The 288,358-nt window shown below is 41.0% G+C and overlaps 4 protein-coding genes across 6 annotated transcripts; 3 read left to right on the top strand and 1 right to left on the bottom strand.

Moving 5' to 3' along the window:
• The first annotated feature begins 78,424 nt into the window (after window positions 1-78,424).
• On the top strand, window positions 78,425-162,337 carry ches1 (checkpoint suppressor 1). Its single transcript, XM_074685058.1, has 6 exons — window positions 78,425-78,878; window positions 121,704-122,303; window positions 137,222-137,373; window positions 149,792-149,850; window positions 159,817-159,925; window positions 161,215-162,337. Exons 2-6 carry the CDS (start codon window positions 121,722-121,724, stop codon window positions 161,768-161,770), a joined length of 1,458 nt encoding a protein of 485 aa, XP_074541159.1. The 5' UTR covers window positions 78,425-78,878; window positions 121,704-121,721; the 3' UTR covers window positions 161,771-162,337.
• A 6,167-nt stretch (window positions 162,338-168,504) lies between these two features.
• On the top strand, window positions 168,505-177,886 carry gtf2a1 (general transcription factor IIA, 1). The gene is made up of 10 exons (XM_074685560.1): window positions 168,505-168,681; window positions 170,329-170,430; window positions 171,553-171,733; window positions 172,196-172,260; window positions 173,602-173,677; window positions 173,845-173,969; window positions 174,293-174,397; window positions 174,548-174,850; window positions 175,093-175,182; window positions 175,689-177,886. The coding sequence occupies exons 1-10, from the start codon at window positions 168,652-168,654 to the stop codon at window positions 175,794-175,796; spliced, it is 1,185 nt and encodes a 394-aa protein (XP_074541661.1). The 5' UTR covers window positions 168,505-168,651; the 3' UTR covers window positions 175,797-177,886.
• An 8,955-nt stretch (window positions 177,887-186,841) lies between these two features.
• tshr (thyroid stimulating hormone receptor) lies at window positions 186,842-226,152 on the bottom strand. Its single transcript, XM_074684893.1, has 10 exons — window positions 225,983-226,152; window positions 207,924-207,995; window positions 206,858-206,932; window positions 201,342-201,416; window positions 200,643-200,717; window positions 198,095-198,172; window positions 197,402-197,470; window positions 193,950-194,027; window positions 188,727-188,915; window positions 186,842-188,252 (listed from the first exon to the last, which is right to left on the bottom strand). The coding sequence occupies exons 1-10, from the start codon at window positions 226,150-226,152 to the stop codon at window positions 186,842-186,844; spliced, it is 2,292 nt and encodes a 763-aa protein (XP_074540994.1).
• A 1,136-nt stretch (window positions 226,153-227,288) lies between these two features.
• On the top strand, window positions 227,289-285,126 carry cep128 (centrosomal protein 128). 3 transcript variants are annotated; one of them, XM_074684891.1, is made up of 25 exons: window positions 227,289-228,049; window positions 228,265-228,351; window positions 228,797-228,929; window positions 229,122-229,240; window positions 229,527-229,618; window positions 230,439-230,511; window positions 231,098-231,208; window positions 234,658-234,744; window positions 236,687-236,761; window positions 236,939-237,086; window positions 239,926-240,065; window positions 241,306-241,377; window positions 241,657-241,842; window positions 246,038-246,226; window positions 247,892-248,347; window positions 250,993-251,157; window positions 252,078-252,242; window positions 259,523-259,582; window positions 264,235-264,427; window positions 270,220-270,269; window positions 271,498-271,521; window positions 275,028-275,105; window positions 276,333-276,446; window positions 279,578-279,686; window positions 284,425-285,126. In XM_074684891.1, exons 1-25 carry the CDS (start codon window positions 227,876-227,878, stop codon window positions 284,496-284,498), a joined length of 3,174 nt encoding a protein of 1,057 aa, XP_074540992.1. In that variant the 5' UTR covers window positions 227,289-227,875; the 3' UTR covers window positions 284,499-285,126. The 3 variants fall into 3 exon arrangements, with proteins under 3 accessions (XP_074540992.1, XP_074540991.1, XP_074540993.1); XM_074684890.1 differs by having other exon boundaries at window positions 247,892-248,353; XM_074684892.1 differs by lacking the exon at window positions 250,993-251,157 and having other exon boundaries at window positions 247,892-248,353.
• The last annotated feature ends 3,232 nt before the right edge of the window (window positions 285,127-288,358 follow it).

Raw genomic sequence — 288,358 nt, 5'->3', positions numbered from 1 at the left:
AACCTTCAGTATGTCTAAAAGATGGACATCACTAGGTTTGGACCTTTTCTTTGATTTCCCTTCTTTCTTTCTCTCTGGAATAAATTTCCCTGGTACTTTGCATACTGCTCTGCATGTTTCATTGAATAATGCCGTGTGACATTATCCTCCTCAAAAATGGTTACCTTCATGAGACAGTAATAATTCCCCCTAAAACTACAGAGGAATAATCTTTCTCCTAATTCTGCTGAAACACTGTGCTAACATCACTCATTCTTTTGGCCTTTGAAGAAGACATCTTCATTAAAGAGTGTTTTGAGGATGCTGGCAGTATGCCAAATGTATGGGTCATCTCCCTGGCTAAATCTGGCCCACAGGTAACTCCAGGTGACCCCACGGTAGTGGTTTGAGGGTTAGCTGCCTTCTGTCATTCCTGTAATTGTCCAAAGGTGAACTTTTGAAGAACTGATCAGAGCAGAGATTCACAAAGGAAGTGGTAATGTCTGTATTAAAGAGAAAAAAAAAGCTGTAATAGACAGCAAAACCTGACAATGTTTGCAACAAGCGTAACACCGGACTTTCTGAGGGACCAGCGTCTAAATTAGGCGAAGATACAGAGTTTATGTGCAGCTACATAACATAGATGCAAATCCCTGGCCCTGCTGTTCTACAGAGAGCCGGAGTTCTCCGCTGTGTCATAAAACTTAGAAAAGACGTCACCATTAACAGACTAAAAGGTAGAATGAAAGTGTGTGCAGGACATTGTGGCTGAAGCCAAAATTCAAGTTAGTGTGGCTTCTGCTGTTAAAAATGCATCTCTGTCTGACACGTCAGCCATCTGCTGGGTTAAAACTCTGTCTACAGATGAACAGATGTCAGGCCTATGATGAAAGATGAACCCAGATGAAACAGATATTGAACAATCAAGCCTGTATTTCAGATTTTCAGCAGATTTGAGACTGAAAGGGTTTTATTTAAATATGAACACAATGATAATGTTTCCATTTAACCACATCCATTTGTCAAAAGTTTGCCTTTGGCTAAATCAGAGAAACAAATGATTCATTTGTCCCGATCGTCAGTTCTGGCCCAATTGAAAATATGATGAATACCCCTGAACTAAAATATATTCAGTTTTCTCTCCCTTTAATAACTGATGATAATGTTCAAATTTCACACAATATTCTGTTTTGTTGAGATGCATCAGTAGGGAGCTAATATTTTGTCTTTTCTGACAACAATTCTGTTGGTTTATTTCAAGCATGTGTCTGATGCCCAGAGATAACCAAGTACTAAACATTTAAAACAGGACAGGAAAGGTTATCACTGACAGAGAGCTTTAGTTATGGTAGTTTGGTTGAAGGTCCACAGTACATTAATTTATAGTTAAAGGTAGAGTCAGCATTCAAACTGGGCCCCTCCTCCTTGGCTCAGTGCCAGCAGCAGCACACACCCACAGACTCCAACTGTGACTTCGTTAACACACTCACTAGCCCTGCAACCACCTGAAGCATTGTGTTTTTATGTGGGATTTGACACAAACCTGGTTAGCAAAAAGCTAACTCGCATCACTCTTTGTCCCATGCTGCTCTCCAAGTGCCAGGAAGCAAGTGAAAGTTGAGCCAAGCTTCACCCTGATTTAGGAAAAGCTTTATTTGTTTGCCGTTTTGTCTTACTTTGGTTGTGTTTTTCTTCCTCAGTGCTACGTCCACTATTGTAGCCGCTTAGGATAGCTTCTTCCACTAGCTAGTCAACATGCAAAGTGACTTGTGCACTGGGCACACTGTGATTGGCCCATGTAACTACATCTTCTCTCCTACAAAAAATGTCCTTAAACATTCAAAACATCAACATATAGGCAGAGGAGGGGGTTGGGGCAGACACTGACACTAACACACATGTATAGAGGCCCAGTAGTGACTATTAAGCAGGATTGTTCCTGTAAAAGTTGACATTTTATGTTATAGGGAAAATCCTGCAGAATCTACCTTTAATATTTAAGACACATGTATGTTCACCCTTACATCTACACAAATGTGTCGTTGAGTCCCTTGAAAGGAAACATCTAAAATTATCCTCCTTTATGTTTTTGTCTTTGAATCTCAAAGGTAAAAATATTCTGAGGACCTTTTACTCAGTAAGAGCAACACAGCTTAGCACTGAGGTCAAATGTTGCCATGAAAAGTACTGCTGCGCTTCTCAGCAATATTTTTTACCAAGTGATACCAGCACAAGTTCAAGCGAGACCTTAAGCCCATTCAGAAATAAATGTCAAGTTCAGCCTCAGGTGAAAAGCCAGTGTTTACGCTGCACCGTCCAGCTGCCTCGACAGACGCGACTAGCTCACTCACCAAATCCATTGATTTTCCCAAGACCAATTACCCCGGCGTCAGAGATCTCACTCACAAGTTCCGGACGGTGGGGGGATTCTCTGACTTTAATCACACATCAATGCGAGTGCCTCAGAGCAATCTCCACTGTTTATCCCTCACCCCAGCCCTTTGCCAACTCTGTATCGATTACTACCCAGCTTTAGCCCTGTACCGCCATCCGTTGCTATCTGTGTCCATCCGCTAACTGCCCCTCTAACTCTCCCGCCTTCTCATGACGGGAGAGAAAACAGTCAGAGAAGCCTGAGGCAGACGAGATGAGAGCAAGAGTGATGATTTCCTCATGAAACTGCCATTGATTTTGTGACATGCTGATGCCATCTCTGTCTGTCAGGAGAGACTGAATGAATAATCTGGCCCTGACGGAGCAGCATTGGTCATTATGTAAAATCATACATGAGGTGAGGGGGTGAAGCTCAGGTGGTTGATTAACAGCCGGGCAGGTGGACTGTGGCAGGATGTGGTGATTTACTCTAATGATGGCGTCCGGTATGAGTTTTTTATTCAGTCTGGAGGTACGGAGGAATATTTCACAGGTTAAATGAGACTATATGTCAGAACAGGGAAATTCACAGGTGTTATTAATAATGTTAATTATGGCCATATTCCATACAGCTGCAGCAGTTTCAGGGCCTGATACTGTGCACATGGGCTCACTGCAATGGCTCATTGGGACACCTTCATGGAGCAGAGCCATCCTTAATGTTATCGCTAACACCTGTGATTTTTCCTGCTAATGTTTGCAGAAACACAATTACTCTGTGAACTATGGTGAAATGTCTCCATGCATTTATTTAAGAACTGTGTATTTTAAAGTTATTTTTACTTTGTAAAGTTTTTTTTTATTTCTTATATATATATATATATATATATATATATATATATATATATATATATATATATATATATATATATATATATATATATAAACCTTTAGAGCCCACAGCGGCACCAGCACTATAATTTACTTTTTAAAAAAATAAAAGATCAATCATTCTTTTTGCTCATAAAATCAGGGGAGTTACACCAACAATTCACACATTCACCATTTCTCAGAACACTTTTTTTGTTGCAGTAATGGGTTCGTAAAAAAATACGCAATAAAGCGCCCATTGCAAAAATCTTTTTAAATTAGGCCATGGGTACTTAAAGCACTTCCTACATTAAAAAAAAAAAAAAAAAAAAAAACAATATGACGTAATGTTATTTGAAGTCATTTGTGTTCCTTTATTCTAAGTTTCAACTCAGTGAAAACCAATTCCTTTAATATTTAAATGCACTTTTTATGGATGACCATGGTTTTGTACAAAAACTATATGTGTTCATAAATTTCTGGCACACTTAGAAATTTATTAGCATTATTCTATAAAGTCTTTTACTGTGTTATTGTTTTCTCTTTACAAATTTTACACTGTGATTTATTTTCTTTTTTTCATAGGTTGCAAAATTAACTATACCTCATAAAGCAAGTTATGTACAAACTCCTAAAAGAATTGTGGTTCTAAAGAAGATTATGCAACTCTTTTACATTAAAGGATACAGTTGTGCAATTTCTGTGTTTTGCAATATACATGAGGAAAAAAAAGTTGTCTTTTTTTTTTTTTTTTGGGGGGGGGGGGGGTTCAATTGCAATCCATTGTAGTAGCTAAGACATGTCAATACATGTTCTTAATACTTCTGATATAAGGATTATATTGATGAAAAGCAAATAAACATACACCAAAAATTGCACTACAGTGTGTAAAAATGTCAGAAAATGTTTTTGTGGAGTTGCAATATTGTAGGTCTATGTTTTTTTTTTCTTTATTTTAAGGTAAACTAAAGAGAAGTTGGATACCAAGAGTACAGGAACCAGCCATGATGTAGGTTTGGAAAACCGCACAGCTATTCATCAATGCTTTCAAATACATCAATCACTTTTCTTGAGGGAATGACACATCTGACCACTACTTTAATCCATTTTGTCATTATTTTAATTATTTACTTTTTCATTATTAATCATTAGATGAATTAACCTTGATGTAGCTGCACAGGAAGGACATATCCACCTCTCATGGTATGTCTGATTATAAAGCAGACAGATGGTCAACCCTGGCACTGGACTGTATGTTCCTTGGCTGATGTTTAGAAAGAGACTTTTTGGCAGATATATTTGACTTTTTGAAACTCCTTTATTTAACTGAAACGACATTGTAGAGACAGAACATCTTTAGGAAAAGCTTAGTTCCAATAATGAGAAAATAAAATCCCACAATCCCTTCAGTGGGTTTAGATTATGTATTAAGTCTGAGATGGCAGCTCTATATCAGAGTTGATGTATAAATTATTACACCTGGATGGAGTAGTTGTAGTCCTTTGTGGCCTCTCTTAATAAAGAACTGATTTGTCGGGGAAAATAAATTGTGACGAGGAGAACAGGTTGGTAACTTGATTTCTGTCACCCAACCGTCATCTCCTTCTCTGTTCAACATGACAGCTTTCTGTAGGACCGGCCTTCATTTTCAAAAAGGTCATTGATGATGCACAGACACATCAGCATAAATGTGATGAGGTGACAGCTGTGCCTGGGAGCCATCGCTCTCACAGCGCAGACCAATTAGAGAGGGCCTTGTATCAATCAGAAATCAAATAACATCTCATCAAAACGCACGTCTGTTTTTGATTCCCCCCTCTCCCCAAAGAGAACCGGGGTTCTCCCCAGATCCCACCTGCATCACCCCACGTCTTTTGACTTCTGCTTTTATCTTTGGATTTTTTTTCAACACACCCACTAATGCATTCACTTTCACACATATGCACACACATCTTCACACACCCACAAGAGCACACACTGCCCAGGGCAGAGAGGGACAGTGCAGGTAACCAATCCAATTAACACCTTAATGAGGAGGTCCCCAGTCACAGCCCGACTTCATCTACATGCACAGCAGAGCGCTCACTCTCATCTTCCTGGATACAGCACGAGGCAGAGCGCTTCATGGATCAGCTGATGCAGCCAGATTCTGTAGGTCACATCGTCTTAAAGGTTAGACCGTCTTAAGGAAAAGCCACCTCAGGTGAACATAACGATTTCAGCCCAACAGGCAAGGTTTTAGATATTTAACATACAGTGAATCTGGAAACAGCGCTTCATTTTTTTTCCACATTTTATTTTACAGCTTTGTTCCAAAAAATGATTTTTTTCTCTCAAAATTCTGTGCACATACTGGAAAAAATTTACTTGAGAATTTACTTGAAACTAAAATAATGTCTTTATACAAGCAACCTTGCTCTTTTTCCATTGGTAGTTATTGTTTTTACTCGTTTCAAGCAATTCAGACCTCATTTTGTGTCTTTGAACTACTTGAAACAAGAGATTTTTTTGAGACTTGTCAGGTGAATTTAGCTTGTTTTAAGTCTGAAAACACATTTTTCGACTGAAAATAGGACAAAAGGTGGTCTTTTTTGTTTTTTTCCCAAATTTATCAAAAAATAAATTAAAAAAAGAATGAAAAAATGAAAACAATCACATGTACATAACTACTCACAGGGTTTGTCACAAAGCTCAAAATTGCGCTCATGTGCATCATGTTTCCACTTATGATACTTGTGATGCTCCAACAGCTTCTTTGGAGTCTACCCGTGGTACATTCAGTGGGCATGATTTGGAAAGGTACACACCTGTATATATCAGGTCTGACAGGCAACAGTGCATGTCAGAGAAAATTCCAAGCATGAAGTCAAATGAATTGTCTCTAGACCCCCGAGACAGGAATCCACTCTACGGTATTCACTTATCAGGCTTGACTGTTAGTGTCCAGATAGAAGCCATACCTAGGTTAAAGGCTTATGACTGCTCACCTTGAGTTGTTCAAAAAGAACCCAAAGGTCTCTCAGATCATGACAAAGAAATTTCTCTGCTGAGTCATGTTTAGAAGAAACCAGGCACTGCTCATCACCTGGACCATACCATCCCTACAGTGAAGCATGGTGGTGACAGCATCATGCTGTGGGGATGTTTTTCAGCAGCAGGAACTGGGAGACCAGTCAGGATTGTGGGAAAGATGAATACAGCAATGTGCAGAGACATCCAGGATGAAAACCTGCTCTAGAGCACTTTTAACCTCAGACTGGGGTGATGGTTCATCTTTTTGGAGGACAATGACCCTAAGCACACAGCTGAGATATCAAAGGAGTGGCTTCAGGACGGCTCTGTAAATGTTCTTTAGTGACCCAGCCAGAGAGAAGTTCAGGCAGCTCCCGCTCAGAGTATGTGTCATGGTAGTTCAGAGAGAAAGAGTGCAATGATTGTGGGAAAAGAACATTTTACTCTTTTTTTTTCCATCTAGAAAGGTGTTATTAGTGAAAGCAATCTATGTTCTGCTGTCTATTGCTAAAGAACGGAAAAAGGTCGAAGCAAACTTAAAGGGGGTCTATTCCTTCTTTTGGTAGTTTTGGTGTTTCATTGTGAAACTTTCTAGAGCTCTCTGCTCTGAAAAGGTCTGGCAGCCAATGAGTTGAGGTGGTCAAAGGGGGCCATACCACCTCTGGCTAACCCTCTAGAGTCTAGACACACACTTGCTGAGATTTGCCTATGGCCTTTCAGACATCGGCCCGACCTGTATCAAACGTTAGGCCTTCTGATGGTCATCTGGACCATTCCTGGGTCTGTTAGAACCATATTTTGCTCTATAGAAGTAGTAAACAGCTATTCGCCTTGAGTACCTGTTGTAAATAGGGGGTTTTGTCCTTCATGTATCATGAGGCAAGCACTTAATTCAGTGCAACTTAACACATAACACATCTGTGGACAAACAGCTCTCTGAAGTGTGTGAAGAATTCTCAAGAGCTGTGCAAACCACACAAGTGTGTAATGGAGTGAGCGGTGATGAGCCTTGAGAATTTCCTCAAATATCAAGCAAAGATTAAGTCAAGCAGTTAACAGCAAAGACACAAACACTGCAGAAAGCCTTAATTAAATTTGTTTTTTAATTGATTTTGCAGCGAGACCCTGATGCAATCACGTGAGTAAATTTAGAGTGCTTTTATTATTAGTTTTATTAGAAGCAGAAGCGTTGGTGATAACAATGGATCAGTGTAGCTTCTGATGTCGGAGTCAGGAGAAGTTAAAGCACAATGAGGAAGGCAGACTTGGAGTTCTAAGCTGGTGAAGAAACTTTGAATCCTTTCCTTGTGATCAAAGCTGCACAGAGACTCGACCTGAGCTCTGGTTTAGCCACTTGGTCTCTCCTCAGGGTTGGATCTGGAGTTTGTCTGGAATAATAAAAGCACCTTGATGAGTCTGAGCCGCACACCGCAGCATTAGGGCAGGCAGTTTGATTCATGGCTCTGACAAAAATCCTCTTGTTTATGATCACACAACATCTGTTGACGGTGAATCACTTTGTGTAATCAGCACTCTGCTGCCATTTGATCATTTTATCTGTCAAAACATTGGTGCCTGGGAGAGTAAGGGTGTGTATTAAGACCTTTTTTTTTTTAGCACAACACAATATAGGAGGTTCTTTGGCTCTACTTTTTCACACAGTTGCACTAATAAATGTGTGTGCATGTGTGTGTTCTGGGATCATTTCCAGCATAGGTTCAGATTCAGATGAATAAAGCTGTAATCAGCGTGTGAATGTACACACTCTCTGCAGAGGGCCGACGATGGTGGCACTTTTCTCTCATCAAAGCCGATAAACATCAATGAGCTCTTCAAACATCCTCCACCGCCATTAATTAGAATGCAGCGAATACCAAAGAGGACCATGTAGCAGCTCGAACAAATAAAGCTGCGAGTCTGACCCTGAAAGTTGGAAACCTGACTGTTATCCGTTTGTTTTTGAAGTGTGCTGCTGCTGCTGCTGTAGCTTCTAATTCCAAACGCTAATTCAAAGGAGAATCGTAGGCATTTTTTCTAGGTCAGACATCACAACTTTGAAAAGCCTTTTTTCTCCTCCTCCTACTTCCTTTGCTGTTGTTTGTTTCTGGTGTTTTGTCTCCACTAAATAGCACTTCTGTTGAAACTGACAGCAATAAGAAAAGAGCAGGGGGCCAAAACATTGCAAAATGAAGTCGAACATATGAGGCAGGAAACTCGCACAAGTGGGCACACTTCCTCCCTGAGATCAGATTATTGTAGTATGTGTACAGCTAACACCAGCACTGCCCACCCAGGACTGGTTCTCAGCCAATGATGAGAGGTGTAGTAGAAAAAGGGAGTTTTTTATGCATGGTCCTTTAGTCACATGCTACGGAGCCCCTTAGGGGACATGGAGGAAAAAAAAAAAGATTTCCTCATAATCTTCTCGCAAAATGTTTGCGACATCTTGCTAAACTTTCTCTAGATCTTGCAAAAGTATCTTGGGATCTCGAAAAAAGTTTTGTCCACAAAACATTGTAAGGTGTGCACCGGTGGGAGACATTTATTGAACTTTTTTTGAGATTGGCCTCAAGTATGAAGATATGAAATCAATTCTCGTATCTAGGCACGGTTGTCATAAAAGCAAAACACATTAGAAAAGAATACTTGAAGCAAGGTGACCATCCTGCCGTAGATCTTACTCTGACCAGGTGATTATGGTTGAACTGTACTTTGGTCTGAATGAATACTCGATTCTACTTTGCTGTAAGTTTTACATTAAAAAGTGACACCTGTAAAAAAGCTCCAGTCAAATAGCCTGATTGCGCTAAATAGTTTTGCTGGCTCAAACGCTAGTTGGTAACCATGACAACAGAAACTCACAACATATGTTAGCATATGCTATCTCAGTTTATTTAATGATCAGAGTGGATGGTGGAAAGTATTTCTTGCAGTACAAACGATCTAGGAAACATTTGTGAGATTTCGCAAAAGTTTTGCAATTTCCTGAGATACTTTTGCGAGATCTTGATAAAATCTTTTATTTTATTTTTTTTCCCTCCATGTCCTCTCAGGGGCTCCATAGCATCCAGTTAAGCTGAGCCATGTCATCATGGTGCTGGATGATGATTCCTCTTTTCTTTTCTTTTTTTCCTTTTTTCCAACACAAGGAGGTTATACAGAGTCCTAACAGAAAGTGAGGAAATAACACAGAATGCAAACATTTTCTGATTACAGTGTAAGCACAAGGAGTCACGTAAAGGCACTATTTTTAACATATATAAGGGGTAACAAACCATATTTATCCATCCATATTGTGAGCAAGATGGATGACTGAGGTGGGATGCAGGCAGTGTGAGAATCCACGTGATGCACCTAACTCGGTGAACTGACATCTGCCTTACCTTGAATGGGCCTAAATAAGTGACAGAGGAGCTCTGGATGATGATGATTCCTGTGCAACCTGCTCCATGTAGACGACTCCATGTGGACACCCGAGGAACTGCAGTTTTCAAAACTTCTGCTTTTGCTTCATTTTTCAACACCACATTTTGATGCTATGACCACAAAGAAGAGTACAGTAGTCCTTGATCCCTTGAAGGACTCGGCCACCTGAAGGACTCAGCCACCTGCTGGATCGCTGATACAGCCCACCTCACTGCCATTTGCTGAAGTGATAATCTGTGGAGGGTTTTTTTTTTTTACCTTATTATGGCGACATGTCAGTGCTAAATGATCACCTCTGTGCAGTTTCACAGACCTCTGCCCAGCAATCATCTCAGACCGATGTCACACTGACTTTGACATCTCTGGGCTGACAGCAGCTGCCGCGACCACAACCAGAGAAACTATAAATAACAGGCTGAGTTTTATGTGTACAGACATTAACGTCTATTTTATAAAAATGCTTGAAATGTGTACTTGAGGCAAAATGATAATGGCTCATTTGGTTACACATTCCTGCTGCTCTCAGAAACGTCCACTGACATCAGAAATGTCAAACTGTCAAACGTAGTTTAGTTCAAAACCATAAATTAGTACTATTTGTTTCGTGACGTACAGGAGTATGGACATACTGGGGAACAACTTTACTTTTGAATTCAAAGACAGTGTGATATTGGTTAGGCTTAATACTGTTCCTCTGGTATTCCTGTAGTGGCATTACAGCTCAGAGAAATCCCCATTTTTCTCACGCTGCTGTTTTTGGAAACCCGTATTTCAGATTCTGTCTAAAACACTTGGTTTCAGCTGCTGTCTCTTTAAGACTCTACAAACCCTTTTCTTCTGATTTGCCTCCTCTCTGCAGTCCTGGGGCTGAGATATGGGTAAGGTTGATGTTTGAAGCCCACCATGAACCAGTGAGGCGATCTTTATGCTATGACCGCACATTTTAGCAAGTATCGTGAAGATCTCACAGAGATCTTGTACATTTATTTTACTTTTATCGATAAATCTTTTTTTTTTTTTTTTTTTTCACATGGAGTGTTTTGAGCAGTTTACAGATAGATTTCAGGGCTCAAGGACCCCACTCTTCAGGTAGTCCGAGCTGACTGCTGCTGTGCTGTTTGGCTTCCTGCTTCTCTCTCCAAGAACTAAGTCTTAAAAAAAATTAGACAATTTAAAAGTGCCAAAATCTACAGCTGCATTCACAGCAGAAATTAACCTATGGTTAAAAAAACGTCTCCTGTCTGAGTCGCTAATTTTACTATCGGCACACACTGTTCAGGGGGTGAATTTTTAAAACTTGGCCATTCAGGGGACATTAAGATCGCGAGCTCGCCCAATCAAAAGCACAGCTCAAGGTCACATGACCAACAGGGGCCCTATAGCCAATACGGCCGGGATAGCCAACGTGCTTTATTTCCGTTTCAGAGACCATGTCCACGTTTAAAACTCTATTTCAGAAACTGATGAGTGACATCACAGAGACTTCACTCATATATCATACAGTCTCTGCTTTCAACACTCACACATACAAACATACACCCATCACTTAGACTTCACACATAGTACTGATTATTCTGAAATCCACAATTCATGCTTTTCTTAATATAATCTCTTTTTTAGGCCAGATCATGACATAAACCATATAAAAATGTGTAGAGGTTTGAAAATCTGCTAACAGTTGATCTGAAAATCCAGCATTGTTACATTATATCCATGTTTCAATGTGGTAAATCTTAATACTCCCTCTTTAAGCTAATCTAAAAACAGTAGAGCAACAATTTTCTTTTTTTTTTGTCTCAAAAGAAACATGACTGAAAAATCCACCTCAGGCTCAAACTGTTAACGAAACCTCAAATACAACATGATAGAAGATCTCGATTGTCATCACTCACATGTTGGTCTGAGGATGCTCATTAAACTCAGTGAGGTTCACATCCTCTCACCTCACAGAATTATAATTTATCTGATTACAAAGATACTTTATGGGGAGCTCACTTCCTTTATTACAGTTGGAAACATTTTTTGACTTCATTAATACGTCTGTGACAGTGAGTAAGTCTTGCTCCCAGGTCAGGAAAACAGTTATTGATCGCTCTGTTTCTATGATCTTAATGTACTATGAACTCTTATGCCTGTCTCTCTCATAGTGAGTATTTATTGGCAGTAAAATGTTTTTATTTTGTCTTTAACCTTTTATGATCAATCTGTTGATAATAAGTCTTTGACAGTGCTTGTACATATTGGAGCTTTCAGATAACAGTCTACAACCAAGCTGTGATATAGCTCAGTATTTATTTAACAATAAAAGATTTTTCTAAGCATTTTAAATCACATTGTTACTGAATTTTTTCCCTGGTATTGTCTGGCAGACGCTACATTTATACTTAAACTTTTAAAAACAGCTATTAAAGTGCTTCCTTGGGAACAGTGCAGCTGATCAGCGTGATCCTCTGAGGCCTATGTTTAGGCATGAGAAACCCCCCCAGGCTAGCAGGTTTGTTTCCTTCAAGAGGAAACACACTTAAACTACAGCATGATGAAAGTGTGTCACACACACAGCGTGGCACCCGCCGTGATAAAAGATCACAACTGACTGTTCAGCTTCTGAAGAAAAGCAGCATGCTGACAAAAATGGCAGTATAATACTATTAGAAAAAACATACAAACTATGAGTGTTGACATTTCCTTTGGATGCCTTTGCCAGACATTATGTTACAGCTGATGTCTGAACCTGGTCCTCAGAAAACTACTGCTTTGATCTACACAAGTTCATTCCTGTGGCACCGCAGTGAAGTTTGTTTTGATACAAATGTTTGAGTGAAAAACACTCCTGTGGTGCACTTTGGACAGTTCACATAAACAGACATTGAATCATAAATCACTGTGTAAACCAGTCGTTGTCTAATCATGCCTTTCTGTTCTGTCCTGGTTTGTTTTGTTGCTCCAAAATTAACTGTAACTACTCACTATGAAGGAGGATATTTAACTTTGAGGAGAAGCCAACTTTCAGAGAGACAAAACCTGCATTTTTCCTACAAAGGCACCGATATGTTCATTTCAAGGTTTGTAAAACTGTTAATTGTTTTTGTAATGCTCTGTGCACAAAGGAAATTCAAAATCCCCGCTGAAGGGAAGCCAAAGTCGGGGCAGCAAACTGAAGCAGGATAAAACAGAAAATCAGACTGATTTTACAAAGCCAAAGAACAGGAGAGTGAACCATTTCTCACAATCAAAACATTTAAATGATTACTTATACATGGCCATAAAATGAGAAAGAACTGATATATGGCTTTTGAGTTTTTGAGCCAGAGAAATGTTCATGAAAGCACTCTCTGGTTCATTGACTGGTGAAATGATTGTTTCGTTGCTGCTTCTCTTCTAACCTTGCTCTTTTTATTCTGTCACACAAAGAGCAGCGATACAAAACACAAGCCAAAAGCTTTTATCGGACAGTTGTTCATTTGATCACAGAAAGCTTAAACAAAGAAGCACAAAGATGTACCTCTTAGCCAATGGTACATAATCAGCAACCACAGTGACAACAAGCAGAGCTTAGCATAGCTTTGATGTGTGGTGTTTGGGTTAATTTTGATTCTGGAGGTGCACCTTGAAAGGGCTGTTTGGACATAAACCAAACTGCTATGACCGTCTTACTAAGGGCCAAAACAGCTCTGAACCAACAAGACATGAGAACCATAAGACCTCTGAAGGTGTGCTGTTGGATCTGATGTCAAAACAGATCCTTTCAGTGCTGGAAGACGTGAGGGGAGCTCTCCAAAAGCCATATTTAGTTGTTCAACACATCCAACAGATGCTTGGTCCAGCTTTGATGCTCACATGCCGGTTGTAGGCATGTGGAGAGAAAGATAGAGAGGGGTCAGCATGATCAATCTGCAGCAATGCAGTTCCTCAAAAACCATACTCTCCTATCCTTCTTCCAGCAAAAGACAAAAGGGTCATGGGCCAGTTTGTGCATATGGGATATGATACGTGCATAAAAGTTAATAACTCATGTGCATGGATAAAATTGCATTAGTAAAATCTTTTATATCCATGGGGATTGAGTTTAAGTTATGTGCACACTGCAAAAAACTGAAAACTTGTCAAGAGTTTTTGTCTTATTTTAAGTGAATATTGTCTTGTTAAACTTAATATGGGTACTGGTCAGTCTGGACTGGTCAGTCCTGAAAAGTCTTGTTCTAAGTATTTAAAGACAGAAATGAGGTCTAAATAGCTTGTAACAAGTAGGAAAAAATAATAAGAAAATATAATAAAACCAGGAAAAAATTCTTGAAAATTTGCCTAAAACCAGAATTATGTCTTTATACAAGTAACTTTTCTCTTGTTCCATTGGCAGATTTTTTTTTTTGTTGCTGGTTACAAGTGAATCAGACACTTTTCTGGACTGCTCAGGTGACAGGTGAATGTGGCTCATATTAAGTCTAAAAAGACACTTTCTACTGAAAATAAGAGAAAATCATTTGATAAGATTACATTTTTTTTCCCAGTGCACTAGTCCGCAGCCAGTGGGCATGGTTTACAAAGTTTGCAAATGTGTCTTATGTGCAGACAGTTTGCTCAAGGATTTTGAAGCCGTGTGCACAACTCTTTTGTTTTTGTTTGTTTTTGTTTTGTTTTGTTTTTTTGTTTTTTTTCAATTCTTTGACCCGACATCCAGGACAGCTCTGTACCTTTCCACCAGGACTAGAATTAACTTTTTTCCACCAGTTTTGAGCTTTAGAAGTTCTCATGTTGGATTGGCCATTTTGTGCCAACTTGGGCCAAATTGGGCACACATGGACCACTTTAGGTGGCCACTGACCACTACAGACCAGGAATATTCAACAAGCGCTTCCGTTTTGGAGTTTCTCTGGAGTGGGCTTCCCCTGTGATCTTTGGTTGCAACAATCTGGGCCAAAGAGGAAACTGCCTCCTGTATTGGATCAACTTTTCTGGGACTGGATCCCACGTCGGTCACATAAATTGTCAGGCATTTTTGGTTCAAATCCTTTTCCTGAGTAAACTAGTTACTTTTTTATGCTGTAGTCACATTTTTTCTGTATTTCATTGACAGATAACATCAAAGTCGTCCAAGTGGTAGAAACAGAAAACTGACTGACTGAACAGGAGCACATTTTTCTAGAAAGAGGTCCCTGGAAAATCACTTTCTGTCTGTCTTTTCAGTATCTGTCAGAAGTTTAACTGATGCTCAATCTCTCAGCCTGCGGCGAGACGCTTCTTCAAAGTAAACAGCTCCTCTGGATGAGCGACAGGCGTTTGGGTGTGAACTTGACCAACTGAGTAGGTGGAGGTGGTTGGATCTGGAGTACGCTGCCTGCCCCACGGCAAGAAGTTACTGATATTAATATAATCATGGTTATTGAAGAGTTTTCTCCTCTGAAGGCCCAGAGGTGATGATTGTACAGCAGCAATCAATTTGTCACACGTTAGCTCGAATGTTTTCTTTTCAGAGATTAACATAAGAGCTGCAGAAACCTGGTTTTACTGTGAAGCAGAAGTTAAAAAGCTTCTCTGACCCTCTTTGGATGCCAAGGGCTGTATGTCTTTATGGGCCTTTTTATGACCACTTCCTGGGTGCAGCTGAGAGGAGGGTGGTGAGCGTAGGGTGCCACGAGGTTCTATCACTCTATTAACAAAGGGAGGACACACAGGCGAGCGGCGCATTCATCATCCAGCCAGCAGCAGGCCCTGTGGAAAAGACAATACACATTGCTCTGAGCTCACATTTGCTTGTGCTGCAGTGGATGCATGTGTGTGTTAGTGTGTGTGTGTGTATGCATATCTGTCAAAGTAGGATCCCTATGTAGTTGAGGTAAGTGATGGCGACATCCCACAGATCCTCTTCAGGCAGCTGGGAAAACGCTAATGAGTCTGTGAACCTGCTGAGAAGTGTGTGTCCGGATGTGTGAGACCCTGCTTGTGTGTGCGTGTGTGTTTACGTGAAAGTGTACTTAGTTCTGTGCTTCAGAAATCTGCAATCCGTATCCCAAGACTCAATAAAAATAGAACACTCTTAAAGTGATACAGCTCTTACGGTTGGAGAGGCGGTTCCTCTTATTCCCTAAATATAAATACAAAATGAAATCAACTTTGTCTGAACCACGGCATCGCCTGTCTCCCTTGGTAACACAAAATCCTGTCTGCTTCCCGCCAGTCTGAAAAAAAAAAAAGAAGAAAACCCAGTTGGTGATAACCACGACTGTGTGGCAGTTTATTGTTAACACAGATTGAATTCCTGCCTGTGTGTGTGTGTGAGTGTGTGTGTGGCTTGAGTTGTGTGTCATACATGACAGCCACCCAGCAGGAGGGGAACACACTCCATCTTGTGACCTTCGTGGGTGCTAACGTGGTTGCCATAGCAGCGTGGCTTGATGCTTTCTGACAGGTCTGATTTGCCCTTGACAGAAATACGGCTGCAGGCCCCACGTCTCCCCCTTGTCCTTGTCTCACATACAGCAGACATACATTACTGTGTATATTCACACACACACACACACACACACACACACACACACACACACACACACCCTGACACACACACATTTCCATATGCCCACACACATGCTTTCATGCAGTTAAATTACATTTTAACTGTATGAGCTCATGGCGAGCTTCCCGGCTGCGGGGCCCCCTGCTGGTTTGCTACAGCTCCAGACTAAAGTGAGACGGCGCCGTTTGAAGAACAGAGACTTTGCACGCTCACAGAGTGCAACACACTCCGTCTATCCGCCCTCCTTTTCTCCCTGCACTTGACTTCCCTGCATGACTCTTTATCTTGGGCTGGTTCTGGGGCTAAAGGTTCAATAAGAGCTGGATGGAATCACAGGATGGAGAGGAGGGGGTGCTGGAGGAGTGAGTCATGAGGAGATATTTCACTATATAATAAATGATGGTGCAGAGAGATTTCCTGATATATCTGATGATGGTGCAGGCACACACACATACAAACACACACAGCACTTCCGCTATTCTCCCTGCTTTTAATCTCTGTCTGGGCTGCACGGGGACCCTGAGTGCACCGCCCTGACGTTGACAAAGCGCTTTGGGTGTTTTTGGCACTCATCCTCCCCTCACCTCCCCCCTCAGGTACCTGCTCACCACTTCATCAAAACCACAGGCACCAAAACGGCGAGGGATCCATCAACTTCCCACGCTGAGAGATGATGTCATCAACGAGGGACATCTCCAGGGGGATTGCTGCTGATGGCTGACATGGATCAGGAACACAGAGAAGGTGGGTAGCCCGCAGTGCTGCAGAGGAAAACAAGAACAACACTGCATCAGCTGAACCTGCAGGTGGAAAACAGCCCTGACTTTACGGCTACGTCTCTGCTCTGTGGCTGTGAAGACTTTTAATGACTGCTTATCCTCATGTCATTCCTCGTTAACGTGAACTTTAATTGAATTTCAAAAACAGATCACTTCAAACAGTGGTAAAGAGCTGGAGTGAGACTTCACTTGTGAGTGCATCTTTTGTTTGGACTTATGTCACCTCAAGGGGCAAACTAAAAACAACCTTTGTTGTAAATATTTTCACTTAAAGGCACCGTGAGGACTTCAAAAATAGTCGAAAATCATCTCCTTCTTCTACATATGCTGGTTCATAATCCACAACTTGAAATGAAAATATCAGCGTCAAAACAGGTTATTTCAAAAGTCCCATTTTTCACTTTGGTTGATCTGTCAAATTCTCCTAAAAGACAACACAAGGGAGAAGAACGATTTTTCCTCCTTCTCTGCTGAAAAGGATTTCTTGAATTTATTTTGGAGTAATGGTGGACACTGGAGCTGGACTGTCAAAAAGGACAACAACATCAGAGCAGAAGAAGAAGCACTATGTAAAGAAAAATAAACATATGACCTCAACACCTCAAGCAAATAAAATAAGTGTTTAAAAAAAAAGAGAAAGATTGGCTCCCCATTACCAGAATCACGTCTTTACAACAGAGGGTGACAGTGCTCATGGGAACAGAGTCTTTATTCAGGGAAAAACACTCCTGATTCTGGCCACAGGTGTCACTGCAACCAACACCAAACAGATAATCCTGAAGGGGCCTTTAAACTGAACACAACAGGTCACTTCTGTCTGTTTTTGTGAGCTTATTCCCATTTGAGAGAAACTAAAAGCCCTGCTTAAACTCCATTAACTACCATTTCTCTGTGTTAAATGTGAGCTGTATCAGTTGCTGCTATAAACAAGATGCATTTATAAATTAATTCATTTATTTTCTACCTCTTATCCTGTTCAGGGTCAGAGGCTACTATAAATTAAACCACTAAAAAGGTCATCAAATCCTATAGCTATGTTTGGGTATTAGAGGCCTTATTGGGAAAAACACATTTTAGTTTCACAAATAGAAGTGTAAATTTACAAGAAAGATGTAAATAAATGTGTGAGTAAAACATCTACTTGTATTAACATGAGAAACATGGGGTATCTAGAAAAGTTATATAATTGCAAATGTCTCCCAAACGCAGTTTATCCTCAGCTGTTGAGTTTGAACTCTAAAGATAATCAATGTTCACCTTTCAGAGCTGGTTTGAGACTTTATTCTTTTAAACTTCAAACTTCTTTTTAAATTAACAAGTTCACTTTATTTTCTTAAAATTGGGTCTTTCTACTAGTTTAAGTTTTCAACAACTCTGTTATTTTGACCTCAACTTTTGTTCTGTAAGCTTTTGATTTCACCTGTTTTTTTTTTCTGTTTTTGTCCTACATTAAAATGTTTACAGTCTCTTTCAGCAGTTTATTTAGATATTTATATTTTCCTGTGCCAAGCTGCTGTCATCTTTCTAATCCTTGCTGGCTCTCACATTTAATGCATAAGTCTCTTATTTTTGCTTTGAACCTTCTGTTTTCGGTTTGAGTAGCATTTGTGAAGTTGCACACAAGACAAGCCCCCTCAATGTCTGTTTTAAAACACGTCTTAAAACTAGGGATGGGTACCTTTCACATTTGAAATGATACTGTACTGATTCCCGGTACATGGCAGTTGGTATCTGTACTCAACGGTACCAATTTCTGGTACTTTTTTGTGCCTATTTGGTAAAAATTTCATTCTGTTTAATATTAAAATTTAATTTCTCTTTCAATTTAACATACTCTTCAATATATAACCCTGCAATGCTGTGTTCATGTCCAGCATGGAAAATCACCTACTCTTCTACTCCCTCACAGTCACAAGGATGCATTTAGGTACCTTAACATAGTACCTTTTGATATTACGTGAATGGATACCCAGTATGTTTGACAGAATTCAGTCAATACCTATAAAAGTACCTAATTTTGTACCCATCCCTACTTTAAACCAATTTTTATTACTTGGCTTTTAACCCAGTTTGAGACTCTGCTCCTGTTTCAGTGTTTTTGTTTTTTTTTTTCTCATGTTTTGTGGTTTGTTCTAGTTTTTATTATTTTATTTTCTTATTCATTTTTTTATATAAACAATTTAACTATTATTGCAGTGCTTGCACCATTTTTTTTGTTGCTTCCATATTACTGTTATTCTGAGTTATTGATTTATTTATTTGTGCCTGTGTCATCTTGTCTATATAAACCACTCAGCTGTGTTTTTTAAGTGCTTTACATATAAAGATGAGTTGAGGTAAATTGTACATTCACATTTGCCCTACAGATTTGACATTGTTTGATTTTTTTAACACTATCATCATAAATAACTTCAGGGGCCTCCTAAGAAAAAAAAACATTTATCAGGTTAAAACTCAGGGGCTTCATGTAAAACCAACATACCAATCTGAACACACTCTTCTCATCTCTTTTTTTGCACAGCTGGACAGTTGTTTCAGAATAACTTGTTCCTCTTTGACACTTCACACCATCCTCAGCTGCTCCAGCTAGTCTTGCTGACTCCTCCATTGTTTTTTGCACGTTATGGCCTTTTAAACACAACAAGCCAGTACCCACGGTCCTCCTCAGGACTCTGACGTGTACATGATTAGTACACGACTGTGTACTCTATTATTGTGTAATCTCTCTCTATAGCTGCTGTAAATCCTGTTTGAGGTAATGTATAACACTTTAAGGCTTCCTAAGTACTCTTGCCTGACACTCATCCTGAATTTGCATTTTGCTCTTCTCTACTTTACTCCAGCTGAATCTGTGTTTTTCTGAGTAACTCTCACATCACAACTTATTCCCCCACTAAAGACAACACCTTCAGGTATTATCACTCAATTAGCCCAGAGTCTGTCCTTTCTTTCAGGATTGTGTTGTGTACTCCTGTCCTGTTTTGGTGCACCTGTGTTTGTCATTTTACTTCCCCCCTCTTTACAGGAAAACCTGGATCCCTGCTCAATTCTTCAGCCCCTTAATTGACATAATTACAGGATTACAGCATAAAGCTGCCACTCTGTCACTCCTGGGCTGTAAGCAGCGAGGTGATGGTGCCGAGGCGGGAGCTGCGCACCGCCTCTCAGTTTGACACCAACATCCAGGAGGACAACAAAGATAAGGACAGCAAGAGGGAAAGCCCTGGTTCTGACAAGAGCAAATTAACCTGCTGTGCCCAACAGAGAGCTCCTGCTATCTCCTCCCTTTACCCCACTCATACCTCCTTCCTCCCTTGTTTCCTCCTCTCCCCTGGGCCTCCCTCTGAAATGTTTCCTTTTTTTTATTTGTCAGTTTTGCTCAGTGAAATTCAAAGCGATGGCGAGCATCTCTTATCTCTACTCATAATCATATGAAACCTCTTGATTCTTCTTCCACGAGGTCCTTCCCACCCCTACTTAGCCTCATTTACCAAATTATCCCTCTCATTCCTCTCTTTAAAGATGCATATCATTTCCCTCCAAGATGACCACTCTCTCTCTGTGTCCTCTTATTTCTCTCCCTGTTTCCTGTCCTCCTCAGTCCCTCTTTTGTTGTTGGCGTGAAGCGGTGCAGTAGCCTCCGGCGTCTCACCTGGTGTGGGTCGTTGCTAATCATGTCCTGGAGCTAAATTGACTAAAATGGCATCTTTATCAGGTCTCTGTTGTCCATAATAGGTCTACCTCCACAGTACCCCTGGTGTGGATTAAATCCGTACACATCTGAAGTCATCTGCTTCTGCCAGAGCGCGAGTGTGTCCGTGAGTGCTCGCTCCTCTTCACCTCAGGGAGTCCTGGCACGAGGGTTATATAGAGCAGCAGGTTGGCAGAAGGAAGCGATCTACCCCATTCACATGACGACCATTTTCTCACATCCCCATGAGGTGGGAGTGAAAACGCTGTTATCAGAGGGATAATATCTGCATTGTTTTCCAGGATTAATGTTTCTGAATTAAGAGACTGATACACAATTATTGTTTCATTGCTTGTGGAAAGACAGACTCAGCCCACTGTCTGAATTTAGCCAAACAGAGCAAGAGGAAGCCATTCAATGCTAACTGTCTGCATTTTCTAATGGCCTTTATGTGTCAGCGGGTATGTTGTTTAAGCTTCAAATTCACCGCCTGTTAATCTCAACTCAGAAGATAAAATATAAACAGTTACTCTTTTGTAATCTTAACACTTTATCAGTTTTAAAAACAGATTTATAAATCAAAGGAATTATCAAAGTGTTTTTCAAGGACAAACTGCATTTTGTGGAGGACTTTTTGACCTTTTGCTTATGTTGTTAGTTATTAAAAAAAAAAAAAAAAATCAGAAATGTGCCTGCAGCCAACACAGCAAACAAATGTGCTCAGCTAATAGAGCTAAAATACATTAAAGGGCCTGTGAAGAGTTTGAAAGTGATGTTTGAAAAGTCTCCTTTCTAGATATATGCCTGATCGTAAATCACACTTTAAAATGAGATTATCAGCACTAATATTACAGGTTGCAGGTTATTTTAATTTGCTACTTCTTAGCTTCCAGTGGACCAGATTGACCTACGGCACCTTTATGTCTCTATGACAACACCACAGGAGCCTCACTGTCGGACAGAAAAAGGACAGAAGAGCAGAAGAAAGCTAAACAGCAGAGTGATACAGCCCGAGCTAAGCTAATTAGCCTTTAGCTAGGGCTCTATCACTCTTTGACACAGGAGCTAAACTGTTTGTGATAATGTTCATACCAACCCACAGTCAGCAGTTATTCTGTAGTGCTATGTTCAAACTTGAGAGTCTATCAATAAAATGAAGAGTGAGGTTACGTTAGCTCTGCTTGGTAGATGACTGACAGGACATAGCTAACAAGGATTTACTAACGTTACACATTACAGACATGTTGTAGAGCACCGGACTGCCAGCTGCGCTAAATATAAACAGCTACTAAACTACTTACAAACTGACAGTGTTTACTTGTTGTCACGTTAGCTTACAGATACGGCAGAGCACTGGGCTGCTGATGTCACTGACATATAGCCGGCTACTACAACATATGCTTGATGTCAGGTTTCAAACCGTAGCGCTACGTAACTATACTGATAAGTCCCCTTACCTCAGCATGCTGTATCGAGTAAAAAGTTGTCTTGTACAAAGAAAATTTGCTTCGATCCGATCTCCATTTAATTCCAAAACAAACACACGCCTCACTAAAAGTATTTTAGGACAGTGTGCGTGAGACTCCAGGCCACAAGGTGGCAAGGGAGAGCATTTAAAACAAATCCTCCTCATAGCATCTTTAACAATAACCAATGAGCATTTATTTGACAGGCCAACAATAGCGTAGTTTACATCACAGGTGTCAAACTCGTGCTATGGAGAGCCAAGAGGCTGCAGGTTTTCTTTCCAACCAAAAACTCCACCAGCTGATTTCACTGATTAGTCCCTGCTCTCTGCTTGAAAGTGAGGTAATCAGTGAAATCTGCTGGTGGAGTTTTTAGTTGGAACAAAAAACTGCAGCCTCTCGGTCCTCCAAGGCACAACTTTGACATCCCTGGTTTACATGAACTCCTCATATTTAGAATAACTAATCATAATGAAAGTGCAAACACCTTAATCAACTTATTTTCTAATTTATCATTTTGAAAGATATTAAGATGATGAGTTTATCCAATCAGGGCACAGTTCAGCTGTCTGACAGGCAGGCCCCCTATAGCTATAGACTCAAAGCCCACCCCATTTCCAATATGGCAACTGTTGACGATTTGCTTCAAAACTCAGTTTCAGAAACAGATGGGTGACATCATGAAGACTACATCCATTTATTATACAGTTTATGGATTAAACAAACATAAGAGGAGAGGACAACATCAGAGGGCGAATGGAGGATCTGGGATGTACAGCCAGCATGTTTTTCAATTTCTTATTGTAATTCCTTATTTAATTGACATGAAAAAATGTGTTGAAAATAAGGAACCTCCACATTAAACCTCCTTAATTAAAAAAAAAAAAAAACATCCTGGATCCGCTGCTAAAAGATTGTTAACCTAAAAAACAGTGAAACTTGATCCCTGCAGAGTTCCATCCTGAACGTGCAGTCAAAGGAAGACTATCTGATTATCTTATTTACTTATAAATACTGTCAGTTTAAGTACTAATAATCTTTATTCACACATGCACAGCTCCCAGAAAATTCACTAAATTTACAGGGCAAGCTTTATGTGTGAACACAAACAGCGGAAAACTTTACCTTGGCTTCACTGAAGATAAACTTATGAGTAAAGTCAGAGACAAAATTAGAATACAACATAAAAAATTGGGAAACATCCACCTGAGTGAGTGCTAAGTGATGACGTTTATCATGCAAGGGGGAGAATGTGGAAGAGCAATACATGACAGGATGAATTCAAACATCCCAGGCTGAGAAGGAGGGCTCATTTTCAAAGTAAGAAACCAATGAAGCAGATGTCTGTAACACATAGATATAAAGGCAAAAACTTTGATCATAGCATGGATTCCTGTTGCTTCATGCTGTAAACATTATTTACAGCATGAACTTGACATTGTAACCTACTGCTTAGGCTTATCTCCTTCCCCCTGTAGGGAAGTCTTCATACTGCAAGGGACGTCTGTATCAGAAACTTTGAGGGGCAGGGTTTCTGTGAATGATCCAGAAGTGCACTGATGAAAGTGACTTGCTGCAGGCATTTGAGTGTGTTTGCTTCCCTCTGCACAGCTCCATGCGTAATTAAGAAAAGCAGATCAGTTAATCAAAAAGCGTGTTGCTTAGGTGATAGCATGTCACATGACCTCCCTGACATCCTGTTTTCCCCACGAAAGGCTCTAACTTTCCCTTGCTTTGCTGAAGCTACAGGTGGACTCAATCTCTCAGCATGACCTCTGCTGTCAATACAGAGTCAACCAGAGTGACGAGCCGTTCATTTGTCTCTCCCTCCCTCCACCTCTGCTACGCCCACCCTCCCTTTGTTGTCACTCTCTATCGCTAAAGCTCTCACTCAGCTCCTGCTAATCACAAAGTTACACATCACTTCCATGTGTGCTGCTGTCCATGTGTGTGTGTGTGTGAGTGGCATCCTGGCAGACTGTGCAGTTTACACAGCTTCATGAGAAGATGCTGATCACACACGTACAGTTAATTAGAGATTGATGAAAATCCACAGGTGAGGTAACCAGAAATGGCCTCTGCGTGTGTTGGATCCCATGAAGACAGGATGTTGAAGCTGGACGAAAAAAAAAAAAGAGAAGTGAGCCACCAGGCTGTGCGGCCCTTTCACAACGAGAAACTCTGAGGCAGATCAATCCGGCCGTCAATCAGGATGCATATTACCGCTCTTCTCTATTGTTGTTGCAGTTTTCCTCACAGATGATACCGATCAAAGCAGGAATAATAAAAAGCTGGGTTATTAAAACTGAATATGAAGTTGGATCTCCTTTGTAACTGAGGTCTGCTGCTTCACACACATTATCTAAACTTTAGCCTTTATGTTGCCTGTGGTCTTTTGCCCTCTATAATCCCATTATACTCCTCATAGAGCTCCTGCTTCTCAGACTGACTGTGAATATTGATGATTCTCAAGTGTAAATCAATTTGATACGATGTACAAAAGACTGCTAATCCAATTTCATATGAAAGGCTGTTTGGAGTTTTAAACCAGAGGGTAAAACCTTAAAGCAGTAACATTTTATCTATAGCAGTGTGGTGTTTTATTGTTGTTAGTTGATAAGAAAGAAAGAAATGTGCATCCATGAGGATATAAGCTCTGATAGATGTTATTAAGTCTGGGCATGAACAAAGTGGAAGTAAAGCCCTTTTTCTTTGATTGTTCACACATTTATTAAGTCACACATTCTGACACTGGAGGGCTTTTGTGTATGTTTTTATTTTGCAAAGTTGGACTTTTGTGTCCATCGAAACCAAATAGAATAGAATAACATAGAATAGAATAGACTTTATTTATCCCCGGGTGGAAATTCAGGAGTCACAGCAGCAATCAAGAAAACAAAAGTGAGAAAGTTTTCAAAAAAATGTTCTATAAGTTCAAAAAGGTCCATAAGAAGAATAGATGATGACAGCTTGTCCATCATTCTCCAGTTCAGCCAGTCTCCACCTCCACAGGGTCCAGGACTGAGCTTCTTCAGCAGTCTGTTCAGTCTCTGTCTCCTAGATCCTGTCTGCTCACAGCAGGTGAAGCGCTTCTAATATGGCGTTGGTGTCTGATGTTAGCTCCATTAGCCATGTCTGTAAATTGTATGATGCTACTCTGCCCTCTGGTATTCCCTCTGTTGCTGGGTTAGCACGGCTAGCTTGTCCATCTTTTTGGAAATAGATCTTACATTCCCATAATGATGGATGAAAGGACAGTTCCATGTCTTCACTTCTGAGCTTACACCTGAGAACCAGCACATCGTCCTCACCTCCTTCTTCCCACCTTGTGGGTTAACATCAGGCCTTGCACCAGTTAGCATTGACATGCTACCGGTTGCAATGCAGCCATGGTTACATGTAGGATCTCCAGACACAAACAGGAGAAAAAATAAAAAAATATCACTGAAGACAAAACCAGTTTGTTGTCCACGACCAACAAATGAACCATACAAAGTACTGATCAAATGCAAAGATGACAAAAAAGAAAGAAAAATTACAAGAAACAGACAAGGAAAAGAGAGCTGCCACAACAGGTAGCCACTTGGGCGGCGCCCTAGTAATGTCAGGTGTTCAAATTTTTATAGTTGCGCTTTTGATAGAAAGGCTGCAGGACTTTAAAACTTTTCAAGATTAATTTAGAGTGAAAGGCAAATCTATTGGTCTTAATTAACTGGACTTTTTATGCATCATGTGGTTGTGATACCTTATTGGCAACAGGGGGCACCCAATTTTACCCAAACTGAATGTTCCTCACAGGAGCTTTAAAATCTGTGGATCAGAGAATATCTAAAACCTTCATATCTCAGACTCATATCATTCTCCTTCCCTTCCAGGAACAATGAAACAGCTGCTTTAAACACATGTTGTATGATTTTGTCAAGTTTTTAAGCAATTTGATTCGTAGCACAAACAGTCCTGAAAAACCAACCTAAAACTCTGATTATTTGAAAGCGCTGCTGGCTCCAACTTGTAACAAAGAATGTTGGTTTGAGGCCACTGGTGAGTTGGCAAAAACAGGTTGTGCATTTATCCATCCCTCTCTTTTCTTCTCTCTAGATGCTGGTTTCAGTCCAGCTCTGGGAACAAACTGCGAATGTTCAGAAAACTTCTACTTTCTGAAATAACTCTTCATGTGAAACGCATGCAGGTCATTTAGTCGTCAACAACAAGTTGTTCTCCGTCTTCTTGATCTATGACCTGCAGTGTTTTTTAACCGGGAATTCACCCACAAGAAATCTGATTGAAGTTTGAAGTGTTTTCTGAAGTTTATTTTTGGGTGTAAGAGCAGTGGATAGAGCAGGGAACCAGGACAGAGACTTGCTGTAAAGGACCGCGTGTTGGAATCAGACCCAGGCTGCCCACAAAACCGATCTTACAGCCTGCTATTACAGACTTGAATAAACCATTACAGTCCAACAGTCTGTTTATTTGACCCACATCTATAACTGACTGACAGCTGTGAGCCAAAGCCACACTGACATACATTTACTGTATGCATGCGTGTGCGTTAATGTGTTTTTACCACACTTTAATCTTTACATTAGCATCCAGGAATAGCTTCAGTGACCCTGTTGTGCTCACATGTGGAAGCTAACAGGGTCGACATCATGCTCCATCATATGTGTGCTGTGTGTCTGACAATCAGAGCAGCCGAAAACCAACCCACTTTCTTTGTCTATTTCTGTCTTTGTTTTCGTCCTGTTTGATCTGACACACTTGGTTCCCCTGGACTTTCAACCCTGTGCTAAACACTCATCATTATTCTTCCACTCTCCCTCCCTCTGCGCGCATGTGTGTGTGTCCTCTATCTCTGTGCGTCTTATCCCGACAGAAGGACGGGCGAGGGTTCAAAGTGACGGAGCGCAGCGGAGGTCAGAGCGTATTGTGTCAACAGTGACAAATAGTCATGTTTGATGACGAAAATAAAGTCAAACAAAAGCACGAGGGAGGCCGAGGGAGAGAGGTCAAAAAAAAGGCAGAAGGAACAAAAGAATTTAAAGAGGCAGGGAGAGGGAAAAAAAGAAGAGTGACAGTCAAAAAGAGGGAAAGGGAGACAGAAACAGGCAGTTTTAGGATGCATGCAGGGACTTGTTCTGTGCCCGGACAGAGGCTGGCAGCGTGAGCGCGTCCGTCCTGCTAGGAGAATGAAAGCATCTGTATCAGCCCACAGGCGTTTGGTTGACATTGCAAAAAGCTGCATGACCACCAGGGACCTGTCTTTACAGTGTTGCCCTCTTTCTCCTGGTTGTTTCCAATGGTAAGAACATGCTTTTGCGCATTCCCTGCAGTACGGGAGGAAGAACATATTTTTAGTGTGCCAGGTGCTGAAAACAATAGAGCTTTCCAAAAAAAAAAAAAAACACACCGCTTTAAAGCTGTTTCCAGTGTCTACACCAGCACAGTCATCCCCGGAGTGTTTCCATCCAAAAACAGACCTTCAGAATATCTAAAACGTGAAAATGCAGGTCTGATTCAGTTATTGTTTGATTAATGCTGCTCAGTGAGGATAGTTCCTTTCTGTCTTCAGATGGCCAGTTCAGCAGAAAGGGAGAAAAAATGATGCATGACAATTTGATGGATGGCGATAATAAAAGGTTTGCATAGGTTACTGCGGCATTCAAATGATCCCTGCTAGCCTACATAGCGTGCCATATAAATATATGTCTCTGCTTTGCTTTGTCTGCATACTTTCACACCCACATAGAAACAAGGGATTGAATCCTGGGTGCATATGGTGCTGCAGAAATGTTGGGCTTTAACCAAAATGTACATTAGATTAAATTGTGCCTTGTATTTTTAGTACATTACCCAACTTTGTGCACTCTTTTCAGTAACATGGTTTTATTTGACACATGGATTGTTTTGAAAAAATATGAAACTCAGTGCACACAACTTAAAACTCTATCCAGAGTTTCACCTTGGTCCACCCCAGATTCTGCAGAGTGGTTCCACACCACGGCACTGTCATTACTTATCCTTCCTGCTGCAGTTATTAATTACCTTACCTCATGGACACTGACATTGTCCTCATTCCTGACCACATCACAAAATGGCCACATGCTCTGAAAGTGTACAAAATACTTCCTTTAAAAGAGAGACTCCCATTTACTAAAACTGCATCACAGTTTAGGGTGATATTTTTGATGCTCTGACACCTTGCTAAAGTATAGCAGATGTTTGCTTGTTAGCTCTGTTACCCATGCAGGTAGAGGTAATACCATGTTGTAGCCTCTGGTGTTGAGGAATACAGCCAACTCTATCACAGGCCTCATTAAAATGAAGACCTGGCTGGTGAGTGAGGCCGACTGCAGCTGTGTGAGAGCTGCTGGATCCTCAGGTTCAGGAAGGATTGGATGCTCACGTTTGGGCTCAGTTTAAATGTCTGCACCACCCAACAACTTTGGGTGTCTCTGCTGTCCAGTCAGCACAGTTTCTCCCCTATCTCCTTTGAGTCTCTTCTTCCCCAATAAACTGAGGTTCATGGCTCATTCTTTCGTTCGGCTGAATTTTGAATTTTTGTTTTTTGAAGGAGCAGATACACTAATGCTGATAAAACTGTTTCAGTCAGAGTTTCTAAAAGTCAGCTAAAGTCCATGGTAAAACTGACCCATCGGTTGCACTGAATACTTCACTAGTTCTTCTGTTCACATGGGTAATACAAATAAACAAAGAAGTACTTCCTCCAGCCCCAGAAACAAATCATTAGGGATGTCCTGATCCTACTACCTGATGGTTAAAGACCCACACTCAGAGATAGATAGATAGATAGATAGATAGATAGATAGATAGATAGATAGATAGATAGATAGATAGATAGATAGATAGATAGATAGATAGATAGATAGATAGATAGATAGATAGATATGGGGGTCCTTAGTACTTAGCGCCCTCTACAGGCTTGCAGCATTTCTGCTGTGATGTCCAAGCATGCAACATTTTGAATGATGTGCACCTGTTTCTTAACAGTACGGTCTGCAGGAGTTTTCGTTACTTGCTGGTAAACACAACATTTAAACTGGGCGCCTCCTCCTTGGCTCAGTGCCAGCAGCAGCACACACCCACAGCCCCCAACGTGAGCACAGTCACAAGCCCAGCAACCATCTGTAGCATTACGTTTCTATTCTTGAGAGATGTGCACCTGACTTAGCATGTTAGCACAAGCTAATCACAGGTATTTGACACATACCTGGTTAGCAGAAAGCCATGCTCTTCGCCCTGTGCTGTCGAGCCGAGCTTCACCCTCATTCAAGAACGAGCTGTATCTTTTTGGCATTTTGTTTCTCTGTGGTTAGTCTCTATCTGTGCTAGTGTCTAGATACAACCACAACATCAACACACAGGCAGAGGAGAGGGTTTGAGGCAGACAGACGCTGGGTCACATGTGCAGAGGCCCAGAAGTGATGATTGAGCAGGTTTATCCCAGTAAAAGTTGACATTGTATTGATTTATTTATCTATTTATTTATTTATTTGAATCCTGCAGAGTATACCTTTAAGTTTGGGCATTTCTGACTTTGCATTGTTCATAAATTTGTTCATTTCGCTGAAACTCATTTTTTTTCTCCTCTGCAGCACATTAGTTTATTGGTAGTATGTTTGCAGTTTTCTGTTTGTTTTGAACCTGTTAAAATGTTTTTAAATATGCTCCTCTCCTGCATTTGCAGCCCTCTGCCCTTGTCAGCCATCATAAACTTTTTTTTCTTTTTTTTAAGTCGAGTGCTTTAAGCTATTCGCTGACTCTGCCTTCGTGGTAGTCGACTCTAGATAAAGTGCAGCATGTGTCGGAAACATGCCTCTAAAGTCCATTAGCCTGAATGCTACATCTATTCTGTTGCACTTTGCAACAATGACCCAGTTTCCTTTTGAAACCATATTGATTGTTACTGGAAATTGTGTTCATCCTCGACATCTCCTTTTGTTCCTTGACATATCAGTTATCTGACAAGTGTGATTTACACATTTCTCCTTGAAAAGAGTCTAATTCATTAGCAAGTTCTTTGCAATCTCATAGCAATTTTCTTTTCCACTTGTGAAGCATTTCTCTCCGAGCCCGGATCTTGGCTGTACAAGTAAGGAAATCTCTGCACGCTGAGTGCTAAAACCTGAGTGTGGTGATGAAGGCCATTGGAAAAGGGATAAGTGATTCAGCAGGCGGATCAATAGAGAAATATCCATGCCTCCCAGCCGGCTCAATGAGACCCCCTGGGGGGTGAGAGAAACATTAGGAGACGGAAAGATGGACAGAGAGGGAGTGAGAGTATGCTTTCATTTAAGACCTGATTAGTCCGGCAAAGAGGGAGAAAGAGGGAAAATGTGGATCTTTTGTCTTGGTGCTTTGGCATTTCATTCTCGGCTGCCATGCCAATAAACCACAATGTGCTGAAATGAATTATAATAAATTGAACTGAGCTGAAAAGAATTGAGAAATAGGGACTAAGTGCATTGGGATTTTGGCTTTTTATTCCATGATTTGATCTTGAATTTCATTTTCAGAGCTTTGTGAAGGCCTTAAACAAAAATCAGATGCTTGACTCACTGGTTGAGTCAAAGCAATGACACCATGCCCTTGACCAAACGCTGAACTCCAACAGCGGCTCATTGAAGCTTGCTCTTAATGCCCAAATTACTCCATTCCCTGCACAAGATGATTCACTTTTCACAGCAGTTCATCCTCCAACCATTTGATGTGTGATTGATTAAAACAGAAGCCTGCTCCGCGCCGCTTTGGAAGCCTCACATCGATGTTAACATCTCTTGCTGCCGGTGTGGATTTCAGCACTGACCTCTGCTGAGACGTGTAAGTCAACCCCTCTGTCCTTGTTTGACCGTCACACTAATGCCCCCCAAGACAGTTCAGTTTAGCCCTGACAAGCGAGCCCACCTTCCATCCGCCTGCACTCACTCTGAGATGTTTTCCTTTCTTGAATAATGTATCAGTTTCTACAGAAACGGCAATGTTTGCATTTCTCTCTCCCCGCTCTCTTCCCCTCTCTCTGGATGGTTCTCCCTTTTCAGTCTGAAAATAGAGTGCAGAAGAAGGCTGTTGCTATGGTGATACATCCACTGGCGTTGCCTGGGACATTTTTAGCCACGCGATGCGCGGGGGGATTTAGCTCGCCTGTAACTTTCTGTAATTTCCATTCTAATTATATCACTCCTGCCTGCGCTGTGTGCCACCACATGGGGTAAAACAGGAGAGCGCGCCTGGGTGAGGATCCTCGTTGCTGCTCTTCTCAGCTGCCCTCACACTACATTATGCCACGCTATCGTATAATATCACAGTCAAAGACAGGGGAAAGACAGGGACAGGGTGAGGGAGTTTGTGCGTGCATGCCTGCTGCAGCGGTGGGCTGTGTGAATGAGGAAACTGAGAGGCAGCGAAAACTGGCAGAGCAAGAAGAGTAATGCTGCTGCTCCTCTGTACATGACAGAAAGTGTGGTTTAACAATGCGATATAAGACAGACTCTGTTACCACTCAGTGGACACATCACATGAGAGACAAGCTGAGATTAGTTGGGGGCTGTGGTGATGCTGGCTGGACTTAGCAGTGAGGACCAGCAGGGGGTCTCAGCTATCACTAATCACCAGGCCTACCAACTGTGCACAGAATATTGCACCTTTAAATAGAGAATGATACACTCAGATATGAGAATCAGAAACATATGCATAATATTCAACTCTTCCACACTTTTAGATTCTGTGCACACTGAACCAAAATATTTTTTTCTGAATTCAAAGAGAAATTCTGAACAAGGACAGATTTAAAACTAGAAAAGCACTCAGAGCACAGACCTCCACTAAGCATATTGTTATTGTCAGGCAACACTATAGTCCGACTTTAATGTTATACTCCCTTCCAGCAGACTGTCTGCTACAATTTGGTGTTAGTTGCAGGTTTGTACGATAATTTGTTACCTGACAGTGTTGAAAGTCAATATTCTGGATTTTAGTATCCAGAATATTGCCAGGATCTGTATCATACTTTAACATCTGTCAGAAATTTTGGTGACCTTGTCTTGTATTGTTTTGCAAAACAATCCGACCATTTATGGTGGAGTTATACACACGTATGGTGAAAACGGCCCTATACCACAATGATAATGAATCCTTTAAAAAACAAATCCTGGACCCAGGTGGTGTTCCAGATCACCTCCAAAATTTAATCACTACTTCATGATCCCATTTTGAATATTTCCTGAAAGTTTCATCAAGATCCCTTTGTTACTTTTTGAGTTTCGTTGTCCACAGAGAAACAGTCAAACTCTATGAAAAACACAACCTTTTTAGCGGAGGTAATATGTTTTCCTTATTATACTCAGTGAGATTGGAAGAAGTCTTACTTAAAGAGGAGAAAACATTGCAGCTTTAATCAAAAATAAAATGGCTCAGAAATTAAAATATGAGGAAGACCACTTGTTGTCAAAGGCAGGATAATAGTGCAGTTTATTCCTGCTAAATGCCCAAACAGAGAACTCAGTAAACAGAAAAATTAGATAAAGTGGCAAAAGAACTCAAAGACTTTTCACTGTGGGACAAGTCTGGGATATTCTACAGTATATTAATCAAATAATTTGACTCGACTTGCTTCTTATTAAAAAAGTAAATAAAATAAGATTGCAAAAAAAGATAAGCCATATAATGAATACAACATATATATATATATATATGAGCTGCAAATGGGATGCTGAATGGTGTCACTGTAGCCTGGAAGAATTGACCGATAATTAACACAAGACCTTTATCAAAGTCATGATTCAACATTTGGTCAATTATCTGCATTGGCTTATTTAACCACCCACCTGTACATTAGATAATTACTTGGTTAAGAATAGCTCTACCTTGACTCACCACTGCGTCTTCTCTGATGCCCCGCCCACAAAGTCCTGCCTGAGAGGCAGGATGTCCTAGACAAACAAAACAGTGAACAAATGTCCTTGAATCCATCCTGGGTTGCTTTGGAAAGAAACCACCTTTATAATTGGAATTCTGGTGTGTTGACTTCATGTCAGCTTGTGCCAGATTCTTGATTCTGATTGGTTAAAACTCTGCAGACAGGGTGATTAGTTTATAACTGCAAAAGTGATAACAGGAACACTTAACTGATCACACACATCGAAACAAATTAATCTATGATTCGATTCATACTGTGCCAAAAAAGTCAAGCCTGTTTCCAACCTGTGGCTCAGTTTGGTTTGTCTGGGTATGGCACGCATTTCGAGGCGTTTCCACTGATTAATCCTGGAACAGATCCCCCAATATGAAAGATGAGCTATCCCACTGTTTGTCACCCTTCTGTTGGGGTGCCAGACAAAACCAATCTGACCCAGAAAGTGTAGCTACAACACAGCAGTCTGTTTATTGGTGGAAAGAATCGCCACTGTGCAACAGCGCCTGTGTTTCTCCTGGCGGCACACAGCCTTCGCTGAAACAAAACTTGATTGCACTTTGTAACAAAGAGCCACGTGGAAATAACAAAGAAGACGAATTGCTGGATGTCTTCCATCATTGCTCTTTGTTCACTGTGTCACGTTTTTCTACTTTGTTGGATTTATTAGCGGGTTACATTAGGTTACATAACTGACATGGCTATCGGCATCTGGCTTACACGCTACCTACCAAGAGGGGGCATGGATGAGCTGTAGAAACACATGCAGGATTAGGCTTTACTAATCCCACCTGTGCCAAACTGTATTGATCCAAACTGGACTGCTAAGTGGAAACGGGGCTTTAGTCAATAGTTACCTCATAATACATTGTGTTAAACTAATGAGAAGAAAAGAGTCCAGATAGTTTCGCCTCTGCCTGTTGACAGTGTGGCAAAATCCAACCCTTTTTTTTTTATTACTCTGAATTTGTAAACACTGTAACAAAAGCTTGTACTGGTCTTGAAAGTCAGGAAACAATGATAGCTGGTAGAGGTCTGAGCTTAAAGTCTAACTGTGCGTTCACACCAAAAGAGGCAAAAGAGGCAAAAGCGGCAAGCACGCCCGAGAAAGCAGACAGCGGCCAAAGCGGCTAAATATTTTAGCTTCAGTTTAAAGCATGAACATAATGTAAAATCACCATCTAATCAGTCACGAGCTGATTGACAGGCAGGATGCAGTTTACAAAGGAGATAATATTGATTTATCCATGACATCAAACTTTTACAGTTTTGAAATATACTAAAATTCTGTGGTGTGTGTGTGTATGTGTGTGTTCTATAATCCTAAAGAAAAATACCCAGGAGCTGGACTCAATGGTAATCTTTCAATCGATAAATTAAACCCCTGTGCAGCCCATGCGTATTCCCCATTCCAAAATAAATCACAACCAAAATAAAACATTAATCTCAATGTTCATAAAACCAAAATCATGAATAAGTTCCCAACCAACGAAAAAATACAAGCTGTCCCTCTTCACACTATTTTAAACGGTCCTTTAATCCTGTTTTTCCGGTCCTCTTAGGTCCGTAACAGAAAACGACGTTGATCCACAAGAAACCAAAGATAAATCCTCAAGAAAGAAAAAAGGTAGCCCAAAACAGACATGTGAAAACCAGGTTACCGGCGTCAGTTCAGATCCCGGCGCACAGTTCGGTACGAAGCCATCCATGGAAGGATCCAGAAGGATCCGGCAGGAGACTGTTTGATAATAAAAGTAACCTGGACCCCCAGCGTAAACCTCAGATCGCGAAGCCCTGGTGTCATCTCATCCAGATGAAGCAAGAAATGCTAGCATGCTAGGCTAGGCTGCATCTTTGCCACAGACTACACTTCACTTCGCTATTTTCTGCTATTACTGCACATTTTTTTGAACTCACCAGAACAACCTACCACCTCCGCGACACAGTTTTTTGTTGTTGGTCGCGGTAACTAAAAAGGCGGATATTAAAAAGAATAGGATGAGCCCGAACACAGTTTATGAGCTTTTCTGTGTCCAAGACGGAGCTAGGAACTGAAGTGACATGCGTTGTTCCTTGGGGCCCGCTCGGTCGAAGGACATCTCTACTCTGATTGGTTGCCACCATTTGCCGCTGAACTGCATCATAGCTAATTACCATAAAGTTGACCAAGGCTCAACTTCTCATCTGGTGCCTCTTCTGACGCTTTAGCCGCTTTAGCCGGGCTCTCATTGAAAATGAATGGACTTCCGGCGTACTTCCTGCTTTTGTCTCTTTTGCCTCTTTTGGTGTGAACACACAGTAAGAGCTGCAACCATTCCATAAGTGGAGCAACAACTTCTCCTGCAATCCAGGCATCAGCTGGCATTGTCACGTCTCATCATTTATGTTAAATTCACACCTTATCATTCAAACTTGCATTTTGTCTGTCCTGTTTTATTTTGTAGTCATATTTCTTCTCTTGCCACGCTTGTGATTGTCGCACCCTCCCCCCATTGTTTACACTTGTGCCCCATTACCTTGTGTCTAAGTTGCCTGTGTCTCTCTTACCCTGTGCCTTTTCATTTTGGTTTTGTAAAGTGTGTTCCTTGAAGCCATGTTTGTAATCAAAGGTAGTTATTATGTGGTCTTTTTTTCTTTTAAAAGCCAGGTGTACTGAGATTATTGTTTCCAGCATTCCAGCAGCAAACCACAAGGGGAGGTGATGACAGCAAGGATGTTACAAGTTCTGACATTTCCATCAATCAAGTTGCATCACTGCTCTTTATCTGTAAAGACAACACAGATGACTAATAAATAATATGGGTAATGAGAGCATGATGTAAGATACATAGTTGTAAACTAGAATTAAAACAAGGGACAGCAGGAGGTCTTTCATTCACCTACCATCCACTCACTGTACGTCATCTCTTGCTCATCAGTTGGATTAAGAACATCTACACTGAAGGATCTACTGTCATGAAGCTGTATCTGGCCTTACACTGAAAACCTTAAAAGTATAGTACAGAAGTTTCGAATAACAGAAACTGTACTTAAATTTCTGCCCAGGTGTCATCATCCCAAACCCCCACAGTGAGGGAGACTTTGTGAGCCAGCACGAGGATGTATTTACCAAAGTGAGGGATTATTTTAAAAAGTGTTGCCTTTAAATAATTCATGGACATCAAAGGCCTTTCCTCATTGAACCTCATGAATAAACCAAAGGCTCGGTCAAGCTTGGTGTTCCACAGTGCAAGTTCACAACAGAAAATCCAGGAAAAATATTGAACGTTATGAAAATAAAAGAGAAGAAGACAGAAGGAGGGGAGAGAAAGGAGGGGAAGAAATAGGACACCTCAGATCTCAGCAGCTTGCTCTGAAAAACACAAGTTGTTTTGGCTGTTTAAGAGTCTAGAAAAGTTTGAAGAAGCATGTTTAGATGTTTGAATTTATCTGCATAATTATAAATGTGGCTTCAAAGCCCAGAAAGCTGGAAACGAAAAGTGTGTTGTGTTTAAAACTGAAGCGCATGTGAGGGAATGAAGGGCCTGACTGATGATGCCATTCCCTTGTTGACCACGACATCTTGTATTTCCTGGTGTCATTTTACGCTCCATTAGGGCTGCTGATCTTCATTAAAGTTGACTGCCCTTCAGCAGATGTGGCATCACAAACTAATTACAACTTTCAGCAGCCGACGCCCCGAACCCTCACTGGCTGTCATGGCGCCTTGAAAGAGACAAAACAAAAAGTGTCTCGGGATATCAACTCAGATTTTGCTGCATGAGCGGACACATTGTTTCAAAGTTTAGGGAAAGAAATCACAGAGCAACCCTGCTGACAGTGAAGTGGGATTTTAGTCTAAAGTAAATAATAAAGTGAAGAGTCTAATGCAGGAAACACTTCAGCAGCCATCTTTAAGGCCCATTAATGCTCAACGTTATGTACAGATACAGATATGGACCGTAGGGGTGTGCCATATCATATTGTCTACAATTATACTAGTACAATTTAAAAAAATAAAAATAATGAATTTGTCATTTTGCGATATTTACAGTGCAGAGACAATGATGTATGATGCTGCTTGATGTGTACAAAACAACAACTTTGTCCTTACATGAGGATTTAGTGCCTAAAAGAGGAGCTTCCCCAGTGATATGGAGATGGTTTAACTGACAAAAGATCAGACACGCAATAAAACACATTAAATGCAAAATGTGCAGCAGAACTATTACCACGAAGGGCAGTAACACCTCAAACATGTTCCACCACCTAAAGGTGAAACACACGACCGAATACAACCAGGCTATGAAGACACGTGAGGAGGACGTGGAAGCTACATTATTATTGGTGGTCTTTATGCCTCTACGAAGGACATGTGGTCGAAGCGAACATCTGAATCCTAGAACAGCATTACCCCTAATTCGCACATACAGCGTATTAGGGGTAGCATACTGGATGCGTCTCTGGAGCAGCTCAAGAGAACTACATGTCCCTGCAGGAATCCACCCATGACAACGAACTTTCATAGTAGTTAATTAGCATGTAAGCTCATCTAGTCCTCCCCAAACTTCAGCAGCTTCAGTCCATGTCTTCTCCTTTCTGTTGGTGTCCTTATAGAAAGAATGTGTTGTGTCAAAGAGTTATGAAGTTTTTCACCTGCTAGATTAACTTTTCCTCCTCCAAAACGTCAGATTTCCTCTGGATCTAACCGACTTACTATGTTTAGATTTCAGGCTTGTGTAGTAGTAGTAGATGATGGGAAAAGTGGCTTCCATACTGTGTGCAATAAAAATACTGTTATTCAGAAGCAGCGCACACTGATAATAAGTTGTTGGGGTTTTTTTTCTCCATATCTTCATAAATATTATTATCACAAATGTCCTTAAAATATCGTGACATAATTGTGAGGCTATATCGCCCACCCCAAATGGACTGAGTCTTCTGTCCGTGCTCTGCTTTCATTTTGTCTGTATTTCTGCACATTTCCATGAAGCTTACGGATATGGACCAAACGGAGCAGTATCACTGGAAACTATGGAGGCAGTGTTTCTGTTACTACCTGATACAAAGCTTCAGTGAGACACGAAGAAGAAATAACAATGACGGAACTTTCGCGATGTAGTAAACTTCCTCACCAACCACCGCCTGCTATAACAAGCGGTACATTAGCAACACCTCCTCCTCAGTCGCCATGCTTGTCCTTGAGTTTTGTAGTCATAAACTTTTGGATGTATTGGTTAACTACAGTGCCAACGTAAGGACGTATCAAAGTATGTGACCTGGGATGGTAAAATACATACATTTTCGTATATAAAGGGAGGATAAATGGGCCTTAAGTCCTTCTGTTTTCCAGTCTAACACATCATTGTGCAATTATTCATCAGTAATTGCATTGAAGCTATAGAGTTGTAGAGAAGCCAGTCTTAATGATTCATTATTTCCTGCATTTTCTCAATCCCTTTATGGATTGACATTCACCAACATGAGGATGAAAACAGTTATTGAAAGCCTAACGCGTATAATCATCATCATGTACGGTATTATTATTATTATCATTATCGACAAGTTTATGATCTAATTAGGTTTTTCACGTTGAGGCTTCTCAGAAAATGAGGAAGGTAGACCTCAAAGTCAATCAGTGCAGTCTTACTGTCAGGTATCCTCATATTGATTTTATTTTCTAGATGAATGTTTACTAGCAGGAAAACAATCATTTGAATCAGTGCAAACATCAGCAGCACGAGCACTCAGAGCAAAATGATTTGGAAAGAAAGCCTCTTGCCTGCCTGAATGCAATCCTGATGTTTTCACAGGTTTTTTCAGGCACACCGATTCCAAGAGTTCATAGTTATAGTCAAATAGTGTTCCTATCTGTTCAGATTGCGGGAATACACAGACATGTTGCAGTACCAACTCTTAAGTCTCTGGACTCAGTATACCACTCTGCTCTCTGTTTCATAACTGGTGACGGGTACAATACACATCATTGTTTCCTCTATGAGAAGGTTGGCTGTCCATCTCTTAATCAGAGACAAACACTGCAACAAACTAAAAGTAACAGCCTTCCCCTCTCTGTCAGAGTTTTAGACTTTGATTCCTGATCACTGCTCCTCTCACTGTAACTGTTTTTATTTGAGTTGTTTTTATTATTTGTTCAGATAATGTCTGTGATCCCGACAACATTAAAAAAGAGGGTAACCTCAATGTCTTTTTCGAAGATAAATAAAGGTTTGAATGAATAATACCTGTCCCTCAACTCCTGATGATTTTGTTTGTCACATGTTGCTTTTCTCAATTTCAAAGCATCAAATAAGTTCTGCACTACAAAAAAAAAAGAATCTTATCAAGTGTTTTTGTCTTATTTCAGTAGAAAATGTCTTTTAAGACTTAATATGAGTCCCAATCACTTGACAAGTCCAGAAGAGTGTCTTATTTCCAGTTATTTAATGACAAAATTAACACCTGGATTGCTTCTAACGAGTAAAAAAAAAGGTTCACAGTGGGGCAAAAAAATATGCTTGTCAAAATTAGAATGCAAGTCTCAATACCTGCACATTTTTCTTACCCCACTGACAGATTTTTTTTTACTTTTTACAAGCAATCCAGGTGTCAAGTTTGTCGCATGAGCACTTGATGTTGTTGTTGCCGTAGCTGATGTTGTTAATGCTCTCTGAGAAAATGTTGATATAATAGTCGAAGCAATATTTGTAGCTGCTGGAACAATATCATATTCAGTCGCCTGTCGCCATTGTTGTTGTTGTGTGACACCGTGGGTTGGGGGGCAGGGAGTGGGAGGGGTGCTATGAGGTCACCGTCTTCTCCGGACTTATCTGTTTATACCAAATATGGCATGAAGACGAATACGCAGATATCCACCTGCAGACCTGTTTTCAAAAAAGATGCGGAGTCATGGACAAATACGCGTCTCTGTGTGTCAATATCACCGGATCGATAGTTTATTTTACCGGAGTCGTAGAAATTCGTACTCATGTAAAGCCCACCTAAAAAGACATTTCTTACAGAAAATTTGACCAAAAACACTTGGTAAGATTTCTTTCAGTGACTTAGTGCAATGTATCAGCTCCTCTGTTCACTTGTGGGAGTTTGACTGTTTGACTGTTTTTAAAACAGCTCGCACAAACAGTGTGTGTGTGTGTGTGTGTGTGTGTGTGTGTGTGTGTGTGTGTGTGTGTGTGTGTGTGTGTGTGTGTGTGTGTGACAGGAAACACTGAGAATTTTGGGAAGCCATTGGTGCTGCATTAATGATGGCCACTTGTTAAATTTCGTGTAGCTGGTGCAAAGTTTAATACTTGTCTTGACTTGAGGTTTCGACCGTCGTGACGACACGAGGATCCTCTCTTTTTATTGGAGTAATCTGATAAAGCAGCTCCTCCTCTGTGATGTCAGTAAGTCACACAACCGCCACCGAGGGATACACCCACCAAGAGTCGAGTACAAATAAAGCTCCCTACTAGCTCTGGCTAACTTGACTGAGTGCTAACATAGTGACGAACTGACGGTAGTGGCGATCTTTAGACTACACTTTCAGCATGATGGATAAAACAGACAGAGAAATGTGAAGGAGCAGGATGGAGCCCTGTTATAGAAATAGTGGTGAAGTCTGCCTATATTTCCACGTATAAACTATACATGTTACAGTACCGGTTTGACTCACCACACTGAAGCGTCCTGAGATGATCTGTGTCATGGTGGATTTTCTTCCTCCTGAGCTGCAGAACCATCCGGGTCTGACTCAGGGTCCAATACAAAAGGACGTATCCTACACTCTGCCATTTTATTAGTGCTGTCAATGCCTTACCGTGAAGTTTTGGCAAACAGCAAACTCGCTCGGTCTGCCCCATCCAGTATGGAGATTTTGTCAATACTGCCATGCTGCAAAAACGGCCCCCTGGCTCTACCCCCTCCGCCCCTCTGATAGAACCGACCAATCAGAGCACAAAGGGCTGTGACGTTGCGAGGTTACTGGAGGTCATTCTAGAAACGGAGCGTTTCAACGAGATCTTCAGAATGGCCTAAACTGAGGGTATTGAGAACGCTATTGTGGGGCAATGACGGAACTAAATGACTTGTACTGAGGGCAGAAATGCTTTACAGGCATCCTAGTCTGGCATAGTGAAAAGGAGAAACAAGCTAGATATGTCCCCTTTAAGTGTAGAGTACAATGTTTATTCCACATATGAAAGACAACTCAGAGTAAAGACAAACCAAGCTTAGAGTAACCAAACAGGGCTGAGGACAGGATACAGAGAAATGCTGACTTCCCCTTTATTACTTGATAACCTTTTACAGACAAGCTGAATCCTATCTGGACAAACTATGTAGAGCCATTCCTGAGCCAACAACCACACAACTGTATGAGGTCAACCAAAGTAAGGCTGTTGCTTCCTAAGTAGAAGTTGCTAAACTCCCTAAGTGTTAGGTATGAGCTGAAAACCAAAACAAGTGTATTTCCCTTTCAAGTAAAGGTGTGAACTATTCCTGGAGAGCCCTGAAGTAAACTGTCACTGTGATATAATTGGAATAAAACTGTACTTCATATACCTCATGCACAACTATAGCCTGTTGTCAGTTTCTTCTTCACACATTCTTTTTCCATTGTAAATTGCACATTTTTCTTCATTGTATTTTTTTTTAATTCACTACCTAACAAAAATGTGTAAATGTTTATTTCTTTTGTTTTTCTTCTTTTTTTTCCCGAAATACTTTTTTTTTTTTTTTTTTACTTACATTGGGTGTTACCAATTTGTGACACTGTGTTTATCCATACATTTGAACAGAGAGAGTACACTTAACGAGTCAATTTCTGTCTTTTCTCACTCGGATAAGATCTTTTCTCCGTCTTCTCAGGAAATGACCGTGACAATGTGATTTACTCTTTATTCATAGTTTTTATCTTCTCAAAACTTAATTAATCACCCTTTTCAAATATCACAGTAAGAATTAAACCATAGTTAACCTTTTCAAATCAAAATCATTTCATAAGAGGAGGTATGTCATGTAATGCACAGGGGTGACATAAGAGAGGAGGACCCAAAAGCAGATTGAACAAAAATGGTTTTATTAACTAACTCAGAGTCCAAAAGTCTTACAGAAGAAACAAAACCTAAAACACTAGAAAACTCACACAGGAAACCAAGAAGCATAAGGGAGACGATGAACACGCGACTGCAGACAGGATACATTGAACTGACAAAGGAATTGAAGCCAGGCATACACTGTGCGATATTTTCAATCGTTTGACTCACAACTAGATCACTGAGTTCAAAAGTTTGCAGTCCACGAATCATGTTCTCACACTGCTACGCGTCAGACTCTGTATCCTTCTTCTTCTTTTTCCTCTATGGTTTTTGGAGCTGGACTCTTGTATCCATCTCTGAAAGTCAAAAGGAGGAGAGGAAAAAACAGAAGTGGAAGACGCTTACCAAGATGCTCAACAAAATCAAACGCACATCCTTGGCAATTAGTGCCATTCTGTGTGAAGAGACAACAACAACAACAAAAAAAGAAAAGAAGAAAAAGAAGAAGAAGACATGTATGAACAGGGAATGGGCTGGGCAGACGTGGGTAATACAGTCTCTCAATTCTTCAGTGAGAACAGGAGGTACACAGTGACAACTAAACTGAACTTTAGACCAACTTCTTCCAACTTCTAGATGTCATTTCAGAGATTGCACAGATTCTCTGTGCGAGAGGTTGAGGTAAGTCGGCTCGTGGTTCTGCTTCTACTGTGCGATACCTTCACAAGGATTGACCAGGATTTCAAACCTGTTCGATATTCTTGTGTTCAGGAGCCCATTGAGAGGTGTCAATCTCTCCTCGTTACCCCACGTATGCTACACTAAGCACGACACACGAGTGAGCTGAAATTTGGCCTGATCCAAAAAAATAGTCAACAAGTGGCAAATTGGCTTAAAACAAGCCGACAATCGCAGTATATGCTCAGCTTCATGCAACACAGAGACCATATAGATGGGGGTGCAATCAAACACAGGCGTGAACAAGACACAGGTGAAACACATGAGGGGCAATTAACCAGGAGAGAAACACAGGGAGAACTGAACCAAACACAGATAGTAACAAATTGACAAGAAAACACACAAAAAAATAACCAAGATTAACTCAAGAAACACAGAAAGAATAATCACAAAGAAACATCCAAAGACTGAAACACAAGGATCAATAACTGAAAGAATTTGAGAAACTGTAAAATCTACAAAAATGTTATCACATTTGGCCCAGGTTTAAAGTTTCCACCTGTTATAAATTTGAAATGTCACAGGTACTTAAAAATACTTAACAAAAAGCAAAATGGACATAACTTTGCAAAATTTTGTCCAAAAATGTGGAGAACTTAGCACTGAAATGTTACTTTTGCTCCACAACAGAGACAAAAACGCATGTATTATATCTCCAACATTTACTCTTTAAGATAAACGCTTTGTCTCTTTAGTTGAACCTCACACACTGTGCTCCCTCTTACAGAGTGCAAACACATGTCTAAATGTTTATCTTAATCTACCAAAAAGCTGAGGAAAGTTTCTCTACAACTATCTCCACAAAATGTTAAACAGAGGATCAAAAACTTCAGAGAGCGCCATCTTCTGAGCACCATGATATCTGTGAAAACTTGCACTAATCCATCTGGTCGTGGACAGCAGAGGCTCCTGGAGAAGGGAAAATGTTTCCTGCTCAGTAGGAAAAGTCCTGACAACACTACCGTCATCTGATTCCATCCTTGAGATCATCTGAACAACCTTTAAAAAAAGTTTAATGGAAACTCATCCATCCAGTTGATGAGATATTTCCATCTGAGCCAAAATGGTGGCTCTTCCAATATCCCAATAGTCATGCTGTTATCATTTCGAACAAGGATGAGACGACAAAACAGATGAATCACTCGGAAATTGGCAGTTAAACAGTTCTTGTTGTGTCCAAACAGGCCTTTTTGGAAACTGCACACATGCTGCATCACTTCTGCTACTAATGATATGCTTCAACCACAGTCTGCGTGCTTTCTCCTACCAAATAACTTTCCTCTGGGGTCAGCGTCTGTCTTCCTCTCTCTGCTCTCAGTGTTGATAGCCTTGTACATATTTGCTGTTGTGTGTGACCCACTTTTTCCAGCCAGTACAAAAGATATTAAACATGTGTGAGCCTGTGCAAACAACTTCCCTGTGCCTTTAAATGCCCCTTTATGTAACTCAAACAGGATCATGCCTTCTTTTTAAATGCTTGTTTTTGCTTTTGGCAGGGTATCATTTCTGATGAATGACACATTTTATTAATTGAATTAGTATGCTTGCATCTGTTTCGTTACCAAAGAATGACAGCGTTTCACATTGCTTTGCACAGCTTTGAGCTAGAGTAGAGTTTATGATTTTATTTAATTGTGGCTTTGGCAAATGGCCGCGTGTCTTTGTCTGGGAGTTAACGTTAGCAGCACTGAACAGGAGTAGCCAAGTCTTATTATTATAAGTGGCAGTGAGAATATTCCCAGGGCAGCACTGAACTGATTTTTTCAGGTTCTTTATCAGCACAGTTTTTTTTTTTTTTTTCTAAATAGCCTCTACATTATATGTAAGTGGATCTAAATATAATTATCCAGCCTGTTCATCCTCACTTGGCTTCTTGCAGTGTTGAATGGATACTGCACACACCAATATCCATTGTAAGAGTCTGCACACACCAGCAAATATAGAACACTGCAGTATTTGGATTTAGCACAAGAGTGAAATCAATAGGATTCTGGACCCCTACCCCCTCTCTCCCACTTTTTTTTTTTTTTATGTGTGTGTGTGTGTCTGTCTCACACACACTTTCCTCCCTCCCTCTCCATCTTCCTCAATCCTCCCTCCTCACTCCCCCTGATTGGAGGCGTAACATGCAGGCAGGCTCAGTTCCATGCGAGGGCCTCTCCACAGCAGATAATGGTCCATTCCCCTCATTTTGGCTTCCTTTTATTTGTTCACATCAACATCAAAGCCTGTCCGTTTCCCTCCGTTGGGGAGCGGGGCTTTAAGTCTTTGACTGATCTGCCTCGTTCACTCCTCGAGCTGCCCTGGTGATGTCCATCCCTCACCGCATGTGCAACACACACACTCACACACCACCATGCAGAGGCTGAACAGATACATACGTTAAAACACACACTCACACACACAGGGGACGAGGGGCTTTCAGATATATGGAGCACATGCATGAAAGCTCACATAGAAACCCCATACGCTCTCTGTAACACAGAATGAAGCTCCTAGTTGTTTCTATTACAGCCAAGGCATGGAAACCCCGGGCTGAGGTGAAGTAAAATAAAGTAGTGGTCCCAAAACATTTTAATTTTAAACCTGGTACCCTTAACCTGTACCATTTTTTTTATCAGAATCCACACAAATAAAAAAAGGCAACACTTTACTTTGGAGGTCCGCAAATTTAATTGCACGTAGGTAAAAATAAGACAAAGTTTTTTTTTCTTATTTCTTCGAAACTACCCCTGAAATTTGATGAGGATATGGTGAAGCACATAACTTCAGTGCCTGTACTCGCAGTGTCTTTCACAATCAGGTAAAGCCAATTCACAACCCCACTCTTGGTGAATATCACATCTGAAGTCTTCAGTTGTGTCATGTAAAACATTATAGGCCTAATCGTAAAGGTTTATCATTTTACATGTGATCTCAATTATGCAGATCAACAAAGTGGGTACTAATGAACTTGGTGAAATTGAATAACAAATAGCTAACTTTCAACTGCTTATTGAGAAAATTGAATTATTAACTTAGCATTTCAAAGGTAATTATCAGAGTAAACAATGAACCTAACTTCTGTATTCAAGAACTAAGCAGCTATTTATCACCTGCTTCTCTGGAAATAGCAGAAACGTTGGGATACTTCCAAAAACAATTTGTGGTGGGTTGTGATTTAATTTTGAATAAATTATTTGCTAATTGTCACCTTCTTACCTTGCAATTTGGAGTAAATTTCAAAGAAACTGGAAAAGTAACTGTGACTTGCAACAATAAATTTGGACATTATTTTAAAGAAGTTATGGGGTAATTTCAAAGAAATAGGGAAAAAATAATTATTATTTTTAATAATTCTTAAATTAATTACTTATTTTTTAAAATTATTACTTAAGTGTGATGAAATTTGCAGACCTTTAAAATAAAGTGTTAACAAAAAAAAAAAAAAAAAATCATAACCTGACTAAATCCAAAAAGGAACAATTTTGTTGATTAACTTTGAATCTTTACCAAGCACTCAGTTAGGATTCAGTTTACTAACACTTTACAAGACTTCGATTTTACAATTTATAAGACAATTGTAACCAAACCCCACCACTTTACACACACACTAGCTTCTTTCTATGGTGACCATCAAGGGGAGATAATCTGCAACAGTCCTGATAACCTTCATTAGCAGAAACATTCTCATATGTCACAGATTTAAAGTCACATTCAAACCATAAATCTAAAACAATGGTAGAATTGTGCTGCACATGAAATAGACGTACCACATAATGCTAAGAAGACTATATTCGTTATGAGCACTAAAGCTGCAAAAACACAAATGATGCTCACTCAAAGCATGCACACCAGAAAACAACTGCTTAAACTGAACACTGCAAATCCAGATTTCACACTGAAGTTCTGCACAGCTCAAAGAGCCTCATGACCGACATGCCTGTAATCTCAGACCCTGACATCAGGAGTTATGAGCTAATTGTACCACTGACTGTGGGGCTAACAGGTCTGTACCTGCACTTAACAGTGGAGGCCTTGCCAAGTTTGCCATCACTAAGGTTGACATGGCTTTTTGCAGCATGCTTTTTCATTGCAATGCATTTCTCCCACTTAGTTTGTTCCAGATCTTTGCATGCAACTTTGAATTTCCATGATTTCAGGATTTGCACAAAATGAAGGCTGTTTGGGGAATTGCAGGTGCAGAATTCTACAAGAGTGGCAACTTTATAACACAGCACATACACACACACACACACGCACGCACGCACACACACACACACACACACACACACACACACACACACACACACACACACACACACACACACACACACACACACACACTGTTCCACCATCATTCTGGCTCCAATACTTTGTACTGCCTCCGTCTCCTGTCTGATGGCAGGTCAACAGCAGAAAAACTTCAACCCACCAATCCGCCTCTGTGTTTTACATTGCAGACAAGGTATAACTGAACAGTAAACATCCCACCTTTAACTGGTGATCTGTAAGAGCCACACACACACACACACACACACACACACACACACACACAGATTCAGAAAGTCACTTACAGTAACTGGAAAGGTATTCATCATCTAGGCGTGTTTTGACTTTGCATCATGTGTTGTCGGCACGTCTCTGTTAGCATGCAGCTTTTGCATTCATTACCACTCTTGTATTTCTTCTGGACTTGTTTGCATTGTCTCTAAACTTCCAGCCCTTTCTCTCATTGAAAGAGACAAGAGATTTATTCTTTATCCATTCATCATGTTATATAGCTCTTAATGTACCAAAAACAATACAGAGCACTTGTTGCTAGCTTAATGCTAATGTGCACTGAAAACTGCATTGATATGCCGGCGGTTAGCATACGACAATAAAACTTCATTTTCCCAGCAGGAAATCAACTTTAATCACTGAACATAAAGACAAATGTATACAACTTTCCCACAAGAGAATTATTTTCAATTCATTCAACATGTTATATCTCTCCTCCACCACACAGTGGAGATGGTTAAAAGAGTTGTCTTTAAAAGGACATTTATGTTAGATCTCAAGTCATTGTGTTCAGGGTGTAAAAAAATCAGGCCACAATTTAAAATATCAACATAACCATTACCTTTTACCACACAGCAACTACAAAGATAAACTGTTTTGGCAACTAATATTCAATTTTACCATACAGTAGCACGGTGCTGTACGGTGTCCGAATGTTTACAGGCAACCAGATTTTTATCCGGATAGATGTCATGCTAGCTTGTGCATAAGGCCTATTCTGACTTTAATCTTAGAATTCTGACTTTTTTTCTCAGAAAAAATAGTATTTAAAAAAGTGTATTGTTATTTTTTTTATTATTATTATTATTATTATTATTATTATTATTATTATTATTATTATTATTATTATTTTCATTATTTTATTATCATTATTTCATTTTTTGTTGTCATTTTATCTATTTATTTATTTATTTATTTATTTATTTATTTATTTATTTATTTATTTATTTATTTTTATCTATTTATCTTTATTTATTTATTTTGTGGCCCTAATCCTTTTCCAATTATTTGGACTCCATACAACTTCCAATTATAAATATTTGTCAAATGACTCTCTGACAAGGCTAACTACAATTAATAAAAAGGTTACTGATAAAAATCTTAATTTTCCCTGTGAAAAGGTTTTGGACTTTTAATCCCAGAGAAAGTTTTCTTTCATGAAAATGTTCCACTTGATGGTTTACTCCACTCAGTGCTGCCCTAAAAGGTTGTGACTGTGTGACTGGACTATAGACTTACAAACAACCCAGAACATTTAGTCCCTTAATGCAAAGTTATTTCGGGTTCAGTTGAACGTTTCTGCTGCCCCGTGGAGACCTGGCTCTGATTCATGGCTCCCATAGTGCAGTCTGATTGTAGTTCTGCTGGTCACATGTATAAGCATTTCTTAAAATCTATTTGGAGTAATGGATCCTTCTCCTGTTTACTCTGACAGTAAATATTTCCCACTGATGTGCACATGGAAGCCTCCTGTGCAGGAAATGTTACTATGGTAACTCAGAGCTGTGAGAGAAGTCGTAGCTGTGCCACTACAGACTTGTAAAGTGTTGGTTTCTTTTTTCAGGTGCTCCTGCTTCTTGTAGTACATTCATATTTCCCATTGATTACATTTGATGACTCAAAGTTTAAGCCTTGCTATTTGGTTTTGCAACCTCAGTGAATCACCAGTGACGACGTTAAAGAGCTAAGTTTGAGGATATTTGGTTCTTTGATAAAAAGTCAAAGGTACAAGCCTGTTTACTGAAACATCAGGGGAGGAGTGAATCACAGCTCCTAAGGTTTACTTCGTCAGATCACAGAGCTACAAAAACCCTTACATGTGCTCCGCTAACTGAGAAACACCGAGAGGAGACTGCCAACAAAATGTTCGCCTTAAATCTTTGAATTGGTTTTAATCTGAAACCTGACAGTAAAGATAACTACAAACTACAACACAGCATGGGCCTGGGCAGTGTTACAGGATGACTGGTTGAGTCAAAGAACTTCAGGAAAGTTAGAGGGATGGACCTGGTACAGGTGCCACTGTTATTTTCTGCATCTGACATGAACGTTAACTCAAAAATGTTCATACTTTGACTTAACCAGGAGTGAAAATGTTCAGATTAATGTGATTAGTATCTGCAAATCAGGCTAGTTTTAAGGCTTTGAGTTGAACAAGAAGGTTAAGTTTAATATTTGTTGGCCCCTTAATAAGACTGATAAGGTAGGAAGATATTTTAACCAAAACTTAAATCCTGTTTTCACCAAGCGGTTCAGTTCGGTTCAGTTCGGTTCAGTTCGGTTCGTCTCGGCATTTTGTGGTGTTGCTACTGACAAACCCTGCAACAGATCCCCAAATAACTGAAACCAACCATCCTACTTTTTGGGACCCCTCTGTTGGGGTGCCATACTGGACCAATCCGTTCCCAGAAGGTGGAGCTACAACACTGCCTACCGTTGATTGGTCGAAAGAATCGTCACTTACCCTGCGATAGCGACTTTATTTCTCCTAGTGGCACACAGACTTCTCTGAAACAAATGAATAAATGGATGTCTACCATTGTTGTCACATCTTTCTTCTTTGCTGGTTTTATTAGCAGGATACACTGTGTCACACTGCTATGGCGTCACGCCTTTATGTAACTGATAGGGATGGGTACCTTTCGCATCTGACACATTATGGTACCGATGCCCGGTACCTGGCAATCGGTATCGGTACCCTGGTACCAATTTTTGGTACTTTTGTTTTTGTTTATATGGCAAGAAAAGTATACTCTCAAAGTTTTCAATAAAACAAATGTATTCTTCCATATATAATCTTGCAATGCTGTGTTCATGTCCAGCATGAAAAATCTCCTACTCTTCTACTCCCTCACAGTCTCAAGGATGCACTTTGCTATCTAAACATGGTACCTTTTGATTTTATGTGAATTGGTACTGGGTACTACAGACAGAATTTGGTCGGTACCTTTGAAAGTACCTGATTTAGTACCCATCCCTAGTAACTGACGCGACCACTGGCACCTGGCTGACATGCCGCCTACCACGAGGGGGCACGTTTGGCTGTGGAAACGCAAACATGATCTGTCTTAACCATCCAACCCAAACCACACCGTATTGATCTAAACTGCTTGGAAGAAATTGGGCTTTAGTGTGAACTTATTTTTCATCGAATCTCACTGTGGCCAGCAGAAGGAGCTCTTTCTGACAAAAGAAAATTTTCTTCTTAGATAATATTTTGAACTCATGACTGAGCAGGATACACTAATAAGTAAGTTTCCTCTTGGAGTAGTTTTGGACAGAGAAACTTTGTGCTTTGCTCAGTAAAGAAGTGAGGAAAACTGCTTTGTTATACTCATTTAAATGTCATTTAACCAGGAAAGCCTTTTTAGATTTTTTTTTTTTTTTTAAGTTATCATTATTATTTTTTAATAAGAGTGTCCTGGCGCTGCCCACAGATCATAGGTCAGCAGCAGGCTTCATCACTCAGGAAGTAAGTTAGATGATGGATGTGCAGAGTAAGCAACAGCCCTCCCCATCTTTGTCAAAGTGTAATGCCTGCAGGTACGTGTATGTGGGCGGCAGCGGCTTGCTGCTCACTCAATGAACAGATTTGATGTTAATGTCTTCATGTGAACATTTCACTACTCCTTATAGACAAAGAAGTTTAAACCTGTGCATTTGTCTGTTAATCAAACATTTATTGGGACGCCAGAGCGCACATTTTGACTTTGAACAGGTGCATCTGCTCATCTCTTGTAAGTTTACTTGCAGCAAAAATCAGAATTTAAAAAAGGTGTTTTTTTATAGTAACAGTCTTAAAACAAAGATTGTTCATTTTCTTCCACAGCAAATTCACACATTGGTTAGAGCTGTCTTTACCCACAGTGGATGGAAGAGCTCATGGGACATGCAGTCTTCCTCTTTGAGAAACTCTTCTTAGTTTGTCTAGTTAGGTCAACAACTTCTCACAACATTTTTGAGTGTCATTTGAAAACATTTCCATCACATATACAGTGGGATGATACTCTCAGTTACAGCATTCTCTATCATTTCAATTCACCTATTATTCTGATTTCAGTTTGGAGATTTATCAGATTAATCAGTGACATAGAGAACAGCTGATTGAATGTCTTTACAAGAACTCAGGAGGAGAGTCTGGGCATCGGGAAACAAGTGATTTGTCCTGGAGAGAGTCAGCAAAACAAAATAATTTGATATAAACTTCAGAAAAGCTCGATAAGCCTGAAAAGAAGATAAAAACATGTGCTCTACTTATCATCAGTGTCCGTGTGCTTGTACAGAGCGCCTCCAGGAAGTGCTGTCAGAGGCCACAATGGTATGAGAGCAGCCCCCCCCCATCCCCACACACTCACACACACACACGTGCACACGCACATACACACAACCACTCATAGGGAAGCAGAAGGCACAAAGGCACAGGATCAATTACTGATCAGACGATAGGAGCTTCTTCTTTTGGCTTTCTTCAGAAGTCAACCTCTGCAGTTCTCTCTTAATTGGCCCCTAATCTCTTCCTCTCCGTATTCTCTTTCTTCCTCTCTCCTCCACTGGCTTTATTCTGTCTGTCTGAATATCTGTCCTCTTTTTGTCTTCCTCTTTCTGCCATGTCTCCCTGACCCTCGTCTGCCCCATTTCTCCCCCGTGTCTCCTGACACTGCTCCTAATTACGAAACACACAGGGGCCATTAGCGAGGACCTCCAGCCGACGCCTGTCCCTTTATCCATTCATCCCCGCCCCTCTGTCACTATCTCTCCATCTCTGCCCTCTTTCTTTCCCTCTTGTTGGTCAGAAGTGGCTTTGTGTGGGACCCATTGGGCGAACAAAGCAGCGGGCTGCAGCGGTGCTCTGAAAGGTCACAGTGATGTACGGCCCTGGGCGCTGCCGCCGGGGTCAGGCCTGTCTCAATGGGGGCGCACTTAACGCTCACACAGCCAAAAGCATCAGGGCACTCTGAAGGAAATGCATGTTGTCTCTGTGCTGCTTAAAGGGGACGACGGCCCAGTGTAAAACTTAAGAGCTTCTCTCATTGAGCTGTCAAGTCGAAACATCCACTGCTTCTTTACTAAACACCTCTAAGTGTCGCTTCTTGAAGGTTTCGTTTGTAATTGTATAAAAGAGTATCTTTTGTCCAGGAGCTGCAGTTTGACAAACACTTTCAACATTTTTGAGTCACAGAAAAATCCAAGAAGCAGTTACTGTCACTGTGGTGGACACTCAGCTGCTATTTCAATGAAATATTAGGCTAATGATTTTGGATGGAAAGGTTTATGAAATAAATCAGAATGGTTCGGTTTTCCTCACTCGGTTCGGGGCATATGTGCTTAGTTCGGTTCATGTTTCTCTTTTTTCTTTTCATTTTACAACTCAGTTTGAAGGGTGTGGGCTGTTTAAATGACAAGGGTTAGAGGGTGTACCTGTGGCGTTGTGTGGTTCTGTCTGTCTTTTTTTTTTTAAAAAACAATTCTTGTGACTTCTCTGGAGTTTGGAGAATCTGAGGTTAAAGCGTGTTTTGATCTCAATGGTCGGCGTGTATGAGTCCCCCCCATCCAAAACACAGACAGACAGTCCTCACACACAGCAGTCTCCTCCTGCTGCTCCACAGCAGACAACTGCATTCACATGAATCATGCAAGTGTGTGTCTCATTATGGTCACTTCTGCTGGTCCCCAGCCCAGATAAAGGAGGAGGGTTGGTATTTAGACATAAAAAAACAAGAATGAAAAGATGAAAGTTAATTTGTAGTTCTAAACATATTTATGATGTTGTGTTTTACCTGCTTTCTGTCTCTTCCACGTTATTTCTCTCTCCTACAGAGCCCATGACAACTACATGCGAATTGATTATTATGCAAATTAGACAGCAGCATCATTTAGTGACTTTCAGGGCCGTTTACATGACAACACTAAAGTTTTGTTGCGTTTCAGCCTCGCGTTTACACGGAAACGGCGTTTCAGCAACCTAAAACACAAACTTTTGAATACGACCTCCAGAGTGGGATTTTTCTGAAACACTGCCAACTAATTTCCGTCTAAACAGTAAGTCTGCGTTTTCAGTGAAAACGCTGACGTCACTCTCCACTTCGCGCTAGCACATACAACGGGACAACAATACCGTTGTTACGACAGTCGCAAACTACCGTGTTGTGCTTGTGCTGCTCAATCTGCTGAATCTGCTGACTGTCTTTATACAAAATGTTCATCTGTTGCTCCACTTCTGCTCTTAGTATTACCCAATACACCAGATGATTGGCCTAGCTCTACTTTGGTGGAGATCTACCAAAAGCAGCTTCTGGACAAGACAGTTATAGCGCCAACTAAAGGCCTGGCGTGCTTCCTACAGTGTTTTCAGCCCCCTGTGTTTCCATGTAAACACAGTTTTTTTTTTTTTTATGTTTTAGCGTTTTTAGATTAAATGTGTAAATGGGGCCTTAGTGACTTCTGGGACGGCCAATAGCGACTTTCTTTACTGAGGAGTTAGCATGTTGGAAATAGCAATGTTTCACTCAGCTTTAATGATGTTTGAAATGGGAAACAGCCTCAGTCATTCAGGTTTTTCATGACCATACATAAAATAATTGATTAAAAATAATCTGTTCATAATAGATTATTAATCTGAGTGTGTTAAAAACAACAATTGACACCAAACCAAACCAAAAACTGTGACCACAAAACCATAAAAAGAACTGAACCATAGATTTTGGTCTATCCCTACTGCTGATGAAGACTGTAATACAATTAATTAGATCATTTTAAAGGAATAGTTGTTTCTTAAACCAACTTTATTTGAGGTATTTGTCCATATAAAGTGTGTCACCTACAGGGGATGTCAGCAAGCTCAGCCCTTTTGTTGGGAAACTTGCCACTGAACCAGACTGGAAGCTGTCAGTTCAACTGGTAATTATGCTAATTTGATGTTATGATCGTAGACTGTATAAAACATGGATGTCGTCTCCCTGACGTCACCTGTCTGTTTCTAAAACAGAAAATTAAGCACATTGACTATCGCCGCCATATTGGTGGTGGCAAGGTCTTCATGTACAGCTATAGGGCGCCTGTCAGTCACGAGACCCCTGAGCTGCACCTGTGATTGGGCAATATTGCGCTCTTAATGTTCTTCGAACAGTGAGTTAGAAAAAAAATCACCCCCTGTTCAGTGTGTACTGGTAGTGAAATGAGAGACTAAGACAGGAGACGTTTTTTGAACCAGGCTGTAAATAGATTAATTTCTGCTCTGAAAACAGCCGTTTTTTTGTATGTGACTTCAGGTACTTCTGGAGCCAGCCTCAAACAAACACTCGAGAAGCAGCAGATTTTATCACTTCAGCATTGTCTCATATTCTGAGACCAGAGGTTGCTGCTTAGTTATGATACGTTTCTCTTTTATTGTATTGGAAGGTGTAGGTATGGTTTTAATGAGAGTGACAGTGAAAGAAATAAAGTACGTGCATACCTAAAATGGGCATGGTGCTGGAACTTGGTGCTAATTATTAAGGGCAGATGAGGTCAAAGGGTAACTTTGACTTTCTTCCAAGGGTATCTTTAGGGCTCATCTGACTGAATAATATTTAATTCTGAAAAGGAAACATGTTTCACATGTTGGGAAGTATTTATCAGCCCAATGTTTTGCTCACACCAAGATCCAACCTTTACCTTTAGGCGTCTTGAGTGGCTTCAGTGAAATCCAACTATTTTAGATGTTTATACTTTATGGTTTCATTTACATCACCAGGAAGACCATATTCTCCTTTTGCATTTCAGATCCTGATTATTGAATCCAATCTGTCTCTGATTTCACTCACAGGAAGTCATTCATATGCACGTCAAACCCACAGTTGATGCCCAGCGTGCAGCCCACTTGCTAAAACACCTCTCAGCCCCATGAGAAAGTGATGCTATAACAGGTTTTATGTAATGAGATAACTATGCAGGTTTTAAAGAAAGATATCAGCCGTAACACTGGATCGACGTCTGCTGCTGCTAGTCAAATAAAACCGAAGCTGTTTATTAAAAAACGCTTTTGTAAGTTTCAAAATTCCTTTAATTCCGATTCACAAGAGTGACTTTCTCTGTGACACTGCTGGTGTGAAACCGAGCTGGTGTTTCTAGGAAACTGAACAGCGTGTAGGAAGACGAGCTCTTCAAAGTGGTTGCATTCATTGTCCTCTCTCTTGTGAATGGCTCTCTGTGTTGTGTGCTCTGTGAGTGATATTTGTGTTAGGCTGTACGTCTTGTATCAGGGGCTCCGGAGGACCAGGAAAATTGAATCCCATTAGTGTCCTATTCAGCCCGCGTCCGTGGATGTGCACACAGCGCGATGTGAGCTCTGTGGCATGTGTTGTGCTGCGCGGGCTCGAGCATGAGGGGCATGTCAAACTAGCCAGCTGTGCTCAAGTGGGCTCAGTTGCATTTACTCCGCAGCCTTGACCCCCTGAGTGTGTTGCGTGAGTTGAACATCCGTCGGGCTCCTGTTGCAGATGCTGCAGCTCCTGGTCATTACAGCAATCACAGGCTGGATTTATGCTGTCGCCTGATGTTTCATGGCTTTATAAAAGGAGATGAAAGTGGATCTCTGAAAGAGAAAGGGAGAGGGGAGGGGAGAGGGTGAGCAATAAAAGAAGAACAGAAAATATAAAAAGCATGACTTCATTAAATAAGAGATTTTAGGAGCCGGTGATGAAAAAGGACAATTACAAGCAGCAGCAGCAAAGACGCGGTGAAAAAGAAGGCAAAACCAGGAACGAACGCATCAGAAATACATTTTTTTAAATTGGCATGGCTTACATCAGGAGTTAGAGGCTTAACCAGGATTGACCCCTCCACATGACACACACAAACACACACACACACACACACACACGGGCGCACAACCCCCATCCAAGCCTCACTTCATTTTACCCAGCTCCAAACGGCAGATGGAAGGCGTCATTATTGCTGCGGCTCTGGGAATGAAACACAAGACTACACACACACACACACACACACACACACACACACACACACAGTGATGCATCGAAAAATAAAAAAAATCAGACCTGTGGTCATGCCCTGCACGCTGTTCCCACAATTAAACATACCTGCACAGTCGAAGGAGATATAACAGCTTTTATATGTGGAGCACAATTTTCTCCTGTACACACAAACACGTACATGCACACACACCCTCATACACACCGAGTCATATATAAACATGCGGATAACCCTTGCGAGACAGCCATCACGCCACGTCTCTGAAAACCATAAGCTGGTTGGTTTTGTTTATTGTTTGTCTCCAGGCACTGGGAGGCCTTTTTACACACACACACACATACACACACATTTACGCAGGCGCTCCAAATTGTTCGATTAAGTGGGTCATCCTCTCCTACAGTCTCTTGAAAAGAGAAAAGAGGTTTTTTGTGTGTGTTTCTAGCCGAGAGGCAATCGCACCCTTGCATGGTTTTGGCTGCACCTTTTAAGAGTATTTATGGAAATGACAGAACAGCACTCTGGAGGGCTGCACGCTGCTTGCCTGGTTAATGTGTGTTTGTGTCTGTGTGTGTGTGTGTATCCATGTGTGCATGTGTGTGTATGCACAGGGAGGATTTAAAAGCTCACTTGTGTGAATGTGAGCCGGTGTCTGCGGCTGAACCCAGCAAATCATGCCTGTGTACGGTTTGTCATGATGGATTTTTTATTTTTTATTTATTTTCCAGTGATGAGCCGGGTTTGTATTACTAGAAAATTGGACTGAGATGCGACTCCGCTGCACATTTGGCGAGAGCGCACAGAAAGCGACCTGTCACTGCAAATGAAAGCCAAATATCTGCGAGCCCATCCACTTTGGCTGTCTGAGTGAGAGACGCCGAGAGTGAGACGGGGCTGAAGTGTCCGTCTCTTTCTCGATCTGTCTGTCTGTCTCTTTGTGGCAGATCAGTCTAACTATCTCTGAGTATTTGGACTGACTCTCCTCCAGCAGACACAGCTGCACAGGAAATGTGGATGCTGTGTGAAATCTAAGAAAGCTTCAAAATAAGTGAGGGTTGATGATAAATGGTGTTTTCCTCATGTTTGGTCAGCTGTGAAGGCGTCTGAGATAATCGGGATAAACAGTAAATGTTTAAAAGACGGCTGATAACAGACTCAGGACATTAAATACAAAACAAGGACAAGGAAGACACGTGATCACCTTGCATGGCTTGACATGAGAACATTTCACCAAAAGCAATAAGAATCTCTGAAGAATAGCTTGGCCTGATCTTTATTCAGAAAAGGAACACTTTCGAATCTTAGAAAGTTTCCTCAGTTCAGTTTAAAAATGCAAAGAGAAGAAATGGGAGTGAGATTAAGAAAAAAAAGTTGCATTAAAAAATTAAAGTAAAATGGGTTGTTCATCACCTGATCAAAAAATTAAGACCACAGCCTTTAAAAGAAAAAAAACTGCCCCAAAATGTGGATTCAATGTCATTTTCTGTCAGGTATTCACACTTCATGACCTCCTGATGGCAAAGGTAAAAAAGCTTTCTTTCTTTGAACATGGTCAGATTGTGGAGCTTCATATAAGAGGTCTCTCACAACACGCCATCGTTGCTGAGGTTGGACATAGTAAGACAGTCATTTTAAATTTCTTCAAAGATCTTGAGGGTTATGGAGCAAAAAAGTCAAGAGGAAAACCCCAGCACTGAGCCGGACAATCTGTTTGGCTGTTCATCAAGATACGGGACAATCTACGACCCAAATTAAGGACGTAGTCACACCTACAAATCGGGTCGTGCTTGAGCACAATTCACTTCTCTGCTTTGGCACGCTTCGCAGAGGTGGGCTCCAGCACGGTTCACTTCATGCACGAGCACAAGCACGCAGACAGCGCGTGTGATCCATGATATTTGGTCACCGCCAGTGCATCTCTCAATAATCATTTTAAACGAAACAAGAATGTTAGAGGATCTGACCAAAACGACTTACCATAAGTCTAAAAGTCTCTTAAGTTGTAGCAGTCCTCTCTGTGTCTTATTGTGCTGACGGATGAGATCATGCTTCATGTAAACAGACGCCTCATGATGACGTAGGCAGGCCATGCGCGTGTGTGATACCTGCTAAAATCTGATTCATATCGTAGTAGTGTGACCTTAAGCTGCGTTTCCACCAAGCAGTCCGGGTCGGTTCAGTACGGTTTGGGACAGTTAAGTCTGATCCCGTTTGCGTTTCCACAGCAAACTGTGCCCTCTCGTGGTGGGCGGTGTGTAAGCTGGATGCCAGAAGCCGCAGCTGGTAAACAATAGCGCAACGCCGTAGCAGCTTACCCCGCTATTAAATCCAAGAAAGAAGAAAACGCGACGCAGTAAACAAAGAGCTCGGATGGAAGACATGCAGCATTTCGCCCTCTCTGTGATTTTCATGTAGCTCTTTGATACAAAGTGCAATCAAGCTCTTGTTTCAGAGAAGACTGTGTGCCACCAGGAGAAATGCAGCCGCTGTCGGGGTAAGTGACGATTCTTTTGACCAATCAACGGTCTGCAGTGTGTTGCTCCACCTTCCGAGAGCGGATCGGTTCAGTCTGGCACCCATACCAAAGGGTCCCAAAAAAGTAGGCCGGCTCGTCTCGGTTTTCAGGGACCTGTCCCGGGATGAGTCAGTGGAAACGCAGCTAAAAGCGCACCATACCGAGACGAACCGACCCGGACTGCTTGGTGAAAACGCTACTTTAGTGTGGCCATACTCTACAGTGGGGGGACTTCACTGCAGAGGCAATCGTGCTTAAACGCGGCATGGTTTGGATGGCCAGTGTGACCGCACCCCAAGGCCGTTACTGGGGCAGTCTGCAGCCCAATGATCATCAAACAGCATCTGAGTAAGAAGAGCTTCAAGAACAGTTCATCTTCTTCATTGCAGACATGGGAGATTGAAAAGTGGGAGAAAGTTTTATTCTCTGATGAGAAAAATTTAACCTTGACAGTCCAGATGGCTTCAAGCATTACTGGCATCACAAGGAGATCCCACTGGAGATGTTTTCCAAACAGCACAGTGGAGGGGGCGCCATCATGATCTGGGCACTTTTTCCTTCAATGGAACAATGGAGCTTCAGGTTGTGCAGGGGCATCAAACAGTGGAGGTGTGGAGATTTTGCAGGGACCCCTCTCATGACTTAAGGGTTGTTTTCAAGACAACGGTTTTAGGGGGAAACGCAAAAGTTTTGCTGCGGCCTCTCGAAACTGCATTTTAGACGGCATAAAACGCAATATTTTGAAAACAGCCTCCAGAGCAGAATTTTTTTGAGATGCGGCAGCCACAGTAAGCTCGTGTTTTCAGTGGAAATGCTGACGTCACGCTCCGCTTCACACAAATGCATACAACAGTACAACAGTACCGTCATTACGATCGTTGCAGACCACCATGTTGTGCTTGAGACGCTCAATCTACTCAACCTGCTGACTGTCTTCCAACAAAATCTGCATCCGTTGCTTCACTTCTGCACATAGCATTCACCAATACACCAGATGATCAGTGGAGATCTCCCAAAAGTGGCTTCTGGACAAGACAGTTATGGTGCCAACTACAGGCCTGGCATTCTCACTACAGCATTTTAAGTCTCTTAGCGTTTCCATGTAAAACCAGAATTTCTTTTTCTCTGTTTTTGCGTTCAGAAACATGCTCATCATTTCTGACTGGTAAAAACGTGTTTACAATAACAGTTACAACTCTAGTTGGACAAATGTTCATTCATCTGTTTTATCATCAGTTACTTTTTAAAAACTTTTTAATATGGACTTTATCTTAATGTTTTAACAGGTTTTAAGTCATAACCAGTTGTCTTTAATGTCATCACTCGTATGTTACTTGACTTCACTGCAGGAACACACAGGCCTGTGGCAGCTGACAGCATCTGCGCTGTGATGTCGACTGGTGATGTGTCAGACATGAACCAATCAGCTCTAAAACACCAGCTCTTGAACGTGACAACTCTTTAAAGAGTCATTTTGGGAAGAGCCGGCTCTCGCTGAGCTGAGCCACATGATCTGGACCCCCAGGAAAAGCCTGAATTCCCATCAGTAAGAAAAACTGTTCACCGAAGAACAAGGATGTTCCTAAACTTGAGTGACAGGAGTGTGTGTGTGTGTGTGTGTGTGTGTGTGTGTGTGTGTGTGTGTGTGTGTGTGTGTGTGTGTGTGTGTGTGTGTGTGTGTGTGTGTGTGAAATGTTCTTGGATCTTTTACTGAACTGGAATCTTAGGGACCTTTAAGGCTGTGATCAGACCGTCAGAGTTTCGACAGATTTTCATGTTATCATCAAATTAATTTTTAACAGAATTAACAAATTTAAACTTCTAGTTAACATCTTTTTTTAACAGATTGAGTGACAGTTTTTTTTATTAAATGCACTGTTCTGGATTTTTTTGTCTTCAAAACCTACCATAGAAAAACTGGAGAGTCAAAAAGTACACGCAGTATGAAAACTAAAAAATGAAGAAACCACCGAAAGACTTTACAAGTTGTTTGTTTCTTTGATGAGTGAGCAGTGCATAATTGGGCCTCAAGGAACCAGACATTAAGCAGACATTTTTTGAAAGTATTAAATCACTCAATAACTTAGTCAAAATCCATTACTGTGCCCTGCTCTGAATGCAGATTTAAAGTGCCAGAAAATATTTAAACCAGTTAAACTTCTGTAATGTACAAAGTGAGTAGTGTCCCGACCATCAGTGTCACAAGTTTACCACACTGGGAAAAAAAACTAAAACGTAATCAAATTTTTCCGTCCAAAATTTCTTTTTAGACTTAATATGAGCCACATTTATCTGATCAGTCCGGAAAAATGTCTTATTTCAAGTCATTTTAAGACAAAAATGAGGTCTAAAAATTCTTGTAAAAAGTTTAAAAAAAATTAAATTAAATTAAATTAAATTAAAATAAAATAAAAATAAATCTTCCAAAGCAACAAGAGAAAAGTTACTTGTCAGATATTATTCTAGATTTAAGCAAATTTTCTAGCAAATTTTTTCGCATTCCATCGGCAGATTTGTTCAAATTGTTACAAACAATTTAGACATTATTTTTGTCTTTAAATAACGTGAAACAAGATGTTTATCTGGACCGATAAGTTTGATGTGGCTCATATCAAGTATAAGACATTTTTACTTAAAATAAGACAAAAACACCTGATATGATCTTAGTTTTTTGCGGTGCAGAATAAAATGCATAAGAGGTTTTCTTTTGTGCTACTATTTTGTAATTGAAAGATGGAACTAATCAAGGGATCACTACATGCTGTAAAGAAAGTTATGTACACATAGAGGCAGAGCAGTCTAGCAGCACCAGGTTAGCTAATTCTCCCTCATATGGTGAGCATCAGGTGTTAAAAGAAAAAAGTGGTTCTCTAAGAAGCTAAGAAGCCTTGTGCAGTGCTGGTTTGGTTGAAAATTTTCCTCAAGTTAAGATAACTGGTATCAAAGCAGCAGGGCGTATGAAATGGGCAGAGGATGGCCAAACCAATCAGCATCGTTTTCTTCATTGTTGGTCGACTGAGTTGCTATTTTCCCACATGCGTGCAAGTTTTCTCCTGTTTCAAGAGTCTACTTCCAAGTGGCCACATCATTTCAGCTGTGATTTACATTCTCGTGTTCAGAGCAGTGCCCTCTGACTCCTTCTCCGTGGTCTGCTCATGTTCCCCTGTCCACAAACTTGAACATTCACCAGACTCACATTCCTCTTCACAGCCAGCACAAACTTTGTTCTCTTGAAACATTTTTATTATGGGTATATTATCAGCATTTTACAAGCTTTTGTCACCTTGAAAATATCTAATTCATCACTCTCCACAATGACAGGACAGATGAATTTCATCCCAACCAGTTTGTCAAATGTGGACAACCATACAGGTGGTGAAGTGACAGAGATGTATCGGCCCTCGTGAGAAGATGGATGAATGTTTTAGGTGTTTATGTCCTCCTCATGTCAGCGCGTAAGGTGCTGCAAATCAGCCAAAAGAGTCTTTTATTATTCTGTCACTTACTTTGTTACCAGGCTGATGAGAGATGGAGCCTCTATGACATCTTGGAATAACAAATTATTCATCAATACAAAACTTTTCATGTTTCCTGTGTAGATTTTATTAAATTTATACCCACAGTGAATATCCAGAAGCCTCACTGTACCTAGCCATGAAGCCATATATTTTAAAGATAGCATGGTTTTTACGGTGTGACTTGTTTTTTCATTTCCCATTCATCAATATATGGCAGCATGTGCAGAGGGCAAACTGCATGTTAACACATTTTGTTCTATCAATAACATGTTTGTTTGATTGTTTTCTTCAAATGGTCTTTGCAGATTCTTCCAAAATATAAAAACACTTTTTATCCATCAGCAAAGGCTATCCTCTTAAAGGTAGGATCAGTAGGAATTTTTGTTACTTGTTAGAAAACACAACATTCAAACTGGGCTCCTCCTCCTTGGCTCAGTGCCAGCAGCAGCACACACCTACAGCCTCCAACCAAAGCCAAGTGAACACACTCACTAGCCCAGCCTGAAGCATCATGTTTCTACAAGGGACAGACTCAACAGCCGTACACCTAACTTGGCATGTTAGCACAAGCTAATCACTGAGTTATCTGATACATACCCGCTCAGCAGAAAGCTAACTCCCATCGCTCTTTGTCTCATGCTGTTCTCCAAGCGCAAAAGCGAGTGGAAGACGAGCTCACCTGTTTAGAAAAAAGCTTTATCTGTTAAGCGTTTCATGTCATGTTGGTTGTGTTTTTCTTTCTCAGTGCAACTTCCACTCTCGTAGCTGCTCTGATTAGCTTCTTTCACTTGCTATCAACACACAAAGTCACTTGCGCACTGGGCAAGCTGTGATTGGCTGAGGTAAACAAACTTACATTCTGCCCTGAAATGTCATGATACAACCAAATCAAAACATGAACATAGAGGCAGAGGAGAGGGTTGAGGCAGACACAGACACTGACACACATGTATAGAGGCTCGTAGGAGACAGTTGAGCAGGATTATTCCTGTTCAATGTTTTAGGAAAACACTGCAGACTCCACCTTTAAGCCCTCCCTGCGTGGATGTTTCATTTCAGAGGAAAATCATAAAGATAAAAACATAAAAAAAGCACAATTTTTGTCTTTTATCCAAAAGTTTCAAACTTACATTCTTTGAAATGGCTGTGAAGGTATCTTCAAATAAAATCAATCAACCTCATTATTCTAGATTCTTCTAATAAAAGCTAAAGTAAAAGGAAGAATTTTTCTGTTTGTTGATAAAGAAGCAGTAAAACCATATGGGTGGCTGCTGTATACACAGTACAAAAAACAAATGTAAGTGGTTGTATCGTAGGTGGTTAAATCCCTTAAGGAAATATCGACACAGTTTAACTCAAGTTTAGCTTAAAGTCGTCACCTGTACTTTTGTCAGAAGCAGACTTTCATCCAACAAACAGCTGAGCAGAATGAGACCATTGTAAAAATCGTTGCATAGGGACATCAGAGTTAAGCTGTGTGTGCAAGTGTGTGTGCAGGTGTGTGTGTGTGTGTGTGAAGCCCACCTTTGCTGCATATGTCTGCACTCCAGCAGCAAGGTTGACATGAAGCTGAGAGGGAGTGTGAAGGGCACAGCACCTCAGGAGGAATGACACAACACATGCATGCACACTCACACCAACACAAACACACACACACAAATACGCACACATGAATACACCTCCTCTCCTCTCTGTTTCTTCCCTCTCTCTTCAATGACTCATCCCACCCAGGGACAGCAAGAGAGGGGGAGAGGGGGGAGGAGATGGAGTGAGGAGACGGATGGGAGAGTGTGAGGGGCGACACAACAGTGGAGAGGGAAAAGCCACTTTATGGATCCACAGAGCAGCCATATGGCATAAAGTGTTTTCTTATTGACCTTTCATTTCAATGCTATGCTAATCCGATTGTGTGTACCACAGGAAATGTTACTTCCAGCCAACATGCGTTTTGACTCTCTGCAGTCTCACGTGGTATTTGAAGAAGATTCCCTCTTCAGTGTCTTTTTTTGTTTAAATTCTTTCCCATTTTTGCATTTCAGCGCCTCAGCTAAAAACAACAGAAAGCCTGCGAACCAGCTCTGCTACCCGCTGAGCTTTGCTCCAGTCTGCCCCGCCGCTCTGCTCTGCTCATTTGATGCTATCTGTTAGAGAGATCCCAAACTTCCTCTGCCATCCTGGTGTGTATCACTGAGCTTCACAGACAGTAGACCCAATTCTTAACTCTCTTCAAATCCCACAGTCTCTAATGTCTTTATCTTATGGTGTGAGGGTATTTGAGGAGGTAGATAGACTCCCAAGGAGCCAGGGATGTTGTCACAAGAGGTGATTATGCTGCACTGAAGGAGGCATGCTGTTGAGCTTGGTGTTTTGCTGGGGATAAGGGGGTATTGCTGAGGATATGTCTGTATTGCTGACTGCTGCAAAGCCCACAGATAGTTGAGTGGTCAGGTCCCATGAGCCCGTGAAGCAACATACAGCACATTCTCCTGCTGCACCATTACACCATACTCACTGAACTCTTTGAGGGCACTGTGTTGCTCAACTGTTTGACTTATCAGCTGATTAAACAGACTCACCATGTCTTTAAATGTCCTTCATAATAAAAAAAAAAAAACACAATGTCCTTGATTTTACATGTACACTGTTCTCATCTTTCATCTTTGCAACAATGAGAATAAGAAAAGCTCTACAATGCTTCTGTATCTCACCTGCTGAGAAAACACAATTTAGGGGCTGTTTACATTACAACAGTTTTAGGATGAAATGCAAAAGTATTGTTATGCTTTAGCTTCTTGTTTACACAGAAACAGATTTTTAGCCCACCAAAATCTTTTGAAATGACCTTCAGAGTTGAATTTTTCTGAAACCCTGCCGCCACTGTTGCCGTGTAAACAGCAAGCTGGAGTTTTCAGTGGAAACGCTCCACTTTGCGCATTACACATTCATTGCAACTTCAATTTCAATGCACGAAACAGACAACAACAGTAGCAATGACAGACTACCGTGTTAAACTCATACTGCTGAATCTATGGCCAGTCTATCAACAAAATGTGCATCACTATGTGCACCACAATATTGCACCACTTCTGCACCTCTCCTGTGTAGCTCATTATCAGCTAGGGATGGGTACTGAATAAGGTACTTTTACAGGTACCAACTGAATACTATCAAAAGTACCAGGTACCGATTCACGTAAAATCAAAAGGTACCATGTTTAGGTACCTAAATGCATCCTTGTGACTGTGAGGGAATGAAAGGCATTTTCCATGCTAAACATGAACACAGAATTTCAAGGTTTTATATTGAAGAATAAACATGTTAAAATGAAGAATAAACATACTGTATTGTCAAAGAAGTTGATTTTTCTTACCACATAAACACAAAAAAGTACCAAAAATTGGTACTGTTGAGTATCGGTACCGATAGCCAGGTACCGGGCATCAGTACCATATCGTTTCGAATGGGAAAAGTACCCACCCTTATTGGCAACTAGCTATACTTCTTCTGCTCTGTGGAGGGGTGTGTCTATATGGTGCACTATATAGTGAATACGGAGTGATTTCAGACACAGCTGAAGACTTTTTTATGTGTCTTTGAGTTATCCTCAAATAAACTAATTTTGTTCTTAAACATCTTAAAATGATTTTCAAACCTGCAGTTTATCTGTGTGACTTACAGGGTTGGGAGGGTTACTTTAGAAATTCAATCCAGTAGAATGACAAGTTACCTGTTAAAAATGTAATCACTAACTTACTTTAAGTATCACAATATTAAAGTAATGAATAATTTTGGAGTACTTCAGTACCAAACATGCTCATAAAGACAAGAGGGTATAAAAGATATGTCATCTGCTTTTTTGTTGTTGTTGTTTTTTTTCTTTTTTTTGTTGTTGTTGTTTGTTTTTATTTTTTGAGAAGAATACAACTCAGGTGTCCATATACTGAATTTCAAAATAAGAAAACTAAAACTACAAAGCAAATTCAGACAGTACACCTAATGACTCAGTCTTATCCAAGTTGTTTCCTAAAAAAAAAATTTTGTTTCAAAGATGACAGAAAATATGCTCTTTGGAAGTTTAACAAACTTAAAATGTTAAATGTTGCATGCGTGCTCATTGTGCATGTAATCCTTCTGAATATTCCCAGTTTTATCAAATATACTGGTGATCTGATTACATTTTTTTTTTTTTTTTTTTGATTTTACGTTATGGATTACAGTTACGTTTTTTTTTTTTGTTGTTGTTTGTTTGTTTGTTTTGTATCCTAATTACTTAATGCAGTTACATGTAATCCATTACTCCCCAAGCCTGATGGCTCATATACAGAGGCTATGACCTGCCGCAGCAGTCTGCCCTGAACAATTCGCTGCATGGCCTCCCCTCCTCTCTGCTTCCCATAATCCCTGTCTCTTTCCAGCTGACAGATCAATAATGGTTTAAACGCCTAAAATGACTTACCTCATTTGTGTTTATTTTGATGTGTAAGCCCAATGGTTTAGTTGTCATACTCCACAACCTATAGCTTGGGGTCATGTTGAAGCAACATTTACAGGTCTTGTGGAGCTTTCATGTTTCAGGTTAAGATGATGGTTATCTGTTGAAATATATCCTCACAGGTGTTGGGCTTCCTGCTTTTAAATTGGCTTGTATTTAGAAACTGGTGTTTTCTGTGTCTGACCTAATGACCCAAAAGGATTTTATTACTGTGGCTATTTTCGTGTTAGCCTGAGTTAATGTTGGAAATGGGGCTCAGTTTAAAGCCTAAACCACTCATTTGGTGTTAAAGCATTAACTACCTTAAATGGGTTCATGTTCTCTGAGATCAATTTCCTCATCAGTGTTTACTGCAGCGTGTCATCACATACCCCGCAATTTAATGTTGAAGATGACCGTTTTTCAACTTTATGCTCTTTTACCTGCTTTTGGTCATTTTTACTGCTCTCACTCGGCCCAGCAGAAATGGCAGCAGGATTCAAAGTGCTGCTAGATTGCCTCAGATAATGCAATGCTCTGAGGCGAGGCACAGGTGCGTGTGTGCGTGTGTGTTTGCGTGTGTGTGTGGCCTCGTCTGGCCATCCCTGAGGGGAACATTTCTGCCCAGAGATTTAAAATGATCCCCAAAAAAAGTCCAGCAGCAAGCCCAGTCAAGCCCTCACAGCACGCTGCCAAACAAACCCTCCAGAGGTTTGGCTGTGATTATTGGACCCCAATACAAATCATTCCCAGCATCCTCTCTGAGAAAGGAAAAACCTATTTGCACTGATTTTGAAATTATTTGGAGCACAAGGGTGTTTATTGCCAATGAAACAACAAGGTCAAAAACCAGCCATGATGTTGTTAATAACTCAGCTTTAATTAGATTTCCTCCTTTGAATCCATTTCTCACTCTTAACTCCTCTCTATTCATCTCCTATTACAAGGCTTTCACAGATATCTGTCTTTTGTTTTCTATAACACCCTCAGTCATTAACACAACCTTAACTTCAAAGAAAGAGGAATCTGTTTCCCCAAATATTCTCTCAGAACTGAACATAAATTCCCAAAGAAGCTTATTTTTTTAATTGAATACACCCCTTTGTTGGACTGAAATCTAGAAATCACTGACCTGTGATGTGTAAAGTTTTTTAAAAACATTTAAAATCATGGAACCAACCCCTTTAACATAGCTGTGAAAAGTTCAGGTCACACACTCTAATATTTCGTTGGACCCCCTTTAGCTTCGATTACAGCACACATTCTCTGTGGCATTGTTTCAATAAGCTTCTGCAACGTCACAAGATTTATTTCCATCCAGTGTTATATACATTTTTCACCAAGATCTTTCATTGATGATGGTAGAGTCTGACCGCTGAGCAAAGTCTTCTCCAGCACATCCCAAAGACCGTCAATGGGGTTAAGGTCTGAACTCTGTGGAGGCCAATCCATGTGTGAAAATGATGTCTCCTGCTCTCTGAACCACTCTTTCACAATCTGAGCCTGATAAATTCTGGTATTTTCATCTTGGAATATGTCCGTGCCATCAGGGAAAAGAAACTCCATTGATGTAATATCCTAGTCATTCAGTATCTTCAGGTAGTCAGCTGACCTCATTCTTTGAGCACAGACTGTTGCTGAACCTAGACCTGACCAACTGCAGCAACCCCAGATCATAGCACTGCCCCCACAGGTTTGGACAGTAGGTACTAGGCATGATGGGTGATCACTTCTTACCCTGATCACGCATCACTCTGGAACAGGGTCAGTCTGGACTCACCAGACCACACGAGTTTCTTCCATTGCTCCAGAGTCCAATCTTTATGCTCACTAGCAAACTGAAGCCATTTTTCCCACTTAGCTTCACTGATTGTGACTGACAGTGGTCAGACTCCACCATCATCAATGAAGATCTTGGTGAAAAATAAATGCAACACTGGATCAAAACAAATTCTGTGACATTGCAGAAGCTTATCAAAACAATGCCACAGCAAATGCGTGCCATAATCAAAGCTAAAGGTGGCTACATATAAGAGTGTGACTTTTTTTTTTTTGGTGATGACTTTTTTGGGGGGGCTGGGCAAGGTATTTTTTTCTTGGATAGTTTTCCTTCTCTGCGTTTAAAAACTCCTGTGTGGTTCAGAAATAATTTCTTTATTAATGTTTTTCTGTCAGCTTTTTTGCTGCTCCCTCATCATGTAGTTTTTGTTTTACCTTTTTGAGTGGAAAACTCTCATTGCTGTGATAATGCTGAAGAAATCTCAATCTAATGGCCTGAGTAATGTTCGACTCTCAGTGTCAGGGCCCTGAGTGATTGAGGTGAGTTTCATCTCAGTTATTCATTACTGTTAGTGTTTAGTTGTTAGTATTTCCACACAAAGATATTGAATAAAGTCAAATTTTCTAAGCTACATCAGCATTTTAGCTGACCGACATCAGCTTTTAGCATTAAGAATGTAGATGTTTGTCTAGTGACCTTTTGACCTCACAACACAATGTTTAAATGACTCTACCTTCAACAAACTGAAGTGCAGTCATTACTGCAGGACTTCGTATTGTTTTATTCACGAGACAACACTTAAAGTGAAGGAGAAGATTAAAATAAGGATGTCTGGATGCTGTTTCTGTAATTGTAAGAATAATTCTGCTGAGAAACCTGGCTCACTTGGCTGGACTTGTAGGTGGTCCATACATACTGCTCCTCAACCTTCTTCTCCTTCTTCTCATCCTTTGTTTCTTTTGGGCCTGGTATCTGTCCGTCTAGAACTGGACCTACTTTATGTCTAGCATCCACTTCTTGGGCTCTTTGGATTTGGGTATTTGTCTGTCTGTCTTTTCTGGAGACAAAAGATCAAAGTTCAAGTTTTATACATAATAAAAACCAACCTCATGCCACGGCAAACTTATAATTCAGGAAGTAGAAGACTCAAGAAATAACAATAGATCATCTTTGACAGAACTGCTACAAGCTCATTCAGGTGTTTAACACAGCAACATTGTTTATTTTTTGTATATCATTAAACTTGAACATGTAATCCAAAAAAAAAGGATTAGAAAATGATACAAACCTGCAGACTTTGGGGCCTAAGAGTAAGGTGGAGTTAAAGGGTCAGGCTTCTCTCTGACAGGCTCCCTCTTGACTTTCTACTCTCAAACCCAGTTATCAATTAGGGTTTTATTTCTGCCGTAATGCTCAGGAGTCAGAGGTCAGAAGATCATGGTGGATCCTGTGTCCCACCCTCAGCAGGGAGCAGGGCCCAGCCTGCTCCTGCCTCTCCTGCTGCTCCTCTTTCTGAGCACTGGTTGTGTACCCAGGCCTTTCACCCAGCTCCTCCTCCTCCACCTTCATCACCTTCTTTTAGCGAAGCCTCTCTTGCTTCTCCTCCTCTGCTTTGTTTGGCCTCCTGTATCCTCTTCTCCTCCAGATACATTTCTGTCTTTCTTCTCACCCTCTCCTTCCAGTTGTTCTCTTTCCTTCTGGAGCTTCTCCTTGGCGCTCTCTGCGCTCCATCCCTACAGCAGGACTGTTTTCAAATTTACTCCACCACAAAAAAAAATGTTGTCATGGTTACACATGTTTTAATGAAGAGTGTCCTGACTGGGCAGGAGTTAACAGACAGACATAATACATGATTCATGATCACATACTACAGTGTTTACATGAAATCACATTAGCTGTATGCATTTTGATGCTGTAAACACTTGAGTCACATGTTTTCAGCCCTGCTGACAGAAAACCTTCATGACGTTAACACAGTGTATTCATTAGATGTGCTAATACTAGAAGCGCCTGCTCATGAATGAAGTTAACTAAACAATTTTGATGTTTTGTGAAAGAGAGGTCATACAAAAAATCTGTGCACCTGATAAGTCATCGTAGGGAATGGAGTTTGGGATCCTTGGTTAGTCCACACTCCTTTTTGTTTTCAATCCTGTTAATGTACTCCATAAGTCGTTCACCATATTTTTCTAATTTGATTGAAATGAGCTGAATTTTTAACCGAGTTGTGTTGTGACTTTTGTCAATTTCTCCAGTCGTTTTCCAAAACCAGAAGTCAAAACTTAGCAAGGATCAAAACTTTTACCTGTTTTTGTTTTGTGTCATATTTATGAAAAACATGAGTTCCTGATTTCCTAGAGGAAAAAAAACTTCCTCTGTGACTGTAGAATTATAAATTCCTGGCAGGACCAGACAGCCAGCGGCTTGGAGTCAGCACACAGAGAGCTCCAGCCCAGCCAGCTGCTGAGAGCTGCCATCCCCAGAAACAGAGACCTTGGCAGGGGACAGTGTTGAGACACACTGGGTCCCCTCCTCCAGCCTGGAGCCCTGTGAGTCCTGCTCAGTGGAGGAGAGAGGAGAGCCCAGCCCAACAGGAGGCTTTGCTTGTCAGGCCCTGAGCGTGTTAAGTGTGTACTTGTCAGCGTGCACACATGTGTGTGTCAGTTTGTCTGCAACAGTGCATGTGGTGCTGTGCTTCTGTGTGCTGCTCAGACTCCAGCTGCACGTAAATTTATAAAGTTGCACACATGTTGGTGTGAATGTAGATTCTGTCACCCACCGGGCCTCACACACACATTCCAAAATAAACGGCCCCCACTGAGGATTACTATCGATCCGTGTGGAGCACTCAGCTGCGTTGGGAATAAGAGCGAGGGAACCAGCTTCTGAGGAATGTTGTGTCTGCCTGCCTCCAGAAAAAGTGTAAGGAATGATTTGGAAACACAGTCCACTAAACTGTTACAATGACAAACAACTGCTCGCTGTCTTTTAGACATGAGAGACAAAGTGTGTGAGGTGCAGGGAGGAAAGGAGGGAAGGGTTAAGAACACAAGGAGACTCCTTCTCACTTATTTTCCTCCTCTGAAGTGAAAATCTTTAACTTGTCAGACTTGAGGGAGAGACTTTGTAAGGAAAAAAAAGAGAGCGAAAAGCAGAGAAACACACAGGAGACAGACTTGGGAGAAGAAATAAAGTGGCTGTTTGATTGACAGCCCATACGTCTGGCTGTTTTTCTGTCACACACATGATCACTGACCCACCCCTCTGTCTGTCTGAGGCCTCTGGGTAGACAGGCCAAGGAGGCAGCCCCACTTAAAGGCTGAGGAGTCATGAATAAACAGACACCTCTCAGGCCAACAGTCGGAGGTTTCCTCGTGTTTCTGTAAGCATGTTGTATGCGTGCTTCCGTGATGTCATGTCCAGCGTTTTACCCAGTGCTACCATTAACCTTAATCTCTTACCCATAATCCCACCAGAATGACCACTGCATTTTATTGGTTTTAGCATGTAACATCAAGCTTGATCCTGGGAAAATAACTGGAACACTAGATTTTCATCATTTTAGCCAAGTGTGGTGCGATTATGGAGGCAGAACAAAGCAACAAACACTTTACCGAAAAACCTCATTGGCTGTTTTTTGGATACTCATACATGACACTGGACATTTTGTAACACAACATGATAATGTTCATGAAAATGATTCAAAACACCCCTTAGGAACACGATCCTCGAGACCTGGAGAAAAATCAATAAAATGATTTCCCAGCAGCTGGGGTCGTTTGGTTTTAACCAGGCATGGGAGAGCTTATGTCCAGAGTCATGATGAATAATCATTTGGTGAACGCTTAAACACTTCTCCCTCCAAATGCTTACTTTCAGCATGTTTCTGTGTGGAGGGAACTGCTGTAATGTTCTTGGCAAGACATAAAAACTTTAACCCTCCATCCATATCTAACCAGCAGGCTGAGAAAGTTCAGTAAGACGTCCTTGTCTCAGGCAGTTTTCGTGCTCCAGGATATGAATTCTCTGTCAGATGCAACTGTCCATCAGCTGAATGTATCCTCACAGAACTATCCAGTCATTAGTATGCCCAGAAAACTTTCTAATGAAGCCTCACAGGAGGCATCCTGATCAGACGTCCAAAGCACTTAACCCGGCCTCTTCTGATGAAAACAAGCAGTGGCTCCAGACCAAACCTCGTTCAGATGTCTAAACTCCTTACCTAATCTATCTTCTGGGCTGAGTGCAGCCAACCCACACAGGACCCCTCTTTTCTGCCTTCAGTATCTTAGGTTTTCCTTTCTTTTTTGGTAGCAATGTCTCCACTGAACCCTTCATTTGGGGTACCAAGCGTACCTCTCTTTACTTGAAGGGTTGAACTAGAGAAGCAGCAATCTGTTCATTAAGAGAAAGGAGGGTTGGGTAGAGATCACTATAGGTTATATCTCTTCCAGCCTGATGTCACTTGGTCAGTAAAGTTGTTTCATTGATTATAAGTCTGTTTCATGTGCATTTTTACTCATGTCAGAAACGATTTCTGGTGTTATGAAAGTTTCTGGGAATTCTTATCAGAAAACTGTTTAGTAATTTCATGATTTACAGTGCTTTACCTGCAGCCAAACTATTTCATGTCAACTTATTTTTTATTTCTGTTAATTTTATTTTATTTATTACAAATAAAGAATCGAACCCCTGCAGAGAGCAGTTTATGGCTTTAACCAAATAACTCAATAAGACAAAACTTCAGAATAAAAGCACTAAATGAAAACCAGAGGAGTCTCTCCACAGAAAAAAAAAGTAAACCGTGAAAACTCAAACTATATTTTTTATGCCTCTGACATTAATATAATTTAGTTGAAACAAAGTTTATTCAGACCTAACAGTTTCTTTTTGGGGGGATTTTTACCAAAGTCCATGTGTGGCTTGCAGAAAAAAAAAAGAGACAAACCCTTTGTTTTCACAAGGTTTGGTTTTGTGAGACACCTGAGACGCTTCTCACGCCAGCAGAAATAACAGCCTGATCTGTTAACATGCACACCATGAAAATCAAGTCATCACAGAGGCATCACGAAGCCAACTTGCTTCCTGTGTGTGGCTGAAGAAAAGCAAGACAAGAATACCATACCCAACCCTGCCAATCTACCAAGGAAACTGGTCAACTTGGTGGAACCAAAATGTTGTAAAGCCCCGTTTCCACCAAGCAGTCTGGTTTGGCACAGGTCGGATTGGTAAAGCCTGATCCTGTTGACATTTTCACAGCCAACCATGCCCCTTTTGGTAGGCATCGTGTAAGCTGGGTGTCAATAGCCGCATCAGTTACGCCATAGCAGCGTGACACAGTGTACCTCGCTCATAGATCCAACAATGAAGAAAAACGTGACACTGTAAACAAAGAAAAAACAGTAGAAGATATCCAGCAGTTTTAAATGACGATTCTTTCAACCAATGAACAGTCTGCGGTGCTGTAGCTCTACCTTTTAGAGTTGGATGAGTTTAGTCTGGCATCCCAACGGAAGGGTCCCAAAATCATTGGGACGGCCCATTTATTTGGGGATCTGTCCTGGGATTAACCAGTGGACATGCCACTAAATGCATGTGTACTGAGAGGTACCAAACTGAACTGCTGCTGTGGAAATGGCTTATGAGTAGAAACACAGACAAGTGGCATCATATTCTCAGCTCCTTCTTAATTAAAAGAGTTTGCTACCATGATTAAACACCCTCTAATAAGGCCCTGTGGAACCTAAACTTTTAGATTTGAGGAACCAAGATCTAAACCAAGAGGCCTCACACTTGGTTCCATGGGGAGTTGTCCACAACTATGATGGACAGAATCCAACACGCCATTTGGCTGAGTGTTTGTTCACAGTTTTCACGTTGGTTAAATAAAGATCTGATGGTCTTAGCAAGGTCTCCACTGCCATCGTCTATACCTTGCAAATTCTCTTAGTGCCCTTGTAAGAATACGCAGTTTCTTAAGACCATCCACCTTCATTAGGTGACCAACAGTTGGTTCGGGCCTCTTTTTCAGATCCCTGGAGTATACATCTGGTTCCCCTTTTAAAATAGTGTCTGAAACCATTTCAATGGGCAAGACACACCAACAGATTTGTCAGGTTACTGCCGTCTTTCTGCTCCCATAATTCTTCTATCATCACTTTTGTCTTCTACTTCTAAAACCAGCCTGACCACAACTCTGCTAAGATGTTAGACTACTGAATAGATCATGATGTATATCTCACAAGGTCAGGTTTTAAACCATCATAAAACTACTCCCATATCTGTGTTTATGGAGATCGTTGTTTGTCAAATGTTAAGAAGTCTCTGTGGTCAAAAGAAAGTAAAACTAAAGTAAATAGCTCCAATGCTTGTTTGCTGCCGTGCATTGTCTGGCTTCACAGTAGTCCATACCAAGATCCAGGTGACATGTCAACACTAGGTGTAAATGGGAAATCAATGGTTCAGCCAGAGTACTCAGCATAAGCAGGCAGTGCCAATAATCTACATTCTTGTTAATGACAATCATATCAAGTATTGGACAGCATGGAGCTGATGACTTGGCTCATTGAGTTTTGTAAAGACCTCCTACTCAACAGCAGTGCTTAGCAGACACGTGTATTCGACAGGCTTTTGACAGAGGAGGGGAATTCACTGGGAATACAAACTGGAAGTGGTATGAAGCCAACTCCAGCAAAGTCTAACCAGAAATGTTACATCTGCACTGACACAATGAGATTGTATCTACTTGTGAAATTTACTGACATGCTCCAGGCGGGCTGCACATAGTTGTATCTGCTCACTCTGATTTCATCCTGCCAGCTTCTTGGTGAAATGTCCATGTAAAGCAAGGATGGACCATGTACATGCAACAGGTAAAAGTCTGGCTGGTGTGATGAAATCATCCTTGTAAAGTGGAGTCAGATGGCTTTGGACTCTTAGCTGCTTGCCTCAGTAAAGTCTTTTTTTACTTACAGTTTTTTTGCGTGTGTCAGCAGAACAAGCACAACAAGCACAAACAAAGTATTTACTTGTGATGGTCAACAGTCACCATAACAGAAGTCCACTGCGCTGATTCTGCATGCACTACCCAACCACAACCTCCCCAGAGTATGTTGTGTTGTGAAATCTCGTCCAGAACAGATAATCTCCCGTTGTGAGGGAGGGTGAATAAATTAATTGTGAATTAATTTTCCTTAACTTCTTCACTTGCTGTTTTTGGGGGGCTTAGAGATAAGATCTCCTTCAATGGCAAACTTTGGGAGACATCTTTAAGATCCTCACTGTCATTTCAGCTTAATGCAGCCCTCTAGGCTCTCAGTACTAAGACACAGACACACACACACAGACACACACACGGCCTCCCACTAATAACAGGGGCAGGGAGAAGCAGCCTGGATTCGAGAAGTGGTAAACACACGTCTTTCTCCCTACAATTCTCTTTGATCTTTATCAAACAAAACTGTTTCCTCGGTGTGTGCTGTGCTTCCATCCCTCAAACTGAACACGCAGCAGTGCACTTTTCCCTCCACGGTTGCTCCTCCCATAAATAAAATGAAAGCACATTTGGATTTCCTGACTGTAGGCTTTCAGTAGGGCGATTGCTGCCACGTCTGTCAGCTCCATTAATTCGCAAGAGTGCAAGCAAGTGCTGGTTAACTGTTTCTGGAGGCAACGTGTTTACATCTAAGGCAGACGATTATGCACATCCAGTCAAATTATTTAAATTTAGCAACATGTTTGGACACACATGCATTACTTATTTTAAAAGGCTCAAACTCCTCAGCACAGCTCCTTTTCTTTTCCTGTTTCTTTTTTTTTCAAACAGCACTCAGCAAAACTTCCTCCAGCAAAGTGCTGCGCTGGATGTTTAACTAAGAATGAGTTCAAGCTTTCCTGTTAAGGGTTCCCACTTCCTGTGTTCTCAGCAGCAGCAACAACAACAAAAAAAACCTTGTCCTACAGTTTCTGGATCCCATGGTCCATAATGATCTGATCTCTGTCTCCCATAGGCGGGCTGTTGCTATGGCAACCTGATGACGCTCTGAAGGAGGACGGGAGGGAGAAAAAAGGAGGGAGTTGCAGGGAGACGAGGAAGAAGGTAGCTGCACCAAAGATTGATTATATTTGTTAAGATGACTCACTCCTTTAAAAACACTGTGTGCGCCATCTGTCACATTTGCAGCCCATGCCTCAAACATATCAGCAGGTTCTGAATAATGAGTCAAAAAACAGCGGTAATCTTTCACGTGAATGATTTTGCAGAGAACAACTTCAGATTATTTTTTCCTGAGGAATTCAACAAATAAGTTTTAGGTGCTTGACTTAATCCAGCAGAGTGATACCTGTAAAATGTGATTTTAAGTCTGAACAAAAAGGTGAGGAGAAGCTCTGGAGTGATCTTGTGCAGAGGACGTGTCCCCTCCATCCTTCATCTATAATGGCTCCTCCACCCTTGCATGGATCTCTGCCTCTGCTTCTGCCTTGCTGTTGCCATAGCGACCACTCTGGTAAAGACTCACAACAACTTACTGACAAAAAACCCTACATTTTACCTTCTTAACAACTCCGCATAAGCCTAAGACGGTTTCAAGCAGCTCTCTTTAGCCTCACACAAACATCCCTGCATTTTAGTCAGAAACAGTGTGACCGTCAGTGAACAGATGTTTACAATGTGCAATATTTATATATATATCCACACTTTTGGTCAAAGATATGAATTTTCAATACAGAAACACAATATTTATACATACTGGTCTTTTTCGTTGACTATATTTTTCAACATTTGAGTCTGCTTTGTTGAATGATGGTAGTGGAAGTGTGTATATTTTGCAAGGCATACCCTCTTCCTTTTGCTTAAGACAGTACTATTCAAAGCTGTGGTGAAACCATAGACTTTTTGACATAAGGATGTAGTGTCTGTGGCATCACTCATTTGTTTAGAGTCTCGAACCCATGTTTGGTGGGTGCCAAATTGGTGATGCTGAATTCAACAAGAGAGGTTGCAAAAAGTGTGCAAACTGTGCACCCACACAGGGTCTTGTGACACTAGGGGCCCTCATGCCTGCAATCCTGCTGTTTTTTTTTTTTTTTTTTTTTTTTTTTTTTTAACAATTGTGTTGTTTTTTTATCTTAATTTTCAATTATTACACTAGCTATGTATGGTTTTGTCTGTCTCTTTCAAGGTCGCTGCATTAGTCTACTTAATAAAAATGTATCACAGCGGGGTAATGCATGCAGTAGGTCTAAAAGCTATGTCCATGTGACTGTTATTCATGCGTAATTGTGCATGTATGTCGATGAGCAGGGCCTCACAGCCCCACTGCAATAGCCCTGAACTCAACCTAGCTTCGTATGGATTAGCATGAGGTTAGGCGGTAAGTCTGTAGTCTCTCTGCAGAGAGACTACAGACATGTCAACATGTCTAATTTTGCTGTTAAAAAAGTATTATTTTGGCTTGTGGTGTATGTGTTTTGCAGTGTTTCTGAAGCCAGCCTCAAGTGGCTTCTTGGAGAACTGCAGTGTTTTGCACATCCAAATATGCTTCAGTTTTTTTTTTTTTTTACCAGAGTTGCTGCATGGATAAAACACAAGAATTGGGATTTTTGTCTTTCATTCTTTGTCTTCTGGTTTTTTCTTTTTTCACATTTTCCCCCTTTTCACTTGTTATACACGCTCAAAAATGGAACGCGTCGCCAAAAATAAGAGTGAGCCGTCCTGTCAAAACCATAGACGATCTTTGACTCCGCCTTCCGTACACAATAGCATTCTTTCAGTGAACCGAGCTCGCGCTAGGACCCGGGTCGGGCACCGGGGGAAGTCCTCTGCTGCTGGCGGGGCAAGGCAGAGCACACAAACACACACACATCCACGCACACACTCGTACACAAACACACACGTACACACACTCAACTGAGCTCTTCTCCGACAGAGGGGAGAGAGCGAGAGCGCGCAGAGAGGGATAAACCGAGGGAGAGTGAGACTATAGGAACGCAGCGGCTCGTATGTGTGTGTGCGTGTGTGTGTGTGTAGGTACGCTCGCTCGGTGGTAGAAACGACTGGCGGGGCGGATATGGAGGGGCTCGGGAGAAACGCTGGGAACTGACCGAGCACCAAGACGAAGAGAGGGAGAGAAGGAGCAGAGAGAGGAGTGAGAGAGGAAGGAAGGACGGACGGACGGACAGCACATTGGAAGGAAGGAAAGGAAGGAAGGAAAGGAGGAGTGGAGGAGAGAAGTGTGACAGAGGAGAGGAAGACTGTGAAGAAGGGGCTCGTCTGGAAAACAGAAGGATCCTAAGGTGACTTTATGGGGCTTCCATGGTTGTGTGCAGGTCTGGCAGATGTGTGTGTGTACGTGGATGTGTGTGTGCGGGGTGTTGACATGTGCTGCATGGCTCTGCACTTAAAGGGACGAGTGGAGGTGTGTGTGTGAGTAAGAGAGAAGGGGGGCATCTGTGTCCATGTGTGTCCAAGTGCGTGTGTAGTCTATATTTACATTAGTGTGTGTGTGAGTGTGTGTTTGTGAGTGTGTGTATGAGTTTTCAGTGTGGTTTTTCCACAACCTAAAAAGGGGGCCAAAGTGTGTAAGCGAGCTGAGCTGACCGTTATAAACTGGAGTGAAGGGATCAAAAGGAGTGGATACTTTTTAAAGAACAGGCTGATCCCATTCCCACACACACACACACACACACACACACACACTCACACTCACACTCACACACACACACACACACACACACACACACACACACACACACACACACACACACACACTGAGGTAGGCACTTGTTCCAAAGAGAGAAGGGGGGTTACACTCCTACCAAAGAAGGCAGAGTCCATTTTTAACCAATTTCATTTACTCTGTGTGTGTGTGTGGACAGTTGTGTGTAAATGTGTGTGAGAAGAGTTTTTTGCAGCAGTGTGTGTGTGTACTCACACGCATACATGCACACAGTGTTTAGTTGAAGCTGGCAAACGCAGCACAGTTTGAAGTAGCTGCTCCTTGTGTGTGTGTGTGTGTGTGTGTGTGTGTGTGTGTGTGTGTGTGTGTGTGTGTGTGTGTGTGTGTGTGTGTGTGTGTGTGTGTGTGAATGCCATAGACGGCTAACAGGTTGAGGGGAGGCAGATCTGATCAGACGCACAGCAACAGAGGAGAGAGCGTGGCACAGGCTGAGCAGCAGCACATTGGATTACACACAGACGAATACACACACACACACACACACACACACACACACACACACACACACACACAGCTCACACAAGCTCTGGCCAGCAGAACAGCTGGGAGAATTGTGTGCGTGTGTGTGCGTGTGTGTGCGTGTGTGTGTGTGTGTGTGTCAGTGCCTGACAGCGTTTTCACTTAATGCATGCGTCTGCCTTTGCACGTGCAGGACTGTTTGCCTCTGTGTTGTCCTTTGCTACTGTGTGTGTGTGTGTGTGTGTGTGTGTGTGTGTGTGTGTGTGTGTGTGTGTGTGTGTGTGTGTGTGTGTGTACCCATCTGAGGCTGTGTAAATATGTATGTGGAGGGAGAGAATGTTCTGTCATCTCTTCAGACAGACAGCGTGTGTGTCTACCTCTGTCTTTCTTCCTCCTCCTCCTCCTCCCCTGGTCTGGAGTCAGGAGGTGGAGAATGATCGAGGAGGAGGAGGAGGAGGAGGAGGAGGAGGAGGAAGGTTGGAGAGAGAAAAAAGCGATCAGATGACGGGGAGAGAGGCAGATGAGGAGATTAATCCGGTGGCGAGAGATGAAACTGAGACAGAGAGGAAGGAAAGGACGGTGGAGATTTTAGGACAGGAAGAGGAGGAGGAGGAGGAGAACTGGAGGAGATGGAGTGAAGGAGACGCGGGCTGACATGCTCTCACCGGGAGCGCTCATTCATAATTCACCTCCATGGCAAACGTTCATTCACATATTGACCCCCCATGGCTGCGCTCAATGGAGTTCTCGCCCCTCCACCTCTTGCTGTCTCTCAATGGACACCCCTGTGGAGCCACGCTCAGTTAGCCCGCTTCTTTTTCACTTTGTGGACAGTTGAGACTCTCCGAGAAAGAAAAGAGCCCCGCTCTGTTTTCATCCGTTACGGCTCCTTTGACACTTTTTCAGTTGGAGGCTCTGATGTGAGATTGTGTAAATTGAATATTGAATCCAGACTCCACCCTAGACGCAGATAATTGGTATGGATGGCTCAGTGGGTTGGTGCTCTCCATACAACTGTTGCTGGTTGGATTCCCTTAATGCTACTAAAACAGTCCATAATGGATCTATAATTCATGTGTAGACGAGTTCGGTGGTCTGTGTTTTGAATAAAAGCAGCAGACGGCTTTCTTGGATGGGTGTCCATGATTTATTCAGCGTAAATACAGAAAAATGGTTGTTTTAATATTTCTGATTGGATTAGCAGTGCCTGGAAGCAAGACTGTGACCCACCGCTGTGCTCCAGTCAGCTGAAGCCTGTTAGCCATATGGCAGGGTATCTAAAATGCACTGTCAGAGGAAATAGTGGACGGCTGGGGTACATTTAGTTCTAAAAGATGGACGGTGCAAAAAAAGGGCCTAATCCTGGAGCAGTGTCTGATGTGTCAAGTCACGTTTTAACCCCCAAAGTCCAGTGGGGTAAGTTCTCCGTAAGATCCTCAAACAGGATGCACTTCCTTAGCCCTGGCACAGTTGGAGGAGGGGGCTTCTACGCCATAAAGCTGCCCCCACAAGAGCACAACTGTTTCAATCTACAGTGATTTTAAACTTTCAAGGGTTTACGTGTGTGAGACACAGGAAAGCAGCAATGTTCGTGACGTAGTCCCCGCAATCTCACACGTCTGTTCCACTGTGAAATGAAGGCAATCCGTGGACGTAGCCATATTTGATGTGACTCCAGCTGTTTCTTTTCAAACAGCTACAGGGCGACTGTCAGTCACATGACCTGAACTGTGTCTCTGATTGGACAATCAATGATCCAAAAACTTCTAAACTGCTGAGGCAGATAAAAAATCACAAACCGTAACTGTACAGTGTGTGCCAACAGTGAAATCTAAAATCTAAAAATAGTGAAATAATGAAACCTCCGTTTTGGACCCAAGCCGTTTTTTGAACCAGGCTGTCAATATATATATTTTTTAAGCCACAAAAGTCTGTTTTTATGGCTGGGTTGATGTTGCCCCTTGGTTAAAATCTGACACCACAATTGTTGTAAACCAAGGATGGTAAATAATGCCATGCGTAATGTATTTTGATATGATTCTATAGGATTACATGTGTAATCAAGAGATAACCGTACTCAGGCTTGGTTGGTTCAGTGTGAGTGTCGGCCAGCAGGGGGGATGCGGAGAGGAGACAGTTGTCTTACGGAGTGGTGTCAGCAATTGTGTCTAAGAGTGGGTGGACTCAGTGGGAAATGAGCATAGCAAATAGTGTCAACATGTTGTGTCAATGCTTTAAATTCGATAGCGTCGAATCCCAGATCTGCAGCTGAGTAGAGTCTTTAGAGAATCTTCAGTGACAGACTCATCAAAGTGAAGACCCTCTTTCCCAGCACAGTGCACCATGGTCCTGCCACCACTGGTTTGACTCCCAGTGGACTGAGGCGGACTAAATATAGTTAAGCTAATTAAAAGAACCTCCCTGTTCAAACCAACCCCAGCCAAAAAAGAAAAAAAAGGCTAACATCAGAGCAACTCCACAACATTTATTCAAGAGATCTCTATAACTTTCAGTTTTAAAAGAATATGTTTCCAACTCTTGGATGTAGATGTTACCACAAAGACACATTAAAAAAATTGCAGATGTGTTTCTTTTTGTATGTGTTAGAGACACACTAACTCAGACAAAAACAGAATCTGCATGGCTGAATATGAATATGAAATGTGTCCATGGGAGTTTTCAAAGAAACGGCTTCACACAAACAGAGACCTTGAAGTAGTATACAACAGTGTAGACTGATATTCAGACCAGCTTGGTTTTAATGTTGACTGGAGTCAGTCAGCATGACACGATACACAGCAATGCTACACCAAACTTCTGCCATTATCCCACCTTACTCTTTGAACTCTACACCAGTATAATACTGGTTTTCCTGGTGTGATTGTACATTTATTATAGTGTCAAGAATCTTTGAAGATCTTTACTTTCCACACTATTATATTGCAACAATTTAACAGTCACAACTCTGACAAACCTTCTGACTGACTAGAAGCGTCTTCTTCTCACCATGACACGTCATTCGGGCAAAACAGAGGCTCAATTCCAAATTGTAGACTTTTGTTTAGATGTGTATCTTAGGGTAACTAACATTAAGACGTGAAACGATTTACTAAGAACAACTGAGTACCATATGATACGCCATAATATGATGCAACATGATACAAGATACCACACAGTACAGTGCAACACCTGACACATGGCTAACGCTAATGAAAATGTTGGGACACAGAGACAGTTTTTATCAGGCAACCTGGTTTGGATCAGTACGGTGTAGTACAGGTTGGACCAGTAAAGCCTGATCCTGGTTGCCCTTCCACAGCCGACTGTGCCCCCACCTTGGTGTAGGTATCGTGTAAACTGGATGCCAATAGCGGCATCAGTTAAAAGCGTGACGCCATAGCAGCGTGACACAGTGCCACACTAATAAACCCAATGAAGAAGGAAAATGGGACACAGTAAACAAAGAGAAACGATAGCATCCAGTGATTTGTCGATTTAGCAAGTGACGATTCTCGCGATCATTGAGTGGTCTGCAGTGTTGTAGCTCCACCTTCTGGGGTTGGATTGGTTTAGTCTTGCACCCCAACAGAAGGGTACCAAAAAGTGGGACAGTTCATCTCTGTTATTGGGGTATCTGTTCCAGGATTAGTCAGTAGAAATGCCACAAAATGCGTGCCATACCAAGGCCCCGTTTACACGACAACGTTTCATCTGAAAACGCTAAAACGCAGTGAAGAAAATCTGTGTTTACACGGAAACGCTGATGGACTGAAAACGCTGTGGTATGCATGCCAGGCCTGTAGGTGGTGCTATAACTGTCTTGGCCAGAAGCCGCTTTTGGGAGATCTCCACCAAAGTAGAGTTGAGCTGATCATCTGGTGTATTGGGGAATACTAAGTTAAAAAGTAGAGCAACAGATGCATATTTTGTGTGAAGACAGTCAGCAGATTCAGCAGATTGAGCAGCACAAGCACAACGCGGTAGTTTGCGCTGATTGTAACAAAGGTACTGTTGTCCTGTTGTATGCGAGCGCGTGAGCGAGGCAGAGTGTGACATCAGCGTTTCCACTGAAAATGCCGGCTTACTGTTGACACGGCAACGGTGTGAGAAGCGTTTCAGAAAAATCCTTCTCTGGAGGCCGTTTTCAAAAGTTTGCGTTTAAGGTCGGCTGAAATGCCGTTTCCATGTAAACGCGAGGCTGAAACGCAACAAAACTTTTGCGTTTCACCCTAAAACTGTTGTCGTGTAAACGGACCCAAAGACAAGCTGAACTGAACCCCTTGGTGGAAACAGGGCTTACTAGGAAGAAAGAATCTGTTCAGTGTTTTCTTAGTTCTAAATTAAATGCTTGTAGTTATGTATCCTACTAGCAGGGTATCTTGCTGTATCAATATTTGGCCCACCCCTCTGGTTTTTCTTGTTGATGAATAGAAATTAGTGTTGCACGATTTGGGGAAAAGGTGCGATTTGCGATTAGGTGGACAATATTGCGATTGCGATTGTGCTTGCGATTTAATAAAAAAAGTTGTGTCATGATTAGTCTACAGACTTGCTTGGTTATCATGGAGAAAAATCTGAATTGCATGTGTAAAAACTACCTGAAAGACTTGTGATTGGTTGTCTCCACAACACCACTTCTCAAAAGTTAACCTAACCAACCATGTGATTCAGAGGTGTTGGAACAACATGGTAGCAGGTTAGCTTGTGGCGACAGTGCTAGCCCAGTGTCAGCGTCATGCGACACCTTACCTTGGTGATATCTAGGTCTTTTTTATCTTTCTTATGACCCCAGTCTCAGTGTTGGGAAACAAATCAATCCCCCTGCTGAAGTGCTGAATATATAGACTGAACCTCAAAGAGCTGTATGTTTAAACAGTCAACAATGAACCTTCTTGATCCAAACACTGACACTGAGCTCAGAGGAAATTTCAGGATTAGGCACCATGACAAGAACAGGGTGTAACTTTGAAGCCATTACTGTAGTGTTTCTTTCACAAACTGATGGAAAATGTCTACAGAGTGACTCTTAAATAAAGTGAGCCAAATGTGCCCAACACTATCTTACGTAACTTTTGGAAGGCATAGCAATTGTAGCACCTTAAAAGTGAAGTTAGGAGAAACTTCACAGACTTGGGAAAATATGTTGCTGTGCCACTTTCTGTTGTTGTTCTTTCGACTGAATTTTCACTCAGGATACGTGGATCAAGTGTTTGGGGACTGTGGCGTTCTGATTCATGTGTTAACACAAGTGGAGAGTATGAAGCAGGGAGTTAAACCACAGTGGAAACGCCGGCTGCCTAAGTGGCCGAGATGGCTGAGAAGAGTAATGTTTCTCTGTATCCCCCAGGTTATAATTGTCTTCAATAGGCCTCCTGCTGGTTTGAAACGGACTCATTGTCCACAGAGCTGGGCACCTCTGCTCAATTAGCTTCTCTCTACTTAGTCGTGCTGAGCTATTGCTGGTCTCATCCTCACACAGAGCGCAGGGATACACACTGACACAAAGTGAACAGAGCGAGCAGGAAAACGCGCATTAGAAAGACGTCAGCAGGTGTAAAAATAGAGCTAATAAATGGGGGGAAAAGTGTTTTATGTTTACAAGGGCTGATGTCATGTTTGGTTTAGATCCATAGCGGAGGAATCAGAGGGCAGCTGTGGCGAGTATCATCTTGCTCCGCTCTGGCACCGCTCGCCGTTGTTTCTTTTGCTGCTTTTTTTAAAGGAGCGGAGTTCAAGGAGTTGCAGTTTGTGTTTGTCTTTGTCTGCGTGTTTGTGCTTGTGTGTTGTTTTCAGCGGTGGAGGCATGCAAAGGGTGACGCTGCTCTGGTTGCGTAGCAACACAGGAACGTGGGTGGAAGGATTTCCTGTCCCCAGGAAGCTTTGTTTATGAGTGGAGGGGGAGAGTGTGTGTGTATGTATATGCATGTGTGTGTGTATATGTGTAGATTTCAGTATGCATTTCAGCAGTATGCTTGAGTGCTTGCGAGTTTTTAATGCACTCTTTGCCTCAAGTGAAAGAACTACAGAAAAGTCACTTAGAACACACACACACACACACACACACACACACACACACACACACACACACACACACACACACACACACACAGAAATGGTGAAAAAAAGGCTCTTTCTAGTCTGTTGAGTTGGATTTGTGTTGCATAACTCCTCCAGCCAGGTCTGTTCTCTCGGCTCTGTCTCCTCCTCTTTTCCCCAAACACTCTCCCTCATGTCACAGCCGCCGCGCTCACGCCAGGCCGCTTCCCCGCTAATGATGTCATCAGCATGCCTCATTTTATGTCTCCTCTTACACATGAGATTGCAATTATGTGTTCTTGCCCTGCATGCGATTACCAAAAAAAAAAAAAAAGGAAAAAAAAAAAAACCCACACTCACAGCGTGTCTGTCCTGCAGGCGTTGGACCCGTGATTACGTAATTGACATTGAGTGAATGGGGATGACGTCAGCTTGGCTCTCTCTGACTCGCCTGTCTTTCTGGCTAGCTACAGTGATGTCATAAGTGGATGCAGCCATACACAGTTTATGTGTTTGTGTGAGTGTGTGTGTGTGTGTTTGTTGGCATGCGTAATGGTGTGTGGAGACAAAAATGACCTCAGGAACTGTCTGATTTATATAATGCAATCACTCCTCCTCCTCCTCTTCCTTGTCTTTTCCTCTTCTAACTTAAAGTAGGAAGACTTTACCGCATATGGATTCTTTATTGCTCCGCGTCTTTTCTTAGCAGCATGAGGCGTAGACGCACTGATGCAGCCTGTTGAAGTCTCAGGGGAGGTGCTCCCATTTGAAATGAATATCCCAGTGTCTCATAACTGGTAACTCTATCACCTTCTTGCCCTCCATCTGCGCCCGTCTGACCTTTGTTGATTCACATCCCGAGACTCGCCAAACTCTGGCAGGCAGGCAGGCAGTGAATGAACAGAGATAAGAGATGATGCCGGCTTGTCTCCACAGATACTGTACGTGCCAGTTCTTATTTTAACAGAAAGGAAACGCCGCGTCACGGAGACAGAGAGGGCTGATTCGGTGGTTCTTCAGCATCTCTCAGACAAAAATACCTGTTTTTAGCTCGCTGTTTGAGGCGATGAGTGCTCTATTTGTGTCGTGAGTTGAATAGGCCGCCTGTTGCGTTTGTGGTTGAAGCTCTGAACATCAGCCAGCGCTGGATGGGAGAACTGGGAGGTTTTTAGCAGGCGCTCAAACACACTTTGTCTTTTTCTGTCCTCTCCTGCTTTTTCCTCTCAAATCACACGACACAGTGTTGTTACACTGAGCTCAAACACACACACACAAGGTTTTAATACACACACACACGCGCACACACAAGCAGAAAATATGCAGATTTTCCTCATAAACTGATTAACATTAGCCTAGCCCTGCTAAGACCAGACCACAAACAATCAACTGTACATTCCTGAAACTAAACACAGCTTAACAGCCAAGTGAATGCTTTCACACACACACACTGTAATAAACACTGAGACAAAAGCTGGACAAACAATTTAGGACTAGATGCCGTCCAGATGATATCAGCCTTCACCTCAAGAGGCAACAGTTGGACTAAATGTAGCTGAACTTGTGTAAATATACACAAATACACACACACACACACATAGGGACACACACTCACACGCTAACCCCCACCCCCTAGGAGTCTTAAGGCCTTAGTCAGCGTCTGTGTGTCCATGCGTGGGCCTGTTCCCTGGCAGAGTGAGAGGAAAAAATACCTTCCCATATGATGTAAACACCAAAGTCCCCATGTGTATATCTGTGAGTGTGTGTGTGTGTGTGAGTGTGTGTACTCCTGAGTGTGTGTGTTTGACTGGCATTCCCTGAGATAGGATTCGCTCTCTGTGACAGTTTTCCAAATCATTCCCCAACACTGTGCAGTTTCTTTTTAAAGATAAGTTTTCCCTGCCATCTCCGCTTTGTTCCACTGCTCACAGTGGAAAGAGACGGAGGAGACAGAGCAGAGCAGAGCGGCCCATGTGTGACATCACACGCTAAAGAAATGGAGGAAGGTAAAAAACAAAAACAAAAAAAAAAAGCGCTCCACTTTAACTCAATTTTTAAAAATGTCCTGTATTGATTTCCTGATGGTTTTGGAGCACACAGAACATTGTTTTGAGTAATGCCAAACGAGTGAACTTTATTATTTCTGCTGTTTTATAGAAAACACAATTACAAAGTCTTCAGGAGGCGCAGCTTGCTTTTGATCTGAAACATGACTCACCTTTCAGACATGTTTCTGTGTGCGAGAGAAAATGTCAAACTGATGTAACTTATGGAAGGTCCAGAATGAAATGTGTGCCACATGTTCCCCTTAAAGAAAGAAAAATAATCTAAAGATCTGAGAAATAAAACACGCCGATAAATCTTAATCTTAAGGCTACAAGAAAAGACTTTGATTTGTAGGCAGCAGTTGTGAAATGTTTTTCGGGTACATAACAGACCATTCAAACTTATGCATCCATATTCTGAGTCCTTTTTTATATCGTAGACCCAACAAAAGTTACCGTGTTTGATAACACAGCTCGACAGCATTTCTTCCTCTGCAGTACGGTTTAATTGCCAGCGTCACCCAAGAGTCTCTATAACAAACCAACTAACAACAAAAGAAAACAATAACAAAAACCAAAAGCTACTCATCAAGGTTTCCACAATAAATCATTTGTGTCAGCTCTATCATAACTTTTTGGCATTAAATACAGCGGGTTAAATCCACACTGCTGATGTTACTCATACCTTAAACAATCTTGAACATTGTGCAAGCAAGGAGTTAAAAGAAGTGTCAATACACTTGTAAATGTACATTTCTGTTTTCTTTTCACTTTTTTTCAGAATTAAATTAGTAGACAAAGTTTTTGTCATGGTATGGAAAAATTTTAAAGTTTTGCACAGATGGCAGAAAAGGCAGAGCTACTTAGAGCTTCATCCTTACAAATGCTTAAGTCAAAGAAATTCACATAAAACAAATAAGTTGATGATAATTATATAGAAAACATAAAAAATATCCTAAATTATAATAAAATTAACAAATATAAAAAAAGTGTTTTTTCTTTTTTTTTGGAAAAGTTTGAAATTTAGGCGATAATGCCACGAGGCTAACAGAATATAGAACCAATTATTCTAGCTGCAGTAATAACTACACCTTTTCCTAACCTGGCTTAACTCGTGCAGTGTCAGTTTTTTTTTTTTTTTGGTAAGATTCAACAATGTCACCTTTCTTGTAGTTTGGTAACACACGATATACGATATAAACTGAATTGTAGACATGATGTTTGTCAGTGTAAAGCCTTCATTTTGATATGATAAGGTCTGAAACAAGGTTGTTAATTGTGTTTTAAAGTGTGCTACTTTGTCCCTTTCAGCACACTGTAGGTAAATCACACAGCCCCCCGCTCCCACCCTTAGCTTTTGAACAGCATATTTCACTTAAAAAAATAAATAGAATAGAATAGAAAATACTTTATTTATCCCCGAGGGGAAATTCAGGAGTCACCGCAGCATTTAAGAAAACAAAAGTAAGAAAGAGTATAGAAAGTGCAAAAATGTCCATAAGAAATTAGATGAAGACATCCCAGCTAGCTCGTCCATCCCCCGGGGCTAGATCCCACGTACAACGATGGATGGAAGAACAGGTCCACGTCGTCACCTCCCAGCTCACATCCGAGAACCAGCACGTCGTCCTCACCTCCTCCTCTTCAGCTCGAGGGAAATCATCAAGCCCTACACCAGTTAGCATTGACATGCTACAGTCTGCTAACAGCTAATTTTGCATGTAAACAATGCAGCCATGGTTACATGTAGGATCTCCAGACAAACACAGGAGAAAAGTAGTAAAACATATCGCCGAAGCCACAAAAAGTTTGGTGTCCGTGACCGACAATGAACCATACAAAGTGATGATCCACTCCAAATACAAAGATGACGAAAAAGAGACGAAAAAAATTACAAGAAACGGACAAAGACGAGAGAGCTGCTGCAACAGGCAGCTACTTGGGTAGCGCCTGAAAGTCTTAGAAAGTCCTAGATAGCTCAATTGAAAAGTTGAAAGTAATTTGCACTTTAAAAAAACAGAGCTAAGCATACAGGTGCAGTCAATTACACTGACATCCAGCGTTGGAAATTAGCACTCACCACTCACCATTGGCGAGCATTTTTTCTGTTTGGCGACAAGGATTTTTAGCCGACATGCCACATGACGAGAAGGATTTTAAACCTCCCAAAAAGTATCACACCTCTGAGGTCGGACCACACCCCCCCGCGTGATTTCTACATAGCAATATATTTTCATTAATATCTCTGCCATTCGCTGCTCAGTAAATATGGTTCAAGTGCTCCCGGAGAGCCAAGACTCTGTCATTTACGGACGTGCCTCTCGCGTGATTCTAAGTGAATCCTGCACGGAGATGGAGCGAATCAAAGAGCCGAGTGCTTGTGACGTGCGTCGAAGCTGTCCTGCGCGGCTTGACTTAGAACAGAATGACTAATTTTACGATTTACTACAATGCCTAAAATGTGATTAATGATGTCAGAGTACAATAGTAAAGCATTTGTTGGGTTTAACATTTGGCAAGTTGAAAATCTGGTTGGCGAGTAACTTTTCTGACCTACTTGCCAAGTGGCAAGTAGGTCAGAAATTTAATTTCCAACCCTGCTGACATCATTGGAAAGCCACATCAAAAAAGGCAGACAGAGCAAACTCATTACTTTACTTTTAAAAACACTCAAAGCAGAGAAAACTAAACAAAACTAAAACAGACAAACAAACAAAAAAAAACACCACTCTGGTCAAGTTTCCAGACCACACTGGTGAAACAGAGCCGCTTTGGTGTGAATCATACGTCTGAAACTCTAAAGGTCAAGATCATGAAATGCATTCAAAAGCAACTATTTAGGTTCAACTTGCTTGATATTATTTACGTGAACTTAAAATTCTTTGAAAATGCAACACAAATGATTTTTAAAGTGTGGTTAAAAGAAAGTAACCATATGGTCTGAATCTTTTCTGTACAAAGCTGAAGTACTCACAGAGAGGCTGCAGCCTGAGGACAAGATGCTCCTGAAAGTGATGTAAGGTAGTGACAGAAACCTGGCAAGTTTAAGAGTATAAGAGCAATGAACAAGAAGCAGCTAGCTGAGTGTTTGAAAAGACGTCTTTGCTCATAAGACGCAGAGAGGGAAGATAACAGATTTCTTTCAATAGGAGTTTAAAAAATCTGTGTTCTTTAGGATCAGCTTCAGGCTCCCTGTGTTTTGTGCATCTCAGTCCAGTTTTCATCAGTCAAACCCAGTGAGAATATCCAGTACCCCGGTTAGAGTTTGCATTATCTGTTCTGGTTCAAACATCAGTTTCACACTGAAGTGACCATGCAGCTGTTCTGTACTTCAAAAAGTAGAAAGAACTAACCCTGATGTTGCTTTAACGTACTTAATTGATAAATGCGATGCCTTGCACCAAAAGTTAAGCTGGGTTAAACTCTTTTTGCTGGACCGGCGTGCTCTGTTTTGATGCAGCGCTCTGCTTTGGCACCTCTGCTGCACAGATGGACAAGCTCCAATCAAATGAATGAGAAGGCTGCATTTCACGCTGGGCTCGAGCGAGTCGGAACGGAGCCTCGGGCGAGCTGAACAGGTGCAGTTTTACCTAAAAATGGTGAACAACTCAGCTTCTGCAGACGTCAAAGTTACCTCTGCAGCTCTGTGTTTGAGAGCTGAGAGGACAGCAGCTGAGTTTCTGTTATCACTTGTGTAGCTTATTCCTGCAAACTGATTCCAGATGTAAAGCTAAAAATGCATGAGAATCTACCTCATTCTTAACTTTCCCTGTTAAAAAAATTCAAATCTGTCCCTTTAAATCAGCTGATCCTATCATCATTTTTACACCTTAAGCACCTAAAGTGACAAATTCCAACAGAAACCAACCATTCTCTTTGGTTTTTACACAAATGATAGGTGTACACATTGCCTGAACAAGTTCCTCGTGATCTGGTCATATAGGGGCACACAGGGGCTCACATTAGCCGTTATATGCACCGTACGTTTGTTGCTAGGCAACTTTGTCACAAAACCCCTGTGACCTTCCGACCCTGCCAAGTCTGGTGTAACTGTCCCTGTCTCACACTCCTGTGTGTGTGTGTATGTGTGTGTTATCTGAGACGATGGTGCGACTGCCGCATAGCAACTGAGAACAGCTGTGATTTCCCTGCGTGAGTGTGTGTGTGTGAGTGTGTGTGTGTAAGGCAGTTTTGTTTGTGTGCGTTCATGTCCGCGTGAAGCCGCCGCCGCCGTCACTGCTCATCTATGCAAACACCCACAACAACATAATATGGCACACTGTCAATTCCACAGCATGATAGACTCGTAGACTCAATCAGCCAAAATGCACCCACCCACCCCCTACGCACACACACACACGCACACTCACTCACACACACACACACAGCAGAAAATAAAGAGCAGAGGGAGCGACGGAGCAGTCATTTCCCTGAGGATTCATTCATGTAAAACACTGTTATTCAAACCTCCCTCCCCCTTATTCAATAGTCTTATTCATCTCTCTCTTGACTGTAAAACCAAACACGCCTTGTCTTCTGCTTCCCAGCAAGAGCCTTTGTGCCCGCAAACACACCAGCGCCCGCATGTGTGTGTATATTTTCTCTTCTCTTCTCCATAAGAGGAATGTCCTTGGCCTGCCCGACCTGCATGCTCCCACTGAGCCCTCCGTCAAACACCTGGGGCGGGCTCTCCTGCACCGCTCCAGCCAATCAGGAGAAGCTTCAGTTAATGACATCAGTTAGCGGAGGATCTTTAGGACCGGCCCCTCGAGGTGATTCGTCTGAGAGAGAGTGCTCTTATTGTTATGATGATTAAGTGTTATATGAAGGGCTATCAGAGGAGAGCCCCTTAATGAAAGTGGAGCGCAGAGAGCACAGGCAGCAGCAGCGGCGGCGGGGAGCTACAGGGAGAGGAAGGGAGAAATTGAGCTAAAAGGAGAATAAAATTACAGCAGGGGAAAGGGGGAGAGAAAGAGAAGGTGGGAGAAGAAGACAGAGATGCTGAGAGGAAGAGGGAGCACAGGGCTGAATATTCAGCAGCTGTGTCCAGACTTGCTGACTCTGGGTGTTCATGCTCTGAATGTAGCATGAGAGGTAGACAGCGTGCACAGGAAACTGCTGTAAAAGAGCAAAAAGAAGAAGAAGAAGGAGGGAAAAAAAGAGAACAAGTGTAGGAAAACGCATCCAAATGTGCGGCTCCTTTTATTGGGTTTGTGTTTATCTCTGCAGGAATGCATGTGTTTGAGTGTGTGTTTGTGCAAGTGTGAGTGTCGGAGTTTCCCTTGCCATTTGGTGAAAGAGTGGAACGCCCTGCCTCAGAGGAAAATTCCATCTTCAGCTGCTCCTACGCTGTCGTAAATCATCAGGCCGGGATGTCCAACGTGTTCTGTTATTTTGTGAATAAGCACTTGTCATTGGCCTTCTTGTTGTATCCACTTTCTCTCACGCGGCGTCGTCAGCTTCGGTTAGTGTCTCACTACATTTCCCATAATGCCGTCTTGAAAGCCCACCTCCTGTCTTTCCCCCCAACCTGAGTATGCATCTCAACTTGTTGATTTTTCAGCTGCTGGCGTGCAGATGTCAGCGCAGAGAGTCAGAGCAGGATTCCTTTTCTGGTCTGGGAGAAGCGAGTTTCAGACTCTAAACACATCAGGTTTAGTGTGAGCAGAGCGTTATGGTCTGCTACAAAACTGTCACTGGAAATTCTGTTGAGTCTGCCTCCTCAGCGATGGATTCCTCTCTGTGTGAACGCCTGGTTTTGCAATCTGCAGCTCTCGTATATAAAGGCACCTTTCTTTATTTGAGTTGCTTCCAGCACACCTAAAAATATATTTCATGTTTGGGTTCCAGTGGAGAGCTGCAGGGTCTGATTCTGTTTCACAGGATTTCGCTCCTGTACGAGAACATGACTGAGCTGGAAACAGTGGAGAACTTAGTTTTATTTGTGTATCTAGGTTTGTCTTCGTGCTGTGGTTCGTTTTCTTTTTCTCAGGAGCAGTGACTGAATTTAACTTTTTGGCTTTGCTGCCAAGAGCTGTTAAACTAAAAATGTGCCTCACTGTAATGTTTACCAGAGTCACAACAACTTTTATTGCTCTACTTTTCTCAAGAGGTACTTGCATGTCAAGGCCTTTTTGTTTGTGTAATGAAGAAGGTAGTAATCTAAAACCTGCTTGCAAAAACACTGGATAAAGTAGAGCTCAGTTCGACCTGCAGAGCATCTAAACTGTTGGGATCAGTTTTTACATCCAGTTTTGTTCTGCAAACTTTTGGAGCCACCCTTGCAGAAACAAAAGCCAGGACTCTACATCTGATGCTTTTCCACAAATGTGCTCGTACAGAGAGATTGCGGCCATGTTTTGACATCTGATAAGCCTTTAAACCCCTGGATTTATTACTCCTACTCAAAATCCTGAATACACTCGTCCAGCCTTCATAACGCTGTCCCATGTACGTCTTAAACACAGGGCTTACATCGCTCATTATCCTTTTGTTTGAACAGCAGCAAATCACAACAAAAGTTACTTCAGGACACTCACTGCATCAAGCAGGTCAAGACTTTACTCTTTGCATTATTATTTACAGAAAGCCAGCTAAATCCAGGAGCAAGCACTTGGCAACAGTGGCGAGGAAACGTCCTTTTAACACAGAGAAACCTTGAGCAGAAGAGGGCTCCCAGGTCGCTTGCCATCTGCAGCGATCTGTCGGTTTGAAAGAGAAAAGGATGAAAGAGGTTGTCTGTGAGTTTTTCCTCGGCACAAAGACTCTTTTTTTATTCTTAAACTTGTTGAAATCTGACAGGTTAGCACCAGCAGGGGTTTATATTCTGTGGATTGTATCACATCATGTCTACAAGGCATTGGGCCGTGTTGGGAAACAAAGCAACATGCTCGTTCTTTTCACTAAGACCACTGCAGTGATGCAGAGGGGATGCCAACACTCAAAGATCCAAAAAAACACACTGAGTCATCTTTGAACACACTGCATCAGCTGATGCAATGTGTGCAAGTCCAGGTCGTTGCCTGTTTTTTTTTTATCTGTAAACGATATCATTGTCAAGTTGAAGGATACAGTCAGGTGAAAATCTGTAAAATCTTGACGTGTTCAGTTAACCCAGAGGCCACTGTCTGATCGTGATAAATGCTCCAGAGAAGTTTAACCAACTCTTCGCACTCTGGTGTAGCCAGCAGTGAGCGCTGCACCTTTTCAGCTAAGACCACCTTTACATGTGCAGCTCTAACAGTCTAAGTAACAGAAGCTTTTATCAACTCAGATTAAAATTCAAGGCAGTCATTTGAGAGTCTCAGTTTTACTGTAAATGCCATGCAACACCAAGGCTTCACTCTGGCTTACTTTAGCACAACAAAGTTCTGTAAAAACAGATTTTGTTTACTTACTCACAAGTAGATAGACAATGGCAGAGTAGTTTGCCATGTGTGGCTAACGTTAGCAGAGCTAGCACCACAATTTGGTCAGTACCAGTCACAGCCTCAAAAAAAACAGCAGTCCCAGATCAATGTACTGCCAAACCAAGCTCAAGCTAACCTATTTGTGCTTGTTTACATATGGGTAGTAGAGTAAATAGCATTATAGCAGCAATTATAAATCAAAGCTTCGGCCTTAGCTGTTTGTGGGTGAATTTACTAGGGCTCAAATGTTACAAAAGGCTGGCCATTGTGGCCTAAATGAATTAAAACATTATCGGTTAGAAGCCAGTAGTCAGCCAGTTGCCTACTGGTGTTTGTGAAGTTAAATTGTTAAGTTGATGTAACGTTCACATCCCTGCTTTGTCCCAACAAACCCAATAAAGAAACTCATATTTTTGTGATTGACTGGCAACTAGAGATTGGTACCAAATTAGGTACTTTTGTAGGTACCGACCAAATTCTGTCAAAAGTACCGAGTATCCATTCACGTAAAATCAAAAGGTACCACGTTTAAGTACCTAAATGCATCCTTGTGACTGTGAGGGAGTGGAAGAGTAGGCGATTTTCCATGCTGGACATGAACACATCATTGCAGGGTTATATATTAAAGAATAAATATGTTAAATTGAAAAAAAACTTTATACTTTCTAATATTAAATAAATTGATACTTTTTACCACATAAACACAAGAAAAGTACGGAAAATTGGTACTGTTGAGTACCAGTACCAATTTCCAGGTACCGGGCATCGGTACCCAATTGTTTCAAATGTGAAAGGTATTCATCCCTACTGGCAACTAAAGAGTGTCGAAGTTTGCCAAAAAAAAGTATTGTAGTGCAAAAAGCAGGAAATTAAAACACCATTGGTCAAAATACACCTGAAGCGTCTCCATTCTGCCACAGCAAAGGATCTGTTAGGATACTTTTCAAGCTGATGTGTAAACTCTCTTCACCTCCACTCTGTCCTCTGGATCAGATACAAAAGCATTGACGCATCAATTTTCACAGAGAATGTAGAGGACAGGAAGTTGTGTACGGAAACCACATTAAAACATCCGGTGACTTTCAAAATAAAAAAATTAAGTCGATACTAGATCATATTTTTTTTCAGTGCAAGGCCAGGAGTCAGGAGATCTAAGGTTTTACAGCCCAACATGAATGGGGAGAGGCGTGGGAAGCCCCAGGAGCTCCTCGGTCTCGTGACTCCAGCTGTTTGGATGCAACGAAGCAGAGACAGATCTGGTGTATTCCTGATGTAATTATGCTTCACTGCTTAGTTTTAAGTTGATAGTTCACTCAGATGGCGTTGTTGATGCAGACTGGGTTGTAGGCTGCGCTTGCTAGCAGACGTCTGTTTACATTTAAATAAATTGTCACCTCTGATTATCTGTTTTTTAGCTTGTATCAAAGCCCACTGATGGAAGATTTGCAAATACTACTGAGACAAACCCGGAAACTTCCCACTCTGAAAATCTAGACCCCCAGAGTCTGTTTCTTCTGTGGATTCTGTGAAGAGAGATCAGTATTCCCTTGTTTCAGTGATACCTGTGGCAGCACTCCCACAGTGATGTAGCCTTTAGTGTTGTAATCAAGGCCTTCTTTAGTTTGTATGTCTGTGAGTGGGCATGTTGCTCATGTTCAGGGTTAATGTTGGAGTGGGCGTGTCTTTGAGTTTGTTTGCAGCCAACAGATGGACCCTTCTCAGTTTATCCAACAAACACTACTATCACCAACACTCATTTGGCACTGAGCAGATGGAAACTTCAGACTGTGCTCCAGAGTCAGTGTCAGGCAGGAATGAGAGAAGGAGCTGTAAGATGAACTCTGAGTACACAACGAGAGGTTTGAAGTAACCTCTTCAAGTTTAAAGGACGTACAAGTGTTGCATTGAAGCTGTAAGCAAGGTTAGATTATGTTGTGCTGTAGTGTAAGGCAGATAAAGTATCTGGTGCCCTTGACTTTCCTCTGGAAATCTCAAGCTAACAAAAGCCTCAACACATATTTTGTCTGGTAGAGACGATGCCAGCCCCCCTCCTCTCCCCCACATCACCCCTGGCTAAAGGAATGTAGCGGAAAACGAGGGACTCGAGATAGAAGATCAGAGGCCTTAATACGAACCGCATTGTGTGTTGTTCCTCTGTTCCCCGTCTCCTGTGTTCGCCGCATCAGGAGTGAAACGGCCTTTGATGAATATCTACAAGGAGATTTGAGACTTATAAAGAGCGGCAATTTAGCCAGGTATGTTATCTTAAGCCTGGTAATTTGGGAATTCAATTCACTCGTAGAGAGAGTCGGGGGAGCTTGTGGTGTTTATCAGCCGACCAGCATCGGGCCAGGACACTGGAATAGAGAGTTTGAGGGCTATCTAATCAATGACTGACCAGGTTTATCTCTCACCCTGCTGTGTCTTTTCTTCATTACTCTGCTTTCTTCTGCATGTATGGATGTGTGAGTGTACTGTAAGCATGGATCAGGTCCCGTCTTTCCCCTGAGTTACACATCTAATCACGGCACCATCATCCCTCAACCCTAATTCTGTTGGCAGGGGCTGTCAAACAGCATACGCTGAAAGACGGGGTGACTTTGAAATGCTGCTAATGACCAGAGGATATAACTACCCTCTCCCTCTTCTTACTCCCCCTCACTCTGTCTTTCTTTCTTGTCCACTCTTGTCATTTGCACTTGTGGCCATCTTTTTTCTTTCTTTTTTTTTCTGCATAATACAGGCTCATGGTGTAAGAGAGGAAACCAGGAAGTGTATATTAACATTTTAGGATGAACCAGGGCTGGGGGATATATCGATATATTTCTTCTATGTAATATAAAAATAGCTCTATCGTTTGTCTCGATAAAGGTCATTTTGCACAATATAACATATAACTTAGCAGTAAATTTCTCCACCTGGTCCGTGAGTTCGCTCCTATTTCTCCTCTCCCCTTCTCTGTGTATGTATTTCAATGGTGAAGTGCTAAAATCTGCGGTTCCTCAAGTGTTCACTTGAGGCTGGCTCCAGAAGTAGCGGAAGTCACATACACACCAAGCCAAAAAAAGCTGTTTTCAAAGCAGCCGGCACCCACGGTACGGGGGGTGTATTTTTTCTAACTCAGAGGATATGAAGATCGCGAGCTTGCCCAATCAGAGGCACAGCTCAGGGTCACGTGACCAACAGTTGCCCTATAGCTGTACGCGAAGCCCTTGCCACTACCAATATGGCTGCTATAGCCGATGTGCTTCATTTTCCATTTCAGAAACAGACGAGTGAAGTTGGCAAGGCTACGTCCATGTTTTATACAGTCTATGCTCCAACTCCCGAGCTCTGTGACATGACAAACACCCCTCCTCCTCTCCCTCCCCCTCACTCGGCGACAACACAAGAAAGATTCAGCCCCCGAGAGAAAAGTTAGTCAAAGTTAAATGATGGCTCGATAATTTATGAGATGTTTGGATTCAGTTTGTCAAATAACCAGTATGAAAACACTTTCTGTTAAAGAATGTGGAAAACCTGTTTCCTGAGTGCTATCAGGCGTTTGGTGCAGGATGAAACTGTACTAGCGGATGCTTCTGAGCAGTGTGCCGAGAGTGCCGGCAAGATAAAAAAAAACAACAGAGAAACATGACACTCCTTTCCTATTGGTCGAAAGTGCGTCACCTCAGCCAATTAGAAAAATCATACAGTTGCTAGGAGAGAGGGGAAATTCTTGGGGATACAACATGTGCAAAAAAAGTGAGTTTTAATCTATTTGTGACTTGTGTTTGGATTACATAGTGTGTACATAGTGTGTAGTAGAGAGATAAGTGTGTAGTGTAGTTTTTGTGTTTTGTGTGTCTGAGCAATGAGGCGATTCATGAAAATTACTCTGTATAATCTTGTTGACACCTGATGGTTTTATAAATAGTTGTACAAAAATGCCGGGGAATTTCCTGTTTTAATGCAAATAGTTAATGGCATTGTTAGCTAAATTTGTACATTAGCGTTTGAAATTTACTATTTATATGTGCATTCCAAGTTAAAATCACTGCACGTTTGTAGTTTCAACCATGAAAAATGAGACTTTTTCTTACTTAATTTTTTTTTTTGCTAACAAATTTAGGTCAAATGAGTTCATGCATCAAAATAGTTACATAATTGATATTGATAATCATAATGAATACCAAAACACATATCAAGTGTTGCCATTCTGGTTCGATTGTAAGCATCAAAGCAACATCCCAAGGCTAAGTCAAAATATAGAGATATATATCATATATTGTGACATGGCCTAAAAATATCAAGATATGGATAATATGCTATATGGCCCAACCCTAGAATGAATCCTACAGGATGAGAACAGGCTGGTTGTCAAGAGTTAATCTAAGGGCAAGCTTCTGTCCAAATGTTATTTAACCTTTATTGAAACTGGGCAGCCCCGCAGATTACAAATCTCCTCCATCAAGGGATTCCAGCCAGGACACAGCATCCAGACAAACATAAAAGCTTGAGAGGGAGGTAAAAAAATAAAAACACACAAAAGCAAAATAAAATCAAAGCCACAACACAGAGATCTTGCTTTATAAGCACTCCAAAAGGCAACACTTCAGCGTCAAACCAGCAGGCACACTGCCAGACCTATTTAAATCTCTACTAAACAAAGTTAAGACAGCTTCTTATTGAGTCTGCCACAAAAACCTTCATTAGCCGCGTAAAATCTCAGCGAGAGAGCCTTCAGCTTCCTATCAGTTTGCAGCCGAGCAGAGCTCACAGACGCACTCTTTCCTCATTCAGCTCCGACCTCAGGGACAGATAACAGGAACAAATCCAGGGACCACAAACAGCCTTTTTCCACTTACTTTATTTTTAGAAATGTAAGAAAACAGAGAATTAGCAGACCCAGATCAAACTGGTGTACTTAATAAAACTGTAGTGGGGAGTAAGCTGAGCGTGGCTGAGAGTGGCTGTCAGCCCGAGCGTATGAGGAAACACTGATGAGAGACAGAGGTACGGTCGCTAATACAGCTCAGCGCTACAGCAGCTAAGACAAGACGGAGGTGATGCATGTGGGTACAAAACAACTTAATCAAGAGCTGGCATGGCAATAGCAGATAGGAGCAATCATTCTGCCTCGGCACAGGGGAAAATCATTTTAGTCTACGTGTTACTCTGCACAAGCTCCCCTTCTTTCCAGCCTGCCATTTTTCCCTTTCAGATTCGACAGCAACAAAATCAAATTTGAAAGTTGCTGGAGATAGGCAATACATCACAGCGCGTCTCCTGCAGAGGTTTATTTTTGTCAAACTTACTTTATCTTTCACTGTTCATTCTACAGGGATGCACATCATTTTCCAGAGAACTTCCAAGTCCACTCTGAACATTTAAAGAACCCAGGGAATCAAATCAAAGTTGACTCATGCCGCTTCATCTATATGAAGATTATTGAGTACACAGACCCAGTGTAACCCTGCTTCAGCAGTGCAAGGTCAGGCCAGGCTGGTGAAACACACATTAGAGCGGCTGTTGTAGATTTTTTTCAAACTCTGATAAGGAAGATATCTTTGAGCCTTGAACTGAAATATTCAAATATTCACTGCTGTCCCTGGAAACGCAGTGGTACTCCTCACTCATAAGGCACCAGTCAGGACAGCTGGAACACAAGCAGCCATAACAGCCGAGATGTGACCCAGCAAACGGAGGATTCAGGGTCACTGTGGTTTAGTGTTTTCTGGAAATCCTCATCAGTTGCAAGGACGGCCTGAGCTGATATCTTTGGTGTTTTGTTCTTACACAAACGCAGCTGCTCAGACCGCTGTCTTCTTGGTAAGGAGTTAAAATCTGTTTTCAGAGAAACCAAGGTCAAAGGGGTGCGGATGACTACAGTCACACGTCGAACAGGCAAACATGATGTGTTGGTGAATGGTGCTTTTGTTTTGGGGTTGGATTCTCTCTGATGGAAACTTTACTCTTTGAAAACTCTCAGTTTGTGTTTTTAAACACAGAAAGATGTGTTGCTCCAGTAGCAGCAGCACATCAGGAGAATCTTCAGAACTGATCAGATCTGCATCCCTGTAGGAAATGACAGCTGTCCAAGATTAGGCTTCAATAAATAATCTTACCTCATTCATCGACATCTTCTGAGCATCTTCCTCCAATAATGATCAAACCTACATCTTACATTAGCATGACCTCACCTCCCCCACTCCCCTCCGCCTCCTCATACTGCCACATAAAGGAAAAACTGTTACATACATGTCAATGTCAGAAATGTCAAACAAGACTCTGCAGCCTTCCTCGTGGCTTTCTGAAGCACGGTGGTGCTTTGAGCTAATTGCTAATGACAGCATGCTAACATGCTCAGCATGAAAGCACTAATGCGTAGCACATACACATGTAGGTTGAACACACTTGTCGTGTTTACTACAGTGGGGTAATATGCTAATGTTTGCTAATTAACATAAAAAGAATATACATCTGAAGCCAAAGGGAAGATACACATTTCAGACAGAACTGGTCTATGTGTGAAATTCTGAATCTGACCTGATTCTGGTGCAAAATAAAGCTATCACTGTTTATCCCAGAGGCATCACTATTCTCAAGGTCATCAGAAGTCGTTTCTCTAGGTAATCACAAACATCCGTACCAAAGGTCACAACAATTCAGCCAGTTCTGGGTTAGATATTTAGCTGTATGTTTTGAAACTGGCACCAGTTTAAGATCTGAGATTAAACACACAGATTATACATTTTCATTTTTTACTAATATATATATTTATCCAACAGGAGAAACCAAAGGTATAAACTTATTGTGAAAGACAACAGTTCATAACAAACTGTATGCCTTGAGCTCCAGATACTGTTTGTTGATACTAGGTCAGTTAAATGTGTCAAGGTCCACCAATCACAATCGATCTCAATCTAGTTAAATATGTCGAATGGACAGTGGCCTGGTTTAAAGTAGTTTATTTACATAATTGTAATGGAACTTTATTTTCATTTCTTCTCAAAAATTTAAAAAGAACCAATTTATAATTTGCGAGATTTAAATTAAAAGTGTGGAAATAAAGTCATAAGCTCAGAATTACTGGCTGTAGTTATCTGGGAGGAGAAACACAGCATACAGGGTGATGTAAAAGAGAATCCAGCTGCCTGCATTAAAATGTAGAACATGGATCCTCTAGAAAGTTAAACTCAAGAGCTTGGGACATACAGAAACAGCAGAAATGTGCTGCCTTGTTTGCACTATTCAGAATCCTGACGCTGTGATGCTGATGGAATTAAAGATTGAACTTTAAGATATTTACGACACCTGAACACAAGTTTAATTACCTCCGCCATAGAGGTAATGTTTTTTGGGAGAGTTTGTCTGTCTGTGAACAACATAACTCAAAAAGTAACAAACAGATCTTGATGAAATTTTCAGGAAATGTTCAAAATGGGATCAGGAAGGAGTGGTTTAATTTTGGAGGTGATCTGGATCACTGTCTGGATCCAGGATTTTTTTTAAGGATTCTTTATCATTGTGAGTTAGGGCTGTTTTCACCATATGTGTATATAACTCCACCATAAATGGTGGAATTACTTTGCAAAACAATACAAGACTAGGTCACCATGATTTCTGACTGGGTCATCATAATTTTAACACTGTCAGGAAACAAATTATCGTACAAACCTGCAACTAACACCAAATTGTAGCAGACAGTCTGCTGAAAGGGAGTATAACATTAAAGTAAGACTAAAGTGTTGGTGACAATCACAATATGCTTGGTGGAGGTCTGCGCTCTCTGAGTGCTTTTCTAGTTTCATAAGGCTGCTCTTATGATTTGTCTCTTCAAAATAACACAAAGGTTTATAACTGACTAACATTTTGACTTTATTCAGGTAAATGTATAACTTATTACTCATAATTATATGACTTCAGTCTGGAAATATTTTTATTTTTCTATGAGTAAGCTGTCATACTCGGACAGACCCCTGATGAATTATTGTGAAAGTGTTCATATAGGTTTAAAATAAGTAAATAATTTTGGTTTATGGTGAACAAATTCTCTATTACTTCTGTGTAAAGCTGTTTATCATAGACATTTATCGTATAACTCCATAACACAGTGTTATGAGGAAGACAGCTTTCAGAGTTTTCAACCTTGAATAATTCCTCATATCACTTTTCCTCTTTCTCTGCCTCTGTGTGAGTCCATAAAGAGGCAGAATTTTTGTTTTGTCAGCATCCGGAGCACGTTTCAGTTGACATAAGGTATCTTGTGCGGTGTTAAGAGCAGCTTGTTGGAGTGGGAGGGAGGAGTGAAGGATGTAAGCAGAGTTGTATCATCAGCAGAAGCGTTGTAAGTATCGTCAGCAAAGGCAGGCCGGAGAGAGGACTGTATAGGCTCCTGACAAACTGCTGCCTCACTCTTTTGTCCTTCACTCTTCACTTTTTACAGATTCCTCTTTCTCCTCGATGAGAGCACATTTTTCTTTAGCTGGAGTCATCTTTATCTGCCATAGGTGGCGTGATAAACTCCTCACTCTTCGTGCGCTGTCTCTCCATGTGGCCGTGCCCTATCACAAAGTTGGAGCTCATTTGCTTATTGATTCCAATCTCCTGTTCCAGCCAAATTTGCAGAGGGCTCAAAGAGCAGAGGGGGTGGAGGAGCCAGAGAGGGCGGACCTTTGGAACTGGACAGGCTCTTCCAGTGGTTGTTGCCATGGTTTTTTGTTGTCGGGACAAACTGTCGGCCAGTGGCGGAGAGCCTGAGCTGCTGTTTGTTAAAGATAAGTGGAAAAGCCAGAGGGGGGAAGAGAAAGAGAGGGACAGACAGACACAGGGAGGAGGGCCTGATTATTTTTTTTCCTTGTTTTTGACTGCAGGACATCCAGCTAAAAAACACTCAGCACCTCAAAGCTTCACCCTCCTCTCAGAGAGGGGATCCCACAGATCACACTCCTCTTTAAAGAGTTCACCCAGCCCTCCTCCTTACGTTTTCTGACCCACACCCTCCCTGCCTGCTATCAAAGCCCCGTTGGCTGCACACAGCACGCTTTGATATTGTATAGTGTTCCTGGCAGTCTCTCTTTCTGTCTCTCCCTTCTTTCCCACAATATTGTAAAAGAGCAGAGCGCGCCAGCAGGGACCTGCTCACTGTCAGAGAGGGAAGACAGGAGGGCCTTAGAGGGGGAGAGGGCGGGACTCAGAGACACAGAGACATAGAGACACAGAGAGGGAGGAGAGGAGGTAACAGAGAGTGAGGGAAGGAGTGTTGACTTTTCTTGTTGGCATCAATGAGATCAGATCTCAACTTGTAAGCTTTAATCTTCATTGTACCAGAAGCTTCTCAAAAACATTGTTTGATTTTCCAAGTTCAGCTTTTGGCTTATGGCACGTTCTGTCCTGAGCTGAATCCACATATGTGCAAAAACTGCTCTGAAATTTTCAGGCTTGGCTTCAAGCACAAACACAAGGACCTGAAATGTTGAATACGACTTCATCTGAAAGTTTTCCTGTCAAAAAACGTATGACTATTTTTGTAGGATTCAGTAGCATCAGATTTTGTTACGTGACTGAGACAGATTCAGTTTTCGAGTGTTTTCAGCACTGTCACGCTTTACGGCTGCTGTAAACCAAACCCCGCTGCAAACATGTCCGCTGTGTGGGGAAACTTCTCTTTGGAATAGTAAAACAGGGCCTTGCAACATTTGTTAAGTGAGTGTTCCTTGAGGAGGTACCAACAGGGTTCACTTTAATACAACAAATGTGATTCCTCATAAACAACTGAATCACTCAGCAGAGTATGGCAAAATCGACATCAGCAAAACATATGAAAATCGGATTGGATTGGAAGTCACAAAGTCTGTATCGGGATGTCCCTAGTTGATATCAGGTGCTGAAATCCAAAGAAATGAAGTGTAAAAGACATTTACACTTCAGAATAAAAACATCAACAGGTTGAAGAAGGAGAATCAGTATCTGCACACCTAGTGGCTCACATATACCACTGATTTGAATGCTAAAATGATTAGCACTGTGCAGGTCCTGTTGCTTCATCTCTGATCATGTTGTAAATAGAGATGGACCAATATGGATTTTTCCAGGCCGATACTGATTATTTGTAGTCAAGGAGGTCAATATCTGATATTTGAAGCCAATATTAATTTGCCGTCAAAGTACAAATGTTGGTGTCAAAATTTTGAACAATACAAACTCCAACACTAAACTTCATTCAAATACCTTTTAGCATGAGTTTCTTAAACAACTCTCAGACGTAGCAGCATTTTTTATAAAGTTCAATTAAAACTTAAAAAAAAAAAAAAATAGCTAAATTTTTCTACAGTAAATAAAGTTTTCCAAAGTTTCAATCTAACTGTAATAACTGTAAAACTGCACTGCTGATTGGCTGTTACCCAAGCCATGGCTCTGCTTGTAAACAATCAGATGGTACTGTGGGTGGGACAGTGCTGGGGACTGAGTAGTGACTACAGACAGCAGAGCGGCTGCATCAGAGCCGCGACAACACAGTTTTGAATTAATTTCTTATCAGCCGCCGGATTAAATAAAAGGCCCATGCCAATATGCCTCAAAAAGCCTAATATCAGCCTGATAATCAGTCTATCCCTAGTTGTAAACCAGAGGTTTCAGCAGGGGGTTCTTGACATTTTTAGTCGATTTGGCATTTTTTTTATTTGAAGTACTTATTCAAAAATATTTCAATTTTTACTAATTTTGTTGTTTTTGAACACACATCACTGGATACACAGAGGCCAAGGATGTGATCGTTTAGTCAGAAATAAACACATTCAGCTATACAGCAGCTCTCTCAATCCACACACAGGGTCACTCAGCATTTTCTTCTAGCTCCTCATAACAGAGGAAGACCCGCCTCCATGGCTGCTCTGCCAATCGCATGGCTGCATGTTTCATGCTGGCTCTCAGGTCCCCCAGAATAGCTGAATGCACATTAACAAGGTATGTTTTTACGTATACGAGGCCTCATTTATATGAAATACAATTTAATACATTAAGAAATGAATACCTGAATAGAAAAATATATAAAGGGGTCCCTTCTCTATTTCTCCATCAGTTGGGGAGTCCATGGTCTGGAAAAGGGTTGAAGACCCCTGTTTTAAGCATACACAGTGTTCTCCTCAGTGCTCTTTTGATGTCACGTTCTGCCTCCCGAGACTCATCTTCCTCCAATCCCGGGCAGGAAATTTCCTGTTGTGAGGGACATGTGTGAACAAGTTACTTCGTAAAATTTAGAGCCAGTTTCCACAGAAACACTTAGAATAGAAAATGATAAAGATGAAAAACTTTTTCACCATCGTGTTAACGTGTGATCCACCTCTGAAAGCAGTGACGTCACAGCCCCGTATACACATGCGTATTACATCCACCGTCAAATAGCCAGGTGCGACTGAGAGGATGGAGACTACTCATCTGTGTTTGTGCCGCTGATCCTAACAAGTTTGTTTTCACTTCTACAGACAGGGTTAGGAGGTCTGTCATGCATACTTCAGCTTGTTTAGTTATTGTTGCATTTTTCATGTGAAAGTTAATTTTTAGAAAACAAACCCGGTCATGACCTGTCTTAATTTATCTCTTCTGATTGCTTTGAACTCTGGTTTGACCTGCTGGGGACTACAGATGAAAATTAACTCTGGCATATTTTCACGGATCCTGCTCTGAAATGTTCATTAATGTGTACTGTCCCTTTAAAAGAATAGATAAACAGAATAAAATTCTAGAAAAGACTTTTTTGTTGTTTTTATGGCCGTCCTGTAAACAAAGACATTGGCTCCAATGAAAGATTTAAAATGGGAAAGAGGCTTTACAGTCTCTGAGGGAATTTTTGATCCGAGCTCAGAGCTACAAAGTTCACAAACTGTTTCAGGCATCAGTTTAATGTCATGCCTGGATGCTTTAACAGAAAGACTCCTACGACTTAGAAGGAAATAAGTCAGCTATCTTGCAAAATTTTTAGGAGACCCTCCTGAAACATAAATTGTATTTTGGACATGTCATCCTCTGTCGAAGACTTTAATCAATTTAAAGATCTGTGTGTCTGTCAGTTACGGAAAAGTGGAGTAAAGCGGTTGTTAGCAGCTTACATTAGCATAAAATGGGGGAAAAGGTGTGCACAAGTAACCAGCATTTAGCTTTTTGTTTGCTCCATCAATAACAGAGGAATGTTAGAGGGAAACCACGTAATTGTTATCTCATATTTCAATTGAAGAGCACCAAAAAGACAGAAACCCCCTGGTTTATTTTTTTGGTTTAACTTTCTTCAGCCTGTGTTTCTTTAATTGATAAAACAGCGAGTTAAACTGCCTCACCAGGTTGAATTTATTGCCTACTGGCTCCAGTTCTGCGCTGAAAGAGGCTGAATGAACATAATATTTCCCAAAGTGTCTGAATTTTTCATTTCAATTCATAATTTGAAAAGAACAAGCACTAACAGAAAAAAAAACAGTCGTACTCTGACTTTTGGTAAGAGCTCAGGAAGAATGGGAAGCCTGGGACTTGCATGTTTGTCACATAAATTGCTCTTAACTAATAAAAATAGAGTGAGGATACATAAACAGGGACAACAAAGAGATCCTCTGGTCCCTCAGCTCATTAAATCTCAGTGATTTAGACGTTTGGAAGCGGGTCTGAACAGAAACCAACCCCACCAATAGTCGATTAGTAGCTGTTATTTTTTAACACACTTGTTCGTTAGAGCCAGCCCAGGAGAGCACATGGTCTTGACCTGAACAGAGCAACAGAGAAGAGATTGAACTGGCTGAATGAGCATCTGAGCAGGCGGGTAACCGAGTGAGCGCAAACAAACGTGTGGTTGCACGTGGGCCCCTCAGTGTGTCATGGTCATTACCGTGAAGTCTGGAGCCCAGGGCCCGAGCTTTTTTTAAGCTTGACCTGACTGCAGCAGTCAGCCCACCTCACACACATATTGTCCCTGTGCTCCACTAAAGGACCTTCAGGCACACGCACACACACACATCACCTTCAAGTGTCCACATTTGCAGCCTCTGTGTGCCTCTGTGTGCCTCTGTGTGCGCGCTCACATGTACGTGTGTGAATCTAATTGTTGGCTGTCCTCAGAGAGCGCGGCTGAGCGTGACTTCATGATCACTGGCTGCTGCTGATGAATCATACCAAACTTACTCTGTGTTTGCCTGATGCAAATGTCTGTTTGCTTTGTTGGTTAGCCTACTTTGGAGGATGGAGGCTGTGTGTGTCCATGTGTGTGTGTGTGTGTGTGTTGTCTTGAATTATTCACTGACAATATTTGATTTCGATGCACCGCACATTCCTCATTCCTCATGTTCTTTCTGAGGTTTTTTTATGTCTCATGTTCTGTGAGCTGCTTTTGATAGTGAAGTGGTGCAGAGCTGCTCTTACAGCACACGCTGTGGCCCCAGTGATGTGTTTTGTGCGATCATTTTTCAGTTTGAAAGTTCTGGGGCTTGGATCCCTAAATACACACTGTATGCTATACGCTTGTTATCTGCTCGGTTGGTTTGCCTATAGACGGAGCAGGTCCTGTGTAATACTTTAGCAGGACAGGCTGCGAACATGAATGCAAAAAGCGTTTCAACCTGATTTACCTTTCACAATACTCTTGTTTCTTTACGGTAAACATGAGAGCTGTGCTTGCTTCAGCACATTCGGGGCATTATTTAAAAGAAGCGGGCTGAAACTGACAGCTATTTTTATCATCACTTAATCTCTGAGTCATCTCCTGAGTGGCAAAGGAAATCTTGTCGGCTCTAAAACTTGACAAACACTGAAAAATAAATGTTAATTTTAATTTCCCGGTGCCAAAAGTGACATTGCAGATTGTTTGTTTTGTCTGATCAACTTAGGATTTTCAATTTACAACAGCAGAGAAGAGAGGGAAGCTGCCAATCCTTTTTCTCCAGTCGCTGGAACCGAGCCACGGCTCTCAGGGATAATAATGTTGGATCACAACTTTGGTTTAGAGTGAAATATCTCATTGAATGCGATCGATTTTAAGCAAACAATTGTGACATTTGCAGAGAATAAATTCCAAAGACTTAAAGTCTTTTTTTATGTTCATTCAACCCTGATGAACACTTTGATCTTAAGCACAAATAGAGATGCATGATGTGTTTGTGATGTGATACTGATAAAAGTGCAACCCTCTGGGGGCATGACTGTGACACAAAAAATGCATAGGAAAAAGACTTGATCGGTTCATTTTTGAGTATCTTGAAGGGGCTGTGAGGAGTTTCTAAGTTATCTTGAAAAAGTCTTCATTCTAGATATATGCCCAGGTATATTTGTCTAATCCACACTTCAAAATGAGATTATTAGCACCATTAAAGGTTATGTCAAATGCCACTTCCTGATCAAGTCGAGCAGTTTTCTATGACAACACCACGCTAACTGAAAAACTTATAGTGAGAAGAGAGACCCGTGTGTTTCTCTGCTTCAAAATGATTTCTGTGATTAATTTTGTAGTGATGGTGGACACTGGAGCCTAACTGTCAGACAGAAAAAGGACAGAAAATCAGAAGAAAGCCAGAGAGAGTGATAGAGCATGAGCTAAAGGCTAAAACACAAGCTAAACTCGCATGCAGCAGTTATTCTGCAGTGGTCTGTTCAAACTTGAGAGTCTATCAATAAAATGAAGAGTGAGGTTACATTAGCTCTAATTGGTAGATGACTGGCAGAACACAACCAGGATTTATTAACATTACACATTACAGACATGGCCTGTTTACACGACAATGTTTCATCTGAAAAAAAATCTGCGTTTACACAGAAACGCGGAGGGACTAAAACCGCTGTAGTAAGCATGCCAGGCCTGTAGGTGGTGCTATAACTATCTTGTCCAGAAGCCGCTTTTGGTAGATTTCCACCAAAGTAGAGTTGAGCCGATCATCTGGTGTTTTGGGGAATGCTAAGAGCAGAAGTGGAGCAACAGCTGCACATTTTGTTGAAAGACAGTCAGCAGATTCAGCAGCACAACACGGTAGTTCACGATGATAGTATCACCGGTGCTGTTGCGTCAACGTTTCCACTGAAAACGCCGGCTTACTGTTTACACGGCAACGGTGTCGGCAGTGTTTCAGAAAAATCCCACTCTGGAGGCCGTTTTCAAAAGTTTGCAATTTAGGTCGGCTGAAACACAGTTTCCGTGTAAACGCGAGGCTGAAACGCAACAAAACTTTTGCGTTTCACCCTAAAACCGTTGTGGTGTGAACAGCCCCTTAGAGCACCTGGCTGCCAGCAGCACTACATAAAGCCGGCTCTTAAACTATGGTACAACCTTAAAAGGTTTTATTTTTACTTTTTAAACAGCAACACGTTTTAACTGTTGATAAGTCCCTTACCTTGTGGCACTGTATCTGCTAAAAATTGTCTTGAACAAAGAAAATTTATTCAGATCTGAACTCTATTCATTTCCAAACAAACACGCACCTTGTTTAAAGTCATGCCTTCACGACAGTGTGTGTGAGACTCCAGGCCAAAAGGTGGCGCTGCAGTTCAATTAAAACAGATCCTCCTCACAGTATCTTTAAGTTTGTGTTAAAGAAATTCAACAAAAGAATCAACATTATTTAACCTAAAAGATAAAGATTATTTCATAAATCCAATATTTATCTGATCTTTTTGAGCTGTATCACTCCATCCTCTACAGATACTGGAAAAGACTCTGTAACAAGACTTCGACCTAAATATTGGACTGTCAGCTCTTCAAGTCTAAACCAGTCTCGTGTTCCTCTGGTGAATTGTCGATCCCTGCAGGGACAAAATCCGTCCTCAGAGAGAGGGGCAAAAAAAGCCTTTGTGTGTTCATGTGTGTGTTTATGTGTGTGTTTTGTGTGTATTTTTTGTGTGACTGAGTCGCCAGGCAGCCGAGAGCCGAGAGCAGCAGCCAGGACCATCAGGGTCAGGAGCAGTCCTCTGGGACACCCTGATCCCTGACCTCCATCCCATAACTCTTTGCTGCTGTGGATGACATAAAAGGAAGACACAGTCAGACCTTATAGGATGTGATTGGTCCTGCTCTGCTTCCTCAAAGCCCTCTGGATCCCTGATATTTGTCATCGGGGAGAAGCAGGAAATGCAGAAACTGGAGGGAAAGCGATTTCATGGGCTGAAAACAGAGAACATCACAAGGCTTCTTTCAACCACTGTTGACATATATGTAGCAGAAGTTATTATTTTCAGTCTCTGAGAGAGTTCTCATTCTCTCCTTCTCTCTGTTGATCTTCCTTTCCCCCTTCCATCCATCCGGCATATGTGTAGGAGGGATAAAGGTCGTCCTTTTGTCATCAAAACTCCAGATTAGTTTTGCCTCGGTGCATCTGACTCTCTGCTTTATCACTGTGGCCAGAGGAGCCACAAGGTTCAGCTCGCCCCTCTGCAAAGTAATAACTCCAACCAGCTTCTCTTCCATTCTTCGCCACTATCTGCTGCTCTACTATTACTACTCCTTTCTGGGGTGGGGGGATTATTTCCATGGCACTGGCTTTATTGGGCTGTATAGCGAAAACTGACAGGGAAGCGAGGAGCAGGAGGATGTGACATGCAACGTGTGTCATGAGCCGCGATCAAACTGACAAAGTTGTAATAGTCGCTTCAGTCCGCTGAGGCCCAGCACAGAGCATAAATGCGCTGCTGACAGCGTGTCATAAGCCTTTCTTGGTTTTATTTTAATATTTCTGCACTGATGTGGTTTTGGGGGTTCTGTTACTTGATGACTTGGGGATTTCTCTGGATGTCGGCTTGGCTAATATTGCAGCAGACTCCATTACGAGACGCAGAAATGAAGTACATTATTGAAATGCTTCTTCTGGCTTTGGCACACAAAGTGCCAGCAAGTCAGACAGAAAAAGCTGCCATCAGGGAGCACTGATCTACAGAGGATTACGTAAATGTGGCATGTGCTTTCGACAAGTATCAGCCAGGGCTTGAATGCAGTGTTAGATGATTATGCTGTCAATTAAGGCGAATGAATTAGCTTACAGCGTCTCCACTCTCAGAGGACTTTGTTAACCTTTCTCCCCTCTGTGTAAACACGGCTGGCCTCTGACTCCAGATAGGAAGGCTGCAGGAGCTCAGGGGTCAGCTAGGTTTCAACAAAGTCAGTGATGGTCTTTAAAATAAACCCATTTCCCTCGCTGAGTCTCATCATCTCATCTTTAAAACCTTAAAGTGAGGTATGAAATGTGATGACTTCTGAAGAAACTGCTTTAACATCTTAAAATCAGTGTGTGGATCCAAGCTGCGCGTTTCTACCTCTCATTGTTTGTTTTTGCAGACGACTACAAAGTGAATTGATGAATTGATTGGAAAATGTTTGCTTTTACAGTGAGCCATTGTTAGCAGAGACTCAATAAGGTCGGAGCCAAGCAGCATGTAGACAAAAGATTGTCGATATATTGTCAGTCATACAGTGACAAACTGACTCCTTGGAGCAGAAACAGATAAAACTCAGACTTAAAGTGGGAGAAATGTACACAGATGTAATGTAGGTGAACATCAAAGCTGGACTCAGAGAAAGAAAGATCCCCTTAAGGAAGCTTTAGACTGTTGCCTTCAAGATGTCCTTCAATGACCTTAATGAAGCATCCTTTGGGTTTCAGCTTTCACTCTCCTTTGTCTTCAATTTGATGATGCATTTTTTCTTGAAAGTCACAAAATTGATTCATGACATTGAAAATAAACTGAAAAAAGATTTGAAACTCCTCTCTTCTCCTCTCCTCCCCTCTCCTCTCCTCTCCTCTCCTCTCCTCTCCTCTCAGCTTTTACAGCTTTCATGCCACATGGTCTTTATCCTCAGCTCAGTTGTTTACTGAATCGCATGTGTAAAAGTGAGGGCCTCATCAAATACGTTGACATTTCAGGTAACGACTAAAGATACTAATGTCCCAAAATACAAATACTAATATTAGATTAACAACCTGTATTCCCCAATGTGAGACTGTGAAATAGGATAGCAAGATGTTGTGGGGAAAAAGTGTCACTATAGCACTCTGTAATTTATATCTTGGCATGGAAAATACCAGAATTTATCCTTAAATTCTCAGTGAAACACCTGAATGGAGAAGCTAAGCTGTGAGAGGAGGAAAGAATAAAACAAGTTGCTTCATAAACCTGACTGTTGACTTTAACTGACTCACATGTTATCAACTGTTTTGGATCTGAAACTACATTGTACTGTTGTGCTGATGACAGTCAGGCCGGGCTTGCTGTTTCTGTAGCTGGAAACGAGGTGTCAGACATGTTTAAATAAATAACCCTACAAGGCCGAACCCATGAATACCTTTCTGACTTACACTCCTGTGTGTGGCATGTAACTCACGTCCATCCACTGTGATGTTCAAGATTGAAATGACTGAGTTTAGATATCTGTGGTGAAGCTCATCGCTGTAACATCTCTCTATGTTGATAAGTGTTTTAGTGTAGCACTTATGTAGGAAATGATTTACTGGTTGGTTAACTAATAAGTATTCAAAGAAGCAGCTGAATCCCCTCATCAATAAGTTACTCATCCTGAACAACAAATTCACCTGCTCTGAAAATTTTCACACCTTCAATTAAGGATGGGTACCCAATTAGGTACTTTTATAGGTACCGACCAAAATCTGTCAAAAGCATATACTGAAAAAATAATGGTCGTCCGCTTGCTCGACTCAAAGTGAGGTCTCCACAAAAACTGCTCCCCCTGGTGGCTGACTGCAGTATAGGTTAAAAAAATCCAGCTTTCCAGTCATTCCAGATGGGCTGTGGTCAAACTTTAAAAAAATACTCCTCGTAGAAATGTTTCTTACGTCCCATTGTTGTGGTGATTTGAAGATATAATTTGGCTGTCTTGTATTCAGGTCCTCTTTTTTCTGAAAAGTTTTGTTTTCATTAGTTATACAAGGTTAAAAACGAGGCTTTACGTAACGTTTAACAGTGATTGACAACCTCGTGTATTTTTTCCGGGGATTGTAAAACATGTCAGGAGGTAGAGTCAAGAAGTGATTAGACTCTCAAAAGAAAAAAAAAATATTATTTTTGTCACCCAGCTCCATTCAGATTCTCCCAGAATCCCTCATCGTCTCTACTGCACAGACTCTGGCTGCAATTGCTGCCAATGGCTGCACCTGTGATGGGGGAATTTTGGCTTCAAAACCGTACAATGATAAACGGCGGAGCCACGCTGTCCACTGTATATACAATCTCAAGTCAAGAGTACAAGTTCACATAAAATCAAAACGTACCATGTTTAGGTACCTAAATGCATCCTTGTGACTGTGAGGGAGTGGTAGAGTAGGCGATTTTCCGTACTGGACATAAACATAGCATTGCAAGGCTATGTAATGAAGAATTAATATGTTAAATTGAAAATACGTTATACTTTATTATTAAACAAATTGGTATTTTCTACCACATAAACACAAAAAAGTACCAAAAATTGGTACTGTTGAGTACCAGTACTGATTGCCAGGTACCGGGCATTGGTACCATATCATTTCAATTGTGAAAGGTACCCATCCCTACCTTTTTAGGTTTTTAACGTTTTTGTAATTTAGCTAACATCACAAGAATATGTCTGGTGATCAGATTTGTTGTATATTACGGCTTGATGACTCTTGACTGAGATGCATCATTGAATTGTTTTTTTTATATTTTGCTTTGCTGTACCCCAACCACACAAAATATCCACCTTGTATGTATTGCAAGTTGTTGCTGCAGTGGTGACCTTGGAGTGTTAATGGGGAAAGGTGTCTTGGAAGTATTTGTTTAGTGTGTTCACATCTGCGGTGTACTTCTGAGTTTTGAAAGTCACTGTGGTACCTGCCAGGGGGGTTGGACCCTATACACAAAAAAAGGCTTAACCAGAGTCTCCAAATGCTTGTACAACCGATCGCAGTAACTGTTAATAGTATTTTGGCTCAAAATGTCCATCCTTGTTTCAAAGAAAACTAAATCAGTCTACTGGGAAATCCAAAGCTCACTAATCACCATGTTTTATTCTCTTTGTTCCATCTGAAGAAAAACAAGGTGCACAAGTGAAAATGTGTTTGTATTAAAGGAGATTGTAAATGAGATCATTTCTTGGCCAGGTGCAGTCGCTCAGATTAGGTTCATGTTGGCGTGCAACAAGTAGAGACTCTGCTAGTGCACAGGAGACTGGATGTTGAACTTTGTGAGTTTAAAGGTCTTTGCACACTGAGTCTGTTTTTTGCATCTGAAATTGACTCTCATTAAAAAAGAAATTAAATCCTGTGTTACGTCAAACATGTTTGCACATTGATGCCAAAACTTTCGTCCATCTATATTGTTTTAGGAACAAGTACAATTTTTACATTTTTTCGCATCTGCCCAACAAGTCCGCCCAGAGTCATTTGACTATTCAGAAACAACACAGGCCAATTGCAACATCACACTTTTTACATTATCTGACACAATTTCTATAATTTGGGGCAGTGTTTAGATGTCAAATGTGTGTCCGCAAGTCTGCGTTGTTCAAATCATGGCTGAAAAACATCCAACACATAAAAGTATTTTATCTGCACTCTTCTCTTTTAATTCAAGTATTCATTTTAATGTTATATAGTGTGATTTTCATGCAGTAATCTTATGCGGCCTATTGTGATTTTTTAAATTTTATTAATATATTAGTTGTAAAGCACTTTGAAATTACCTTGTGTATGAATTGTGCTCTACAAATAAATTTGCCTTGCGTGCCCGTGCCAGTGTGCGTGTGTGTGCATGCATACCTCAAAAATACTGACAGCTGCTGCTCACGATCAATTACTTGATCACTGCCTAATGATTCCATTTTTGTCGTATTGCAAATTTTTGCAATTGCTAGAAAAATAAAAATAGATTCAGTGTTCGAGGTGTCTGTGCATGACTTCTTTTTTTTTTTTTATTTATTTATTTATTTTTTTGATTACGGATCAAAAAAGCTCATCTGAAAAAAACGTCCTCAGTGTGCAGGGACCTTTATGCAAAGATTGTCATGTGCTTTAGATAAAATGGGTTTTTAACAAAAGAGTAAACTGTCCTCTGTTAGCTTAAAACTTTCAAGTTAAAGTATCTATTGTAGTTGGTTTGGTCGTTGAAAGGCCCTGAGAGAATTTCATCAGTCATATTGAATTTTCTCACTACTCATTTCCACCATTTAAAATAAGTGTATCAGAGCCAAAAATGTTTATTTTTCATTGATATTTCTCAGTATGTGTTCAACTGCACCATTAAGTTCAGTGACATTGACTGATAGTCCCTGTGATGACACCACGCCAACTGGTAGTGAGAAGCTGCCCTTTAGATAAAATATACCATTAGATTCAAGTCAGGACCGCTCTCATCAGAAGACAGAGCTTTCTGTCTTTCCATGTTCTCAGCGGAATGCCAAAGCTTGAGGCAGGGAGAGCACACCTCCACACTCTTTCGAATTTCACGTAAAAACGTCAAGGCAGGGACAGCAGCAGCGAAAACCATTAGAGGTACTGAACAGAATGAGAATCAGTCACAATACGTATGACCAGGATGAAATCAAACACAGCATAAAATGAGGAGCTTTGAGGTGGAAGTGAGCTACAAAGCTGTGGAAACAGCAAGAGTAGGCAGGCTAAAACTGTTTAAACATAATGCACATTTTGCTATTTGCCATTATGATGTGTAGATGTTATCAGCTGAGCTGTCAGCTGATTGGGCAGCTGTAAGCAGCTGATGTCTGTGGGCTGAGCTTGACTTTGTGACCTGCCTTAACCAGCACTGTGCTCGTTTTTTTTTTAAATGGCACGTTTGAGATACTGAAACCTGGAATCCAGGGATAAATTCACTTAAACAGTGAGATTTTTAAGCCACTTATCATTCAGGCTTTGCAGTGGTGTATAATAATGAACAGACGGCTGTTTCACTTGGAGGGAGTCTGAATGTTCAGCTCGGTTGCCACAGTAATTTTCAGCCTTTGTTACCTGTCAGAGTCTTACGAAACCGATATTCATGGCAGCATGATAATAGAAACAATCTGACTTAAGTGTACCACCAACCTCTCTGCATTCAAGTCTGCCGTTTAAAGTGGAGAAAGCCATTTAGCCTAATTGAATGTTGTCTTTTAAGTCCGTGTTATCGGGGTGCAGGGTGCAAACAGAAGCAGTGTGGTGCCAGGGTCGCAGCGAGAACACAGACACACCGTGCAGATTACAGCTGCTCCAAATCGCATCGGTATGCACAGACACTTGGATGGAGTGTGTAATTACAGTCTGATGCACACACACACAAACACGGTGGGGGGAGAAAAAAAACACATGCACACGCTAAGCCAAATGTGGACATGCCAAACAGAGATGAACACAAATCAAAACAAAGCATGCAAACACAAAAGAGATCCAGAGAACGAAGAAGACAGAGAGAATAGCACAGTCCCATCTGTCAAACAAATGTGAGGATGCCTCTCACACACACACACACACACACGCACAGAGTCTTACACACACACACACACACACACATGCAGCAGGCATCATTTAGTCTGAACTTGAGCGATATCTGCCTTTGTCCTTTAGCAGTGGGTCCTGAGGGGCCGCAGTAGAAGTTGCATGAAAGTTTGTTTAGAGCTGAGCGAGTGTGTTAAGCTATATGAGAGCCCGCGGGAGACATGGTGGCACACACACACACACACGAGCATCTTCTCACACACACACACACACACGCTCAGGCACGAGGCTTGGGCGGCAGCTCGCGCTGGCCCCAACCAACAGTGAGGAGTTTGTTGTCATAGCAACAGTAAAATGAGATGACTTTACTGTCAGCCGTAATGTTTCATGGCCCCCTCGCCGCTATGGCAACATAACAAGGAGGAGGAAGAGGAAGATGGAGAGAGAAGAGAGCATCAGAGCCATCGCTGTGTTCCTGAGGACTCCTACCAGGAACAATGTCACTGTGATGCCCTCACTTCCTCCCTGCGATGAACACACACATCATGACAGGCCCGTCAGACTCAAACATCCACACACACACACACACACACACACCTTGAAAAGCCTGTCAAACACCCTCTCCACCTCGCCCATCCCTTTGATTGTGCTCTGACTATTTTCAGCTGCGGCGTTATCGTCGCTGGAGCAATTTGAATTCATTACGCTCAATGTCAATATTGGTGCAACAACGCCGTGGCTCAGACAGGTACAGCTTGTTGAATGAGCGTGCGAGCTGTCAGAAAGTGTGAGGAGTGAGGAAGAAGAAGTGGGGAGCAGATCAAAGGCATCCAGCTCCATCTGCGCGTTTGTTCCCGCGCGCCGTGGATGGAGCAGCGGGGGTGACTGTGGGCCAGCCGCCTCTATGCAGAGCTACAGCGTAAAGCATCCATACGTACGTCTCCACTCTATATTTAGCTCTGTCCTTCCACTATCAACACAGCTCAGCAGAGTTATCAGCGCTGGTGGAAGGAGTGGAAGGAAGGAGGAGGGAGGAGCGAACCAGGGGAAGCGACAGACACAGAGAAGAAAGAAAAAAGAAGAGGGAGATAGAGAGGCTGAGTTGTTTTGCACTGTTGCCATGGAGATACATCCGCAGGAGCTGTAGTGAACTGACAGTTGTCACGCCACAGCGGGTTGCCATGGGTGACAGCTGTCAGTCAATCACGCAGAGTGAGGGGACAGATCGGCAGATGATCACCTTGGATTAGAGAGTGATCGCACTAACACAGGGGCCAGCCCGAACATATCTGGACTTAATCCCTATGTCCCTGTTTGTGTGTATGTGTGTGTGTGTGTGTGTGTGTGTGTGTGTGTGTGTGTGTGTGTGTGTGTGTGTGTGTGTGTGTGTGTGTTAGAGAGATATTTTTGTGGGAATTTTTTTCTTTATTTGGATTTTTTTTTCCCAACTACTTTGTTGCCTTTTTCATTTTATATCTTTCTTTTGTCACATATTTTATCATCTTTGTTCTCTTGATTTTTTATGATTTATTGTTTATCTTTTTTCTTCAACATTGAAAAAAAAAGTTTCTTCTTTCGTTTTTTTTTTTTTTTATCGATTTTGTTTTTGTTGTTTTTATGTCTTTTCTTCTTGCTGTGCTTTATTTATTTATTCATTACCTCCACCAAGGTTATGTTTTTGAGAGAGTTTTGTCTGTGAACAACATAACTCAAAAAGTAACAAACAGATCTTGATGAAATTTTCAGGAAATGTTCAAAATGGGATCAGGAAGAAGTTATTACATTTTGGAGGTGATCCAGATCATTGTCTGGATCCAGGACTTTTTTAAAGGATTCTTTATCATTGTGAGATAGGGCTGTTTTCACCATATGTGTATATAACTCCATGATAAATGGTCAGATTGCTTTGCAAAACAATACAAGACAAGGTCACCATAATTTCTGACAGATGTAAAAGTACGATCCAGACATTGGCAATATTCTGGATACTAAGATCCAGAATATGAATTATGTACTGTGTCATCATAATTTACAACACTGTCAGGAAACAAATTTTCGTATAAACCTGCAACTAACACCAAATTGTAGCAGACAGTCTGCTGAAAGGGAGTATAACATTAAAGTAGGACTAAAGTGTTGGTGACAATCACAATATGCTTGGTGGAGGTCTGTGCTCTCTGAGTGCTTTTCTGGTTGATTTTAAATTTCCATAGCTTAAATTTGTTAAAGATATATATATTTTTTTCTTTATCTTTGTTTTTTTTCCCCCTCTGATCCTTCTCTGATGTGGTTTCAGGTTTTTACCTCTCGTTGTTCTGGTTTAACCTCCATGTCACCTCTCTGCAAATGATCATGTCTTTTGAATTTTTTCTTTTCAATGTCTCCTAAATTCTGTTCCTTGTTAGACTGTCAAAGAACCTCTCCCAATTTGTTTAGTGTGTCATTTATGTGACATACAGCACTTGATAAGCTGTTGTAATACTATTGATAGTACAGTTATAACTTGAAACTGAGAGATGGTACTTAGACATTGTGCTTGGTTCAAGTCCTGTAACTTTGAGAAAAGTTGACCAATGTAATGTAACAGTAAATATGGCATTATTAAAACATGGTTTAAAGTACAGAGTGATAAGATTTTACTCCCAGGGTTTGTTGAGTGAAGACTTTAAATAAGGATCTGACCCCAAAATTATGCCAAAGGATTTGTAATGTTCTCCTCTAAAAACTTACATGAGACCAATTCTGCTGGAAATTTGTTGATATGAAACTTACAAAGATAGAAGTCTTCATATGTTTTGGTTGCATTGTGTTTTCTGTAGCATGTTTTGTAAAGAGTTCAGTGTAAAGCGTTCAGCTTAAGATGCTAGTTTTGCAGAGGCAATGTTTCTCTGACGAGTTGTTGACCTGAGAGGGACGCACCTGTGAATCTTTTTCCATCTTTACAGGATTATTGAAGCACAAGGCTGAATGTGTTTTTTCTTCTCAGCTACATGTTAGTCCACCTGGCTGTCAGCTGGTAGACACGCAGCACACTCACACTCTTGATGAAAAGCTTGTACCTGTTGTGCTTCTCTCCTGTGCTCTCCCTGTAACAGATGCAGAGTAAATTGTAGAGAAGAATAATGCTTTCCAAAAAAAAGGGCAAGGTATTGATTTTCAGAACAATTCAAAAAAGTACAAGACCACAAAAAGCGCTTTTCAGTTACGTGAGTGGATGTAATTATTTCCTTTCCTGCTTTTCTGTGCCGACTGTGAAACGTGTTCACATGGCGAGTGCATCACATTACATTTGGCTGTGGCTGCTTCCCACAGCTGTCTGTGCTAGAGGACAATCAAAGGCCTGCTTGTGAGCCTCCTGATTGTGGTGTGTGATACTCCGCCACAGTCCCCTTCAATTACACACACTCTGCCTGCGTCTAACGAGCACAGCATTGCTCTTATTTCAGGAGAGTAATGGTCTGATTAGAATAGGGGCGGATTTGAACTCACACTCTAATTTGTTTTCTTTTTTTTTTTTTGGCAAACGCCCCAATCTTGATCAGCTGCAGTCACAGATATTCAGCTGTGGAGCTAAGTCTGATGGTCGGACAGTAAATTGTTTGTAATGTTGTAAACGCAACAGTTAAAGTTTATTCTGCTCTGATTCATCCCTCCAGGCTCGACAATGAAATTTCCTCTGCAGTGGAGATCACGTCTCTGACCTGACTGTTAGACCTTTAACTGTACTCAGTATTTTATGACAGCAACCCCATGTAATGTCAATACTCTGCTGGTACACTAGTAATTAGAGTGTAGTTAGACAAGGCAAGATTTCCTCAGCCAATGAAGCACTAAATTTGCCGTCCCAGTCAGTATTGGATAGAAAGCCCCAGAGCAAAGTGATGGTGTATACTTTTCCCCTCTGATGTAACGGCTTAATTGGGAATGCGGTTGAAATCTCGCTGCGTGTCCCCACCCTTTGGCCTTGAAAAAAAATAAAGGTTTCTGTGAATAGCAAGCTGACTTATATGTTTCTTTCTCCTTTTTCCTCTCTTTCTGTTTCCAGGAGTGAGCCCTGGGCTGGATGGGACCCACCATGCCCCCCAGTAAGAAGGCCCAGAGCCCCAGCAGTGGAGCTAGTGCTTCCCAGGGTATGAGCCCACCTTACAGACAGGGAGACGCCGCCACAGCAGCATCAGAGGCCGAGGCTGCCGACCTCTCCCTGTCCCTGTCCGCCTCCTTCTCCAAGGCCGAGGACGAAGAGCTCACCAGCCTCTCCTGGCTCCACGAGAGCACCGACCTCCTCAACAGCTTCAGCCACTCGGGGCTGCGTAGCGTCTCCCCCTTGCAGGACCCCGACGGTCAGCACCCCCGCTCGCCTTCTTCCTCGTCTCCCTCCCCAGACGACCCCCTGCTCGGGGATGCACACTCAGCGTACGACTTGGCCGCAGGGGCCAACAGGAAACCACCGTACTCCTTCAGCTGCCTGATCTTCATGGCCATTGAAGATGCGCCAAACAAGCGGCTGCCCGTGAAGGATATCTACGGCTGGATCCTGGAGCACTTCCCTTACTTTGCAAGCGCCCCCACAGGATGGAAGAACTCAGTGCGCCACAATCTGTCGCTTAACAAATGCTTCAAGAAGGTGGACAAAGACCGGAGCCAGGTAAAGACCTGATCAGTTACTCTGAGAAATGTTGAATAATCCTGTTTTTCTCAAGCTTTGAGCTGGGTATCTGTCTACCTTTTGATCCAGTGAAGCGTTCACATTTGGCAGCAGAAAAGGTTCATTCTTTGGAGTTCATTTGTCATTGTTGGAACATGTTTCATGACCTAAAAAGGAAAATGCACCTTCTCATTAAGAGTCTGATATGACTGCCTGTGGTTTTACAACAGTGAACTAGGCTTCTGTAGAAGATTGTTTCCAATTTGAAAAAAAGGTTTCAGGGTTAACAACTGAAAAAAATAAAAAGAACATACTGCTTTACCTCTGAAAAACAAAGTGAAAGTTTCTGCTCTAATTAAATCTAAAACATGAAGCAGAGTAGCCGCATTAGCTTAAGGACAGTTGTGATTTGGAGAAGGAGTTTGGTTGTAGATTGTTGCTTTAGCATAAAACTGAACACACACTCAAATCTCAGCTTATTTGCGATTATCCACATATCACTGAACATTTGCCCTGACAGGATGAACAAGAATTCAAATGTCAGCTTTTGTCCTGCTTTAGCTCTCCTTCTCCTCTGAGCGGTGACACACACACAAATAAACGAGGCTCATATCACATTTTTAAAGCTGCTACTATTTCCACCACAGCTTATGGTCAGAGTTTCTTTGTGTTGGTCAGTAGCTGAATATTAATATTTTTATGATGCTGACATAAATTAACTATTTTTCCTCTGTGTCAACAAGCAGAGATATAAAGTGCAGGGACGCTTTCACATGGATCGATTTGTGTGTGATCTGTGTGTCTCTGACTTTGCTTAATTACAAGCAAGAGGAACTGACCAATCAGAATCAAGTAGAACCACAAGGTAATCATTAAAAATCCAGGGCAATAGCAGAGTTGGACTAGAAAAGCACTCAGAGAACGCAGACCTCCACTAAGCATATTGTGATTGTCACCAACACTTCAGTCCGACTTTAATGTTATACTCCCTTTCAGCAGACTGTCTGCTACAATTTGGTGTTAGTTACAGGTTTGTACGATAATTTGTTACCTGAAAGTGTTGGGAATGATGATGACCCAGTCAGAAATCATAATGACCTTGTCTTGTATTGTTTTGCAAAGCAATCTGACCATTTATGGTGGAGTTATATACACATACGGTGAAAACGGCCCTATCTCACAATGATTAAGAATCCTGTAAAAACATCCTGGATCAAGGTGGTAAGCCGGATCACCTTCGAAATGTAATCACTTCTTCCTTATCCAATTCTGAAAATTTCCTGAAAATTTCCTGAAGACCTGTTTGTTACTTTTTGAGTTATGTTGTTCATAGACAAACAAACAAACTCTCCCAGAAACATAACCACCTTGGTGGAGGTAATAAGTCAGAAGCCCAATGGGAGACTGTCTAGTACTTCCTAAATGTTACTCCATCTTTGATAAAAAAAAAGTTTGAAGCTTCTAGCCAAGTAGCCAACATTTAAAACAGAAGGCCGCTGTGTACAGTTTAGATAAACAAGGTTTTACTCCTCATAAAAATGTGAATCTCAGCCTGTTAAGCAGTCTTTGCTGAACCTGTAAGGTTAACTTTGATGAAAAATTACTTTTTCAGAATCAGAATTGAGCAGCTCTATACAGTTAAAGTGAAAGAGTTTATGAGATAATGGATTACAGTCTTACATTGTTGCTTTTAAATTGAAATTAATATTCAAAGTTGCATTTGTGTCATTTTTTTCTCCAGCCAAGGTCATAAAGGCTGTTCTCATTCGTGTGACTATTTCCTGTAATTTCCTCCCTGACTCAGAATTTGTCCCAGCCCCTTTAATTCATCCATTGCAGGTATTTTGACTCACGTCTCATAAATAATTTCCTGAAGACCCATATTCTGAAATAACTTTGCAGCCACGCAGTAAATACTCAGTCGATTATCCTCTCTATCATGTGTCGTTATAACTTATTTTACAGCCAGGCGGTTATCAGCCGTTTGCAGGCATATCCAGCTTGAAGTCAAACATATTCTGTATTTTGTCTACAGCTGTACCAGATTCGGCCTTATCAATAGTTGATGATCTCTGCTTTCATAGTTCTCTTTCACTCAGACGCTCTGTGCTCCCCCAGTGGGAAGAGCGTTTCGCTTTTGATTTAAGTCTTGATACACTCCTTTATACCGGCTTTCCTATCCAGATTTCACTCCGTTAAAGACTGCGGGTAAAGAGGGAATGAATCCCTCACTCAATTAGTGCTAAATTAATACTGGAGGATTTAATAACACAGATGCCAGCAGACTTTAGATTTCATCTCGCCCCAGGGTGTTGGGGGTGGGGGACAAACAGCGAGGATCAATGCTCGCTTTGCGTGTTTAGCTGCTTGAGATTATAACAGAGGATATGGGAGCTCTTTATGCTTCCCTTGACCAGCGTGTGAACCTGAACCCTCGCTTTAGAGTTAGCCGGCTGAGTGTGTCAGTGTGTGTGTGTGTGTGTGTGTGTGTGTGTGTGTGTTGAGGAACAAAATGGATGAAGGATGAAGAGGACATGTTTTGTGTGTCTGTGCACACACCCTCACGCTATGCTGTCATCTGGCCCTTGACTACAACGGCGCAGAGTTTCTCTTGTATACATATCTCCATAGTAACTAGGTTGCAGTTGACATAAAAGTATGCTGTTGCTGTAGCAACGGGAAAACTGATTTGGCTTTACTGACTTAGGCGTGTGTGTGTGTGTGTGTGTGTGTGTGTGTGTGTGTGTGTGTGTGTGTGTGTGTGTGTGTGTGTGTGTGTGTGTGGGTGTCAGATGGGCACTGAGGTGCTGAGTGGGGGAGAATGAGTGCACGTCCTCATCTTGTGTTTTATGCACATACTGTCTGTCCTTATGTGTGTGTGTGTGTGTGTGTGTGTGTGTGTGTGTGTGTGTGTGTGTGTGTGTGTGTGTGTGTGTGCGTGTGTGTGTGCGTGTGTGTGTGCGTGTGTTTGGAGCAGCCTGTGTAGAGGTGATTTTGGCAAGGACAGCCCGTCTTGTCTTCCTGTCGCTGCACACCGTTTAAGACAGCGCACTAATTAACCCTTCAAACCTATTCCCCTCTGCAGCGCGCACACACCACCACACACACACACACCTCTGAACACACACAAGGCATGTCTGACACACCAGCAAACAAATGCACACACACATTCACACTCAAGCATGCATGAATGCATTAAAGGACCCACACACAGGCACACACACACACACACACACACACACACACACACACACACACATGTGAGCGCAGTGTCGGTGTAGAAATGAGGGCACATCTCTGCAGACTCCTACTCTACCTGCCAAGTGCCGAGCTTTATCTGAAGCTGCAATTACACAATCTCTGTAATTTCAGTCAGACTCTGCCATTCAGAGCCTTTCACTGAGAATATCTGCATGTGAATTCTCTTTTTTTCTCCCCGCTTAGCCTTTTTCTTCACCTGTTTATGTCTTTTTGAATCGAGCTTGCAATTACAGGGTCTGAGATATTTCCCTCTTTATGTTGCATTATGTTTTACTCACCGCTCGCTGCGGAGGAGAAGAAAGGGATTTGTTAAATAGGAGGTCAAGCTATCGTCAGGAGGGAGAGAGGTAGACGTAGACGCACACACTCACACACACTGGCACTGAGGGAAAGAGGAAGGAAGCAGGGAGACGTGGCTTACTGAGGACGCACCAAATCATATTTCCATCAATTTACAGAGGTGGAGATTAATATGACAGTGGCCTATTTGTTCCAGTGACTGTATTTCTGGGTCATATCCAGGCAGATGATAAGATGGGGGCTACTGCAGAGTAAGCTTGCTGCTTCATGTGTGTGTGTGAGCGTATGAGTGCGCAAACTTGTGGGAGACAGTGTGAGAGTGCGAGTCCCACGGTTGCCATGGCATTGTTTACAAACAGGATTCCTTACTGTGCTGAATGACATGCCTTAATGACAAGTGCTGTTGCCCTCAGACTTGTGGATCAGTGCTGGAGATCAGTGTTGTAACAGCACACACACACACACTTGAACACACACGCACTCTCTGGGATATATTTCTCAAAGCCTCTTATGAAATCACCGCAGAGACAACAGGCAGTTTTGTCATCTCAGCCTCTCTATGAAATCTCTCCATGCTGCACTTAAGTGTGTCACCTCCACCTTAACCTTAACCTGCTCAGATGAGAGCGGCCTCGATTCTTCCTTTTTCTCCAAGCAGCTCGAGTGAGCTGAGGTTTATCTCCTTAAGGTGCTTTTGATGTTCATTTATCAGCAGGTGACTGCACCCACACGATGTGGAAAACATAAAACCTGAACTGTACTGTCCCTAAAATCAAAAACACATCAATAATAAATCGTTGCCTTAATTTAATGTTCGTGTTCTTGTTGATTCCCAGTAATAAGATGTAGTTACACCTAACCTTTCACCTAAGATAAAAGTCCAAAGAAGAAATGCAGTGATACAGTTTTTTATTTCACTGTTGAAAATTGCCACAATGACACAAAGTGTGAAAAATAAATTATTAATTGCATATCAACTCTAAATTTCAGACTATCTGCTGTTCCTTCTGTTTTACACAGCTACGCAATCGACAGCATGTTCCAGCTGAACCCAAAATAAATTTTCAAAATTAGTTTCTTATTATCACTAAACTTGCACCTGTTATTCTGAGGCTGGCTAATAACTTTCTGCATCAAAAAGCAGTGTAAAATTATTTTACAGAGGCCTCCATCCAACAAGTAAAATGAGTGCAAGCTAAATGAGAAATGCATGGGTTGGTTGCTGTGCAGCCTCTCAAGATTTTTTTAAGTGCTTCACTGATTTAAAGCTCCTGTGAGCAACTTTTAGTTTGTCCTGACTTTGGCGCCCCATGTGGACAAAGCGGTACCTCTTCTGTCTTAGTTAATTTTGGGTGAGGAGTGTTTTCTTAGGCTTGCCACACAAGACATGACTGGAAGCTGGATCTTGGAGAACTTCACACCCAAGGACAGACATGACTTGTTTTTAATCCACCAGACAGTTCCATAAAACCCTCAACCACATACTTTATAATTGTGGTAAAAATCTCACAGAAACATGCGTGATCAAATGGAAATCCAGAGATAAAGAAACATGGAAGATGATTGAGGTCATGATCTGGCTGTCCTGGGGGGTGTCCTGTTTGGCTCCAATAAACAAAAAATGAGGAAAAGATTAAAAGTGACTAAGTGCACAAGTTGGTCTCCTTTTCAAAGTTTTACTTGGTGTGAGATACATTTGTATTTATGTTTGAGAGCTGGTGAAGCGCAACATCTGGATGGTGAGGCTTCCCAGTCTGCTCCTCTGTTCTGTCAGAGGCAGCCCAACCTGGAATTACAAATATCAAGCATGTTTGATATTGAAGATCTTAAGTCAGGGAAGCTGGCATGACACCCTTAAAGATTATTTTGACAAATAATCAAATGCATTAAGCCTTGAATTGATGGCAAATCTGACCCTAAATCAGCCCTGAAAATGTCCAGTGTTTGGCCAACCTGACACTCACTCTGCTTTAGCTAAACACTAAAGAGAAATCTTTAAAGAAAAACACTAAACAGAAATCTCTACCATTGAAAAACATAAAGAAAAAAATCAGACAGTGTGCTGTTTATCAACTAAACTCACACCTTCTCTCTAGAAGTGGTTTAAGACAGTAGTCCCCAACCCCCGGTCCGTGGACTGGTACCGGTCGGTGGGTCAATTGGTACTGAGCCACACATAAAAAATACTCAACTTACATTATTTCAGTTTGATCTATTATCTGATTTTGAACAATGTTTTAGTTTGAAAAATGTCCACATTCTCTCCGTCACACCCGTCTATGACTCATTCTTGACGCCAAACTCCCCAAGCTAACAAAATGGACAAAAAATACATCTTTGGAAAGTTTCTTAAGGCAGGGTAAAAGAGCCAGAAAAGAGCCGGTCCGTGAAAATATTATCCGTGGCGCAAAAAAGGTCAGGGTCCGCTGGTTTAAGACAGTATTAAAAACCATAAAGAAATTATCAGTCTCATCACTAATGGACGAATATTAATGTCAGTCTGTTTCGTAACCAGCCAAAAACCCCTTACAGTGGCTTTAAAATAGTGGAAAGTAAAGAAGACCTTTCACCTGAGACAAAAGTGAGGATCCTGAAAGAAAAAGTAGAAGTTTTATTGTTTTTGGTTCAGTTGTTTAGTATTGGTAAAACAGTAAAAACATCGAATTTGTCATTTCACAATCCAACAGAAGTTGATTCAATTCAAAATTCATCAATTAAAACTGATTTTAAACATATTTTAACCAATGTAAATACAATTAAAATTTTCCTTCATGTTTAGATGTGAATGAGTATGTAACCTCATTTTGTTAGCACTCTTCAGCATATTATTTTAAGTTTTCAACCACATATTTAGTGGAAACATTTGATTTTTCTCCCCAAAGACTGATATTATGAAAATACCATACACCGAGAATTTTGTCAAACAGGTGGAAAACACGTTTTTTAAGACAAATATTTTGGTTAATGTTGAGACACACTGTAAAAACCTGCTGATGGTGTAGTAGGTCCTCTGATGTGTAAACAGTAATAGTATGCCATCATGTCAGCCATCTCAGAGTAATCGGATGATAAAAGGTGATAATGACGTGTCAGTTATTGTAAGTCAGAAGTATGAGGACGAGCCTTGTTGTCACTTAATATTTGTTCAGTGCAGCCTCAGGGAAGCAGTTTAAACATCTTTAAGATGGGCTCTTGGTTGTGTCCTTGAATAACTTTTACAGATTTAAAAATGATGCTGACATGACAAGAGGAGAGAGGAAAACCCCTGATGACTTCACTGAAATTAATTGTTTAGTGACAGCTTCTCACTGGTGGGCTGGAAGTTCAGCTCTCAGAGGGGAGCTTGGATTGAACGAGGCCTAGTTTTAGGAGGAAGGAAAATAATGCAATTTTATGCTAACACGAAGGTGCAACAGGTATAATTAGATGAGCTGCATGTTTTCTAAAAGTCTTCCTTCAGTTAATCTTTTAGAAACGCTCTCTGATAACTTTGAGTAGATTGTAAACATCTACGCAGAAGCATGCACTCCAGAAACCTCACAAGTGATCCACAAACCAGGACAAACAGACCACATGTGAAGCTGGTTCCAGACTTCACCAAACGATCACGCTCCTTTTTTGGTGTGTATTTAGAAAAATAGCCCGTTTTCCAACCAACATGTAACTTTTACACCCAACAGGGCCTCTTTGTTCAGTTGTGGCTTTGTTGTGGAATGGCCTTCAACAAGAACAAAAATGGCCTGTATCAAGCTACTCCATCAGTAAAAATATGCCCCTCTTCCTCCTCTTTCCCCTCGTTCTGCCTCTTTCCTCTTCAAAAGCTGTGTGTTCCTCTCTCTGTTTGAACATTCGCATCCTCTGCTTCATTTTTTCCAAACAGACCTCTTATTGTTTTTCTTCATCTGTGCTGAATATCTTAATCAGTGTTCGAGCGTGAAAGTGCTCCACGCTGCACTCGTCCTACACTTGAATAGGTTGTTAATCTGATATCTTTACATGTACAATAAGTGATGACGGATCCATGTGTCACAGTTGTGCTTATTCAGGCTTGAACATACCGAGGGTTAATGTTTGGACTGTGACTATGGATGTTGATCAGTAGATATGTTTGCCCTTCTCATGCTGTAAATCTGTGGCGTAGGTTAAGTCATATTGCACATAAAAAAAGCAGCGGTCAACAAAGCCTCTTACTGCTGATGGCTCTCATGTTTCTCTGCACAGAGTCAGCTCTGGGCTCTCTGTGCATCATGCATCTTTTAAATCTCATTTCATAACTGAGTTAAAACAAAATCTACTTTCCTCACTCATAATAGCCAGTGTGAACTGTTTAAATGGGGCTCTACAATATGAGGACAAACAGTATTCATCATTATAAAGCACTTACTGAAGAATCTGACTGCTTTTATTCTATTGAATTAAAACTCCTAATCTGTCAATATATCTAACACTGCACACACTGTCAGACTTCCCTCTTGAGTCAAGATTCTCCTAAAGATGAATCTTTGTAAGGGAAATGAGGTTATGAATTTTGATTTTCTGGAAGAGTTTGAGGTTATTTCCCAGCTCAGACACCACGGCTTTCAGAAAGTGTTTCCCATACAGGTGAAAAAAGGGAGTTTGTGGGGACTGTTTTTTTAGCTGTTGGTGCTCTATTCAGTATTTACAGCCCCAAATTACATTGATCGACTTAGTGGGATCCTGGATACCGCTGCACATTTAAACAGAGAGTCTCAGTGATGTGTTTTCAACTGCTTTGGGACCAAATTTGGGCACCGTGGCACCCAGATGTGAGGCTCTGTGCACCAACAACTTGTATTTCTCACACCCTATAGCTATGCATCTTTTTAATCACTACAGATAACCATTAACTACCCTCTCATTATGACAAACACTCAATTTTTTCTTTTTTTTTTCTTTTTTTTTTGTTTGTTTGTTTGGTTGTTTTTATTTTTTAACATTTTTGAATTTTTTTAAGGCACACCCAAGGGGGAAAAAAAGTAAAAATTAAAAAAACAAAACAAACAAACAAAAAAAAATCTTCTCACCTGCTATTGTCATTTACTATTTTGTTTATTTTGTTTTTCTGTAAATTGGAGTACCCCCGTGCATGCAGTTACATTTTGTTTTTACGTATAAGTCTTCATTTGTGTCGTCACATGAAGCTTACTCACTGTTTGTGAATCTGAGGTGAACGTATGTCACTGCTTGTTGTTGATCAGACTCTGAATGTGTATCAAACTCACATACAGGGCTATGTCTTTAGCAACTGGGTCGGCACCAAAAATGCCTTTAGCTGGGTAAATGCCAGTACATAGATGGGTCATTTTGTGATGTAAATGTAGGGATTAAGTCTTTCATTGCTTCAGATTTGTTTTTCTCTTTTTCTTTTTCAGGAGTTCTCCAATTCTGATGCTTGCCACTCTGTGCTAATGCTAGCTGTAGCTACAGTTGTCTTTTAATGCTTCTGCATCTTTGATGTGATGATAACTTTTCAGGTGACTTTAGGAGATTTGTTATGTTTAAATTTGAGGATGCCTTTGCCTCTCTCAAAATTATTGGGACATTTTTTTTATTTTTATTTTTTTAATGCTACAAGAATTCTCCTCTGAAACAGTGATAATCATTTGGGGTATCTTGTTTGCTGCAGTGTTCTTTTTGTATGTAAAGAACACTGCATGGGAAGGGTTGTTAATATCTACAATAATATTTTTTTGGATTACTGATAGATCATTTGTCAGTAACTGATTATTAGTTGTAATATTTTCCCAGTTAATCCTAAATATACATACCACACATCTCTGAATTGAATGTTGCGTTAGACTGTTAGCCTAGCTAAGCTTAAGTACCAGACATGCATGGAAACAACCACAGTGGATGAAACAGTACAGTTTTTTATTACATTGACTCAAGTGTTGGTTTTTGGTGTTTAGAACATTATGTAAAACATAAAACTTAGCATGAACATTTTTTTTAACTCATAGCAAAGAAACGCTAGCTTGACCCACATATTTTGATACTAAGTGAAGCTAACCAGCTGCTGGCGTTAGCTTGAATTTAACATACTAATATGAGAATTGTGTCACTCTTTTCATCTCATTCTGAGCAAGAAAACATTTTGATACACTGAACAAATATTCTCAGTCTCATTGAAGTGTTAGCAAGAGCAGAGTTTCAATAAACAGACTCAAGAAAGTGAGAAAACTTGAACTGTGAGTGTTTAGTTAGCTCAAAGAAAAAGAGTTACTGTGTGTGTGTGTGTGTGTGTGTGTGTGTGTGTGTGTGTGTGTGTGTGTGTGTGTGTGTGTGTGTGTGTGTGTGTGTGTGTGTGTGTGTGTGTGCGCGCGCGTGTGTGTGTGTGTGTGTGTGTGTGTAAAGATGATAGAGATGATAGAGCAGATAGGAATGCAGTAGCAGTAGTATAGTGTTACTAGTGGGGTCAGAGGCAGCACGACTTTTTAATATCTCCCATTTCCAAGGGAGACCAGCCCCCACAGCTTATATAACACAGGAAACAGATGTTGGCAACACACAATCATCACTCTGTCTCTCTATCCCTCTTACTCACACACACACACTTTCTCTCCCTCTTCTTGCCTTTGTCTCCTCTCTCTTCCCCTTTTGTCTCTCACTCACACCATGACGTGTCTCAGGCCAGTTACAGTTTGCATGTTTTCTCCATCATGAAAATACCTGAGCAGCGGTCGACGCTCTGCAGCTTTAGATCACAGAGGCGTGTGAAAGCTGCAGCTTCCCTAATCAAAACTTCCACAAACTGCTGTACTGACACAGATACATATAATTAAGTCTGTTTCTTCTGAGAGTAATGTTGCTTTAAGTTGCAATTTGAAATCTGAGGCAGTGCCTTGTCAGTTTTATCTCCTGCTGGATGAGCTGATTTTTAAAGGAGGGGTTAACCTTTTAGAGTTGTGGATTATTTGATGTGTAATCCTGCAAACACTACAGTAATGAGGAATATTTGTAAATGTATTAATGCAAAAATATAAACTGGTGCAAAATGGTGCTGGCTCCAAAGACGTGAGCTGAGGTGGGATGAAATGACGGAGAGAGGAGGTCATCTAAATGGAGATCATGAAACAGATCAGATCAGAAACACAATCCTCTGTCTGTCTGCCTTGTGTAGGAGTTCCATTTTTAACATTTATGTCGAGCTGTAAAGTTGAACCTCTCTTGAAACTTAAAGCCAATCTCTGATGTCCAATACTTTTTGTGATAATCGATTTCGAGACACTCTTGGTTTGATTTTTTTTTTTTCAAATTTGTCAGAAAATGAAAAGTCAATTTTTTCTCCTCTTGCTCCCAAACTCAGATGATGCTTGTTGCCAAGGCGACCACTATAACCCAGGTGACAGACCCTTCCTGTGAGCAGCGCCCTGTGATTGGCCTATCGACCTGGGGGGGTCTGGAGATTGAGCGTTTTGATTGGCTGACTGGTTGGCAGAGGCAGGAGCCCCGGCAGACAGTTTCTGTAGGGAGCATTGATTTAATCGGCTGGCAGGCGGGCAGACAGTCCACACACACCAACGCACACACTCTCACACACACACACACACTCACACGTATACACATACTGCTGGCGGGCTGGAGGTGCAAGGGGAAATTTGGCCCAGTGGGGGTCACCTCTGTGGGAGCGAGCGTATGTGTGTGTAATATCATGCTCTCCAGGAGAGGCGTTGCTGGCAGTAATAGAAGCACTCCCAGGAGCAGACCATGCTGGGTAATATCACACTCCCCAGGGAACTCGCCATACACACACTCAGCCCCAAACACACACTCACACTCAGAGCGAAACATGGCACATATGGCCCATGTTCAACACGACTCCCATACTAATGCAAAGATCCAGTCAGGGGAGACTCAGATCAACGGCGCTCACACATCCTATTAGCTTCTCGCATTCTTACAAGGTCAGTCTGTAGTGATGGCAGCAGAGTTTCTGACAGATTCACCGGACATGCTGGGATCAGGAGACACACACACGGCTTCTGAGGAGGCTCTGCAGAGTCTTCAGTTATTAGAAGAGGCAGTTCACGTTGTAGAGCCGCGTATCAAAGATGTTTAAAAACAAATCAGGCATGAACACGAGGAATACTTTGGGACCAAATTTGAAGCTTGCAGCAGGGTGTGTATTATGCTGCATCAGATGTTAAAGTTTAGTTCAAACTTTGAGATGTGCCCCACTTTGGAAGTTTTAATCATAGTAAAGTACATGGTAATGGTTTTATGATCATCTCATGTACAAGCTGTTTTAGAAAAAGCCTGATTTAAATAATTTGAGATAGATCTTCAAACTCAAGCATAAAAACTTGAGCTTACTCACAGATAACTTTAGAACCAGGGGAAAGCACACAGCTACATACTTAAGGCACTGTTTGAAGTGTTGGTGTCGTGCTCAAATGCACATCTGAAAAGATGCTATGGATGATTATTTTGCTGAGGCATACCATCATCACATTTAATCTAATGTCTTTTATTTTTAATTTAAATACTAAAGGAAACTAGAATGTAACTCAAGCCCAGCTCTCAGCTCTACTCCTTCCTGCAGTTCTACATTTCCTCTCTGTTCAGCTGCCCTGATACTATCCAACAGTATCGCCAAGTATGACCCAAAATATAAAAAAGGTATAAATCTATTTTTATTTTTAATTAAGAAAAATTATTATACTGAGTTTTCTAAAAGTTCCCCAGAAGCAACAGTTCATTTAAAACAAGAGAAGTAAAAGAGCATGAGTATCGTAAAGTGCAGGTACGTGTCCAGAGTTTTTGACTAAGGTGGAGTCTTGACTGACTTAAGCAGGAGTTTAGATTATAAAGTACAGTTAAACACAAATGAGTTGCATTTGTCACTTTTTATTCCTCTAATCTTGTTATTTTGAGCTGCTTATGTTGAAAAGTCATACAGATGTTATTTTTGATGTTTTTTAAAGATAATACAACAGTTTGGAAATATATAAACAGAAATCGTCTAAGCCCAAATTTGCAGCCCTTTATTGATTTAGATGAATTAATTTCAAAATCAAGATTTCAACTTTAGGGTGGAGGCCTTATGATGCTGTTTTTTTTTATTTTTATTTTTATTTTTTTTTTTTTTTTTGGGGGGGGGGGGGGGTCCCATTTTGTGACATTTGCTCATTTTACCATTTTTAAATAATGTACAAAAAGTACCACAGATAGTTCCTTGTTCAATAAAGGGCTAAGATTAAAAAAATATATATATCTGAAGCAACTGTTTTACCAATGTTTTGAAATGCTGCCAACAAATGGATTTTGGACAACTTGAATCTTTCCAACTCTTAAAAACACCAGCAAAAGAAAAAGTATCAAAGAAACAAAAGTGTTTTTTTTTTCAATCATATAAGTTCAAAACTAGTGCCAGCCTTCCGCTTCACACCCTGAATAGCTGATTTCAATAGAGACCGCTAATCACACTTTTATTGTCACCAGAACTTGAGAAATTGTTATAAGCACTTTAAAAGAGTCTGACTTAAATAAATGTAATAAATGTGAAATATTCTTTTATGTAGAAAGGAGATGCTCTCTCTTTTTGTTTGCTTACACTTCACCTTTTTGAATGGCGGTCTGAACATACCTCTGTTTTTGCACCACATTGATGCAGACTGTTTTTAAATGCATGATGATTAGCAGACAGAAACTACAACTTACAGCTATTTAATCCATCAAGTTTTAGTGTTAAACAAAATTAGCATAGCACACACCTTTCTTCTCATTTTTGAAAAATCTTAAATTCACTTTGAAAACTCCCTGGTGGCCAGTGCAGGTGTTTAAAAAGAGGAGAGCATTTTTTTCTTTGTTTGCTTAAACTCTTGTGGCTGCACCCTGAACCAGCAGATGTCTTTGATTTGTAGATGAGGACAGTGTGAAGCTGTTCCAGTAGTTAAGATCTAAGATCAGCATGTAAAACAATGCAGCAGAAGTCCTCTCCTCTGGTTGGCTGTGTCCTCTTCAAACATATTTTATCACTGAAGAGCAGATCTTAAATGTTTGTCCTCCACTCCCTGTGAGCTGTTATAATATTTTCCTTTTTTCTTTAATAAACATGTCTTTCCTAATTTGTACATACAACTTTTTATATAACTTTTTGTTTACTTTTTTTTCTTAGAAAGTTGTTGAGTGTGGGAAATTGAACCCAGATTAATTAAGTTGTTGTAACATAGCGTCATACTGGAGTAAGCTTTGAAAAGCATATTTCTGCTATAGACAGGTGTACTGTATTTATTTCAGCAGAATTTGATGACATTATCTCTAAAAAAAATTGAAGGGTAACCAGAAAAAAAGGCGATACATCTTCTGGAAACATTTCCCCTGTCACTCTTTCATAGAGACTGAGTTTTATGAGGACAGCAGAGGATGTGAAGGTGGATGATCCAGAAAAACAGGGACGTCATATTTCTGTAAAAACACACCTTTACTGTAGTGCTGCAGCTTTTCAGTGTTGATATCTCTCAATCTAGGTGTTTGTGATTTTAATGAACCTTTGATGACTTATCCATGGATGTCGTGGGGTGTGTATCTGTCATCCACTTCAGTACAAAATGCCTCTCAAGTTTGAGAATTTGTCTCCAATTAATGCAACACACTCTGACATATCTGACATTTCCCTCCTAATAGATTCCTCGTGATATTTGCAGAAATCCAAAACCCTCAGTCATGACATCTCCCCTCCCTGTACCCGCACCTGTACCTGTATCACATCACGCGGCTCCACAAAGTGAGCGCAGCTCCACACAGGACCGATTTTATTTCACGTTTATGTTTTTCCTTCTTGTTCTCAGTCACAGCTGTACACAAACTCCAGATTTGCCACCTTCAGATGAAGAGGAAGATGAAAGCAGGGAGAAGGCTGTGTGTGTGATAAAGACAGGGACTGTATTTTCATGGCAGGTTTCTTCCTTCCTCTATAATCTATAGGCCGGTTTCACTCAGACTGGGAGTCGACAGCTTCATTAGGTGAAGGGGAGGGGGCTGCTTTGATCTAAAAATACACACCATCATCGCCTCTGGAGTGGAAGAAGTTAAGGAGTCTCCCTGTGTCTTAATCAGTAAAAAGCCTCCAGAATTTTCTTCCAAGGCGAGGCAGAGGATTGGAAAGTCTTGAACGTGTTAGCAATAAGGATGCATTCAATCTTCCTCCTGCGGGTGTTTTCTTCTTCTGGGAATATTAATATCTCTGCCGTGTGTACAGGTGGTTTGGTAAATATGAATCTGGCCCAAGGTCTGAACTCTGAGCTCCTGTGAGTGTGCTGAGCTGTGTTTGTGATCACTCTCAGGATATCACTCCCTCTCACCACTTTCTTTGCCTCTCCTTGTTTTTCTTTCAGAGCATAGGTAAAGGCTCTCTGTGGTCCATAGATCCAGAGTATCGGCACAACCTGATCCAGGCGCTGAAGAAGACGCCGTATCATCCTTATTCACCCGGCCTTGCCACTCCGTCCACCTCCCCACCCACCCTGCCTCAGACATTTCACCACAGGTGAGTCAGACCAGCTGATTGAGAGTTCACTTTAACTGTTTCTTTATTTGTTTGCAAAACTAAGTTTCTGAGTCCTCACTGTTCAGATCACCAAAAAGGAACCTAAGTATTCCCTGAGCGTAAAGCTCAGATGACCGTCAGAACGGTTTGAAACACATTTCATTTATTTAGGTTACATTCTGCACAACATTTAAATCATCGATGAAGTCACCGTGCAGTGTGCAGAAATACACTCTGCACTTTTCCTGATGGCTCAATGAACTTGTTGTTTCTGCTGTTTTGGGATCACTGGGGGTGTTTGTTGACATCAAACAGGTCCAGTCTCTTCAGAGGCTTAAGTTATGTTTCTGTCTTTGCCACATCAAACATGTCAAACTTCTCATGAGTGTGCTGTGAAATCTCAGGAAGCAGAGACTAGCAGCACTTTCTGGAGCATCTTGGCATGAACATTTTCTAAAAAACAGTCTCCATCATGAATATGATCAGGCCCGTCCTTCTGACGTCTGAGTCCAAATCAGTCAAATCGAGTCCTGGACTTGGTTTCTGCAGTGCTGGCGAAATCACTTTATGTGTTTTTATTGGACTGCTTTGCTCCCTGTGGTTGGTCACAGATGGATATTCATGTACTCTGTATATTTTTACATACTGTAAATGCTCTCGCAGATGTCTGGCTCTGTCGTGGCCTTTTTTCCCTCTGTAGTCAAATTAGAGCTGAAAAATGTAACCACAGTGTGTTCATGTGATTTATCAGTTTCCTTGACAGACGACATTTGTCTTTGACAGTGTTTGCACGACACTGAGCTCCTTTGACTGCCTCCAGTTCAGGTCATGAACTAGTTCAGATATTTTTAGTACAAACTTTTCTTTGAGTCAAACATTTATAATGCAATCACAGATCACCAAATTCTGTGCTAAAAGTTTTAATTCAAGTGTTTTAATGCTTTAATGACTCTCGACTCCTTGTGTCATAAGTCTGCTGACTCCTATTATCTGGACTTTCTTTCTCTTTTGATCTTTTTTAAAATCTTTTTATTTCAGTTATTAAACATGGAAGTTGTGAATAGACATAAACACGCTGTGAAGCCTCGGTCTGAGTTCATGGAGCTGGTGATCAAACAGAGCTTTCCCCTCTGACGTATTTTTCAGAAAAAAATTCAATTTTAAGATACAAACACACTTTTATGGCTATTAGTGCTGATTTTGTTCAAATCAAGCCCTGCATTAGTGATTTGAGTTCTTTTTGCAACTTTCACAGAGGACTGAATCCAGCTTGTAAATAATTTTTGTTCTTATAATCAACACAAAGGAGGAAAATAAAAGTCAAAGTTTCAAAAAGCCATGTTCAAGTAAAATATTCAACCATTCTTACTTTCCATGATTTACAACACAAGTTTTTTTTTCTGCTTCTCTTCTTTTATTTCTGGCAGATTTCAGACTCTTAAAGGCACTGTGAGTTTTGAAAAAATCTTGTTGGGTGTAAGGTGTCCTGGTCTCAAGTTTAGTCTGCAATAACATGACTACCGTATTGACTCGAATAGAGGACAACCCCATTATAAGACAACCCCCCTCTTTTCAAGACCAATCTTCAATAAAAGACTGATAGCCAAAATTTGTTCTGAGAAATTCTGAAACTCTGAAAAAATCATTGAAATAATAGAGAATGCTTTTATTTTTTGCTCTAAATACATTCAGAACTTTTCTTTTGTAGTTCACATTTTTCAGACGCTCTTCTTGGATGCTCAGTCTTTGGACGTTACTCTCTGTACCTATATATTTTTGGCTGCCTGACAGTTGTTTAACGTCTCTGCTGCATTGACCGTCATTATTTAAACAAGCATCATAACTCGGCCTCAGTGGTCTGTTAACTTGCCCAACTTTTGGTCCACTTTCCTCTGGACAATCAACGCACTTCTCTGTCTCATTTCCTGTCACTGCGTCTCTGCTGTGATTGACAGATAACCACAGCCACCATGAGGTCTCTGGCTTTATAAGAAGCTGGCGCTGTCTGTCAATAGTTAGACCCCCCTCGTAAGATTAATATAAGACGTTGTTTTATATTCTGGTCAATACGGTAATTTAAAGTTAGCAAGCAATCTGGATTTGGCAACTGTACATATTTTTCCCAAACTATTTGTTCTTTAGCGTTATCAAGCCTGTTGCTGAAAAGACAGTAGTGTAAAATATTTTAAGCTAAGAGGTGAAAGAAGCCCTACGGCCATGTGCTCATATATAATAATAATAATATGATTGTTTCATGAGACAATAGCAGAAGGACCAGTTGTTCCACCAATTTGGCCAAAAAGATAGCAGAGAAAGTTGGTAAAGTTTCTCTGCTGGTAAAGTTTAGCAGTGAAAAGGAAGTTTGTGAGCAGAAGTTTCTTTTTCTTTAGATGGTTTTCTTGTAACACAATCTTTTGTAGTTATAGCTGATACTGGAGCAGGATCAGCATAAAGGCTTAGGTTCTTTATTTCATTTTATGTAAGCACTGTTTCAGACTGAGAAAATCTCCAACCAGAGCTTTGCTGTGGGAAATATGCAAAAAAGCTTATGAACAGGATTTAAGATTTATTCTGGTTTATAGATTTAAAAATAGATTGGAACCATATATACACGTACTACGCATTGGTGAACTATAGCACACATCATGACACCAAAGCTGTTATTGTTTTCTGTGGTAGCATCAATGTACATCTGCTTGTGAGTAACCACAAAAACCAAAGTTTTCAAAGTTTTGTTCAAGTGTATAATTTCACATGATCTCTGTCTCCAATCTCCGTTTCTGGATCTTGTTAAAAGTTGTCAAACAAACAAAATAATATTTTGTACTTCATTTATTTGCTTCAGAACCATTTAATTCTTTTTGCAAGAGCCACATCTTTGCCAGTGAGGGTGAAGCTGCTCATGCGAAAAGCACTCTGCATCCCTGAAAACACAACAAGGAAAACTCCTCACAGCATCTTTAAACACCATGAGAGATCTCTTCATCAGTGTCCTCTCAAAAAAAAAAAGTAACTGGTGTGCCTTTGCACAGAAAGTCCTGTCCTCTGGTTATTTTTCAAGAGTGCTGCTCTTGTGTTTACTTGCTTGCTTATTTTGGTCCACGGTTAAATATCAGAGAAATGGGTTTGCTCTTGAAGCAATTTAATACTTAAAAAGAAAACAGTGTTGTTTACTTGTGGAGTCAGAGAAAAACTGGAGCTCCCAAAATAAATGCGGAGGAATGCGTTTCACTGTATTTAGGCAATGACTGTAGTTAAGTGCATCTTTGAGAATTCAATCGATTCACATCAAGTCAGGACTTAGTGAAACTAAATGTGATCAAATTGAGAAATCTGTGCTGTTACGCACTCAGACAGACTGTTGTAAGTGAATTATCCTCAGGTTCGGACTCTTTTTAGACAAAAGAAGCAGATTGAAGACTTCACCCTGAGCTCTGAGGAAGCGTTTTCCTCTCCCTCTGATGTTTCATAGACTAAAGGACTAATAAAAAATGATTATTAATACATTAAATGATAAAAAAGAGTCAGAAGTTGCAGCCCTGAGGCGCATACAACATAAAACATACACTCCTCCATCTCTCCTCTATCTCCCCCTCCATCTGTCTCTCTCCACCCACCTGGCCCCCGGCGTTCTGCAGCTGACCCGCCCCATCCTTTCCTACAATCTTTTTTGCACGCTGTTTTCACTCCCATCCCTCCTCCTATCTCCTTCCTCCCTCAGGCACATCGCAGGTAAAAGCGCCGGTTTACACTCCTGAGTCTTTCCTCCCGTCCATCCCCCTGCTCTGCCTCTCCTCCGGCTTCTCACACTCCTCCGTTCCGCTCCCCTCTTGTCTCCTCTTTTAATGTCCCACACACCCTCCTGCTCATCCTCAGGCATACATTACAAGCACTGGCCCCCTCCCCACTCACCCCTAGTTCTCTGTCTTCTTTATTTATCCCTGCTGTGATTTATCCTCTCTTTTCACTCTCTCTACAACGCTTTATCATTCAATTAAATCCTCCTTTGTCTACATTCACTTCATTCCCCGACCCCTCACGGCACCCACACACACCTCCACAGTATCCACCTGTGTTGTCTCTCCTCTCCTGACCTCTCCTCCACCCTCCATCCTCTCCCTCTGCTAACTTCTCAGTTTCCGGCTCTTTCTGCCCATCCCTGTGGAGATGTCAGCGAGAGCTACTATTAGTCGTTTTTTCTCCCTTGTTCCCTCTTTCTCTCTCCTTCCCTTTCTCTCCCAAAAGCCCCCACACCACCACCACCGCCGCCACCACCACCACCGCTCTGCCCCGCTCCCCAGTTGATCTGGGCAGGTTGGCTTGCAGAGCCAGCGGACTGTGTAAGACAGAATAATTGGTTCACCATAAAATGTAAAAGTGTCATTTTGAACAATGAGGTATGGGGAAGTGGAACAAATTGGAGGCCGGATTCGGAACACGAGGAGGACGGGGAGGCGGGGTGATGTGAGGAGAAGGTTGGAGTGTGGGAGCGGGAGGAGGGAGATCATTTTGCATTGTGACTCACAGGAGGGAATGGGAGCGTCCATTTCTTTACAATGCAGCACCTGGAGAACATGCACGGTGTAAATTTATCTACACACAGTGTGCATTTGAATGTGTGTCCATGCAGGTGTGTGTGAGTTATCTTGCTTTCCCAGCACACTGTAACTGACAGACTGTTATTCAGTGAAGTAAAACCAGGGATGAGGATGTGCTCAGTTAGCTGACTGACTCGCTGTTGCAGAATGACTAGTTCAACTGTTCATTAATTTAGACTCAAAGTGAAGATCATGTGTTGAGTCCTAGCACCACTCGACTCATCATTGTAAATGGCTGCTACCTTTAGGTAACAATGCTCCACTACCTGGATGGAAATAGGCACAGATAATAGATGACATTTCATCTCATTTTGTAAGTTTTTTTATCCATAAATTGAGATAACATTTTATGAAGGCTGAGTTTGGTATAACCACTCGACTGGAGTAACCAGCACAGGTATGTGGTCTAAAGGTGGTGCTAGCTCTGCTAACTTTAGCCACACTTGACAAAATATTTTGACAATATATATTGACATAATTCATAGAGATAGACTGATGTGTTTTTTTTCAGAGCCAAAACCATTACCAATTATTGATAGTCAAGGTCATAACCACCAATTTTTGAATAATACAAACTCCAACACTTAACTTTGTTTGATTGCCCTTGATCATATGTTTATCAAACAGCTCCAAGGCTCAGCAGCATGTCTTACAAATTTAAATAAAAAACTTAAAAACTGGGTCTGGAAAGTTTGTTACAATTTTTATGGGAGTCTGAAACTTGCCTTGAAACACATATTTGCTCTCCAGAGCTTGTCCACTTGACAAAACCTTTTCTTCTCTCCACAGTGTGTGTGAGCACTGTGCATGCACAGCTTTCACTGCTGATTGACTGTTATCCAAGCCATTTCTCTAGGTGTAACCAATCAGGTGGTACTGCATGTGGGACAATGCTGGAGATAGAGAAGTGAGTGTAGACAGAGAGGCGGAGTTTTAAATAGTTTCTTCTAGGCCGTTGGATTTAAAAAGGGATATGTGCCAACAAATGCCAAATATTGACGCAGATAAACAGCCTGATGTCTGATGCTTGTCCCAGCTGAGTTTGGTTGATTTGGGTTTTTTCTTGTTTGAAGAAAAAAATCAAATTTTGAATGAAAATGAAAACTAAAATTTTCCTTTATATCAACAGGGAATGATTTGCTTCAGAACGTCATGAATGGGGTACTTGATTTTGCATTTGGTTTCCAAAATTATTGAATTTTTACCTAATATTTTTCAGTCACCAGTGAAATCTTTTTTTTTTCTAACTACCTCTGATTGTGAACTAATAAATCACAGAAAGATTAGAATATATAGATTAGAATATAGTGTTGTAAAATATACCTTTGAACTTTTATACATACTTTTAATTAGAATATATAATTATAATATTATTTTCAATATTTTAATCATTTTTTGTATTCATTATTATTTTCATCCATCTATCTATCTATGTGTTTATATATGTATATATATATATATATATATATATATATATATATATATATATATATATATATATATATATATATATATATATATATATATATACACACACACACACACACATATATGTACTCTATTTACTTTATTTATCCTCAAGGGGAAATTGATAGAAGATCTGCATGAACCTTAGTACTTGATCATCTCTATTTGTTTTTACATTGAATCTGAAGGGAGTCTGAAAAATTAGAAATAAGCTTCAGATATAAATCTGTCAAAGAGATAGACTGAGCTGCTAAACAGGAAGCTTTACAGCAAACATTACATTAGCCTCTTCAGAGCCTTTCTGCTCTTTTTAGGTTTATTCAAAAGGAAACCTCTTACGCTCCTCTCTCATCTTAGAGCATCCTTGAATCCTTGAGAAAGGGAGCTTTTAAAAAGTCACTGCTTTCAGCCACAACTTTGTGGAATCAATAAAAGACCTCTGAATGCTACCTGTGATTGAATAAGGAGCGTCGTTCGGATCCCTGTATGTGACTGTTTTATGTCATCTGTAGATAAATGGAAACCAGCGGCTTTCTGGAGAGTATAAAATCAATCTAAGAATTTATGGTGTGCTTTAGAAATTGGCCAGCAGCGACGCAGTGCACAGGCACAGCATGTACAGTATGCACAATTTGTTGCTAATGGGCTAAAACATGAACGGCACTTGCATGTTTCTGTAACCTCTTAGCAGTCAGCTGTGGGTCCATCATATGATAATTCTCAAGTTTCCTAAGATAATAAGCCCTTCAAGGTGAATTAGTAAAGTATTATCCAAGTGATACTGTAAAAAGGATTGAATTTAACGGTGCAACAGTAAAGAAATCTGATACAGGGTCTGTTTTCATCTGGGAAATGGTATTTTTAGTTTTAAGACTCCAGCCTGAGCAGAGGAGAGGTGAAAATCTGCATTTTGTAATTTAACAGTGGCCTCAAATTGTTACATTTAGACAAAATTTTGGGTTCAGAAGACTGGAGGGTAATTGTTTTGACCCTTGATACAGAGACCTCTGTGAAGGGAACCAAACAAAAACCAAGCTGGCTCTGGGGAGCTTGCAGATCGCTGTTTATCAAAATACACACATGGACTGGTAGAAAAACTCACTTTGGCTCTCCTTGCCCATGCTGCACAGTGGTGCAGTGGTTAGCGCTGTCACCTAACAGCAAGATGGTTCCTGGTTTGAATCCCTGGTCAGACGGGCGCCTCTCTGCGTGGGGTTTGCATGTTCTCCCCTTGCATGTGTGTCTTCTCTCCATGTACTCTGACCTCCTCACAGTCCAAAAACATGCTCATCAGGTTGACTGGTCTCTCTGAATAGCCTGTAGGTGTGTGTGTGTGAATGGTTGTCTGTCACTACATGTTAGCCCTGTGATAGGCTGGCAACCTGTCCTGGCTGTACCCCCAATGACTGCTGGGATAGACTCCAGTGCCCCTGCGACCCCACATAGGGAAAGTGGTGAAAGATAATGGATTGATGGGTGGATGGATAATCCCCACTTAGTGTCCCCGTACTGTAGTGGAGGATCCTTCCAAACAATCTTAAAAGCTGCCTGAATGATAGGAGCCTTTCCTGCTGTCCTCACGCAGGTCCACTTAACTTTAAAAGAAATAATTCCTTTGCTCACAGATCTACAGTTGATGCTACATTTAACTAACTGATGCAGATACACAACTCACAGTCCCTTCTAAGCAGCTCATGGTTCACAAACTAAACAAAACATATCCAAAGTTTCGGTTTTAGGCCCCATTTACACGACAACATTTCATCCGAAAACACTAAAACGCGGTGAAAAAAATCTGTGTAAACAGAAACCCAGAGGGACTGAAAACGCTGTAGTAAGCATGCCAGGCCTGTAGGTGGTGCTATCACTTTCTTGTCCAGAAAGCGCTTTTGGAAGCAGTAGAAGTAGTTGAGCCGATCATCTGGTGTTTTGGTGAATACTTAGCGCAGAAGTGGAGCAACAGATGAACATTTTGTTGAAAGACAGTCAGCAGATTGAGCAGCACAAGCACAACATGGTAGTTTGCGACGATCGTAACAACGCTACTGTTTCACTGTTGTATGCGCTCATGCGAAGCGGGGTGTGACGTCAGCGCTTCCACTGAAAATGCCAGCTTACTGTTTACACGGCAACGGTGTCGGCAGCATTTCGGAAAATCCCACTCTGGACGCCGTTTTCAAAAGTTTGTGTTTTAGGGCCATGTCCACACGTAACCAGGTATTTTCAAAAACAACTATCCCCCCCTTGTTCTTTTTAGAAAATACTTTCGTGCACATGCAGCGGGTAAATCCGCCAGTGGGTGCTGCTCCAAGCACGCCAAAGCCATAATGGGAAATGGAAATCCATGCCAGCCAATCAGAATGAGCCCCCATCATTCACCTGTGATGTTTAAGAACTGAAAACTCTGTTCCAAAATCTTCACTTTGGCAGGAGTTTTCAGAAAACATAGTTTTTAGTGACGTAAAGCTGCGGTTTCATGTGGACGACAGGCGTAAACATATAAAGATATATGTGGTTTCCCAAATACCCGGCTACGTGTGGACATGGCCTTGGTCTGCTGAAAGGCTGTTTCTGTGCAAACAGTCTAAAACCGTTGTCGTGTAAATGACCCTTTGGTGTAATGACAGTGATTGAAAGTGGATCTACATTATACTGTCAAAAACATTTGCATAAAGCTCCTCTCAACATATCAAAAGGACTGACCCCACACCTGCACTGACTGATCCAATGAAAAAATAAACTCCACCCATAGCCAAACGCTTTCCACACAGGACTAGATGAAGCTATGAATTAACATTAACAACCTGTTGAATTATTTGAAAATCAATATATTTGGACGAATTTAATTTTTACAGTAAATCATAAAAACTAAAATTTTAATTTGGTTTCCTTAAATGTAAAACCACTTTGAAATGAATTCTACACTTCCTCTTTCTTCTTATAACTGAGCTTTTATCTGTAAATCACTTTAAAGTTCACTCAGCATTGCTTCATCAAACTTCAGGTGGTAAAGTTTGGGTAAAGCTAATGGCATGAAAGAAAAGGCAGATGGCAATAGTTATTTATTTATTTATGTATTTACTTTTCTTATCATTTGAAAACTTAACACTTTGAAATTTGTTTATGATACCAAACAATGAAAAGAAAAAAGGCAGAAAAACACGGTGGTTCTCAGATTTACTTTCACAAAAACAGCCAAATATGCAATTGAAAGTGTTGCTGTTTGGCACAACTTTTCTCTTATCTCTCTTTAAAAAATAAACACAAGCATTCAAAGTCAAAGGGAGCGATCAGATATTTTCGAAAGAATATTTACTAAAACTGACTCTACTCGTGTCCTATATATTTCTTTCCTTTTTCACAAGTTCTTTCTGTATTTAAAGCACTATCACTCCCTAACTCTGCCCTCAAATCTTGTTTGTTTTTTTATTTTATCTTCTGTCTGTGGGAACTTAATGCAAACAGAAGAAGGTTTAGTAAAGTGTACATTTGAAGGTGACTGAGGCAGTTGAAAAAGTCGTCTGTTTATGACTATTTTTATCAGGAGCAGTAAAAATAGGAAGGTTTAAAGCAGAACATATTTGATGAAACACATTTTTTTACTGGGCTTGTAAGAACTTTCTTTCAAGGAACATGCTGATTAATGTTTTTAAAAAAAAGCGCAGACCCCCTGCAGTTCCCCTAAGTCCAGCACTGCACTAAAAGTTAAGCAAAATAGACAACTCATTTAGCATAATGCTTCAGTAAATCCAGTTAAACCTTGTTGAAAGATAAGAGTCCACACATAAAACTTTCAGCATGTTTTCAGGCTTTAACCATGTACAGACGTGTATGTGGTGTTGGTCTTATTAAAAGTCTCCAACAAACCTGATCAGACCAGCACTAATTTAAATGTACTGTCTGTATCAGAATTTGTAATGAGGTATTAAGTGTTTCCTTTATACAAATCTATGAACTGAGAGGCTCCAATCAATATAACACAATATCTGTGTGAAGAGCACTCACTCTGAAGAATATTATGTTATGAAGCGTAATGACTGTGAATGGCTGCACGGCATGTCTATTATGTGGAGGTCAAGGACTGTCTCAAGCAGTTCCACACAGCTCGGAAGTGGGAGATGAACCGAGGGGATGGAGACATGGGTGGAGGAGAGGAGAAAGTGGCAGAGTGCAGGGATAGAGAGAAGGAGGCAGAGCCACGATGCTTCTTTGTCCTCTACTCTTTGTCGCTCACACCTCTTGGTTTTTCATGGACCGTAATAACTCACAGCGCTCCAGTCCACCCCCACCTGCAGTGTGTGTGTGTGTGTGTGTGTGTGTGTGAGAGAGAGAGTGTCTCTGCATGTGTGTGTGTGTGTAACATTGTAAGTGTGTGTGTGAATATGTGTACCCTATGCATGCATTAACAAATGGGTGTGTGTACATGTGTGTGTGTCAGGAAGAGGGAAGGGGGGAGAGCATGCTGGGTAGGAGGTCAGCTCCATGGTGCATTCCTTCACACCCCATCAGCATCTGGATGAGAGGAGGTGGAGAGGAGGGGAGGAGGTGGATAGAATGGATGGATGGAGGGAAGGGTGTCTCAGGGGGGGAGGAGCTCCCTCCCTCGTTTTCTCCCCTCCTTTAGAGAAAAAAAAAGAGCTGATGTAAAGTGTTGGGTGGGTGGGGGTGTGTGTGGATGCAGAACGAGCGTCTGCCACGAGTTTAGCCCCCTCGCCCACTACATTAAATGCACAGGGTCTCCTAGGTAACGGGAACGCCGCCATGGCAACACATGTAGTATAAGGCAGGTGCTGTCGCGCTGTGAAGCCGATTGAGAGAGGAGGGGGTGAAGGAGAAGTGAAAGATAGAAAAGAGGTAGAAAGGGAAGCTATAAAACAGAGAGAAAAAGAGACAGAGAGAGGAGGGGGAGTGAAAGAAAGGGAGGAAATTGGAAAGGGGGAGAAAGAAGAGGAAAAGAAAGAAGAAAGAGGGTAAGAAAAAAAGAGACATGGAAGAAAATAAGAAAGAAAGAAGGAAGGGAGGAAGGAAAGAAAGGAGAGATAGGGAGGAATAAGGAGAGAGGGAAAAAAAAGGAAAAGAAGAGAGTGGGGCAGGAAGCGATGGTGGGGTGAGACGGTGGGGGGGTGGAAGGGAAAACAGACAGGCTGTTAGCGCAGGAAAAATATGTTATCGCCGTGGCAACGCAATGTGGCAACTCTCCATGGCAACAGCAGGTGGCTCAGGGCTGAAATTTGCGTTCGCTGCTTTTGCTGTTTTTGTATCGCTGTGTTTGTGTGTGCGCTCATACAGTAAGTGTGTGTGTGTGTGTGTGTGTGTGTGTGTTTCTATATGTGTGTTTCCATTCTTCCCCTGCATCTGTCGAGGTGAGAGCCACATCACAAGTGCAGACGTCCAAATCCTCTCGTTCAGCAGCTTAGCAGCACATAAAACAGGACTCACATTACAAAGGAAACTCCTGATGAGTGCAAACGAGTGGGCCGCTCCTCCTGGGGTTCACAGCGTCTCCAGGTGTTTTCTGTCCCGCGTGTGTGGGGGTGTGTGGTTGTGGTTGTGTACATATGACCACGATCCATGTTGTCAGACACACGGTGACTGTGCTTGAGAACAGCCTGTCTAGCTTCACAGGGAGTGAGAGGAGCAGTCAGACGTGTTGCCTAATGGGGAGCTAAAGACCACTCAACCTGGAAAAGCTCTCACAGCCTTCCCCCCCTTTCCCCCTTTCCCCTTTTCTCTCTCATCTCCCTCTTTCTCTATCCCTCCATCTTTCCCCTCTTGCCTTAAAATTATGTCTTCACCCACAGCGCTGTATTGTCCTCTTGTGTGCGCGTATGAGTGAAGATGTCTCCGTCTATGTGAGAAATGCCGTCATTACCTCCCTCATTAGTGGTGCAATGATCACCTAAACTGAGTCCCCGGCTTTGTATGTTGCAGTGTGTGTGTGTCCTTTTGAAAGAGTGTATTACTGTGTGAGTGAGTGTTTTAATGTGTCAGACTGTACGCACATCTTTCTTTAAAGCGCCTGGATGACAGGAGTGCATGTTTAAAGTGTGTGCGTTGATGATTTTTCCTTTTAAATGTGTGTGAATGGACCAGTGGCGGGCGGCGATGGGGGGTTGTCATGAGAAATTACCCCCATGGACTACAGCGGCGAGGCTGTAATTCTCTGAGGTAATCACAGGGAATAATGGCAACAGTGGGACACCCGGGAATCTAATCACTATAATCAGAAGCGCCGGCTTATGGGCTCAAATTCCTGCCTTGCTATCTGCCTCGTGATGAAGCCTGCTGGGCTGGTAGACTGCTGCAACACGATTAAATGACTGACCAGTTTTCTCTTCTTCCCTCCTTCTCAGTCCTCCATTGTGGTCGGGGAGTCCCCTCTTCAGAAAGAGCGGAGGAGTTCTCCTACAAGGTAACACTTCACCTCCACAAGTGTCGTACTGCTGTATACATGAAATCTCCTGCCTCTGTCTTTCCCTCTGCTCCTCCTCTTCTTCTCCCTCTCAGCCTCTCCTTCTCCCTCTTTCCACTCTCCTTCAATGTGCCAACTCCAATCATCTCAATTCCAAATCCCTCTTTTTAGAAGCGCACCTTGAGAATACCGAGCACTGAGTTCTGACACTTGGCTCGCTGCCAGCGGAGGGATGGTTTTTCTACCGAGGCATATTTGAAAGTTTGAGGGAGAGTTAAAAAAAAGAAAAGTGATAGAGACGCAGCAGGAGAGAGAAAGAAAATCTCAGCTTCAAATCCATGGCTGGGGAGCAATCCCCTAGCCTCCTTTTCTTCATTCAACACAACATGCAGTTTCACTCTTTAACTCTTACACACCTCCTTTTCCAAGTATCTCCCATTATCCCTCTCCCCTTCCTCTCCCCTTCCTCTCCTCGACCTCCTCCCTGGTGGCTGGACAGCAGTTTAAATGGACATTCAATCCCAATCAGGGAGCACTCCGGGAGCTCGCTGGGCCGCCGAGTCCTAAATGGAGGGGGAAATGGATACATTAGGCGTCTGCGGCGCGCCCTCCATCGCCGCTGATAATGGAGTAGTAATGGTCAAGGAGCCGAGGCTGCAGAGAGTGTCTGAAACCTGGACTCCCTGTAGACACACACAGTCTGAGAGTGATGTGTCTGAGTGTCCAGATAGACGGACAGAACAAAAGCTAGACAGTGACCATATTCCCTCCTCAGCCATTCTCTGCTGACGTCACGCTCAGGGATGGAGGCCCAGATGCTGTTTTAGTGTTGCTCTGCTGTGCTTCACATCGCTTGGCAGTTGTTATTTGGATGATCAGCAGCTGAAAAGACTGAAACTCTGGAGGGACATTGGCTGGTTTCTAATCCTGCTTATTACAGCTAAAATAGACCAAATGCGACTGCAGTGCATGTCCGCTCCGTAACAGCAAACAGATCAAATAGGTTTCCATTCATGTCAGTGTGTCAACTTACACAAGATCCGTTCTGTTGCCGTACGTCTGTGTGGCTGCTCTGTCATGTTGCAGGTAGTATACAGCCATCCTATTTTTGGCAGATGCGAAGCTGTGACCCAAAAATGCAGAGTAGGGAAGATCGAGCGGGACAGGAAGTTGTGATCAGAAACTTCTTAAAAACACCCAGTGAATTTCAAAATAAAACAGGCTGTTTCAAAACCAGCATCAGTTTGACTACAATGATAAACAGACCTAATGAGTGGAGCCAGAGCAGGAGTCAACAAGTTTGAGGTTTGCTTGTTGGGCTGAGCACACAGACGGTGTAAGTTGACAAACGCAGTCAAGACGCAACGCTGCAAACATATCTGTTGTATTTTAGGCGTTAGGCAGAAATACACCTGTTCCTGTTCAATTGAATTGAAATAAGCTGAAATAAAGAAATGTCATAGCCTTTCAACTTCGGTCAGACAACAGCTAACATTAGCATTAGCTAGAAAGTGGCACAGAGTCTAAAAAAAAAGTCTTAGTTTTGTTTATTTGGGGGATTTTTTTTCACCTTAGAGATAGGACTCCCCCTTGGGAGACAGAAATTGGGTAATGAAATGAAGGAAACAGATCTAATCATTATGCTAAACTGTAACCCATTAATTTATGCTACAGAATACAAAAGGAAAAGTTTTAAAGTTCCTTGGTTACGTTAGCTGAATGGGGCTAACATTCGTAGCTCACCATATGTTTAAAATTGCAGCTGAACTACAATAAAACCTGGTTGAGGCATACATACTGTGTGGTAGCTAGCTAATATTACATTAGCTGAATGGGGCTAGCATTAAACTAACAATATGCTAGCTAGAATTTTACTTTCTGGTTCATTCTCTAGGGATTTAGTTACAAAAAACGATTACTAGCTTCCTTGTTAATGTATTGCTAGAGTAAAGTTAGCAACATTACTTTTGCTAGGAACATTATGTAAGCTTGGAACTTCTGTTCTCATTGATGAAAGGTTAAACCAAGCTAAGTTGGGTTTTGATTCTAGCGTTAGCTTTTGGTTATCAACTGTGGCCTGATGTAAGTCCCTCTAGATTTGAACTCTTGTGAAGCTTCTCGTTACTTTGGCTGAAGTTACATGATCAGAATTTTTCACTGGGTATCCTGTACGTGCAAACCTAAAATTTAAAGAACAGAAGGATAAAGAAAACTCAAAATTTGTAGCTTCACTCACTCAGCACGACATCAGAAAGAAATGTCCTCAGTGTGAATCAGGTGAACAGAGCGAAGCCAGGAGGGCTGACTTGGAGTGCACATGTGACAGGTGGAGACAGGAAAAGGAAACTTTTTAAATGTGTAATGCGTTTCTGAAACGGGAAAGAGTACCCAATGGTTAGGCGTGACATGGAGGAGAGAAAAAAAGGGAAACAGTGTGACAGACAGCCAGAGGCAAAGACAAGAAAAGAGAAAGAGGGATTGGACTGCCAGGGAGAGTGAGTTTGGGGCTGTTAGTGCCCTCCGTTATTACTTCCATCTCCCATTCCCAGAGCTTTCAGAGCTGCTCCGCTCTGAGCTGATGTGGGCTGAAATCTGCCGCTCCCTGTGGCCCGGCACTGGCTCAGGATCAACACAAGGACAATGCCTGGCAGCTGTGTCCTTAATCCAACCCACTGCCCCAAAGTTCATCATTTAATAGCTCTAAATTATGGAGGATCTGCTCAGTCTAAGTGTTTCTATTTTATTTAAGTGCTGAGGTCGCCTGATATCATTTCTAAAGAAAGCTTATTTTAGCAGTAATAATTGAGAAGCCCTAAGGCTTTATTTACTCGTCAAGGGAAAGCGTTTGATGATAATAGAGAAATTGACCAGCTGGTAAATGTTTAATTGCAGCGTATCAGTATATCACAGCCTCTTTGAAGGTTTAATCATGTATTGAGTTTATGTCTGCTGAAATAACAAATAACTCTCCTTCAATAATAAAAAAGGCAAGATATTTTGGTTTTGATGTTTTGCTTTAAGATTTCTCATTGTTCTTGTGGGATTTATTTCAAATACAAATGGCCAGGAATCAGAAGACTTTTTTTACTATTTATTTTTTCAGACCTTACTACACAAACTGATTCAGAAGTTCATTTTGAGGCACACTCACTCTGTTTTTAATATGTTACAAACAAAAAAACCTAATTGTCTCAAACTTTTTTGATTATGTTTGAACTTAATATTATTCTGTAAGCATTTATACTAATAATGATGAGCTGTTATGGAATAAGGGATCATGTACACCCTGAAGGAATTCTGTTGATGGAGTTATTGAGTAGAGAAAAAGCCTCTTAGTTTCAACAGTTGTTTGCGCAGTGATCTTATTACAGGTTGATTTAATGATAAGATGAATTGTTGTTATAGTGTTGACATAAGTTATATTTTCTGCACGAAATCACAAAAAACTTTGCATTTTATTCTTTCTGGTGGCCTTCTTTACCTTTACCTTCCGGTGCACCTTACCTGTAACTTTTATGTGGAAGAGGCTGAAGCCTGTACTGTGATTGCTTGTGATTGATTGCTTGATCAGCTTCTGTTTTACTCAGCTCCTGTCCTTCCCTTGCTAATCTAATCCATGAGTTGCCTCACCTCATCCTCATTTCTCTAGAATACAAAGTTTTGTGACCTTTGGGTAAATTTTAAATTTAAAGTAAAAATCATCTTGTAAACCAATGTTGTAAGTAACATTTTTTCCACAATGTCAACAGTAAGAGCCTAAATCAAAAACCTTGTAATGGGTTCAGATTGTTCCTGGCATTGCTCTAGCATTTCAGAACTAACTACCATTGTTATGGTGTTGTGACCAATCACAAATAAGTATTTAATACAGTTAGGTGACCAGCAAGAACGTATTTTTACTAAAATTATACAATAAAGTGACTTCATGGGTATTTATCAGCATTGAAATTACAGTTTTATTGTGAAACAGATTATGCTTTTGCATGATGTTTTGCTGATGAATTTTTTTGATTATTCTTCTGAAGACAGTTGAAATAAGTGCTTTAAGGTAGGATCTGCAGGAATTCTCGTTACTTTTTATTAACACAAATTCAAAACTGATTTCCTCCTCCTTGGATCAGTGCCAGCGGCAGCGCACACCTCCAGCCATGACAACATGAACACAATCACTAGCCTAGCAACTACCTGCAACATCCTGTTTCTACGTGGGAGAGACTTGAGAGCCATGCACCTGACTCGGCATGTTAGCACATGCTAATCACTAGTGTATTTGACACAAACCTGCTTAGTTGAAAGTAGAGCTGCACGATTTGGGGAAAAGGTGCGATTTGCGATTAGGTGGAAAATATTGCGATTGCGATTGTACTTGCGATTTAATAAAAAAGGTTGTGTCATGATGAGTCTACAGATTTGCTTGGTTATCATAAAGAAAAATCTGAATTGCATGTGCTGATATTGCGATTGCGATTGCGATATCTTCTTTTGCGATTAAGTAATTGCATGTGCTGACATTGCGATTGCGATTGCGATTGCGATTGCGATAATCGTGCAGCCCTAGTTGAAAGCCAACTTGAATCGCTCCTTTGTGCGGTGCTGCTCTCCAAGTTCCCGAAAGCAAGTGAAAGTTGAGCCGAGCTTCATCCTTTTTAAGAAAAAAGCTTTATCTGTTTGACAGTTTGTTTCACTTTGGTTGTGTTTTCATGCTTCATGCTACGTCCACTATGGTAGCCACTCAGGATAGCTTCTTCCACTCGCTAAGTCACTTGTGCTCTAGGCACTCTGTGATTGGCTGATGTAACTACTCTCCACCCAGAAATGTCCCCAAAACGGCCAAAGCATCAACATAATGGTGGAGGAGAGGGTTCGAGACAGACACAGACACTGATACACACATGCATAGATACCCAGAGGAGATGACTAAGTAGGAGTATTCCTGTAAAAGTTGGCATTTCATATTTTAGAAAAATCCTACATACTCTACTTCTAAGAACTTTGCTATTGCACAGTAAATATGTCTCCTCCTCATTTCCCCTGTCCTTACCTGTGTTTTTAAGTCACAGATCTTTGTTTGTAATGGAGAACTATTTTCAACATATTATTGCCTCTTATTTTAGATTATTTATGCAGACAAAGTGACAGCAAAGGTTTTGTTATTACTTGAAGAGCCATACGGGACTCTCTTTGACACAATTTCTCTCGTCACAGTGGTAACTTGTTTGTGAGATTATTGGCGTGCCCAAAATTACTTTTTCCCAAGTAGCAGATCAAAAGATTTGATTTTTGAATCCTATTTACAGACTTAAAATCTCCCTAAATGTGCCAGGATTCAGACATCACTGGAAAAGAAGAGGAGTTAAGAGTTGAATCCAAGCAGCAGGGATGCTGGAGCGGAGTTGATCTGCTGGTTAACCTTCTGCCTGCTGTGACCCCTGTTTGTCGCTGTGTTTAAACGGCTTATTAAGTTACGGTAATTAAGTGTTGCCTTTATTTTGTCCCCCCTCGTCCCTGTAAGTCATAGCACGTCAGTCAGCTCACCACTTAGACGCTCAGCTGGAGTGTCAGATAGACAAGCCGATTAGCCATTGAGTTAACCTGCCAGAATACTCAGCCCACCAGCAAGCCAGCCGGTCTGTCAGTCCGTCCATCAGTCAGACGATATTAGTATGCGTCCTGCCCTCAGTCTCTGTACTCAGTTCAACACACGGCAGCCAAGAAGGCACATAACCAGGAGTGCATGTGTGTATGGTGGAGGGGTGTTTTGACTGAGCGAGAGGCCACTTTCAAACAGTTGCGTTCTCAAGGTCTGCCGGGACTGACCTTTGACCCCTTGGACTGCTTATGGGACTTGAGGGTGTGTGTGTGTGTGTGTTTGTGTGTTTGTGTGCGAGCTGAGTGCCTGTCTGCCAGCCGTGCAGAGAGTGCAGCCTGCAGGGCCATGTGGAACTCATTTAACAGGAGAGCAGAGGAGTGCGTGTACGGCACATGAGAGCAGAGGAGAGGAGAGGGGAGGGAGGCTGAGGGCTCTGCTTTGCCCTGGAAAACAGGCAGGCGAAGACGTAGGAAGCAGACAGAAAAGGCAGAGCAGCTGAGCAGACAGAGGAGAAAAAAAGACAGACTAGAGGATATTTTCTCTCCAGGAAAAAGGCTGAGATTCCAACAGACACCTCTTCTTTTCTCTATTTACATTTTTTTTCCTCTCAGCTCGTCCTGCTTTCTGCTACCAATCCGTTTTTTTTTTCTTTTTATTGCTTTGAGCTTGTAAAATGTATTGCTCAATCTCAGTGAGTGAGGACAGGCCTTGGAAGCGCTGCTGCCTGCTCTTTTTTTGCTGCTTTAGTTTGTCACACCATCTCCCCAGCATATGTCCCATGCCTTTTTTTACCTGCAGAGACAGCATGCCTGCTCAGTTGGTGATATGAGTCACTATCACCACCATACATAGAGCGGCAGCGGGATCAATAGAGAGGGGAAGAAATCAACGAGAGGGGGGTGAATTACAGAGACAAAGAGAAGGTTTTGTTGAGTCTTTAAACAGCTAAAAAAAGAAAGTGAAGAAAGAGAGTGTGCACAAAGGAGGGCGAGATGTGTGTGTCGGGTAAACAGTGTCGGTCAGGAGTGTGCCGCTGAGCCATGAGAGGCCGTGTCAAACAGAGCTCGGTATTTCCTTTCCCCCCTCTCCTCTTTCTCTCCCTCCCTCTCTATCACTTTCTCTGCTGATGCATGATCTACCACTCTGTGGCATGTGGAAGGGGAGCCGTTGCTATGGCAACCCAAAGCCTGACTGGAGTAAGGTGGGGAAGGAGGGGTGGGTGCACATCAACCCGGGGAAACCTAATGCACTGCCCACACACACACACACACACACACTCTCTCACACACACACACACACAAGCATGCAGTGAGTGATCAAGATTATAAAAGAGACTCTGTACAGGGACCTACTTATAAGGTTATGGAGAGCAGAGCTGCAGATATCATGGGCAGAGCCGAACTAACTGGAGTCAATAAGATTACTGTGGACACAGCCGGACAGGGAGAGGCTACAGAAACACTCCAACAATGACAAACAACAAACAAACAAACATAATTCATCTTTGTGTCTTACGACATGGAGCAAATAAATGTTCTGGGGTGGTTTTCTGGGGGGTCTCGCCATGACATCTTGTATGTTTTAATGAGCTCGCGGTTCCTGGAGCGAATTAAATTTTCCTCACAACATCAATCATACATTTACTGAGATTGCAAACCAGATTTAACCAGAAAAAAACAACTCCAGTACTCTGATGCTATGGGAAAAAGTATGTAGGATGAGCTCCTCAATGCTTCTGCGGCAGATAAAGCAAACAGCAGGTCATCATTTGTGAAATGCAAACTGACCCTGGAGATGAGAATGACAGCTGTTTTCGTGGGATGGCTGTGCTGAGCAGCGTTCCTTGAGTAATGAGAGCTTTTGGCTCAGATGTACACACACTCTTCTTGTCTTCTCTTCTTATCTCCTCTCTTCGACACAGAGAATAAAGACATGGATTCACAGCTGCTGCTGACTTTAAAGCATATACACACAGTAGTTTTTCCCTCTGCTGTTTCAGTCCATTCAGTAATTGTCAGCTTGTTAAGGAGGAACTGATACAGAACTTTGACCTTGATAGAAAATCTTCAGCTGAAACAGAGACATCTTATTGTTGGGTGTAGTTCATGCTTGTTTTAATCCCAAAGTGAGCTGTAGTTACTTCTCAACCAGAAAGTCTTCCAGTGTTTTCAGAAACGCCTGTAGACACACTCCAAACTTAAATGAATTCCTTTCATTCGGTTTCATCACACGATTAATTCTTAAAACTCTTTTTTTCCATTAGTCTACACATAAACTGAGTTCATTACAGCAAAGTTAAAAATAGACTTATCCACTGTCTTGCTGAGAGGGAGACGAGAAAAATGATACCACTCGAGTCTATAAAGCGCATTCAATGCTATAGCTAGCAGGCTATTAGCTTAGCATAAGATAAAGACTGCAAGGGGTGGAGGGATGTCCTGCCCTTTGACTCCCCCTGAATACACACATTTTGTCTTGGGAGTTAAATAGGAGATCAAGAGAAGAGGAAAATGTTGCTTTGTTTCACCTTTTCTTATTTAAACCTTAAGCTAAACAACCTGGATGCTAACTCTTGTTTTTAGCCTCCATGTATGAAAGTTGTGTCGATCTTGACATCCAAAGAGAAACATACAACCGTCACTATTCCTTGCATACAGCTTTAAGGTTTTTCTCCCATCAGATTGGATTATAATACCACAATCTACAGGTCTCCCCACAGATTTTCAAATGGCTTCAAGTCTGAGCTTTGGTTGGGCCTTTCAAGGACATCCAGGGATTTGTTCAGAAGCCAGTCCATTATGCTGAAAGTAGTTCAGGGTGTTGTGTCGGGCCTTTGTGCTTTTTTTTTTTTCTGTGAGACTTTCCGTCAAGCAAAACGTCTGCGTGTCTGTGGGTGTTCATCTCAGTTTGTAAGAAGGCGCCGGAATCATGCTGCTCAGCAGAGACACCAGGTGATAGCCAGGTGATAAGCTGCACCTGGTTATTGCCAGTTGAATTGCTTGGCTTTCAGACTTGAGAATTCAATTTCTGTCTCATTAGATCAGAAAAAGCACTATTTGCTGAACTCCAGGTGGGTTGCCATATGCCTGTTTATTCAGTAGAGTAAATGGCACTTAGATGGAGCAGTGGAGGATCATTCTGACACGTTCTCCAGTTTTACTTCAGCGCTGGTTAGCATGGCCAATGGGAAGCTTTCTCTGCCCTCACCAAGGTCATTACTGTTCACTGTTGACCAGAAAGACAAGCATTGAAATTATTCTGTAACTCCAACATATATTTTCTATTTAAGAGCCTGTTGCTCTCACAGAAACCCAGAAAACTTTGGCAATTTTTTTTCAGTCCCTTCGAAAACGGTGTCCTTGAAGGTTCACAGAGTGTTTTTTTGAGGTTTAATTCTCAACTGTGGGACATGATTGAGACAAATGTGGGCTTTTAGGATTTATCTCTGGTTCACCTTCAGGTTTAAGGTATAAAGAGTGAGGTTAAAGGAAATTAAATTTAATATAATTGAGCAGAGCTGAATCAGCCTTTTAAGTCGTCTTCGTCTTTTTCAGTTTAAATTCACTAAATTCATGAGAAGTTTTATTAAGCACATTTTCCAATTCATATCATGCCAAATTTTATTGGCTTTGAATGTATTTTTTTCTTTTTGAGTCTACTAAATATATATATATATATATATATATATATATATATATATATATATATATATATATATATATATATATATATATATATATATATATATATATATATATATATATATATATATATATATATATACATATATATATATATACATATATATATATATATATGAATAGGAAAACTTTGACTTTTGTTGATTGTATGCAGTGAAATGTAATAATCAGTAAATGACCCACAGGTAAAAAAATGGAGTTATACTTGAACATCTATGTTTGAGCTAAAAAAAAATGAAAGATGGGCATTTTGCTGTGAAAAACATATGTAATGAAGTTTTAAATAAGATAATTGAGTAATTTACTCAAGTTGGTGTTAACTCCCTTTAAGTCCCGGTCCTCCTGCTGTTCAGCCCTCTGCACCAGACAGGCTGGATTTAGCCTAGCCCAGCGGTCGTTGGTAATTGAATGATTCGCAGCGGCCTTAACTCATTTATGACGCTTTCCCGCTCAATTTAACCTTGCCTTGCTCATCAATATTGCCCTGTTGGCCTCCTCAGATGGTCAGTGAAGTCTCATCGAGCTGCTCCCGTGTCTTATCTGGATCTGATCGAGCTTTGGAGGAGCTTCCTATGTGTTTGCCTTGAGCTGATAACATCATTTGTGTGCTCTTTGTGATGAAAATAGCATGAATCTGAGTTTATGTTCATCATTGTTCTATTTTCTGTCTTTCAGTCCCTCGAGGTGTGATCCAAAACGGCGCTCGAGTCAGAAGCCAGGCTCTCTTCCCCGTGATCAGACCCTTACCTGTAAGCCCTGTGGGGAGCAGGACCTCAGCTATCAGGTGGGTTCACTTTGCATTTCTCTCTTCACTTCATATAGATGTCAGTCAGGGCCTTACATGCACCCATGCAAAAACTTACACACACCCCTCTATGAACACACACATTAGCCTTGAAACAAACACAAGAAGCACACACAGAAGAAATCTCACACCAAAATTTTCCACTACGAGTTTACATAATAACATCTTTATTGTGTCCAAAAGTCAGAGGCATTCACACGCTCCCCACTGCTCAGAACATTTTATCCAGGTGTGTTTATATAACGGTTTCACACACACACTTACACAAACACACACATACACTGAAACACACAAAGAGGTTTATTAGAGGGAGAGGCCTCATGATTCAAGGAACACTCAGAGCATGCATGGACATGCACATCCATCATAGGAGCGTAAGAGTATGATGGCCTGCTTCGCATAATGAATTAAACATACCCAAAGTCTCACTAAAGGTATGCAGTGAATATTTGATCACTGTAAGAGGTGCATGTTTTTCTTATAAGATATTAATATGCTAACCCTCTCATCAGAGGGAGGAAAATGTCCGAGGGACAGGGAGCACTGCTGCAGCTCTCTTTGATTTCTTGGATTTTTTCAGAAAACACCTCAGCCCCTTCATGCCCAACAGAGAAAAGTGTCCGCAGACTAATAGAGCGAAATGTGTGTTGCAATAAAATGCAGGAGCTGATGTATAGTGGACAGCGGTTAAAAGGCTGCCCTGCAGAATCAGAGCGGGTCTGTGGCGTTTTGACTTTAAAGCTTGCAAGGACCTTTATGTGCTGAGCAAGTTTCACAACCTCAGGGAGCATTGGAGCTGCTCAAAATGCAGCGTGTCATTTGAAAAATGCAAAGGTGGCAATGTGAGAATGAGTCTGCTCATTTCTGAAAGCAACGGCTAACTCTTTGTGGAGATCTGAGGTTTTAATCAGCCCAGAGAAACATGCACATTAGGCCCTGGGGGGTGGTATTTTGAGGTTGATAGATTATCCCGATTTTTGCTTCCAAGCCAAATGCAGGGAACCGAAACAGCCCGCATAAAGGAAGGACACCTCAATTCAAGTTCCCACAGCTTTGTTTATATCCCCTTGAATAAAGCCCAAGTGCTTCACAGTGCATGAACAGAGCAAAATAAGAAAAAAGGACAACAAAAACCAAGATTCTTCAAGACCAAAAAAGACACTCGATAGAGCCAGAAGGATGTTAAAATCAATAAATGAAAAAAAAAAAAGCTTCTTGGCATTGTGACAGCAGACAATCACACTCTCTGTCTCTCTGTCTTCTCTCAGATCATCCCTAGGAGATTATCTAAGCCGAGGACAGGACAGCCCATCCCGCTACTCCCCTCCGCCCTGCGGTGAGGACCTTCAGGAGGACCACACTTACAGCACCGCCAAATCGCCCAGCAGGTTGTGCTCCTCCCAGGACGACGATGCTTCCTCCCCTTTGGACGACGACGATATCATCGCCGTGGAGATCCAATCAGACGTCAAACCCGAGCCCAGGGAGATCCCCCTGGATTCTCACGTCACCACTGCCGCCACTACCTATATTTCCCAGCAGCCCCTGCGCGGACAGAGACGTAGTTCAGGAGCAGGAGCTGGAACTCTGGCAGGAAGCAGTCTGCCATGGACCAAAAACCGAGCAAGGGGTATAAGCGACACGCTGCCGCTGAAGAAGCGGCGTGCGGCGGCAGTGGAGAAGCCGCCAGAGAGCGACGACGAGGAGATGAAGGAGGCGGCGGGGTCGCTGCTTCACCTGGCGGGGGTTAGAGCCTGCCTCAACAACATCACAAACCGCACCGCAAAGGGCCAGAAGGAGCAGAAAGAGGCCCTGAGAAACTAACACACACATAGAACAAGTACATAGTCATGCAAACACACACAGACGGTATACAGCTCAAAGCACGCACACACATTAACACACAATCGTGTATACGACACACAAATAGGTCAACAGGTATCGTTACTACAGCATTAGTGTCAACGGACATGTCTCATCTCCCTCTATCTATCTGCAGGGCATTAGGTGAATCCTACTTATTTGTGGCAATATCAAAAATCTATGTTTTCCTACATGTTCAGCAACACTAACATCAATGGGTATTTCTCATGTGTCTTTGTTGTTTTCTTTGTTTCAAAGGGGATGAAAGCCATAAAAAAAGCATGTTTTGTCACTAATTTGGACAAGTTGAACCACGACAAAACAGAATCACATTGAGGAGCGTACAGTACCTGAACACAGAGGATGGCTGTTTGTCTTACCTGTTTGTTTCTATGTGAATCTGTAGCAATCTCGCGGTGATGCCAGCAAAGACGGCAGAGGGCGACGAGACGGGCGCTTTTCCCCCCTCCGAGACTTAGCGCTTTTTCTCCAGGCCGCTGGCTGGCATCACTCGCCCACATCCACGAGCACAAATGTGAGACTGTGCCAAAGACAAGCGACCAGGTTGCTTCATGTAGCCGATATGACAGCTGACAAAAAAAGAAGGCATAGTAGTAAAGGAGAGAATGACCTTAAGTGTCAAAATAATTGTAAAACCCAATGTGATATATATTCATGCACTTAAGATTATTTAACGCCACTTATAATAGAAGCATCATGGGTAAAGACATGGTTTTATTTCAAGAGCACTCATAGTATTTAAGAATAGATATTTTAAAATAAAAAAATGGTCATGTTTATCACCATAGAGATGGATAGTGTGCCGGGTCTGAGGCAATATCTCCTTCATTTTGTTGTTGTTGTTGCATAATGTAAACGTCCCTAAAAACCTCCCCAGTACTTCTGTCCATAGACGTAGACACCTGGTATAGATATCGTAGCTACCAGCAGCTACCACACCTTCCGTTTCATTTGACAACGTCAAAGAAATATATACATGAACTGTGGGTTTGGATTTCTGTTTGTGTCTGTTTACCCTCACTCTACCCTCATAAAGATATAAGCAATTTGTCCCGTGTGGACAACTCTGTAAAAAGGTTAGAAAATATTTTATTTTTTTCCTTTCTTAATTGAAGCAATTTGACCTGCAGGACTTTCTCAGTTATATTGCATGGGTGCTTGTAAATAAGATAAAAAGCAAATCTTTTTTATTCAAAGATCATGTAAGATAAACAATGTATTTAGCATGAAGCATGACTTATTTTCATATAAACCTTGATCCTAGAGGAAAGAAAAAAAGTTTTGCCGCCAATTCTTATACCCGTGATTATATCAGATTTGTTTTTGTTTGTTTGTTTCTTTGGATCTCTTTTGGTTCCTTATTTTTTTCTGAGCGGGCTTTCAAAGACAAGTCTTCAGGGAGGAACATGGGAGATCACTCTGCAATTAGAGGCCCCAGGGTGCCACCTCCGGGCTACGGGTTCAGGCTACATAGGCCAGCTGAATCACCTCTTAGGGTGGGCTTCCGTCTTCTTCTGCCTGTACAGTGATTTTTTTCTCTTCTTTTTTTTTAGGTGTTCAGTGTTAACCCCAGTGTTATTTCCGAACACATGTGTAGAGTGTGTGAGTTTGTGTGCCCAGGAACACACACCCTTTAACATTGTGCCTGCCTGCCTGCCTGCCCTCAGTACCTCTGTGGTCATGTCTCTGACATGCTTACCTGTCTTTATTTATAACAGTATTGTTTTTCTTTCTCTCCTGTGTGTAAATGTACGTGTCCTTATTTTCCATCGGCATCGTTCTGTGTATTTGTGCGGATCAGACGGGCATGGGAAACTTTGTGGGTGTCCTGAAGGAACCTCATATCTCCAAAAAAGCTACTTGGGAGTTGAATTGAAAAGAGAGGGGAGTATAGGGGACTGCTTAGATGATGAAAAAGTTTTGTTTTTAGTTCACATACAGTGTTGTTAGGACTTACCTGCCAGTACGGATCTCATATTTATCTCAAGAGCCCACTCTGGAGATCAGAGGTTATTTTCTTTTTATTTTCCGCTCCATTAGGTGTGTTTGTATCTCTCTAAGGGTCATGCAAATACTGACATGATTGAAATTAACCTACATGCTTTGACATTTTTTGCATTTGAAGTGATATAACGATGCACTGCCATTCTTTGGCATGCCTTTGCTGAAACAAGAATGCATTACAGTATTGATTCCCCCATCTGCAGAAATGCAGTGCATATAAAAGCAGCTTTACAGGAGGAAAAATGGCAGGGTTTGGTTGTAGCAGCAGTCAGTTTCAGTTTTAAGCTGTTGTCACCGAGCCAAGCAGGCAAACAAACGCATGTCACATCCACTGGTACAGTCCTCTGCCACCTGTAGCATGCATCACTGGCTTTTGCATTTTGTACCATGCCGAGACAAAAAGTCTAAAAGGAGACGCTGTCAGTGTTCTTGTTGTGTGCCATCCGTCTCTTGTCTGTTCTCTGTCCGAGTGCCCCCACGGCCCGGGTCAAGCACTTTGCTGTATTTGCAGTAACAATCTGCTGCTGTGGTGACTAATAACGTCTTCAGCTGGTGAGAGGCATGTCGAGGGGGAGTGTGTTGCTTTAGCATCCACCTTTTTTTCCTCTGACTCACTCAGTGACATGCAGGAGAGATGAACTCCTGACCTACGAGTCGGAGAAGAACAGAGCAGCACATAACGTAAAGCTGGGACATTTTATAGCAAAGGAGGTAAACTTCACTGCCTGAACAGCCCCTAAAACAAGTGTTTCTTTCAAACCTGCCAAACATTCAATGAAACGCTCTGAAAAAACTCGTTGCCATTTTTTATTTGCTGATGTTTTATGCGCGTTTCATTTTCCTGTTTTGTTTTCTCTCTGACAAAAACTATCTACAATACTGCCATTATTTTTCGGTGACTGTCTGAGCTGAATATTGGAAAGCCATAGGTTAGAGATGTCAAAATGCAAAACTGTTATTGATCTGTGAGATGTGATGCAGAGTACACCCAGGTGTTGGTTTTTTCAGTAAATGTTCAACTCTCCTCTTTATTGTGCAATCATATTGCCAAAGAATGATTTCAAGACCTATTTCATCACTACATGTAAATATCAACGTTGTCCAATACCGTGGCAAAAAATATATAAATGTTGTTTTATTTTGTTTTCCATTTTCTGAAAAACTGCAATGATGTTTATGTGATGTATTGTCTTCCAGTTGGTTGCAATAATAAAAAATACAAGTTGCAGAAGATTAGTTTGGCTTTTCCTTTTAACAGACTTGGATCAAAGATGAAAGCTGTAATCAAAGAAAATAATACCCACATGGACGATTATGACACATTTAATAACAGCATCGCTGATAGGCAGTGCATGTGGGCTAACCAAAGCAGCAATTTAACAATTTCTCCTTTCAGAATTCATGGTTAAATATAGAAAAGGCTTATAAGAAAGCATATCACCCTCTCCACGCCTCCTCCTTTTCACCACTCCAGCCTGCAACACTAACCCCCATTACTGGTAAAGTGGCTGCTTTGTGAGACTGGAGACTCTTTAATTTGCTCTCAAGACTGACCCCAATCATTAACCTTGCATATTCCCATCAACAAGGGCCTTATCATAACCATGCCTCTTCCGTCAGTTAATTATTCATTTACTTATTCTAATCATTTAAGTTCAATACTTCTGATTAAAGTCAAACTCAGCTCCATCCTCAGGGAGAGACGTAAAAGAGTTAAGAGTACCAAAGAGTTCCTCAACGCCTTATCAAACTGAGTGGTGCCATTTTGGAGCCGTGTGGCAGTGGAAGCCCATTCATAATTGAAGCCGAGACAGGCTTAATCTGGAGCCAGTGCCTCCCTGTGCAGCGCGCTCCCACCACCAACACAACTGGAGCTAGCAGCTCCTCTGTTGCTATGCAACTACAGCAAAGAAAGAAAGGGGGAGAGAAAAGTGTGCATTCACCAGATCTTTAGAGGGCATCATAGCACTCAGTTACAGAGAGTGAGACTCAAAGGTAGCCACGACACACTTTGGATAACAAAGCTTTGTGTTTGATCACACTTTGACAGACAACTATCAGACTCCAGCGAGTTCCTCACAATACTTGTTTATTATTATTTATCAAACAACAACAGAACAAGAGAATTCAAATGCTTCTTCTCATCATGTTCTCTTTAATTCTTAAGTCAGTTAAATAGATTAAATGAAGCAGGTTCAACCTCAGAGGAGACACACTGAAGTGTTGAGAGGATTGATGCACACAGAGTGGTGTGTGTTTCTCCATCTATATCATCCATACCCACAATGACCACACAGGCAAGTTTCCATGGAGACAGAAGTGGAGGTAACGTTCTCTTGTCAGCTCTCGTTACTGCGAAGCTTTATTGTTTTTGGAAATTTACCCCTGGTGGTCTGCACAGGTGTGTTTTGGATTAAACAGGTCGGACCTAGACGGCTCATCCAGGGATTGACTCCCATCCTCCATTTATTGGACGACAGGTACAACAGTTGCACGTTATACAAAGTGAATGGATTGTCTGCGTGTTTGTGTTTGTGTTTGTGTGTGTGCCATGAGACCAGTAAAAACAGAGCTTGTGTTCCAGAGTTTAGATATGAGGTGTGATCACACTCTAGTGGTGGTGAGCTGTTACTACACAAAAAGTGCTCCTGAAACGTAAACAGAAGAACTAAATGTTCATGTGACTTTTGAATCAATAGTTTGATTGATTTAACTTTTTCCTTTTATTTTTACTGAGAAGACAGAACACTGGTTATAGTGGGTCATTGAGGGAGAAATAGAGGGGAATGTGATTCAGTAAATGCCCATTGACTGGAATCAAACTTGAATCACCCACCCAGAATCAGGTCCTACTCATCCCTTAAATCTAAATCTTTTTTTTTTTTTTTTCAAAAACTGGTAACCCAGTTTCATCCATATCTTGTTTTATATGCCAACATCCCGCAGTCAACTTAACTGTAAACTAAATAAGCAAAATAAAGACTACTGTTTCAGACACTATGGTTCTTACTGTGCAGATGCATAGCTGTTGCCACAATTGAGAGGGAATTCCAGGGCATTATATTAGATATTACCAAGTGGCATACAAATATTTTGCTGGTCTTAACTGAAGTTCCTATTTTTTCATAACACATTAGCAATGAGCTACTCTTTGTAAGTAAAGCATATCATTTAAATTTAGGATTTCAGGAGGTTATCATTAGGCATTGAACATGACTATAGAATGCAATTCACTACTCTATAATCAACTTTGTGATTCACAACAGGACAACACACAAAATTAAGCATTAAAGTAATCACATAAGGGAAGGAATGCAATGGCACTTAGATCTACAGGGGAGCCCTTATAGTAGATATACATTTATTAAAAAAAAAAAATAATAATAATAATAATAAAATACACACAAAAAGCCCATCCCAGCAGATCTAAAATTAAAGGACCCCCTTAAATAGAGATTTAAAAAAAAAGCCTGTCAGATGACCCCCCCATCAGGTTAAATGTGATAACCTATTGATTATTTGACCTGATAATAAATGTTTGGTTGTCGTACAAGGTTTGTGACTCATTCGGATATTTTATTTTAATCAATTAATTAATCTTTTTTTTTTTTTTAAATTGTTTATTAGTTTAGGAGCTGAAAGAGCTATTGAATATTTTGTGCATGTGTTACATTACATTATTCAGTTTTAAAAGAATATTATAAAAAAATAATGCATTAAATCTTACAGGAATGTGACCTTCATACAGGAAGAAGCATTCTTTTTAAATAAATTATTTATAAAAATGTAACTTCAGAATTGTTAATTTCCAACACAGATGTTAAAAGAAGTATTCACCGGGATTAAACTTGAGAAATCTCTATTATCACCTGTTATTGGGTATGTGTAAATTAATCCTGCAATGTTTCAAATGCTTTAGCCTACCAAAAAAGTATCACAGTGTATGTATATTTTCACATTCCACATTTCAGTTTCCATTGTTTTGATTTTTTTAAATTGAATTTTCTCTTATTTTTTCAATATTTTTAAATTTGATAGCTCCAATTTTTGTGTTTATTTTATTCAAAATCTTGTACAGCTTTCTAATTCTTTATTATTTAAGTCGTTGCTTGTCTCATGTTATTTCCTAGTTAGCTGTTTAGCACCAATACACAAAGTCAAATTCCCTGTATATGTGAATGTACTTGGGAATGAAACTTGATTCCGACTCTGATGTGTAAACCTACTTGGCAACAGCCAAAGCCTGGTATTTTTTTTATGTACCAATAGCGCCGCCTAAGTTTTTTGCCATGAAAAGCATTTTCCTTTCTTGCATCCATGGAAAGCCCCCACCGCTTAGTATAACCGCTTTAGTATTTCTTCTATAATTATCTGTGTGTGCCTTTAATCCTGATATCAGCCCTTGATGTTTACTACTAGTTTACATGAGCTTTTTAAAGCAAATGCTATCCGTTCACTTTGTTTTACCGTTCAGCCTGACATATTAAAACTTCATCTCCCAGCAGCAGGCGAAGTGATTAGTCATCATGCTACAAATGAATTCACGAAATCTCGCGATATGTGCAGTTTGACCCTGCCCTATGTCTCGCGCACTCGCAGCTCCATCGCTCAGTATATAAAGCAGGACAACGACGGACGGAGTACGGCTGGGGAGTCGCAGCCCGGGATTGTAAATAAGACCGCAAGAACTGTGTTTTATTTACAAAAGTGATGCCGGCTGTTGTAGAGTACCGTTCCCAGTTGTTTTAAGTCGCTTTTTCGTAATTTTTGGCTCTATTTCTCGCCTATTTCCGTGTGGTTCATAGACTACGCGAATAATGGCGAGCTCGGCTAACTCGAACCCAGTGGTAAGGATCAATCTCTAAGGACTGTCAGCGGGGGAAATGGGGGTAAAGATAATGGAAGCTCTCGACAGGCTGATTATATTTATTTCAGTACTTAACTTCAGTGCTTAAACAATCACTTCACTGACATTAAAAATAAAACGAAGCCTTAACTGAAGCCAATCGGCCATTTTCACATTTTTTCAAACTAGATTGTTCTCTCAGAGCCGTCTGGTTTAAGCAGATGCTGATGGACAAAGTATTTAGTTGAAACCGGTGGATGAAAAAGGTTTGGAGGTTTAGTGTCTCTAGATTTTAGCAGTCTGGGAGTTGAAATAAAAGGTTTCTTTGTCACGTTTGAAGCTTTCAGCAGTAACTTGGTTCATGTCAGTGTTTCTGAAGCTTCTGAATTTAGTGTGAGTTCTGTTGAGTCATTAAAGAAATAGATTTTTGATCTTTGCTGATTGTTTTTTACTTTGGTGAACGTTAGGGGTCAACGCATTGCTTGGTGAACATAAGGTGACTAAATGAACGCTAGCTTGGTTTTCGAATTCAACTCATGTAGTAAACGATGATGTACGATAAGCACTCGCATATAACAGTCTATTTTAGCTCCTTTCTACTCTGAAAATCTTTTTCACTCGTAAGTCGGAAACGCTGTTAAACGCCTCATCATTGTCCACCATTCCACGACCTAAAGGCAAGATATTCGTCCCAAACCACCTCTATTTACCCATCTCATAACAAAGTTGTCCTCCCCACCGAAAAGAACATAATATTAAGTTAGAGCTGAGCACTTCCAAGATACAACACCGAAAATATCCTTGATATTCCGCCACATAGTGTGCTAAACACGGGGCCGCCGAGCGCGCAGTTTGCCGCTCCGTAAAATGGCTTCCACGTCGCCCCTCGGTCCCGTTCTGGCCCTCCTCCTTTCTGCTGCCTGGTTTTATACAGCCATATTGGCTCTCTAATATAGACTGCCCGGGATGGGAAGGTGCTACTCGACGCTACGTCACCGGCTCTACATATAAACACCAGACTGAGCTTTAAATAGTGGAGGAGCAGACGGGCCGAGGGGGAGGGAAGGAGAGACCGAGGTCCACGCAGCGGACATTGGGGACAAAGCAGCGCACTGCGGTGGCCTGCGTGTCTGTCGTTGTGATGTGTTCACGTTATCTTTTATCCCGGTCCTGAAACTCTGAATTGTAGGGCCTATGTATTGAAAACGTACACTCGGTGCTCCCTACGTGTCGTTGCATCTCCAGGGATATACTGTTTACCTTGTTTGTCGTGACAGGGAGACGTATAGAGCTGCTTCATATGGATTAGCACACCACACGGTGGCTTGTGTACATTAGGACAGTTACATCACAGGGACTTGGTCATGTTCAAAAATGTATCTATTATACAACCGATAACTGCCACGTTAGATAGACAGATATGCACATTTGGCAGAGAGGTTTTTTCAGACACATGCTGTTAAACATGTTAGGGCAGCAGTGAAGCACAGTTATGTAACCCTAAACAGATTTCTAATCACTAAGCCATGATCCATGTGTGAGAGTCAGACCTAAAATATAAAAAGTGGCTGTCCCAGATACGTTGTTTTCAGTTCACTAACTGTAATAAAAATTTCCTTTCTTTTTGTGTGTGCTTACTTCCATCCAGCCTAAACTGTATAGGTCTGTGATTGAGGATGTGATCAGCGAGGTGCGGGAGCTGTTCTTGGATGAGGGAGTGGATGAACAAGTGCTGCTGGAGTTGAAAACGGTAACGTCCTGCCATTAACTATTGTTTTTATACAACCACTTAGGTGAAAATGTTATCAACACGTGTGATGTCTTCAGATGTGCTCCTTTATGAGTATCAAGTTTCTGCAGACTAAGGCAAAACCTTCTTTTCCTACTTTCTGCTGTTTAATTTCAATCATAAATCTTTTTCATTCTGCTTTTGTTTTTCGTGAAATGTACAACTCAAATGTTAAAAAAAAAAGAAAACTAATTTCAAACTCAAATGTGTTCACTGTCTGGATTTGTTGTGACAGTTATAAGGCAGTAAATGAAAGCTTTAACCTAGTGGTTTGAGGGTTGTAGGTTATTTTTCTATCTGGCTTATTGTAATATACTTATTTCAGGAGTTCAGCATAAAGGGATGATGGAGGCTCACCAGTGGTACACTTTCATCTATTAGGCAGTTCCTGGCCTGCTTCCCCACTATTTATGTGTCTCTATCATGCAGAAAAGTACCGCACAGTACTCTCTGTGTTCTCAGGACATTATTATGCTTATGTTTTTAATTTAAAATGAAAGATATGGAGGTAGGTTCTCTAACATTTCAGTGTTTTAGTGCGGTTGTTTAAACAACTAATTCCTAGAACATGATTTTAATCCATTATCTTGTGTTTTGTTGACTGTGCTTTGTCTTTTTTTGTGCTTCCTGTCTGCAACTTTGTGTTTTTGCTGCTGCCTGTCTTGGCCAGGTCTCCCTTGTTAAAGAGGTTTTTTAATCTCTATGGGACCAACCTGGTCAAATAAAGGTTAAAAAAAGATAAATAAATTATGAACAAAGTAAGTTTTTGACAACACGTAAAAACCAGGGTATCCTCTGCAGCTCACCAAAGTTCACTTAAGTCCTTGCGGCCCAGTTTTAGAAGCTGTGCCCTATTTAACCGTACTCTAGGAGCCAGCAGGTTATTTTCAGATGTCAGCTAATCCTTTCTTGTGGCTTTAGTTCAGGAATGGTTTGATCAAAAGGAGATGGTACTATTTAAAATGGTATTCACACTGTAAAATCAAATGATGATTCTAAAATATTTACATCCCCTGACCCTGAGGCAGTCTTTGGACTAATGTTGCCTTTTTTAACCATGCTTTCCTCTGCCTCATGCTTCAGCTATGGGAAAACAAACTGTTGCAGTCAAAGGCAGTGGAGGGCTTCCATACAGAGGAGCAGGCCCTGCAGGCCGTTCAGCAGCAGCAGCAACAGCAGCAGGTTCAGCAGGTCCAACAGGTCCAGCAGGTCACCCAGCCGGCACAAACCCAGCAGGTCATCCTGCCTCCTCAGCAGCAGCAAGGTTAGTCAGATCTGCCACACTGTGGAGGCAGAGGTCAACTGAACAGCCCACACCTGGAGAAAAACACTTGAATGTACATGAAATGAGTCTTACGTAGCTTTAAAATCTTCCCACAGTGAAGATCATTGATTACATCATTGATTTCTTTTCTAGTTTTTCCTACCACTGTAACACTACTCATCACATCATCACTTTCACCTGTTTAAACACTTAACAGAGCTCACACACTAATGTCAGGGTATGCTTTTATAGCAAGGGATCACCTCTTTTTTTTTTTTTTTTTTTGATTGACTGATCCACTTTTTCGCTGGGAACAAATTGTAGTTTGTGTCTTTGTAGGTCACAGGAGCTGAAATCAATCTGCCAACACTCAGACTGAGCCACAGCTGACCTTCTTAGGATGTTATTGACAGTATGGTTTTGTTGTTTTATGATTTATCTCAGACATTTTTCTCCACACAGCTCCACAACAGCAAGTCATCGTTCAGGATCCAAAGATTCTACAGCACATGAGTGCGACAGGGATGGTGAGTTTAACAAACTCTCTGATAGCTTCGTTTCTCTCTGGCATTCTCTCAGCTGAGCCTTTAATGGACATCACTTTCAGCTAAATGTTGACACGTGTTTGACATTGTAGTCATTTCAAGTAACAAGCTAACACTTTGTTAATTACAGAGAAGTACAAACTCAATTTAATGAGATGTAGAAATATATATTTTAGCAAGATGCAAGGGGTCAGTTAATAACGAAGCCAGCAGCAATGATTCAGAATGTGTCCGAACAGCCACCAGTGAGATTTACTTTATTCAAGAGTTTCTTCATTCACTCACTGAAGCCAGAATTACACACAGCTCTTTCCAAACCATCCAGAAACATTCTGCTGACTGCTGCAGCTGAATGTTTTATTAAACAACTTGCAACACTCTTTCGGTGGTACATATTTGTACTTTCTTTAACTTACACACAGGAAAAACAGATCAGACGCTGACTCTGCTCTCATTTTTAACCTATGCAAGTTTTCATCACAAAACACCTGTAACAGCCTGCAAACACTACAGTTCACAAACCAGAGCACATCCTGTATTTTTCAGGTCACATCTTCGCCTTTTTAATAGAGAAAGACTGAACTATGTCGTATTTCTCTCTATCTTCTCACTTAATTTCATACTTTTACCAAGGTAAACAGGGTTGAGGACCTTAACATGTTTAAAAGCTAACCAGCACTTTCACTCGTGCACTAATGACAGGAACACTGAAATCTAGAGAATAGAAGCGATAGAGGGCCGACAGTGGAGGATACAGCCAGGGGAAAAACATCCTCCTGCTTGTCTCACACACACAAACACACACACTCTCCTGTTTTAATTCTCCTTTTCCCTCAGCAAAGCACCACTAGTTCCCTTCTTTAACATCTCACAGCCATCTGTTAATGTCAGGACTTTCATCTCAATTTCCAAACAACATTTTTTAAGCTGTACCCGCAAATTTGTAACCTTTGACAACCAAACTTGGCAAATAAAATTAATGAATGCAAATACTTTTATCAGGCCAGCCAAGGGAAAATGAATAATAGAACTTAAATTGTGAAGAGTTTCTGCTGCATTTCATAAATACTCAAGTATCTCCAGAGGAATTCATTTACCCAGTCATAAATACCTGTTTTTGTGCCTGGTGAGTATTTTAAATTTTCCACTAGAGCTTTACAGCTTACCGACTTAAAACCGTGTATTTAACATTGTTGAACCCTTAAAACCTTGCTTTAGGGTGTTATAAAGAAAAGTTTTGTCAGCAGTTTCAGGGTTACGAGTAAGCACCTTACCACCCACTTTAAGCACCTCTTAAATGTGTGTTTTCTTCTCCTCCTCTAGAGTGCAGCAGCTACTGCAGCAACCCTCGCTTTGCCCACAGGGGTCACCCCATACCAACAGCTCATCACTAGCCAAGGTAAAACACACTCCAACAAGTTTTAACTATGCATCAGGTTTTAAAACAACTACATGTAGGACAATGTCAATTTATTTATCTTCTAGTTGTGCTGTTGTCTAATTAACTGCTCCCACAATAGAAAAATGCTCTTTTACAGCACATTTCTCCTGTTCTGTGTCACTCAGGTCAGATTCTGCAGGTGGTGCGTGCTCCCAATGGCGCTCAGTACATCATCCAGCAGCCGCAGCAGCAGATCCTCGTGCAGCAGCAAATGCAGCCTGGTGGCGTGCAGGCTCCGGTCATTCAGCAGGTACGTCCTGATAAACAGGCGTCAACATCTGGGCTGGGTAAACTCTGAGGCACAGTGTTTGGAAAGTTGAAACAAAGTTGGAGTTGTGGGAATATGAAAGTATCATGTTAGTGTGTGTGTGTAATAACTCCAACCCTGTTTGTGTTTTTAGTGAGGCAAGTTCAGGAAAACATGAACTTTAATTAAACTTGTGGAATTTTTCTGCACTGTACAAATCATTGATTCACCCGAGTTTAGATGAACAAACTATTAGAGTTGGTTTAATAAAGTATACCAAGAGCCTCAGATATAATGTGGTATCTTTCTGTTGACTCTCTGTCCAGGTTCTTGCTCCTCTGCAGGGAGGCCTGCCCCAGCAAACAGGAGTCATCATCCAACCGCAGCAGATTGTCTTAGCTTCAGGAAACAAAGTCCAAGGCAATGCACAGGTAAGCATTTCTTCACTGACTTCATTACCAATTTCATTCCTCTCCTTGCAAAGGTTGCTTTGGACTAAGGAAGCATTTGACCTTTTGAAGAGATATCCCTCAGATCTATTAGAAGAAATAACCAATATTTACTGTTTCCTCCCCATCCAGGTGATGCAAGCAGCGGGTATGGCTCAGCAGCCTGGTCCAGCAACAACGGCAGCTCTGGTGCAGCAGCTTCAGCAGGCCCAGGGCGCAGCTGCACCACAGGCCCCACCTCAGCCCCAGGCCCAGCAGCAGGCCCAGCCTCAGGCTCAACCCCAGCCTCAGACCCAGCAGCCACCCATGATACTGCAGGCAGACGGCGCCGGAGACACCTCCTCGGAAGAGGACGAGGACGAAGAGGAGGAGTACGATGAAGACGATGAGGAGGAGAAGGACAAGGATGGGGGAGAGGACGGGCAGGTTGAAGAGGTGAGACCACAGCATATGAAGTTAGTTAGTAGAAAGGTATGAAGCCAGGTACTGCATTGAATATGTCTTTTTCTTCTGGATAAGAGTTAATTTGGATAAAAACAATATCACTCGAAATTTTTCAGGTAAGAAGTAAGTCTTACTTAGTTTTCCTGAGGTGATAAAAGGGATTAGAAAATAGTGACTCTTCAGCTTCCACATTCAGGCACACTGTCATTAAATTGTTTTTTCTTTTCTCTCAGGAGCCTCTGAACAGTGGGGATGATGTCAGCGATGAGGAGGACCAGGAGCTGTTTGATACGGAGAATGTAGTGGTGTGCCAGTATGACAAGGTAAGGAATTATCAATCCTGTGAGAGAAAACTTGATTTAAAACTCAACCAAGTCCTGCACCAAATATCTGAGTCTTAATACTGCAGGATGTAAGATAGTGCATACGAGCCTAGTTTGTTTGCATCTGTAATCACTTGTCCTCTGATTGGACCATCAGTCACTTCACCAGACTTCATCACTTCACCAGCATTTTAGTGAACAGTTGGTTAACATAAAAAAAAAACAAGAAATTAATTTTCAGGGACCAGATAACTAAAAAAAATGTTACAAACAACTGCTATGGCTAAACAGTTTTTTTTGTACCAAAGTGTTCAAAATCCAACTTGATGCTGTTTCAATGCTTTGAAGAACTCTCCTTGAAGGCTGTTAAACCTGGCAGTGCTTCTGGCTGAGTGGTCTGCAGGCATGGGTTAAAGACATTAGAGAGCGCGTCCACTGAAAGATGAAACTGAGTCCATCTGCCTCTCTAACGCCCACACCATTCATTTCCTTTCTTTACTTCACAGATTCACAGAAGTAAGAACAAATGGAAATTCCACCTGAAGGACGGGATCATGAATCTGAATGGGAGAGACTATGTCTTCTCCAAAGCCATTGGGGATGCCGAATGGTGAAGTATAAAAACGAACAGACAAAGCAACAGGAGCTGAGCTCTGTAACTTCCTCTATCCAGTCAACAGACACTTCAGTATCCTTCCATATCTTGAGACTGGATTCATTTCAGGAAATCTTCTCGGAGTCTTTGAGAACTCTGGTAAACCCAAAGGACTGTGAGGTACCGTACAAACCCACGTGTGGTCAAAACACTCCGCGAGCCTTGTGGGAAATAAGACCGAGAGAGGAAGGGAAGTCCTGTGAGCAGAGCGTTCGTGTGATCTTTTTTTGTTTTGTTTTTGCTTTTCCAGGCTTCTCTTCCCTTTATCCTGAGAGGATTCACGTGTCAGAAAGTAAGCATTTCACATCGCACAGGTGTAGTGGACCAGGGTGACCTGACCTGCTCTGCTCTGCTGCAGGAGGTGGGAGGTCATTCATTTAAACCCTGTAGATGAGTAACACCTTCACGATGCACTGTAGTCGGTTGACTGGAATGACATGCGTCTACATTTACGCCCAAGCTTAGTGCCACCAGTCAAAGTCGCTGCCTTTAGAACGGCCAGAATCTCCTTTTGGCTTCTCATCTTACGTTCTCGGATCGTCATTCTCTCAGTTCACGTCCATGACAATGGTGCTCCAGAGTGTTTTACGTAGTTAACAACCTGTTATTGTTTTAAACCTTTTTTTAAACATGTTTGATATAGATTTAAGACAAAGAAGGTAAAGTTACATTAATCTTTAAATGACTAACTGTTGTTTGAAGGTATTTTTTTAATCTTAGAAGTGCTGAATCCAAAAATACTGTTAATTTCCTCATCGGCTTCTCTGGAGCTTCATTCCATCTTTATCCCCCAGCTTAAAGAAAAAGGAGGATCCAACACTGAACTCATTTATGAATTGTATAAAACTGTCTGCAAGTTTGTCCTCTTGGTGTATCTTCTTTGCTCTTATTTTATTTCTCTGCAGCCGTCTGAAAATTTGCACTGTCAGTTTATCAATGTGTTGTGAAATCAGTCAGTTGCTCTAATCGATAGCCACAGTGTGCTCTGCTCTAATAGCGCGTGAGTGGGTGGGTGGGTGAGTGCGTGACTGGCTTTCAATGTGTGTGCGTTGATTTGATGTGAGTTGTCACAGCTTTTTTTGTGAATTGTTCTTGCACACCCTGTCTTCTTTTTTTTCTTTGCTTTTCTTTTTTTCCTCTTCCTCTTCTTGTAGTTGGGGCCGGACAGAGTCCACCCTTCGTTTTATTTATTCCTGAAGTTCATAACATGTTCTATTTTTGAGAAGTTGGAAAGCCGCACCAAACTGTGCTCTTATAATCAAATAAGTGTTCCTTTTTTTCTGTTGGCTGGACAAAGCGACTTCATGCTGTGTTCCAAATCATTTCGTCCACCACGTTTTTCTGTGCTTTCATTTTATTCAAAAGTTTTAAATGAAATATTTTCTATTGAAGCGAGTTGAACTCGGGGCCTGTGTGTTTCTCTGCAGTTTGTCTTTAGTGCCCCTGTTGCAACGATTTGAAATAAAGGATGTGTTTTTGGACTGTTGTGTTTGGTTGATGGTTGGATCTGTAGAGTACGTTTTAAAAACACATGAGGATAAATAAAGGAGTGATTATTGATACCTTATGTCTTTGCAGATATATTCTAATTGGAATAAAAATATTTTTGTCATTTCAAAGCTTCAGAGCTGTCAAAGTAATTTTTAAGAATCCTTTTTGTTTTATGTTCTAAAATAAAATTAACATTGGTATAAAGACTAAAATGTACAATAATAACGTGAAAATGCAAAGGGTGTTTGGATGACTCTACATGAAACATGCTTACAGGATGCATTTAAAGACACCCTGAGCTTAAAGTACAACATCTCATGAGTTTGTTACAAAATCTCACAAGCTCCTGACAAAATAATTTGTATTCTTCATTAATCGTTGAATGTTGCGTGTGCCTTTTGAGCTTGAGTAAGGTACACTTACAAACACCAGATGAGCTTACAGACAGGATGTGTATCAGAAATGTATCCCTGCTTCAAATCATTTTCTTGTGTGTGTGTTGTAGCTGCTGTTTGGATAATGAAGGAAATGTAATGTTCATATTCATTTAATTTTATAAATTAAAACAAGTTTGGATGAAAACAGATGCTTGTGTTTTGAATGCATTAAATTTCATTTTTCCATTTGAATAAAAACAAACAGTAAGGGTAACTCACTTCAGCTAGGCTCAGTGCTGTCAAACAGTAAATCCAGTTTTGTGCATGCTATATACATGTTTTTCTTTTTATTACTGACCTGAAAACATTTAAAGTCAAATGAAATTCCAACCAAAACTGCCATTTCTTCTGACTTTAATAATGGAAGTTAGTTGAATAACTAAAAGTTGAATGTGTACCATGTTTTATTCAACAGAGTAAAGATGTGACTGGATGTATTCAGAGCATGGACTGTATATAGAGTGGACAGCGTGGCTCCACCATTTATCATTGTACGGTTGTGAAGCCAAAATACCCCTGCCGCCATTGGAGCCGGGTGACAAAAATTATTTTAAATTAAATTATTTCTTTCGAGAGTCTAATCACTTCTTGACCCTACCTTCTGACATATTTCATAGTCCCCGAAAAAAATACATGAGAACGGCAGCTGTCAATCGTCATTAAACGTGACGTAAAACCTCGTTTTTAACCTCTCGTAACTAATGAAAACAAAACTTTTCAGAAAAAAAGGACTTTACATAGCAGCCAAATGATAACTTCAAACCACCACAACAATTGGACGTGAGAAACATTTCTACGAGGTGTATTGATTTTTTGTTTGTTTGACCACAGTCCATCTGGAATGACTGGAGAGCCAGATTTTTTAACCTATACTACAGCCAGCCACCAGGGGGAGCAGTTTTTTGTGGCGACAGCACTTCAAGCTGAGCAAAATGACGTCCATTTTTTTTTTACAGTCCATTCATAACACTATCAGAGCTGAAAAATAAGTTAGCTAAAGTTTGTTTTTGCTATCCCAGCTCTGAATGAGACAGTTCGACAAATGTTACCTACACGCTTCTTATTTTACAACTTAAAGAATAAAACACTTTCTTCCGCCTTGTCAACTGTTTTATCAACGCTGAAAACTTGATTAGCCAACTAAATACCTTTAGCTATTTCTGTCACTTACTTGTTGTTATCATGCTATCAAAATAATAACAATGATCCATTGCTTGCTTTCTGTCTGAGGTAATGAAGTGTACTATTGTTATCATTTCATCATATAAAGTTAACTCAGGTGTCTGCAACCTGTATGATCAACGGAGTGATTTTGCCACATATCACCTGAAATAAAGTCAGTTATAGCAAACTTAAAACTTACCTTTTTAGTCTAGCTTTTAACTGAGTTTTACTTTTACTTATTCATCTATTCATCTAAATGAGTTTAGATCTTCTTCTTAAAGGCGTATAGTCTTAACCTTTAGTTTAAAATAAATTTATCTTTTTATCTGTTTTACTTAATCATTTATCTTTAATGAAGATTTACTGTACTGCTACTATCAGCTTTTTAATTCTGTATCTTTAAGTTTAAGTTTTACATCGTTTTCTCTTTTACTGCTTTAGTCTTTTAATATTTTATCATCTTATTTGTTTTTGTTTGTTTTTTTTTCTTTTGGTTGTTTTATTTTCTTACTGTGGGTTTAACATTTTTCTTTACCTTCATTGTTTCCTCATTAAGGTCTCCAGATAGCGTTTCCACAGTCTCTCGGGACATCTGCATAGATTTTAATTAAATTGTGTTCAATTGTGCACTGGGAGTGTGGGTTGGTGGGTTGGGAGAGGAGGGTTGTACATTGATGTGTGTTTATATGGGTTTATCAGGTCGCTTATCATTATTATTTTGTTTGTTTTCTTTTGTCAAACACTTTCTGTTGCCACTGTTGTGCATGAAAAGTGCTTAATAAATAAAGTGTGATTGATTGATAAAGTCATTCCACAGCCACAAAACCTATTGTACTTTCATAATGAGGACAATACGGTGTATAAAACATACATAGTTTACAAAGTTAAAATGAGTTGTATAATTACCTAAACAAGAAGATTTTGAATCTATGAAATTGTAGAACTACAAAAAGAATATTTGAATTTGATAACATACATTTATAATGTCACTCAACTCATCATTTTTGTTATTAGTACATTTCTTGCCCCATATCACAGATTTATAAAAGGCTGGCAGCTAAATTGATCCATCCACACAGAATTAAAATCTTAATTTTCTGCTAGACTTCTCTTTTTGTTGGTGTGGAACTTGAGGTGAGCCACGTGTGCAAGTTGGTGGGCTGTAGATGTTGTAGGAGGTGAAGTAGAGAGGTGGCAGGCGTGTTGCAAGATGTGATGCGTAATTAGTTAAAAAAAAAAAAAAAGTGTTAAATGGTGATTTTAGTAAACGTCAATAACCATTAATACTCCCCGTAAGATAAAACAAAAAATCTTTATGTCAATAACATTTCTTTAAAGCCACAGAGAGCCACTGCAAAGGAGTCAAAGAGCTGCAGAGGGACAGGTTGCGGACCCCTGGTTTAACTACTACCTATCTGGGCAAAAGCAAACACTTTCTTATTATATCTACTGCATCATGGATGTGAGACACTGTCTCCGCCTGTCTCCACTTCCACTTTTCTAACAGTGTAATCCAGCATCTGGATGGCTGTCAGGGTATTCACAGCATGGGCGCTGCCCTGCCTTTCCTCTAATTCCTACCCAAACTGATACAATCCCTGTGTATTTCCTCACAGGTAATTATAAGATAAAGGTGTGGTGCTGTCTGGGATTAAAGCTGAAGCAGAAACTACATGGAGATTTTTGCTCCTGATTGTAAATGGATTTGAGGCGGGCTGTCACTTCTACAACATATCATGCTTCACAAAGACTTATTCAGCCCTGAACAGACTGAGTGGAGGAAGAATGTATCCCTGGCTGCTCCTGGTGAAATGGGCCCTGTTGCTACTTCTGGGCACTCAGACATAAGAGTCTGAGCTGCTGGCGAATGAGGCTTATAACGAGGCCCTGGAGATGTCGAGCTAAGACTATATAGCTTTCTCTGCTTACCAGCTAACTGACGGTGACTGCCAATCAGCAGCATGGTTAAATCGAGTCTGTCAGCTTCAAAGGAACTAAGTAGTCCGGCTTGTTGGCCGTGGGTTGTTACTGTAGACTGAAAATGTCAAATCTTTTGGACAAAGAGCCTCTTTCTAATTTAATAGAGCTTCATCTGTTTCCAGGGCTCTAATAGTGTCACACGGCTTTTATGGTGTCCAATGATAAATGTAGTGGAAATGATGGGTAGTTGATTTTAAAGTAATAAGTCTTTATGGACAGAGCTGATCTCAGTCCTATGCCAAACCAGAATCTAGATTTTGCTTGTCAAGTCTGAAACAAGTGACGGCAGTTGAGATAATTCACTCCTGAGGACAGCTCGATGTGGCTGAACTGAGTCTGAGATAAATTATAGGAGCAACAAAGTGCAAAAAATGTGGTGTATCCCAATGTGTTGCAGAGTGTCATACTTCAATAAATCTTATATCACTGTATCATATATTAAATCATATCATATATCGTTTTCATTATCATTACACAATGTATCAGATCATACCCTGATCTCACCCCTACTGTGTCAGCCTAGACCTCAACCATAGACTGTATATAGAGTGGGCAGTGTGGCTCCGTCATTCACCATTGTACGGTTTTGAGGCTAAAATTCCCCCGTCACAGACGCAGCCATTAAAGCCAGAGTCTGCACAATAGAGGCTGTGAGGGATTCTGGGAGAATCTGAAAGGGACAAGGTGACAAAAATGATAATTTTTTTCTTTCAAGAGTCTAATCACTTCTTGGCTTTACCTCCCAATATATTTTACAACCCCCCCCCTATTTACAGTCTATGATCCAAATGCATCATATTGTATTGAATTTTAGGTAACCTTCTCTTCTCTTATTGTATCCTAACATATCTTGCCATAGTATATTGCGTCATATCATACCATACTGTATCCATAGACTGTAAGGACGAAGTCTACTCAGCGTCACCTGTCTGTTCTTGATACAGAGTAATGCAGCCAATTGGTGGGGTCCATATTGGAAATGCTGACACCAGAGGCAGGCTTAGGGCCTCCTTACTAACATCTGTCAGTCACGTAAGCTGCACCTCTGATTGGACAACCTTGTGCTCTTAATCTCTTCTAAGCTGCTGAGTTAAAAAAAAAATTCAACCCCTGTACAATGTGCAGATAGTGAAATTAGCAATTCAGACCTGAGCAGGTTTTTTTTCAACCAGGCAGTAAATATGTTTTTTAATGCTGTAAAAGTCTTTTCTTTTTTTTTTTTGGCTTGGTGTGTGGTTTCCAGTCTTTCTGCAGTCAGCCTCAAGTGTCATAGGCTTCAATTTTTATTAAATGGGATGCTGCCCACCCCAATTACCAAATCCAAACAGCGTAGGTTGGTAGGGGTCTAAATTGAACGAAATGCAGAAAACAACTAGCAAACCTCTTTCACATATTTTGGAATTGTTCCTAAGTCCAATTTTACTGGGAGGAAGTGACTATGATATTACAAGACATTTTTGATGCTCAGATTGACTGCTTATTTCCCACAATCTATCTTGGTAACATCCCTACCCACTTTTCAAAAAATGAAAATGGTTGCAACTCGATTCTCCAACAAAGACTGACTGGATCAATACTATATCTCAAATTAAAGGTATGGAAAGATTGACTTTCTCACTAAACCTAAGAGCAGAGCCTTTTTTGCAAAACCGGGAAAAATGGATTGTGAATATGACATTGAAGTTATGAACCACTACTGTATGAACTGACTGTATTTTTTTTTCTTTCATTATCTTAGAGCTGTACTATTTTCTTATTCTTGTTTCCTTATCTGAAAAAAAACAACAACAACATTTTGCATTGTATCTTACCATCCTGCTTTTTTTCACATTGTATCATATATTATGGTATGGTGTCCTTTGGTTGGTTTTTTTGTTGTTGTAATGTATTTAAAAATGCCTGGCCAAACACACATTTCCCTTAAAATTATATAAGCCAGTTTTATTTATCATTATTTATTGATTGATTTTTCAGATTTCTCATTAAAAGTAAATTGCTTCAAAGTTTTGTCAGGTTCAAATGTGGCAATAGGTGTAAAATATCTGACATAATGCTTCAATAGCATCTAAATCCTTCTTCCCTAACCATTACACAAGCACTGCTCACTTAATAGAGTGACTGAAATGGTGTGTTGAGAGGAAAATAACCACAAACATCCCTGTCTCAATTTGAAAAGATTATTCCTTCAAGTCAATGGATCTTGGAGCTCTGTGGTTCATATACAGCTCCACGTTTCAGCCTAGGCCTTGGTCCCTTGGCTGTATCTCTACCCCTTAAAATACAACCCACATATGTTGTCTCTCTTGAGCGTTTGTTTAAAATAACAAAACGTATGAGTTAAACAGCTTAACTTAAAGGTTCAGTGTTTGAGTCCACACTTCTTCGTCACTGACAGGTTGTAGAATCTGTACGAGGAGAATGCTGTGGCAAAGTTCAACACTCTAAAAAAGTAGAAACGCTGTGTTGCAAAGTAAACTTATACGTAGCACTTTTTAGTGGCTTAAGGCCCAAACATCTTTCTAACGGTAAGGAAGTTGTAGCAAACACAGAGCTCTGCAAGCATCACTGCCCAAGTAATTAGCCACTAATTGCTACCAGCAAAGTTGGCACACTTAAGTGACTGAAATACTTTATTTTTAGGCCTTTGGCCAGGTTTTCCTCCAATGCGTATTTAATGAACAATATGGCGTTCTGATTAAGTTGTTTTGGTTGCATGCCATATGCTCCACCTGGGTAAAATGAACAAGCTGGTCCAGAAATCCACACAGCAACATGAAGCAGAGTGGGATCAACTGTATACAGTGGTCAAATGGCAGCACACAGTGTAAAAGGCACAATCCTCGCCCTTGTTTTTCTTATTTAATTGTGAAAAGACATGAACCACTTTCAAACCACAGGGGACAAACTCTCTGTGCTTCGCTCTGGTTATCATTTAAGAGTTTTGAAAGAAAGAGGAACTTGACTCCTTAAGGGGACCGTCCATGCCTACTGGAAAATGCAATACCGTAAGTGATGACATCAGAAATGCAGGAATTTTATATCTCCAGCAACAAGACCTGAGTGAGTACTTGTTGACTTTGACCTCCTCTAGAGGCTGCTCCAGTTCTCCTAATGGAAACTTCAGTTACTCTGCTCAGCCTTCCATGATTCCTTTCACACCACATTTGACTCCAGCAACCTTATCTTGTGTAAGCGAGGTGCATCGGCTGATTATTTGAGGAATGGCTCAGGGATAGGTTTGTTTGAAATACTTGGAGAAGAAGGATGATCAGGCAGGCCTGAGAACTGGCTGCATGAAGAATGAGAAAATAAATCCAGTCCTCGTCTCTATCAGTCGGTCCTGCCTTATCTATTAGTTTGTGAACCTGCGTGCTTACAACTTACAGGTCTCTGATTCTGTGTGATGAGTTTCCACTTAACTTTTTCACAATTTTTCCTCATATAGGGACACGAGGTGGGACAGCTCTGCAGATATTGTTGCTAGGCGCCGCCCTGTTGGCCATGGATGCCTTTGGCAGAAGCTCTCTTTTCTTTGTCCGTTTCTTGTAATTTTTTTAGTCTCTTTTTCGTCATCTTTGTTTTTGGAGTGGATCATTACTTTTTATGGCTCATTTGTTGGTCATGGACACCAAACTTTTTGTGGTGATATTTTTACTACTTTTTCTCCTGTGTTTGGAGATCCTACATGTAACCATGGCTGCATTGTTTACATGTGAAATCAGCTGTTAGCAGCCTGTAGCATGTCAATGCTAACTGGTGTAAGGCCTGATGTCTTCCCACAAGGTGAGGAGAAGGAGGTGAGGACGACGTGCTGGTACTAAGGTGTGAGTTAAGAAGTGACGACATGGATCTGTCCTTCCATCCATTGTTATTGGGAACGAAAGATCTATCTCCAATAAGATGGACGAGCTAGCCATGCTAACCCAGCAACAGAGGGAATACCAGAGGGCAGAGTAGCATCATGCTATTCACAGACATGGCTAACGGAGCTACAATCATACACCAACCCCACATTGGAAGAGCTTCACCTGCTGTGAGCAGACAGGATCCAGGAGACAGAGACTGAACAGACTGCTGAAGAAGCTCAGTCCTGGACCCTGTGGAGGTGGAGACTGGCTGAACTGGACAATGATGGACAAGCTGTCATCATCTATTTTCTTATGGACCTTTTTGCACTTTCTTTACACTTTCTTACTTTTGTTTTCTTGATTGCTGCTGTGTCTTCAATTTCGTTGTGCTTGTTACAATGACAGTAAAATTCTATTCTATTCTATTCTATACGTCACCATTTGATGTGCTGATGAGGTAACCTGATGAAATGTGCTGTGATTTCGGTCTTTATCAACCCTGACAAACACACACTTGTGGAAAAAAGTCTGAACTTTGAGTTAAGTCTAACAGGCAGAAGACGGGAAGAGGCCCTCTGAGGCGCAGCCAGGCTCATCCCACTCCAGGTCTGGGTGCTTAGTCTTTGAAGAGTCCAAGCTGAACTGAAGTAAATGGGTGATTGGAGGAGATATATGTAGAGCTGTGGAAAATATTCAGCTCAAAATAACATCCATCTAGTCTGTTAAGAATTTATAAGGTGAGTCCAGTCTGGAATTCAGCGGGCAGATGCCACAGTAAATGTTTTCAGCTTCAAAACTAAAAATCCCTCCAGTTTGACCTCTATCCTGAGTTTAATGATGCTTTGAGCGTGCTTCAAGTGCTACAGCCTGGAGAATGTCCTTTAAAACACTATGCAACAGTGTTGTCAAATATCTTTTTGACAGATTTGCAAGAATTCAAGAAGAAATTCAAACAGGTCTAAAAGGAGCCCTCATTCCTGGAAGGTCTTTTCCCCTGAGTTTATCTGAATAGCGCCATGAAAAAATGTCACCCAGCAGAAGAAATGCTCTCCAGATGTTACGCCTCCATGCAAGGTGTCCTTTAACTCATAATGGCTCTATACTGCACGAGTTCAGCTCACACATACCTCAGCTGTATTTACTTTCAACCCTCCCAGTGAAAAATGAAGCTATCTCTGCTGATTGTATAAGTCACTTGTTTCCGTGTGAGGATGGAAAAATATCACGATCGTGCAAGAAAAACAACCGCAACATTCCTGAGGAGGCATGAGTCTGTAACGTGTATACATATTTGTGATTATCATGCCTGTCTGTAATTTGTAGAAAATTGCTAATAATCTTGTGTTTAGATCTGTAATTAGCTCAGTGCTCCCTGAGATGAGGACTGGTTTTCTGGATGTGAAAAATTCCAATTAACAAAGAGTGATTACATAAGAGAAATGACAAATACACAAATATTTTATAAATCAAATGGACAAATACTCACTGTACTGCAGATAAAGGTCATTAAAGTACACTCTGAACTGTAAAAGCCTGCCTGCTTTTTAACATTACAGACATTGTTAATCAAACAAAACAAAATGCACAAGAATGGTTCAATTTTCCTCCATAAATCACCAAACACTGTTTTTTATATACAATGCATAGGGAGCCATTGATAAAACTATGAGAAGTGCAGTGTTTGGATTAATGCTCCACAGTGAACGCACTGAGCCAGCAGGCTGTCCTTGGACACAATGAAGCAGGTACAAAATGACAACTTACGATGGCTGTGAAAAATTTTTTTGTCTTCCCTTTCATATCAAAGTAATATGCTGCAGAGATAATTAGAGATAAAGTTCATCTAATAATTAAAGATACTAGAAAGATAGATCGTATCTCGAGTTATATGCTTGTTTGGTTTTCATCTAAATTGTCTCTGTTTAACTCCAGACAGTCCATTTAAAATCAAAGGACAAAAGGTGAAATAAAGTCAGACTCGTGTTTCAGAAACACCTGATATCCTCCAGAAACTACAACCATGAAATCATCACAGCTGAAATTGTGAAAACAGCTCACCAGGGGGTGGTCTTCAGGCAGACAGGTTAGAGGTAGGTATGTCCACAGCACTTCTTCAGATGGATGGGCACCTCTTCCTGACTCCCCCGCCCATTTTTTCTAACCTTGTCCTTGTCTCTACGGATCTGAGATGTCCCACTGCTGCCCTTTGAGGAGACCGTTTGGCCTCTGAACAGCTGCGCTCGCTGCTGGCAGAGACCCACCTTGCTGAGGAGGATGAATATGTCCCCCCTGAAAGCCTTGGTGAAGATGGCGTAGAGGAACGGGTTGGCGCAGGAATTCAGAGGGTAGAAAAGCACCAGTAAAATCTTGGAGTTGGACACGGTGATGAGTGGTCGGTCCAGAGCAGCGGACATGGCGTAGAAGGAGATCGGCGCCATACAGAGGAAGTCTGTAAAGATGAGGACAGCCATGCGCTTGGCGATGTTGGTATCTTTGGATCCAGATCTGTAGTGAGGGTTGTGCACGGCACAATAGATCTTGATGTAGCACGCACATATAACCAAAAAGGCAAGGATGTTGAGGACCAGCACTGACAAAATGAAGACCTGGGCCGCAGTGGACTGAGTGTCCATCGGGAGACAAATGCTAACCCTCTGGTAAGTGCTCACCCCAACCAGAGGGAGCACGGCCAGGAGGAGGCAGAAGATCCAGCCGCCGAGCATCACAGCTGCAGCGTGGTGCAGACGAAGCTTACGGTCCAGCCTCATGGCGAAGGTGATAGCATACCACCTCTCCAGAGTGATCACAGTTAAGGTGTAGACTGAAAGCTCACTTGCAAATACCGTGAAAAACCCTGCGAGTCCACAGCCAGGGCCCGTCTGCCAGTCTATGGCGTGGTTGAAGTACTCGGATCGTGTGTGGAGGTCAACAGAAGCGATAAGCAACAGATAAATCCCCATGCACAGGTCTGCAAAAGCCAGGTGACACATGAGGAAGCGGGACACAGAGAGCTTGTAGTGGCTCGTGAGCAGCACCAGGAGCACCACGACGTTCCCCAGAACAGCCAGCAGACTCACAAACCACACAGACACTCGCAGGAAGCCAAAACCCATTATGTCCTCACAAGGGTTGAACTCATCAGGGACTGGTGAGCACGCCACCTCCTCTCCATCCTCACACACCACATAATCTAAAAAAAAACGGCTGTTAAAGTCTTGGCTGGTGTCCTCCTGGGGGTTCTTGAGGGTCTCTCCGAAACCCACATCCTCATCTGGCAGGCCCCCGAAGTACGCGTGGTAATACAGGCTGCCGTGGAAGTCACCTCTCCTCCAGTCCTGATGAGACTCTTTGTGGCCTACCTCGTTTTGCTCATCGTCTGGGACCGACTCCACCGTGCTGTCTCCCTGGAGGAAAGGCATGCGGAGGGGCCCCACAGAGCGCTTGTGTTGTTGGTCTTGGAAAGCGGTCCGGTTGCACATCCTGTACTCCACATAGCTGAAAACATACAATACACTTGAGAGATGGAGTTTACAGAATCATCCGGCACAGTGTCAAGACATAAAACACACCTTCTTCATCCTCAGGAGCACTAAATGTCAAATCAAATAAACAATACAGCCAGCTGAGGGGAATAGATTCCTGTTTTCAGAGTCATTAGCAGCTGGGCCCGACCTTCTCCCTAAAATAACAGCAATGAGTGACACTAATTATGGCAGCTCTAAGAGGAGTTATGGGTAAACACGTCAGAGAGTGAATTCAATCGCTGCCAAAATCCACTCCATGCAAGTGCAGCTCCTCGGTCACTGCGGTGGTTCATCCACACTTACAGAAAACACAGACTACAGGAGCTTTCTATGGGACTATGTTTGTCTTTTGTAAACACTTCTTGTGCGTCTTCCACTTGACTTTATGACCCTTTTCAGTACCTGTAATGAATTCAAAATAAAAGGATGAACTACAGGAGCTCACCTTGGTTTCTTTTTGACGTTTTTAAAGCCGCAGCAGTGGCTGGGGTAGGTGAGATTTGCCACAGCGAGTTGCTTAAATGTTTTGATGGGGGGCAGTTTGACCAGGGCCCAGGCGTTGCGTGCCTTCAGCTCCTGGAGATACTCCATCCCCATGGTGGGGAGAGAGGTGACCCCAGTGGAGGACACGTCCCTGTAAGACAGAAAGGAAACAAGAGTTACAGGAAAGAAAAACTAAAATTAAAAAGTGGTTTCAGAGTGACTTCAGTGCTTTGGGACATGAAGTCTTGAGAACCTCCCTGTGCAGTACTTGTAACTTTGTTAGGAGCCTGTAAAGACTTATACGTTTCAACTACACACACACTAACATAATTTGTAGGGCCGGGACGATACGCTAGTTTTGGGGTGCCGATTTGATTGAAATTGTGATTCTTTGATATTTACCATTTTTGCCATTTTTAGTTTGCTTTCTTAAAACCAGACCATGTGAAAAAGTGAAATGATGATAATAATGTCTACAGACTATATCAGGAGCCATATTTTCCCATAAAATGCACATCACATGAGTCAGAGAGAAATATTTCACCCTCTGCTGGAGAAAAGTGGTGACTTTTTTCCAATCCAGTTTATAAACAAAGACTGAAATGAAGAATTTAAATTAAAAAAAGATGGACGAAGAATCCTGATTTTGATATTTCATAACAAAAAATCCTGATATTGTAATTTTCCTTTTTCTTTTCCTCACCCCTAATAATTTGTTTATTCTTTGTGTTTTTACTGAGAATGTCGTTAAACCAACACCTGAGTATCATATGGAGTTACATCAAGCAGCAGTCTACAATTTAAAAAAACAAAAAAACAAAAAAAAAACAAATGCAGAGGTGCAAAAAAAAAAAAAAAAAAAAAACAAAAAACAAAAAAACACTGTTCCTCAAGTGTTCACTTGAGGCTGTCAGCAAAATCCTGAAAGTCTCAAAATCCATATTAAACCAACCGTCCTATGTGCAGGAATATGTGTTTTGTAGCCTGGTAACAGTTTTGGGAAGTGTAGCCGATTTTTTAATTCAGACACACTGTACAGTGGATAACTTTTTTTAGAATTCATTCACCTTGAAAACATAGGGTTACAAGTTTTGCATATTAAGAAATAATTAAAGATGTGTCCACAAATCATTGTGGCTTTTAACCTGGAGACCTTACTCTGTCTAATACCTCCTGGTAACAGCCATCACTGGGCTTATAAACTCTGTTTTAGAAAGCTATGAATGACCTCACTGACACAATACTCCTTCTTTGACTACTACTACTACTATGGACTATAGTCCATTATAATAAATCATACACCAATCAGCCATAATGTTACAACCACACACAACCACCACCAGTTCCAAAAATATCAATTCTATGGCTATTTTTGATGAGTCAGGCTTTACAGGGTCAGTGCTTTCTTTTTTATGTTTCAATGTGTCACTTTGAAAAGCAAAGTCAGGAGCAGCCTGTTTCACCACAGTCAGAAAGTGGATTTAAAGGTAGAGTCAGCAGGAATTTTCGTTACTTGTTCGTAAACACAACTTTCAAACTGAGCTTCAACACCTTGGCTCAGTGCCGGCAGCAGCACACACCCACAGCCCCCAACGTGAACACATTTACCAGCCCGGCAACCACCTGCAGCACCCTGTTTCTATGTGTCAAATACAAGCTAATCTCAGGTATTCGTCACATACCTTTTCAGCAGAAAGCCAAGTCACGCTGCTCTCCACCCCGTGCTGCTCTCCAAATACTCCAAAGTCAGTGTAAGACCAACCAGGATTCACCTTTGTTTAAGAAAAAACTTTATCCATTTGGTGTTTTATTTCACTTTGGTTCTGTTTTTCTTTCTCTGTGCTACATCCACTTTCGTAGCCGCTTGAGAGAACTTCTTCCCTTTGCTAATCAACACACAAAGTCACGTCCACACTGAATGCTCTTTAATTGGCTGATGTAACCACACTTACTCTCCGCCAGGAAATGTCCCGAAACAACTGAAACATCAACATACAGGCTGAGCAGAGGGTTCGAAACAGACACAGACACTGACACACATGTATAGAAGCCTAGAAGTGACGACTTGCACACATCGCATTTTTTAGACCATACCTTTAAATCTAAGCCCCGCCTCTGACCAGGTCAGTAATCAGTCATAATCCTGGGGTGGTAACCAGAGGTGGCCAATGAAATTTCAAGGGGTCCCTATGCCACAATCCCCCAGAGGCAGAGCTGATCATCCAGTTCCTGCAGTTTATGCTGAGGATTTTGGAGTAAACCCCAAATCTCCTCTAAAAGCATCAGCGTGTGTGTCAATGCCATTAGACTTAACCCCTCATCACTGAAAGAATGTACATGAGGGCCAGTGCGGACTGCAGCAGTAGCCAGCATAGCCTGTTAGATTTAAATCTCAGTGTCACCCTGAGTGAACGTTTCATCTGTCATAGTAGACAAAGAAGGTCTGTGTGATCCCGAGAATACCTTTCATGGTTTATGTAACGACTGTTACGTGACTGCTTGTTGTGTGTTTGAAGCACTGAGGTCATTATAGGATCTTAGCTTCATCTCCAGGGCTGCTGGTTAGCAGTAAAATGCTAAAAAATCACACTGAATAACATGCTCACATTTGACTACCTGAAGGAGCCAGCCAGCAACTTTTTAAGACTCTGGATCGACCAAACTTTCAGCAAATCTATACGTGTGGCTTGACAGGATGAAACCAGAGAGTTCAGAGGTGGATTAACTAACAGCCTCCATCTGTTTCCCAACGGTGAGCTCCTCACTCTTCTGTCATCTTTTAATCATTACATGTGGTATTTCTTGTGTTAAGCTGTCATGCAAAAGCCAGTTCATCTTTTTGGGACAGAGATGTGCAGGGGATAAAAAAATCTCACCAACATCCTGTGTGATCCTGTTATCAGGACATTCTGTCGATCCCCCCTCCTCGGGGCCGAGTAGAGGTTACGGTTTATCTTCTGCTTTCTTTAGTTTCCTAACCCATTAAAAGTCTTAGTCACAGCATCTGCAGATTAATTTCATTAAAGAGAAAAACACAAGCCAAACAACTCCACATTGACTAAGAGCTCCAACTGATCTTTTTTTGTCCCATTTGCTTTCCTCACCTCTGTCCTCGAACCGTCTCATGAGGCACATTGTGTAAAGCAGTGAAAAAGCAGCAGCTTAAAGTCTATGAGTGTCAGACTGATTCTGTCATACGCAGATGTTTAGTCCATGACCTCACGGAGGTAACCTCACTCAGGACATGTTCCTCAGTGGAGCAGAGGAAGAAGACCAACACATGAACTTCATTTACCTAACCCCAAACTTAAGGGCTACATCAGAGCAATCGCAGCAACAAGAGAGCCGTGGCGGAGGGTTTTGTCATCAAACACCTGTAAAAACGGGAAGTCGGCTTTAAAAACCTTTAGTGCAGAAAAAACTCAACCGTATCAAAGAAACATTGAGAGTTTTTCCTTCAAACACTTGCACACAATGGGTTTCAGGTTTCTTGGTCAAAGACACAGCTGTGGAGGAAAGATGTGAACCCTTTCATGATATACTATCCACCTTCACAGACAGGTCTAATGCACTCTGCACATTTGTAGTGACGCTGTTTTTGAAACCTATCTTAACATGGTGTGAATAACAAAGTGACCACACTTAGCCCTTCATTAAACAACATTAAGGCCTTTGAATCTTATACACCTCATTGTCTTGCTTGAATAGAAAATTAAAAGTTAAAAATGGCCTAGATCAGACAAAAAGAAAAAACTTTTCTATCAGCACAAGAAGAATTTCTTTTATCGTGAATAAAACTTGTTTGACATGAACTCTGCGCACCCATGAGCAGTTAGTACTTATTTTAAAGTTTGACGTGTCCATCTAAGTTTTGCTTCACTCAGGATAGCTGCTGTTCTGTCCATTATTTCATACAGCTGACGGTTCAAAATAATTGCTGTATTACTGCTCAAGAGTCTTATTTTTGATGTCTACAAAAAATATTTTTGCCTTGTGTTTTTCTAGTTTAGCTTTAATGTTAAACTAACAGTTCTTCAGAAAAAAAGACGGGATTCAATTGTTGTTGTTTTTTAAGTTGCTCTGGGGAGGATCTGCTTGAATTGCTCTCCCTCGCCACCTTGTGGCCCGGGATCTCCGCACACTGTGGTAAATTACTTTCAGTGAGACGTGTGTTTGTTGAGATCAAAACAAATTTTCTTTGTTCAAGACAACTTCTTACTGGATACGATGCGCCAAGGTAACAGACTTATCAGTACAGTTATGTAGCCCTACAGTTTGAAACGTGACATCAAGCAAATGTTGTAGAGCCAGCTATATGTAGCAACATTGTCAGCCCGGTGCTCCGATGTATCTGTAGGCGAATGTGACAAGTAAACTCTGTCAGTTTGTAAATAGTTTAGTCGCTGTTTATATTTAGCGCAGCTGGCAGCCCAGTGCTCTAAGACATGTCTATAATGTGTAACATTAGTAAATCCTGGTCATGTCTTGCCAGCCATCTACCAAGCAGAGCTAACGTAACCTCACTCTTCATTTACTGATAGACTCTCAAGTTTGAACAGACCACTGCAGAATAACTGCTTACTGTGAGTTGGAATGAACATTTAGCTCGTGTTTTAGCCTTTAGCTCATGCTCTATCACTCTCCTATTTAGCTTTCTTCTGTCATTTGTCTTTCTCTATCTCACAGTTCAGCTCCAGTGTCTACCATTACTCTTTTTAGTAGAAAAAAAACACAGATGTATCTTCTCCCTGGGAAAATTTGTCAGCCAGTGTGGTGTTGTCATAGAGACTTTTGACATGCTGTAAATCAATCTGCTAAGCTAGGAGATAGCATGTGAAGAAAACCTATACCGGTGCTGATAATCTCATTTTAAGTTGTGGATTACAATCAAGCATATGTCGAGAAAGGATACTTTTTTTAAGATGACTTAAAAACTCCTCACAGCCCCTTTAAATTAGGGATTGTGGATATCATATGTTTAACACTGCAGTAGTAACCAAACAATCAAATCTGCAAGGACCAGTCACAAAGAATCACAGTGAGTTCCTACCCTATGATGGGCTTCTCAAGGCAGAAGATGAAGATATGTTTAAGAAAATGTATTTGAAGTAATAAAATAAATCTTTTTATGTTTTTAATTTCATAGAAAACAGTCATCAAGAGAAGCTTCATCCTTGGTACTCACAGAAGTAATGGTCCTCTGATGGTGCCTGCAAAAGCCCTGTCATCTATCCTGGTCAGGTATTTGTTCCTGTGCAGGTCACTGGAGAAGAAACACAAAGTTCAGTTTATTGAGAGGAAATCGATCCTTCACATTTCAGTCTAACTGACAGAGGCAAGGCATGGTGAGATGTTTTTCCATCCTTCATGGCTGCACTTTTCAGTGTTTATTTTCTCTCAATTGGTGGGTGAAACATGACTGAAAGGACTGACTCATGTTGTTGATTTAAATTACAGTTTAAGACCTGGTGGCCTACTCCTTTAACACACTGCACCCTCACTACACATCTCCCCTGAATCCTGTAAATCTAATAAGGATAATAGACCTGTAAGGGGTGTGTTTTTCTTGGTCGGGCTGTGCTGGGATCAGTTCTCTCCTCAGAGCAGATCGGACGCCAGAATAAACACCAATGTGCAAAATCTCACTAGTCACAACCAATGGCTTAATTAGCCTCTTATAAGGATGTGTGTAGGTGTGTAGGTGTTATAAAAGAAAAGAAGTAATATCATTAATATCTCATATCCTGAATATGTAGGATTCTGGACCAGGGGGTAACAAGAAAAGGGAAAACATGTTGCGACAAAAGAAGGAAGGGAGCTATGCTTATCCACTCCCCTGTATTTTATCCAGATGAGGTAATTGAATGTGAGTGTGAAATTGATTTCTTCAAGTCTGACACAGATTCAGGGTCCTGTGTCACTGAGTGTTTGGGAGAGTCAAACTCATAATGCAGACTTCCTGATACCCACTCTCGGAAACGTTTTTCCCATGAGAAGTCCAGCTCACTAATCAAGAGCTGGGCTTAGGCCCTTTCAGAGAGCATATGAGACGGCATGTAGAAAAGAGGGCTGAATGTGATCCTGCTGCTTTTGGAGTACAGTTTTGGGCAAAGAAATACGCATGCCAGATGTCAGAAACAGTTTAATCTAGAGAAGCCTTATTTTTTGATCTACTGAAGAGATACAGCACCAGGTAAATTAAGTACATAAAATGCTTGATTGGTTGGTTTCTGAAAGTACACACCAATGTACACACCAAAACATAATGAAATGAACAATACTGGAACATTTTTTTTCTTTGCCCCCAAAGTAAAACAAAAAAAGCTGGTTGTAGCTTCTTATCAGCACAAAAACAGGGGACTTAATGATGGGTCTGTTCACAATCTGTGGTTATTTAAAAGTCAGTATTGACAAAATCCAGTTAATAAGAATAAAGAATAGATTTTATGGTGTATAAAAGCTAAAAAGAAATGTTTTAGTAGATCTTCAAGGTGTCAAGGAGAGGATTTCACAAACGTGGGCCGTCAGCACAAAGGGCATTATCTCCCATGGTCCTGAGTCTGATTCTGGGTTTATATAGAATGTCTGGTTCTGGGTATAAAATCATAACATCCAATGCACCCTACTCTGAAAACTTTAGGTTGTCTACTTTGTAATCATGAGAATGTAGAAGCAAAAAGCCTTTGCAATGTCTGCGATTTCTACTTAATTGTAAAATGCAGCGTCTTTGAGGTGATTTGAGTTTTCTCCTGTGGTGACGTCACAACAGAATTGATTTTGTGCTCCCATCCCAATGGGGCTCTAAATCTCTAGCCAGACTCTTCTACTCTGTTGTACCGAAATCGTGGAATAAATTACCCAACTCTATACAGTTTGCTGAGTCCCTTTCTACTTTAAGAGATGTCTGAAAACTCATCAGTTCAGGGAACACTTAAGGTCTTAATCTGACCTTTCTCCTCTTTGTCCTTAAGGGTAGAATGAGCCAGAAGGTCTAAGACTCAGCTCTTGGTGAATTTTCAGCACTAATTACTAAATGTTGTTGAAGGCTGAAGTTGATTGTTGCAGCAATTGATTTTGGTTGGTTGGATAGATTATTCTACTTTTCTTTTTTAAATCCTGCACTTAATGGCAGCACCTGCAGCCAAATAACTTGAAGTACTTTGTCACACTAACTCGGATGTATTTCTGTCATTGTGTAAATATTTCCTATTCTCTCGTCGTCAGGTGTCTTGTTTTTTGTTTTTGTTTTTTTGTCTATGCTACACTGATTTTGCTTCGTTGTTGCAGAGCCAAAATATTAAAGGTGTGAGTCAAATTATGCTCACTGCTCTGAAGTTTGCTTCATATGGAGTATTTGAGGGAAAATTGTAACATATAATCATCATATGTGGATGATGTTTCTTGATTATGTGAGACCACGGAAATGTAAGGTATTCTGAAAGGTAGTTCCTAGACCAAGGAGAGATAACTGAAAGAGGATGAGGGCTCTGTTGTCTATCATTTTACTCACTGTGGGTATCTTTGTCTACTGTGTGTTAGATTTCACATGTTGAGTCAATGATTCAAGACTGTGCTGTGCCCTGTATATAAATCTGAAGGAATATGTTGATTGGGGGGGCTGTTATATTCATTTCAAAAAACTATGCTGGAGGTCGTGTTTTTGGGAGAGTTTGTTTGTCTGTGAACAACATAGATTAAAAAGTAACAAACAGATTTTGATGAAATTTTCAGGGAAATGTTCAAAATGGGATAAGGAAGAAATGATTGAATTCTGGAGGGGATCTGGATCACCGTCTGGATCCAGGATTGTTTTAATTGATTGATTATCATTGTGAGATAGGGTCGTTTTCACCATGTGTGTATATAACTCCACAATAAATGGTCGTGTTGCTTTGCAAAGAAAAACAAGACAAGGTCACGATCATTTCTGAAATATGTAAAAGTACGATCCAGATCCTGGCAATATTCTGGATACTAAGATCTGGAATATGAAATATGTACTGAGTCATCATAATTTTCAACACTGTCAGGGAACAAATTATCGTACAAACCTGTAACTAACACCAAATTGTAGCAGACAGTCTGCTGAAAGGGAGTATAACATTAAAGTAGGACGAAAGTGTTGAGAGACAATCACAATATGTTTGGAGGAGGTCTGTGCTTTCTGAGTGCTTTTCTAGTGTATTTCTTTGTTCATGCATTTCTCCATTTGATTGACGCTGATTATCATAAAAAGATCTTTGCTAACAGTTTGTGACCCAGATACAGCAGACGAGCCTTTGAAAGTGTCACTTTGGGACCAGTTTTACAGGGCATCACAAGAAACATTTGGTTTGATGTTGGAACTCTTTCTTTTGGAGCGCTTGTAATGTGTGTCTCTGGGTTTTTCAGGCAGCCAATCAGCAAAAGACCTTGTTATCATAGCATCAACGCCAACTCAGATCAATTCATGGATAATGAGGTTGGAGACTAAGAGGCTGTAGATCTCCCACAGTCTGAATTTGAGATGTTTTTTTGCAGCTGAATTCAAAACCTTGCTCCAAAGACAACAGGGGTAGATTGTAAATAGATATAAAACACCATTAAATGAGACCTTTAAATAAGAGTTTGTGTGGTTTATATACATACAGTACTTACACTTGAATTAGCTTGGTGTCATTAAATGCATGATGATAGATTTCTCTGAAGCCGTTTCCATACAGCATCCTGGAACAAATGAAGACATTTTTACCTCATCAACAAAAAGCACTGATAAAAACTTGCCTCTGAAGGTCTTTCAGAGTTCAATTACAAATCCAATGAAATATCCTATTTGATGTATTTATGCATAATCCACTTTGAGGCAGCAGTGGCAGAGATAAATAAGACCTACTTACTCCAAATTCTGCGGTGAGGTTTTTTTTTTATCTGTCTGTGAAATTTTGTGGTTTCTAAGCCCAATATTTCCTGTAATATGCTGTTCTGAGGATAAAAACTGCAGTCCCTCTACTCTCAAACCCAAGATGAAATGCAACACATGATTACTTGTTGTGTATGAGGGTCTTTGTAAAGTTGGTCTCTGCTATCTCCAGTTGATTCACATGAGTTCAGAGTGAGGACATGCTTCTGAAGAGAGGTCACTTTGGCCAATCCCACCCCGAGTCTAGAGGCTATTTTAGGCTTTCTGTTTGATTTAAGGACAAAAATGTATCCATGCACTCTGCTGTTTTTGTGAAGTGCTTTTAACTTAAAGGTTTTGTCCAAAACTTTATCTTAGAAGTGTGCCTAAACTTCAAGGGCTATAAGATCTCCTTTATGTGCATGCATACGGCTGCTCAGCAGAAATCTTACACTGTCAGCACATCATTTGTGATGCCTTGGAATGAGTTGGCTGGGATCTCGGTGATATAGGGATGATCAACAATTTCCCTGGAAAGAAAGATCGCAAACAGCAAGGAGAGAAAATGCAAATAAATACCACGGTACACAGGTTAGCAATGTTTAATCTGAAGTAGCAGAGGAATGACAGATTCATTCTGAAGAATTTTGACTTTATAGCAAATAACATTTTATGAGTCATTACACCTATGTTTTAGGATAGAGTCTGCAGGGTTTTCCTAAAAAATAAGATTTACAGGATCAATCGTCACTTTTTGGCCCTTTGTACATGTGTGTCAGTGTCTGTGTAGGCCTTAACCCCCTCCTCGGCCTGTGTGTTGATGTTTTGGTTGTATCGTGAAAGCGTAGTTACATCAGCCAATCACAGAGCACCCAGTGTGCAAGTGACTTTGCGTGTTGATTAGCGAGTGGAAGAAGCTATTCTGAGCGGCTACAATCGAGGACGTAGCATGGAGCACGGAAAAAATAACCAAAGTGAAACAAAACACCATGTTTATGTTGAGTTGACTTATATTTGTTCGTTAACTCGACTTCTACCAGTGGCAATTGCTTTAAGACTGCAAGGGACGCTCCCATAAGATGTCCCCGAGAAAAGTGGTGATATGTTCTGCTGTGTGTACATTTCATCGACAAAATATGCGCTAGAATTCCTTCATCTTTTGTTCAGAATCAGCTACCTATCACAGGTAACTGGCTCCACCTCCTTCTCATTCATCCCCGCAGCGTCTCAGCGCTTTAACACAGTCGGACGCTGAGCGTCTTCTGACTTCAGCGGGGAAGCGTAGAGTGGGTTGTTCCACTGTGGAAACTGGACGGTCATTGGATAAACGCTGGGCTTTGTCCCGCCCATCAGATGCTGAGCGTCTCTGGGGGTCTATGAGGCAGTGGGCTGGCCTGGACGCTGGGCTTCTGTATGACGATTGGATGATCTGTCTGAGGCCAAATCCCTTTTTGTTTGACAGTGAAATGAGCCAGTCAGCGATCTTGAAGTATAACCCTCCACCAGAGCATCCTCTGAGTTTTACAGTCAGTTGTTATGGAATGATCCAGAGGCTTTATCGATCCCCTGTGAGTTCATTTTTCTTAAAAACGACGAGCATTGAGAGAACACTGGTAAAATCCCTGGAAAAAACACCTGGTTGGTACGACAGGGTCACAGATAATTTTCTTGAAAAGGAACGGAGGGTAGAATTTACGTTTAAATAAATAAACAAATTTATGATGTAGGCCGGAAAAAAATGGGCTTCCCCTCCTTGACTGACCAGCAGCCGCCACTGACTTCTACGCTGTAATACATTTCACCACACTGTAAAAAATAATGCTAAAATACCAGCAGCAGGGGCCGATAGTAATTTTCTGTTCTTTTACAGGGCATGTGCTGTAATTTATTTCTACAGTATAAGACTGTAAGTTGAATTAAAGTATATGAATGTGAAATAACAGCAAAATACTGGCAGCTCTGCTTGTACTTTTATTTTAAAGCAAAGTAATTTTTGTTGTGGTGGGGTTTGAAACTGTGAGTGAGGAGGAAACACAGTGGATTTAAGACCCTTTTTATTGTTTCAAACAACTACCTGAAGAAATGAAGCCAACTCACAATTCACAATTGAATCAACTTAACTAAAAACAAAGGGTTGACACAAAACATTTTATTAACTTCTGTTCATAGACTGTATAAATAGACTTCATAGACTGTAACATGGATGTAGCCTCCGCGACGTCACTTGTCTGTTCCTGAAACCATGAAAAGAAGCCAATCCGCGGACGCAGCCACAGTCACTATGACGCTGGCTGTGAGTTTTTCTTCGAGCAGCTACAGGGCGCCCGGCGGTCCTAGCTTAAAATTTTAAGGCAGCCCTTGAAACAAGAAGTTACATTGAACAGTGCACGTAGAAAACAGGTGCAACAGGTGGTTGCTGGGCTAGTGAGTGTGTTCACGTAGCCATGGTTGGAGGCTGTGAGTGTGTGCCATCACAGGCCAAGGAGGAGAAGCCCGGTTTGAGTGTGTACAAAAATTCCTGCAGACACTATCTCTAATGGTGTTCAAAAATAAAGGCAGATAAGCTATACCTAAAAAAAATATGTGCCCAAATTTGCAAACACACAAATTACACAATTTTAGATGTGGTCATATTCTTGGCGACAAATCTTGCAATCTAATCACTTTTTCCTTAATTTTCATGCCATGCCTCCAATCTATTCATCTCATTTTATCACTTGTCGCAATGCAGAAATGTTGAAAAACTAAAAACTGTCTTTGTAATGGAAACACATCCATCTTTCTGTTTCTTAAACAGTATATAATGTAGAGCATGAATAAGCGGATAATAGCTAATCATCCTGCTGACAGTCTCGTTAGTTTATGATGGCTGGAGTAATAGCTCTGGATTAATGTGGCTATTAATTGCTGACATTAAAATGCTAAAAGTTGTCGTCTTAGCAAGTATGAAAAAATGATGGATGTGACTGGTTTAAAGGTTGAGCAGATACACCAACTTACAGGATGAAGTTCATGTCATTGGAGCGGATGTTACTCAAGTCAGGAAAGGAAGTCAGGCCTGTATTAAAGAGGCCCCTGAGGAGAGGAAATGGTACAGTCAGATCAATCAAGTGTGCAAAGACAGCTTCACAAACTCCTTTAAGCAATTGAAAAAGACAAGTTCTTGTTGTGGCACCACAGAGCTAACAAAATCACTGTGTTTCACACAGCCTCTTCATTTTAGTAGATAACATCTTTATTATTAACCAGCCGTGTTCATTTTTGGCGTATTTATCTGTTAAACCAAACAGTCAAATTTTCTGCCAAGCCACGAGTTCTTGAAGGGCTCTGAAGAAGCCACGAGATCAGGCTTGAGTACACAGCTGCGGCCTGCTTTGAGGAAACAACAACCTACAATTTTCTAGCGAGTCAAAAGTTTACCAAAGATTGACATCTTTCCTACTCAGGCCAAATATGTCAAATTTCTTTGAAGTTATTTAGAGTCTGTGCTCACTTTTCTGAAGTTAACCTGTACTGCTGCATTACAGTCAAATAAAGCACAGCTAAAGTCTTGCCCAACAATGCTATGAGAATATCACAATATCTAAATTATTGCCAGACTACAGCATTTTAAGTATAAACCACTCTTCTTTTTGGATTACTTTAATGGTGTCAGTATGTGGAATTCAATGAGGAGGGGAAAAAAGGAAAAATACTCACAGGTATTTGAGGTTTGGGAGGTTTTTGAAGGCTTCTGGGTCAACATAGGTCAGACTTTTTGCGTTACGTAGCTCTCTAGAAGAACGGACAGAGTCAAGATTGAGTAAAAGTGCACTTTCATACAAACAACAAGTCATTTGGAGCTGAGTGAAAGACACATTTAGAAACACACACTCTTTTAAAACTTGCTGACAGCACAGGGGAAAGTGCACGCCAGCAAGCAAGAGGGGAAACTCAGAGCAGACAGCCAGGGCCGGAAGTACAGTCCAATTAGTGTTTCATTAGTGTGTTTACTCTGGTCCGCCCTGGGCTGAACACCTCTCTCTGCCGTCTGAAGACATGTGGTTCTCTGGAACGTGTGTGCTGGCCCGTCTTCACACACCTGGCAAACCACAGTGAGTCCAGCAGACAGACGTCAATATAAGTCTGAGAGGGAGAAGCTCATCATCGTTGAGCTGCTTGAAAAGCAACGCTGAAATGTCAGGAGGTTAATTTTATATTACCTAATAAAACCATTAAAGTCTGTCAAGCAGACTACTAAACTTCTGAGTGGCAGCAACTAAATGGACGCACTGAGTCTGAATCTTTGTCACAACTCTATAAACTCAAAACTGGAGGGTAATAAAAGAGTGCTGTCTGGATTTTATTAGCCCAAACTCGGATATATCATCAATAACATTTGTTTTATACGGTCAGTGGATGTTATTTCTCTCCTCAGGTATTTTTGGAAGGTTATTTCATCCAAACTACCTTAACAGGTTTTTATTCTTGAATCTATCCTTTCTGAGACACTCCATCAGTATAAATTTGCCAAGAAAACCAGAACCATCATCTGTTTTGAAATTGAGAGGGGCTTCACAATCCAGGAGAGGCTACTTTAACATGTGTGCAGACTTTTTTTTTCTGTTACTATTTCTGAAGGACTCCACCAATAAATGGACATAGATTTTTTTTTTCATAATACCACGTAAAAAAAAAATGTTTAAGTGATGATGGGTTGACTATGAAGTGTTAAAGGCTGCAGTCCCTAAAATGACCACTTGAGGCTGGCTCTAAAAAAACAAGTTGACTTTTCTTAGGTCTCATGTTGGAATCATAGACTGTATATTTAAAGGACGCCTCCCCAGCGTCACCCGTGAGTTTCTGAAATTGACTTTTGAAGCAAATTGTCTATTGCGGCCATATTGGAAGTGACAGGGACTTTGAGTACAGCTATAGGATGCCCATCAGTCATGTGAGCTGAGCCGTGCCTCTGATTGGGCGAGCTCACGATCTTAACACCCTCTGAACTGCTGAGTTAAAAAAAATAATTAATCCCCGTACAGTGTTTGCTGGTAGTAAAATTAGCGATTCAGACAGGAGACGTTTTTTGAACCAGGCTGTAAAAAGGTTAATTTCTGATGTGAAAACAGCTTTTTTGGCTTGGTGTGTATGTGACTTCTGGTACTTCTGGAGCCAGCCTCAAGCGAACACTCGAGAAACAGCAGATTTTAGCACTTCAGCATTGTCTCATGTTTTTACACCAGGGGTTGCCGCTTGGTTGGAATGACCAACTAAAACTGCAGAACCAGACATGTAATTTAATGGAAACCAAGTTTTTCCAGGGTCTATGTATTTCAAGTGTGTTCATGCAGGGTTTTTTTTTATTTTTAACTTCTTATCGTTTTTTTTTTGTTTTTTTTTTTTTAAACGTTTAACAGTTGCAGTTTCTTTACATTGTTGCATTAGTTTCGACCTCATGGGAATCGTGCAGCTTTTCTTATTTTACAGCCTGCCAACAGAGGTCTTTTTCTATCAGCGCAAACCATAGGCTGTATTTAGAGTGGACAGTGTGGTTCCGCCATTTACCATTGCAAGGCTTTAAAGCCAAAATACCCCTGTCACAGGAGCCGCCTTTGGAAGCCATTGTGCAGCAAGTCTGCGCAGTAGAGACTGTGAGGAATTCTGGGAGAATCTGAGTGGAACCGGGTGAAAAAAAAAAGTGATATATTTTTTTTCTTTTGAGAGTCTAAACTCTTCTTGGCTCTCCCTCCCAACATATTTTACAATCCCCAACAAAAATACACAAGAACGGCAGCTGTCAATCATCGTTCAACGTGACATTAAACTTAGTTTTTAACCTCTTATAACTAATGAAATGAAACTTTTCAGGAAAAAGAGAACTTGAATACAAGGCAGCCAAATTATATCTTCAATCACCGCAACAATCGAATGTGAGAAATAATTCTACAAGCTGTATTAATTTTCTTTTTTAATTGACCACAGTCCATCTGGAATGACTGGGAGAGTCCATTTTTTTACCCATACTGCAGCCAGTCACCAGGGGGAGCAGTTTTTGTGGCAACTTCCCTTACAGCAGAGCAAGATGACATCCATCTGTTTTACAGTCTTTGATGCAACCCATTTAGCTTTGTCAGCAACCTTTGTTACTCAGCTCATAAGGAAAATGGGTTTGGCCTCTAAAAAAAAAGAAAAAATATAAGATATGTTTCACAAGCTCCCTTTTTCAGTGTACAAATCACATGTTAGCTACAATCACAAATAAAGTCTCATCCTGTGGGAAATCTGGTGGTTAGCTTTCATATAAGACAGCTTACTAGTTAGAGATAAAATCTGTTTGGCTTTGTAAATTTAGCATGAATCAACCCTTCTCTTGCTCTCAAGCTAGACTGACAGTGTCAAAACAGTGGCCCACAAACCAAAGACTGAAATCAATTCAGCTGGGTTCTTTAAAAAGTCTATGTTAGCTATCCAGCAGATACTGGGGTGGCTGTAGGTCAGTGTTTCTTTTAATTATCTCTCAGTTTGAAGGTTTGAACACAGCTCCAACTGTGCACATGCAGAGGTGTCCTTGGACAGGACAGTTATTGCTGAGATGCAAACAGCTAGTGAAAATGAATGGAAACATTAAGTGCTGATCATCACGTTGTTTGTTGGCTTTTGTATCAGTGCATGAAGTGCTTTGCATCTTTTGAGTCTTAAGGCCAAGGCAGCAGTGTATGAGTACAGTCCATTTACTGTGTAGTGGGTAGTGAAAGTGTTTATCTAGAGCCCTGTTTGTGGCTGAAAACATGTCAGTTGGCTGCTATTCACTTTCAGAATTAGTATTATTCTCACTGATTGAAAAATGGGTAAAAAATCAGCTCTCACAGTTGGTTTATTGTGCTCAGCCAGAGGTCCTCAAAAGATGTTTGTCTAAAGTCCAAAGTTTCACACTGACATGACGGAGACCTGTTGAAACTAAACCCAAATTCATTTCAGTATAAGAGCCACTTCCATCTGGGTATAAGTAGCCAAATGTGAGTTAGGATTTCAGGATGGTTCCTGTGGCTCCACCCCTGAAACACCTGATCATACATAGTGAACACTAGGGATGGGTGCCTTTCACATTTGAAACGATATGGTACCATTGCTCGGTACCTGGCAATCGGCATCGGTACTGAACTGTACCAATTCTGTATCCTTTTTTGTGTTTATGTGGCAAAAAATAACAATTTCTTTAATTATATATATATATATATATATATATATATATATATATATATATATATATATATATATATATATATATATATATATATATATATATATATATGTATAGAGAGAGAGAGAGAGAGAGAGACATATATATATATTTTTGATTTAATATATTCATTCTTCAATATATAACCTTGCAATGCTGTGTTCATGTCCAGCATGGAAAATTACGTACTTTTCCACTCCTGTGGAAAGGATGCATTTAGGTGCCTAAACATGGTACCTTTTGATTTTACATGAATTGGTACCAGGTATTTTTGACAGAATTCGGTAGGTACCTAAAAAAATACCTAATTTGGAGCAGCAAAAGAGAGAATTAAAAACTGCAAGGCCATCAAGTGTGGGTTCAGAAACTTGAAAAAATAATATAAGTGACATTTCCACCCGTACAGAACTAGGGTATTCTATGCATACTCGGCACAATTAGCTTGGTAGCCATGCCAATAACAGTGTTACAGGGTTAGGGTTAGGGCACGTAGCAAAGGACTGTGGGAATGAAATCCATGCTATCCGCTTCAAGGACCTGAGCCTCATTATTCAACTGTTGAGCTAAACTGGAGCTCTTTAGATAGAAACTATTAGAGGAGACAGAAAGAGCTCATAAATGATTTTCATTTATGCGTAAACATGCCAGACCTGAGCTGGAGTCCAGCCACACCTAGTCCAAAAAGTACCCTGCTTAAAAAACACACTTCTTGTACTGGATCCAAAACAAATGCTGTTCTTTACAGGGGCTGTAAAAACACATACTTAGCCCAAACAACTGCCTTAAAGAGGTTTTCAAAAAGTGTCTATGTCCATTTATAGTTAGATAATTACTACACTCCACTGCATCCCTGAGCTGTTAAACTGTCAGTGAAAAGACAGACCAAAATTCCTGACAGTGGTGGTTTCACTTGATGCTGGCATGATACAACCTTCACCCAGCCCCCTCTGAATTCTGGGCTTCAGACTGCAGTCCCTGAACCACAGCTGCTGTCGGCCTCGACCAGCCAACAGGAAGCCGAGCATTAATTTGTGTCTGACCCTGAAGGAAACCTGAGAGAGATGCCATTATCTGATGTATGGCATTGCACCACACCAATCAGAGGCAAATAGGCCCCGGAGATCCAAAATACACCACCAGAACAAAGATATAACCCTCAGCGAGCAGGCTGAGTGATAGTTTCTGTCTGTATCTGTACGTCTGGAATTCAGCAGCTAATTAAGAAAGACTTAAAGGCAGCGTGATTTAGATAAAAATGACATCCAGATGATGTGCACACATTCATTTAGCCATGTCAAATTAATTCCTGTAGACATGTATTATAGTAACTGACTTGTTCTGCGACCCACTCTCACATTTTATGCTGTTAATAAAGAGTGGAAACAAACTGCATACACACAAACCGCTGTGTTACAAGATGCTGGAACAAATCATTCACATAGGCAGGGAAGTCTTGCAGTAATATATGAAGTGCTGGGAGGTGTCGCGCTGGAAAGTGTGTGGTCCACCAGGAGCCTCAGCTATAAATCTCTATCCTATAATTGAGAATAGAGTGCACCTTGCAATACTTTTTCCCCTGAGCTGCTTCAACATGAGCTGGTGCATTAAAAACAGGAAGAAGAGCCAAATACTGACTCTAAAACACTGATTCCAGCCGTCTGATTAACACAGGCACAGTAATAATAGGCATGATTATAAGTTATTGTATTGAATTGAAGTCTTTGGTATCTAGCTGCATGTTTTTATCTTACATCAGAGGGTTTTTCCCTTATTTCATGAAGCCTTAACTGCTCTGTGCCTCCCTGATCAGAAGCAGTAAGCAGGGTTGTGGGAGCAAAGAAGAGAAATAAGCTCCTAATGTGTTTCTTCCTTGCTTTCATTTGCTGCCGGCAAGGTTTAAATTAAGCATTTTTTTTTCTCTCCAGAGAGCAAATGGAACAGCTTAATCAATAACGATCAATAAAAAGCGTGCCCTTTTCTTTTAGTTACTCACATGTGGGTGATTTTCTTCAGGCTGTAGAACGAGTGCCTCTCCAGCTTCTGCAGCGTCACATCCACCGATATATATCTAAAAGAAGTACACAGGGCTTAAACCAGATCCAATGCACAAATTGTCTGTCTTATATCAGTTCAATGGTGTTTTTTACAGCATCTGTCTCACTTGAGGAAGGGGGAAGTGTGCAAACGAAACATTAGACCTGTTTTTATCAGAGAGGCTCCATGTACGGCGCAAGAAATTATCCTAGCACTGCAGCTCTTTCCTGAATTTATCATCCCACCTCGTCTGAAGCCTCTAAAGACACGGGGTTATTTTACAGGTATGCACCTCAGGTATACATTACACAGTCATCAGTCACTCTGCTTCCATTTATTTTCACTTGGTAAAAAGTACGCTCTTCAAACAAACCGTAAACTTTGCACCTGAACAACCTGATATGGACGTACAGAAGAGAAATGTCTGTTTGCTTCCTTTCCTTTTAATAGGCACTTCATGAAGCAAGTAAACAAAATAAAATGTAAGCATGTGTCAATTTGGCTGATGTGTTGTTATTTTGAATATAAAACACAGAGTGAGAGGAAACATTGTCCGTGTGCTCTTGAGCACTTCTAATCCACCTCTGCCTCTCTTCATGCATGACTTGGACGCAGACGTCCGACTCAGCGGCTTGGGACTGAGTGTATATTTTACCTCTGCGTGGAGACTTCACCTCTACTGGGAGTCTAAAATCACCACACACCCAAAAATCTCTGCTGGGATATGAAGCTGATGTCCAAACCCTGCTGTGGTTAAGGACCAACATTCCTATTGAAGGAACGCATTCAGTGCTTCCAGCTGTGATTAGGAGCTGACTGTGATACAACGCAGAGAGTAAACCATCCGCTTGGGTGGGAGACAGAAAGGAAAGGGTGGGCAGCTTGGATCTCTGATAGCTTCCCACTGTTTTCCAGCAATGCAGCTGAAAGAAAACAGGTGGATTGGAGAGTGTGGATTTGTATCTTAAAACAGGATATGTTCTGGGCTTGAGTGGATTAAAGGAATTGAATAAATTGCTACTCACATTCTTGAAATGTTGACCATGTTTGCAAAGGCATCTGCTGGTATAGATGAGAGACGGGTCTCAAAAAGCCATCTGTTGAGAAAATATGGAAGGAGATTTAAGCTTCATAGACACATTTATAGCAAACATCCATATGACATTTTAACAAAACAATTCTCCCCTTTGTTGTTGTGTTTGAAGACTGATAGCACTTAAACATTGACCAGCAACTGGAGTTAGCAGCTTGTTAGCTTAGCTTGGTTCAAATGCTGAAAACTGCACGATTACACACAAGTTGACACCACTGCCCTGGAACACCAGAATAACTCATCTGTTCCACAATAGTTCATATTTTTATTATTCCAGGCTGAGACACTGGTCAAATATTGTGTTTGAACTGTAGAACAACAATGCACCGGTGGGGGTCCAGCTAATGGCGACAGTCATGATGCTACATAACCCAGACATAAACAAACAGATGACATAAGGCATCTCATAAAAGAGCGAGGTTTGTCAGCTTTCAGATCTAATAAGTTGTGATAAGGTGGTATGTAGACTGTGTCTGGTTGAACTGGCACATAACCAGTGGACCAATGTTGACCTCCTCTGATGCAGGCCATAATCTGGAAACCATTTAGCTATCATGCACCTGCAGACTCTCTAATCCTGTGTTTTGCATGTCCATTAAATTATGCTCAGTTTTGACTTTTTTAAGTGTTTAACCATTAAAGCAGTCAGTTGCTCTAAATTCAAATCTTAGTTTGAACCGAACACTATGTAATTCCCCACTTAGCAGCTTAATAATAGCATAACGCCTTGTTTGCAATTGCAATTAAGAGTAATGCATGGGCTATTTTCTGGTCTGCAGAAGTGATTGGAGTTGCTGCTGGTTTCTGGTAGTCTCTGTTGCCAAAAACAGTCACTCTTAAAAACAGATCTAAACACAATGTTTTCTGAAAACTCCAAAAAACTAGATGCCAGGAAACAGAGTTATTGGTTCTTGAACGTCACACAGCTGAATGACAGGGGCTCACTCTGATTGGCTGGCACCAGTTTTAGGTCTGAAAAACACTCACAAATATGGGTTTGGTGTTCTTCGGCAGATTTTCCTGGTAAGCATGGCTGAAAGTATTTTGAGGGGGGAAAATTCGTTTTTGAAATAAAAATACCCAGCTGTGTGTGAACAAGGCCTAAGAAGAAAACAGTGTGACTGAGTAATTTACTCACTTAACTGTCTTACTTTAAAAAAAAAAAAAAAAAAAAAAAAAAAAAAAAAAACTTATCTTCAAAGGAACTTTTCCAAAAAATGAAGCCTGGGAGTTTTGTTATTATACTGGCTCAGAGGAATCTAAAGCAAAAACTCAAGATTTTCCTATTTGAAATAATTCTGGTTTTCAGAGTAAATGTCACAAATAGCATATTGTGTTTGAAATCATCCAGTAGTTCCAGACAAGCATATCTCTAACAATGATAATGACGGGGACAGTGTACAGGTTGAAAAAGAGGGAGGAAGATAAAAATCTAATTCTGTTAAACCTCATCATGAGATGAAAGGTTCCTCTAATGCTTTTAGTTAAACAGGGACTCTGTTCTAGAAACAAGAGAAAAACAACCACTTGGATCAGACGGGTCCTCAGCAAGCAGCCAAGTACAACAACGTCTGCGTCTGTTTAGGAAAGTAAGGTCAGGACCTGAGCAGGACAAACACACACAGACTTAAGTGATCCACAATGGAGTCAAATGTTATGTATAGAATGTAAAAAAACAAGGACTGAATTATGAAACAGATAACAATTACCACCAGGTATTTCAACATTGACCCAAGTTAAAGAAAGTAGTGTCACTGTCACTTGATCTGATTGAAGACGGCCTTCTGTCAGGCTCAGACTCAGGCCCTGTCAGATGGCCACACAGTTGAATTTGCATTCAATCATGTTTCAACCAATATCATCTTTGAAAACCCAATTCAAGTTGATAACCTCCCCCAAAAAAGACTAAATTCTGGGCCCAAATTTTTAGCATCCTAAACGATTTTTAAAAAACAAACAAATTTAAGTTGATTTCCAACATTTCCAATATTAACAAGCTTAAATTCTCAGGCAAATTTTCAGGAAACTTTCTTAAAACTTCCCAGAAATATTTCACCCATTTTCAACCCAAGATAGCACAGAAAGGTGTAACCAGATTAGATGTGACTGAGACATCAGTAGATAAATCTGTATACAGAAAGTTATTTAAAAACGAAGGTATTTGGTATGTGCTGCTTGGAGTGATCTGCTCTAGGCTTCTCCTTCTATCCCTCAGTCTCTCTTTTTCTTTTTCTCCCTAAAATCTCAAAATCCAGATTTCATTCAAACAACAAAAAAATCTTTTTTGTGTCAGCTGTGTTGCTTGATAGTATGTGAAACAAATTATTTACAACTAACTTTATCAAAGTGGTGTGAAAAGGTGCCATGAGCACATTGAAAATGGTTAAAGAAAGCTAAACATGCTAAGAAGTATGATTTGATGTGTAACATCAAGCTGACAGACTCATGGCTACATTTTCACATGAGTGATGTTTGAGAGATAATAATCCTCATCTAACTCCAGTATGAAAAGCAAATCAGTGAAAGCCCTTCATGAAAACGATCCAGCTTCTTTTTAAGTAAAGGTTTGGCATTGCTACTTCACTAGTCAACATTTGTTAGTCCTTCTGTAATCTTCTGCTTTGGTGGATTTAGGAATCCCATCAGATTACAGAGTAAAGACACTGAGATGGGAGCCACATGTTGATGTGATGTTAGAGTCTGGGGCCACCCTGCAAGATGCTCAGTAATCATTTGTTTCACTGAATCTTGTATCGACCACCAATAGAGTATAACACAAGTACAAAGCACAAGCCGTCATCATCACACACCTTTGATTCCTCAAGGAAACAATCGACTAATTCACAGGCCGAGATCTGGCCTGTGGGTCTGAATCACGCAGACACGAGAGGGGGTCAGTCAGTCAGTCAGTAGACACCGGAGCATGGCACCCTGCGCAGGCTTTGACAAACTCAAACAAACATGAGGAGACAAAGCAGACCCTGACACCAAACACCCTGTGTAAGAGCCGCCACGCTCAGACCCAAATAAGCAGCATAAACGTTCCCTCAGGAGCGTGTGGAGAAGACCAATGAGCCCATCTCAGAGGCCTGAGACGAAACGTACTCCTCCAATTTGTCATTCTGAACAGAAACCTGTGAAAACAAACAGGTGGGGAATTGAGTTTGAAGTGGGGAGAAACCACATAATTCATAATATTCATTGTCAGCACAACGTAACAGTGTTTACCGCGAGCTCGGTCACTCTTTGATTTGTAATGGTTTGTGGTGGCGAGGAGAGGGAGCTGGTTACATCTTCTGCAGCACATTTTAACTTTCATCCATGTGATTTAGAAGAACACGAAGAAATAATGTCTTTAAAAATCACACAGTCAGCAAAATGCCTGAATAATTGCTAACTGTTGCTTTTTTAGAACTTATTTTTCTTTTCTAAACTCACGTTGAATGAGAAAATAAAGAAGAAACAGGTGCTGGTGCACAATGCTCCATCCATAGACGATATTTCATCCCAAAGTTAATTAAAGATTACACTCATAATTATTTTCCTATAAATATGAGAGGAACTGTCAAATATAACAGTAATAATTTCCATTACAGGAAAACTGCTCAACTTAAAAGCTGGACGACTGTCAGTATTTCCAGTAATCTCAGCTCTTGACGTCCAGCCTCCCTATTCTTCAGAGGTCAGGGGTCAACAAATGTCACGAGTTATCACATGTTCAATATGGGTCCAAAAACCTCTGAGGGTTTTGAAAGACTGAAACCACAGTGTTTTTGTTTCCCTTTTTCCCTTGAAGTCTTTTTTCCCTTTTAATTATTCTCAAATGGAACTCTCCGAATGTTTGAGAAATGTGCTGTAAAAGGTAAATATTGTATTTGAATGCATCGTCCAGACGCAGTCACGAGTCACGCTACGCAGGCTTTTGAGCGTGTCTGTGCTTTCCTTTCCACCTCTCTGACTCTCAGTGACACATGGAGTAACCTCCAAGAGTACACACACTCACTGACCCCCCCCCCAAATGCTAAATGTCTACACGTGTACACAAACACAGACGTGCACAGTTGTCTGCTTTGCGTTCACTTTAGTTTTGTGACGAGGATTTGTACTCCATAGAAGGCATTTATTTTGCACATTACTCTTATTTTAACAACAAAGTTACCGCATGAAGTGAAAAGTTTTGTCTGTAACAGGAACTTTTCAAAATTACTGGAAAATCAAAAGTACAAACCTCCTCTAATGTTAGAAAAAAAGCTGTACAGGCAACACTTTGGAAAAAAATACTTTTATTTACTTTCTGTCAGAGAGTACAATGGCAAGATTGAAACCACTTATATCTAAGAGTGGTATTGATCTTTTTGTAGGACTCAGATAGATTACATTTTCCAAACTGTGGGACTTTTCTCATGCTTCTGACCGAACACTAAGTTCCAATCAGATTGATTTTGAGTTCAATTTGACCTTTTCGAAAAACAGCAAGTATCTGTTTCTCTTTGTATTGTTGTTAATAATCAATTTTATCCCTTTAGAACTCGAAAGATGTTTCATCAGTGATAAATACTGCTTACAGAAAGAGTAAAACATTGGCTGATAGGGTTATATAACAGACAAGCCCACAATAGGACCTCTCTCTAAGACCAGACTGGATCTCAGCAGCCTGACCGGGGCATCAGGGTCATATATGCCTCAGAGTGAGCTGAACAAAATCCAGCATCCTCAAGCCTCATCGTAGCCATAACACCCCAATCAATACAAAGTCTATTTCAGGCTTATTTGGGAGGTATTTATTGGGAGAAATGACAGTTGTTAGGGCGAATTTAAAGGCTAAACATACAGCTATTCATTTCATATGATATTTGTGAGATTCTAGTTGAGGTAATTTCAGCCAGACCTGCAGCAGGCTTGTTCTCGGAAAAGGTGCTTGTGAGAGAGGTCAGAGGTGAGTTTCTCAGCAGCGAAAAACAATACTCGAAACCTTTGCCAAAACGTTCCACCCTGATAGGAGAGTACAGGAAATCTCATGCCGTGACCAGTGGTAGTTTGGCTGGAGCCAAACTATCCCCATAGTGACGAGTTGGCAAAAACAGACACATGATGACGTCACTGAAACCTTCCATAAAGATACATGTTTGAAGCTGAGGGGAGTCGGTCCGTCCATCTACCATGATTGCTGTGTTTCGAGCTGTGTGACTTCAATAAAACCCGCAAAGGCTGCCAAGTTGATTCTGTCGTCTCATCATTGATATATGTGTATTTGCATCTGGGAAATCCTTAACATAAGTGGCGTCATCGAATTTCGGTCTGATTGGGAGCCGGAGCGTTGGTCTCTCCAGGCAGGTGAAATCTGTGCCGGCACAAAAGGTAGGAGAAATTTTATTCTCAATTTTAAGAGTGATTTCACTGTGTGGTGAGACTAACTTTTGCTTTGGCTCTCTCTCACATAAAAGAACCTGTGGACACAGAATCAGCTTCAGCCTGTTATTCATGTGCACATGAAGGCTGCTTGAAAACGTGTCAGTAGGACACCTAAATTGTGAGACGGACAAATTAATCATTGGGATTGAAGCAGCAGAAAGCTTGGCCAAGCATTTTGAGTAAGGTTGTTAAAGATATGCTGGGCCTCAGTGGTATGGCTGTCGAGCATACACTGGAGGCCAGCTCGTGAGACAAGATACAGAAAAGTGGTATTGGAGAGCCATTGACCACTGTGTATGTGTGTGTGTGGTTTTTGAAGTCGACTGCCTGGCCCGGGCCTGTTTAAACACGATGAGGTTTGACTGAAATCAGAGATACAGCTCAAGAGGAGCGAGTGAGAGTCCGAACGGTGTTGACCCATTAGGACCTTGCTCATGTTAAGTGCCGTGATCGGGGGCCGACCTTTTAGGGCTCGAAAGGCGCTCACCTTACCGGTTGCGGACTTTTCTAATATAATTTATACGTGGAGAAATTCACTATTTCAGGAGCAGTGAGATGCTGCTGGGCTGCACTGCGAATGCAGAAAAGTTGCAGTAGCACTGGCTGTTAAAGTCCTAGGAAATTCATTTCAGTCCTTAGGAGGGGCTCTTATAGTACATAACAAACCTAGACAAAAAGCTAGCTATAAGGGGGGTGCGGCAAACCTTGAATGAATAAAATACTATTTGGCAAAGGATAATTGGATACTGGAGAGAACAAATCTATAAGGAAGGAGTTGTCAGATCTGCAACTCCTCTCCCAATTGCCACCGACTAAAACACGTCTGATCAACGTGTTAAGTACACAGACATCTGCCTTTATATAAAATAATCTCCAGTCAAAACAAAAAAAGAGAGAGAAAAACATACAAAACAATATTGCATGACCAAGACGACTCTTGACTGCTGACGGACTAGACGGAGTGAATGAGCATCTCTTTTCCTTTGTCTCCCACGTCTCACTTCCTTGTGTGTGTGGGTTAACCCTCAGTGTAGTGTGGAAGTAAAGCAGCTGCCGTTTGTGTGTGTTTATGTGTGCGAGTGATGTGTGTTGGATGTGGAAGCTGAGTGCAATAATACATGTTGAGATCTGATATTACATGTGCTATGTAAACTAAAAGCTGGCTGATTTATGCTGCATGGGGTATAATTTCGTGGAATCTGCTAAATGAGTCTAATGTGCTGCTCTGAGTTACGTTCACCTTAACACTAACTTCATGTGCTATGCTGATGTGCTCCGTATTGTGCAAAGATTAAGGGCTTGTGTATGCCAAACTGAACATAAATCTCATGTACTGTGGAAAAACTGGGAATTGTGGGCTTAGGGCCTTAGATAAAACCAAAAAGTATATAATAGCACGTGTTAAGCTTTTCTGAGCAAGAAAAGGTGGATGTGTGAAGTGTAAGAGCAAATAGAGAGAATGTGAGTAAGTGTGGATGTGACAAAGTTGAAATCAAGACAGCTGGGAATGGCACACGGAGAGAATTGAGGAAGTTGCCTGTTTGACGGTCAAAACTAGACTGAGGATTCAGGAAGTAGAGTTGGGAGGAGCGTGTTACACAAATAGAAAGCTACACTTAGACACCAGGCTTTTCCCGCCTTATACGCTGAAGGCTTTTCCTGCGGCCTGCTCTCTTTACTCGCCCCCTCCCTTCGTGAGAAGCCCTCCCTTTCTCTCCTCAACAACTTTCGGAGCTGGGACAGCGTTTTTGTTTTTTCAAAGTGCTGAACATTAAAGCAAGGGTACTTAGGGTTGGAGCACACGTTTTGTGTACATTAACGTTTACTATTATTGAGTTTTTAATTGCATTTAATCATAATACAATCAATATGTCTAAGAATATCACACCAGTAGCTATTATTAGCTGCAAACACCCAGAGTTAATGAAAGACATTCAGAAGTTTTCGGACAAGTGGCACAAACAGTACAAAGGATTAGATCCTGCGTGGCCAGAAGAGGGCACATTTGATGTGGGAGTGTGTGGGGATATGGAATGTCGCATAAAAGATCGCAAACCAACATTTAAGACAAAAAGCAATCTGAAGCAGAAGGAGTTGGAGATCAAGATCATCAACCTGTTCAAAGAAGAAGGCCAATCTCACAGGAAGACGATAAGGGAAGGTCTTGCCGAGCTGCAGAGAAGCAAACAAAACAATGCAAGGAAGATGAAATTTCAGATGAGCGAGTCAGCAAGTGAAGAGAAAAAGAGTGAACAAACCAATGCAACAACCATCAGTGGATTATACCCAGTGATCACAGGATCATTCCACATTAATGGAGGCTGTGATATAGTGAACAGTGAGTCATTGGGCAGCAGTTTTGGAGGACAAGGGCAGAGTTCTACTACACAGATTGCAAATAAACCTCCAGAGTATACGGCCAGTGTGGGTATTCCCCCTAACACCCAACCATCCACACCGCAGCCATCCACATCCCAGCCACAGCAGCAGCCCCCACCGCAAACGCCAACTCAAAAACAGCAGCCTCAAGTTCAGACCCAGACTTCTGGACACAGAGTTAACCCACAGCCAACTCAGACGTCCCCACAGGGCGAGCAGATACACGACTTAGTTCCAAAACACTGCAGCACCACACTGAAGGCAAGTCCACAGGGAAAACAAGCTGTTCTAGACTGCTACGCAGACTACGACAGCAGACAGTCAGCATCAACGACATGGTGGTTAGATTTAGAGAGTGTGGGAACAGATTATGAGAGAGAAACAAACAGAACAGAGATCCAACAATTAGAGGGAGCTATAGACGAACAGTATGATCATACAGTTAAGGGACCAGCAGGGGAGCAACCAAAAGAAGGGAAAAAAGGGACACCGACTCAGACTGCAGGTGTACACCCCGAAGCTAAAATGCAGAGACAGTATGATCTTAGATACAGACCAAACATACACCCACCAGATAGGTACACAGACGGGCAGTATCCAATTCTGATTAAGGGCACCCAGGGTCATTACATCCCATGGCAGACACTCGACCTTGCTGGGCTGGTTTCACGGCTGCCAGACGTTCATGAGGGCGCTAGCAAGTGGATCAGGGCATTTGAAGAAGAAACAGTGGGAAAACTACTAGCTTTGGGAGACATTAAGTCTGTGTGGGCTCAATCATTTGGAGCTCCTGCAATGAATAACATTTTGGGACAAAGTGGCAATGGCTGGATGATTGATCCAAGAGCGGATGGAACAGAGTTTAATGCGTATCGCACAACACTCTGGCAAGCGTTACGCACAGAGTATCCAACTAGAACGGATCCTAAAGCTCTAAAAGGTGACCCCCTGCAAGAAAGTGAAAACCCGACAACCTATATCAACAAGCTGTTAAAAAGATGGAAGCAGGAAACAGAGGAGGAAGTGGACAAAAGCCCAACTTTGGTGATTTTGTTCAGAAATGCAGTCGTGGAGGCTCTGCCAACCCCATGCCGAAGCAAACTGGAGGATGTGGTTGGACTGACATCTATGCCTCACAGACAATTTTGCGATCACGTGACCCACGTTGTGGAAAAGTATCGCAAGGAGGAGCAAAATAACAAAGAACAGGAGAAAAACGTACAGAGGAAACTGGCACAGCTGCAGCTTGGTGAATTACAGAGTAAAAATAAAGTAAAAGCCCAAGCTACTGTCGTGGCTGACACTGCAAGACAAGCAGCACAGATCACACCAAAACCAATTGAGAATGCTCCATCGGCGCCCCCTCCACAAGCAACACCAGTGGTTAACATATATCCGCAGCAGCAGTACTCACAACCTCCAAGAAACCCTCCATATTATGGCCCACAAAGACAGCCAATGCAGCGTAGAGGGGAGGGTCAGAGGGGGAGGGGAGGAAGACAGTCGATACCAGGACGCTGCTGGAACTGCGGTGAACCCAACCACAAAGCGATGTATTGTCCAAATTCACGAGCGAATCCCGAGTGGGCAGAAAGTGGTCGTGGAGTGCAGCCCACGCAACAGAGAGGTGGAGGACCAACCAATCCATGGGCAGGTCCAAACCATGGGTATTAGGGGTGCCCAGAGAATCCCACAGGGGAGGGTCAGCTTCCTCTAATCACCAAAGGAGCTGATGCAGAACCAATGTTGCAAGTAAAAATTGAAAATAAGCAAACATCAATGTTGGTAGACACTGGAGCAACACACACTTGTGTGTGTCCTGAATGTGGCTCTCACCTTCCCCTCTCAGGCAAATGTGTGAAAACAGTGGGGTTCTCGGGTATAAAACAGTTAATTCCTATGACAGCTCCAGTGCGAATAGCAACAGACGAAAATGAAATCAGAATTCCTATCTTGGTATCGAACCAAACACCAGTTAACCTATTGGGGAGAGATGCATTATGTAAACTGAAAATTAAAATTTGGTGTTCACCACTGGGTGTGTACATCGACAGCGCTGGGTTGGTATCTCAGATGTACATGCAAACAGAGGGCGCCAAGGTGTATTGGTTGGGCGACATCACAGGGCCTGTGACAGAGACATTCCAAAAATGGGAAAAGTACATTCAAGTGCAGCTACCAAAAGCAAAAAAGCCATTTTCTGAGTATCATTGTACAATGTACTACGACGCATCGGGCAGCGAAACATTTGAAGAAAAGTGGGATGAGGCAACCGCAGGTGTAAAAATCAATTTGAGCTCACAGTATATTATAGTGGGTGAACAGGGGGCAGCTCTAAATGTACAAGAGAACTCATTTATTTCTGAATGGTACAACGTCCCTGAGTCTTTGCCACACATCACGCTGCTGGTAAATGAAAACTTTAGATCAAAAGATTTGGGACCAATGATGCGGGCCGCTGCCCGAATTAAATGGGAAGAAACTGACAACCCATTAATCTTGATTTCACAAAAAGGGGACATGTTGAAAATTTTGTGTGACACAACAATGATTTCTAAGCCACAGGAAGTGGTAATTCCCGAACCTAGCACACAGCAGGTACTCACTGAAAGTAGCAAAGACAAAAACGGGCTATTTGAAGACATGACATTACGGGTTCCTGACCAGCTGTGGTCAAAGCATGACACTGATGTGGGTTTAGTAAAATCTGCCAATCCGGTCAGAATCGAACTCAAACCAAACTTACATCTGCCAAATCGCATGCAGTATCCATTAAAATCGGACGCTGAGGCAGGTGTGAGCAAAACAATAGAGGGGTTAATCAAAGCAGGTGTGTTAATCGAGACAAACAGTGCATGTAACACACCTATTTTTCCAGTCTTAAAAAGTGACAAATCAAAGTACCGATTGGTGCATGACTTGAGAGCAGTTAATGAAATCATACAGGACCTACCAGCGGATGTGCCAAATCCACACACACTCCTCACAAATGTTCCACCGGATGCAAAGTTCTTCACAGTGGTAGACTTGTGCTCTGCGTTCTTTAGCATCCCTTTAGCCGAGGAATCGCAACACCTGTTTGCATTTACCTACAGAGGAAAAAAGTTAACATATACAAGAATCCCACAAGGAATGAAGCACAGTCCACATGTGTTCAACCAAGTCCTCAAGCAAGATTTGGAGGATATTGGAATTGACAGCACACTAATTCAATACGTGGACGATTTGCTGATCTGCTCATCCTCCTTGGATGAGTGTCATCGAGATTCAGTGAAGGTGCTCCAAAGGCTGGCAGAGGGGGGACACAAGGTCTCCAAAACAAAACTGCAGTACTGTCAGCCTCAAGTGGAGTACCTGGGAAGAACAATCTCTCATGGGACAATAGCAATATCTCCGTCCCAGGTGGAGGGCGTGAGTAGAGTCCCGCGACCAAGGAATGTACAGCAGATGATGACATTCTTGGGAATGACGGGTTACAGTTCTGACTGGATTGAGGACTATGCCGAAAAAACTTCTCCATTGAGAGAAATGATCAAAGCAGCAGGTAATGTATCTTTGAAAGCTCAGTTGAAATGGACGAGCGAAGCAATGACAGCGTTCGAAACACTGAAACAAGAAATGCAAACCGCTCCTTGTCTTGCAACACCAAACTACGACAAACCATTCTTGTTGTATGTATCAAACAGAGCAGACATGTATGCAACAGCTGTGTTAATGCAGGAAACATGCAGTGGTCGTCAAAAACAGCCCATAGCATACTACAGTACAAAACTTGACAATGTGGTTCAGGGGTGGCCGCCATGTTATCAGGGCCTAGCTGCAGTGCATTTTGCATATGAAAAAGCATCCACAATAACAATGGGGTATCCCGTTACTATTCTCACTCATCACAAAATCAGTGAGTTGATAAACCAAGGGAAGTTCGTTGTAACTCAGTCACGCTGTTTGCAGTATACACCGTTGTTGTCGTATCCAGATATAACAATAAAGAGATGTCAGACAACAAATCCTGCAAACGTTATTCCTCTAGAAACTGAGGGTGACCCTCATGAGTGCATCGCCGAAACAATGAGATACACGAAACTCAGACCTGACCTTGAGTCCACACCAGTAATCTGTGAAGATGTGACATACTTTGTTGATGGTTCCTGCTACCGAGACCACCTAGGAAATCATGCAGGGTTTGCGGTAGTGAAACAAGAAGCTAACAAGTTTGTTACAGAAAAAGCTGAAAGTTGTGCTCAACCATGTTCAGCACAGCTGGCCGAATTAAAAGCATTGACTGAAGCGTGTAAATTAGCACAGGGGAAAGTAGCTAATATATACACTGACTCAGCGTATGCGCACGGAGTTTGCCATCTTTTTGGTTCATTGTGGAGACAAAGAGGATTCAGAAGAACAGATGGCAGTCCAATACAGCATGGTAACCAGATAAGTGAATTGATGTCGGCAATGATGTTGCCATCCAAACTTGCTATCATTAAGTGTCAAGCTCATCGTAAAGGTAACGATGTAGTGATAAAAGGAAATAATGCAGCCGATGAGGCTGCCAAAGCAGCATCCAAGTGCGAAGCAGCCATCTTGGCTCCTGAGATCTCACTTGAACCAACAGTCACTCCTGAAGACATTGTGTTAATACAAAAAGAGGCAAGTGAAACAGAACAAAACTTGTGGCGACAAAGAGGGGCGTCAACAGATGAAAAAGGCTTATGGAGATCCCATGAAGGACTGTTGGTTGCACCGGTGCCCCTGTTGACCATTTTAATCTCCGAAGTACACAGTGCAGACCACTGTGGAAGGGGGGAGGTATTAAAAAAGGTAAGACAACAGGGATATTGGTCACCATACATGCAAGCTATGGTCGATGAAGTGTTAAGCCAATGTGAAATCTGTGCTCAAAATAATGTACGAAAACCAATAAAAACACCAGTTGGACACATCCCAGTCCCTGAAGGTCCGTTCAAACACCTAGCCATAGACTATGTTGACATGATAAAACCAGTGCAAGGGAAGCGCTATATGTTAGTCATCATAGATCGATTTTCACGCTGGGTAGAGGCGGTTCCATCAAAAACCTTGGGTTCAGAGACTGTGGTTAAATTTCTGACAAGAGAGGTTATTCCAAGATTTGGCATACCGTCAGAAATAAGTTCAGATAATGGGTCTGCTTTTATACATAAAGTTGCCAAGGGTGTCCTCCAACAGCTGCGAATAAAACAGAGATTATCCGCCGTATATCATCCCCAGAGCAACGGGATGGTTGAACGAATAAATGGAACTCTTAAGGCAAAGATCAATAAGATCTGTGCCAGCACAAAGCTGAACTGGGTAGATGCTCTGCCGCTTGCACTAATGAGTTATCGTATGCAAACTCACCGAAGCACGCATTTAACCCCGCATGAAATGCTAACAGGCCGGCCTATGCCAGCTCCGCAGTTGCGAGGTCCGTATAAGGGACCTCCCCTTGAGCAGTTACAAGTTGAGCTTAAAGACTATATGAACCAACTAACTGCAATACATAAGACTATCTACCTACAGGAAAAGAGGAGAGAGCCAATCCCTGACCAGGGGACCAAGAGACTGGTGGTGCCGGGTGATCAGGTGTACGTCAAGGTCTTCCGAAGAAAGTGGAACGAGCCGCGACGAGAGGGGCCGTACACAGTGGTGCGAGCTACCCCAACAGCAGTTCAGGTTGAAGGAAGTGGAACGTGGTATCACCTGTCTCACTGCACGGCAGTTCCAGGGAAAACAAAGGGCGGTATTCAGTTAAAAAACAAAGATGAACAAAATGACATTGTGGTGTGTCCTGAGCGTAACAAGCATTCTGATGTGGATACCCATAGGAACATGGGAAGTGGAGACTCAAAGAGTAAAGCTGAATGCCCTGGAGACCAGACCCACGACCGAGACGAATCAGCACCTCGGAGGAGACAGAGCCTATGAGTCAGTTGAGTACGATGCAACACAGACACCATCCCATGACAGTCTAGACCCTTTGCTGACACTCTCAGCTGAGCTCAAACATACACACATTCTACAGCAATTAGTAAACGCCAAGAAGCGTGGTAAAAGAGCAGTACACACTATGTGGCATTGGTATGCTAGTGTAGATGTACCCGCCTCAATGCATAGTGGGGATACAATATATGAAGTGCGAGTCATGGCTCAGGATTCTATGGGAGAAGAAATGTGTGGGGTCAAAAGAGGGAAAGAAGAACAAACCACAGGAAAAGGTGTCTGCCAGGTAATGTTAAAATTGGGGAAGCAATTAGAGATCATAGTTAGATGAGCAACACAGCACCTGATGGTATATTTTCTGTGACTATGGAGAAATTGACTAAGCTAAAAGGGGAACTCAGGGAGAGTGCTGGCAAGGGGGGGATGTCTGGTGATTGGTTAGACCAAATTTTAGGGAAATGGGGAGCCGTTTGGGCTAAAGTTGGCATTAGTGCATTAATAGTCCTAATACTGGTTTCCTTTTTGGCATGTTGCATCGTTCCCATCCTGAGGAGACGGTGTGAGCAGGCTCTGGACAGACAGCTGATGATGGTGGCTGGTCTCCAGCGAGCACAAATGTTGAACATGATGACTCCGTCCCAAAAAGCACAACTCTGCCTGGACGAAAAGGACGCAGAGAATGGGAGATATCCGGACTTGTACCCCAATCTTGACTACTGTGACGACTCTGATGGAGATGAACAGAGTCCCGTCTGAGGTAACTCGTAAAAACTGAATGTTGTCAGGAGCAAGAGGATATCACAAGGGACGATGGAGTAATGGGAATAACCAAGAAGTGGCCATTAAGTGGACATTATATTGCAATTAACCTTTATACTACTTTCTCATATTCTCACAGGTGAATGCATATTTCAGTTCATGAGTATGTTATGTTTTAGTATGTCTAATCATGTTATCAGTTATAATCGGGATAATACGTTCATTTAAGTTCATGTAATCAATACAGAAGGTATACTTAGAGGTTTAGCTACATCAGCTTCAACAGTTTTAAAAGATGGGTAATTAATCACATTTATCCTTGGGAGAAATGCTTACAGTTAAGATATTTTGTTAATCATCTCAAATGGCTTCTATGGTAATTGTTGTGTTTAAGTGAAAAGTGTAGTGACTTGAAGTTCACGATGAAGGTCGCCAGCGGGTGGGGCCGTAAGGGAATTTCCTGCTAAAAGCAGCCGGCAGGTTTTCGCCCTTGCAAGATGTGAACTTCTTAAGGTGAATGATGTATTCTGCATTCTGATTATGATGAAGTCAATGTTCTGGTTATATACAGATATCTATACGTATACTCCAAAGTAGTTAGACTGATATTATCAAAGCTAACATCATATCGTAATCCATGGTAACAATATTACATTTCATATATGTATTTTTGTTGTTTTTAGCTAAAGGAAGAACGTGGACTTTCGGTGATGTCATTGTGGGATTGCATTTTATTTAAATTCGGCTTTATGCTAATATAATCCCAAAATTGGAATTATAGGGGGGATTATGTTAGGGCGAATTTAAAGGCTAAACATACAGCTATTCATTTCATATGATATTTGTGAGATTCTAGTTGAGGTAATTTCAGCCAGACCTGCAGCAGGCTTGTTCTCGGAAAAGGTGCTTGTGAGAGAGGTCAGAGGTGAGTTTCTCAGCAGCGAAAAACAATACTCGAAACCTTTGCCAAAACGTTCCACCCTGATAGGAGAGTACAGGAAATCTCATGCCGTGACCAGTGGTAGTTTGGCTGGAGCCAAACTATCCCCATAGTGACGAGTTGGCAAAAACAGACACATGATGACGTCACTGAAACCTTCCATAAAGATACATGTTTGAAGCTGAGGGGAGTCGGTCCGTCCATCTACCATGATTGCTGTGTTTCGAGCTGTGTGACTTCAATAAAACCCGCAAAGGCTGCCAAGTTGATTCTGTCGTCTCATCATTGATATATGTGTATTTGCATCTGGGAAATCCTTAACACAGTTCATTGCTTGGTGGCATGCTTTCATGTCTCCATTCTCCTGCAGGGCTGTGGGTGAACTTTGGGCAGGAATGTGAAGAAATAGTTGGAGACAGAGGGCACGCGGATTGAGGCAATGAGTGGGAGATAACTGGATGTGAAAGGTGTTACTGAAGGAAACGCAAAGAGGTGGAGGGGAATGCTCTGGAATAATTGTAATATACCATGACTTAGCACTCGACATGCACTGATTGGTCAGTCAACCAATCAGTGCCGATTTCCTTAATTTTGGGTGCGATCAGTGATCGGCCCATCCTTACATATGAAACTGATTTTATATACCTCAAGAAAGGTCTGACAGCCAGCCATGAGACCTAAAACTCAGGACACCTTATTGGCTGTTTAAGTTAAAACGTAAAGATTGCTCAATGATTTTCAATGAAATAAGACTGGAACACTGAGGTATATGCTGTCAGTTATAAAAAATACAAAATAAAAATTGGTATCGGCCCAAATCTGTATCGGCAGGTCAGGCTTTTTAAAGATCAACTGTTTACATGGTCAGACCTATTTTGTATCATAGATCCTGAGTGTAGCATCATTACAGCAAGGGAAAAAATCTCACCCTGTGGCAAATCTGCAAGAAAATGTTTTCATTGTAAATACTAAAGAGTTTCCAAAGACAGATTATTATTCAAATACCACCAAAAATTTAGTTCATATGATCTATCTATGACGTCTGATTTACCAGCCAAAATTCAGATCAAAATAAAAACTCATAGAAGCTCTTCTACTCTATGTTTCCACACATGCCAGAGTCCCTCTGAAGGGCATGTGTTTCCATCACTCAAGGCCACAGAAAACTGGCCTCTCTGTGTTGCGTAATTTTCGCACTGTACTTAAGCAATTTAGGTTGTGTGAAAGCGCAGCAACACTTTTCAGACATGACCCTGACATATTACATCATGTCGGCTCTCAGGATTCTTCACAGATTCTTCGGGGCCTCAGATAACTAGAAAGTAGACTGCGAACAGATTATGCAGCTGGCTGGGTGTTTTTATTTTATTTCATTATTTTTTTTAAATATGTATTTGTTTCAGTTTGCAGAGTCTAGCAGGAATATGTGAAAGTCTAATCGTTTTTAATTTTCATATTTGATCTCAGCATCATTATTGTTGGTAATGAGTAAAATATGCAGTGTTTTGACAAAGCTTTGGGAGTTTTCTTGTAATTTGTACTGCATAATAATGCCTTGTTTTTGGGTGTGTTTTTTTCCTGACACATCATAAGCAATTGTTGCAAAACTTGTCAACACCAAATCAATGATGGAAAACATTGTAATCATTAGATACAGCTATTGCTGACAGTGCTTATATTAAACGGGCACATTTCTGTTATTGAAAGACATTGAAAAGTGGGCGGCATATTGTGCAAATAACATGCATTAACAAGTGTGAGCAGTTTTGGTCTTCCTAAACGCTCTATGATACGGTAACACTAGGTATAAAGTAAGCACAGATGGGGACTGGGAAGCCTGTACCTCCAGTTTTCCAAAATATCTCCAGTCTACACGATGCATGTCTTTGTTTTGAACACTTGCATGAACAAATGCCCCAATGCTTTCTGTCAAAACTCTCTGAAGTGAACAGCTGGGCTCTGAGTTCCTTTTCTTTCTTTACACACATATGCATTAATCTTTCTCATTATCATCTCTCCATCAGTAGATTTATAATCACACAACTTGGTGAGAATTTGCAACTCACTCCTAGGAACATTTTAAGATAAATAACCAGTAAGGGGAAAAATTAACAGTTTTGAAAATTTGTATTTGGACAAACAATTTGGGGTTTGTATAATGACACTGTTCAAATTGTAATTTAAAATAGTGCAGAATAATTCAATAAAATCGGTCAAATGTATCATCCTATTCATGATTTTATTACACTAGTTTCCTCCACTATATTTCAGACAACACCCTCACACTTAATCTGGAATACAAGTCACACTGACAACTGGGACAGGGCTTGTTAGTAATACCATAATAGACGAAAAAGAATACCTTGAAATGGAATAACTACTTAACATCACAGACAGCCTCTGTCCCCCAGGGAGCACTTTGAAGGAATATTCATGATATTGTAATGATTTTTCCTCGGGGTTAAGAGCCCTCTTACATTCAAAATGCATGAAAAACACCCAGTAGAATCGCTTTTACAGACACGTTTTGTACGCCTACTTACAGTGTCTCCGTGCTTGATGGAAACCTGGGCAGAATATCAATGTCAATGCAGGAGATTGTGAGACTCTTCCACTCTGAACACTCGCAGACTGTGGGGCAGAAGTCAGCCTCCGATGCAGCGCTGATAGAGAGGGTGAGGAGAGTCAACAAGGCGCATGTTATCACCTGCATGCTGCTGAGCTGCACGCTGTCAGGTCGCTGCAAAAGATTTCCCCTCTGAAGTTCTGCTTAAGTCCAAGGCTGCAAAACTTTGTAATCACTTCAAGTTAGGTCGTCTGGTGATAATTGTTTTGGTGTATAATCCTCTGTTAGATGTAGTGGAGCTGCCCAGGGCTGCTGTCCTCTTTGCTGGGCCTCAGAAGTTTCTGTGAGGCTGTGAAGGTGTGGATGCTGTAGGACGGACAGCTGCAGCTCTGTGGTGGGTTTGGAGGTGGTCTACAACTCAAGGGGAGGGTGGACTTCTGAGGCACTCTTGTGTTAGACTTGAGAATAGGTTTTCACTCTTTGCCTCCTTAAGCTATGTGGGCTATCTGTTCCTTAGGCTATAAACTAGTTGGGCTATTTAAGTATGACACCATTACATAATTATTACTTCCTATAACCCCAACTCCAAAAAATTGTGACGTCGTAAAATGTAAATGAAGCCAAGATACAATTATTTGCAATCTAAACGCATATTTGATCGACATCAACACATAGACAACATATCAGATGTTTAAAGTGATCACTTTTACTATTTTGTTCAAAGTATTAGCCCGTTTTGAATTTCATGGCAACAACACCTCTCAAAAAAGAGCTGGGAAAGAAGCAAGACAAAGCTAAAGTAAATAATACTGGTAAGAAACACCTGGAAGAGCATTTGACACTAGCTTGTTATTTTATTGACCCAAACTGAGAGCCACTAAGTAAATAAATAAAAAATTTACAACCCAAGATTTGAAAAAAAAAAAAGAGAAAGAAAATGGAGCCAAAACATTTCACGTACATTTCAGCCGTAAATACACTATAGCCTCAATAAAAGTCGTCTTTTTTTACTCTATAAACTTTTTTTCTAAGCCATGACCTGTTTCATTTCTCAATTTTTCTTTAATTACTTGTTTTTTTCTACCATAATTTGTTCGCTCTTATTCATGAATTTTAGTTTTCCTTTTTTCTCCTCTTTGATGTACTTGTTTTTTAGCTTTTATATCTGAGAAGCGGAAAAGCTGGCGCTAACGGACAATTTGGACAATGTAGTTCACAAACCTCACATTCCAACACTGCTGAGTAGTCCGAAAAATACACTTCCCAGCATCCTTTGGAGCAGCTGTGATCCGTTGTTTTCCTGTTCAGACGCGGCTAGTTTAAGTTGCCATAGCACGGTGGAGGTGAGGGCTCAGCAGTTAGCTGTTACTCGTTAAGTGAAACATCCTCGCCTGCTGTCTTGTATATGTTAAATGGGGATTTTCATTTCGTCTTTTTTTTCAGCACTTTGTACTTCGTGTAGTGTTTTAACGGTACAATGAAGACTATGACAGTTGGCTAACATTTGGTGAGCTAGCTAACGTCCCCAGTAGTTTCCACTTGTTGCTAACCGGAGGAGCATCATACACAACAATGCCTTGCTCTGTGATTGATGGGGGAGATGGCAGTTTGAATGGCTGTTTTCTGCTGGTCAGATAGCTTTCTTTCTCGGCGTGTTGTTAAGGCAACAATGACAAGTATCCCATCTCTGTGAACTATGAAAACAATATGTAACGTTAAAGAAAGTCAAAAGCAGCCCTGTTTGGCCGTTAATCTGATTAACGTTTTAGTAAACAGTTAGCGTTTCACGTAGACAACTCGACTGCTGGCCGCAGATCCGCGGGGTGCTTGATCAGCCTTTTATTGTCGTAAAACCTGCCTACCCCCAGTCATGGACACATCGAGTGAGTCGGACTCATTCACCCGGACGCGGGGGCACAAATCTCGGGGGCGCGATGCCCACCGTAGACCTGGCCGGGACAGGGGCAGAGACAGTGGGAGCCGAGCTGACGGAGGGACTGAAGACATCGCTGAGAAGATCCGCACCCTGGCAGGCACTTTACAGGTACTCTGACCTGTCTGACGACAGTATTACGTCGCTCATATTTCGTCCAGCTGTCAACTCTGAATGTACAGTCCTACATTTATTTACCCAAACAGAAGAAACAGCCTCCCTTTGTTCTTATTAGTCAGTTTAAAGTGATTATGTAATTTTTTTTTACTCACGGGATTACTTCAAATGGTGTGAAATGTTAACCAGGTACTTTCTTTCTTTGACAGGACACCAGCAGGAATTTAACCAAAGTTGATCGAAAGCTTGGCCAGTACAGAGACCATTCAGCTGATCAAGCTGAGGCCATGGCACTGGTGGGATGACATTTCTTTTAGCTGTTACTTGATTTATAACCCTCACATTTTTGTCAAAATAGTTTCAAATACATTTGACTTTTATTGGAGCAGTCGCACTTATACCATACTTAAACTACACTCATTATACCTTTTCTGAAGTGTTATTGTGGCATATCCTGACAGTATGAGGGGTGTGTCAGCATTTTCGGAAGTCATTATCTTTATTTTTAAATTGTGACATTTCATGGAAAAATATTACAGCAGTCTTGGTGCTTACTAAAGAATTAGGTACTTTCCTCTGTCCTTTGACCCTCATAAACCCTGGCTCTCTCCCTTTTATTTCTCCTTCTCCAGATTCTCTCAGGGATGTTAGTTGTTTCCTGCAAATTTGAAGGACCTAGTTTTTCCAATTGTTTGACAGTTTTCTATTTGCTTGTTAATTCTATCATGTACTCGTACTCAGCTCAGGGACAACCTGGAGGAGTCAATCAGTCAGCTGAGGACACAGAGGCTGAGCAGATCCAATGGGGCTCAGAGTGCTTCTGCTTCAGCCTCCACTCTGCACACCAGTGACCTGGAGGCCTGCTCTGGATCAGGTATGGAGGAAAAGAAATAATTTACTGCTTATTTGCTTTATTGTTGTTTTGGTTCTGGACTATTGCAAAGGAATGATTAGAGTAATTGCACAGAAATACCATATAAGATCTTAAAAAGTCAAAATCAATTACTTAAAAAAGCCCAGGCCCCAGTCACAGGATTTTCAAGCGCCTGTATATCTGTGGTTTCAGATGGCCAGCGTTTCTTTCCTACATCTCCTCTGAAGGACTACACAAGCACTCCACAAAGAAGAAGGAGGTCACAGTCTGCTGGTGTGCGCTTCAAGGATAGCAGCCTGACAGAAGAGGATGTAAGCAACATAATAAATCAAACATTAAATGTGCCAACAAATCAGTGCCACTTGTAACTATTAAATAGTTTCCTAAAGTTTCCACTAGAGGGCGCATTGAGCCAGCTGCATACTAAGTATAGCATCTTTTTAACTCTCAAACTATAAGGGTTGTGCTGAGGTCTAATCAGATCAGGTGTTGCTGATGTTGTGTGTGGGCACCCACTGAGGCAGCCAACGTTATGCATTGCTTTGTTTGTGTCGACTGTTTTTGTATTCTGAATCTATCTGTGGCTGTCGCTGCCAGGTTCACGTGATGCACCAGTCCTTGAGGGATCTGCGATGTGACCTGGTGAGACAGTCTGATGACCTGGATAGAGAAATCCTCCGGAGGAACAGGTACCTGAGGGAAGGGGAAAGCCTGTTCATCAACTCCTGAAAAAAAAAAATGCTCTCATGTGTAGTGAGAATAGGTGAACACAGCTGATAATTTACAATTAACTTGTTTTTTTTCTGTCTGATTTCGTTTGAAAGGCCTCTTTGTGTAACTCAATTAGCATAGTACAGAGAAATATATTGCTCGAATGTTTTAGAAATCATCTTTTCATTTGTTTTGTTTTTAATTCATATTTTTTATTGTATTGCTCTGTCTTTCTTATCTTTAAGCTTAAAGACCTGCCTCATTCTGATTTAGTGATCCACACAAAAATGCATGACGTCTCTGCCGTTTGTTCTCCAAGTCTGCCTGAACATTTTGTCCATAATTTCTACTCTAGCTTTTGTCTTGGGTCTGACTGAGCTAAACGGTGTATATATATCTTATTTTTTTCTCATCCACTGTTCTTAAAAAGTTGTTACTTTATCCTTAAAGGAAACCATCGTGGAAGTACTTTGAAATCTCTATGATGAGAAAAAGATGAAGGTGTTATTTGAAGGCTCCAAGAGACATCTCTGCAAATTGGAGTCAAAAGGCGGATTTTTCTCTCCACATAAATTAGAATTTGATATTTTCAGGTTATTAAAAAGTCTCTTCTCTCTAGTGGTACTGACCAGACCAAATGGCCTCCTATCAAATCTGAACATCTAAAGCTGTAATATAATTCTTGCTGGCTTTACGTTATGCATTCACTATTTGATCAATGATGTCCTTGAATGAAATGATGAAGAACTCTGCTGTGTAAATATTTTCTGTCCAAGGTTTATTTTTTTTATTTTATAGGTCTGATATTGACACCAGGCGAGCGATGGAGAGCCTCACAGAGCACTTGACAACATCCCAGAGACAGGCCTCAGTGAGTTATAGCTGAGTATTTCTGCATTAATTCTTAAAGTGAGCCTTCCAGCTTGGTGCACTTCATAATAAAAGTTTATGCATCCTGGATTTGAAGATGCTAGATCACAGATATTGTCAAATGAAAGCTGTTGTAGGAGAAACGAAGTACGCAAATATTTTCTATCCTCATAGAAAATCACAAGAGATGAAAGGTGTCCAATTTTTTAGAAGTCACTTCTCTAAAGTCTAACTTTAGCAAATATTTTAGCATAATTTCCCAACACGTGACTTTCCACAGCATCATCTTTGCTGTGATAAATATGCTACTCCAGAAGACATCTACCATGTTAAATATTTTTTATCTTGTCATGTCTATGAACGCGACAAGATAAAGGTATTAGCTGTCTGTTACAGGTGGATGTGATACTTCCTGATTAGACCCAGAGTTTTTGCATCCTAAATGTAATACTTCCTGTCAGCTCCTGAAGATATTTTTGTCATCCACCCTTTTAATTTCCTGGTGTCTCATTTATCATATCTCGCCACCATTCCTGCAGCAGAGGTGTTTGTGTGACCTGAGGCATCCTACGTCTTCTCGTCTGTAGGTGACGTCTCGCTTGGAGCAGCGTCTGCAGGAGCTGGAGAGAGAAATGCATGCTGGAGAAAGAGGAAGAAGAACTGATCAGCGGGTGGTCATGTCTGACGAGCTTCAAGAGGTGACATTTTTCTCCACCAGTAGCTGTGATAACTCCATCCAACACCTCCTGTGTTGCACTGCTGTGCTCTGCTACACTGAGAAAGGCCACAAAAATGTACTCTATTCATGTAACAATGAGGCACATTAGTTCAGTGAGGGGTGAAGAAGGGACATGAGGGCATGTAAGGTAACAAAACTTTTAAGTTAATTCAGCAATCAATGAAAAAACACAAAGATTCATATCAACATAATGTTAATGTAGCGTAATTTGTCAGCATGTCAGTATTCATACACTGTCCTGTTGATGTTTTCTTTTATAAGCAGCAAACAAATCGAAAACAGAAAAGCGAACAAAAAAACTAACTCTTAAAGAAGAGGAAAAACATAAAATGTAAAGATTCTAAAACGTAAGAATGGACAAGAATCATACTTAGATTGTACTAGAACATTTTAATTGTATCCAAGGAAAAATTTCATCTTAGCGAGCTAAACACATAAAGACACTCAATTAGTAAATCTCCCTTTTTAAAGCGCCAGTCTCTACAAATGCTATCACAAGACACTTTACAAAATTACATCAATAATAAAGTCAACATCAAGATAAGATAAGGAGTCATTTCTCATCTGCACCCACCATGAGTGGAAAACTTTGCAGTATTAAGGTCTAAACTGTGCATGAAGAGGATAAAGGAAGTCTTCTCTGATAGTAACTGTGAGGACTCACATATGCTTTTTCAATTCTTATAAATGCTTCGCACAAATACAAGATATAAAAAGAAAATCACTGATTTTGACAAGAGAAGCTGTAAAAAGATGGGGTTTGTATTGTGTTTGAAATCAGTGGAAAGAGTCTGAGCTGCATGTGATCAACCGGCATTCCAAAGTTCGTGCAGCAATGGTAAAGTCTTCTTCCTCAAAGCGCTGTAGCAAGTGGGGGAGTCGTGTCTAAGGGGGTCGGGTGTGAGGAGGCTGGTTTATTCAGGGCTTAGTGGAGGATGAGCAGGATCTTGGAGTGAATTCAGTGGTGGCGTAGAAAGATGGATGTGATGTCTCTGTGCCAGAGAGGCAAAAGTTGAATTCTGTGGAGGTCAGTGTAGAGCCTGTAGAAAGTGCTAGTGCAAGAGTCTGGGTAACTGAGTGTATCTTCAGAAAAGGAGGAGAGGGTCGGACTAAGTGCAAAAAGAACTTTGGTGATGTTCTTGTTATGTGACCTGAAGCAGAGAGTAGGGCTAGACTGATTATCAGCGCCAATATTTGGCATTTTGAGGCACAGGTATCTTCCTTTTTTTTAGTCCGACGGCCGATAAGAAACAAATTTAAAACTGTGTTGTTGCGGCTCAGATGCAGCCGCTCTACTTTCTGCCGGCACTACTCAGTTCCCAGCACTGTCCCACCCACAGTACCATCTGAATTGTTACAAGCAGAGCCATGGCTTGGGTAACAGCCAATCAGCAGTGCAGTTATTACAGTTATTGCAGTTACATTGAAACTTTGGAAAACTTTCTTTATTGTAGAAAACTTTAGTTATTCATAGAGCTGTTTAATTAACTCATGCTTAGAGGTATTTGATTGAAGTTAAGTGTTGGAGTTTGTATTGTTCAAAATTTTGACACCACTATTTTTACTTTGACTGCGAATTAATATCGGCTTCAAATATCAGTTATCGGCCTCCTTGAGTACAAATAATCGGTATTGGTATCGGCCTGGAAAAATCCATATTGGTCTACTCCTAGTAGGGAGTAGGATCTAGGATAACGGTGTGACTGCGTGAGGAGTCTTGGGAGGAAGGCAGGAGGAATTTAGATCTGCTAAAACCCTCTGAGTGACTTCTGATTGGACGTTTTATAAATGGATAGATATATTTGACATTGATTCCAATATCTTAAATTAAATTTGTCAAAACACAACTTAAGTTATGCAACACTCAAAAACAAAATGGACCAGAAGGTTCTACTTCAGCAGATCAGCTTAAGAAAAAGTTCCTGGTCTGATGCAGAAACCTCTTCTGACACCTTTATAAAGATCTCTCAGTGAGAATCTGTGCTCATGTAAGGTCAAACCTCTGTTGATTTTTGGCTTGTTCAGGGTGGTGCCCGCTTTCATCAGTAACCATCTTGTTAATCGAGCAAATCCTTGTTGGTTTTTCTGAGTAGCAGAACAGGCTCCTGATATTTGAACATGTCTTGTTGCTGCTCTGACAGGGTTGACAGATGAAAGCTGAAACACAAAGTGATCTCTGCTGAATAATTATTATCCACCTTCACAAGAAAAAAAAAGTCAGGAAAAAAGCTCAAACTGCTGTTTGTAATTGGTGTGATTAGTTATCTTATCCACATAATTACACACTGAATCATTTGCATTCATCAAAGCACTGACAGCTGATGTCCATCACAGAGCATGAGAAAAACAAATGTCTTTTTGGAGGGTTATCTCTCCAGACTGACAGTCTCTGTTCTCTGGTGAAGCAGCATTCCCACTTTGTCACCCATCTCCCCTGCTCTGCTTTTACCAGGTTGTAAAATAGACGTAGGCCCATGCTTTGATGCCGGCGAAATGGTCACTGAAAAAGTAATTACTACTCTCCTGTATCTCATGCTAATCAAGTTTTTTCTTCTTTTGTCTGATGTAGATTTTTTGAAGCATTAATAGCTGTGAGAGCTCAGTCATTAAAGGCACTTAGTGTTCTAGACAGTGCTCAGTCTGTAGACAGCACACAAATATGTATCACTGCAGCCGTTCTTCATTTAGAAACCCATGTTTCCTTTAAAATCCATGTCACTCTTAGCTCATATTTAAACCAGCTGCACATTTATTCCTCACTAACTTGAGTTGGAAAACCTTATTTTTGTGTGAACTGATCAGTGCTGACATCACTCCTTTTAAAATCTCTAACTGCTGTTCACTGTTTGACCACAGAGGGGCACTGTGTAGCTGTATCCAGACTGACCATTTTTGTGAGCCAGACCTTTTTCAGAACACTGTGTAATGATAGTAGCTACCCATTCATTTGCATCCCTCTCTTTCGTAGTGCCCTAATGGGACACCAGCAGGGCCTGGGGCGATGGGAAATAACGCATTTGTCCAAAAAATTAAGGGTAAATAAACAAGCATAAGGAAATGAAGAGGAAAATAATCTCTTTTACTACTAAAGAGCAGGAGAGGAGGGAGAGCAGAGGGCACATTTATTCCCCACCGATGGGCCCGCTGTGATCTGAATCAAATAGATGATGAGTCACTTGGGTAGATGTTATTGCTAGCAGCCGGCAATTCATCACTGCAGCCAGCTCAGAATGAGCTCAGAATCTAAGCTTCTGAGCAAATCCACCATCATGCCACTATCTTGTTATTCAAAGAGAGGAAGGGAGGTGCTGTTATGCAGAGGCACCTCTTCAGTTTCATTCTTACACTTCTTTCGTATGTGTGCTCCTGTAATCATACATGCTGAGGCTGGTGTATTGTGTTTTGCAGACTTCTGGAAGAAGCCAAATTCAAGCTCATGAAAGAGAGGAAGCCATTACAGACCGCTTACTGAGAGCAGAGAGAGAGAAGTTCGAGGTAAACATGTCAAATGTTGGAGAAATAATTTTGTGCTTAAAAAGTGAAAACAGTTGGTATGCTGTTATGGACTTTTATATTCCAGTTTTAACAACCAGTATAAGACGAGATGAATCAGTCTGATCCTGAAACCAGGTATTGGTTTTGATGCTGACTCAAAAGGTTAGATCAGATACCGGTAACAAGAGCCTGATCCATAGAACAGATCTATCCACCTCAATTCTATGCTGTTCTGTGTTCATCAACACTAGTAGGTCTGTACATTTTTCCTTGGTGGAGCCAGAACAGCATGAAGAAAGATAACAACAGTGACTCAGTAGTTTGGTATTCAAGTATTCAGCACTTGTTGCTTCAACAACTGAGATGACAACTTGCAACATGTTCAAGTTTAATTCCTTTCTTATCCACTGATGAGGTTCACGGTTAATTTCAAGTTCCTGCTAATGAAGGATTTACTCAAAACACATTTTCACATTTATAATTCCATAAAACAATGAAACAGTTTAAATCAGGTTTGTTTTCATTTTGTTTTACAAAGTTTGAAAAACTTGAAGTAGCTAAAACATAATTCTCACTCTTAGCATTGTATTAGAGAACAGACTGTTTTGATTAACACTGGTACCAAGTTGGGTAAGAGTCAGTATTGGTATCGGTATCAGGGCTCAGATAGTCAGATTGGTCTTTCCCCCCCCCAAAAATACTGCTGAATACTTTTTGTAATATCTCACAATTGAATTTGATATCAGACAGTCCCTTATCATCATAACATTGAAATTAGTTAAAGTATCAGTTTGTAGATCATTTAGACGATATTGAATTACAACCCCAGATGTTTTATGAGGGATGGGTACCTTTCACATTTGAAACAATATGGTACCAATACTGGTATCAGTACTCAGTGGTACCAGTTTTCACTACTTTTGTGTTTGTTAATGTGGTAATAGTATAAGCTTGTTTGATAAGGAAGTCTCAATTTTTCCAGTTTAACCTATATATTCTTCACTATAAACTTATAATGCTGTGTTCATGTCCTGTATGGAAAATCACCTACTCTTCCACTTCCTTACAGTCACAAGGATGCGTTTAGGTACCTAAGCATGGTACCCTTTGGGTTTACATGAATCAGTACCTAGTACTAAAGACAGAATTCGGTTGCTACCTTACTACCTATAAAAGTACCTAATTCAGTACCCATGCCTATTTTGTATAACTCTAAATGTATTATGGATTACTATTCTTAACTTTTGCCAAATGCTTTTGGATTGTGTCAGTAGTGGTCAGTGTTTCTTGTAACATTTAGTGTGGTCAAGGCCCCTTCTAATTCCACTTGAACACTGAGAGCGCGGTCACACTGGCCATCCAAACAGTGCCGTGCTTAAGCACGATTGCCCCCCCCCGCAGCGCTGTTCCCCAGCTGGAAAGTACGGTCAGCGGTCACACTACCCCAGTATGAACCAGACTTTAGCAGGTATCACACACGCGCACAGCCCGCATTCGTCACCGTGAAGCATCTGTTTACATGAAGCATGATCTCATCAGAGTCAGCACAATGAGACACAGAGAGCACTGCTGCAACTCTTGGACTTATGGTGAGTCGTTTACGCCCGACACAGCCCTCTAACACCCCTCTAACACCCCTCTAACACCCCCGCTTTGTTTAAAATGATTGTTGAGAGATGCACTTGCGGCGATCATGCGTAATGGATTGCACACGCTGTCCGCGTGCTTGTGCTCGTACATGAAGTAAACCGTGTCGAAGCCCACCTCTCTGAAGCGTGCTGAAGCACGGAAGCGAATTGTGCTTGAGCACGGCATGGTTGCGGTCACACTGGCCATTCCAAATGTGCTGTACGGCTGAAGCGTGCTTAGGCACGGCACGATTGGCCAGTGTGACCGCGTCCTAAGTGTTGTCCTCACATTGTTCTTCTTATGTGCTCCTTAGAAGGGTCAGGAACTGGAGAGAGCCAGAAGACTGCTTCAGGAGTCTGAGGACAGCAGGGAGAGCCTTGTTCAACAGGTTTGTTTGTGTCTGTGTGGTCTGTGCCCAATTGAGTATTTAGATGTTTAGTTAACCTCATGGGATAGAGCAATAACCAGTGCAGCGACTTCTAAGAGTACTTCAGTGCCATTTTACCTGCTCTCAGACAGTCAGATGTCTTTCTCTGTGTCTGCTTACTTGGCTGATGATCCCCAGGTGGAGGATATGCGCAATGAGCTGCTGAGGACGAGGAAGGAGAAGAATGAGCTTCAGAGGGCCCGGCTGGAGACGTTTCAGCCCACTGCTCAGCCACATGGCAGTCGCACCGACAGGGAGGAGGGCAGAGGTGGACTGGGAGGCTCAGGTACTGAAAACAGTTCTGGATAAACGGGCACAGAAAAGGCAGAAAGGATTTAGATGCAGGTCAAAAGTTCGCTCTGCTAGCTCTGTAACCAGAGAAAATGCTGGTATTATTTTCTGTTATTTTTTGTATCAATTTCTGCTCCAAGAAAATCTCCAGACAGCACACTTGCTTCACCGATAGCTGGATCAAATTACCTTTAAGGGCAGGAGGACGGGTGAATGCCGGGTAGTGGGAGAAAAAAACCTTGAGATCAGCTGCAGGGTCGAGTAGAATCAAGACAAAACAAGTGAAGTGTCTGAGAGACCAGAGAATTGATTGGACTTTAGTACAGAGAGGGAGAGAAAGACAGAGGGAGAAGGGGAGGAGAAAAATAATGTCAAATGTGTGATTTCAAAAGTGGAGTAAATTGAGAGTAGGTAGGAGAAAAGTATCAAAAAACTTACCTTTGAGTGCTCTTCTTTATTTTGTAATGGCATTTTTTTCGTTTCAAAGCTGTGAAAATTTCAAACCAACAGATTCCAATAAAAGAATCTCAAGTTTTACAGTTTAATGCCAAATAGGTATTGTCAATTCATCCACATTTTTTGTTTCAAATTGAAAGTCACTAATACTGTAAGTAGATCGTGAAATGTTTGAAGAAGACATTAAAATATCACCAACAGCACCTGTGGTAAACCAGCATCTTTGTTAATAGATTCCTGCTTCATTCACTCTCTTATCACTTCATTCATATTCTGCTCACGACTATCAGCTCTCGGTCTGCCCCAGGTGACAGAGTGAAGAGATTGACGGTGAGTTATGCAAATCAGCATCCATCGTAGTTTAGAAAGAGGTAAACAAAATTTAGAGCTAGCAGGTAAAAAAGAAGTTCACGTAAGGCTCTCCTCTCCAAACACTCCAAAGACATTCAACCTCATTTCAACTGCTTTAGTTAAGCTGGACTCACTCAGCATAAGGCATCAAGTATTCTAAATTTACCTTTTTTATGTTGGATTCTGGCCGATTGTCACAGGTAAATGAAGAGATTTGCACCTTGTCAACTGACTGACTGGTTCTGAGAGCTGGGATGGTTCAAGATTTTCATTAAGGCTGTGTGACTGAAATCTAGGGTGGTCTCGCTTTAAAAGGGCTCACCAAAGTTGTGGGAGAGGGCATGACTACTTTACAACAACACATCTAGATGTGCATGGCTCAATAAGCCAGCTGAGCTTATTGGTATCGTGTTCTGCCATTTCCTGGATTCTCTAGTTATCACTGCTTTAAATACTCATTTTGGTTGGAGAGCACTTATGACAAGAAAGAATCTTTGCAATCACAAATCACAAATATAATCAAAAGTCACTGCTGTTCACAGAGTATTTAACCCCTCCTGCAGAATTGGAGAGATAGAGAACCCCATTAATAACCGTGCCAAATTCTGGAGGACATGTTTAACATGATACAAAAATGTATATGATATAAGTATGTATTCTAGCTTTAACAAAAAAAAAGGTTGTTGTAACATTAACTTTTGTTCATGTTTTAATAGTTCAGAACTCTTTAATGCTTTGGTTCTCTGGTTTGTAAACCATTCATTTTTTTCAATATCAATGTTATTATTCAAAGAATTGACTCATCATGACTCACCCCTACACCTGACAGAGATTTAACTCCTCTGAAACTGGTGTAGTCACATGACTGGTAAAAATACTAGTATAGCAGAGTAATTTGTGAGCAATAACAACATTAGAACCTTCAAAAGTTTCATTATTTTATATTGTTAAAGAAAAAGGCAACTCTCATACAGCCATGTCCAGACACTTTCCAAAATTATATCCAAATGAAAAAAGCAGACAAGAAGGCAAGAAATGAAAACTCAGGTCACCTTTTTAGTTTGGGGCTTCACTGCACTCAGTTCTGATCACAAGGTGGTTCACAGTAACGTCTTTTTGTTATTCCAGGTATAGGCCTGAGTTCAGTGAGGAATTGCAGGCTCCTTTTATATGGAGGTGGTAAACATGCTTTTCTGATACCACACAGTATAGTGTTACCATTAGGGGGTACCTTTCACATTTGAAACGATAAAGAACCAATGCCCGGTACCTGGCACTCGGTATTGGTACCCAACGGTACCAATTTTTGGTCCTTTTTTGTGTTTATGTGGTAAAAAAAAAATCAATTTGATTATAATAAAATCCCTTTTTTTTTCAATTTAACATATTTATTCTTCAATTTACAACCTTGAAATGTTGTGTTCATTTCCAGCATGGAAAATCATCTACTCTTCCACTCCCTCACATTCACAGGGATGCGTTTAGGTGCCTAAACAAGGTACCTTTCGATTTTACGTGAATTGGTACCTGGTACTTTTGAGAGAATTCGGTACATATAAAAGCACCTACTTCGGTACCCATCCCTAGTTTCCTCAAAAGCAAGCAAATAAAAAGTGAATGAATCTCAAATAAATAAATAGATCAAATTTGTAAATATTCCAACCTACCAAAGTCAGGCCCTGCAGAAAAAAAATGTGAGCCAGTGCTTAAAAGAATAACAAATGAAGTGTGTATGTAGGGAGTTATTTTTGGTCATTTTAGCAACATGTCTCTCTGAGTAGTTGGTGGTCTTTAGAGCTTACCTCCATGTTTTACCCTCAGCTTTGCTCACTTGGAACCAAAATTGATTTTCTACCAAATAAATCCAACTACTTTTCACTATTTCTGCCAAATAGAAATTCACAAGGAGCTCTGCCAAGTAAGTTGAGTCAGGCAGCACCATCCAGTTGCCATGTACTTCCTGTTCTTTGCTTGTACATGTAACTCCAACAGTTCTTTCGTTTGCTTCCTCCTGTGTCTGTGTCTAGATCATGCAAGCCTGGAAAAGGAAGTAGCAGAGCTGAGGGTCCAGCTGAGCAAAGCCTCAGTCCTCAGCGAGGTTGATGAGCTGAAAAGGGCTCTAGAACGAAAAGAGAAGGAAAGAGCCCAGCTCAGCCTACAAGTTGAGGTGTGTATCTAAAAAAGTGTGTTGCCGTGGAGATGTGAAGTGCTTATTAGAGCTGTAGTTCAGGGGAGGCTTTACATGTCACTACTCAGTCACCTAGTTTGATGTCTTTCCAGTATACTGCAGGATAAATAGGAAAACAGAGAATTGCTCATCTAGGGCTGACCCTTTTGACTTTGCCCGTTTTGCCGTCTTTACCCTGAGAGGGTTTCATCTGCGGCGGCATCCTCTGCCAGCTTCACATCACTTGATCCCCTTTACATCCTTGGATGAAGTGACAGTTGGAAGAGGAGATCAAAAATCAACTAGCAGTCATTTATACTTCTCAAACTGGTGAAACATGTCACTTTCATCAATGTTACGAGACATAAAAAGGAGGGAAGAAAAAACAGCAAAATTCTCCTGCCTAACAGGGGAATGCAAAGCTCTGGTGGGTATCAATAAAACGTTAGTAGAAATAGCAGCACTTTAAGCACTGGCACATTCCTCTAATCTCTGATGTTTCTTTCACTGACTGTTTTTTTTTAACTCCCACGCTTCCCTCATTGCCGAGTAGGTGTTAAGAGATGAAGTCAGTGTTTGCGTGTATCACCTGGGGCACCTCTTATGGTTTTTATGTCAAGATCAAAATAGACGTCAGAAATGCTCCATTTTAACGGTAAATGAGCAAAAATGAAGCATAATAAGAAGAAAAGGCTTGGAGATTCAATTTCTCAGTGACTCAATTTATACAGTGTAATAGGGCTGTGACTAATCACGCCGTGACTAATTACTGCTAACTGACAGTCTCTTTCAGTGTACACTGCACCAGGCTAACCTTATATGCCCTTTTCCTCAGACTTCAATCCAACTTGTAACTTCAAAGTGATTGTGATTTTGTTGTGGATATGAAGTTAATCCAGTGGAACTCAGACTGCTTTTTCAGACCAGCCTTGCAGATAATCCAATTGAAGGCAGCTTGTAAACACAGTCCGCACCGTCTTTGACCTTTATGTCTCTCCCTTTTGTCCTTGTCTCTGTTTGCTATACCCTGCCCTTTTTCAGAAACCATCTCATATCTCCCCTCGTATCTGCTTCTAGCTCTCAACTTCATTTGTCTCCTTTTCTTTTTTCTCCCTAACCGACTCATTCATACTCCTTTTCTCTTTTTCCCTCTCCCTCCGTCTTTCTCTTGTTCCCTGTTAGCAGCAGATGAGGAACAAACACACACACGCCCTTGACCTTTCCCTTTTCTATATTCCAGGAGATGTCATCTGACCTGGCACGGCGTGAGCAGCTGCAGCTTCGAATGCTTGAACAGTTGAGGGACATACAGGTATTTTATTATTCCTTATTACACCTGACTGTAATTCATCAGTGGTAATTAAATCCATGGACTTGGAACAAGAGGTGCCTTCTCTAGTGGCAATTTAATTCAAAGCAATTTGTGCATGAATTCAAAGTGAGTAAAGACTTGAAAGACAAACACTGCAGTAATGATTTTCCACAGAATTAGGTCTGTAAGAGATGTAAGGATACACCTGTGGTCAAAAATCACAAGCCCATGTTTTAGAGAATAAAGCTGTTCTTTATTTATAAACTCTCATCCGCTCAGAGCCAAAGGCAGGCAGAGAGGAAGGAGACAGAGGAATTACTCCAGGAGAGCACCAGAAGCAGAGATGAATTGAAGACCAGAGCACAAGAGGCAGTGCGCCAGTGGAGGGCAAAGTGTCGGAGACTGCAGAAGGAGCTGGAGGAGGAGAAGTCTCAGTCTCGAATCCAAACTGATAAAGCATCACAGGTAGGTCTAAGCAGATGCATTAATTGCACTTTTAACAAGGGATGAAACAAAAAAGTGAGCCCATGGATCAATACATACTTCAGTGTTTTGTTTTGTTTTGTCCTCAGTTCTTTGTTTTGTTTGGTTCTGAAGCCTTTAGCCATTGTAGTGTTGTTCTTTTATTATTTAATATTCAATCTTCTGTGTTTTAGATATATTACAGCATCAGCAAAAGGGCCCAAAAAGGATATTTTATGCTCCAAAACTATTTCTATTTTTTAATTTTTTTTATTTGATTTAAAAAAACGTTTCCGTTTTACACATACCTTGTGTATGTTATGGAAACAAAGTAGATAAATATATTTGACAACACAAAATGCTCATCTTCCACGTGAGCGCTTGTATGAGTTTGATACAGGGAAAGAGTTTGGTGTATTATCTTTATTCCCAAACCAACATACACTCACTGGTTACTTTCTTAGGTACACCTGCCAAACTGCTTGATAACCAGGATATCGAATTAGCCAATGACACTGCAGCTACTAACTCATTTAGGTAGGCATGCACGATAATATCAGCACAATATCGGTATCTGCAGATAAAAGCTTAAAAACACGTTTATCGGTGTCGGCAGATATGAAAATTTCTGCAGATAGGCACAGCCAATAATGTGCTATTCAGTTAGGATTATTATTATTTTCCATCTGAAAAATAAGCTCCTTAAATAAAATGTAGCACTTCATTTTTTTGCACTGCAGAGCTCTGTGTCTGTCACCAGGTTGTTACAGTAGCTCTAAAATAATCAAATGCAACTTGGTTATGTTTAAAAATGCATTGTACATTTAAAGTTCATGTGATCTAAAGAAATTATTTTTCTGTGTTTCAATACTGAATGTCTGGAGTTTGAAAAAATAATACATTTCTTATTTATTGTAAAATCAAATGGTTTTTGTCTTGTTTTATGTGTGTTTCTTAAACAAATAAGACCGTCACAATAAGAGTAACATATAAATTCCAGTACAGGATAGACTTAGCTTTCTTTACAGTGAAAAAAACAACAAACTTGTGATTATCGGTATCAGTATCGGTATCGGCCAAAAGGGGTTTCGATATTTCGATATATCGGCATATCGGATATCGGCAAAAATCCAATATCGTGCGTCCCTGCATTTAAGCAATAAGACATGGCGAAGACGGCCTAATGATCTTACCGAGCATCAGAATAGAGTAGAAAAGTGAGCTTAGTGAAATGGTGGAAAAAGAGATTCTCACCATGGATGTTCAGCCAACAAATCTGCATCAACGGTGTGATGCTATCATGTTGGTATGGGGCAAAATGCAGCACCTTGTCGAATCTGTGCCACAAAGAATTGGGGCAGTGCTGAAGGCAAACTCACTGTCGGTCAGCCAATCGAATTATTTGTATTTAGCATATTGCCTAGTATTAAAATATATGATGCCTGTAACTTAAAAAAAGAACTATGTAATTTAAAAACAAGTTCCTTTACCAACTTTCAGTCATTGTAATTGTTTTTGTACATTTAAATGCAACAGACACTGTGTCTCTCCCCAGACACCAGTCTACACTGCTCAGTAGTCAACTGCTTTTTGTTTCTGTTGGCAGATGTTGTTATTTTGGCTTTTATCTATAAAACAAATGAAAGCTCTCGGTTGTTGCAAAGATTCCAGCAAAAGTTAAACAGACATTGGTTGATAACACTGGAGCTTATTGAGATGTTATCATTTGGCGCTTTTTGGTGCCTGCAGCTTAGTTTCAGGTTTATTCATTGACTCTTAATAAGTCTGTCTCAAACAATCAGTATGTGCTGCTGCTGGTCTGAGCCAGCTGGCAATGACTGTTTACAACTGAGGATTTTGGTTAAGTTGTCTTAGCAGTGGACTTTGGATCATGTTTGACTGCTCTGACTTGGACAGTGTAATCTATAATGTCCATAGTAAAACATATCTCAGTTCTAGTCGAAGAATGATTGGTAAGGAGACAGAGAAAAAACAAAACTTCTCTCCACCAAACTCTCTATCTCTCTAAAACAAAAACTGCATTTCTATTACACTTTTTTGCTAAATAAAAGTGGTACGTCTGAAGTATCACTCAAGTACAATTGCGCCTTGCCGGTGTTTCCATTACGACTAGACTACACACACAATTTGAGGACAATCTTGTCCCGCACATTGAATGAAATGAACATCACATGAATCATCATCTCCAGCTCTCCTACTCTCTCATTCATACACCAACTGCCGCTCCTTCCTACTTTTACGCTCTGACCCGCTCACAGCCTTCCTGGTGCCTTCACTGATGGATAAAACCACAAAAATCTGGACTGAACATAAAACTTACAGCAGAGATGTTACAATATGAACGCCAGAGTTCATATGTGTGACGGTGGCCACGTACTTGGGACTTCTGAGAGGCGATTGTGGCTGAGGAGGTTGGGAGATGTGTTAACTATTCACGTGACATGATTTTTGAGATAAACTTCAGTATCAAAACTTCTGAAAACCACCTCATGAGAGCTTAAAAACTTTTATTAAAATCTTAGAGGGTTTTAGAAATTTTGATTTTTCCTTTACCATCTTTTTATTGTGATATTTAGGTTTTGCGCAATTTTAGGTGTAATGGAAACCTGATTAAAATTATTTCATTAGAATATGGTGAAGACAAACTGGGTTAACACAATAGATTATATATAGTGGACAGCGTGGCTCTGCCATTTAACATTATACGCTTTTGAAGCCAAAATTTCCCCGTCACAGGGCCAGAGTGCACAGTAAAGACTGTGAGGGACTCTGAGAGAATCTGAGTGGAGCTGGGTGACAAAAAGAATTCTTATTTTTTTCTTAGGAGAGCCTAATCTCCTCTTAACTCTCCCTCCCGACATATTTTAACATCCCTGAAAAAAATACACAAGAAGAGCAGCTGTCAATCATTGTTAAACGTAACGCAAAACCTCATTTTTAATTTTACAACAAATGACAATGACAACATGAATACAAGGCAGCCAAATAATATCTTCAAATCACCACAACAATCTGACGTGAGAAACATTTGTACGATGTGTATTTATTTTTTAAAGTTTGACCACAGCCCATCTGGAATGACTGGGGAGATTAGTTTTTTGACCTATACTGCAGCCAGCCACCAGGGGGAGCAGTTGTGGTGACCTCACTTTGGGCCGATCAAGATGACATTTTTTTAACAGTCTATGGTTAACACAGCAGAGTAGCTTTGATATCATAAAGTTCATCATCCGCTCCGCCTTCTCTGGACTGACCGGAATATTAAGTGAATCTGCACCTTCTGCCCCATTTCAGAATGATGTTTATGACATCACATACATTGTTCCTACACAGAATAGGAACCTAGTCTGAGTTGTAAATGACTCAATGTTGAGAATATATTGAGATTAAGTTATTACACAGGTAGGATAAAATCTGAGGCTATGCAATCTTTTTACTGTAAGAACTAAAACAAACAAATCTGTTTGATACTGAATGAATGCTCCTCCCTGTTAATGAACAGTACAAAAGGCTGTCTGTCATCCGCAACTGTGAAGGAAAGATTTTTGAAAGAACTTTGTAAAACTGCAACCAAAAATGAAGTCAAGTAGCACCTTTTGCGAGTAGTTCTTCTTTGTCAAACCATTAGAAGCCTGCCATTATTCTGAGCCTGAAAGTCACCTCTCTGTCATTTCCATCCATTTGAACTGAGTGAGTCACCTCCAAACAGTCAGCAGCCTCGCTCCTCACAGACAGAGAGACAGACCGACTCCCACCTGGCAAGCTCAACGTGACGTGAATTAATTACAAAATCATTTCTGCCCCCTTAATGAATTAGGGGAGAGAATCAAGTGCTCAATTAAATGATTAGGTTCTGAGCTACAGCAAAGTCTCTGCAAATTCCAGTCAAAGCCAGAGTATTAGAAGCAATCTGCCTTGAACAGACCTGACCATTGTCCCTTATCAGAGAGCTGAGTGCCAGCATTTTCCTATCTGTGCAATAGCTGGTTCTGCATATGTTTCCCTCCCTCTGTCTCTCTGTCACTCCTTCTCCTCCTCTCATCATTATTGTTACGGCTCCTTTTTTACACCATCTCCCGCCTCCTCTTCATTTGTCATTCTTCATTTCCTCTTGTCCTCACTCTCTCTTTCACCCCTCTCCCACACGCACTCTCCTTTTCTCTTCTCCTCCTTCCAGGCAGCCAGGGAGAAGGAGAGCTCTCAGGCCCAGCTGAAGGCACTGAGCCAGCAGACTGAGGCGGCCCGCAGGGAGCTCGCTGAAATCCTAGGCCGTTTGGCCCAGCGTGAAGAAGAACTTCACCGCAAGGATGTGGAGATGTCTGAGACCCGCCAGCGCCAGTTATCACTGGAGCAGGAAATGCGGGAGGTGGGGGGTCAAATTTCTAGAAATGGAAAATGTCTTTGAAATCACCAAGGACATGATACAATGACATCTTTTCTTACTGCGTTGATGATAGTAGGTTACATTTCCACTGAGCAAACGGATCATCAGCATATCTTATGTGCTCAGGGTTTAAGAATTTCTAGAATCAGTCTTCCTCCTTAGTTATGTTTCCTTTTACCTAGACCTGCATGGAACCCCAAAGGGTTCATAATTAAATAAATAAAAAAACATTTTGAAATAATTACCGTTTAGATAAATAACAGAAAAACAAATAACATGGCCATTTAATTGTAAATTAAGGCAGTATTATTTTGAAATATTTTTTTTAATCTAATTATTATAATTAGATATTTCATAGTGATTATTTTAACAATTCCATACTTTTTAAAATTATGTTTTTAATTTATTTTCCAAGCTTTTATAAAATAAAATAAAATAAAATAAAATAAAATAAAATAAAAACCTTTTTCAAAGTCAATTTTTCTTTCACAATGTCCTTTTCCACAATGGCCTTTTTATTTCATAATGTCATTTTGCATCAGAATGACTTGGTCCGTCAGTCAAAGCTAGAGGGTGGGCCCTATGCTTGATCCTTTAAGATCGATTGGTTCTAGAGGGGTCTAGCTGCAGACCTCTGCTCTCAGCTGCTTGAGGAGCAACTATGAAACTGACTTCTCTCCTGCAGCCATTGTGTCTCAGATATGTCATGCACTGCTGTTTTCATTTTTTTCAGTCTCGGCATTAGTGATAAGTCTCCACGATTAAATTGATACTGCAAGTGCTGCTCCAATGTCTGAGTAAAGAATCAGCCAATGAGTTAATTGGCTCCGCCTTATGTGTTTTGATTGACGACATTTAAAAAAAAAACATTGTGTAAAAGAACATTATGAAATAAAAAGTGAAAAAAATAAAGATTTTTTTTTTTTTAATTTGTATTGTATTTTTTTGTTTCTATTTATAAAAGCTTGGAAAATAACTGGAAAGTCATTATTTCGTGAAATTGTTACAATAATCAATATGAAACATTTAATTATAACAATTCAATATTACAGAGTAATGAATTGAAATGATATTGCTGTATTTTACAATTTAATGGCCATATTATATATTTGTATGTTATTTATCAAAATGATAATTATTTCAAAATGTTGTCTCGTTTATTTAGTTATGAATCTTTTGGGGTTCCATAGAGCTGAGTGTAAGCGAATACTCAATACATTTACTCATTCTGAAATATTTAACAATAAGAAGAATAAAAGTAGAATATTGAGTAGGGGCTTGAAGTGGCATACCAACTTGTACAAAAAGAAACACATTTTGAGTAGTTAAGGAAATTACCAGAACAACAATTGTCTGAACAAGTAGAGTCTGTCAGAGGTCATGCCAGTCTGGTTCTCTGCTTTAGATTACCTCAATGAATTATTTAAGTGTCTAGGGTGAGCTTGAATAATGTTGTATCGTATAACTGATGGGAAATGTGCTATTTTGATGTCATGTACAGAATCCAACTGTTTTGAAAAGAGTTACTAACATGTTATTAAACATGTTATGTCTTTTAAGGTTGAAGTGCCTCACAGAAATAAACCTCACGTGTAACAAAAACCATGAAATAGAACCATTCACATCATCTAAGTTTTTTAACTTTAGGTGAGGGAGGCCTCTGCTGCCCTGGAGGAGGAGAGGCGGCGTCAGGCTGTGGTTCAGGCCAGACTAAGGGAAGAGAACCAGAGACTGGAAGAAAGAGCTGACACTCAAACCCGCCGCTGTCAGAAAGACCAAGACTCACAAGCTGAGCTCCAGGCCTCCCTGAAGCAGATGACCTCAGCACATGCACAGCTAGCCCAGCGGTTGGCAGAGGGGGAGAGCTCCAAGAAGGAGCTCCAAAAGAAGGCTTCAGAGCTACAGGCCAAACTGACAGCAGCACAGGAGGAGCGGGCGGCTTTGGGACAGCAGCTGCAGCTGGAGAGAGAGGTGCACCAGAAAGAACTGGACAATCTAAAGGCAATGATAGAAGACAGCAGGACAAAGAAGGACCGAGAAGTGCAGGAGGTACTGAAGCTCTGCCGTCAGGAGCGAGATGAGATGCAGGCACATCTGAAGGAGGTAAAGGTAAGCCTGTCTGTACCCCAAGGTTTTCTGTAGAAAGGGAATGGACAGTCTAAGAGGAAGTTTAACAGACAGTATGTTATAATGTACTTTTTTACTTCAGCTAAGTAGGTTATGTTTTTGGGAGAGTTCGTCTGTATGTTTGTCTGTGAACAACATAACTCAAATACTAATGAACGGATCTTGATGGCATTTTCAGGAAATATTCAAAATGAGATAAGGAAGAAGTGATTAAATTTGGAAGGGTTTTGGATCACCATCTGAATCCGGCATTTTTTTTTTTAAGGATTCTTTATCATTGTGTGAGGCAATTTTCACCAGATGTGTTTATAACTCCATGATAAATGGTTGGATTGCTTTGCAAAACAATACAAGTCAAGGTCACCATAATTTCTGATATAAAATACAGCTCCTGGCAATATTCTGGATACTAAGATCTGGAATATGAAATATGTACTGGGTCATCATCATTTTCAACACTGTCAGGTCAAAAAATTGTCGTACAAACCTGCAACTAACACCAAATTGTAGCAGACAGTTTGCTGAAAGGGAGTATAATATTAAAGTAGGACTTAAGCGTTGGTGACAATCACAATATGATTGATGGAGGTCTGCGCCCACTGAGTGCTTTCTAGTTCCCTATCTCATAGAAATCATGTTGATAGAGCTGAAAACTGGTTAGATCACACAAAGGCTTGACAGCAATAGCTTGGCCAAAATGTGTAACTAGTAACTTTGTAGAGTCTGGCAGCCTTTGCTTAGTTATAAATTATGTGGTGGATAAACAAAAAAGAGATAAAACTCTTGGCAACAGGCACTTTTAGTTGCTGCAAAGTTAACATTATACAGTTTAAATGACAGGAGAGATAGAAACACTTTTTGTGGTCGGTAGCATTTGGAGATACTCAGCTGCTGTCAGGGTTTTAATTAATGTAATAACAAGAAAAACAAAGTGCTTATAATTGCGCACAAAAAGACACTCCCCAAAAAGTCACAGTATGTTTTAGCCCATAAAAAATTTAGTTTTCATTGTTTTCCCTTGAACCCTTGTGCTAAACTTCACTAACTAGGTGCTGCCTTCAGCTACACATTAATCACACAGACATGAGAGGCGATAAATCATTTGTTATCAATCTCTGCAAGAGAGCTAAAGTAACCCAAAATGTCAAACTAGTCCTTTAAACATACCTAAAGGTCTCTTTCATAAAGCAGAGCTGAGCCATGGTTTATGTATCAGATGTGACAAATTTGTCAAATCTTTTAAGATGTCAAGGTCATAACCGAGCAAAAAGATCAGCTTTCCTCTGCACACAGGCATGGATCACAGAGTGCCACACTCTAATTGACATTTAGACGATTATTGGCACGAACTTTAAATTCAGCACGGGGTAACATGCCTCAGCCACTAAACATCTGGCATGTTTCCGACTCAGCGAGACACAGACAAAACTCTCATTTCGACTCATTTTCTTCATTGGCCGCGGCTGTGTCCTCTGAGTGTGGGTGAATCGAGGATAGCTGAGCCCTTAATGGTGTGTGGTGCCCTGTAGATCCTCATGGCTATTCCTAAGCTCGGAGCGTGAATATTTAAAAACCCCTGATATCAGACCTCAGAAGTCTCATCAAGGAGTGCTGGAGATACGGGACTCCACTTGACTTATTCCCTCTGCGCCCTCCCTCCTTCAGTATCTCCAATGATGAGCCCTCATGGGTACATTGTTTCTTAAGGGGCATGGTCCTCCCTGATATGGTAGAGTTTAGCCCATTAGCTGTGCTGAATGGCATTAATATCTGACATAGCTCATTGTAATGGTGTCATTCCCGAGTGCGGTGGGGACAAGGGCGTTTGCTCGAATGTTTTTAAGTAGTAGCCTACGGGTGCTGCAGATGTCCCTAGGAAGCCCACCCAATATTCACAGAGCATCGCCGCAAGCCTGTATTACAGTTTTGATACAGTCAACTGTCAGGAAAAGCTTAAATATTCAGATTTCTTGTCCTTGTCCTCTCACTCGTGATTTCTCCTCCACTCTATCTTCCCCCTCTCTTTCTGTCTCAGCCTTAATCCCCCTCTCACTGCCTCCCTCCAGTTCTAATTTTGTATTCTCCATCTGTTTTTCCTCTCTTCTTACTTCCAGCAGTTCTGTTTGTCTATTTTTTCTCTGCGTCACTCCTGTAACTGCACGACCTCAATCATTGTTGTTTATTTCACTTTTCCTTTTGATGATGTGATCATTGTAGATCAGGAGCTAATATCTGAGGCTTGATTTGCTTTGCAAGCCTCAGCTGGACTGACACAAGGATTATGGACATGGTTTTAGAGTCCTGTCAAATGGGTTTACACAGTCTTTTGACCTTTATGTTGTCTGTGCAGAATGTCATGTCAGTCCTTACCTGTACTTGTCAGACGTGACTTAAGACCCTTTCTAAACTGTTCAGGTCTCCCGCCATATTAAACTTACTGTACATTATTATTAAACAGCTACTGTAGATCAATGTGATGCTAATTTGAAAACGAACTTATTTTCCTGATAGCTTGGAGCTCTTGCATCAAATTACGTCTTTACAGCAAATATCCAATCAGTCAGGCTGATCTCAAACTATTGTCAGTGTATCACTTCTTAAACAAATCCACTCTCTACCAGGCAGATGCAGCGTCAGACAAGGAGCTGTGTAGGACACTGCGCATCAACTTGAACAGGATGAAGGATGAGTGTGATAAGCTGGCAGCTCAGCTGGGCACAAAAGACGAGGCACATGCACTCCTCCAGAGAAAGTACCAGCTACTCAAACAGGAACTGGATGACAAAGTAAGCCCTGCTTCCCCTGCCATGTTTTGCCAACATGGTGACAAATATTGAATGATGCAATACTTCCCACACGGGCAGAGTATCTGTGATCATGGAAGAAGTGAAACGAATCCATCCTCAGCTGATGTTTTTATAAGAGGACAATAAAGTGGTCACAGCAGGAGAGTCTCAAAGTTTAGTTAACTTTAACTGATTTAATTAATTAGCACAATAATATCTCAAAGCCTTGATCAAAAATAAAATCAACAAAAGGAAACAAAAATGTAAAAACAATCTTAAAGTATCCCATATACCCTTCTTTTCTTCTTCTCTTACATAGCAAGGACACTGGTCATGTGATCATACTAACCTATAAGGTTAATTGGAGCCACATCAGCACTATTTTTAGAGAGCCCCTATCAATACCCCCTTTGATTTTTTTTACAGCTGTAGCCCCCATTCACCTCTCTGACAGGTACCTGATAAGTTGTTGAGGGCTCTTTGGGGGGATCCATGTATCGATCAGAGATTGGGTGAGGGGAGAAAAGGCTTCTTTATTTATGTAACATGGTGGTTTATTATCCCAGGGACGAGATAATGATCCACGATCTCTAAGCAGCACTGACCAGCCGGTCCCTGTGCCTTGGACATATTGATTGTGTGTGTCCTGGTAAGGGACCCTGAAACTATGGACAGCACTGGCCAGAGAGGCTCTTGTTGTGTCTCCCTGGTGCCCAAGGTCTCTCTTTCTGTGTGTCTTAAACTCAGTAAACTAGATTAACCTGCACATAAAAATTAACCAGAATTTCTCTCCTTGGGAATATTTCTTGCACTAACTTTCCTGGTACTGTCATCATAGATACAAATGACTTAATAAACTACACAGTATAAGCTAATATGCAGCTACATTACTGCACTGTGTCCTCTTTCATCCTCCACAGGTCAAGTCAGGTGAGCAAAGGTGGGCCTCAGAGTCGGAGCTTGTTAAGCTGGAAGAGAAGGTGTCGCGATTGGAGGCAGAGCGAGAGTCAGTCCTCACTTCTCTTGGTGAAGAACTTGATGCAGCGTGTCGCAGCCTTGCTAGGAATGGTGAAGACAAACTGCAGGTATTACCTTTTACATTATTTATAATCCCATTGTGATTTCATTGTTGCCTCTGCCAAGGAGGTTATGTTTTGGGAAGAGTTAGTCTGACTGTTTGTTTGTCTGTGAACAACATAACTCAAAAAGTAACAAACAGATCTTGATGAAATTTCCAGGAAATGTTCAGAATGGCACAAGAAAGAATTGATTAACTTTTGGTGGCGATCCGGCCCACCGTCTGGATACAGGATTTTTTTATCATTGTGAGATAGGGCTATTTTCACCATATGTGTATATAACTCCACGATAAATGGTCAGATTGCTTTGCAAAATAATACAAGACAAGGTCACCATAATTTCTGACAGACGTAAAAGTTCGATCCAGATCCTGGCAATATTCTGGATACTAAGATCTGGAATATGAAATGTGTACTGTATTTTCGTGCAAACCTGCAACTAACACCAAAGAGTAGCAGACAGTCTGCTGAAAGGAAGTATAACATTAAAGTAGGATGAAGGTGTCGCATGACAATCACAATATGCTTGTGGTCTGCCCTCTTTGAGTGCTTTTCTATTTTGCAATGAGTTTGTATCTTTGTGTACTCCAGTTGTTGTAGCAAAATTGTTCCAAAATATGTATGGTACTTGATATTTTATTTGAGAAGGGAAATACAGATAACCCAGATGAGCTTCTTCACACTAGAACACACTGTTCCAATTTTGCCTTAGTAGTTAGCTCTAATAGTTTAGTAGTTGCTCAGAGGAATATTTGGATTAATAGATGGCTGAGTATCATTTTAAAAAGTTAGTAAGTTTGGTTCAGCTTTTTGCCAGTTCATGCTGAAACACACTAGCACAGTTACTCAGTCATATGCTTCATGTTCGGTTTTAACTATGGGCTGTATAAAACATGGACCAAAGTCGGCTGTACCCACTTAAGTAAAAAGATAAGAAGAAATCTGGCTTTGGAATTACTGTCTGGATTTATATAGTATGAAAACCTCGATTTACTTACTTTTAAATGTGACGTCACAATGCGGTTAGGCACTTTACTCATTTGCTGCTGATGCTAAATGAATACTTTTATCCACAAATCCCCCACAGTAAACTATTATCTACACATTCAGCCATGATTATCTCCTTTTGTGCAGTGTAGAGTACTCATAAGCAACGCAGGGCTAACACATCCTTCTCCTGTAATCTAGAAGAATGGAAAAAAGGCAAGGAATCACAGCCTTTCAATGGGAGAATTGGTAGCCGTTAATGACTGTGGTTTCGGTAATTGTTATCGTATGATTGCGGTTGTTGTTCATGTTGCGACATGAGTTGTTATCTGCTTCAGTCATGAGAATTATGACACATTCACAAATGTATAAGCGGTGATTTTCAGGTCTTATCTCATGGCTTATATAATCTAAAGGATTGTATAAGCCAGCAGCGAATGAATCACTGATTAAATGTGTAAAAATATAGTGTTTGGCGTTGGCGTAGAAATCCAAGAAAAAGTCCAAGGCACTTATTTCAAAAGCACAATCATGTTGACCCTAACATACACACTTCTACATTTTTTTGGCATCAAGCCTTCATCAGGTAGTCAAACATGCGAGGAAACTGTAGGTTTCCCTCATTACAAGAACTCCACATGGGCATAAAGTTGTGCTTTGTGGATGGTGTTAAGAAATTACAACGGCCAGCAGATGGCACTATTTAAGTCCCTGAGGCATTCTATAAGATCCACATGCAAACATTTATAAATTCAGGCTTTACATCTCTGTACATACCTAAAGAAGCACACAAACCATCTGCACAGATACACGCACTGAAAACACACATAGCTAATGACAATGATAATGGGAAATTCAATGATCAACTCACAACCTGAACAGGTCAACTGTCTATTACAAAAACAGAAAAATCCATATCCTGATTTAGGCCAGAGTGATCAGTTGCTTTTGATACATAAATTTAAAAAAAAAGAGCTGGATTTGGTCTCATGATTAAAAAGTCATGTTACTTCAGCAGATTACAGCTCATGATTAGGGATTTCACGTTTGAAATGATACGGTACCGATGCCCGGTACCTGGCAATTGGTACCAGTGCTTAACGGTACCAATTTTCGGTACTTTTTTGTGGTAAAAAATAAAAATTTGTTTAATAGTAAAGTATACTTTTTTTTTCAATGTAACATATTTATTCCTCAGTATTTAACCTTGCAATGCTGTGTTCATGTCCAGCATGGAAAATTACCTACTCTTCCACCCCCTCACAGTCACAAGGATGCATGATGGTACCTAAACATGGTTCTCTTTGATTCTACATGAAATGGTACTCTGCACTTTTTACAGAATTAGGTCGGTACCTATAAAAGTACCTAATTCGGTACCCATCCCTACTCATGATGCTAGGTAAACATGAAGACCACTGAAATATGTAAACTTGTTAGCAGAGGAACGTCATAGTGAACATGTGACTGCAGATAGTTAGTGCTGTAAAGTACTGTAAAGTTTTCATAGTACTTTTAAAAAGCACTCATGATTAATGAATATCCATTTAATACACACATACACTTGCAAACACTAGCATACCAATAAACACATAGTATACTTACACACACACACACACACACACACACACACACACACACACACACACACACACACACACACACACACACACACACACACACACACACACACACACACACACACACACACACACACACACTCCTCCCTGCTTAAAGCTGCTTTCCTCTGCTGCTCCCGGCTAATGAATCCCGCCAGCTCTTATCTGCTCATATAGATTCCCCAATCTGGTCCAGCAGCACTGCAGCCAGACATGAGAGCCAACGCCTCGCCTCATCTGTAATCTGTCATGTTGAAAAAAAGTCAAAGTCGCTAGTGATTGGCCTAATGAGGGGAATCATTAACAGTTAAGGGTATATTAGGTTTCAGTTACCTCCTGGTGCTCTCCTTCCTTGTCTGTGGATACAATAGAGCTGCAGAAGAAGTTAAAGATAACTGGGGGGGTCATCTGCTGTGTTCAGGGAAGTTTGACTCAGTGAAACTACTTCATTGCAGCAAAATGCTTTACCTACTTTTCAGTAAACCAATGAGTCAGCATTCAAATTTAGAAGAAACCCAATAAAGAAATGTGTTTTTATTTTTACTTCTGCTAAATCCTTTAGTTACCTCTTGGCCAAGCTTGGCTGGCTCAAGTGACCACACGCCGTGTAATTGCCAAATGTTTGTTTTTGAATCTAAATGTGCGACTTTTGTCATTTTTGCCTCTCTCCTCAGTCTTATCTTTCTGGAAACATCTGGCTGTTCTGGCCAGGAGCTGATAGTCTGAACATTATCTCCACCATATGCTTCTCTCTACACTTTCCAATCTCTACCATTTTCTTTGCAGGAGGTGAAACAAACTGTAACCAAAGACACTCAGTCAGAGATTTACTCACTTCAGAAAGGGGCACACAAACCATGCAGTCACGCATCTAAATTAGCAGCTACAGACACTCAGATTCCACGGCAGTGCTACTGAGAAAATAGTGGCATTCCTTTCACTTCAACCCCACAGACAGCACTTTGAACTCCCAGCCTACTTGTTCAGTTTTTCAACAGTTTCACCTCCTTTTTGTCTGCCACTGCGCAGAGCTGCTTTGATGGTTCAGGAAAAAGCAAAGAGAGCGAGAGGCACAGAGGCATGTTTTATCCTCCCACACAGTCACACACTCTGCCGTGTGGTTGTAAACTCCCTGAGACGGGGACCTCTGCACAGCAGCACGCCACTGCTGTTCTTTGAGCTGTCGCAGCAACAACTTGGGAAATTCATTTGGCTTGGATCTGGTATTGAGTGACAGCTTGAAGAAGTTGCTTGACACCTGCACAGTGACGGTGTTGTTTGTCAAGCTCGGGACAGAATGGGTCTAAAAAAAAATCCTGCTGTGTGCTTTCCATGTCTGTTGATCATGCGTAAACACTTTGCCACTGGGGTGCACTTGAAGAAAGTGTTGTAGACTTTGTTCACCGTTGTGTTCAAGTTTGTGAGTGTGAATCTGTATATTTTTATTTTTTACTGGTATAGCAGAATGGCTGTTTACTTTTTCAGTATGTTTATGTTTTCAGGGTGCAAGAATGTGTCTCTGTGAAGGATTTGTATCAAACCCTAAGAAACATAAGAAGTCATGATTTAGCTGTGTGGCTTTTTAAAATTATATGTTCCCTTCATTAGTCGCACCATGTGCTGTTGAATGGTGACTCTGGCCAACCATACAGACGATAAGATGGTTAAGATGTCGAAGTGTGACTATTGAATTTAAAAAAACCTACACTTTTTACTGTGCTGGTGTTTGCACAGGTTGAGGAAACACTTCCATACACAGCATAAAGTTGTCAGTGCCGAAATAAATCTCATTATTTAGGAGTTTGAGATTCTTCCTTCAAGCTTGAATGCCGCTACTTTTCAACAACACAAACAGTAAAGATTTCAATTTTCCTCCATCTATGTCAATAGAATATCTCACAATGTCTTAATGGACACTTTTTTCATATTGGACCCTTTAACTATGGATTTATCAGTCTATTCATCTTCAGATATAACTGTGTCAAGATTTTTTTTATTAGGTAATGCTTGTGCTGAGCTTGAATTTAACCTGTTATCCTAAATCTACAGCAGTAAGCCATGTTAGCAATTTGTGTTTGGATGTACTTCAAAATGAGATTAAACCATTAGCTACAAGTTCACTACATAGCCAATGGCATGCCAATGCAGTGTAATCCCATTTTTGATATGCTCTTTGTAAATGCAATTTGTCGACTTAGTGTCCTGATAGTCCCTTTGTGTGTCCTGTTTGATCATGGGAGTCAGAATCTCCAAGAGGTCAAGACAACAAATCATACAGAATATGTCCCAAAGTTCTTAATTCCACTTTGAGGACTCTCCATTACAATCAAAGATGGCTGCTCCCCTCACCAGTAGTAAAAAAGTTTTACTTTTTGAAGTGATGATCACTGATTCATTATTGATACTAACAACAAAAGGGTCTGACAGCTAATGGCTGTTTTAAACTCAGATATGATGATGTTCCTGGCTTCAACATCCAGAAGGGGACATCATCCCTTTCTCTAACCCTCACAGCCAATTAACGGAGCTCCTTCATCAACAAATTGATTGGTCTGTGGGTACAGTCTCCTACAAGATTTGCAACCTTTCTTTAGCCCCTCAGGCAGCCAATCAGTGCAGTGCCTCAATATCATATTACTCTTGTCCACTCAGATCGCTGCATTGATAATATGATGGAAACTTAGGGGCTGTTGATCGCCACAGAGGCTGAAATTTTGTTTTTTGAAACTGGACTCAGAATTCACCAATACAGTAGCTTTGTTTATTCAACTTTTAGTTTGTCATCCTTATCCTTTGCTCGGACTCAAAGGACTTCATTGATTGAAATTCAGCTTTGGCCATCAATGACATTATCCATCAAACAGTACACCAATTTACTTTTTGCAAACAGTTAAGGCTGCATGCAGATTTTGGCTAAAGAAGTAATGCAAAGTACAATTGTTTGTCAGCGTGAGGGTGTTAACCACCAAAAAGCACACAGACAGCTGAGTCTGAAACCTGGCTTATAATACAAGAAGAAAGAAGCCAGAAAACTACATCCAGATGAAGACCTGCAGTAAATATACTTGGATTTCAATGGTTTATATTTTAAGGTTACTCATAGGACTGTTTTATAGTTTGATGATATACCGTAGTTTCACTTATATCTACCCTGAGTCCATGTTAGGTCATAACCTTGGCCCAAAATCAACTTTTAATTAACTGCACAAAGTAAAATCAAGATTTATAATACCGGCAGTTAAAATTGTTTCTATGTGGTTAAACCTTGTTACCTGTTTGAATAAAGCAAACATATTTTGTATGTGGTTGCAATACGCTGAAGTGTGACCCTGTTTGCTGTTGACTTGTCAACCTAAAATCGCTGCCAGAATCGTCTCAGAGTCAACAGTAAGCTCTCTTTGCTCCAAAACACCAGCAGCTCTGTAACAGCCAGAACTTGATAGAAGTTGACTCCGTGGTACAGTATCATTTCTGGATACTGATCACACACAACCAGACACTTTTATGCTTATTACAGCTTTAATTTAGTGTTAAAAGAATGATTACTTGTCTGAATGAGTGGCGCTAAAAGCCACTTTTGCCACTGAGATACTCGTATGTTTTGATGACGTCCACTGTAATTAGTCTTTACTTTGACAACTTCTTGCTAGTATCTGAGGCAGAATATCCACAGGCATCTTTTGGTATTTTCTTCTCTTTTGCCCCGTTAGTCTTGTCTGAGCAGTCAGTAAACATGGAAGAATACAAATTATCCAGATTAGCCTAACCAGAAGAAGTATCTCTATTATTTTGTAGGCTGAATGCCCACTTTAGTGTGTCTCAGGCTCAGTGTGTTCTTGCAGAGTTAGTCATTCCCTGATTTGACCAGGTTTCTTGGAGCCCATGCGGTTCCTATTTGAAAAATGAAGAATGGCAAATAATGACTAGCTACTTACATCAGAACAGAGACCTGATTTGCTACATGCTGCTGTGATAAAACTTCAGTATGTAACAGTGCTTGGAATAGTATATAATTGAATTTCAGGTTCTGGCATCTACACGCTCATTGTGTCAGGTGAATCAAGCAGACTATGAAGCACAGCACAAATTATCCACCTTTGCATGTATGGAGCTGACATATCCCAACGGTAGCACAGTGCTGGCAGAGTTGTGCTTTCAGAAGAGTGCGATCTTATTGCAGTCCTGCTGTTTATGTGTATATGTGAGTGTCCTTTTGTCTTCTGAGTGTGTCTGTTATGAATGTGTCTAAGTGTGGCAGCAGTCATTAGGAGCTGGCAGACAGTCAGTTTGCATTGCTGATGCTGACAAGCTTGTCTGATAAGGATGGAACACACTCCCCGAGCTCATTTCTATGACACGCACATAAAATCTCAGTGTGTAAGTGTGTGTGCATGGACTAATGTGTGTGCTGTCACAGGTAGTTTAACACACATGCAAGCCAATTTATGCTGGCAGGAGAACTTCTTCTGAAAAGTTAAGGGTTTGACAGGAGGCTGCTTTGCCCATTTGGTCTGGCAATAATTCCATCGCTTTTACATCATATATATCCTGCTGTCGTATATATTTTTCTATTTAGGGACAAACTTGTACTCTTTAGAAAGTTATCCACAAAATGTCTAACTTTTTCCCTTCTTATTGTTGACTGGATCTCATTTTTTATTTCTTTTGCTGTTTCAACAGGCAATCTCCCAGAAACCTGGATTAGTGAAAGACCCACACCGCTGGTTAGCTGAGACTAAGGTATGATTATAACAGGAGGTAGCCAGGCTTCCTCATAAGAGATTTGTCAGCATATTTAATTATGTACGTGAGAAAACACAGATTAAACTGTCACTTTTTTTTCATTTATCAACATCATGCTCACTCACTGGTCTGGAATCTGTCAAAGATGTGAGAACCATTGTTATTAATGTGACTGATCCCAATCATCATCAACCTTAATCACACTTGAGAGATCATTAAAGGTGACCTTTGTCAATGACACAGAGTTAATTTTAAAGATAAATATCTTCAAGGTAATGAAGGATATTACACACAGAAGAGGTTATTTAGTAGCACCTGTATTGGCAGTGAAGAAAGTGATTTCACTGATAAATCAAGGCACCATAACGGCACAATCTGTTGTCTGTGTTTTTTTTTGAGGAGGTTCTCTAAGATTAAAAGCAGTTTTTCAAAGTGTCTCATGTGAAGTTTGGTGTGGGTTGGTCTGTTGAGCAGAATTAAACAACCACTCTGGTAAATGAAAAAATTATAAATGGGAATGTCATGAAATTTTACCGGTGAGAGCTTTACGAATTCATGTGTAAAACATCTGCAAAGCATTTTTCCCCCATGCATTTATAACATTATCTTGATTACAAATAGCCTCTTTGAGAAGGTTTCAAGTGGTTATGAATAAGACTAAAAATGAATATGATGCCGTTTTATATCCTACAAAGGCAAAAAAAAAAAAGACCAACATCAACAATGAGTTCAGTGTTGTTATTGTCATTTTAATGCTTTAACCAAGTGGCAACCTCCGGTCTAAGAATATGAGACAATGCGGGAGTGTGAAAATCTGCTGTTTCTGGGTTGTCCACTTGCTCTGGAAGTACCAGAAGTCACATACACACCAAGACAAAAAAAAAAAAGGTTTTCAAAGCAGAAATTTACCTATTTACAGCCTGGTCTAAAAAATATCTCCTGTTTTAACCGCTAATTTTGCTAACAGCACACATTGTACGGGGGATTGTTTTTTTTTCTAACCATTCAGAGTATATTAAGATTGCGAGCTCGCCCAACCAGAGGCACTGCTCAGGGTCACATGACCAGCAGGTGCCTTATAGCTGTACACGAAGCCCTTGCCACTACTAATATGGCCGCTATAGCCGATGGGCTTCATTTTCCGTTTCAGTAACAGACGGGTGACATCAGGGAGACTATGTCCATGTTTTATACAGTCTATGGCTTTAACCCACTGAGAGGAGATAGGTCTTCAACCAGATGGCTGACAGCACAGTAAAGAAACAGCTTTTCTCAAAGTTATACCAGCAAATATAAACAATGAGTGATATATTTAACTGTTTAAAAGAAAGCATGTTGAAAATAATGTATCAGAAAAAATACTGTGAGCTGTCCAGGACAGTTTCAGATGTGTGATGTTAGCTCTGCCAACAGGGGGCACCAAAATTGACACACTCTAAAAGTTCCCCACAGAAGCCTTAAACCCTTTTGTTTCTGGCCTGAGCCCAGCACTAACTGCAGAAAGCCTCTTTGAAAAAGAGCTTGATTGTTGAGAAAATCCCTCTCTGAGCTGAGCACTGATGTGTGGCAAGAGTCTGCAGTGTTCATAATGAGACTATGTAGTTCAGGGATTTGCTGCTAAAATGTGTTTCCCTAATAATCAAAAGGGCAATTTAAGATTTGGCAACCCTTAGAAGTTTGGTTTGCCTACATTATCTTTTACAAATTTTCATTCATTAGGGTCAAGATCATGGTTTAATGATTTTCTGCTTCACAGACTCTCTTCTAATTAATGGAATTTTAAGACGTGGTGCGTTAATGCGTTTCCTTCTTGCTGCTATGTTGTTTTTTTAATAAAAGTAGCATCTTGGCCTCAAGCCAAGACAAACCCATGTAGTATTCCAGTGATGCTCCACACAAAAGAAACATATGATTACAGCGTTAAAGATGATGCATGGTAGCGTGTTAAAATGTGTTTGCACAATTCATAGCCATGATCTATGTCTCCCGTCATGACTGCTCTTACAGCACAAATCATTTACAAGATGAAAAACTGGAGAGAACAAGAGCAATAATTGGCTGTCTAGTTAGAAGTTTTATTTAAGTAAATTCTGGATATGATTTACGGTCTTAAAGAGCTCATTTACAACTCCCATTTAACCAATCATTCTGAATGGCTGTAACAACCCTTTGTGTTAAACACTGTTGAGTGTTTACATTTTGTGTTGAATCAACAGCTTCACACTGCTTAAGCTGGGTTAATCTGCAGAGATGTAAAGGCATAAGTTTTATTATGAAGGCTTTGGCTTTAAACAGAAGCTGGATTCCCTCCTTCTAGTCTTTTGCCAGTGTTAAATTAACTGCTGAAACCTCCTATTTGCTTTGGTAAACTCGCACACTTCTACAGTAGATAGACGTAGGATAGATATATAATATAATAGATGAACAATCAAGGCATATTAAGTTCTATACAGTTCAGCCAGGATCACTTTGTCAAAAATGTATTACAATTAATTCAGTAAAAGCATAACCATTGGAATTTCAATTACTTGCGTAACAATAAAACATCAAGATTAATTACAACTGCTTGCATAAAATAATATGACAATAACATTGACTTGAGTAAACGATGATCAATGGAATTACAAACCTTTACATAACAAATTGAACTTTGGCCGTGGGGCTCTGTTCTGGGACCTCCTACTTTCCCCGCGCCTGAGGGGAAAGCCTGAGGCAGGGAGAGCACTCCTCCCTGCCTTTCCAAGTGCTGACTTGGAGGAGCATGAGGGAGGGAGAGTGGTCAGCAAGAACCCCTGGAACAGAGCAAGCATTAATGACATTGTTTGACATTGGTAAGTCACAAAAGGAGGAGCTGGGGAGGAGGTGGGTTATGAGCAGTGTGCAGATAAACAACCAGACACTCAGGTAGACTGGAGTAGTATAAATAACGCGCCAAATAGATCAGACGGTCTAGCTGGGAGGGGGTACCGATCAGCTGACGTGAGATCGCCTGATATGGCCGCCCCCATAAGCAAATGAGCAAGAGCTCAGCCAAGCAGATTGACTCTGTGCCTGTCTGAACTAACGCTTTGCGAGATTTGTCTAAGGCAGTAGTATGCTTTGGATCAATTCTTAATAAATTTAAAAAACAAAAATGCCCTGGTTTCAAACCAAAACTGCATCACTGTACCATTTAAGATTTACATCTAAAACTATGTCGTAACTGATTTACTCGTACAGCGCTGTAAGTTTGAGGTTGTTAAGATTGCTTCACCACAGCCTCACTGATAAGGCTGGCAGGAGCATCTGCTAAGGTTGTTCATTATTTTACTCAGCCTATTTTTACTCAGCCTCAGGTTGCACAGGTATTTCCAAATTACATTAATCAGCCTGATTAATTGGCCCTACACATATCAAAAATATGAACTTATCTCATTTGATGTGTTAATGATTTCACATCAATGAAAGAGCTGATTGTAAATGCAGGGATGTGCGAGTACTGATACCGGGTATCAGGTATTGGGCTGATACCAGCCTTATTTCAAGGTATCGGTAATCGTGAACGCTGCTGCAGCAGCCAATACTGGAGGCAAAAAAATCTTAAATCTAGTAAGTACTCCTGCGGTTTGACACCACAGCAAATGTGCGCCAAGTCCTGTTTAGACAACATTAATGAACCAGGGAGAGTTAACCATTAAACTGTTTTATTTTGTACTGTTAGGGTTTTCTTTGCACTTTTGTTAATTTATTGAAAACAATAAACTCAAACATTTTTTGTTTATTTTTTTAACTTAATGGCAGAGTGACTGTGCTGTCTTTGTTAGAAATTATGTGTCACTGTTAGTTGAAATATTATATATCACTAGTACTAGTAGTGCTCTGTTTCAGTTAGTACTCAAGAGGGAGTACTCGTACAGGTATTGGTCTAAAAAAGTGATTTCAAACACCCCTACTTAGATGGTTTGCTGGTCCCAAATTGATCCCAGATTTGTTTCATGAAGCATATTTTTTTTATTGGACACTCATTTCAGGCATAGCTCCAACTTCATTTTGAAGCTCAATAACTCATACAACATTCCACCTCTCTACACCAATGTAGAAATTGATTCAGCTGCAACAATAAATACATGTCATTCAACTAAAGCTGAAGTCTTTTTCTTTCAAAGGTCTATTGAAAAATCTAAGTAAAATAGTCCTTTGTATAAAAAGCTGCATCATTTCAAGAACAATCTTCGTTACCTCATACACACTTACTATGTTTGCATCTAAATCAACAGAGTTCACTCTTTCCCAAAGGAAATAATAGATTTCTGATTTGGGAGATAATAATATTTTGGCGTGTGGCGTGTGATGTACTCAGAGGTTTTATAACCATGGAGTGCAATATGTATAGTTCAAATTTTAATTGTTTAATGTTGTACTGATTAGATGTTTGTTGTCAATACTGTTCATGCTTTAGTGAAATAAATACCTTGTTAAAAAATAAGCAAGCTTGCCCTTGTTTAAAGGCTGGAACTGAGGCCTAAGTCTTGATAGCATATAAAGGAGATTTTCCCGTTACACCCCAAAATTTTTAATTCTTAAAATTTTTAAAACTTTTTGGTCAAGAATCCACAAAACCTCCACCAAAAACAAATATTCCTTCATTTTGTTTTCATTTACCGTTCCAGACAAAGCTACGCTGGCTGTGTGAGGAGGTGCGGGAGTGCAACACCAGAGAACAGCGCCTAAGGAAGCAGCATCAACAGACCAGAGATCAGTTAAAGGGCCTCAGGCAGAGCCGGGACTCAGAGCAGGCGTCTCTCCAGCAGCGTCTGGACCAACAGGAAAAGCTGCTGAACTCCCTCAGTGCCGAAAAGAAAGGTACAATAACAATGTCACTTTTATTTACCCACACTGAGGAAACAAGTGGGAAGGCAGCGTAGGATCCGTGAGAAAGGATGTGTGTGGTGTTTTCTTCTGCTAAACAAATGTACTGTCGTCATCAAAGCAGACACGTTAGTCACGTACCCCACACCATGTAAAATGGCACAGCGCAGATTAATGTGAGACTAATCAAGCTCTGTGTTCTTTATGAGGAAGCTAATGCTGGATTTAAATAAGCATCAAACAAGAAATCCTTCCGCTGAATTAGGGATGTTGACACAGTGTGAACATTACAGGCAGCTCATACTGATAAAATGTATTAAATTCTTTATTATTCCAAAAATAATTCTTCAGATTGATGCATTAAAGTCACGCACTGACTTCCTGTTTTCTGCTGCTCTCATTTACAACCAGTCGCATTATCATTTGTAGCAATGACTATTTAAACACCTCATATTTGTGAAGTGTCTAAGTGTTTTATGTGTGTAATGTTGTTAAGGACGTATGGTAAAATGTGCCTGAGTATCTGAGTTGCTGTCTTTAAGACCATCAGCTGTCTCAGTATGATTACATATATTTGAGAGAGCCCTAATGTAAGTGATCTTTGAGACTTCTTAAGGTAATGGACTTGTTTTTACCACCCCTTCTCTTCATTGAATGTCTCTTAATGAGCTGTGACTGCGGGGAAAGAACTACTCCGTTTTTTTGCTCATCATCAGAACAATAGAGGGAGATGGGCCTAATTTGTGTTCTAATAACACAGAGATAAGAAAGTTTAAAGAGGAAATGAGAGTGTTGAGAGGGAGAGGAAGACTTTGAAAAAGAAATGTGAGCCTGAACACAGTAAAAATCTCTATGAAGTCACATTGTTGTGCCTCAGACAGAAGTTTTGCACTGTAATGCGGGAGCACACTGCTAGAGTCAGTTCAGGACAACCACGTTTTATGTGTGGCCTATAAACAGTTCATTGCTGTTGTCTAAGTTTTCAATTTAAAATTGCCAAAAGAAAAGTGAAAGTGTTGTACACTCACCGGCCACTATCTGGCACACCTGTCCACTGCTTGTTGACACAAATTTCTTATCAGCCAATCACATGACAGCAACTCTATGTATTTAGGCATGCAGACATGACCAAGATCTGCTGCAGTTCAAACCAAGCATCAGAATGGGGAAGAAAGGTGATTTAAGGGACTTTGAACATGATATGGTTGTTGGTCTGGGTATTTCAGAAACCGCTGATCTACTGGGATCTTCACACACAACCATCTCTAGGGTTTACAGAGAATGGTCCCAAAAAGAGAAAATATCCAGTGAGCAGCAGTTCTGTGGGCCAAAATGCCTTGTTGATGACAGAGGTCAGAGGAGAATGGACAGACTGGTTGGAGCTTTTAGAAAGGCAACAGTAACTCAAATAACCACTGGTTACAACCAAGGTCTGCAGAAGGGCATCTCTGAACACACAACACGTCCAACCTTGAGGCAGATGGGCTACAGCAGCAGAAGACCACACTGGGTGACCCTCCTGTCAGCTAAGAACAGGAAACTGAGGCTACAATTCACACAGCAACACCAAAACTGGACAATAGAAGATTGGAAAAACGTTGCCTGGTCTGATGAGTCTGGATTTCTGCTCCACATTCAGATGGTAGGGTCAGAATTTGGCGTCAACAACATGAAAGCATGGATCCATCCTGCCTTGTATCAACGGTTCAGGCTGCTGCTGCTGGTGTAATGGTGTGGGGGATATTTTCTTGGCTCACTTTGGGCCCCTTAGTACCAACTGAGCATGGTTTAAAGTCCACAGCCTACCTGAGTATTGTTGCTGACCATGTCCATCCCTTTATGGGCACAGTGTACCCATCTTCTGATGGCTACTTCCAGCAGGATAACGCTCCCTGTCATCAAGCTGGAATCATCTCAGGCTGGTTTCTTCAACATGACAATGAGTTCCCGGTACTCAAATGTCCTCCACAGTTCCCAGATCTCAATTTAAGAGCACCTTTTGGGATGTGATTCTCATCATGGATGTTCAGCCGACAAATCTGCAGCAACTGTGTGATGCTATCATGTCAATATGGACCAGACTCTCAGAAGAATGTTTCCAGTACCTTGTTGAATCTGTGCCATGAAGGATTAAGGCAGTTCTGAGGGCAAAAGGGGGTTCAACCCGGTACTAGCAAGGTGTTCCTAATAAATGGCCGGTGAGTGTATGTTTCATGAAACAGGAGGAAGAAACAATCCCAAAATGTAAATACACATAAATGTAATCAACATTTGTTTAATTCTGAAGGAAACCCCTACATCTTAGACCTTGCTCCAATAATTCTTAAACCCTGGCATACTGACTTAACTTCTCTGCTGCTGTACCATAAACTATACTGTAGATTTATGCTGAAGCTAGCCCAAGTTTAGCTTGTTCATCAGGTGATTAAATGGATAAGCTGACGTTATTCATTAGAGCCTGCTTGCATACGTTATCTGTTTGATTAAACTTGTTCTTGCATCTGTCTAAAACTCTGACTCTGTCAGGGTTCTCAGTATCTGTTGACAGATTTGGTCGATTATGGTCCCACTGCCCCTTCCTGATAAGCCATCTTAGAGTCCCGGCTCTTTTTCAGTCCCCTGTGGAAACAAACGGCTTCCTCCATCTTTGGTTGCTATCAGCTGTTTGACAGGAGTAGCCTGTCAGTCGTCACTGCAGGCGGAAGCACTGATATGGTTTCTTCAGTAATTAGACCTAAGAGTAACTCTTGTGTCAGTATCTGTTTATATAAACAGAAGGCATGCAAATCTGTTTAGATATAGCTAACTGTGATGTCTCAGATCAGCTAGTTTTTTCCTTAAATCACTCACAAAAGCACGCAAAATGTTAATTTATGACCAACCAGCAGGACAGGCCTCTCAACGATACATGACAAATAGTGTCTGAGTTTACCATCCCCAGCGACATCGATTCTCATTTTTCTTATTCATTTTTATCAAACTGTAAATGTGTTACTGAGAGATTTATGTAGCTCTTTTTGTACTTGTCGGTACGTCTCTGTAGATCAACTGTCACTAGCAGGGCTCTGCAATTCCAAGACAAATGGTATTTTCAGAGATTTCATCACCTGGGCAGCACTCTCTGTTGGCCTCTCTAAAGAAGTCAGCACTGAATGTGTGAGCGTCAGTAGTTGTACCACAGGGTGAGACGTGACCAAGAACAGCAGTGAACACAACTCCTGTCCTGCTTGCCTTTAACAGGCTAGCTTAAACTAAATGCTGGAGACACTGGAGATGTTCAAATTTAATGTAGTCATATGTGAGACCTAATGTGAGCATGCTTGGATATTTTAGGATACAGCCATTTTTAGGTTAGAATCCAACCTATTAAAAGGCACAGTCCTAGAAATGAGTCTCCTTCTATACCTCACAGTATAGCAAAGTCATCTCAAAGCCCTCCGAAATGGTGCAAAATCAGGACTATTGAACACTTATATGAGGAATGAAACTGTTGAATGTTTTATCAAAAGATTTATTGAATCAAAAGTTTTCCAAACTTTTTCTTTTTATTCTTCTCACTATTTAATTAGAAGTTTGCAAAACTTGCCCTTTTTTCAGCGTAATGCAAAGCAGGGTAAATTCAGGTAGGCACTGTGGCATCTTCCAAGTAAACAACAAAGTGAAATCAATTTATTTCTCTAATTTAACACTTCATCAGGAAAACAATCACTGATTGCAATTAGAACAGCTGTGTTCAAATGTGCAAAGAACAAGGGCCCACTGTGTCGTTTCTGCAAATGTTTGTTTAAACATACCCTACCAGCGACAAAATGAAGCTTGCATAAGGTCATAAGTTCATGCTGCACAAGAAGTCATACAGCCAGCTGATAGCGGCAGACAGGGTCATGTTTATGTCATGGCTTTTTTCTCCTTCTCGACCAATCACAATTCTCTCTGATTATAAGGCGGTGTATTTCTATATCTATCACCTATGCCTCCCACGCTCCTCTACTGTTGGTCAAATCCCCCCACCCAAACTTTGACAGAAGGTAGCATATCGAATTTGGATAGCATAAGGGTGGTAAGAATTTGATTCTCAGCTAACTCTTCCTAATTTTTTATTAGTAAATGATAGGGTAAAGATTTTATAACTTGATCCTGAACTCAAGCTACAATCTTCAGTCTAAAGCCCCATTTTCAGCAAGTGGTTCAGTTCGGTTCGTCTTGGCACAGCGTTTCCACTGACTAACCCCGGGACAGACACCCAAATAACTGATACGAGCCGTCCCACATTTTGGCACCCTCCCGTAGGGGTGCCAGACCAAACCAATCTGATCTTGGAAGGTGGAGCTACAACACTGCAGACCGTTGATTGGTTGAAAGAATCGTCACTTACCGTGCACCAGCAGCTGTATTTCTCCTGGCGACACACAGTCTTCTCTGAAACAAAGCTCGATTGCGCTTTGTATCAAAGAGTCACATGCCAATCACAAGAAGACAAAATGCTGGAAGTCTTCCTTTGTTGCTCTTTGTGTCGTGTTTTTCTTCTTTGTTGGATTTATTAGCGGGGTACAAAGTGTCGCGCCGCTATGACGTCACACTATAATGTTACTGATGCGGCTGTCGGCATCCAGCTTACACACCGCCTACCACAAGAAGGCATGGTTGGCTGTGGAAATGCACATAGGACAAGGCTTAACCAAGCCAACCGGTACCAAACCGTACTGATCTAAACCGGACTGCTTGGCGGAAACGGGGCTTAAAAATATAAGGCAATGCAGAACTGTTAAAATCGGCAGTTCGTCTAACATTTGCTTGAGGCTTGCTCTGGAAGTACTGGAAACCACAGACATACTGAGCCAAAAAAAAGCCATTTTCACAGCAGAAATAATAAATAAACGTGTATGTATATCTCCAGTCTGAATTGTTTATTTCTCTAAAGGCAAACACTTCACAGGGTGTATATTCACAAGTTTGCCTAACCAAGGCACAGCTCAGCTGATTGACAGATGGATGACCAACAGCTGTTATTAAGAAGGTTTGAAGTCCACCTCATTTCCAATATGGCCCCTGCCTATAATTTGATTCAAAACCATCGACTGTACAATGAATGGACGTAGTCTCCCCGACGTCACCTGTCTGTTTCCGAAACTGATTTTTGAAGCAGATCAGCTATCCCAGCCATAATGGCAGTGACGGGTCATGTCAGCCACGTCAGCTGAGCTGTGCCTCTTTATGGGGTAAGCTCACGATATTAATATCCTCTAAACTGCCGATTCCCCCCCCTCGATTCAGACAGGAGAAGTTTTTTGAACCAGGCTGTAAATAGGTTAAATTCTGCTATGAAAACCTCCTTTTTGGCTTGCTGTGTATGTGACTTCCGCTACTTCTGGAGCCAGCCTCAAGTGGACACTTGAGAAACAGCAGATTTTAGCTCTTCCGCATTGTCTTATATTTTTACAGGTTGCCGCTTGTTCAGAACTCAGTTTCAGGAACAGATGGGTGACATCATGTAAACTCTGTCAATTGTCTTTGGTCAGACTACATTTGTTTTTTATTTACTCTCACCACTGTCTGCTGCAAATGTAATAGGTGAGAGGACATGTTTGTACATCAATAAGCTGACAGTGTTTAAAAATGTTTCACCACGGTTGACAGAAGTCATTTTTAGTTAACCAGCAACTTTGTAGTTGATCAGTGAATTTTTCCTCTGAGAGCTTTTATCAGCCCTTCTTAAAAATCCCTGGCCACCTCAGCTTTGCAATGAATGAGGAAAAAAAGGTCAAATATTTTTCTTATTTTTCCAGAGCTTTTGGAGAAGAGTCGCAAGAAAGAAGAAGAAATGAGGAATCTTCAGGTAAGCATTTAAAATCTTTACCCATCTTTATATTTCTGTTCAGTTGTTTGTAAATCTGCACCATAAATAATTTAATTTTAATTTTCAATGCCTTTTTTCCCAAAAGCTCTCCACACAGAGACAGTCATTACTATTTTAATCTGCCCACACAGCCTTCATTTCTTTTTCTTGTTGCATATCTGTTGGTTTGTTGTGTAGTAAGAGCCGGCCCGAAGTCATCCGAGTTCTGTGATGCAGTGCTACAAACAGCAGTACACAGCCGTCGGCCTGACAGACTCCTCGCAGCTTTGCTTGGACAAGTAGCTAATTACTGCAGACATGAGGCCTTGGAGTTCAAAAGCCACCAGAGGCCTTGTTTCTGTCTTCCAGCACCGCAGCTTTTACACTTGGCAGGCCACCAGCTCACCTTGTCTAGATTGGACTGGCCCCTCACGCAGCATCGGCCCTTTACTCCCCATTAGGAAGCGAAACACACACTCTCTCAAATGTCGGCTAATCATTTGTTCTTTCCCAGCGTGGGCTTGTACCTCTGTGAACTTGTGTGTATGTGCCTGTGTGTGTTTGTGTCGAATACCAGGGTCCCATCTGTGGCTGCATGATGGCACCTGCCACAGCTCATGCGCAATTAATCAGCCCTCTCAGAGCCAGTCGAGCTTCTAATTATGAAGAATGAGAAGAGATATGTAAAGAAGAAAGATGGAGTGAGGAATGTACACAAGTAAAAAAAGACTAGGGGGTGGGCTGAGGAAAAGACAGCATCCTTGTACTGAACCAGCAGTGCAGTACAGGCAGAGAGGGGGTGAGGGAGGGGGAGGCAGCTGTTTTTGGAGGGGAGAGCAGGTGTTTGTTTGAGTGGCAGATAAGAGGCATAGCATCACTTATGCATCGTTAGAGAGGGAACATCAGTCAGGAGCTGGATGAGCAGTGAAAGCGGTTTGTCTTTGTGTGTTTGTGTGTGGGTGTGTAAGTGTCAGTGTGTTTGAAAAGAAGCCTGTAGTGTGCTGCAGACTCCTGAGCCGCTGCGTTTCCCTCCCTTGTTACATATTTGTTGAAAAGCTCTATTCCCCCTTCTGTCGCTGCTCTCCCACATATGCTGGCTTTTCTCAGCTTATCTAACATCAGTTACCTGAATTCACCGCCTGGTTCATCTTGATTAAACCTGTTATGTTGTTGCTGCCTTGATATATGATTATATAAAGTAATACTGTTTGTGTTTGTGTCCTAACAGGATCGTGTTTTGGATGTGGAGATGGTAAGGTTGTTTTTTTATTACCTCATCAAAGTAAAACACACATTTCGGGGAAAATAGATAAGTATTCTCAGATGGAGAGAGCCTGGAATTATTTGGTGCACAGAGGTTGTTAATTATTAGAAAACATGGAGGCTCTCAGCGTGATTCATTGCTAATGTGTAGGCAGGTTCACCTCAGGCTGTGTTTGTTTAGCAACAGAAAGAGGCCAACACAGGGCTAGAAATGATTGCTTTTGTCAAGGCTCACAGCTCTCTCCTTCTCCATCATCATAAGTCTTACTGATGGGGTTAATAACTAAGTTGTACCGACAATACCGTATTGACCTCACCATCACCACAGTTAACATTCAGCTTGAAGATGTCAGCCAGAAATTACTGAGCTCTCCTAAAAGGTTATATTGACCTGGGCCCTTTTCCTTTCTTGAAAAGCATTAACTAAATGAAACCGTCTAATGTACGCCGTCCATCTGTCACAATTATGTGGCATGCTTGTCCACATCAACCATCAATTAGCCACTGTGATATGAAAAGAGGACACAGCCTCGGACCACTTTGGAGGCAAATAATTTCTCCTTATTGCGACAACACAGCTGCAGACTGTATCGACCCTTCCTCCTTTCCAACAGCTTGCATCACTCGTGTGTCAGTGTGTCGTTGAGTGCGGCAATCGGGGTGACGCCTCTTAACAAGCGGTTCTTTTGATGCTTAAATACTTCTTCTAAATGGGAATGGGAAATCTATTGAAGCATACAGTAGTGGTGATGAATTGACTGGAGTGGGGAATAGAGTAGTTACTTCTTCAAAGATTAGACCGACACTGTTGTAACACAAATCGTTTTGCTTTGGAGGCAGGCAGGGTGACATCATGGCTCGTCTCATAGAAGCATGTTTAAATACTGTGAGCATGAACAATGCAAAAAACAGATTTCAGAGAAGCTGTGTTTTTCAGGAATCCTCCACTTTATATCAAACAATTAGAGAATTTCCCTCCCTTGTCTTGGGAACTCTTCCACAGAAACAAACATGATAACATTCAAAAAATATTTAGGTTTTGTCTTCCTGTATCAAATACTTTCCCCCTGTTTGCCAAGTCTTCCACTGTATCTTTCTGCTGATGTTGAGGATTGCATCTTAAGTGTCTTCAAACGGTTAAATAAACTTCAAAATGTTCAGAGAATCTTCTCATCACCCCAATAATCTATCATACATGGTAAAATGGTAAATGGACCAGTACTTAAAAAGCGCTTTTCTAGTATCTCAGACTACTCAAAGCGCTAGTCACAGCTAGTCTAATTCACCCATCCACACCACATTCACACCCTGATGGTAGAGGTTTTCCTATAGGAAACCATCAGATTTATCCACCACATTCACACCCATCCACACACCACTGACCAACAGTGAGAGCAATTCAGGGTTCAGTGTCTTGCTCAAGGACACTTCGACATATGACTGCAGGAGCTGGAATCAAACCTCGACCATCCGATTGAGAGGCGACAGTTAACAAGTTTGCAGTTTGTCACCTGGTGCTTTGATTGAAAAGAGGTGAAAGTGTGTCCTGAAAAATGTCATTTCATAGGCACCCTGTGGAGTTTTCTTTCAAATGAACATTTATTTTCTTCATGAAGTACGCTGTGGAGAAACTTTTCTGTGTGTGAAAGATGGAGGTCCATGAACAAATTTGTTCAAGCATTTTAAATGTATTGTTTATAACCATGCTTGATATTTTGCAGTCTTTGTTGGTATCATAATATTTATGATTAGAAATAGCCAACACTGACAGAACAGAGGAATCATGCATCCTTATGCACAGTACAATTAAAAACAGGCATTCATTTTATCACAGACTGATAAACTTATTCAGACGTGTAACGTCTTTGTACCTTTCTTCTTTGAGCAGGTATAGCTGTTATTTTTAGACACATTAGTAGATTGTTTTCTGAGCATAAAGAGATGATCCAAATAAAAAATATACTTTTATATTAATGAATCCTGATCATATAGGAGAGAATTTTTTTAATTTAATTTTTTTTTAAATTATTTTAGTAGACATCATTTATAGAAAACTTCCAGTAAAATTTCTCCATCTCACATTGTCTCTGCTGTTACAGAGGCGTCAGTTGTCACTTCAGAGCAGTTTAAGTCCACAGACAGCTGATACAGCTGTGAACTGTCAGCAGTAATCATTGTCAGACATCTCATTTAGCTGAATATGCATTTCTTTGACTACACTGTAAAAGACTAAATTCCTATCAAATGTTTTTGTCTTATTTTCAGTAAAAAACAATCATTTTTAGACTTGATATGGGCCAAATTCACCTGACCCATCCTGAAAAATTTCTTATTTAAAGTTATTCAAAGACTAATATTAGGTCTGAATTGCTTGTAACAAGTAAAAAAAATCTGCCAGTCGAACAAGAGAAAAGTTACTTGAATTTAGGACACGGTCACATTGGCAAACCGTGCCGTGCTTCAGCAAGCTTCAGCCCTAAAGTATGGTTCAAATGGCCAGTGTGACCGCAACCGTGCCATGCTTGAGCATGATTCACTTCTCTGCTTTGGCATGTTTCAGAGAGGTGGGCTTCAGCACAGTCTTTTCCATGCATGAGCACACGGACAGGGTGTGCGATCCATGACATATGATCACTGCGAGCATATCTCTCGACAATCATTTTGAACGAAGCAGGGGTGTTAGAGGTCTGTGTCAGGCGAAAACGACTTACTATAAGTCCAAAAGTCTCTAAAGTTGTAGCAGTGCTCTCTGTGTCTCATTGTGCTGACTCTGATGAGATCGTGCTTCATGTAAACACACGCTTCACAGTGACGTAGGCGGGCGGTGCGCGTGTGATACCCGCTAAAGTCTGGTTCATATTGGAGTATGTGACCACTGGCTCTACTCTCAAGCTGGGGGACAGCACTGCAGAGGGAAAATAGTGCCTAAGCACAGCACGGTTTGCATGGCCAGTATGAGCACGCCCTAAGACATTATTCTTGTTGTAATCAAATTTTCTAGCAATTTTTTCTTGTTCCATTGGCCAATTTTTTTACTTGTAACAAGAAAATCAGACCTTATTTTTGTCTTTAAAAAACTTAAAACAAGAAATTTCTCTGGACTGACCAGTGGAATATGGCTCATATCAAGTAAAACAAGATCTTTTTTTTACTTAAAATAAGACAAAAACACTTAATAAGGTTTCAGCTTTTTGCAGTGTATGTTTACCTGTTTTTTTAACTTCAGTTTTTTCTTCAAGTAAGGTGTGTTGAAGGGACAGGGTGAGACAATTGAGGATTGAGACTTTACTTCTAATTAAAAAGATTATTTCTATATCCCTGCAGATTTTTTTTACAGCAGAATCATAGCTATGATGTTTATACTCGTCAGTTTCTGTTGATGCTTTTCAGTTGAAGATGATCATTTTAGAAAATGACAGAAAACCATAAGATACCAACATTGCCATTTATAGAACAAACCTTCGTCCAATCTTTGTTTTTCTTTGTGGTTTTCAGAGCACAAGAGCAGCCCTGGACCACTTGGAGTCAATTCCAGAGAAACCATGTCTGATGAAGAACTTTAAGGACTTGGAGGTGGGTTTCCACTGAAGTCTTAAAAAAGGGGAATTATGTTCGAAGCATGAAAGTGTTTGCAAACCAACTCAAATTTGTGTCCTAAATGAAGTGAGCATCCCAGCTGAGCAGAGCATACTGCAGGCTTGAATACGATGGCAATATGTGGTAAAGTTGTGTATCCTTTATTAAAGTCATCTATTTAAGAGAGCAGCCTTCTGAATCCTTTGTTGTAAACACAACACTTTTCATATTCATGTTTAATTTCCACTTCAGTTCAACAATCTACTACATGTTTCAAAGTAATGTTTACCAACACAGTGGACTGCACAGTCCTTCTATTGTCTTCATGCACAAAGGTTTTTAACACCCCTATCAACTTTAATTCTCTCACATTCTGCATATGACATCTGTTCAGTTAGTTCAGTGCTGTGTTTATGTTCTGTTCAAGGCTTAAAGGATAAGTTCGGTTAATACAGCTTTTACATTGTTTATAGAATAAAGTAGAACAAAATACTCACCCAGAAGGCTTTCCTGATCCAAGCAGTGCTTCGGGAGATATTTAGATCCAAAATCGTGCAGCGGACGTCCGTATGATGGGATCCATCGGGGCATTGACAGCGCCGCTCCTAAAACTGCATTAATCGTCCAAAAACTCGTGTTTTTCACCAATATTCCACCATGGTCCGCTCCGAGAAAGTCCTCTGTTGCAGTCTTTGTCACTTCAGACAGCGCTATGTGGCTGTAATGCATGCGCAGTCAGCTCTCCAGAGAGTACTGCGCATGCGCTGTACTCTCTGGAGAGCTGACTCCTTTCTTTGAGGGGCAAACGTAAACAAAGTCTTCGTCAGTTCAGAGATCATTACAGCCACATAGCGCTGTCTGAAGTGACAAAGACTGCAACAGAGGACTTTCTCGGAGCTGACCATGGTGGAATATGGGTGAAAAACACGAGTTTTTGGACGATTAATGCAGTTTTAGGAGCGGCGCTGTCTATGCCCCGATGGATCCCATTATACGGTCGTCCGCTGCACGATTTTGGATCTAAATATCTCCCGAAGCACTGCTTGGATCAGGAAAACCTTCTGGGTGAGTATTTTGTTCTACTTCATTCTACAAACAATGTAAAAGCTGTATAAACTGAACTTATCCTTTAACTCTAGTTAGATTCTCTTTTGGTCAATTCAAAGACATTTGAGTATTTTTCTGTTGAGCAATAATAAAACATCCTACATTTTGTACCTCCAGGAGTCACAGCAGCAGAGAGAGATATTTGAAAAGCACCACACCAAATACAAAGAGATCGTCTGGGACCTTCAGCACCAGCTGGACGAGTCCAAACGCAGAATCCAGGAGTACAGGGTGAGTTGCACACACACATGTAGCAATTCAAGATAAATGAGCTTTATAATGCCTTACAAGAGCCCACACTCCCAAACAGCAGCCCACACTTCTGTTATTTTAGTCACTAATTGCACTGCTTTGTTCAAACAGTAACCGTTTGGATCAGGATAGCCTGACTTTGAGAGCCATTTGTGAGTCTAGCTCGCCCACACTGCTGCCAATGTGTGCAGAGCTCCTAATTTGCAACTTGTATGAATAAATGAATAATTTGACTTGATGGTAATGCATCATGGATGGACAGAGTGGATTAAGTGCAAGCAGCGACAGTCAAACAAAACCTGAATTTTACCACTCACTGTTAATTGCTTCAGTCTCCTTCTGTGCTGTAAAGCAGCTGAGGGAGCCATCCAGACATCATTGTTGACAGCTGATTGCCATCTGCAGTTTGCAACCTCCCCTAAACAGCAATACAGTCACTTTTAAATGGTTTTAATCTGCCAGATTACCCTGTTGGTTTGCCAAATGACTCCCAAGTTGAAAGATAAGTGGTGATTGCGTTAGTTTAATAGCTGCTGCCCACCCGGGGTTTCTTTGAGGGAGAAGCTGGATGCAACGTCTTTACCAGACTTCCATCTTGGTCAGAGTTAGCAAAGAAAAGTCATCTTCCACCCTGAATCTACACTGGTTCCCTGTGTTAACCACCAGCTTTAAAAAGCTCTATTAAGACTTTTATTATTTGGGTCAGTGCTTGCCCTGTGATTACAGCACATCTGTAATGTTAATGACTCATGCAAAAACAGTGAAGGAAATTTGTAATCTGTGAAAAACTGCGGCTGACTTGGCAGCCCTTGCAGCAGAATCACAGAGTATTAAAGAGCTCTGTTCTGAGTCAGATGCTTTTGCTTTAGTTTTTACAGGAAAATTAATGTGTGTAAGAAGCTTTTATCAAACCAGAGAGCACACAGTTCATGGATGACCTCATGTTACTCACCACCCGTACTGAATACTTCAGCACTCTGAGCAGCACTTAGGGTGTCTAGGAAGTTGCCTGTGCACAACTAAGTGTTTTAAATTAGATTTTGTGCTCTTTAAAATGTGTAAATAATTGATCCAGCTCAGAGAAATGGCTATTTTGAACTTATTCTATCCTCTTTTGACCTTTTACTCAAACTTTTTATTTGGACAGTTATTTTAAATAATAATGAGATGGATCAGTAGGATATTGTAGCACAGACATTTGTTTCACTTACATGGATGACGAGGACAAAGTAGGTTCAAAGTTATTTAGTGTCAGTGGGTTTGTTTTTGGTCTTAAGTCAAACAAAGGTGTTGATCAAACTCTGGGACTAAGGTCAATTAGTCCTGAGTGAGAAAATACTGTTTGAAAAGTTTAAAGTTTAAAGTTTACAGAAAGTCTTTAAAAACTTGAATTCATTTGTTAAAATTTGTAGCCTTATTTAAATCATTTGTTAGATGACACTCTACCTTTGAAAAGTACACAAGATTGAAAATAAATAGTGATGAGCAAGTATTGATACCAGGTGTTGGTATCAGTATCAGGTCGATACCAGCCTTATTTAAGGTATTGGTACTTGTAAAAGCTGCAGATACCTGCAGCCGATACTCAAAGCAAATAAAATCTTGCGTTGAGTAAGTCCTCCTCACCAGTAGTTGGCGCTACATTGCTGCAGTTTGAACCAACAGCAAATGTGCGCCAGGATCTGTTCATGTAAAATGAATGAACCAGGGAGCGTTAACAGTTACCCGGTTTCATTTTGCACTTCAGTTCATTACAATACTAAAACTCTGACAGTTGTTGGGTTTTTTTCTTTTATTTTATTGACTTTTAATTTATCAAAAACAAATCATAAACTCAAAGATATTTTTTTTTGTTTTATTTTGAATTTGATGGCAGAGTGCTAGAAATTTTCTGCCACTGTGAATTTAAATTTTATGTATCAAAAGAACAGAACTAGTGGTATCCGTACTCGGTATCGGTGAGTACTCGAGAGTACTCGAGGAGTACTTGCACTGGTATCTGCCTGAAAAAAAAAGTGGTGTTGAACATCCCTAAAAACGTTATTCTGTTATTTTCAGCTTATGAGTATGTCCATTCATTGAATTTGTGATTTACCAGAATCTCTTGTGATAGAAAAAAGTTGCTTCGTGCCAAATACTGGTTTGCAGTTAAAATGGAATTATTACAAAGTCTAATTAATTAATTAATTAATTTAATCGAGTTCACTGCTAGGGTTGTGTCATTGTGCTGAATAAAAAGTTATACTTTACATTCCAAACCTCTGTCAATCAAAGCATTTTAGAATCGTCTTTGCTGACATTAATAATCTGACCCTGCGTGCAATTTTGACCTGTGCCTCTAGTTCCTTTTACATTGCCTGATCAGAGATGTTTTACCTATCTGCCAGTTCTTATCTCTAAAGAATGGGTCCTGTTATTTTTCTTGAGGCATTATCCTCTCCCTCTGGTACCCCTGTAGTAGCTTTGCATAATTTACAGCTAAGGAAATAATCCTTTTTTCACACTGGGGTTTTGGAAAACCCTTATTTCAGCCTCTGTCTTTGACACTTAGTTATAACTGATGTTTCTTGTGGCATCAGACCTTGGTGCTTGAGGTCCCTCTTCTCCAATGTGTTCAGAACTAGTTTGGAGATCATCATGTGATGACATCTTTTTGGCTCATAAAGATGCCATGCTATTTTTAGAATGGACCATTTTGAGCAGTTTAGTGACATGTTTTTTTTTATATCCATGTTAAAAATATAGGAAAGCAGAATACCCCTCTTTAGAGATAAATGCACATTATAACCCATTTTAGCACAGTGTTACTACAGTGTTAATCAGCACCAAACACAAAGCACAGCTGAGGCTTACAATAATGATGTTTGTTTACAGGAAACAGTAAATATAAAGAGACAGCATACAGAAAAACATGTTATATATGGAAGCTATCTTACAATGCTCATAGTGCTTTTGATCTGAGTGAAGCTGGCACTAACCTAAAGCTCTACCTGCTGCTTCTTAACCTCTGGAAATAATAAGTCTTATTCACTGTGTAGTACTCTCAACTTTGAAGCTAGCATCGCTGTAGGCTCTCAGACTTGTCATTTACTGTGTCCTCTCGTTTCCAGGACGAGAAGCTGGACGCCACCTCCAGGAGCCTGAGACTGGCTGCTCTTTCTTCATCCATCAAAGACTCCAGCACATTCCTGAGCAGCTCGCTGAGATCAGACCCACTGTGTGAGTATTCATGAAGCTACAAACACTGCACCCTGACAGCTTACCTATGAGAGGGTTTGATGGTACTCGTGTGTTTTCTGCATTTCTACATTACCAGATAATTTACATTTATGGAATGTTACGTTTTCTTGTCATGCTAAGTCACATATCAGGCTTCTGGATGCATAAAATGAGAATCCAGGTCAAATTCACGGGTGCAGTTAGTGTCATAATCTCAGGAGAAACAAGGAGGATGGGCGTAGTTGCAGATTGAATTAATAAAGTTTATGTACCTTTAATCAAAGGTTTATTTGACTAAACTCAACATGCAAAAATCAAAATCTCCCAACATAAAAAAAAAAAAAACCTTGGAAAAAACTTACAAGGAAACACTGGAGAAGGAAAACGAGGGTGACACTAGCAAACGCACGACACCTGACAGGATACAATAAACTGACAAGGAGCCAACACTGGCACAGTGAAACACTGGCTGCGTTAACACGCTGTCAGTAACCCTTTCATATTTAAAATATTAGCAATAACCTGCTTGTGCACTACCATGTAAACACCAATAACCCTTTTTCAAAAACTGGAATATGCTCATATTCCAGTTTTTAAAAAACAAAAAACACCCTGGGTCTACTCCTTTTCCAACTTGAATATTTGGTCATTCTGAGTGTTTCAGAAACCAAATCTTTGGCTTAAACCCAAATATTTACTGCATGTAAACTTAGCCACTGTGACAAAGGCCATGTCCACATGTAGCCGGGTATCTAGGGATTGGTACCGAATAAGGTAATGAATAAAGGTACCAACCAAATTCTGTCAAAAGTACCGAGAACCGATTCACGCACATTTAAAAGGTGCCATGTTTAGGTAACAAAATGCATTCTTGTGACTGTGAGGGAGTGGAATAGTAGGCGATTTTCCATACTGGACATAAACACAGCATTTTTAGGTTATACAATGAAGATGAAAAATGTTAAATTGAAGAAATATATATTTCATTATTAAACAAATTGATGTTTTTTACCACATACAGCCAAAAAAGTTTTAAAAATTGGTACCCTTGACTACTGGTGCTGATTGCCAGGTACTGGGCATCAGTACCGTAATGTTTCAAATGTGAAAGGTACCTATGGGTATCTGGGGAATCTGGGTTTCTGTCTTCTGAAAACTCCAGCCAAAGTGAAGATTTTGGAAAAGACGCTGGAAAACAGAGTTTTTGGTTCTCAAACATCACAGCTTAATGACAGAGGTTCATACTGATTAGCTGGCACAAGTTTCACATCTGAAAAACACTGTCAAATATGGACTTGGCATGCTTCGAGCCACCCCTTTTAGATTAATTTTTCTGGTGTGTCTGGACGGAAGTATTTCTAAAAATGAATGAAAGGGATATTTGTTTTTGAAAATACCTGGCTCTGTGTGTACAAGGCCTAGACAGACAGGGGAGCAGTCAAACACAGGTGTGAAACAAGACACACGTGAAACACATGAGGGGCAATCAAACAGGAGGGAAACACAAGGAGAACTAAACCAAACACAGAGAAACCAAAGACAGAGACAAGATAAATCCAAAGCACTGAAACAGTAAAAACAAAACAACCCACATGACAAGAACCAAACCAGAACTACAAGGAGCAAAACTATCGACTAAAACAGGAAACACAGAAAACACAAGACAAGAATCATAAAGAATAAACACAAAGAAACTCAAGATACACAAGAAGACAGGTGAGAAAAAAAATATCCTGAAACACACAAACACAACTGAAAAACCAAACTATGACGGTCAGGACAATGAATGAATGAATGATGAATTTGAGGCCAGTTTCTCATCATCATCCCAGATGTAATCAGTGAAATAGGTGATGTGACTGTGTTTGTTTCAGTACTACAGACTTCCACATCACTGTTTATAAAGCTACAGCTCTGATAAACAAACAATTACGTACACTGTGGCAGTCTTACAGTGCAGTAGCTCTTTTCGTTCAGTATTTCCTCGTGGATCTGCGAGCTGAAAGTTTCCATCAGTGCTCTGGAAGTGTGTCTGTCTGTATCAGTGCCAGTGGCTCGCAGCCAGAATCACTTGTAGCACTTTCCTAAGCTGCTTACTGATAGTTGGCACAGTGTGAGAGGAGAATACTTTCTGTTGCTCTGTGTCTGTTGTACCTCCAAGAATTATTATGGCCAAAAGATATCAATGGCTATTTAACAGCAGTGTTCAAGCACAATACAGGTTTGTCAGTGGGAGGTTTCACTCATCATTAAGCTTCTATTTGAGATGGAATAGTGGGGGAGCAGACTGACATGCAAACATGCATACATTAAAAACAGTGAAGTATAAAGATCTCACAGCTCAAAGGCAGCCACTCACACTCTCGTCACATGCTTTTTATTTGCTCTCAGGTTATTAAAAAGGGTAAGCTTCTTGTATGAAGGTAAAGCGCCATGAATTCTGCGAAGCATAGCTGAATTCATGGTGCATGAGTTTTGAAGTGACCTAGTTATAATCAAAGTAATTCAATACTTCCATTTTTCCAAAGTTACTAAAAACCACGGCTGCACAGATGAAGAAAAAAGTCTGATATTTCAACTGAGCTTTCAGCTGCTTCTGATGGATATCAAAACCACAGCTACGCTTGAGAAATTAAAAAAAAACAACTTTATTTGTCGGCAAATGCATTCCTACAGGGGTGCGGCAAACATTGGTTTGGCATATGAACATGTGAGTTCAGGCCTACTCTACCAGGTTGAGTGTCCAAAAAACACCTCAAACCTTTTAAAATCAATACTTTTTACAAGGTGATACAAATACAAAGTACTTTGCTCTTCTTTCACTAAACAGTTGGGCTCGGCTCAATCATTCTTTGTTTATCGAAAATAGAAATGATATAGGATGTTGCTTTTCATTAAAACATCTGCAAGGACAATAAAAGCCCCTCTTTTGAATCGCACTTCTTTGTTCAGTAATGTGTTGTGTGAGAAACAGGATGTTTCACGTATTTGTATTATACCATAAGGACTCTGTAGCCTATAGACAGCATTTCTGTTCAACAAGTATTAAAACTTTTCATTTTTAATGATCATTTACAGGAGAATCAAAAGATTTAAAATTCTCAGTGTATTGTGCTGGCAGTTTTACGCAAGCTTCATTCCTGAATTGCCTTGAAGAGAGCAAAAAATGAGCCACTTAATCAGATATTTCAAGTGTTGACTTGCTCCAACAAATTGCCCATTTTTTCTCCCTCTTTTAACTTTATCCTGGGTTGACTTGATGATGTGTGAAGATGGATCATTTCGGAAGATACACTAATGTTTAAAATGTATGCCTTTTATAGTACTGGTTATAGTACTGGTATAAGAGACACGTGTTATAGCACATTGAGTCTTGTCTAGTTGGAGACTTCTTATCCCTCCCTCTGTACCTCAAAGAAGGGGAAGTTATGCCAGAGTAGGTAATGAGGAAAAAAGTTATAGAATTTTTTTTTTTTAATAAAATATAAATCACTGTTTCCCCCTAGGGATGGGAATTGATAAGATTTCTTTATCGATCCCCTTATCAATTCCTGCTGTGAATTTTCTTGGTACAAAAAGTAGCTTTACAGGTTTTCTGTGTCAACAACATTTAATTGAGTTTATACTGTAAGTGAAAAATATGTAATTGGTCCCTGAGCCTGTGAATTCCTGGGCATAATTAACAAACAGGTCAAAATTGCACACAATGTGACGTTTATGTACTGTGTTATATTGTAATATATTAATAAATCAAGTAGGCCATCTAGTGTATCAAAGTGGTCATAGCAATGGTTTAAGCTGTTTGGAAGCTTTCTGTAGTTATGAAGTCAACCATGAGCCTTTCATTTGAAATTCTCAGTATTTTTTACAAAGAGTTGATGTGATATGTTTCTGTGATGAAAGTTTAAATTCTATTCTGAAGCTGAAGTTATACTGATGTATGCTAACTGATAGCATATCAATGCAGTTTCCTGTATACATTAGCATCAAGCTTGCGCTATTTTTTTATTTTGGTGAATAAGGTGATTTATACCATTTTGAACGTACTGAATATGAATCTCCTGAGAGAGAGTAATGTACATTTCTTTATGAAGTCAGTTCTTCAGTAAAACTTCAGGCTGAAAATCCTGAATCAGTTTTCTTGGGAAACGTTATCTAACTGCTAAGCTAAGATAGCTGCAGCAGACTAGTCGACGTAAGGCCCAGCGGCTCCGGCACAATGTAAAGAATTGATAAGGGAATCGTTCAGCACAAAGGCTAACAATATCGATGGATTGAAGCATTTCTTATCGATTCTCAACAGGAACCGTTTTTTTCGATTCCCATCCCTAGTTTCCCCGCCATTGTATAGAGACAAAGAAGGTGCCTCAATAAAAATGTACCAAACAATCCCTTTAAATATGCACCAAAAGATCTGAAAAAAGTCTGTATAAAAATGTGTGTAGTGTGTGTGAACCCTGATTGAGCTCATTTTCCTCTTAAATCTTGAATGCTGAACCCTCATGGTCAAATAGTTTCCTGGTTTGCTTTGGTAACAGAAGCAGTCATCACACGCATTAACTCCTTTACCTCTATTTGACCCAGCTAGTTTCACACACACTGCTTTTGAACACCAACTAATCATTGCAGGTCCAGTCGAGTCATGTAACAGCTGACTACAGCTGACTACACTTCAGGATGTAACTGTCTGATGGACACAGAGAGTATAATTTTGTGTTCCTCCCTCCCTCTGTCACAGCTCCTCACAAACGCCTCTCCACTTCAGACCTGGATGATTCTGCACTCAGCAGGGTGAAACCTGTCTCAGATTAACTCAACCTCAAGTTAACCTTTCATGTGTGTCTCTACAAACACAAACACACGGTGCTAACAGCTGACTCCACCTCCCTGCGGCTCATCCAGAACCAAGAACAACATGACTACTCAGAGGCCTTTTGCACTCAATCCTAATCCTCCTCAACCAGGAAGTCACTGTGGCCGCAAATGTACAGCTATACCAGTGAGAACACTGTGAAGAAGGGTTTTGTAAAGTGTTCAAATGTTATTTATAAAAACCTGAACCGAATGTATTTAATGGGTTTGGAAACTTTCAAAACCAAAGTAATCTGTTACATTTCTTGCCATTGTTCCAACGTTTTGATATCATTCGCTTAGCAGCTCTTTTAAAAACTGTGTACCACTTCACCAGCCTGAGTTTTTATTATCATGTCTTGTTTGTGCTGAAATGATATGAAGAAACTGTGTCGAACAAAACACTGGTGCCTTTAGAAATATGTGAAATTGTGACAAATTGTTTTTCAATGTTTTACATAGGCTATTGACCAATTTTTTAAATGACTGTCTAGTTTTGTTTCATGCAGTATATATTTGTAAAAAGAAATAACCACAAACTGAAGTCTATTTTTATGACATGCAAAGGAAGCATATGCACTATAAATAAATCCTCATGCATCTTAACGTCTGGTTTTATGAGCACACTTGATGTCACCTTCATTTCAGAGTGAAGTGTTGGTTTTACAGCAGCAGAGGGACTCCAGCTCCTCCCTCTGGTTTATCTCGTGCTTTTTGCTAAAATCCCACATGGGGAGGAGAACAACCAAAAGCCATGTGAGAGGAGCGTCTTTTTTTAATATTCATCGCTCAGCTTCAAAGGTGTAAACAGCACCTGCTGTGGAAACACTCCTCAAAGTCGAACATACTCTTTCTTGAGACTCGTGACTGGAGAGTTTTAAAGCTGTTGAAAGCTGCGATGAGGGAGTTGAAGTGTCCTTCTGAACCAATCATCAGCAAGCACAGAGCTAAACACTGAAACATATAACAAACCTTATCATTATCTACTGGTGCTAGTTTTAAAAAGTTACCAATAAAAAACTTTTCCTTCAAACTACAACAGGATGGAAAACAGCTTTCTATTTCCCATTTACTTCTTATCAGTGAAATACTAAACCAAAATACAAACAGTTAAAATGAACAACTATTTCTCATATAAAGTTGTTATTTTCCTTTTTAGATTTTGATTAAAATTCATATATTTCTTTTTTTAGTGTGTTTGTCCCTAGCAGCATTTTTTTTTAGTTTTTCCTGACAATCACAGTTTCAATATTTCTCTGACTCTGAGGCAGTTTTCATACAAAACTTATCCAACAACTTCAAAATAAGTTTTTGTTTGATGGAATCTGGCTTTGCCCAACATTTAAAGATGTTTGTATGCATATTGTGATTGTCACCAACAGTTTAGTCCTACTTTAATGTTATATTCCCTTTCAGCAGACTGTCTGCTACAGTTTGGTGTTAGTTGCAGGTTTGTATGATAATTTGTTACCTGACAGTGTTGAAAATTATGATGACCGAGTACATATTTCATATTCTGGATCTCAGTATCCAGAATATTGCCAGGACCTGGATCGTACTTTTACGTCTGTCATAAATTATGGTGACCTTGTCTTGTTTTGTTTTGCAAAGCAATCCGACCATTTATTGTGGAGTTACATACACATATGGTGAAAACGGCCCAATCTCACAATGATAAAGAATCCTTCAAAAAAATCCAGACAGTGATCCAGATCGCCTCCAAAATATAATCACTTCTTCCTTATCCCATTTTGAGCATTTCCTGAAAATTTCATCGAGATTCTTTTGTTACTTTTTGAGTTATGTTGTTCATAAACAAACTGACCCAAAAACGTAACCTCAATAAATGCCCGTTTTGAAGAAACCAACTTGTGCCAGTTGTTCTGAAAGGAGCTATAGTTTCACTCCCCATATCTATAGTTGGAAGGACAGGTTGACGTCATCTCTTCCTAAGTCAGACCGCAGCACAAGCACATCGTCCTTGCCTCCTTCTCCTCAGCTCACAGAGAACACAAGCCTCAGCACTGGTTAGCGTTGATATGCTACTGGATTGCTAACAGAGGAAATCTCATGTGTAAACAATGGTAACACGTAGTAAAAGCACCACTGCAAATGCAACCATTTTTGTGTCAATGGCCAAGAAATGAGACAAAAAATAATGACATACTCTTAATACAAAAAGAACTATTCCTTCCAAAGACCATAGCTTTAATTCAGTCACCTGCTGATGAATGTAAAGCTGCGTTTCCACCAAGCAGTTCGGGTCGGTTCAGTACGGTTTGGGACAGTTTGGGACAGTTAAGTCTGATCCCGTTTGCGTTTCCACAGCAAACTGTGCCCTCTCGTGGTGGGCGGCGTGTAAGCTGGATGCAGAAAGCCGCAGCTGGTAAACAATAGCGCGACGCCGTAGCAGCTTACCCTGCTATTAAATTCAACAAAGAAGAAAACGCGACACAGTAAACAAAGAGCACGGATGGAAGACATGCAGCATTTCGTCCTCTCTGTGATTTTCATGTAACTCTCTGTTACTAAGTGCAATCAAGCTTCGTTTCAGAGAAGTCTGTGAAATGCAGCCGCTGTCGGGGTAAGTGACGATTCTTTTGACCAATCAACCGTCTGCAGTGTGTTGCTCCACCTTCGGAGAGCGGATCGGTTCAATCTGGCACCCATACGAAAGGGTCCCAAAAAAGTGGGACGGCTCGTCTCGGTTTTTAGGGATACGTCCCGGGATGAGTCAGTGGAAAGCCGCTAAAAGTGCACCATACCAAGACGAACCGACCCGGACCGCTTGGTGGAAACGCGGCTTAAGAACACGTACCTCACTTAAGTTTCTTGTGTTCAGCATGATACTTCAAAGACATTTAAGAAATCACATGAAATGGGAATCAATGTATGAAGCTGGACCTCCCAGAGGGACATGTGTAGGATGCATTCACTAAATCCAAGTGTCTGGGATCGTTTGGAGCTCTGCCAGCTGAACAACCCAAATCCTCCTCCTTTAAAAGCCTTCACAGGTGTTTTCTGAACAGCAGCCTGTAACTTTCAAAGTGGAGAAAATAAAGGTAATTGACGGCTAAGTCTTTTGGCTTATTAAAAATCAAAGCTTATGATCGTTTGAGCATTTTTTTTTTTTACACTTCAATACTAACGTAGCGTCTCATCCTCTGAACAAACAGCCATGTTATCCCTCTCACATCATCATCATCAAAAGAAGAAGTCTTGTAAAGTCGAGTGTTTTTAAAGGAAAACTTTCTCTAAGACCCACTAACAGAATAAAAGTGTTCCACACAGTCCAGGCGATTACCAGTCCAGTCTGTAAAAAAAAACGAGTCTGTGTTTTATGAAGCAGCATCCAGAGGAAAGCAAAGCTCAGCCAAGCTTAGAGGAAAAATGAGCTGTGAAGCTGTACTAAGCCTTTCGCTCAATCCCTGTTTCCCCTCTTAAGTTCTGAGCACATTTGGAAAGCCAAAGTCCAGAGAAAATATTGAACCGTTCTTGGAGCACATTTTTCAGCAAACATTGACTCTGCAGTAATGCAGTGATGCTGTAAATCTGCTTTAGTTTATTTACTTGTGGTCTGAGGGGTGTTTCTACATTCTTTTGTTTCTTGGACAATTGATGAGTTTATTACAAGAGATCTTAGAGCTGAAGCGGTGCATACTGCATGCAAAAAGTTGTTTAAACCTCTCAATATTCCCTGCTCCATGATCTACAGACTAACTTTGAAGTATTATGGTTATATGTTGCTAGATATGAAAGGAGGAAGGGTTTCTGTTAAATATTTCAGCCAGCATCTGAGGACATCTGAGGCCCATAATGTT

Source organism: Halichoeres trimaculatus, unplaced genomic scaffold, assembly GCF_033239565.1.
Source record: "Halichoeres trimaculatus isolate MK-OKI-2021-1 unplaced genomic scaffold, fHalTri1.1 fHalTri1_scaffold_13, whole genome shotgun sequence".
NCBI lineage: Eukaryota > Metazoa > Chordata > Actinopteri > Labriformes > Labridae > Halichoeres > Halichoeres trimaculatus.
The sequence above is the reverse complement of the archived record's forward strand: the minus strand, read 5'-3'. Positions and strand labels throughout refer to the sequence as shown.

Bases quoted from the DNA above. Each gene is read 5' to 3' on its own strand.
- tshr (XM_074684893.1), bottom strand. From the start codon at position 226,152: ATGCAGGTGATAACATGCGCCTTGTTGACTCTCCTCACCCTCTCTATC. The intron at 207,996-225,982 runs GTAAGTAGGCGT...TTTTCTCAACAG, and splicing joins CCATCAAGCACGGAGACACT to ATGGCTTTTTGAGACCCGTC. The intron at 206,933-207,923 runs GTGAGTAGCAAT...TACTTCTTTTAG, and splicing joins ATGGTCAACATTTCAAGAAT to ATATATATCGGTGGATGTGA.
- ches1 (XM_074685058.1), top strand. From the start codon at position 121,722: ATGGGACCCACCATGCCCCCCAGTAAGAAGGCCCAGAGCCCCAGCAGT. The intron at 122,304-137,221 runs GTAAAGACCTGA...TTTTTCTTTCAG, and splicing joins TGGACAAAGACCGGAGCCAG to AGCATAGGTAAAGGCTCTCT. The intron at 137,374-149,791 runs GTGAGTCAGACC...CCTCCTTCTCAG, and splicing joins CCTCAGACATTTCACCACAG to TCCTCCATTGTGGTCGGGGA.
- cep128 (XM_074684890.1), top strand. From the start codon at position 227,876: ATGGACACATCGAGTGAGTCGGACTCATTCACCCGGACGCGGGGGCAC. The intron at 229,241-229,526 runs GTAAGCAACATA...TGTCGCTGCCAG, and splicing joins GCAGCCTGACAGAAGAGGAT to GTTCACGTGATGCACCAGTC. The intron at 246,227-247,891 runs GTGGGGGGTCAA...TTTTAACTTTAG, and splicing joins TGGAGCAGGAAATGCGGGAG to GTGAGGGAGGCCTCTGCTGC.
- gtf2a1 (XM_074685560.1), top strand. From the start codon at position 168,652: ATGGCGAGCTCGGCTAACTCGAACCCAGTG. The intron at 173,678-173,844 runs GTAAAACACACT...TGTGTCACTCAG, and splicing joins ACAGCTCATCACTAGCCAAG to GTCAGATTCTGCAGGTGGTG. The intron at 174,851-175,092 runs GTGAGACCACAG...CTTTTCTCTCAG, and splicing joins AGGACGGGCAGGTTGAAGAG to GAGCCTCTGAACAGTGGGGA.